Source organism: Cyclospora cayetanensis, unplaced genomic scaffold (genome assembly GCF_002999335.1).
Source record: "Cyclospora cayetanensis isolate NF1_C8 unplaced genomic scaffold, CcayRef3 CcayRef3_contig_39, whole genome shotgun sequence".
Taxonomy (NCBI): domain Eukaryota; phylum Apicomplexa; class Conoidasida; order Eucoccidiorida; family Eimeriidae; genus Cyclospora; species Cyclospora cayetanensis.
In genome coordinates this window covers 1-265,087 of record NW_020312358.1, presented here as the reverse complement: position 1 = coordinate 265,087, position 265,087 = coordinate 1, and the positions used below count along the sequence as shown (strand labels likewise).

General features: G+C 53.1%; 40 protein-coding genes and 1 pseudogene across 40 annotated transcripts in view; 17 read left to right on the top strand and 24 right to left on the bottom strand.

Annotated features, from left to right (window-relative positions):
- LOC34620560 overlaps positions 1–161 on the top strand; it is a 3,296-nt gene extending 3,135 nt beyond the window's left edge. Inside the window, exon 8 of the mRNA XM_026334251.1 lies at positions 1–161. This exon is cut by the window's left edge and continues 82 nt beyond it. Coding sequence (XP_026190036.1) covers positions 1–161 — 161 coding nt within the window.
- Positions 162–854: 693 nt separating this feature from the next.
- LOC34620561 (peptide chain release factor 1) lies at positions 855–3,487 on the bottom strand. The gene is made up of 7 exons (XM_026334250.1): positions 3,428–3,487; positions 3,224–3,307; positions 2,862–2,961; positions 2,416–2,477; positions 2,132–2,218; positions 1,860–1,946; positions 855–1,094 (listed from the first exon to the last, which is right to left on the bottom strand). The coding sequence occupies exons 1-7, from the start codon at positions 3,485–3,487 to the stop codon at positions 855–857; spliced, it is 720 nt and encodes a 239-aa protein (XP_026190035.1).
- A 2,034-nt stretch (positions 3,488–5,521) lies between these two features.
- On the top strand, positions 5,522–10,515 carry LOC34620562 (protein sel-1 homolog 1). Its single transcript, XM_026334249.1, has 13 exons — positions 5,522–5,672; positions 5,708–5,777; positions 5,951–6,014; positions 6,184–6,250; positions 6,477–6,613; positions 6,898–6,980; positions 7,542–7,719; positions 7,995–8,128; positions 8,254–8,386; positions 8,612–8,875; positions 9,662–9,713; positions 9,880–10,261; positions 10,440–10,515. Exons 1-13 carry the CDS (start codon positions 5,522–5,524, stop codon positions 10,513–10,515), a joined length of 1,791 nt encoding a protein of 596 aa, XP_026190034.1.
- Positions 10,516–12,421: 1,906 nt separating this feature from the next.
- Positions 12,422–14,140, top strand: LOC113146552 (60S ribosomal protein L13a-like). Its single transcript, XM_026334256.1, has 5 exons — positions 12,422–12,436; positions 13,127–13,244; positions 13,383–13,558; positions 13,697–13,819; positions 13,961–14,140. Exons 1-5 carry the CDS (start codon positions 12,422–12,424, stop codon positions 14,138–14,140), a joined length of 612 nt encoding a protein of 203 aa, XP_026190041.1.
- A 4,884-nt stretch (positions 14,141–19,024) lies between these two features.
- Positions 19,025–22,030, bottom strand: LOC34620563 (serine/arginine repetitive matrix protein 2; the record flags this gene model as incomplete). The annotated part of the gene is made up of 2 exons (XM_026334248.1): positions 21,103–22,030; positions 19,025–20,928 (listed from the first exon to the last, which is right to left on the bottom strand). Coding segments are annotated over exons 1-2 (2,832 nt in total), but the record flags the coding sequence as incomplete, so codon positions are not given.
- A 10,813-nt stretch (positions 22,031–32,843) lies between these two features.
- On the bottom strand, positions 32,844–35,169 carry LOC34620565 (VAMP-like protein YKT61). Its single transcript, XM_026334247.1, has 4 exons — positions 34,973–35,169; positions 34,460–34,640; positions 33,730–33,870; positions 32,844–32,999 (listed from the first exon to the last, which is right to left on the bottom strand). Exons 1-4 carry the CDS (start codon positions 35,167–35,169, stop codon positions 32,844–32,846), a joined length of 675 nt encoding a protein of 224 aa, XP_026190032.1.
- A 3,829-nt stretch (positions 35,170–38,998) lies between these two features.
- Positions 38,999–42,301, bottom strand: LOC34620566 (pre-mRNA-splicing factor ISY1 homolog). Its single transcript, XM_026334252.1, has 7 exons — positions 42,159–42,301; positions 41,639–41,783; positions 41,155–41,259; positions 40,761–40,871; positions 39,597–39,809; positions 39,293–39,439; positions 38,999–39,031 (listed from the first exon to the last, which is right to left on the bottom strand). The coding sequence occupies exons 1-7, from the start codon at positions 42,299–42,301 to the stop codon at positions 38,999–39,001; spliced, it is 897 nt and encodes a 298-aa protein (XP_026190037.1).
- Positions 42,302–51,968: 9,667 nt separating this feature from the next.
- LOC34620567 lies at positions 51,969–57,896 on the bottom strand. Its single transcript, XM_026334246.1, has 11 exons — positions 57,718–57,896; positions 57,030–57,498; positions 56,510–56,638; positions 54,821–55,165; positions 54,554–54,621; positions 54,363–54,414; positions 53,878–54,045; positions 53,509–53,709; positions 52,864–53,179; positions 52,154–52,363; positions 51,969–52,036 (listed from the first exon to the last, which is right to left on the bottom strand). The coding sequence occupies exons 1-11, from the start codon at positions 57,894–57,896 to the stop codon at positions 51,969–51,971; spliced, it is 2,205 nt and encodes a 734-aa protein (XP_026190031.1).
- Positions 57,897–58,745: 849 nt separating this feature from the next.
- LOC113146546 (pre-mRNA splicing factor SR-like 1) lies at positions 58,746–63,692 on the top strand. Its single transcript, XM_026334220.1, is given in 14 exon segments — positions 58,746–58,818; positions 59,011–59,156; positions 59,316–59,397; positions 59,783–59,905; positions 60,378–60,562; positions 60,689–60,775; positions 61,050–61,131; positions 61,373–61,562; positions 61,927–62,107; positions 62,388–62,410; positions 62,472–62,571; positions 62,938–63,005; positions 63,338–63,481; positions 63,611–63,692. Coding segments are annotated over 14 exon segments (1,566 nt in total).
- Positions 63,693–64,437: 745 nt separating this feature from the next.
- On the bottom strand, positions 64,438–68,614 carry LOC34623249 (putative mediator of RNA polymerase II transcription subunit 12; the record flags this gene model as incomplete). Its single annotated transcript, XM_026334244.1, has 10 exons — positions 64,438–64,505; positions 64,875–64,984; positions 65,083–65,264; positions 65,459–65,522; positions 65,667–65,732; positions 66,077–66,186; positions 66,567–66,695; positions 67,121–67,339; positions 67,607–67,750; positions 68,051–68,614. Coding segments are annotated over 10 exons (1,656 nt in total), but the record flags the coding sequence as incomplete, so codon positions are not given.
- An 8,017-nt stretch (positions 68,615–76,631) lies between these two features.
- LOC34623247 (eukaryotic translation initiation factor 3 subunit H) lies at positions 76,632–80,025 on the top strand. The gene is made up of 5 exons (XM_026334243.1): positions 76,632–76,972; positions 77,743–77,839; positions 78,369–78,743; positions 79,009–79,446; positions 79,813–80,025. Exons 1-5 carry the CDS (start codon positions 76,632–76,634, stop codon positions 80,023–80,025), a joined length of 1,464 nt encoding a protein of 487 aa, XP_026190028.1.
- Positions 80,026–80,487: 462 nt separating this feature from the next.
- LOC34623246 lies at positions 80,488–83,102 on the bottom strand. Its single transcript, XM_026334242.1, has 6 exons — positions 82,890–83,102; positions 82,549–82,826; positions 82,040–82,147; positions 81,382–81,759; positions 80,988–81,091; positions 80,488–80,723 (listed from the first exon to the last, which is right to left on the bottom strand). The coding sequence occupies exons 1-6, from the start codon at positions 83,100–83,102 to the stop codon at positions 80,488–80,490; spliced, it is 1,317 nt and encodes a 438-aa protein (XP_026190027.1).
- A 2,559-nt stretch (positions 83,103–85,661) lies between these two features.
- Positions 85,662–86,724, bottom strand: LOC113146550 (multifunctional methyltransferase subunit TRM112 homolog A-like). The gene is made up of 4 exons (XM_026334253.1): positions 86,693–86,724; positions 86,294–86,450; positions 85,890–85,976; positions 85,662–85,763 (listed from the first exon to the last, which is right to left on the bottom strand). Exons 1-4 carry the CDS (start codon positions 86,722–86,724, stop codon positions 85,662–85,664), a joined length of 378 nt encoding a protein of 125 aa, XP_026190038.1.
- Positions 86,725–87,599: 875 nt separating this feature from the next.
- On the bottom strand, positions 87,600–90,230 carry LOC34622177 (annotated as a pseudogene).
- Positions 90,231–90,232: 2 nt separating this feature from the next.
- Positions 90,233–95,833, bottom strand: LOC34622175 (transcriptional regulatory protein AlgP). The gene is made up of 6 exons (XM_026334241.1): positions 94,888–95,833; positions 94,555–94,678; positions 94,079–94,194; positions 93,673–93,942; positions 92,921–93,270; positions 90,233–90,376 (listed from the first exon to the last, which is right to left on the bottom strand). The coding sequence occupies exons 1-6, from the start codon at positions 95,831–95,833 to the stop codon at positions 90,233–90,235; spliced, it is 1,950 nt and encodes a 649-aa protein (XP_026190026.1).
- A 1,604-nt stretch (positions 95,834–97,437) lies between these two features.
- LOC34622174 (protein SCO1 homolog, mitochondrial) lies at positions 97,438–102,015 on the bottom strand. Its single transcript, XM_026334240.1, has 7 exons — positions 101,979–102,015; positions 99,210–99,401; positions 98,787–98,828; positions 98,245–98,330; positions 97,945–98,053; positions 97,657–97,770; positions 97,438–97,463 (listed from the first exon to the last, which is right to left on the bottom strand). Exons 1-7 carry the CDS (start codon positions 102,013–102,015, stop codon positions 97,438–97,440), a joined length of 606 nt encoding a protein of 201 aa, XP_026190025.1.
- A 7,494-nt stretch (positions 102,016–109,509) lies between these two features.
- LOC34622171 (dynein, 70 kDa intermediate chain, flagellar outer arm) lies at positions 109,510–111,258 on the bottom strand. The gene has a single exon (XM_022735349.2). The coding sequence runs from the start codon at positions 111,256–111,258 to the stop codon at positions 109,510–109,512; it is 1,749 nt and encodes a 582-aa protein (XP_022593281.2).
- Positions 111,259–114,894: 3,636 nt separating this feature from the next.
- LOC34622170 lies at positions 114,895–116,459 on the bottom strand. The gene is made up of 3 exons (XM_026334239.1): positions 116,313–116,459; positions 115,393–115,856; positions 114,895–115,210 (listed from the first exon to the last, which is right to left on the bottom strand). The coding sequence occupies exons 1-3, from the start codon at positions 116,457–116,459 to the stop codon at positions 114,895–114,897; spliced, it is 927 nt and encodes a 308-aa protein (XP_026190024.1).
- Positions 116,460–117,024: 565 nt separating this feature from the next.
- Positions 117,025–118,477, top strand: LOC34622169. The gene is made up of 5 exons (XM_022735347.1): positions 117,025–117,265; positions 117,458–117,579; positions 117,758–117,874; positions 118,071–118,178; positions 118,313–118,477. Exons 1-5 carry the CDS (start codon positions 117,025–117,027, stop codon positions 118,475–118,477), a joined length of 753 nt encoding a protein of 250 aa, XP_022593279.1.
- A 996-nt stretch (positions 118,478–119,473) lies between these two features.
- LOC34622168 (transcription initiation factor IIB) lies at positions 119,474–122,082 on the bottom strand. The gene is made up of 4 exons (XM_022735346.2): positions 121,264–122,082; positions 120,616–120,932; positions 120,044–120,296; positions 119,474–119,740 (listed from the first exon to the last, which is right to left on the bottom strand). The coding sequence occupies exons 1-4, from the start codon at positions 122,080–122,082 to the stop codon at positions 119,474–119,476; spliced, it is 1,656 nt and encodes a 551-aa protein (XP_022593278.2).
- A 668-nt stretch (positions 122,083–122,750) lies between these two features.
- On the top strand, positions 122,751–123,881 carry LOC34622167 (transcription elongation factor S-II). Its single transcript, XM_026334238.1, has one exon. It carries the CDS (start codon positions 122,751–122,753, stop codon positions 123,879–123,881), a length of 1,131 nt encoding a protein of 376 aa, XP_026190023.1.
- Positions 123,882–124,839: 958 nt separating this feature from the next.
- LOC34622166 lies at positions 124,840–127,654 on the bottom strand. Its single transcript, XM_026334237.1, has 5 exons — positions 127,577–127,654; positions 127,112–127,388; positions 126,605–126,722; positions 126,102–126,198; positions 124,840–125,760 (listed from the first exon to the last, which is right to left on the bottom strand). The coding sequence occupies exons 1-5, from the start codon at positions 127,652–127,654 to the stop codon at positions 124,840–124,842; spliced, it is 1,491 nt and encodes a 496-aa protein (XP_026190022.1).
- An 8,546-nt stretch (positions 127,655–136,200) lies between these two features.
- LOC34622165 lies at positions 136,201–136,809 on the top strand. Its single transcript, XM_026334236.1, has one exon. It carries the CDS (start codon positions 136,201–136,203, stop codon positions 136,807–136,809), a length of 609 nt encoding a protein of 202 aa, XP_026190021.1.
- Positions 136,810–139,003: 2,194 nt separating this feature from the next.
- LOC34622164 (solute carrier family 13 member 5) lies at positions 139,004–142,126 on the top strand. The gene is made up of 3 exons (XM_022735342.2): positions 139,004–140,977; positions 141,207–141,638; positions 141,911–142,126. Exons 1-3 carry the CDS (start codon positions 139,004–139,006, stop codon positions 142,124–142,126), a joined length of 2,622 nt encoding a protein of 873 aa, XP_022593274.2.
- A 1,572-nt stretch (positions 142,127–143,698) lies between these two features.
- LOC34622163 lies at positions 143,699–144,535 on the bottom strand. Its single transcript, XM_026334235.1, has one exon. The coding sequence runs from the start codon at positions 144,533–144,535 to the stop codon at positions 143,699–143,701; it is 837 nt and encodes a 278-aa protein (XP_026190020.1).
- Positions 144,536–152,739: 8,204 nt separating this feature from the next.
- LOC34622162 (ribonuclease H2 subunit A) lies at positions 152,740–155,650 on the bottom strand. The gene is made up of 9 exons (XM_026334234.1): positions 155,590–155,650; positions 155,346–155,450; positions 155,046–155,118; positions 154,771–154,824; positions 154,524–154,611; positions 154,198–154,275; positions 153,679–153,940; positions 153,454–153,577; positions 152,740–152,923 (listed from the first exon to the last, which is right to left on the bottom strand). Exons 1-9 carry the CDS (start codon positions 155,648–155,650, stop codon positions 152,740–152,742), a joined length of 1,029 nt encoding a protein of 342 aa, XP_026190019.1.
- A 337-nt stretch (positions 155,651–155,987) lies between these two features.
- Positions 155,988–158,472, top strand: LOC113146549. Its single transcript, XM_026334233.1, has 3 exons — positions 155,988–156,192; positions 156,504–157,733; positions 157,883–158,472. The coding sequence occupies exons 1-3, from the start codon at positions 155,988–155,990 to the stop codon at positions 158,470–158,472; spliced, it is 2,025 nt and encodes a 674-aa protein (XP_026190018.1).
- Positions 158,473–160,397: 1,925 nt separating this feature from the next.
- On the top strand, positions 160,398–166,312 carry LOC34622159 (coiled-coil domain-containing protein 88B). Its single transcript, XM_026334232.1, has 13 exons — positions 160,398–162,150; positions 162,300–162,434; positions 162,653–162,964; positions 163,214–163,416; positions 163,580–163,675; positions 163,807–163,895; positions 164,178–164,273; positions 164,542–164,641; positions 164,926–165,033; positions 165,178–165,242; positions 165,429–165,588; positions 165,867–165,973; positions 166,096–166,312. The coding sequence occupies exons 1-13, from the start codon at positions 160,398–160,400 to the stop codon at positions 166,310–166,312; spliced, it is 3,441 nt and encodes a 1,146-aa protein (XP_026190017.1).
- A 1,563-nt stretch (positions 166,313–167,875) lies between these two features.
- Positions 167,876–175,757, top strand: LOC34622157. Its single transcript, XM_026334231.1, has 14 exons — positions 167,876–167,980; positions 168,866–169,331; positions 169,799–169,965; positions 170,370–170,517; positions 170,734–171,380; positions 171,561–172,228; positions 172,391–172,801; positions 173,074–173,398; positions 173,664–173,739; positions 174,161–174,283; positions 174,473–174,858; positions 175,103–175,274; positions 175,387–175,435; positions 175,559–175,757. The coding sequence occupies exons 1-14, from the start codon at positions 167,876–167,878 to the stop codon at positions 175,755–175,757; spliced, it is 3,942 nt and encodes a 1,313-aa protein (XP_026190016.1).
- An 830-nt stretch (positions 175,758–176,587) lies between these two features.
- LOC34622156 lies at positions 176,588–192,767 on the top strand. Its single transcript, XM_026334230.1, has 53 exons — positions 176,588–176,645; positions 176,867–177,268; positions 177,478–177,581; positions 177,713–177,842; positions 178,032–178,124; positions 178,247–178,386; positions 178,498–178,575; positions 178,751–178,802; positions 178,906–179,020; positions 179,166–179,269; positions 179,423–179,463; positions 179,612–179,740; positions 180,015–180,107; positions 180,222–180,328; positions 180,596–180,672; positions 180,782–180,895; positions 181,109–181,166; positions 181,282–181,385; positions 181,508–181,786; positions 182,046–182,089; positions 182,257–182,331; positions 182,441–182,553; positions 182,800–182,900; positions 183,105–183,259; positions 183,365–183,483; positions 183,637–183,725; positions 183,856–184,012; positions 184,195–184,306; positions 184,431–184,521; positions 184,678–184,747; positions 185,070–185,161; positions 185,321–185,440; positions 185,578–185,649; positions 185,928–186,086; positions 186,359–186,470; positions 186,621–186,642; positions 186,802–187,507; positions 187,662–187,800; positions 187,931–187,983; positions 188,153–188,481; positions 188,715–189,364; positions 189,505–189,544; positions 189,662–189,775; positions 189,910–190,029; positions 190,208–190,336; positions 190,565–190,679; positions 190,781–190,832; positions 191,006–191,122; positions 191,378–191,452; positions 191,666–191,770; positions 191,934–192,217; positions 192,414–192,514; positions 192,702–192,767. Exons 1-53 carry the CDS (start codon positions 176,588–176,590, stop codon positions 192,765–192,767), a joined length of 7,176 nt encoding a protein of 2,391 aa, XP_026190015.1.
- A 715-nt stretch (positions 192,768–193,482) lies between these two features.
- On the bottom strand, positions 193,483–196,548 carry LOC34622155. Its single transcript, XM_026334228.1, has 5 exons — positions 196,316–196,548; positions 195,672–196,141; positions 194,487–195,387; positions 194,247–194,275; positions 193,483–193,943 (listed from the first exon to the last, which is right to left on the bottom strand). Exons 1-5 carry the CDS (start codon positions 196,546–196,548, stop codon positions 193,483–193,485), a joined length of 2,094 nt encoding a protein of 697 aa, XP_026190013.1.
- Positions 196,549–196,772: 224 nt separating this feature from the next.
- Positions 196,773–204,952, top strand: LOC34623658. The gene is made up of 8 exons (XM_026334227.1): positions 196,773–198,266; positions 198,369–198,776; positions 199,114–200,041; positions 200,262–200,992; positions 201,152–201,340; positions 201,629–201,782; positions 201,983–203,471; positions 203,638–204,952. The coding sequence occupies exons 1-8, from the start codon at positions 196,773–196,775 to the stop codon at positions 204,950–204,952; spliced, it is 6,708 nt and encodes a 2,235-aa protein (XP_026190012.1).
- A 3,677-nt stretch (positions 204,953–208,629) lies between these two features.
- Positions 208,630–210,303, top strand: LOC34623659. Its single transcript, XM_026334226.1, has 5 exons — positions 208,630–209,142; positions 209,207–209,368; positions 209,577–209,718; positions 209,983–210,029; positions 210,148–210,303. Exons 1-5 carry the CDS (start codon positions 208,630–208,632, stop codon positions 210,301–210,303), a joined length of 1,020 nt encoding a protein of 339 aa, XP_026190011.1.
- A 481-nt stretch (positions 210,304–210,784) lies between these two features.
- Positions 210,785–212,215, bottom strand: LOC34623660. Its single transcript, XM_026334225.1, has one exon. The coding sequence runs from the start codon at positions 212,213–212,215 to the stop codon at positions 210,785–210,787; it is 1,431 nt and encodes a 476-aa protein (XP_026190010.1).
- A 9,554-nt stretch (positions 212,216–221,769) lies between these two features.
- On the bottom strand, positions 221,770–226,853 carry LOC34624587. The gene is made up of 9 exons (XM_026334224.1): positions 226,771–226,853; positions 226,283–226,632; positions 225,206–225,971; positions 223,895–223,984; positions 223,221–223,325; positions 222,821–222,909; positions 222,496–222,558; positions 222,246–222,421; positions 221,770–222,165 (listed from the first exon to the last, which is right to left on the bottom strand). Exons 1-9 carry the CDS (start codon positions 226,851–226,853, stop codon positions 221,770–221,772), a joined length of 2,118 nt encoding a protein of 705 aa, XP_026190009.1.
- A 1,001-nt stretch (positions 226,854–227,854) lies between these two features.
- On the top strand, positions 227,855–237,428 carry LOC113146547 (Holliday junction resolvase MOC1, chloroplastic-like). Its single transcript, XM_026334223.1, has 8 exons — positions 227,855–227,882; positions 228,034–228,297; positions 228,362–228,687; positions 229,554–229,803; positions 233,721–233,788; positions 234,181–234,350; positions 234,643–234,889; positions 237,339–237,428. Exons 1-8 carry the CDS (start codon positions 227,855–227,857, stop codon positions 237,426–237,428), a joined length of 1,443 nt encoding a protein of 480 aa, XP_026190008.1.
- A 2,201-nt stretch (positions 237,429–239,629) lies between these two features.
- On the bottom strand, positions 239,630–243,833 carry LOC34622305 (the record flags this gene model as incomplete). The annotated part of the gene is made up of 9 exons (XM_026334222.1): positions 239,630–239,686; positions 240,087–240,236; positions 240,314–240,677; positions 240,960–241,118; positions 241,261–241,547; positions 241,638–242,089; positions 242,135–242,241; positions 242,796–243,020; positions 243,526–243,833. Coding segments are annotated over 9 exons (2,109 nt in total), but the record flags the coding sequence as incomplete, so codon positions are not given.
- Positions 243,834–250,308: 6,475 nt separating this feature from the next.
- Positions 250,309–251,904, top strand: LOC34622879 (nucleolar and coiled-body phosphoprotein 1). Its single transcript, XM_026334219.1, has 4 exons — positions 250,309–250,870; positions 251,188–251,292; positions 251,410–251,597; positions 251,725–251,904. The coding sequence occupies exons 1-4, from the start codon at positions 250,309–250,311 to the stop codon at positions 251,902–251,904; spliced, it is 1,035 nt and encodes a 344-aa protein (XP_026190004.1).
- Positions 251,905–252,889: 985 nt separating this feature from the next.
- Positions 252,890–255,244, bottom strand: LOC34622880 (2-methylcitrate synthase). The gene is made up of 8 exons (XM_026334221.1): positions 255,034–255,244; positions 254,681–254,880; positions 254,474–254,548; positions 254,163–254,315; positions 253,992–254,058; positions 253,621–253,784; positions 253,161–253,396; positions 252,890–253,073 (listed from the first exon to the last, which is right to left on the bottom strand). The coding sequence occupies exons 1-8, from the start codon at positions 255,242–255,244 to the stop codon at positions 252,890–252,892; spliced, it is 1,290 nt and encodes a 429-aa protein (XP_026190006.1).
- A 1,010-nt stretch (positions 255,245–256,254) lies between these two features.
- LOC34622881 (guanine nucleotide-binding protein subunit beta-like protein) lies at positions 256,255–258,979 on the bottom strand. Its single transcript, XM_022736022.1, has 4 exons — positions 258,859–258,979; positions 257,303–257,724; positions 256,736–256,981; positions 256,255–256,422 (listed from the first exon to the last, which is right to left on the bottom strand). Exons 1-4 carry the CDS (start codon positions 258,977–258,979, stop codon positions 256,255–256,257), a joined length of 957 nt encoding a protein of 318 aa, XP_022587429.1.
- Positions 258,980–263,294: 4,315 nt separating this feature from the next.
- Positions 263,295–264,628, bottom strand: LOC113146551 (RNA polymerase II degradation factor 1-like; the record flags this gene model as incomplete). Its single annotated transcript, XM_026334254.1, has 1 exon — positions 263,295–264,628. A coding segment is annotated over one exon (1,334 nt), but the record flags the coding sequence as incomplete, so codon positions are not given.
- Between the last annotated feature and the right edge of the window lie 459 nt (positions 264,629–265,087).

Sequence of the window (265,087 nt, the reverse complement as noted above, 5' to 3'; positions counted from 1 at the left end):
GCCCACAGTATTTTCGTCAGGAAGGCTTCATGGTGCGTGGAGCAGGGTGCAAGCATTATCCCCTTGGGAACTCGCCGACTAGAGTCAGTAGACATCCAGCGACTAGCTGGATTCTCGGAGGCCCCGCAGCAACAAGTCCGGGTATTCTCACAAGGCCTTGAGAGTTAGCTTCAGACTCAAGATAGGTATCTAGATCTTCGCATGACGTTGCCCCTTTAATTTGGTGTGGGGTGTTTTGTGCGGCAGTGGCCAGTGAGTCTGGGGATGGTCCTGTTGAATGGCTTCACGGTGGCGTTTATTATGAAGACGCACAAATACGGTGAGGAGAAGCAGAGGCGTCCTTTGTACGCAGCAGCTGAGTTGTGCTAACTAAACTTACTCTTAGTGCTCTGACGCATGGGTGCCTCTGCTTGCTTTCGCTGTGTGAAGGCTTACAATGGCTGCTCTGTTGTGGTGCGCCTCAGCTTTGTTACCCTTCCTGTTGCTAAGGCTGCGGGACGCAGTCGATGAGGCTTACGCCTTTTAAGCGATTGCGTATGCAGAGGGCTGCGGGTTGTAATGTAGCGTTGCTGCATTACAGCCCCTTTCAATCCATCGTGGGGTGTATCTACCGCCTTTTCAAGCAAACAATGGGATGTTCCTTGTGCGCATATGGCTGTGTGATATATATATATTTACCTATGCATGCATACATCTGCCTCCGTGTGCGCATAGTTAAGTAGGTCCTCTTAGCAATGCAAAGGAAAATACAATAGAGGGCGTGCGAGGTATATGTAGATCCATCCGCCCAGAAGGATCTATTTCTGGGGGCTACTCTTTGAGGCCTCAGCGGTAGCCCCATGTAAATAAGCACCTTAGCCTTCTAGATTGGAGTTGTTAGGTGTTATAACTACTTCTCTGAGGGCGGCCAGGTGCTGGCGCAGCGTGTATTTAGCTTGTTGCAGCAACAGCATCGAATGCAACTGCTGCAACTTCCCTTCCATCAGCACCTGTTTGTATGGGAAGATTCGCTGCTTTTCTAGCCGGTGATCAGACACGCGGCCATCCCGCGCATTATATGTGCGAATCTTCTCGTGTCGCTGCCCGCCTGATACCTGAGCCGAACAGGCAGAGCAAACTCACCCAATAACACGATGAGCAGCATCAAGAAAAAAGACAAGGCCTTTCTCTCTGGATATCACAGGAGCGTTAGCGATCATCGCATAAGGAATATTTCAATCTCAATGAAACTTTGTGTGCTGGGCGGCGATCAACAAATCGGCCCGATGGCGCACGCAAGCCTTGTCTACGGAAAAAGACCCCCTAGATAGGCGCACAGCGGGGATTGCTGTCCCAACGACCCTACGGCGTTCTACGGACGAAAAGGTGTAGGCTAGAGGAAATACGGAAGACGCTCCCGAGGAGTCTCCCTTCCCCCCCGCACAACCGCCCAGCACACATAGTCGGCCTACAAATGACAGAATCAATAAACTCGTTCCTACCTGTTTCAGGCGTTCCTCCCGCAATTGCTGCTGCTGTTCGATGTCCTGCCGCTGTTGCAGCTTCTTCTTGAGAATCCCAAGGGCGAGCTGCACAGATACCCCTCCCCCACTTCCCGTCAAATGCCTCTTCCCCGATAGCCTTAAAATTTGCGGCAACAGCATTTGCTGCACCAGTGTCGTCGCGTGTGAGAATGCCGATACGGCCGCATGCTCGTAGGCGCTGCTTGTACCATTCTTTAGCACGCAAACTAGTGGGGCTTTCATTCGTAACGGGGCTAGCGGCCGTGGAAGCAGTGCGTGCCTCCGCGTGTCTAGGCAGCAGCCATAATATAATACAGCGAGCAGAGAAAGCGCGGGCAGGGAACAGAGTTTCCTTACCCGTTTATTTTGCACTTGAGTCCTTTCCTGCTGAGAGAACACGCGAATCCCGGTAGGCAGATGCACCAAGTCGACAGCCGTTTCCACCTGCACCCCGGCAAGCGCACAGGGCAGCCGCACTGGGCTTGCCATAAGGTGCGCGGTGAGGGGGGAAACCCTGTGCGCCTTGGAGGGAGCACAACACTTTAGTTCGTAGCTCTAAGATTGAAAAAGCTCGGTATGACAGAGAGAGGCGAGGGGCCTGCGAGGGACGTTGCATGTAGGAGACCTACCTTATTGACGTTTTGTCCGCCCGCGCCAGAGGCTCGCGCTGTGCGAATTTGAATTTCCTTTTCGTCAATCACAATATCCTTGGCTCTCTGCGTCGGAAGGCACACCCATGGCGCCAGACGCCGAAGCAGAAATAGGCCTCTGCATGCCCTGCAAAGCGAGATGCAGCGGCCGAGGCTTATCGTTACGCGTGCACATCCCCCTCCCAGCCAACCCTGCGTCTTGGTACAATCCCCCCCCTCCTCCTGCACACTGCAGGTCTGCGTGTGCGTGTTTCTTGGCTTACCTGCTCCTTCAGGATGGCGACGGTGGCAGTCGAGGTGTGCATCCTGCCCTGCGGCAGGGGCGCTCACAAAGAGCCTCGCGAAGCCGCCGCATTGTAATACGGAGGGAGCACAGCTATAGAGATGGACAAATACATATGCAGCAACACGCTTTGACAGCGATAGAAAGATAGTGGGGAGCAGGGCACGCAGGCCAACTGCCCTTGATGGCTCAAACCTGCCTGCCACCGCGCTGCACGTATATAGATATATGAATAGAGGTATATGCATGTATGCCGCACGCTAGAAAGGACCTCGAGAGCACTTAGCTTGCGCCTTGTCAAAGCGCGAGCACATTTACGGAAAAGAGGACGTCCAGACGGACTTGCGCTTCGGTGCGCGGTACGCGCTGCACGCGATGAACCCCGGATTCCAGCAAAAGGTATCGGAGACATCTTGGGCCCCTAACAGTCATTTCCAGGGGGCCCTCCTCCCGCATGCGCCAGTTCCGTTGTTCGCAGTACAGCTGCAGCATCTGAGGCCTCAGTCACAACGGCAAAAAACTCGCACTGTCAATCCGGCGTAAAGCCAGAACCCTCCTCCCCGCTAGACGGCAGAGACAGCGCATGAAAGCTCGCAGTCGCGCTTGACAGGGTGACTCAGAGAGAGTGCGAATGAGGACGCAGCCTTAGCGCCCTCCAAAGACCCTCATGGCACTGAGGAGGAGAAGGGCTTCCCATACAGAAAAGCGTTTAATGAAAAGAGGGTACATATCCCCTCTTAAGGCTTGCCCCCTCTACAGCCGATCTTCAAAGGTCTGTCCTGACGTACCTTGTACAAGTCGCTTGCCCAGATTTCTGCCTCACTTCCCCCTGCGGCAGCTCGAACTTCGGCAACGGCGTAATCCTCATCTCCCTCCGCCGCCTCCCCCCAAAGGGCCTCATCCTGAACAAACCCAGCGACAAGCAAACATCATCACCAGCAGCAGCAGCAGCAGAAACAGAGGCAGAGGAGGATAAATAGACGAGGAGGCGCGGGGACCTGCTTAGTTCCAGCAGCGTCTGCTGCCGACAATGCGTCAAGCACGGGGAGCATTTACGTATAAAATTTCTTGGAGCACTGAATATGTACGTCTGTATGTCTTTCAATAGACATAAAATATTTACATAAACATTTTATAGCATTGTCAAGAGTCAATATTTGGTTATACAGCCAATATCTGTACTAGAAATTTCAGATCATTTGATCAATAAGATATATAGCTATGTTGAGTCAAATGCTTTGCCCCAACAAGTACTTTTTCTATAAACACAAGGGCCGTTTGCAGCGACCAAAGGACGGTGGTATATAAAGGGGCAGCAGCAGGAGAATTCCGTGGATACACCAAATGCAGGCGCACGGAAGCATAAACGAAAACGGACTGTGGAGCCCTTCAAGCACACTTTGCATGAGAAAGGGCCGAGGGGAAGCCGGCTTAAGAAGAGGAGTTGGACGCACCACCGCTTCGCCTTCGATTTGCTGCAAGTGATGCTCAATGTCACGCAGCTCCTCTTTCGCAACTGTTACCTCCTCCTTCTCGTCCTCTCCGTGCGGCAGCGAAAGAAAGGAGACAAGCCCTTCTTTCCGCTGCTGCTGCATCTGCCACGAATCCAGCAATCCCGCCAGATTCCGCAGCTGCGGAACCCCCTTGCGGGCAGCTCCCCCCTTCGAGTCTGCCCAAGCGCAGACCTCCTCGGGGAGGCTCCTCAACAGGAGGGACGCCTCTTGGGCAAGGGGAAAAATCTCTTCAAATCCCTCAACGCAGCCACGTCCGCGGCAGCCGGAAGCGACAGCACTCGCAGCAGCTCCAGCCGGGGAGGAGGTGCAAGGAGGGACCGCAGAGCGAATGCCTCTAAGAGGTCTCCCCACAGGACCTTCCCCAGGAAGTGCTGGAGCAGCAGGGGTAGTGTGAAGGTTCCATAGGTGCAAGGGAGTGCGGCTGCCGACACAGGAGAGGAAGGCGGAAACTCTGCAGGGGACGCCTTTTAGAGTTGGGAGCTCCTGAAACTGCAGCGGAGACCCCTGAAGCAACTGAACGAGCAGAAAGAGAGACGTTACAGGCAGCAGGAGGGTGAAGATGGTCGGCTGGGGAAAATTGCGAAAACACATAGCCCTAAGAGGACACGCACGCAGCGCAGCAGCAGCGGCTGCTACACCTTCTGCTGCAAATCTGTCGCTGAAGCGACTCCAGCACCCGCTGTTATTGTATTTTGCAGTGAGCCTTGCTGCTAGGAGCCTTCCTGCAGCAACTGCTGCAGGACTGCCACAGAGGCGCGCGATGTTGTGGGCCTTCCTAAACAAGCGACTGTCTGGACACCGCGGTACTTCTAGAGCACCAGAATGCGCACGATTTCTCTTCGATTGCAACACACAAATCCGTTTTCAAGAAGCACTTTGTCCGCGAACGAGGGTTGTCGTCGATCCTTGAGGGAGGCCCCCCGATCCCGTCACCGGAGGGGCCCCCAGACAGAGGGGGCCCACGAAACTCCTGGGGAACGAGCTACCCAACAACCTGCATAGCGGGTGTCTGACTCCACAAGAAGGTGTTTTTGTGGCGAAGCTTTAGAGTTAGAGCCTTTGGGCTTGATGAGGAGGCGGTGAGGCGGCACTTCTCCCCCTTCTGTGGGCCTGTTTTCCGTCGAGAACTTCTACACCGCGGCGGATAAAGTTTCCTGCTTTTTCTTGCCTGTTAGCTATTCGAACTCCGCGTCTTCGGGGCTCTACAGGCGTCCGCAACTCTGCGTGTGGTCTTGCAGCAGCATCCTCGCCAGCAGCAGTTGCTTTGTGCTGCCGCTCTCTCTCTCTTTCTCTCGACGGCTTCGCAGATCCTGTCGTGAAGCGTCTCGTGGATTCTCGCCAGAGGGCTCTCGATGCCCTCCTTTCCTGGCGCTCCTCCATGCAACAGCGCAACAGCACGCGACTTGGGGCTGAAGGCATCAAGCGGCCGCCTAGGAAATCGTCTTTTCCTTCCCTCATGACGCTGCTGCTGCTGCTCTTCTTGTCGCTTGTTGCGCTCCTCGCTTCCGCGGCAGAGGGAGCACCTCTGGGCTCCCAGCCTAGCGAAGGCATGTCGTGCAGTTGCAACTGCTGATGTGCAGCGACTGCTGTGCTTCTCCTTTCTTTGCTCTAACAATTCTGCGTCCTCCTTTGCTGCCAACCGAGGCGAGGCAGGCGGAAGCGCCATCAGCAGCAACAGGGCCCGCGGACGTTTTTGGCAAGCGAGATGCATGCAGTGACGGAGGCTTTTGCGTGTTTTCTGCGTGTGCAATTCTGCAGGAAGCAGCAGCAGCACCCCACACCCATCGCCGGCGCGGCAGCAGAAGCTCTCAGATGCGTTGGATATCAAGTACGCTCGAAACACGAAAATCCCAGCATACTGGGGGGAGGGAGGAGGGAGAGAGGGAAGGAGGGGTTGTTGTTTTCTGTCCACCGGCTCCTGCCCACGCACATCCATAGCAGGCGAACACGGGGTGGGGTCAGAGCTTCTGGCGTTTTTTTTGCGGCAACTCCCTGTCTTAGGTTTGGCGAGCGAGGGCAACAGCGCGATCCACACAAGGCAGTAGCCATGCTGGAAGACCTTGTTGTACGTCTGGTTATTGATTCCCTCGCGGGAGGAAAGGCCGTTTTCGCGGCTTTTCGCAGACACTTCGGAGAGCGTTTCGCCCCTGAGACACGCAAGCCCCCGAAAGAGATCATGATTCGGTTGCGGTTCGTCCGCGCTTGTTAAATGTGGCTCTCTAAATTTGCTGCAGAAGGAGATTTCGACGGACTCAGTGGCAGCGCAGGCTCTATGCGAGCTAGGCGACTTGCATTTATCAGGTACTGCAAGCCACCACTGGCCCCTCACGGGGAGGAGGCGTCGGGCAGCTGAGGGGCTTCCTTTTGCCGCCACCCTCTGAGATCTTGCAGTCTTGCGCGCGTTCAGTAAACTCACCTTTGCATGTTTCCGACGGCTCGCGCGTCCTCAGTTGTTCTCTCTGCGTCTCGCTGTGGTGGTCTTGATCGCTCAACGCTGCCTGCCCCTGTTGCTCCCGATGATACGCAGGTATCCCCAGCCGACTGGCCCTCCGTCGTGACACTGCTGCCGCCGTGCGGTACTTTGCTGCCTCTGCCGCTCTAGGCTATGGCCCTGCATTGCACGCGCTAGGCTTCGCTCACGCTACAGGTGTCGGGGGTGTGCAGGTGCGTGTGTCAATCTGGATGGTGCGGCAAACCGCCACAGTGCGATGCAGCCCAAAGAGCTGCGCTCTTCCAGAGTTTCCTGCTAGAGGCAAACAGCTGGTGTCTGTTCTCCCCAAGAGAGCACTTCTGCCTGCCTGCGAGTATATCGCCTTCCTGCTGCTGCTGCTCCTCCCACTTGCGCGGCGGCACCCTTCTCCGCCCAGAAGGCGACTCGCTGCCGCTGCTGCTGGAGTCTTTTGGCACGCTGCGGCGCTTCGTGGCCTTTGCTGCCTCTGTCGCTGCAGCGCAATGACAAAGTGGCAACGCAGCTGCAGCTCCTGGGGGCCCTCACCGGTTACGTTCCTTCCCTCCAATCCACCGCCTTCCGGTGAGCTGCCGCTGCGGCGCCTGCTGCCCGTGCAGGCCTCCTAAGACGTCAAGTTGCCGCGTTGGCGCATGAGCCATGCAGGGGTTTTTCTACCCCCGATGCCTATCGCTGCAGACCCTAGACGCTTTTCTGCGAGAGGCATTTCGGGATGCCATCTGTCCGGGTTGTTGCTTGCCACTCTGCCAGCGTCCGCTCGAGCAGCGGCTGGCAGACTTGGTCGCCGACGTTTCCCCATGGCGCGCGTTCGCTTCGAAGCCGCGATGTTCAGTGCTGTGCTGCACTGTCGCTGCAGTTTACTCTTTGGAGACGGCGTTCAACCAGACTGCTGGGCGGCTCTCAGCCTCTACAAAGTACGCACTGCCGCCCGGGGTCTTCCTTATTGGGGCTTTCTTTCTCACGCCTTACGCAAACCTCCGATGAGGGGATTGTAGAGCTGCTGCCTGTCGAGCTGCTGCCTCCTCCGCCGTTGCATAGCAGCTGCGGGGCCTCGTTGGCGGGGACTGCGGCACACGGATTTTTGCAAGGCGGATGCTGCAATTCCGCCCGGCACTTCGAATGCAGGCGGCGCCTGCCTACGCTACCCTACGTGTCTGTTGCGCTTCAGCAAGTGGCTGAGACCGTTGGAGAGCAACAGCTGCGCAACCCTCTGATTCCTTTGCTGCCGCTCCCGCCCTCCGTCCGCTTTTCCGAGCACACCAAGACGGAGAGGCGAGAACAACAAAACGCTCAAAGACAGCAGGTGACCTTGCACGCTTCGGGTTCCTCTCGAGTCACCAAACTCGCTTGTAGCGCCTTCGTGCTCCTAAATAACGGAGACTGGGGGCCCCTTCGCCGTGGACACCCCCGCCCTGGGCGGATAAGCGGCATGCAGACATGTTAATAAGAGCGTCACGGGATGCCTCTCGGGGATCTGAAAAACAGCATCTTGACACTGGGGGTCGCAGCGGCTCTCTCTCTTTCTCTCTCTCTATATATATGTAAATATATGTGTGTGTGGATTGCTATGCGGCGCAGGATGACGTCCTGCAATACTGGGAGGCGCAAGCTAAGAATGACGACCCCGTGGCATCCTATGAGCTTGCAAAGCTCCTCGAGCAGCAGCAACAACAGGAGCAGCAGCAGAGTCCTGCTGACGACGCCAGAAAGCGGTGAGCTTCCTGGCTGCTCGCAGACACTAGTTAGGAAACAGAAAGCTGTAGAGGCATGTGATGGCCGAGGGCGATATCAGGGTCCTTGTTTGCTGCATGCCTTGCTTGATTGGGTGTCTGTGCAGGCGCGTGGCAGAGCTCCTTCAGAAGGCCGGAGAGAGCAATATGGGCGCGGCACTGCGCGACTTGGCCCTTGCGCATCTTCACGGCAATGGAGTGCCTCATGATGTAGGAAAAGCTGTCGATCTTCTTCACAAGGTACAGACTGCTACTGCGATTGCCCGCTCCTCCTCCTCCATCCGATACACATTCTGCTAAGACTGTGCTCGTGCAAACGAGAACCACATACCGATGAGCATTGCTGTAACAGCACCAGGATTCAGCGATAATGATGTTTCCTTTTGTTGCTCCCGGCGAAGCAGCACCATCCTCTCTCTCGTTCACACACACACATGCCCCCCTGGCTTTGTGTGCTGCCGTCAGGCCGCTGCAGCAGGTGATGCTGACGCGCAAAACTATATTGGGTACTTTTACTGGGTTGGGACCGAGGAGGGGCTTGACGGGAGCAGTAGCAGCAGCAGTGGTCAGAGTGGGGGTGGTGGTTCTGTGCTTAAAAAAGATCCTGTGAAGGCGGAGGAATACTTCTCCATGGCAGCACTACAGGAACACCCTGAGGCCTTTTATTTCCTGGGCGAGATCAAGCAACACCAGGCGAATGAAGTGAAGGATGAGAAGGAGAAAAGCACTGTAGGGCGACGGAGCACTCCGTGTGCCTTGCGTTGCATCTGCCTGCATGTCGGGATGTCATGTGTTTTTCTGTAGACGATATCTGTGCATCTCCCCTTCAGGCCTTGTGTTTGCGTCCACCTTCCTCTGAGATCCTTTGATTCACGCTGAGCTCCCTGTTTCCGTCTTCTGCCCCCCCGTGCATGCTGAATGCTTTTGTGCATCCTCGTGTATGCTTGCTTCGGCCCGCGGCTTGCACATCCTCTCGGGCCTCACTTCATGCTGCGAGCCTTTATGCTCACGTGCGCCTCCTGTCTACATGTGCCTCATGCTTTCGCGGTCAGGAATCCTCTTAATCTTTCGCGGCTTTTGCCAGCCTTTCTGTTGAAAGAGATGCATGTATTTTTGCTGCTCCGCGGTTGCTTCTTTTCTGGCAGTGGACATCATCGGGTTTCTCCGAGGCGCTGTGTGGGTGGGTGGCTGCGTATGCAGCTCTTGACGGAAGCCATCCGCCACTACGGGCGGGCAGCGGAGGGTGGATATCATTTGGCGTGGCTCCGAGAGGCCGAAGCACTCGAGGCACAGGCAAACAAGCTGCAGGATTTGCCAGATGGCAAGCGCGCCTGCGAAGCTGCTGCTCTTGTAAGTCCTTGGAGGCGAAGGACCAGGGTTGGGGTTTCTTTCGCCTACCAGGTTAGGTTCCTGCCGTTGCGGAGTGGTCGCGCACACCCATCGGGCGCAAAATGTGGGGTGTGGCTGCATGATAAGGGCTGACGGACTTCGTTTTTGCTTTGTTTCTTCAAAAAGGCTTTCAAGACAGCAGGAGAATTTGGAGCAGGGGCAGATAGCATTCGACGTGGTGAGTCTCCTAGGCAGTCCCGGAAGAGGCCCTTAGGGTAGCCCAAGTGCCTCGCTCTTCAAAAGGCAGGGGTGTGTTTCTCTTGGCAAGCGATGGAGCTGCACTTGCGGGCAAACCTGCCGCCGTTGCTATTTGCCGCTGCTGTTGTGTCCGGTGGCCCGTGCAGCCCTTCAGCTCTACTATGAGAAGGATTATGATGGAGCGCTGCTCCTGAGCCTAGCAGCGGCGGAAGAGGGCATTGAGGTCGCTCAGTGGAACGCAGGCTTTCTTCTGCGATCAAAGGTTGCAACGATCCCCGGTGGTTCTGTTGGCGCTGCTCATGTTACTGCTGCAGACTCGCAGCAAAAGCAGCAGCAAACAAGCCCCCACATGCCCCCCGCGCTGCTCGAGCTAATGCCCAGCGATGGCGCAGAGCAGCAGCAAGAGCACCAGTCCCAGCAGCAGCAGGGACAACACATGAGTTTGGTGTACAGACTCTTCAACCGAGCTGCCCTGCAGGGCAACGTGCAGGCCTTGCGAGAGATTGGTTTGATGCATGCAAACGGCGAGTAAGCAAGCAAGACATCTGCCTGCCTTGTTTGGCACGACCCGAGGGCGGAGTGGGGACTGCAGAACCTCTTAGCGGGAAGTCACTGACAGAGGCAATAGTACACAGCGTTGCAAAATGCTTAGAGAAGAGGTTCCTTGACAGGTTGCATCTTTCCGTGAGTACGTTCTCCGCTTCAGGGAGGGGGCCACCAGGGACGAGGGTCTCGCTTTGCAGGTGCTGATGCGGGCACTTAGCCTTGGTGACCTTCAGTAAGTTCATATCTCCCTTGCAATGTGTTCTCTCGTTTATCTGCCGCAACGCGAATTGGGAGGCTCCCCCTCCTTCTGGCGAGCCCCAGTACTGCTTGCGTGCATCAGGAAAGAGCGAACGCTATGCCTACGGCAGGTAGTTTGCGGTGTCTCTCTTCAGGGCTATTCCTCCCTTAGCGGTAACCCTTGAGGGTCGCGCCAGAGGCCAACCAAGGTTCGCATTTCGATCCTCTCGTTGAGTGCCCACGGCGTCGCTTTTGTATGCCTCCGCTTTAGTTAAAACGGGGTTTACCTGGCTCTACATCGCTCCACCGTCTTCGGTTCGTCCAGATCTGTGTTGACCAGATGTGTGTGATGTCTGAGGCCTTTCAGACTGCTGCAGCGAGCGGAGGAGATGCTACGATATTTCCTAGAGTCCGGGGGCCCTCGTGAAACAGACGGGGCTCCCGATATCTTTGAAACTGGTAGGAGCAGTGGATGGTTTAAAGGCCTCTGGCGCTCTGCTGGCTGTCATGCAGCTCTTTGGCGAATTCGCCTCAAGAGGCGAATGCATAAGCCAAAGGTGGTTTGAGGCTTGAGATGTGTGGAGGGCCTTGCTGAGACTCCAGTTTCACCCACGTGTCTCCGGGGCATGCAGTTTGGCGAATGTGCCTTCCCATTTTGCTAGGGGCTCCCCTTTCTTGACAATTCACACAGCAGATGCCTCAAGTCAATGTGTGCATTGCCTTCGCACGGGCCATGGGGAAATCTATTCCGCTCTAACTCAAGAAGGCGTTGCGGGTCCATGGGGTAAGTGCACTATCAGGCAGCCCCAGGCCACCGCATCAGAACGCAATGAAGGGCTTATCTGTTTCTCTCGGCATGTTTCGAAAGCCCTTTACGGAAAACTGCTGTCTTTACAAGCCGGTAGCACTAGGGTTGTTGATGGTTGTTTTTCCACATTGCCAAGAGTCGGTATGCCGCTAGTGATTTCATGCGGAGTGAGGCCCCGTCCAGGGCACTAGCAGAGCAGCCACTGGCTTTATGGTGCAGCTCTTTCTTTTTATGAGACGCCTGAATTAATTCACCCTGTGAGTTTTTAAGAGAACCTCAAACCCCAATCTTATGAAAACCTCAAAACGGTATGAGGTGCTCCCCCACAAGGGCTCACTTCTCTCCTGCTCTCGCTCCCAACGGGTAACAGTATGGTAAGAGTTAATGGGCGCGAGTAGCTACACGTTCTGATTACTCGGCACTTGCACATACGGGCGTAACGCACAGGCGCATACACTCCCACCCCGCCGTATGGAATCACTGCTGTTCGCCATTAAAAGTATATAGGAACAGCAAGACTAAGCCGTCAATACATAGGAGCTCTGTGAATATCACCACTCTAGATGAAAAAACTGTTGAAGCGTGGCTTGATCGCTTGACCATTTGGAATCTGTGGTGAGGAGATGGCATAAAATAAAAACTTAGATGCTACTGGTACTCAGGTTTCATACAGATTCGCGTCACTCAGATCAAGACAGCTGTGTGTAAAGTTATCATTCGAAGAGTCTGATTAGCTGGAGTAGCCTCGAATGCCCGTTCAACAGAGTACCGCAAAGCGGGAATTACACGATATGAGCACCCGGTGGAGCCCTCGGCCGGAATTCCATCGAGTGCAAGCCCCCTAAATACTGTGTTTTTCAAGGCTACAGTATGGGAACATTTCTTACTTCAAATAACCGTCGTGCTCCTATTGCATGCAACGAAGGGGACAACACCATAGTATTGTGAGTGGGGCGGCTGCAGCTGGGGCTGAGGAATCTGAGACTGCGACTTGCAGATGCTGCCGAGAGACCCACGTTTGGCTTTTGGTCTTCACCACTGAGAATTTCGCTTCTTCTTTCGCTTATTTTCCTTCCATCAAACGAACACGAGGGAAAATGGCGTTCAAAAAGGTGCGCACAGTCTGTAGAAGGATGCGGAGGGTCTGGGAACGCCCCATTTGCCGATGTTCCTCCCTCACTGATCCCTTGTTTTAATGCCAGCCAAACTCCCGATATAAATATCCTTTTTTGTAATGAGTTTGTGGTGGTAGAGCCCCGTGACACGGTCCTGCCTTGGATGCGTCTACTTCTCCCTCACATGAGCCCACATGTGATATGGGGAGGCGCTGCTGTGTTTCTCCTCGCCCCTGCGGCCTCGCAAGCAACCTCTATGCGTTCAATATTTACGAAACGTTGTTTTTGCTTTTCTAGTGCCATACGTTTCGTGGATTGCCTGTTTCTGTGTCCGTTTTCCTTGCTGGAAAATCACCTCGACCGGGGAGCCGTGGGGCGGAGACGTCGTTGCAGTCAGCCAGCAGGGGAATGCTTTGACAATGAAAAATCTGCATTCCATGTTATGCAGCTCTTGGGCTTATCGAGAGTGGCTTGCCGGCAGTTCACCGTAGCGGAGCCGCACGGCGGCTAATCTTGAAGCGGTGCATGCGGCAAATCAAAGGCGCTTTGCATGGCAACTATAAATTTCAGCGCGTGTTAGGTTTTCGTACATCGCATACTTTGCCATGTTGCGCTGGAGCGCGTGTTTTGTTGTCTTCCGCCATGTAGCATTCGTGCGTGCTGGTTCTGTATCTCCCATTATTGCAGGTGGTTCTGATCAACTGCCAGGGCCACCTCCTGGGCCGTCTGGCCTCTGTGGTCGCCAAGGAGATCCTTAACGGCCAGCGCGTCGTGTGCGTGAAGTGCGAGAACATCAACATTTCTGGTAAGACCCTGCACACTCCCGCTGGAATTGATGGATCTACGCCAAGATGGAGCTGTAGTGCACAGCAATCTAGTCGTGCCCGCTCGCATCCCGCAAAAATGCAGTCAAGGGGCATGCGTATGCACATGTTGGTTACAGGCTCTCTACACCGCAACAGGCTCAAGTATCAGGCCTTCCTGCGCCTGAGGGTGAACTCCAACCCCAAGAGAGGACCTTTCCACTTGCGCGCCCCATCTCGCATTTTCTGGCGCGCCGTCCGCGGCATGATCCGTCACAAGACCATCCGTGGAAAGAAGGCGCTTTCCCGCCTAGAGGTTCGCCTTTTCACCTTGGGCTGTGTGTTCAACGCGATCGAAATGGAGGGCTGGGTATGGGCGGATGGCTGTGCAGGCGAGCTGCATGCGCGAAGGTGCAAATGCTCATCACATTCTGCGAGTGCGCTCTTCTTTTAGGTCTATGAGGGGGTGCCCGTCAAGTACGAGAGGAAGAAGAAGCTTGTAGTGCCACAGGCCCTCCGCGCCGTGCGTCTTCGCCCCGGTCGGAACTTTTGCCGCCTTGGGGAGCTCAGCGCGTCGGTAAGCAGCGTTGGTCGCCGTTTCTGTGTTTTTTCTGGTAGTGGGCATTGAATTTGTTTAGCTCTACGTTTCCCATCAAGCACTTCCATTGATGGGCGTAGTCTAACCGGCAGGCCACCGATGCTGGGATTTATGTCGCAGGTTGGCTGGTCCAAAAGCAGCCTGATCTCCCGCCTTGAAGATCAGCGCAAGGCCAGATCTGCAAAGTTCTTCAAGCGCCAGCAGACCGAGGCCAAGGCCCGCGTTGCGGCCTCCAAGGAAGTCATGAACTCCATGCCTAAGGAAAGCGTTGCGCTATTGCAAGAGTGTGGATACGCATGAACAAATACCGCTTCGGATGTGCGGCGACACACCAGGGTCCTCTCCAGCGCATCTTTTGGATTGGCGCTGCGCAGAAACCCCTCTAATTCTCGTTAATGCCTCTAGCGTATGGCAAGCCTGTGCCGCTTTACGCAGTGGCCAGAGGGCACACTGGTCTTGAAGACGTAGAAACGGACGATAGTGTTTTCTACTTCCCAATTAGATCAGTGTTTCAGATTACGAAACATTTAGCCCGTGGTGGGTAGTATCACGTTAACGGGGCGGTTGGCTCGATAGGTTTGCAAAGACATCGTTGCATCTTGCTAGTTTACATCAGCCACGATTCCCGTCACTTGGGCTCCTCATACCCCGTCTCAACTGCCACTTGACGGGTCCGCACTGGGTAGTGCTGTCGCTGAGGTCAATGTAGAACACAGTATGCTCACAACCGAAAAAGGTGTGATAGGGTTGGTGGCTTTGAAGGTATTGGTTCTGAAGCTCTCAAAGGCAGCTAGGAGCGTTGCTTGTGACAAGCAAGAAAATATTCTAGTTTCTTTACTCTACGTGGTGCGCTTGGGTGCCTTGAGTGTTCCCGCTTGGCATCCCAACGGCTAAGAAGCTGATGGTCCGTCTGCTCCCGATAGCATGGATTCTCCGCTGCTCTCCTTTCGGATATTCCCATTGCCGTATTTAAGAATATTATTCTCTCGTTGGTGCGTGCTCTGCCGGGTCTTGCTCATTTATACAGCTTAAAAACTTGTCTGGCCATTTCTACGACTTTAGGTAGGCACCGACCGAGTTCGCTCAGGGCAGGATGACAAAGCTACTACCCCGTCTACTAGGATACCAGGGGTCAGAACGCATTTAGAGTCCAGCTTATAGGAAGGGCCACCTAGAGCATTGTTAGGCATATCCAGTGGATTAATTTCTCCAGGGGGCTCGGGCACGGAAAACTCATCTATTACTCGACATTCTTTCGCAAAGTGGACCACTCCCCCCGTGACGCACAATGAGGCTGCGAATACTGCAACCATGTTGGCAATTTTTAGCAAGGAATGTGCAACTTCACCCCAGCGCCTGCTGCAGAAGCCGCCTTTTGCTATCAGTACCTGCGATGTGCTTCAGCAAGCAATTGCAGTAGAGAGCCAGGAGCAGTGCATTCTTCGCCTAAGCCGGTCTCACGAAGTGCACAAAGGTGCAACGGCAAGAGCGGCAGGCGCTGAGCCAGGTTGAGGCTTTTGGCACGGAGCAGTCTTCCCCCTAGGCAATAATCTCATGGATTTGTCTTTTTAATCAACCTTGATCACGTAGCTTTTTACTATGAAGTCTCGAAAGGGTTGCGAGTAGTAGTAAGGTTGTAGTTACAAGCGTATTTCTGGGTGAACTCTTTTTCTGCTGTGTCTCATGGTGCTGCTGACAGCCTCGATCTCGTGAGCTTATGCTTTTCGGCCATGAACGTTCTTTTGAGGCTGACTATTGTATCAGTTTATGCAGTCCTAGGAAGCGATAGCACCAGCTACGAGCCGGAGCAGCAACAACAGCATTCTTTCCTCTCTACAGTGTCTTGTCAGGGCGCCAAAGAATACTATATTGAAGGGAAGAGATGCACAACAAGTCAAAGATACCAAAACACTTGTCTCTGGCGGCATGCTTAGTTTTAATGGCTGCTGCTCACTCGGGCTGAGGGCCCTATTCCAACGGTGTAACCAACAATGCTGCATATTTTGCGACCTTGGGGAGTATCACGACCACCCACTGCATTTTCTGTACTGCTGCAGATCGAAAGTTACGCCGTGCATTTTCAAGTGCTTTTTCCCGCTTTGTAAGTTGTGCCAAACTATGTCAAGGTGCGTGTGTCTCCTTTCCCCTTCCTCTATCAGCTTCTAACCCCTCTGACGGTCCACTGTGTATAGCTTCATGCTCGCCACGTGTCTGATTTGGCCCGTTTGTATCCCCCTGCTTTTTGGTGTGCATCTGCTATGGAATCCGACCAAACCTCCCTTACCATCAGCACTCCTAGTGTGAAAGCAAGCTCCTATGCTATTGCACCCTAACTTGCGGGAAAGCCATTCGACCGTACGACGGATGGTTTGGCAAACTTCTGGTGACCTACGGTTCCAGACTCTTCACTATGGTTGGCAGGTCAGCCGAAGCCGTCGGACCAGGCTGGGTGCGTTTTTAAACCTGCTTCTTGCTTCGTAGTCAACGCTGATGCGGTGCTTTAGAGAGATTTCTCCGGCGTCTAGCTGTGATTAGGCCGTGGTGCAACAAGCTTATGGCACTGCTTCTACCGTTCCTACTTTTGATGCGATCATGGAGGGAGTAACAATAAATAACGTGGTTGATACAGCAATCTTACAGGTTTCACGAAGAAACTTTTGCTTTATTGCTAGAATCAGCGGCGTCGCAAAGCTCCCAATAGCAATTTGCAAGATAATAATCATCTCGCTTTTTCACTAGGCAGTCAAGCAGGTGTTGGCCTGTTCTGTGTATACTGGTAAGTTCCTTCATAAGGAAACTGCATTTACAACGAGAAACCTCAGCCCCTTGTATATGGATTCCCTGAAGAATCTATTATTAGTACAGCATGACTTGATACCCCATCTTCCCAGTGCCCCGGCCTCAGGCACCTCGCCATCGTCATTGTATAGTCAGAGCACTAAACTAACCGCTTGGTTGCACGTTGCATGGCCCCTCCTACAGATTTCTTTACTTGCTTACAGACACCACAAGAGGGAATGAAATTTAACTCTGTAAAAAGTTATCATTTTATTTATCGTGCGCAATGCCACCACAACGAAGCCCGTTCTTTCACAAACTGCCTGCCTCATCTTAGTCGCAACCTTCAGCGTAACCAGTACCCAGGTCGCGTTCCATGTGGAGTGTCCGCACCCTCTTTCTCTACCAATCAAAGGTGGTTGAGCGACGTCGACATTGCCAGCAAATGATATTCCGTGGGCTTGGGTAGTACGTGGTTCCTAATCCTGCTGGAGAGTCGTTTCGAGTAGACTGACCAGGCAACAATGACAAAACACGTTTACGGTTGCGAATGCATAATGCTTCCGGTAGCTCAGTAGCCTATTTGCTCGGAAAGCCTTTAATTTGGAAAGCATCATGCAGTTCAAAGGAGTGCAGTTCAAAAGGGCCGCGATAGGCAGTATGCATCATTTTTTGATGGAGGTGTTTCGTGCACCAGCACTATAATCGTGCACTGCAACCTTTGGCGTCATTAAACCAAAGGGAAGCTCTACTTCGTGGATGACTGAAACACATAAAATCTCGCCAAACAATGGCAAGGATAGCCTTATGTTGACACTAGGTGCCTTTAAGCGCCACAATCTCGGACACCTGGACAAGCAAGTAGCTGCAACAACCGTAAAACGATACATTCGAGCGCCTGCGGCCCCGTAATCAACAATTTTTTCGCTCTTCAGCAGCGCATCACAAGCATATAGTTTTTGCTGGCGAGGGAAAAGAATGATCATTTTCGTAATTTGAGCATACTATGGGCATCTGATTGGTCTCATTACCAGTAGGACATGCGAAACGCTACAGCCAAGATTTTTGTGAGAAGGCACTAAACTCGTAACAATACACATCTAATAAGAAGCTATTGAGTTTCTCGTGAAGACTCAATAGCTTCTTATTAGATTTGTGATAATCTCAACACGTAGGGAGAGGGACAGCTCGGATGCGACTAGCTGCACCCCCTGAAAATTCCTCGCATTTGCAGCTAGTGGCAAACAGCAGGCAGTGCAGAGGCATAGAACGTTGTGTCCCTTCGTATGGCCCTAAAAGTGCTCAGCAATGAAAAGCACATACTAGCAGACTGACCTATCGGTCGGCGCTTCCCAGTTGTAAGCTAACATAACCAGTACAAGAGAAAGTGCCTAACCGAATTTTGGCGTGCTACAGATGTATTCTCTGTGGCACTTTCAGTTACCCAAGCCCGAAGCTCACTAGAGCGTCACCGAGGTCTCCAATGAGTTCCCAACTACTAAAGACGGATACAGAGACGTTCAATCACTATATGTAGGTTGATCTTGGAATCGTGCTGGCCTTATAGCAGCAAGATGTATGCTGCATGATGGAGTGATAAAATGTGCAGTTAGCGAGCTCTGCTGCACGTTGCGTGAGTTCAACAGGCAAGGCAGAGGATTTAGCTGAGAGGCACAACGAAACACTTCCGAATCGTGCATGGCAGAGAGAAGAAACATGCGCGTTTACATGTACAGCAACATACGACTCCTCTAACTTGTATCTGGCATTGGCTACGAACTAATGGTTAATCATGTACACGTCAAAAACCTGCCCCTCCCTGATTCTAGGAGGCCACTACCCTCACAACGGTCCCGAAAGTCTTTTCAATACGCCATATGAAGCTTGCGAAAATAGCACTCCTTGCCTGCGTGGCATGCGGAGCCCACGATATTGAGGGGAGTGGGGACCTCAACCCTCGAAACATTTGCACAGCCCAGATATTCAACACAAACTCGGAAGTGGCAGCAGCAACCCACGATATCTGCAGCAGCAGACGCTGCGACGGCCTTCCGAGCGCTAGAGCCCGCAGGAGCAGCTGTGCTTCAGGAGTACCAGCAGCGAACGCAACCTTTGCAGCTAGCGCCTGCCCCTGCCTCTCCCTCTACCCCTGCCGCTTTTGCTGCTGCCCATAGCAAAGACATTTCCTGCTGTAGCATTCACAGGCTTTGCTGCCGCAGCAGACCCGAATCCAGGGATGAGTCCTCCAGCAAGGCACTCGGGCTGCTGTATCTGCATCGGCCCGCCGAAACCACACCCAGTACCAGGGAGCGGCAGGGCAGTCTGTTGCCGTTGCTGCATTTGCTGCATTGAGGATGTCGGCTGAAGTTGCTGTTGTTGCTGCTGTAGTTGCAGCTGTGGTTGCTGCTGTAGTTGCAGCTGTGGTTGCTGTTGTTGCTGCAGCTGTGGTTGCTGCGGCTGCTGCTGCTGCTGCAGGGGATTCTTCTTTCTGAGGATGCGCAGTATGGGCCTCCCGGCTTTTGGCATTCCGGTTCCTTCCATTGGCTCCGTTGTAGAATTCCCTGCGGCAGGAGTAGGGGCAGCACCAGCAGTAGGCACCATGGGGAGGGTAAGCAGCGGCCGCGGTGCAGCAGGTTCTGGTGCTTTTACGGTCGAATCGAATGCGCCCACTGGTGGTGCATGTGTGAAGAGCTTCTGTGGTGGTTGTTGCTGCTGCTGAGACTGCTTTGGATCCAGCGGCTGCTGCGATGCCACACTCGTGCACTGCTGCTGCTCTTGCTGCAATTTCTTTTCCTCTTGCCGTAATTTTTCTTGCTGATGCTGCTTCTGCTGCTCTTGTTCAAGCTTCTCTCGCTCTTTCTGTAGTTTCTCTTGTTGCTGTTGCAGCAGCCGTTGTTGTGCCTCTTGTTCCCTGCGTCTGCGCTCTTCCTCCTCCCTGAGCTTGCGCAGCCTTTCTGCCTCTAGCAGCTGCTGCTGCCTCTCCTTCTCGCGTTTCTCCTCCAGCAGCCGCTGCTCCTCCTGCTGCCGCTGCCGCAAGGCCCTGGTCTCTTCTATGGACAAGGCAGGGACCCCCAGAGAAGCCAGAACTTCATCCGTCTCCGCTTCTGGCTGCATAAGGAGACGGCGTGCGGCAGCGCCAGTGAGAATTCCCCCAGCATAGCTGCGTCTGCGTTGTCTCTTTGCTGGAGTTAGTTCCGATTGGCTGGCGGCAGCCCTTGCTGCTGCCTCGGCAGTCGTTTCCCCGAGCGTTCCAGCGGAAGCGGCAGTCTGCGAAGCGCACACATCCTGAGTGCACCTGCGCCGCTTGCGGGTCGATCCAGGAGATGGCGACTCCAAGAAAGCAGCAGCAGCAGCAGCGGCTGCTGCTGCTGCTTCCCGCACTGCCTGATCCGGTGTAGAGGTGGCAGCTTCAAACGCTCCAGCAGTTGTGTGTGCAACTCTTCCTTCTCCGCAAGGCGAGTTCCCGCTATCAGGTCCTTTCGCGGCAAAGCTAGAACCAGACTCGGTGGTTCGTTCTTGGGAGTTGTCGGTGCTGCCTCCGCAGCCCTTGCTCTCCATGCTGCTCCTGCTACCCTCTGCAGAAGCACCCTTTGACCCGCCTGCTAGCTGTGCAGATAGCTCTGGAGCCGCCTCGGCTGCTTGCTGCCGCGGTGATTCTTCCGACTGCCGCTGAAGATCCTGAGAGGGCAGCACCGGCGCACTCGAGCGGCCCGTCAATGGAAACACGAGGCCCAAGGAAGATCTGCGTCGTCTGGACTGCTGCAGCGGCAGACAGAGAGGCGACACTGCCAACGCCAACGCCGGCAGGGGCAGCCCTCTGCTTCTGCTGCTGCTCCTGCTGGGGCACGCCTGTGCGTCCAAGGATTCCCAAACAACGCACGGCATTTCTTCGTCGGCTCTGGACCCTTCGCGCGCGTGTGCACCTTGAGCAGGAGGAGGAAGCCCATTGGCATCGGCGTCCGTGAGTGTTGCATCTGCCTCGGACGCTGCTTCACCCTTTCTATGAGGCCGCAAAGGTGAAGAATGCGGAGTTACAAAGAGCTCAGCATCGTTGTTTTGCATGCCCGGCGCAAGGCCCCCTGCGGTTGCCTGACTCGCGAAGACGCTTTCAGCTGGACCGCCAACCCGTCTCCGCTTGGAAGCACTCGTCTCTTCCGTTGCCGCTGCTTCTGCTGCTGCGCATTCGGCATGAAGAGGGGAGGATTGCACAGGGGTGCAACGCCACTGCAGCGAACCGGTCGCGCTTGTAGAGCGGCGCCGCATACGCGGTCGGTCTGCTGCCGATGCTGCTGCTGCTGCCACCATCACCGCTGTAGAGGGAGACGAAAAAACCGTGCCTTGTGAACAAGACCCTCCATCAAAGGTCTTACAGAGAGGCGCGCGACTTCTGCAGCGCAGCAGCAGCTGCAGCTGCTGCTTCTGCTTCTGCGTGTGTACTACTGACCCATACATGCTCGCCTGCTGCGATAAGCTGCTTTCCTCACGGCACTGAGAGAGCGTTCTGTAAGAGGAGCTCCCCGCTGCCAACGCGCCAGCTGCCCCTCTGTCGGGCTGGCTGTGCGCGCGGAGGGTGAGTGGAGGAGGCGTCTGCTGCGGTTGCAGCAGGATCGGCGGAGGCCCTCCATACGCATCTCTAGAAGAGCAACACGACCAGGAGCTCTTACGATGGAGCGGCGAAAAGACTTCGCCCGCAATCGTTTTTGCCACGCGTGCTGGCGTCGGGAGGACTGCCGCCGAGGCTGCCGGCTGAGAGTGAGACAGGGAAAGGCGGGAAGACTGCCTTGCAGCAGGCTGCGGCAGCACAGGCGAGTCAGCAGAGCTTGGTGCCAGGACCCCCCCTTTGGAGAGTCTCCAAGGAGCGACTCGCGTTGAAGAGGGGGGGGTTCCCTTGTAATATAAACTTCCAAACTGCCACGGCTCTGCAGATGCAACAGGAGGCAGTGAGTCCTGCTGTGACGGAGGAGACTGCAAGGGCCATGTCGCTAGTGCTGCTCCTAAACGGCCCACCTCATCGGAGTCAAGGGCTGAGAGACTCAAGGTGACATCTGTAGGAGGCGCATTAGACCGAGGAATAGAGGCAGCAGCGATGGTTGTTAGGGCGCCTCCCTCAGAGGGCTTTTGTGAGCCCTCCTGCTGTGTCGGCCTCTGCTCGAGCGGCTGCCGAGACCTCTGAGTCGCTGTTTGCGGCTCTTTGTCTGCAAATATGCGTCTTAAGGATTGCTGCAAACGTCTGACGAGCTGCAGAGGCCCTCTGGAGGCATGCGAACTCCCCGGCTTGTGCTGATGCTCCGGAGCTTGCGATCTCGCGGGGCCCTTTTCTGTGCCTTTAGAGCCCAGAAAGCCTCTGGAAGAAGAATCATGAGAGACGTTCTCCTTATCGTGCCACTTGTCAGTGTCATCCGCCCCCTGCATCTTCAGATGTGTGGCTTTGAATGTTGATGGGCCCCCAGTTTGCTGCCTGAGGGCCCCTAGCAGAAGGACTTTTCGTCCTAGCACAGCCGGCACATCTGCGTTGCACACAGCTTGCGTAAGGCCTCTCCTACTCTAGATGCTTGCTCAACACCAGGGGCCGTCCCCTAGGAAGGGAGGATGGTAAAGCTGCCCCCTCAGTGGAATACACCGAAGTCAGGCGGAGCGCAAGAGGAGCCCTCTAAGGAGGCTGCTCACCCTGCCCATGCGGTCGTTCCTCCCCTTTGTAGGCTGCAAAGCGGACGCGTGGTCGTGCCAGAGTGTGTGGCTGCGTCTTCGCAGCATGCGGCCACTCCAAGGCTTTGTGATCGATGCTCTCTTTGCTCTTCTCGCAACGATCTGTGAACACGCAAATGGCATAAAGCGCATGGAGCAACGGGGTTCTAGGGAGGCTGCAAAGCAGAAAATTGGATGGCGCAGGAACGCACGTGTGCAGCGCATCCCCAAGAAATGAGCCACCCGGGGAGCTGGGGCTGCAAGTGCACGGGGGAAGATGGCCGTTTATAGCGTCAGTTTCTCTATTTAAAAACAAACAAACGTTTAAATTTTCCTATTATATGTACAAAGACCTTATTATTTCATTCTCTGCTGGTAGAGTTAACTGCTTTCACCGCATTCTGTGTCTCCTCGGCACCCCCGAACGGCAGTAACCACCTCCTGACCTGGGTGTAAGAGAGGAATGCCTTCTTCACCTCGAAAGTAAAGATAGGCCTAGAGTAGCTCAAATCTTTCTTTTAGGAGCAGGCCTACATGCTTGAAGATTTTGCCGAAGCAAGCTCAGTTATCCATATGGTAAGACCACAATCCGACACCAGGGAGGGTTGAGCTAGGACTCAAGGAAATGAATTCCTACAAGCTGATTTTCTTTCTCCTGCTGTGGATTTCAGATGCTGATCCGGCTGCCTTCTAGTTAACCCCATATGCAGCCTGTTTAGTGGAGCCGCAGTGCATGGCTATAGCAATTGACGGCACGACTGACCAGAGATGCTGCCCACTGCAGTTTTTCACTCCTTGGTGCGCTTGGACAGGTTCTCCTGTAGTAGTCCTAGCAACCACGATTAAGTTGAGTACCGACTGCTTAATTTGGCTCCTGTAGCATTCAATTGGCCGCAGAGATGGATTCACTCCACACTGTAGCAGTAGACGCTGCCTGCCTGGGGGGAGGCTACCGTGGGCAACAACGCCCAAATGCCTCACCACTTAGAGGTTTTGTAACTAGTCAAAGAGTCGCAGTGCTCCCTTTCATTGGACAGGGGGAATGGGATGATCAAAGCAGTTGCGGAAGCTACTGTGTTGTAGCGCTCCTTAAAGGGTAGTGCAAGTACAAGAGGAGTTGAAAGACGACCAAAAAGCGTCCTTTATACAGCTTCAGTCCCTCCTGTCCAGGTCATAGAGCGTTGTTTTAGGACAATATCTCAAGGAGAACTTATCCGAGTAAAATTTGATGACGAAATTTGGGTAGTCATACGAGCTCATGCAGCCTTTTAAAGTTTATACAGATGTGTCAAGGTAAAGGCCACGCCTCGATTTTTGTCCCGTTTTGGCTCAATCCATGCAGCAAAAACACTGAAACCCACGAAAAAGCAACTGTTCTAGTGAAAACGAACACTTGTTCGCCGTCATACCACCACCACTCACCCAGCAACAGCTTCTGCACATGCCGTCGGTGCTCTCGAACGTTTTGAATGCACATTAAGACGTCGTCTTTGTTGACAGACAATCGCCCCTCCTATAGGGGCACACCAAAATCCTGACTTACTTGCCGTTGCAGTTCAGCTGAGGCATTAACGATTCCAAGCGGCGAGCAGGTATACTCGAGTTTGCGAGAGCCACCGGCACGCTTGTGTGCCTTTTACCAGGGTAAATGGAGATTTGTGTGAACGCCTATGTGAAGTCACCTGCGCATAGTTTGTCAAGTTATCCATCAATAGGAAGAATGTGTAACATCTGCTTTGCAGCATGTACGCCACCTTGCAATTTTTGCAGCATCACCACTGAGCTATGTTCCAAAGCACGGATAGAGTCCTGCACTTGGCCTTTTTCCAACAAATCGTTTTTCCTGTTGCTCAATCTCTTATTCATGCTGTAAGGGCTTTCGATAACGCGGAGCACAGCGTGGAGCTGACACGTGGATCTGCTCTCCACCATGTGGCGGACAACCAACAGATGGGCAGCCTGCTGGTAGGTCGTTAATATGGAGCCCACCCGTGAGGTCCCCCCTTATATTTACTCATTGCTGTTGTTCATTAACATAATGTCTACTGAAATTTTCTGATAATGAACCCTTTCCAGAGCTACTGAGACGGGATGCGTACACAGAATTGTCTTTCACTCTGCTGGGCAAAACTCCCCGCAAGATTGTGCTTCGCCTTGTTAAGGCACTGGCTCTATGTTGCTCAACATGAATGAAATCACCATAAGCGAGGAAACCAGGAACTAGTTTCAGCTAGCGCTTTCTGGTAGACTAACCTCAAAGGCGCAAAGCTGTGGCGGCAATCGTGAGGAGCATTCCGTCACCGGTAGGACACCTAGGCCTACGGCATGCTGCACTGGTCCACCAGAAAAGTAGCAGACCATGCCGATGGGTGCCCAGTCCTAGTCGAAGCCGCATTTTGCTGCCTTTGCCTTGCCAGTCTTTGCCTAGTGTCCCCTGTCAGCAAGTCTTAGTAGTAGGGACGCGCTATCGAGTGAAGAGGGAGGCTGTATTTCTGTGTTGTCTCCTCCCTCAACATCCAATCTCAAGTAAGGCTATTAGTTCTTGATCATTAATGTGAACCTGTATAAGTGCATAATTAACCCGTGATGCGTCCCCAATTGTGGCTCTACCCTCTGTAGCCCCCTTCAGTGCGCTCCAGCCTGCGTGATCTCTTTCTGTTTCCTGGAACCGCCTTCTTTGTTTGCTAAGCAGCCTACCTCCATCGGTCCCAGTCCCGCTATTCAAGGCTCCTAAAACTTTTCATGAGCCAGCAGCTGTGTATTATTTAATCCCCTCCTCTCAAAAATAGAAGCATGTGCGTGGTTGGGGCTTGTCTCGGGCAGTATTTTTGTTGACCTTCGACTAAGTGCTAGAGCCGCTAAACACAGCCCCATATGCAAAGACCCTAAATCCACGTTTGGATCGTTTTTTAAGCTAACAAGGCATCATTTGCGCGCGGTTGTTCCTGGAGCCTCAAGAAGTCCATCACTTGTAGAAGCTCAACTAAGTGACTCCTCTTTCTCTGCGTCGCAGCCAACTTGCGCCCACTTGATGTGGCTTCGGGTACTCTAAGATGAATCACTTATGAAGCAGGTGTTCGTCTAAGTCATTTTGCACGTCAAAGTTCCGCATCTCTCCAATAGGCGATGTATTGATAGATTTCTGTAATTCAGCTAACTTAATTCCGCCAAAGCTTGCTGTTGAGCTTATCTCGGCATCAAGCGAAATGTCAGTGCTTGCGCGAAGGCCTAAAGTTTAGTAATCCCTGCATGCACACCACCTCCTCTGCATCACTAGAGTCACCACTGAAGAGCTCATGTCGCTTAATATGCCATACGAAGCTCTCATTTCCTTACATCTACGGTATACAAGGCGCAATAAACATTTTCCGATTGTCTACGAAATTTTCGAGTACTCGCTCATCCTTAGGGCATCAGTCTGGTGGTCGGCACAATCTTATCAACCGATCCATAAACATTTTCTGAGATGACAAAAGACGCTCTTCTACCAGCTGTAAAGCGGCTGCGTTCATATCAGCCTGTGGGCCGGCTTTGCTACCCCCACAGGCGTTGTGCCATCCTATACGTCCATCATGAATGTTTTTTTCAGGATAATGTGCGAAACAATCAGCCTAGTGAGCTACTAGCTAATTTTGTTGAAACCAGACGGCTGTTTTAGGGGAACTTGCCTTCCCACTGCTTCCACAGCCAGTGTACAGGCAGGGAACAGCTGCATAAAACAACATGCGGTGCTACCAAATGTCACGCTTTATCTGTCCCAGTAAAGGGTCACGTAGCCCTAGGCTCAATAGCTTTGCATTAGGTTGTCAGTGAGTCTGAAGCTAAGCAACTTACTACGGAGACGTCAGATGGAGCGTGCAAAAGGGCAATTAGGTGGGGCAGCTCTGCCGCAGTACAAGCGGTGCTCTCCAAAGAACTGAAAAGCTATCACTAATTAAGGGTTTCCGAATCGCGAAAGGCACTTGACAAAACACTATGCGATATGTCTGCATTACGAGCAGCGCGCTGAGCCGCTCTGTTTGGCTCCGGTGTGCGGCAGGTGGGTTCCTAGGGGGATATAAGCACAAGGCAGCACAAGATAAAGGCCATGAGGCCCCAGCTATGTGACTCCTCGCCTCAAGGCACACCGAGACCGTAGAGCAGTCCTGGAAGGCGCTTCTTTCCAACAAGACGTGCCCGCATTACGGGCTTAGTCGTTTCCTTGAGTACGCCGTGAAATTTAGGCGTGCGCCAATGCGCGTTCTCTCCACTACTTCTCTGTGGAAGCTCCTGGATGCTTCTGCCTAGAGCCTAGCCTTAATCCAGCGCTGACACTGAAGTTAGATGCGATTTCTAAATGTGAAGCTCAGGATTCAGCTGATTTACGAGGTGCTTAAACGGCGTGGCCCCGCTAGTGGGGCCGTTTCGCCGCCATATCTCATGTGCCCCAGAAGCATATTCAGAAAGGGTGGCGCCTGCAGTGCTGCTGAAGAATGAGGTAAATGAGTTATAAGGGATTGCATGCATTGGGAGTAAGGGATAGAAAAGGCAGTCTCATTGGCTGTTCCTTTTTTAGGCAAGTCCTGGAGGCGGCGATTCGCCCTCGGAATAATGCGCCATTCCTTGGTCTGTAGTGCCTTGGCTGGCTATCTGACTAGTGCCGCTGCTATTCGCGCCTTCTCGTCGCTTCTGCTCGTGCTGGGGCTTAGCTGCCCTCCTGTCAGGTGGTGTTTCGTGGGTTGCTGCCGCTACCGCCGAGTCGCTCGGCGTCTTGCTGCTGCTGTTGGGTGTTTCTGCCTGAGTTGGCTTCCTGCTGCGAGACAGGGAAATGAGAGCAGGGGAAAGGGCATTCATTTTCTGGTGGACTTGCTCGAGGCCCTGAAGCCGAGAGATGCGGGCCACGCGCTGCAGCAGCCACTGCCTCCTGACTGAGTCCCTTGCGGAGCCACACCCCGCTGCCGCCGAGCTCGCTGCTGCTGCTGCAAGCCCCTCCAGCGGCAGCGGAGAAACTCCCACTGGTCTTTCAAATGCAAGAGCGGGTTTGCGTCTTTGCTGCTGCTGTGACTCGCGGCTGCTCGAGCTGTCAACGGCCCCTGCTGCTTCTCCTCCTCCTGCTGTGAAGCTCTGATTGCTGCCCCCACTGTTGCAGCTGGTCGTTTGGATGAAATTTGTGTGGTGCTCTAAGATGTGCTGCTGCAAGGCAGTGGCAGGCTTGCCATGGAAGTGCCCAGCACTCCCCATGGAGGGCGGTGAGTAATTGTGTATGGGGAAGGGAGATGTGAAGCACTTAGGTTTGGCAGCAGTCAGTTCGGCCACCTGTGCCGGAATCCGATCCCCGTACGGAAGCGGAATGAGCCCTTGGAAGGCGCGCCTATCTGTCGTTGGAGCTGCGGCTACTACCGCATCTTCAGCACAATCCTGCTGCTGCAGCAACTGCTGCTGACGGCGCAGGTGCTCCTGTTCCTGGTGAAGTTGATCCAGCTGGTGCTGTAGGTGCTGCAACTGACGCTGTTGTTTGTGCCGCGCAGCTGCCGCATCTAGAGTGTCGCGTGCCTCCGGACGTCTCGGTGCAGAGCTCTTCCTTTCGTGTTGCGCGTCCTGCTGGTGCGGCTCCTGCTGTAAATTGAGCAGCTGGGGCTGGGGGGGCTTCCGCACCAAGGAGGTGAACTGGCTTTCGGTTGGCGATGTTACCTTAGGCGTGTCACTCCCCCAAGGAGCGTCTTGACTCCGTGGCGCGTAGATAGGCGTGTCTTCTGCAAGCCTTTCCCTCAGCTGCTGCTGCAACGCTTCAAGCTGTAAAAGCCTGGTGCCTTGAGCGTCAGAGCTTAAAGGGAAGGCAGACACGGCCGATGACGGCGCCTCGCTGTACATATCACTCGGTATTCTTTGTTGCTGCTGCGGCTGTGTAGCGGCACCAGCACCTCTGAGCTCTGCCCTCGGACTGGGTTTACAAGGATGAGTGGAGATAACGCCTTCGGTAGCACCAGAGGGCCCCTGGGAACCTCCTGCCTCCAACCGGTGCGCTTTTTCGGAAAGGGAGAGATTCAGGGTCTTGACATATTTCAAATCCTGCTTCAAGGCCTCATTGGCTTTGCGGTAAGACTGCAGCATCCATAGCGTACGTAAGATCATTGTACATTCTCAAAACAGTAACGGCAGGAGAAAATTACCCTACCCATCAGAGGCTTTGAGCAAGAGCACCAGCATAAGTAGATTCACTCCTCGCAAGGCAGTGGTGCAACGCGCACCTGTAGGGCTTTTAGATCCTGTTCGTGCGCTTCTGTAGCTGCCTGCTGCTTCTGACGGGCAGCAATAAGGCTTTCTCTGGCTACCAGGAGCTGATCCCGCGCAAAGGCCAGATCTTCTTCCAGGTCCTTTATCCTTATCTGCAGCCACCACAGCAGGTGCATTTGCGGAAACCACAGCAGTAGGCTTTCGCACGGTTGCGCCAAGGTATCATTTCACAGGCATGCAGAAAGGAGCCGCTGGAGAGCTGTAACAGCGCAATCTACTCGAAGGTCCTTCGCCGCTTTGCCGCGCCGGCGTGCGGCATGCAGCACCAGCGCGAGGACGCCACCGTTGACTTCATGAGGACCTCCAAGTGCAGCATCAGATTACCTGGAGTTGTTCTTTTTCAGCACTGTACTTCTCCTTTTCTTCCTGCCTCGTCTTTTGCGTCTCTTCCTGTAGCTTGACAATAGCTTCAAGAGACTCCTGCTGCTGCTGCAGGCGCATCTCTGCCGCGGTGCGGCAGGTCAGGGCGTCCTCCGTTTTTTTAGTCTGAAGCAGCAGGAAGACCAGCGATGGCAGCGGCGAGACAGCTAAGCCACGAGACAAAAATGCTCGCTAAAGGCGATACTGTGCCGCTCTACAGCAGCAGCAGCAGCACTGGCACCAGCAGCAGGGCACCTAGTTGCTGCGTTGCTTACCTGCTCTTTCAGCTGTTGCTGCAGCTCCTCCATCTGCTGCTGCTGTTGGGCTACCTGTTCGTGCTGCTCAGACAACTCCTTCTCAAGTCCTTCACGCCTCTGCAGCAACGCAAGCTGCATAGGGGACTCTTGATGCGGGAGGGCGAGCGCAAGCCACTGCCGGCGCGTCCAGGCAGGTGGCCCGAGCGGCGATGCAAGCGTCACTCTCCAAACGGTCCAATCAGCAGCAGACACAACAAAGCACCCACCTCTTTTTCTTGCTTGAGGGCCTCCTTTGTTTGCTGGAGCTCCCTCTGGGAGGCCAGCAATTGCTGCTGCTGAGCCAGCAAGAAGTCGCCTGCGGGGAGACAGGCACAGACAGCGGTTCAGTGCGTTGCAGCATAAACCCCAAACCTCGAATGGGGAGACAACGCGCCCTTTGGAGCAACAGCAGGAGCAGGAGTGCGCCAGCGGTGTAAAAACTGCGCGCACTGTCTTGTCTTGGAGGCACGCCGCGAGCTGCAGCAGCGGCCGCGGCAAAAGCAGCAGCCGCGTAAAAGGGAGGAGCTCCGGGAGGCCATCCGGGAAATGGAAAAACTCCTGGCACACCCAAAGGGACTCCACCTGGTACTCCCGAGACACCTGGCTGCACGAATGCGCCTTGCGTGGGCTGCTGCCCAGGAGGCGCCGGCGTTGCTCTCCTGAGGTTTTAGCGCACAAACACAAGTTCTTGAAGTGATTCTTTGTAGCCCTTTCAACTCAAGTGTCGCCCGTCAAAGCCCCTTCAACTCGAGTGCAGTGTGTCCACCTGTCGGCAGCGGACTGCGGCGCAACCAGGAGGCTCTCTAAGGCAAGCTAGCTGTTGGTGTGGCTTGCCTTCCTGCGGCACTGGCCGCTACATTTGCCCAAACGTCTTGGCCAGCCGGAGCTGAGGCTGCCGCCCCTGCGGCTTGACTTGGGGCCTCTTTGCTGCTCTTCCGCTTAGAGGCCTTGGCTTTGCCGCGTTTCGACAGCGGCTTGACACCTTCTGCAGCCGCCGTGGCATCCCCGGGGGAACCACTGTTCTGCGCGCCCCCCCCCACCTTGCGGCTCTGCTGCCTCGCAGCAGCTTTCTCCTGCCGCATGTGCAGCTCCATCGCCCTTTGTCTTTGGACCAAGACCTGACGCCAACTCGCCAGCTGGCCTCTTGAGGGGTCTGCTTCTGAATCTGAATCGGATGAGGTGGGGAGGCCCATCGGTCCCACCGGACTCTGCTCGCGAGCACTGCCAGCACTGCTGACGCTGGTGGTATCGCTGCTTGCACTGCTGCGGCGAGGCGTCCAGCCCTGCCGGCGCTGCATGCTGGGAGGGTGGAGATTGCCTCCGTGCTGCCTTGCTGCCTGCAGCAGCAGCTCCTGCTCGGCCGCGACTGCAGCGGCAAATGATGAGTCCTCGTGTCGCTTTCTTGGGGCATGCAGCACGGAGCTCGACGACTGACTGCGAAGCAGTCTGCTCCTTTGCTGCTGCTGGTGCTGCTGTGCGCCTGCCAGGGGACCCCGTGCAGTGGCTGGCGGACGGCGGTGAAGGCGGTGCTGGGGCCCTTCCTCAGATCCTGAAAATGAAGAATAATCCTCCGAGTCCGAGGCCTGATGCAGCGCCGCCATCATTTGACCCCGACTCCCCTGCCTAATGCTGCTGCTCTGGTGCACGCCGCTGTAGGGACGGGCAGCGGCGTAAGAGGGTCTGCGCACTGCCCCTGGCCACGCATGCAGCTCCGCTTTTTGCCGAAGCATCTGCTGGTGAGGCGTGAACGGCTGCTTCGTCTCAGGCGTGCCGCTTACCGGCAATCTGCTGCTGGGGGATTCGACCCGGGCCCTTGCATTAGAAGGACTGTCGTACAGCAATGACGGAGGTATTAGGTCCCCTCCTTCCTCCTCATGTTCTAAAGGAGACGGCGCCCGGGAAGCACTCAAATCTTCCATCTTCCGGATTCCTAATCTTTTCGTGGGCGTATGGTATGACGCCCTCCAGCTATCCTGAGCAGCCGAGGCAGCCCACTGGACTCGGCTGCGCTGGAGCTCGCTTGTGTCAAATGCCAGTGCAATCGCGAAAATTATTTCAAAACTAAATAATTCTTGTATGCTTGAAGAGACGAAGCACAAAGTTCATAGGAACAGAATATAGCGGCTTCGTGGCAGTCTCCCACCCGCCTTCCGCAGGTTTCTAAGCCTCAAGGGAGGCCACGACGACGCGACGGCAAGGGAGGCACGAGTAAACGAGCGCAAGCATACAAAAGGATTGACTACAAATGCAGGACAAAAATCCAAACAAAGCGAATTGAAGCGATGCGTTCATGTGCTGCCCCTGCTGCAATGCAACGATACATGGACAGTAGCCGCCGCGCCCTAGGGGCCTCGTAGATCTAGGGTCCCTCCAGTCGAGTTTTGAAAGAAGAGCCAGACCGATGTTTTTATATTTTCCTAGTCAATAAATAAAATTAATTGGTATCTAATGGAACTGTTAGCTATACAGCAGCCCCTATATTGCCTCCCGCTTAGCCTCAGCAAGGCAGGAGCAAGACACTAAGGCGTTCGGCAGCGGTCTACAATGGCCTGATCGTCAATGCTGCCTTCCCTCACCACCCTGATCCCCCATTTCCAGGTAGAATTTGCTAGTTATGCGTTTGTATGCTCACAAAATGGTCACAATGGTATGAAATTTGGCACACAGGCGCTGGACTATGTGCATTCTAGCAAGACACGCCACTTTCTCGCTCCTTTGAGTAAAGCGCAGGGGAGAAGAGCTAATTCTCCTCACCCTCCCACAATAGACGTCTGCATCTGCTCAGTTATCTATTAGGCATATCTGAGCAAATCCTCGGTGCTGTCCGTAGTACCTCCACCCGACAGGTCTCAAGCGTCGCGTGCGCAGTGTCTTCCTTCCTGCCTTCTTGCTCACATGGCAAGCAACCGGTCCCTCAGTTTTCTCAAGGAGGTTTTCTGGCTCCCGGGAACTAGAAAAGAAGATGCTTCACCCGAAACCAAAGTGCTTCTAGACGAGACGACGGCTACGCGGCACACAAGTGCACGGGCAACCAATAAAGTTTGCAGTGCTCCACCCAGTGGCTCCACATGCGCAAGGGAGGCCACACCCGCGTACGCCACCTGCCAGGCAAACAGGTGGCGCAGAGGCACAGAGTGAGCAGCAGTAGCTGTAGCAGAGAAAGAAGCACTGTGCTGCCTTGTTGGGGACCACTTCGCTCTACAGCCTTGATAAGCCCCACCCGCAAAAGAAAAGCCAGTAGGGACACACCCCCCAACCGCTAGCCAAGCGCTAAACTCAAAAGAAGGAAGCTGAAAGGCAGAGGCGGGCGACAGGCATTGCACCCCTTAATAGCACCTAAGCAAAGCAGAGCCGAAACGCCCCGAAAAGGGGGCCTGCCCCGTCCCGCCGTCCCCTACTACTTCCGTCTAGGATTTTTAAAAAAAACAAAACCAGCGGAGAGGACTCAGTAAGCCCGACTGCCGCTGCACCACCAGCAGCGGACTCCAGGCCTAACCACTGACTGGCAGTGAATACGGCAGCAGCAAGGGCGTGCTGAGCCCCTGCAGAACATGCTGCAACAGTAGGACATCATCTGACTGAGCAACTGCATCAGAACACCGGCTAGGGCATTAATACAGACTGCTGCAGCAGCTGTTTGTCTTTTTAGCCTGCCGATAAAACTGGTAGGAGGTATTCGAGAGGTCCTCACTGCGCTGCATCAAGTCATCCAGTTTTTCGCCCCGCTGCAACAGTTCGTCTATATTTTTGAGCATAACGTCTTTGACCTGAAGAGCAAGGCAGAGAACCTTCTGGCTAGGTACTTACATGTAGACAACATAGGAATCCATGCGTAGCCAAAATTTTCTCAAGCCAGTTTTAATGTGTATAATAAACCGTCGAAAGATCGAGGCCCATGCTCAAGGAATACAAATGAGAGCATTCACACACCATAGTCTTCGCAAGAAGGGCAAAAGGCACCTTATATACAAAAGGTGGAAGTAGAGTCGCAAAGAGAAAATAGGGGAGCTGGGAGGGAATGTAAAGCAGGCCGCGCGCTCTAAAGCAACGCCATTTTCCACATGAAAACCGCGAGGAAGCGGTGGGGGGGGGGAGGGAGAAGGGGAGCAAGGAGGAGGAGCGGCAGTAACAGCACCAGAGAAAGGCAGGTAAAGGGCTCTTGGCACGAACAAGCACTGAATAAAAGCGGGGTAGAACAAAGGTACGAATACAATCCACAGCCGAGGAGTCTGCCGAAAAAGAGGCATCAGCAGCACGCAACGCTGGGGGGCAAGAACCAACCGCAGAGCTAATTTATGACTCAACACTATCATCACCTCCCCAGAAACAAAGCTAGAGCCCCTGCTCACTAGCAACTGCCGGAGACGAGCACAGAGAGAGGCAACGCAAGAGCCATGGGCGACAGACAAAGAATCATCATGAGGCACAAATCCACCACGCAATGGCGGAAGGCCAGAATTGAGGGAAGCGCGAAAGTGGGCTGTTCATGTGTCCTACTTCATCAAGTTCCCGCTGAACCTTTAAAAGCTTGTCTGCTTCCAATGGATTTTGATACTTCTTCAGCATATCTGCACCCTCAGGTAGCATATTGGCTCCTGGGGCGTCTTCTGTGAGGCCCTCCCACTGCCCTGCACATTTCTGTCGAGAATCGCATCAAAAGGCAGAAGGCGGTGGAGCAGGAATATCAGCTTCATGGAAGTAGGCAGATGAGAAGAGATACAGTAGAAAAGCTGCTAGCTGCAGCCCTTGAGCGGTCAGGAAATGGACGAACCAGAAAGACGCCGTCAAGGGGGCAACGAGATACGGCAGCAGACTTCGAGCACAAAGTTACAGGAGGCAGCAGCACTTCAGCGAGGCCTTAATGGGCATCGGAGGGCTAATGGCAGCATGCAAGGAGGCATAGGAGAGGCAGCAGCTGATGAGGGGCACTCAAAAATTGGCAGAAAAAATCCACCATCCCCCATCAGCGTCTACCCTGCTCCTTCATTCTGTAAGGAGGACCGGGCGCAGGAACCCGCACAGAGAAGATCAATCAGCAAAGCTGCAAGCGAAACACACGAGACTGATGGGGGGAAGGGGGGGAAGCGCGCGAGTACATATATATATATATGTGCAGTAGACGGGTGCACGAAGGGATATTTAGACACAGATAGTTGGAAAGGAGGCTTGATAGCAGTGAACAACAGGGCCGAAAGGCATGTCTCTCCGGCGGAAACAGCATGCACACCTCTTGAAAGAGCCTGAGGGCCTCATTGATTAGCCCGAAAGCGACGCGCATGGGATAGCTGACCGAAGAGAGAGCCGTGATGGCCAGTCCACTAGGGTGGCAGTAAACGTGGCAGTGGCCAATTTTGTTTTCGAACTCCACGACTTGCCGCCGTCCAAGCGGGGTTCTCGCGGCGATGAGTCTGCATTGCAGAGGTACACAAGTGAATGATGGGCAGGCAGATGGGATACGCGCAAGCGCCGAGACCCCTGTGGTATCAGGGCGTGCAGTGGAGAAGATACATTCGTTCTTGCAGAGTCCCCGAATACGTATCTTTGCTGGCCACTCTGGAGGAGACATGGGGGTAAAGACGGGAGAGGGTTTGAAGAGAGGCAGTGGGAGCGGCGAGCGGCTCATGGGCCACTGCACGGATGCAGCGCTCGCGCCCCCTAACGCGTGTATATAGCCCTCATATGCTGGATGGGGAAGGGAAGCGACGGTTATAGGCCTTGATACAGTGCGTGCGAGAGGTACCTGGAGTGGAAGATGATGTGCTCCTTCATGGTGGACCTGTGGAAGAAGGGGAAGGATGATACATCGACGGCGGCGGAGAGGAGCAATGGGCGCTCGCTGTGCCACTTGAAAACAAGGAGGGAGTACAGTGCAATTTTGCCACCTTCAGCTGGTACTCCCCTCCCGCCGCCAGATACGCTGCCACTCCCGCTGCTCATTGTCCGCAAGCACACCCTCCACTGCACTCTTACCACTGCTGCTGTCTTAAATCTCTTTCTATGGGGATATTCGAGTAAATAAGCCAAAACCCCAGAGCCCAAGGCAAAACACAGCGGTTACTGCCCGTAGCCGTCCATCCGAGCTCGCCTGTGGAAGATCAGGCAGACGCGGCCGTCGTTGCCGGCCCTTGCAGCTTTTTAAAATCCATGGACTTACTTTAATGCCCAGTTCTGAAATAGAATCATCCGATTTTAGTCCCCTCTGACCCTTCGAAACACAGAAACACCCCGAAAAGCTCTGCGCATGCTCTTGCCTAAGATGCACCGACGACCCGCGTACCAGAACGCCGTCCGCTGGGCAAGGGCCCCCTCGTAGCCAAGGCCGCTGTCTAGCAACTCATCTTTCTGCCATCAGACAGGCTCAATTTGCATCGCTTTTGTCTGTTGCAAATAGCACCCATCAGCTCCAGAGCTTCCAGCCGACCCTTTTCGGTAGCAGTGCTCCGCATTCTGCTATACGCACCGCTCTCGGTATTTATACCCGTTTTGGGCCCCAACTCAGTTCGACAGTCCAGCTCCTCTGTAAAAGCAGCCGAGTTGACACACTGCGAGGAGTAATTTGATGTGCTGCTTAGCTCACTACCCTACTGGACGGCAATACGACTGCCCCTTCAAAGTACGCGGCGATTTCTAAAAAAAAGGATAACACCTTTCTCCTCTGTGCTTGACCCCCCATCATAGAGTCTGTGAAGGGCGATTTATATGCTTGCTTAGCCTGTAGGGCATGGCGTTCCCTGTGGGACGGTTTGCCTCCACCGTGTGTGGCGTCCTTCACTTCTGATTGTTAGCACTGCTGCTGGCAGTACGCTCACATTTTTGTCTTCTGCTGGCTGCTATCCTTGGCGCTTCTGAAGCCACTAATGTACCATCTACGGGCTAAGCGTGTCCCTATTAGTATTCTGGGCTTACTTAGACGTACACACTTGCTACTACACGTCACATTTAACTGAGGTAGTGAGCAATTACCCAATTGGTTAGTCTGTCGATATACCTTATATATTGCACAGTACTAATTGTTCGATACAAGAGGAGGCACTGTTCCGCGCATATGCGCGACATGCTATGTGCAACAATCTGTCAGTGCTTGGTTGGAGAGCATAGAGGGTGCAGCTACGCGAGCCCTAGCTGGCTCTCTCCCGACGCTGGCAGGGGAACGATGAGTTTAATTGGGGCCATTCTCAACAACTTTCTATTGAACACGCATTGAATCTGGAGGTAAGCTGACTTCTTACAGAGACCTTGTAGTACAGTTGGTAGCACTGCGTGGTTCCATGCAGCTATTCCCCTCCCATCTAATGGCTTTAAGTGCAAAGAGATCTCAGCTTTCGGTAAAACATTTTTCCGAGCTGGATTAAGCTATTTAGTATCCTGATTACTTGATGGTATTTGGCAGCAGCCTGAAAAGAAAACCCTGTGGTAGTGGGAGTAGGCGGTGGCCCAACACCTATTGGGGAAGCAGAGGCCGGCACGCAAGCTGATGTAAGCACATTAGCTCCACAGCTGGTAAATGGCCATGCTCGTAACCCATAAAATGGTCGTGGACGCGTCGATATGGCTAGGTCAACAAAAAAATACGACGGCCGTCAGAATGGGCAACACTGGCAGCTTGCACTTGCCCGTTGGAGATGTGCCTTGCTTTTTACCCTGCAGCTGAAAGAGAATAAATGCTTTTTGCTTCATATTTATTAAAGGTAGAAGGACTTAAATGGTGGCTCTACTTATGCAGAGGAGGTTGTCTGCGTGCAGGGATTACTACTGGTAAAGCTTTTATACACTCCCCAGCCGATCGATATTTTCCGAGATCAACTCAAAAGCAAGCTTTGATAAAATTGAGTAATAGCAAGTAGAAAAATCTATCAATAGCTTGCTATAAACAAAACAATTGCAAACTAGACGAACAGCCACTATAGCTGTGGTTTAGCTCTGTCTACCCGAAGTTTCTCGTCAGCTGGTCGCAGGATAATCTAGGAGCCAATCATTGGGGCTTTCACAAATGATCAACCAATCGAGGTTTTAAAAGATTATGAGCGCACATCGTGCGTGTTTGGCTATAGGGCAAGGGGCAAATAGAGATTCAGAATCTATGGATAGCGGGTTTAACCAGCTCTAGCCAACAGTCTAGGACAATCTAGAGAAAACAAGCAGGAACCTCCCGTAATCAATGCAGCCTAGGCAGCCCTTAATAACGAGACGGCCTGATATAGCCTAAAGCAAAACAGGGAATGTATCGCCTCTATATCCTAGCTTCACTCCGCAGTGCCCCTTTCCCAAAATACATCATTTTTTTTCGAGCAATAACGGCATTCGCGTTACACATATGCCCATTCTATCGCTTGCTACAGCTCTATCCCAGCTCACAAATTCGCCCAATTATTCAAAAATTGCGCCGAGAAGCTTCATAGCTTCTTCGGATGCATCAGTTCGCACGGGAATAGGAGGCTTCTTAGTGCGTTCTGGCTTGCTTCTATGACCCCAATACACAGCCACCACAGCGTAGCCACTACGAACCACCCTGAGGCCGCTAAACCGACCTATCATACCTAATGCGGCCTTGCAATATATTTGCCACTCTGTGCTTCCAAAGGCCCAGTTGGTTAGCTTGATGTTCCTTCCTGAGCTGAGTGGGCTTCTATAACGACAGCAGACTTGCCAGCTCGGTGCTCTCCCGCAACTCCAATCCTCACCGAGAAGCTTCCAATCAATCAAGGTCTCGACCTGATGGTCCGAGGTAAGCAGCTATCGGTACCAGAGAAGGAATTGAGAGAAAAGCTGGCTGGTGCACGCGAATGTATGTGCAAAGCTCACGAGAGACAATCAGGGAACCATGAAAAGCGGTGGCCGGATGTTAGTTTGGGGCTGGAGATTGTTTCTCGTTAGTGGGCAGGTTTATGTGGTGCACAAATAGTAAACAGACAAAGAAGGCTGCCGCAAGGTGGCTAGGATCATTTACAGTTTTGAAGAATCAGTGCTCTCCGTACTCGATCGATTTTCCACAGACTTAAGGACGCCATGGAACAATACATGTGGGCTTTTTAAAGAGGCATCAAGCTCCCTAAATCATTCGTGGACTTTGCTGCGCAGGCATGCTACCCGTATGGGGGCGGCCGATCGACAGGATCCACAGATGTTCCAGATTCTAGGACTGCTGAGCGGTGAGGGTACTCTAGAGGAGGATTTCTCGTGACATGGCAGTGGAGGGCACCAGCTGTAAAATTTCACGGAGAAGCAGTTGCAAGTTTCGTTACTTGCGTCAAAAACGAATTTGCGGCTTTTTGATTAGCAATATTAATCGCCATGGGCTGGATTCCTCGCGTTCCTTGTAATTTGTCCCTCCCTTGTGCATGCTCTGTCTGAATTTGCTGCCCCCAGCTATAAGTATTGCTTCAGAAGTTATGCGCTATTATTGATCAGAGGCTCTCTACACTGAGCCTTATGCGCAGGCGCTCCCAGATATGTTTTCCCCGTGCGCTAAATGCTATGTGCGACTAGTTGTGAATGCTCGGCCTGCTGGGAGGGTGCGCCGAAAGGAGCTCTAGTTGTCCTCTTTCCTCGCGTCGGGAACTATAAAGAGTGCGAGTAGGGGCGGGTAGGGCTACTTTAAAGACTGGACACACTCAATGACTTCATATTGGGTAAGTATTGAATACGGAGGTAACCGTCTCCCTGCGAAGACCTTATACAAAGAGTTACGAGAATGACTTGAGATTGGCACATGGGCTACCGCACGATCTGGGATAGCCCCTGAAACCCCAAAGGACCCGATCGTTCATTAATCAGGCGGAGCGACGAGTCGGCGGGTTTCCTGAGAATGGATCATACAAAAACCACAGTACTGCCGACTTCAGTACAAGGTACCACTGAACTCCATGGCACCCGCCACCACACGCATCGCAGCCTCCGACCCGCAGTTGCCATTCAAAAACGTCCTGGTGGTGCCTCTTCAAACCCTTTTTATTAGAACAAAGGAGAATTACGCCATTAAAGAAAGGAGGGGAAGGAACTCTAGACGGGCGCACACGCAGGCAGCGGCAGGCTACAAACCAAGGATCCCCAGCCTTCTCACCTGTTCTTCCTGTTGAGCCTGTACACTCGCGTACTTTTGCACAATGAGCTGTTTTTTCTTCTCCAGTAGCAAACGCGCGATCTCTGCGTCCGTTGGAAGGTCTACATAAACCCGAAACTTTTTGCTGGAGCTGCTGTTGTTGTCCTGCTGTGACACAGACGCGCATGCACACGGACAGTGCACACTTGATGGCACGGTTGTAACAGGAAGAGTAACAACTCTTTAATTTTGGCAACAAGCACCTTAGAGGGAGCCTCTGGGATAGGCTGATGGGAGCGCCGCATGCAGAGCAGCACATGGCCACTGCAAACGTTCTGGTTTCTACCTGGTCGTCTTTTTTATGCTTAGCCGTTGTCCTTTCCCTCTCAGCTGCGGCGGCAATTCCTACAGCAACATCTGCTGCTGATGCTGCCCCGACGCGTTCTAGCAATTCCTGTTGCTGTTTCAATTCCTCTTGCTGTTCCTGATGCCATAACTGCTCCTGCTGCTGCTCGGCAAGTAGCAAGTCTTCATTCTCCTTCAGCAAGTGCACAATGCAGACAAAGGGCTGCACATGCAAACGCGTTGGTGGCGCTGTCGCAACGAGTCCACCTTGATATACACTCCAAAACCCAGATCCAGAGGTAGCCACGCCCTCCTCCCCGGGAAAGTAAGCATAGACAGAGCCCACGCATTACAACCGCATGCCCTGCGCTTGCACTGTGCAGGTCGGTAGAAACAGAATACATGCTCAAGGCCTGCAAACATCTCCGATCTACAAAGCTCCTCCAAAGCCCCCTAACACCCACAGGGTCAACTGATACCCCTAGAACCTGGCATTAACAACAAAAGGTCAGCACGACAACACTAACACCGCTTTGCTCTGCAGGTGGCTCCAGAAATAGGCATCAATCCATGCTCATAACAAGAGGCAGTGAGTGATCAAAAAGAACCGAAACAGCGATAGGCAAAGACAGCCCTATTCATAAGTGACCTATACGTGAAGGCCCCTCGCACGACTCTGCCCCTCTGTGGCGCGCATTCCCTGTCTTCCCTTCTGACAAAGCCTCAGCGAAAGAAACAGCGAACGCGGACTGATGCACTCTAGACAACGACCCCAAAAGCTCAAAGACTATGCGTCTCGGGTGGGCCACGCCGACGCTGACTCTCTGACGGATACAGCCCCTCTCAAACTTGCTATCTCCTAACAGCTCTCAACGGCCTTTTAGTGCCCCAGACGTGTGTGTTCCCCAGGTGACTCTATTCATTCCCTGTGAAACCGACTTCAACCCCTCTCGTTGTGATTTACGGTGCCTACAGGCGCTTTCTCGCCTCTAAAAAACCTTGCAAGCGCCCCCCACATGCCAAATAGCCCACAAGACCCTCACCCCCTTTGAGAACCCTCTGAAGTTCTGTGAACTACTTCCACTAATACCACGCTCCTGGTTTACGTGCCGAATGTCTCCTCAATGGTCGGGATGTTACGGACTTCGTCTCTCCAACCAAAGTAATCCGGAGTTATCCGCCTCAAGAGCTGTGCACGAGTCTTCCTGGGCTCGTTTACTTCCTCAGCCTTTGCAGCAAACAGTTCCCGCACGCCCTGAGCAGCAGACAAGACGCAGTAGCACCAGAGGCACCAGTACCCACACTATCGACAGGTGAAGCAAACCTGCACATCTGACAGCAGACAGCGCAACCCCTCCCCCCTCTGCACGCGCTGCGGCAAACCGATTCCCCCCCGCCACCGACACACAGCAGAACCCTCTGCAGCAAAGCGACCCCACGCACGCTGCAGCTGCACCCCAAAGGCTCAACAAGAGAGGAGGCAGTAGCCGGACCGCATCCAGCACAGACATCTTGGGGATCGCAGAGCAGGCGCTTACGGGAAGTTCCTTTGCTGCTCCAAAGTAATAATAATCGCCTCCAGCAGCCGCAACCCCGCTGAGAGACAACGCGTCCGAAGCCGTTGAGTAATCTGCACCTCCAAGCTGCAGCACAAGCGCGGAAGAATACGACCCGCAAGTTCGACCGCATAGCCCTGGTGACAACAGCATCGAGACGCCTTTCTGCGCTTCCCTTGCTGGCAGCGCCACTAAAGGGCACGAAGCCGTGTAATACAGAGTCAATCAATTTACGCAAAAGCAACGTGACTAGCAAGACGGCTAAAGGACGGCCCCAGCAACCCTAGTGCTCCTCCTCGCTCGTGCAAGCAGCAAAGGTTCCAGCAAGCAGCAGAGGCTCAAGCAAGCAGCGAAGACAGTCAGGGGCAACGGGAGCACACAAACACACACACACACACACACACTAAGCTCAACAGTCGTCAAGGCAGAAGCAGCAACAACCTAGCGGCACAATTACTCCACGTACTTCTTTGATACGATATTCCCAGCGTCGCTTCACTCTGAGCTTCTTGTTGATCTCATCGTTCAAGTCCCTGATGCGATGTTCACCCAGAGAGGCATCCTGAATCATAGAAATACCCCTGCCGATCTCCCGCACCAGCTGGCTCCGCCTGTAGCAGCAAAACTGACAGCAGCTTCGACGTGTGGAAATATGGCGCTGCCACCGCCGTGCGCAGCGCAGGCAGTCCATACAGCAACATTCAAACAAAGTGACAGCCACCCACGTTGACTGATAGACATGCCGCCTACAGCCTGATATCCCTTCTATACTGCACCAGTACGCTGGAATAAGCGGAGTTGCATTGCCACCCGTCACACTGCAGCAGCTTTCACGGAAGGGGGAATGCAGCGCAGCAGCACTCAAAGCACAACCACAGCACAGAAACATCCAGACGCTGCAGTACACAAGGAAGGTCCTGCAACTGAAGCGTCGGCAGATGCACCGAAGCGCAAAGGCGGAAGCAGCAATAGTATCCTCATCGTACCACTGTGTGGCCCTCTCGATATCATCGCATTCCTCTGGAATACACGGCCCCAAAGCCTTCTGCTGGCCACCCTTGAGAACGGCATTCTTCACCGCCAGCCACTTGTTAAGGACTGCATTCGCCCTCTCTGCATTGCGCGCCATTCTTGATTGTTACTTGCCACACACACTGTCTGCTGCTGCTGCCCTGGCCGCTCCTACCTTCTGCAGCTCCTCCTCCAGCTACCGGCGCTTGCGCACCCGCAGTTGTTGCCTCTCACGCGGGCTCGCTCCTGCTGTCACCCTTCTTCTTCTTCACGGTGGTCGCCTAGTCGCAGACTTTGCGCTAGAGGCGCAAAAGGAACTGACTGGGCGAAGCAAGAAAAGCTGCAGTGGCTGCTCCTCGAGAAAGAGTAGGAGAGCTGCCTTTGAACACACACGCCAAAATTCAACGACTCACAGCACAGGCAACAGCCGCTCAAGCGGCTCTTGCTGCTGCTCGCCTTGCAGCTGCAGAGCGCTTTGCTGCCCGAGCGCAAGGCGGGAGGTATTGACTCTGCCGCGTCTCTATGCACGAAACACCGTGAATACTGAGATTTAAGTCAAGAAGGGCACAATGTCGTGTTGTTTGATAACCTCAACCGCAGCATCCTTGCAACGGCCGCTGGGGCTTGCATGCGCAGACTTCGTACTAACGGGCTTTCACAGAAGGTCTTCAGCAGAATCCATCCAGTTGTTATTGCTGCTAACATCTAAAGTGGAAGCACTATTAAGCTTTCTCTGTTTTCTTTGCTCAGACAACCTACAGGCAAGGCCCTCGAAAGGGATTTCGGCAACCGTGCGGTCGCTGGGGTGCGCTCAGTGCAGTTGCGTATAGTGACTTCCAGTGCGTTCCAAAAGTTTACCGGTTTAAGACCACATGTACATGTGTATGGCTATGCACATTGGCTCCGCAAGCCCAACGTCGCCTTCATAGCGGGAAATGATAGTCCATGGCTGCACAGTCCTAGGCCTAGTTCCACCCTCCACGCGGACTGCACACTGCTCAAAACATCCCCACCAGTTTGTGTGTATGAAATGTGAGCTTCACACTTGCTGTGCTCAAAAACAAATCTGTAGGCATTGAGCCTGCAGATGCTGAGCGTTGCACACACAAACCAGGGAACCAAAGCCTACCCTAAAATGCCTTCTTCGAGGCTGCACTGAGGCTGATAATTATTCAAAAGGCAAGAAAATTTCGAATAGATTCCTGTTAGGAATCGGGTGTACCAGTGTCTCCTAAGAGTGCGGCTTACCTTTATCCTGTAGTAGTTCCTCAAACTCCTGCGGGGACAGCATTCGCCAGACCTCCACCGTTGAACATCTCTGGATGGTCACTGATTTTTCACAAAAGCGGAAGGACTTCTGCTGGTCAGTGCAAAGTCAGCATAGAGAACCTTTTGGCACGTTTCGCTAGCCCACACGATACCAGAGCCATCCTGTACTCACAAGTGCTGTCGGACAACTGAAAGTCCCGAATCCTTTCAGCCATCTAGCCCTTCTCTAAGAGCACTCACTAGGGAGGTACAGCATGGGGCGTACCCTTGTCCAAACATCACGATGCTGTGTGTAGCATGGGTTGCATGTTGATCGTCGTATGAATTTTCACAGTGGGTGCCTGTCATCTGGGGTATATCAAACAAAAAGTCTGCCCTATCAGCATCCATGATATAATCCTGCGAATACAGTAGCGCAGCGACACCGATTCGCCTTTCGAATGAGCTATCTCTACTGGGCGATTGGCGCAGCAATCAAAAAGCCGCAAATTTTTCCTCCCGCAGCAGCGAAACACGCATCCGCTCCTCCGTAAAATTCTACAGCTGGCGTTCTCCATCGCCATTTCACGAGAAATTCTCCTCTAGGGTACCCTCACCGCTCAGCATTCCTAGAATCTAAAACATCTGTGGATCCTGTCGATCGGCCGCCCCCATACGGGTAGCATGCCTGCGCAGCAAAGTCCACGAATGATTTAGGGAGCTTGATGCCTCTTTAAAAAGCCCACATGTATTGTTCCATGGCGTCCTTAAGTCTGTGAAAAATCGATCGAGTACGGAGAGCACTGATTCTTCAAAACTGTAAATGATCCTAGCCACCTTGCGGCAGCCTTCTTTGTCTAATTGCTATTTGTGCACCACATAAACCTGCCCACTAACGAGAAACAATCTCCAGCCCCAAACTAACATCCGGCCACCGCTTTTCATGGTTCCCTGATTGTCCCTCGTGAGCTTTGCACATACATTCGCGTGCACCAGCCAGCTTTTCTCTCAATTCCTTCTCTGGTACCGATAGCTGCTTACCTCGGACCATCAGGTCGAGACCTTGATCGATTGGAAGCTTCTCGGTGAGGATTGGAGTTGCGGGAGAGCACCGAGCTGGCAAGTCTGCTGTCGTTATAGAAGCCCACTCAGCTCAGGAAGGAACATCAAGTTAAGCGACTGGGCCTTTGGAAGCACAGAGTGGCAAATATATTGCAAGGCCGCATTAGGTATGTTAGGTCGGTTTAACGGCCTCAGGGTGGTTCGTAGTGGCTACGTTGTGGTGGCTGTGTATTGGGGTCATAGAAGCAAGCCAGAACGCACTAAGAAGCCTCCTATTCCCGTGCGAACTGATGCATCCGAAGAATCTATGAAGCTTCTCGGCGCAATTTTTGAATGATTGGGTGAATTTGTGAGCTGGAATAGAGCTGTAGCAAGCGATAGAATGGGCACATATGCTGAGTCTTTTGGCAATGACGTAGAAGCTACCCTGACCCTTCTCTTCCGTTATTCCAACAAAAGGATCCATAATCAAATCAGTTCAAGCCGTTCAGGATCCGTAGAGATTTGCAAACGGCTGAGCTTGGGCGAGTCTAAAACTCATTTGCTAAAAACGTCGGTATGTGAGTTCATATTTCTCTGCCGCGGGCAGCATCCCAAGCCGGCAGGACGGTGAGAACTTTTCTGTTGTAGCGGGAAAGTCATTATGACCGGAGAGTAAATTATTATGTTGTTTGGGAAAGGCCACTGCGGAGTCCTGTCGGATTGTACAAACGATGGAACCTTGCTCTGTTTTGATTCTCAGCATTTTATTCCATATCTGGATATGTTCCACCCTTCTGCTGTACTAGATTTTGGCAATAGTATCAGATGCATGGATATCAAAGAACACGACTTACTCAGCTCAAAATAAGCCATTAGTCATCACAGACAAGAAGCGTTGCTTTGCACACGAGTAAATTGCTTGGACCTCGCGAGAGCGCGTCGGATACCATTTGGGTAGTTTCCTGAACATGCTTCAGTGCAACGTCGTACCGCAGAAGGCACTCAAGCCAGCAAACAACTATAGGATGGCGAAAGATCTGGAAACTGTTCTATAGGTACATTAAAAGCTTATGATCAATCTGGGCACTAAATTGAGCACATATAGTAGCGGCATTCCTCACACCGCACCACACCCCATGAAGTTCATTTTCCTGTACTGGATACCACTGCTCGGTTTCGGTGAACCAATCAGAATGACAAGCAATAAGTCAGTGTTTTAAAGAGCCCGTGGCCTCTTGGGGAAGAATTACACTCACTGATACGTCACCAGCGTCGGCTGCTAAGAAGTAATGAAGCTCACGAAACTTCCAAGCCACAAATGATCCCATGAAACCCTGTGTGCGTGTACACCCCAATGCCACACAACAGCCAGAGCCCACTGCGTAGATGCCTAAGTGCAGCTGAACGTTTCAGTTGAAGACTGGGGCGTCCATGTAGATAGCCATTCACCCCTGCTTGTTTGGCCCGAAGTTCCCATTAATTTGCCGTTATAGTCTAATTGAGACCTTGACAGATCCTAGAGGAACACAGGTAGTTGAAACTTCGGTTTGTGGCTGTCATTAAGGGGAAAGGGGATTGTAAGCAAGAGTTGAAAAATCAAGTGTTGTGTAGAGTGTTAAAATGCGTAACTTGACAAGAAATTTGCCGAAACGAGGCACAGGGAGCTCCTACTTAATACTGATGCTTCCAGCAGCTTAAAGCTGACGCACACACGCCACGTTCCGTCCTTTTTGAGCACCAGCAGCACTGGATTTTACCCCAAAGTGATGATCAATGCTTGCACTTAGCCATTACCAACAATTGAGTTGTCTTCCGCTGAGTCTCACCTTCATGCTGTAAGGGATTCAGATACCGCAGAACATAGCTTGGGGCGGACTCGGGGATTAGCTCAATACGGTGCGGTGGATAGCCAGCAGGTGGCCAGACTGCTGCAAGCCCTACATTATTCGGCACATCTGCCAGCCCTTCCTTTATATTTGCACGTTCCTGATCTTTTTCGACCGAATGTTTGATAGAAGCGTCTGCTAATGTAGTGGTTAGAGAGCCACTAAGATGGAATGGTCTTTTAGACCCACCGTCTCTTACAGCTTTGTGAAACCACCCGCATGAGTACTCTACATTACCTTGCGTGGGTATTGGCCTAATTTTGCTCGCCATCCATGAATAAAATGAGTGTTTTCAAGGAGACCAGGACCAGCTTTTTGTAAGAGATTCCCGACGCACCAACGTCCACATCGCGCAGCTGTAGTGGCACGCGCACCAACATGAGTCCCCCATGGGATCCCTAGGGGTATGTCATACAGACAGGCCCTGCATGGAAGTCTCCGAAAGCTCTGGTAGGATAAAATTTTAACTTTAAATGAGATTTGACTGCCACAGCTCTGCACATCCTTGAATTCTGTCGCCCGTCAGCAAGCCTGAGTCGTAGGAAATGTGCTAACGTGATTAGGCAGACTACACTCCTGTACCGCATCCTCCGTATCGAATATATTCCATGTCCATTCTTGACTAAGCGAAGCAATGGTTGACCATTAATGTGAAATCCACCCCAGAGTTAGCTCGGACTAAGCGTAGCAATTGTTGGCCATTAACGTGAGCTTCACCCCAGATTTGGCTCGTGATGGGTATCCAACTGTGGCTTTCTGCTCTGTAGCCGTCTTCACTGTTTTGCAGCCTGCGTGGCGGGAACTTTGTACCCTACACAAGCCTTGTTAGCTCGTCAGACAGTCTGATTCCGCTGGGGCCCGCTGCTTTTGTTCGAGTCTTTGCCTTTTTGCACGCGCTTTCAGTTTTGCATTGTTACCCAATCTCCCGCACCAAAGCAGACGCGTTGTTAGGAGGCTTTCTAGGGCTCCATAAAAGCGCGAAATCTTCCTGGCTTCTTTTCTCGTTGACCTTAGACAGCAGGCTGGGGCCGCTTCAAGGAGTCCTGTCATTCAGAGATTCTAGTCCCTATTGATCTTTTCCTTAGAACCAGGAGCATAAACCGTGCTCATTCGCCCCCCGACTCGCGAATAGTCCATCAATTGTGGAATCTCAGCAGGTCAGCTGTTCGATCGCTGAACCGCTAGCCATCACGTAGCCGTCTGACGTGGCACTCGGTGTAGACATGAGATAATCCAGTAACAAAGCAGCTATGCTGTGGCTGCTGCAGATCAAGCTCTCATTTTTTAAAACATTAGGTTCTCCACACATTCCTTTAGTGGAGCTTACTGTACTATCGCAAAGCTTGTTATTGAGCTGACCAAGGTATAAACTGATGGTCGAGGCCTTGTATGCAGGCCTGAACTGTAGGAGTCCCCGCAGGCAAGCGACTACGTCTTCATGGAAAGAGTCACAACTTAGGTATTTTCTCCCCAGTGAACAGGACACAAGAAGTAGTGGTTTCTCTTCATCTGCGGGGTTCATAGCAAGGTACATCTTCAATCAGCTGATGGAAATCCTCGAGTACTCCTTCAGCCTTACGGCGTCACGCTCTTCTGGTCAGTACGACGTCGACGTATACATAAGTACCTTTATAAGCTGGCAAATCAAGCCTTCCAACCAACTGTCAGCTTGCAAACCAGTCTCCGCTGCCCTGACAGGCGTTGCGCCGTCGTTTACTTCCATCGCCAGAGAGTGCATTTAGGCTGTTGCCAAAAAATCATAATTGAACTATCAAATAACGTGATTAAGCAAATGGGATGTTGTAGGACAACCTGATATCCCCCTGCATCCACAGCCAGTGGATCAGCAGAGTAAAGCTGCATGGAGCCATGTGGTGCCACCAGTTGTAGCGCTCCAACCAAGGTCACCGTAGAAAGACACTTACCTCTTGACTAAATGAAAAAAAAGCTTGAATGCTTGCCAGAATGAACATTAGCCTTCCTCTGCCTATGCTCTTCATAATACATGACATGAGGGGACTGGGAATCCTCGGGTGCACGTAGCTGCACCCTTTAAGCCATCCGAGCATTCACAGCTAGTTGCACATTACATTTAGCCCCCACGCACACCTTCAACCTTTCGTATCGAGCCGACAGCACTCCCCAATAAACATTAAGTACGGATGAACAAACGAGCTAAGTCGCTTGCTTTCTGACTCTTGGTTTGCTATAGCTAGTGTAGTAGAAAGTGTTGAAGCGTTGCCCGCTACAGCAATAAGCGGTGAAGTAGCGCCAAGAATGAAGGCCTCTACCCCACGTGGCTCCAGCTTAAGAGCCCATAGCACCGCAGAGCGTCAGTATCTCCACTTTGATTGAGATATAGATTCAATGCAACAACTAGGACTTAAGACTTCTGAGACTCCAGACGCCAGGTAATCCTACGGAGAGCCAATGCCGCTATGGAGGCCAGAAGAAAACTAGGGAGTACACCTTATGCAAAACATCTAGGTCACCATACACCAGCTAGGAGGCGGGTATTTCCTAGGAAGGGACGAGAAGGCTCTCAGGCCAGGCAAATAGCATAGACCTCGATGGCAGCAGCGACCAGACACGCGCCACCACGCAAGCAACTCCTTAGTGTCCCTGAAATTGAACTACAGCAAGACAGAGGGTACTCATGTGTGCCAATAGCACTTGTGCCAGGTTTGGAGTGGCCAGTAATTGAGCAGCCAGAAGGGTTTCAGCTCGTGCCTTTGCCCCTCGACCGGTGGTAGGTAACCGGCATGTGGGTTGAAGAGGAGCTCCTACTGTGCTCTTGCATCTCAACACCTATTGTATATAAATTAAATGCGTTTTTAAGGAATGGGAGCTGAGTGTAATTGGGATGTTGGGCCTCTGAGGGAGATGCGTGCTGCCGTACCGTAATCGCCTGAGGCATGCCATTGACTCCTGGTACTCCGATGGCTCGCGTGGCAGCGGATCCTCAAGCTAGGTACGAAGTCTGAAGCTTTTGCCACACTCTTTATCCTAATCTTGTTAGGTTCTGGTTTTCCTTTTTGCTTTCAATCGAGACGGCAGCAGCAGGACCCATAAAAGCCTACACGAGTCCAGGCCCGTGCCCGGTCATCCTGCCGTCGGTGTAGGCAGTCCCCGTCCATTGCAACCGCGAATGTTTTGGTTCAACCTTCTTTGAATTTCAAGTAACTAATATACATTCCTGCAGCGGGCTGCCAACCTCTGGTTCTCCGAATCACAATTCCCCCACCCCCTCACGAATTTCGAGGAGTACCCCACTACATCGATTTGCTGCTGTGAAGTAAGCCTCCAGAGAATCTTCCCACCGCTGGTTTTCTCCTTTGTAATTCGGGCTTCCGGCAGGTCTGTGTGCTTGTTACGGGGGAGGTAACTTGGAGAACTGGGAGGATTCGCTGCCGGTGCACCCATACCACCGTGAGAACCACACGTGGCACTGCCCATTTTTTTCTACTGCAGCGGGCGCATCCAAGGCGGTTTGTAAAGACTTTATGGGCCCTTTGTGACGTATATTAAGTCAGTCTTAGTCCGTTAAGGGACCAGGAGGCCCAGTGGCAGCAGTGTCACGGCTCGGAGCATCAGCAAGAGCAGCGACACGCTCACCAGGATGGGGGCGAGCTGTACACTTCCGCTGGCCAGGCATCAATCCCGTGCGATCTCTCGGGAGCGGCAGCTACGAATCCATAATCGGTCGTCACGGCTCAGCAGCAGCAGCACTTCTCATCGGCGCAGCAACAGCCCGCTAAGTAAACAAAGCAGCTCTATGAAATTTCGGATTCCCCAGAGAGTTCCACTTCCGACGGGCGTATTCATCAGCAGGAAACCCAGTGAACTGCGAGTCTTCTGACACGCCAGCAGCAAGCCACAGCCTCTACAGGAGTAGGGCAGCAATGTATCTACCGAATATTGCGAGAGACGCCGAGGAAGGAGAAACGTGCACCATTCCAGCCCCCACTCCGGCTGCCAGCAACAGATGCATTATACAATGCCAGCACAGACGCAAAGAGGGTTTCTTAGAGTGTATATATGCCCAGCAGGAGGACGAGACGAGGCCTGGCTGCTCCTCTTCGGCACCAAATCACGGCCAAGAGGTCTAGCCACCGGTGGATTCGTCGCGGCTGCTGCCGTTGTTGTCGCCGCTGTCGAGGAGACTCGGACTTGCCTCTTCGATTGCGTGGCGCTGCTGACTGCCGGCTGGAGATACTGAAAGAAGCTTCGAGGCACCAGGGGGAGGCAGTGCAAGTTGCTTGACATTATGGCAGGTCAGCTGCAACAGCTTCTGCCGCTGTGCCCACCGCTCCAAAGGAGGTTTCCACGTCTGCATTCCGGTAGTTCCCGCAATCACAGCAGATGCTCTTTCTCCCCATACTACAACCAACCAGACGGCTAGACAATTTCAGCAGCGACACGGCGGCCAAGGCGGAAAGGGATGAGACAAGCAGCAGCAGCAGCTACAGTAGGAAGCACACACGTGTGGGAATAACGAGATACATGGGCAGCAGCAGGAAGTGCAGCCCTAGCCACAGCAAGCCACGCCACCAGTCGTTGGCACCAAAGCTGTGCAGAGAGGACCAGTAACAAACTGCAACGCTGAAGCACGCGACAGCCCTGTGCTCCTACGACATCCCTGCTTCACCGTTTATTTGCAACAGCAAAAGTGAGCAACAGCGGCAGCGGCAGGCATTCGACCGCCGTCTGTGCTTACGTATGGCGTAAACTCGGGTCTGCATTCTTCCGGAACGATCTCCGAAACGTTGCTTCTAAAGGACCACTTGGCCGTCTTATGCCGCCGCGCTTTTATGCGCCGCAACTTCTCCTCGTAGGACGCGGCGATCGGACGAAACCAGCTGCAAGGCGGATGGAAGATGCCACAGCGGAAACGCGCAAGCCATAATAGTCGTGAGGGAGTAAATACGTGGGGAAGAAGGGGGGTTCACGCGCGGCGAGCCTGTGTGTGCGCTAGCTGTTCCTGCGCGTGCTGGCAGAAACAGTCAGTCGCTTCCGCATCACAACGGGATGACTCCCATCCGCGCGTGCTTGCTCCGTGTCTTTCGAGACCTCGCGCAGAGGCAACAAGCGGAGCAGGCATGACGCGCATTACCTGTCTGGCCAGTGTGTCCACGCATCTCCGGGTGCAGTCAGCTCGTCGATTTTGAGTCCTGTGGCTCTCGATATGGTCTTTCTGCTTTGCAGCTGCTGCAAGGCTCGCATGAGGGCTTTGCTGCGGCTGAACCAGCGACTGCGGGAAGAAGGCCCTGCAAACGTCACCCTGCAGTTGTCTAGACCAGTCAAGTACATCAGGGGGAGGAAGCGCAAGTTGCAGCGCAAGCCGCGCCCAGAAGGACGGGGAATGACTGCAAAAGCACAAGGCGAAACGAACGGCAGCGCAGGGAGAAGGTCGCATGCAGGAGGCACATGCGACCAACCTTGTGGCCAGCGCGCAATAGCCAGCTGGCAAGCACACAAGAGGGAGAAAGCGTTAGGCCTTGCTGAAGACAATCGATCGCCGAGCAGCAAGGGGGGAAGGAAGCCCTTGTTGGCTCCCTCAGACAGCAGTAGTGTGTGGGTTTGCAATAAGCTTGGATCTCGCTTTTTTCATCCTGCCCGAATTGTCTCCCGCGCGGCGCGTGTAGCGCCTCTACATGGCTCGCACGTGGTGGTTTCTGGGGAGGGGCGAGGGGGGCGGTGAAAAAGGAGAGGAAGGGTAAGCGTGGGATGCGCAGCAAAGACGGTTCAACACACGGGGATTCCAGGAAGGAGGAACAAAAATGAAGACTTACTCTTAACGTGCGCCGAGTACTCCTGACCGTGCTGGGGTGTCGTCAGAATCCTGGCGTCATCTAAGTCCAGAAGTTTCAGATTTTGAATTGCGGATAGAGCCGCGCTGCTGCGCGCGTCCTTGGGCTTTGATCCAAATCCGATGCCAATTCCAAAGAGACCTCGGCCGTTGCCGACTGCGACGATGGCGCGATAATAGTACACGCGGCCCTCTGTTTAGCACACCAACACCCCCACCCAAACAAACACACGCACAAACATGCAGAAATATGTTTGCATGCGTGCTTGTTGCAGGGAGAGAGAGGCCGCCCAACGGCCGTTGGGCGGCCTCTCTCTCCCTGCAGCAGGAAGTTCCCTCATACGAAAGAAGGAAGCCTCATGGAAATATTGCCGCATCCTGCGGATGTTCAAAACAATGTGCCTGCCTTCGCGCATTTTGTGCTTCGGGTCTTTCTCTATCTTTCCCGAGCTCCTAAAAAATTAAGAGGCGCCCTATTTCATGAGGCGTTCTGTGTGTGTTCTGCAGCAACCAGAAGCGTCTAAAGAGCGTAGACTACACCTGCTAGCCGCGTGCTGCATCCACTAGGTGGTGTACCGCTTGCACTTAAGTGTTGCACCCCTTAGTTTTCCCTCTGTTTCACTGCATCCACCATCCGTATGGATACACTACATGTGACTCTTAACCAGCACGCAAGGTTCCGCACTGCCTCACGCTTCGTCATCGCCATCATCCTGTTAGCCTGCAAGAGGGTCTGCCGCAATTCATGTAGCGCCAGTTGAGGGTCAACACCTCCCCGCTCCCTTACATACACGCCTCGAGATGCGTCTCGCACCGTTTGGCTTGGCCGCTTCCATTTCCACCCGGCAAACACCAGACCGTCTCCTGCTGATGCACCGTCTCGCTCTGCTAATGAAGGCGCTTCCGAGGCGTTGCTACCACTGCCGTGCTCACCGCTGCCGCCGCTACAGTCTTGCAATTGCCACTCCGCAGGGCCTGCTGTCTGCACAAACTTGAGCTCGTCATCAACCTAAAAACACCACACACCCACGCCTCCACACAGACCTGTCACTACTAGACGCTAAACGCTCTTGACATTCACGCACACATTGACATACACACACATACACATATATACACACATGCACACACATACACACAGACATACACATACATACACATACATACACAATAGGCTTCCCCCGCACACTGCAAATGACTTGAAGGTGGCTGTGCTTCCTGCTTCGCGTGCATCCTAACTACCGTTGCCGCTGTCTTCACCCTGAGAGGGCAGCAGCCATGCCAACAACAGCAACAGCAGGACTGACGCGATATCCCATAACCCTCCCTCAGACTTACGAGTGCTTCAAGAGGAGTGATGCCAAACTTGGCTTTGAACTTTTTTAGGGTCTCATCGGCGGCTGTTTGGGAACCTCCCGCTATGGTGCCTTCTGCCGATGGAGCGATGCAGCGCGCAGCCTCTTCCACGTTGAAGTGTTTCTCGAGCTCTGCCGACGGCAGGAGCGGATTCTCCGGTAGAGCCCTCAACTCCTCTTCCACCTGCGCACGCATGCAACGGAAGTGCAGCCAAGACAACAGCATCAAAAGCAGCATGGCATGAGCCGCACGTCGTGGCAGTCTCCTCTCGGGGCCTTCTTTTACGAATACGCTGGCGCAAGCGGCACTGCTGCCGCCGCGCTAGCAGCACGCGTCTTCAGCCGGCCTTACAGTCTTTGCGGGAATTCCATGCAACAGCTTGAAGGGGCTTGCCGCATCAAAATCCAAGAGGTTCCCTTTGCCCTTTGTTGCTGCTGCCAAGAGGAGCCGAGCAGTCGCCATGTCTTCCGGGCTGACGGAAGTGTAGGGGATTTCTCCATGCGGCAAAAAGGCCTCAAACTGTAAAAGCACAATAATAGGAATACAGTCGTCAAGAGCAGCAGCAGCAGGCGATGGCGGAGCGCACATGCTGAGTGGAGCCGAGTGCACGTTAAAAAAGACAGCTGAACTCGAGACACACGAAACACCCGACCGTGACGATCGCCGAGGACTAAAAGATCCATGCTTTTTCACAACCGGTAGGGATACTGGGAACTACGGATACAACCCATACACTGCGTGAAAGACGAGGAGGACAAAGCGCCACATGTGCAAAACGCACAAGTAATTGACCCCCTTCCCCCCCAGTTCTCTCTCCCCTTCCTGTAAAAACTCACCATCTCCGGCACAGCGCGCAGCCAGTCAGAGAGGCCGACATCCGAAAGCGTCCTGCACATTGCAGCAGCAGTAAAAGGTTTGTGACTCTGCGCATGCAGAAGGAGTAATATATGAGAGCGAGCGGCAGCAGCAGCAGCCTCAACGTGGGAGGGAGGGCAGAGGCTGCGGACGGAGAACTTGTCATCCTTACCCGAAGAGGCGGGAAACTGCTGCTTCGACTTCGGGAGTATAGACTTCTGCGCCATTGGCTCCCGTAAGCTGGAGCGCACAATCAGGATGAGGCGTGCAGCATGCATGCAGGCAGGCATGCCTCGCGTCGGCGATGCAGATGCATGCAGTTTCGCGTTGCAAGCACCCGCGCAGGAGCCGCACATCAGATCAGATCCACGCCACACGAGAGCTGCCAAATGCGGATCATTAGTAGCATCCAACCATCCCTTTTCGTGAATGTGCGTACCTGAAAGAAGGCAGCTAGCCCCTTCAGTGCCTGCGGGGCATCCGCGAGATCGGCTTTGAGGATGAGGTTGTCAATGGCGTCTTCCTTGACTAGCCACGAATCGAAGAGACAGTCTCTTCCCATGTCGTACAGCGGATCGCGCAAGCGAGACACGACGAATGCTGCGAAGCGCGCATCAATGCTGTCTTGAGGAGAGCTCCCGTTCTTACTGCTATACGTGGGAGATAGAGACACCGGGGGAGCCGTCGCGCTGATCGGCTGCGGTGACACTACAGGCAGCAAAGCATATCGCTTCTGGTTAGCGATTACGCGAGAGAGGTGACCCGCCAGCCACGCTGCAACTGCCTGTGCAATGCACAGACAGCCACACACAAAGAAACAAATAATGTGTATGTGTTTATATATATGTATATCTATAAACACATACACACGTCAACACATAAACGCATACATACATGCACACAGAAGCTCAAATTAAACACATACATACATACAGACAGATGCACATACATACATTCGAACACATACATACCTACACATAAAGACATACATACATACATACAAACACATACATGCATGCATATAAACACATACATACCTACATAAACACACATTTTTGATCGCATAGACACACACACATCCATACGTAATGCGCATGTACATTGCTACGAGGGCGCAAAGGGACCGTCGCCCAGCGACGGACGACAGGCAGGCAGAGAGGAGATCGAGTGGACAGAAAAGCCCCTCTAGGGATGCTGCCACCATGCGTTTTATCCGGCAGCCGCCTCTGATGGTGCTACACGAGCAGCTTCGCTGTCTCTCTGCCTTACGCGGGAAAAGCAAGGGCTAAAAGGGGAGCCAATGCCTGCGTAAAGTGCAGCTCTACGCGTGCGTCGAGCGGGGAAGGAGAAGCAGAGAAAAAGGCTGACAGGCAGAGGAGGGTGGTAGTTGTTGTTGTGCCTACCTCGTCACTGAGCTCCGCAATTGCTGGCGGCATGAAGGGGCGCAGCCGATGCCAGCAGCGCGACACCCAAGGGCCTGCGGCTGCAGGCGTCTTCTCCAGACGGAAGGATTTTTCCTGTATACATCGGAAGAATGGCAACTGCAGGCGCTGTACACACCACTGGCCCCCTATTGCAAGCCACGCGGAGGGCCTCCCCAGTGAACGGTATCGTATATAGAGGGTGGGAAACATCGTTGGCGCGCGGGAGGGCAGGGGAAGGCTCACGACTGCCTCAAGAAGCAGCAGCAGCCTCTTCGGATGATGTCGCGGAGGCAGCAACGCATCTTCTACTTGCAGCCGCTGCAGCAGCGCATGGAGATCATCTCCTAGGGAGAGTGAGACGGCAAACACGGCCAGCACAAAGGCGCGTGGGTTGAGCACTGGCAAGTTGAAGGAGAGAGGAGTTGTCTGCGCGCATGCATTCACATACAAGACATGACATGGCATGGCGTGGCGTGGCATGCAGCAGCAGCAGGCAACAAGAAGATGTTTTGCTGCTGCCGCCAGGTAACACGAGAGGGCCACCCGCGAAAATACCTTCGCCGCAGTAACGAGGAGATAGTGCTAGTCTAAAAGCAGAAGCGCGCAGACTGAGCATTTTTTGCGGCTAATGCGCGTGCGCTGGGGAGCCTCTTCTTAGGGCTGTGCCGCGTGTGTGACAAGCAGCCGACGACACTTCCACGCACGCCTGTAGGGGGGACAAGCCCGTCCTCTAGCTCTTGCTGCTCCTGCTGCTTGAGCAGTTCTTGCTGCAAGGAAGAATGCTCGAGGGTCAGGGAGTTCAGTCGGCTCTCCAAATTCAGCATGGCGTCTTCCTGCATGCAGATCCGCGCGTAGACAAAGTGTGGTGGGTAGGCTGCAGGGCTTTGTGTTGTGTTCTAGGTGTGGCATCAGGGGAAAAGGAGGTGGGGGCGTGTCGCGTCTGAGACTGCCCAGCGCTTCTCTTCTTGTCTTGATGCCTTCATGCATGCAAGGCTCAGTGTCGTATGGTTCGTTCACAGCAGCCAGTATCTTCTGGAGTGAGACACACTTCCACTTCGCCCTGGAGGGGCCTCAATGCTCGTAGGAGAAGAGTGGCACCTAAACAGGCAGGGCCAGTACGCCTCCTTTTAGCAGTTGGTGCGAGAGCCACAAAAAGAAGCAACAGCGATGAGCAGTTGCTATGAAGGGCGAACGAGACAATGTTCCCCAGTCTAGGATTCATACCTTGTAGAAGGGCTCTGCTTCTGGCCGCAAGAGACTCCACGCCTTCATGGCATTTCGGAGATGCCTATTCAGCTGTTGCTGCTGCGCAGGAGACAACTCTTTTCTGACTGGCGGCGCTGCTCCTGCATGGCCTGCTGCACTGTGCGGTGGATTGTCAGCTGGCCGATCCGCCGAGTTTGCCTTCCTGTTGAAGAGGGCAGACTTCTGATCGTCTGTAAAGAGAGCGGCGATAGCGTGGCGCTGCAGCAGCAGCTCTCTAGCGAACGTCTCCTTCTCGATCCTGAGGGGCAAGCCGTCACCCACTGCAGCTGCTGCTCTGGTTGCTGCAGCTGCAGCGGCTGCATTGGGAACTTCATCGAGGTGCTTCAGCCTCCGGATGCTTTGCCGCTCTAGCTTTTTTGCAAGGTGGCTCCTGTGCAGCTGTCGGCAGCAATGCAGGGCCCAATACACTTTGCTGTCGGCGCTGCTGCTGCCGAAGACGGAGCAGGAGCGACGCGAATTGCTGGAAAGCGGAGCGAGACAGGTATCTGTCCGCATGCAGGAGGGGCTGCTGGGGGTGGCGTCGCCGCTCGCGGCTTGAGAACTACCCCTACTGGGGCAGCATCCTCGCAAGCAAGCAGATGCAGCTCTCAGCCCTCTTCTGCCGCTGATGCTGTCGCTGCTGCTGCTGCTGCGATCAGGGGCCCACCGCGCATGGGGACGACTTTCTGCCTGACTTGCAGCAGCAGCGGCGGCGAGAAATTCCGCATGGAAAGATGCGCGCTCACGACATTCATGAACTTGATGCTTGTGCCGCCCGCAGTCTTGCTGCAGGCCCTGCGATCTAAGGAGGCGTCGCTGCAGCAGGAGGCGCCGTGGCGGCAGCATCCTGCTGCAGCCAATCGGGGTGCCGTGTTGGTGCAGTTGCGGTGTGTATATAGGCAGCAGCGACGTCTGAATAAACAACTGCCAGCAGGGTGTGCGCGCGCTAGTAAATCTGAGGGCAACGTTGGTGTGGGAAGAAGCGGAAACAGCCGCCTCCAGCACCCTCCCCCTCCTATGGCATCATCACGTGGAAGGAAAGGCCGTTTCATGTGTTGCTACAAGACGCCAGGAACCGCTGCTGGAAGTATCGGTGCTGTTGCTACTGCTGTCCTCTTATTTTTGTTGCCGCCGCTGCATGCAGCGGCGTGCGCAGCCGCCGCTACGGCGGCTGCCGGGGCGACGCATGCGCAGGGCCCTGTCTGAAGAAACAAATTTGTTTGTGCGCATCTCTCCTTAACGTTTTTTATTCATATATATATATATCCTTGCGTATTTTTTGTCTACTGTTCAGCTTGTCACCCGTTGCTGCTGCTCCGTGCAGCAGCAGCAACCTCTGCGGAGAGAGAGAAGCACGGGGGTGACTCGTTGGAGGAGTTTAAGTGTACTACATTTAAACGCGGGATTGCTGCTTTAGCCACTAAGGCGTACCCGTGGTAGCAGCAGCGGGAGCAAGGCAGAGAGGGTCGTCGGACTTGAGAGAGAACCGCAGCAGTCGCAGCAGCAGCCAATGCCGCAGTAGCAACTGCCTCAGCAAGTCCAGCGGCAGGGAGCTTGCTTGGTGCGAAGAACAGACATCGCGGGAGTGACTTTATTAGCGGTGGCAGGAGGGCGGTCATTACTTCGGGGAGGACAGACACGACCGCAGTGGCAGTGGCGATTGCACTGCATCACCAGCTGCTTGAGCCGCACAGCATGCAGTATCCCTACGGCAACATAGGGGCCCCTCTGGGGGCCCCTCTCGCTGCTACTCCTCATGCCGGCGTCGGTAGGAGCGACAGACCTTTCGAGCTTCTTGCAGCTGTGGTGTCTTGGCTACAATTGTGCTGCTCCTCCGGCTGCTGCTGCCGGACTGTGCGCGCATTGTAGCTGCATGAGGGGGAGGGGAACTACTGAAAGGAATTCTTTTTCCTTGAAACTGGCCTTGCGCTGCCTTTTCACCGTTGAGTTGCTGCTGCAGCACCACTGTACTACGCGTCTCCGGCTGCGGCAACAGCAGCAGTTGCAGCAGCAGCCCTCGGCGCCACTGCGGCTGCTGCTGCTGCACCCGCCTCAGTAGTCCCCATTGCAGCAGCTGCGCCGGAAGGAGTAGCGGCAGACAAAGACGTGCGTTGTTGAAAGAAATTGCAGACTTCCCTAGAACCGAACTCGCTCCGGCGCATCTCAGTTGGGGGGGTGGGCCTTGTGGTGGTCTCTATGCATGTAGGTAGGCATGTATGTATATACATATAGGTACACGCATATGTGCGTATCTGCTGTGAATAGGGTGATGAGGAGGAGGCTATTGCACGCTGTCACCTTCACACGAAGCCTCAGCTTTCGTGCAAATTCTGCCGCAAGTATAAGAGTGCGCAACTGGTAGCACACCGCATGCCGTCGTCCGTTTCCCTAAACCTAGAAGTTTCCTCTTTTCTCTCCCTTCGTGTCTCGCTCTCTCTGTAGAGCTGTGTCTCTTGGAATATTCTCCTTTGACAGGTTTCGATGCATCTCCCTTCCCTGCCTGTTTGTGCATACCCCTAGTTCGTCTTGGCGAAGTCAGCATGCATGCCGACTTTGCCGTGGGCCTCTTTAACGCAGAATTCACGTTCTCTCTCTCTCCTTTCTTTTCTCTCTCTTTCTCTGTCTTTGCCTTTGCAAAACTGTTTATTGCCCGTCCGTCTCACAGCGCTTTCTGCGTGTGTTGATGTGCCTTGGGGGAATGCAATGCTGCGTTGCTCTGACTGCTGCTGCAGGCTTCACGCAGCAAATGGGTGTTTTGCAACAGCGCGCCATTGCCGCGGAGGAGGAGACACAGAAAAAGAATATGGTGCAGATGACGGACAGCACCACTTACAACGTGAACCAGCTGCTTAGAGGTACTACCCTTGCTGCGCCGGCTGCCGTTTTAGCGAGCGAGCGAGCTAGCTAGCTGCCTGCTGCTGGCAAGGCTGCCTCCTACTCTCACACATCCCACTTCTCAGAAAGGTTTCTAGAGGTCCACGGCTGGAGGGCGCGAACGAGAGGCGTTAAAAAAGTAAATGACTGACTGCCGGCCTGACAGCCAATTTTTGTTCCTTCTCTTTCTCTCTCTCTCTGTCTCTCTCTCTATCTCTCTGCCTTTTGAAGGCTTCCGAACTCGGCGTAACACACGCCAAGCATTCCAAAAGTCTGCAGTTGCGCTTTGCACGGACTTCTTCCACTGCATTCTCCTCCTTATCAGAGGGGAACGGAGGGGGGGAGTTGGCGGAAGGGGTGGGGGTTTGTGTGTGTGTTTCTTCGGCTACCTCTGTGTTGTGCTCGGCTGCCCCTTTTTTCCATCCTTTTGGCATCCTTTGGGAGTGTGCTCAGGCAACATCATGTCCTCTGAGTACTTCAAGTCTTTGCACCAGTTCAAGAGCTTCCAAGAGGTCGTGGAGGAGTTGGCCGCCTTTGCCGAGCACGCAGAGCCGTACTGCGCAGGCAGCACAAGGGCCCCCTCCACTCTTTTCTGCTGTCTCTACAAGCTTTTCACCCTCAAACTAACGGAAAAGCAGGTGCTGACAGAGGCATTTTGCGCCTCTCCCGTGCAGGGCATGCCGCCATGGCAGCGCTTCGTGGCGTCTACTGTACTGCACTATGCTGCACTGTATTGTGCTCTGTACTGCGCTTGTCTGCTGCAGATGCACACCCTCTTGAACAACAGAGACTCTCCCTATGTGCGCTGCACGGGGTTCCTTTACCTTCGCTATGTGCATCCACCCGATCAGGTCTGCTATAGATGCGTGTGCCGCCTTTTTGCAGCTTTCCTTCGGCCTTTGACACTAACCAGTGGACTTGTTCATGCTGCCGCTTCCTCCTAGTGACGGTGGCTGTGATTGGCTGGTTGTTGCTTCTCTGCTGCGTGCTTTGGAGCGCCTTTTGGGTGGCTTCCTTCTTTGGAGGTCCTGATGAGGCGGTGCTTGCTCTCGTCACCTCGCCTGCCTGCAGCTCGCTCCAACTGCCGCTGCTGTGCATTTCTGTGCATGTGTCTTGCCGCTGCAGCTGTGGAAGTGGTATGAGCCGTATTTTCTAGACGATGAGCAATTCACGCCAGGCGCTGACCCCAACCGCGTGGTCTCAATGGGTAAGTCGGGAGCGCTTGTTTTCAAGGACAGAGGGATGGCGGGAGCTTTAGGCACTGACGGCGAGGGCGGCAGGGCAAAATGACAGAAAAACGGCCGGAGCGACACCACAAGGGCCAGTAAGAGAAGTAGGAAATTCGAGAAAAAACGCATGTCCAACGCAGCACTCGGTACACACGGATGCACGTATTCTGTACACTCCGCCATCGCGTGACATCAGAGCTTTGCGCATGCGTTATGCAGGGGAATACATTCAGTCGCTACTGACCGAAGACAAGTACTTTTCAACTGTGCTGCCGCGTCTACCTGTGCTCGTCAAGAATGTGTATGGGGCGCAGCTGATGACGCTGCCTCAACACAGAAAGAGAAAGGCCTTCAATCGGGCACATATTGAGTGCTTCACACCCGCAGCCAAATGCATCGCCCTCTCAAGGTTCGTTCTCCCGATATACGTGTCTGCATGTGCGTTTACCTCTCTGCCCCCACCTAACAGCTAGTATTCATTGGACTCTAGAAGACAACTGAGGATGCCTGCGTGCATGTGAGGCCGCCGAGGTCTTCCTAGCGCCTGCTTGTTCAGCAAGAATGCTTGCCTCGCTTTTGTAGCTAGACTGCGCAGCCGCCGTAAGATAGAGAGAGATGTAGATAGATAGAGATAGGTAGATATAGAGAGAGATATATATATAGAGAGAGAGAGAAAGAGAAAGCGCGTGCTCGTGTGTTCGCCATGCGCCACAGACATGTGCATCGCTCAATTCGTATGCAATATGTGTGTGCTTTGAATTTTTCGATTGCAGCGGTGATTGGCTGGAGGGCGCGGTGGTTTCCGTTGATGCAAAAGGGGTCTGGGTTCGCTTGGAAGACGGCAACGTGGAGTCCATAGATATCGGGCTTGTGCAGCTTCTGTCGTACAAGACGGAAGGCAGCCAGCCGAAGCCGAAGCGAGAGCGCGAGAGGGACAGTCGCAGAAGGAGGTGAGCCGTAGTACGACCGTTATTACTCCCTCCCTCCGGAGGCTGCACTTATGCATACGCATGCAAATCTATGTGCTTCGGTCTCGATATATTTACACACCACGCGCGGACAGACACACGTATCTGTTTGCCTGTATAGTTGGTGTATTTGTATGCGCGCCAGTTAAGCAGATCGCGGTTTCAATTGCAGACTGCACGCATTGAAAAGTTGCCTGCGGGGTCGAGCGCGGGCGTAGTCTTGTATGACCACGGCGTCGTCTGCCGCTTACACGCATCATGCGAAGCGGTGTAGGGAAAGAGCGCGGGAGTGCGCTGCCACTCGAGGCCCACTTCATCCTTCTGTGCCTTGTGCGGCGCTGTTGCTGCAGCCGCAGTCGCAGCGCCGAGAGGAATGCAGCCAAGACGCAGCAGCAGTTGCTTCAAGAATTCCGCAGAAAAGAGCAAGAAAAGGCTTTAGCCACTGGCAAGGTAATTTTTCTCACTGCAGAGCCTCATCCTTCCGCCTCGCGCGTTTATTCAGGCTCTCTTGAAGCCTCCACACTCTCCTACCCGTCCCTCTGTCTGTGGTTCCTTTACTTTGCATCCACGATGCTGTCTTGCTGCAGATCTGCCACCACAGCCTAGCAACTTTCCTTTCCCGTCTACCTCGTTGATGGTGTCTGAGCGTTGTGAAGGCAGTTTTTTCTTCTCTCTTCATCTATACCCATTCCTCTTTCTTGGGACCTCTCGCTCAATTTCCTTCTGTCCTACATGCCCCTAGCACTAGGCGGTGTCTCTCTTTTTGCCCATGTCTACATGTCGCTGGGGCTTTATTGCGTATTGCCACGTCAACAGGACTACGCGCGACGCCCCACATCGTACAAGAGCGCGTTATCTTTGAAGATGACGTCTTCTCGGCATGCGTGAGACTTCCATCTAAAAGGCTACTCATTTGCTCTTCTTGTGTGTGGCCTGGAGAAGCCTCTGTGTGCTGCCTCACGGGCAGCGATGGTGGGGTCGCTTGGTTATCTGTATACCTCTGCGCCCTCCCTCCTCCCCCTAAAGCTATATATACAAATATATACACAAATGTATATACTTACCCTGGCTTTCTGTTGCTGCTGCCGCCCATTGGGGCGCTGCATTGTATGCAACAACAGCTCCTCTCCCTCCCGTTTTACGTACAAGCACCCTTTCCTTTCCTTAAAAGGACGCCCTCAACAAGCAGGGCAAGGCTGTCTATTTTTATTTTCAGGCCCTCCCCTGAGCGACCGCCTGCCTCTCGTCCACATCCTAGATCTGCCCTCGCTCACGCACAACCCCAACAGCAGCAGCAGCAACAACAGACATCGCAGTCGGATGGGCACAACAAGCAGCGCATGTCTTCTCTTGTTGCAAGGTAGGTTTGCAAAGCGATTCCGCTATTACCATCCTTGCCTTGTTCTCTGCCCCACTTTCCCCAGTTATTGCTTTCTGCTTCCTGTTGCCACTATCGCCACTGCTGTTAGTGCTGCTGTTGCTGTCGCAGGTACAGTCGGGTCGGAGGCGAGGGGGCGGACCGTCGGCGTCGCAACGATACAGAAACTCCAGAAGTTATGCGGCTGGGCTAGAGACAAGCGTATCCGCGAGCTCCTTCTGGAAACCTCGCCTCACCTGGCAGCTCTCACATAAGGACATCTGATGCCGCTCTGGCGACAAAAGAGAAAGACACAGAGAAAGACCGAGAGACAGAGACGACAGACAGACACATACACGGAGATAGATAGATAGAGGGAGAGAGAGAGAGAAAGAACGAGGGAGATGCAAAACTAGAAAACAATTCGTTGGTGTGCCTCTGGTGCAGCTCAGAGACCGTAGTTCCTGTGTGGGCGCCGGACATATACATATATATAGATATATACACCATAGAGGGTTTTTTGCTGAATCAGGGCAGACAGTCCTTTCGACTACTGCTGCTGCTACTGCAGACAAGCGCTTTGCTGCTGTTGCAGAGCTAAAGAGACTGCAGCAGCAGCAAAGCGGAGAACGAACGGCTCGTCCTGGGAATGCTTGCTGTAACCGCAGCAGTACTGTGAGAGGCCCGCGATGGGGCTTGTCGTGGCGGCGACTTCTTGGGCGCGTTTCTTTAAACAGCGCCTGCAACTGCAATTAATGCAATTAGTGGCGAATCGACTCTGCATCTGTTTTGCTGCTCTTGTGTCAAGAAGCAGGCTTGCTACGTTTAACTTCGTCCCCGTGCCGCAGAGGCAGCAGCGAGGAATTTTTTGCGTGCACTGCAGCAGTGAAGCGAAAAGCTACCTAGGGCTATTGGGATACGGGTCGAACGCACACGGCAGCCGCTGTTGGTGGTGGCTCTCAGGCGCGAGCAGTCTCGCAGGCTGTGCCTTCGCTGTCGGAGTTCGTGATTGCTGTTGAGAGTGGTGCTGCTGCAAGCCCTGCGGGTGTGCGTGAACGGAGGAAGAGGGCGCCGCTGACTGCCGTAACTGCCATTCGCGAGCGGCAGGACCCGCAGCAGTAGCAGCAGCAGCTGCTGCTGTCGTCCCTTGGGCCCGTGCGTTGCTTCTGGCTGTGGCGAGAAGGTCTCTTTCATGTTGCAGCACTGGGGAGGCATCGATCCGCTGGAGTAGCTGCTGCTGCTGCCGCCACCACGAATGCCAAGGTGCATGGGAAGCTCCTCCTGCAGCGGCCCCCCCCGGGAGGGCCGCTGCAGGCGGAGCCTCAGGAAGTTCTCCCTTACTGCCAGAAGTAGAGAGGCTTTGCTGCTGCAGAACGTTTGGCTGCTGTGGATAAGCCTGCTGCACCCAGGAATGGTGGTGGAAGGGGTGGTGGCGCTGCTGCTGTCTTGGTTGCTGATACGGCGGTTGCTGCAGTTGCAACTGCATGCCTTCGCCCTGGTGGAGGCCTGCAGCAGGCTTGTGTGGCAGCGCATGCGCCATTTTCGTTGCTGTCGTTGCCGTCAGGCCCTGCTGCAGGGGGCCCATTTGCTGCAGCAGCAGCTGCTGCTGCTGCTGCTGCATAACGTTGACGATATGGTGCTCTGCCACAAAGTCTCTCAGAGGCACTAGCCCTGACTCTGTGCGAATGAGAGGGTCTCCTGCCGCCACGGGCAGCGGCACAGCCACGGGCCGTTCTACCTGTCTGTACACCGGAACCGGTCGGGGGCGCGTCACCTCACGCGGCACCTGCAGCAGCACCGCAGACGCCCACGGCAAGCCGCTCCTGGGTAGACAAATGCAACAGTGCATGGCCTGCTCTTTCCTGCGCATCTCTTGGAGGAAACAAAAGGAACACACACGGCAGCAGCGAAGGCGACGAAAGGAGAGCGCGCAACATGAAGGGCTGGGGCAACAAGGGTCAGAAAGCAGTGGAATCGAACCTCCACTGGGACGGCTTCCTCCACAATCCTCTCGGTGTACACAGGTACTTCTCGCTGCACATACCTAGAAAGCGACACACAAGCGGCAAAGCCCCAGAGCGGCGGTGCAAACAGTGAAGCGGTGCCTCACAGCATGCGCGCGCCGATGCCTCTTTTCTCCCCGCTGTGGCTCCTAGTGCTGCTGAGGAGCCCAAGGAAGCTCACTTACTTCGTGACAAAGACGGGTTTTTCGATCTCCTCGTAGACGTCTTGAGGCTGCGGTATCTTTACGTATCTGCAGCAGCAGGGAAATGTGCAGCAGTTTTCGCAAGGGCTGGGATGGTGGGTGGGTGGGGTCGGGCAGCAAACGCGAAAGCAGATCGCGGTTCAGCGCGCGTCTGCAGGGGGCTTTTGCAGATGGCGAACGGCCTATATGGCCTGCAGGGCTGCAGCCTTGCCGGCGGCGTGAGCGCGCGGGAACACTGCCTCTAGGGAATAGCTTATGAACTTCCTTAGCATAAGCAGAGCCTGCCTTGGCAGAAAGCAAGCGGGCCTGTTGTGCGGCGCGTGGGCATCGCTGCCTGTGCCAAAATGCCCCTGCGTGCGGTGGCGGGGGCGACAGAAGTAAAGCGTACACACCTCGGGGTAGGTTTCGGAATTTCCTTGAACACTGTCTTTGGAGGAGCAGGGACGGGAGTCTGCTTGTACACGTAATGCGGTGTGGGAACCTTCACGCGCCGTTCTACGACCTGCAGCATTTCCGCAGAATCACAAGCGCAGTGGGGCGAGAAATCGCCTGAGGGGCCACAAAGCAGCAGACACGCGTGCAACGCGAGACGAGAATTGCGTGTAAAGGCGGCAGAGGGGCAGCTTGCCCCCCCTCGAACAAACACAGCCACAGAGAGCTGCACATGCAGAAGAAACAGCGCTCGAAGCCCAAGAATTCCGAAAAAGCGGCTTCGAAAAGCAAGCGCAGGAGCCTTGGGCATTCTCAACAAAATGGCAGCAGGCATATGCCCGCGCGTCTTTTGGCCCTGAATTCGTTGGCTGAGCCTTGCAGGTGCTCGTAGGTGCTCACAAGGGGTGAGCACCTACGAGGCACGCACGAACAGAGGGGATACGGCCGCACTTGCTGTTGTTTGACTTCAACAATCTTCTGCGTTTGGATCACATTAAGCCGCCGCTGAGGCACTGGCACGGTTACGTCCAAATACTGCACCTGCACTTGGGGGACCTCCACGATTTTCTCAACCGGCACCTGCATTTCGCACCAGCCGCAGCAATACGGCTGCATTGGCAGCGCTGTTTCAGAATATATATATGTATATATATATATATATATATATATATATCTATGTCAGAAGGACCTTGAGGTGGCCCTGTCCAACATCGGGTAGCCTTTTTTGACGTCAGCGTCTCCCGTCTCAGCCGCGCTCATGGCACCCCCACAATCGCCGAAACCACAATTACGTTTCACGTCCTTCGACAGCGCAGGCAGGCATTGCCCATTGAGGAGTGTCAGGCGCAGAAAATGTATCCCACGAGCAGCGCGCACAGCCGCGTGATTGCCAAAGGATGGCCGCCCTTATTGGTGTCGATATGCGGAAACGCATAGCTATACATACACAGACATGGACATGCACATCTTTCTCCACCTACGCCCAAGCACACAGCGGCGCACACCTCTCTATACTGAATTCTCGGGATTTCCACTGTCTTTTGAACTTCAATGTGCTTGTATCTCGGAACGATCTTCTCAACCACATGCACTTTAGGAACTGGCACAATCACCTCCTGGTGCAACACCTGGGGTAGCTCCACTATGCGTTCGCGCTGCTGAATTTGAGGGACTTCTACTGCCCGCTCAACATATTTCTCTACCGGAACCTCAATAATTCGCTCCTGCGAAAACAGACACGGGTCAGGATTGCGACAAGGTGGGGAAGTCGGGTTGGTCACAGAAGACGCTAGGCGCGTTGAGCGCGAAAAGGGTCGCTTACACGCACAGCTCCGCTAAAGTTTGGCAGGCCTCAAAAAGTCATAGTAGAGAATTCTGTACATGCGCGTCTGTATCTTTGCGAGGCAAAGATACAGATGTGCCCACGGAAAGGGCGGGCAGAGCAATAGCAGGGATAGACCAGGGAAGGGCTGAGGGGCCTCCATGAATACCTGTACAACAACCTTCGGAATATTCACAATCTTCTCTTGCTGCACCACATGAGGAACCTCCACAATCTTCTCACGCAGCTGCACCTGAGGAACTTCAGTGATCTTTTCAACGTACTCCACGCGAGGGACCTCCACAACTTTTTCCTGGAATGCAAACAAAAGGCAAACACACACAAATGAACAGGCAGGCAGCACGAGCAGCCGCAGCACTCCCCCTTCCTCCTCTCCGCCCCCCACCAACTTGAAAACGCCTGTCTGTCTGACAACGGACGTTGAAGGGCTCCTAAAAGTGAACACCGGAAAGTACATTTGCCGCCATACACAGCGTCTTCCACGGCTGAAAGCCAGCAGCTACAGCACCTTAACACCAATCAAGCCGCCACGAGCAGCAGCGGCCGCTGTGAAGACAGCACCAAGGGCAGAGGACTCGATCAAAGCGCATACCACAATGCAGGGCTCGCACAAAAACTGCTGGGGAAGAGATGTATCTCTGTCCTGATGCGCTGTATGCAGGTGCTGCATCTGCTGCTGCTGTTGCATCTGCTGCTGCTGTTGCATCTGCTGTTGCTGTTGCATCTGCTGGTGCTGTAGCAGCAGCTGTTGCTGTTGCAGCTGCTGCTGCTGCCCGGAAAGCGTCTCGTCGGAGATGCTCTCCTCTGCGCAGCTTGGCACGCCAGACTCGGGCTGCGTCAGCCAATGGCATGAACCGTTGATAGCGCGAGTGAGGCTCCCACAGGGCCCGCATTGGTTCCCAAGGCTTCGGTGATTTAGTGTGTGTGCTGCCTCATGAGGGGTCGCTGGCTGCCACTGTTGCTGCCGGGGCAGGGGCGACATGTGCTCCTGTTGCTGGAAAGGCTGTTGTTGGTGCAGCGAAGGGACCCCTTGTGGGCTACGAAGGCGCTGGTGTGGAAGACTGCTGGATGGAGCGGCCCCCTGCATTCCGTTCTGCTGCTCCTGCAGCCGCTGCTGCGAGTGTTGTAGCTCCTGCTGCAGCGTCTGCAGCTTCACTTGCTGCATTTGGTGGAGTTGCTGCTGCTGTAGCAGCTGCTGCTGCTGCATGAAGCGGTCCAGATCCGTCATGCTGCGTTCGCCTTGCTGAGGAGTTCCTCTGGAGGCGCCTGCTGGGAACGGCAAGGCTCCAGGACTCTGCAGGCACTGCAGGGCGCTACCACCCGTATCTCCGGAAAGCGCAGGAGGCACCCCCCCATTCCACCTAATGCAGCTGCCCTTATTGTGGGGGCTGCCTTGTAGGATGGCAGAAGTAGGGTTTGTGGTGGCCGTGGGCAGGAAGGGGCCTGCCGTTGTGCTGCTGGTGACGGTCGCTGGTCCCCATCCTCCGGGAAGAGAGTCCTCCCTTTTGACGAGGCCCCCCAAGAGTGGTGATGCAAAGGCGTTAGGGATGGCTAGGGGAGCCTCCATGGCCTCTGCGTGCCCTCGGGGGCTTCAAGGTGCTCGCGCGTGTCTGCGAGTCTCCCCAAGCTCGAGGGTGTGAGCGGAATGTGCGACGCGCCCTCGGGTCGGCCAAGTTGTCGATGGGTGAAACTTTGAAGAGATTCGCCTGTTTAAAAGGGGAATGCAGCTGGAGGGCCCCCTGGTGGCCCTTCTGCAATGTTACAATGGCAGCGTGGGCAGCGTGCTGTGCGGTGAGGGACGCGAGGCCCTGCTGCTCTGTGTATAAACCCCAGAGCAGCAAACGTTCAGTAAAAACTCATACAGGCAAAGTTTTAAATCATTTGGACATAGAAAACGGGCTGTGCATAGCCAGGTCCTCCCCCGCCCTCCAGAACCACCAGACCACGAATCGCACGCTGGCGGTGCTCGGGCGGTCACAGGCGGTATAGGACGACAGTGGGCTTTCTCTCCCAGTAGTCGCCCTTCTGCCTTGGTATTTGATCAGATGTAGATCGACTATTCTTCCTCTGAACAAATTTGCCGTTTCAAGGCGTGATATAACGGAATCCTGGGCAAAATTAACCATGCGGTAAGGTGCCCGAACCAGAGGAGCCCGCTGCAGTCGGCGGCGGTCAGTCCGCGCCTCTAGTACTGAGTCTGCCTTCCCTTAATTCTAGTGAAAATTAGAAGAGGTCGTGTTCTTCTTTCGTTTATTGTAGCTTGTCTCCAGCTTAACTCCCGTTTGCTGCTATTATGGCTGCTAGGGCCTAATGCTGACGAACCGCCAGCACGGCCTGCCCTGTTTCCCTTTCGCTTCCCGCACAATGTGAAGAAAAAATTCTCCTCCTAATACCTGTGTTTGATAGAATGAGAGCATACGGCAATCTGTGGAGGCGAAGGATCCCTGAAGGGGAAGGGGGGGTTTACAAAAGCCCCTGCCCGGGGCTGCCTCCGTTTCCAGGGCTTTAAACATGAAGGACAGTTTGAACCTTGCGTGTGTGCCAAAAAAATTGATTTGATTTCATCTGTAAGTTAAAGTGGCTAATTGCTTATGAAGGATAGGAGTTTCCGCTCCCTAGGTCTCGCTAAAATACCCGAACAGGCGGTTGCGACGTAGACTCCAAGGCTCGCTCAAGGGTGCACCCGCGAGAGGAAAGGTCAGCTTAATCTCCCTTTTAAAACTTCAGCACTGGCTAAATTTGGGCTTTAATCAGCCGCACGTGCCACTTCGAACGTGCAAGAGGCCTGTACTGAGATCTTGTCAAAGAAAACTTTTTGCTCGCGCCACCGCACCACGTCTTGAGCATACTGCAACGATCTATTTCATATGGCAGGAACGTTTGGGTGTTCGTACAGTGGCTGTTTGATCCTGACAATAGGACATGCGCTCCGGTGATCGTAGTGGCTGGGAGGTTCCGATTATCCACATGCCTGGCCTCTCAAGCAAGAGCCATCCAAGGCACACGTGGCAGTGCCTGCAATTTCCCAATAAGACAATCCTCTCCCTAAACCTAGGGTGAGGCCACAGATGATTCGGTCTTCATCATGAAGCGGAGCCTTTTTTTCGAGATAAAAATGGGACAGAGCTGCCCAGCTTACACATTTGCCGAAGATCCGTTGATTAGTATCGCCAATCCGTCCAAATCATTTCCAGGGCTGGGGTGCTTTCCCTTGCGCTTTTGTTAAATCCTTGTTCGCATTGTTCGTGCTCTAGGAGGCAATCATCCCATTAATTGTCGCGGTCATGCGACGCTCCACCTCAGGTTTCTGTGGAGATAATCTAAATTCCAGATTCAACACAGCTTTGGGAGCGTTGTTAGGTACATCTGAAGAAACCTTTTGCCTCTCACTTCCCACGCCTTTGAGGGTCCCCTAATGAGGAAATAAACAACTATGAATGCACTCCCAGCATTTACAGCTAGCTGCACGTGGCATCTAAATCACCAGACAAGCACACAGGATTGCGTGTTTGTGTCCTGAGTTTATATAGCTCTGCAATGAAGAGATACAAACAGGCAAACTTAATGTTCGGCGGTTTACTCAGTTTTATGTAGAATGGAGCTAGTATAATACAAAATTCTTAAGTGTCGCTCAGCCCGCTACACCTTCTTCCGTCGATTTTAAATGCACGCCGTCACATTCCTGTATGTCGGGCTAATGCGTGCAGGACAAAATGGAACTGTTGGCGACTTGTCGCCACTCCGCAGGCAGGCAGAAAAGTGAAAAAAATGTATGTCTGAGTACTACAAATGTGTGTATCTTCCTACCTAAAGAAGTAGAGGGGCAAAAAGATGCACACACTGGCCAACAACGAACGAGGGATCAAATCCGCACGATTCTGGCGGCAAGATGGATCACTGCAGTCAGAACGCTGAAATCTAAGCATTCTGCTAGTAAAAAACAAAGGGCAAGTTTCAAAATTTTTCAGAGTAATCAAAATACACTCTAGTTTATCAATGCCCCAGCCCCTCATACAGCGATTACTGCATGAAGATACAGCCCGTGCACACGGTATAGTCGACCTAAAAGTTCCAAAGAAGCATGACAAACAAATAGGGACAATCTACATTAGAGCGGATGAGCACAAATCTGAGTGTAAACAGCATCTTGGGAAAGATAACCGGAAGCGTTTAGAGCAGCAACCATAGATGAAAGTAGCTAATATATGCAGAGCACGTGCTGGCTCACAACAATTACTACGTAGTACGGAAATCTCTCCCATGGCAAATGGAGTTGTCAAGCAATTAGCGCTGTGAATTTCCCTGCAGACAAGGAACTTCGCAGCCCCTTCTTTAACGACTTAGGCTGGTGTTTACGACTGCATTTCGCTGAAAATTCATGGTCAGTGTGTCTCCAGCGCTCAATTATTCTAGGATTTAGCATTCTTACGGCTCCCTGTGAAGCCTTCGCCTCCACATGGCTATTCAGCCTGGTCGGCGAATTTCGCGTGCACTTCAAAAATTTTAAATCTTCTTCAAGAAGCACATAATGGAAAGCTTGTGGCACCTCCAATTCTTCTAGAAATCGGTAAAATAAAATGGGACATTGAGACTTGGTAGCCGGATAGCAAATTGTCCCAGCCACCTGACCGCAAGCGTCTTCGTCTTGTCACATCTTACCTCATTTCGTAAAACCTGCCAGTGTACCAGGATCAAGTCTCCAGTCTCGAAACACCCAACTGCCCGCCGCTCACCATAATTCCCGTGCGCGTAGTCCACTCTGGCGAATTTACTTTCGTGCAGGCAACCATTTTCTGATTTCCTTCGGTGCTGTGAAGGGCTGCTTATCTCGGCCACAAGGCAGAGACCCGATTCCTAGACGGGGTCGTCAGTATATACCAGGGCTGCAGCACAGCAACGAATTGGTGAGTTAGCGGATTTATTATCCGTCCACTCAGCACAGGAAAGAGGCTCAAGCCAAACATATATATTCCTTTAATTATAGAGCCCCAAATTTTGAAAAAAAAGTGGAGAGGAGGTGCTTTGTGTGCTCATTTGCATCCGGGGTCGTGGTGGTCACATTATGATCGACGTGCAGGCGAGTCATAGGGCCACAACAGAACACACTAGCAAATTTCGTACCCCTGTCCGTCAAGACACTCCCGAGAAATCAGTGAAGCTTCCAGCATGGGGTAAGAATACTTGAGCAACTTTCTTGGCCACAACAAAGCTAGAGCAAGGGGTAAAGGGGGCATATCTTTTGGCTATGTAAACAACAATTTAGATTCTATCCTCACTCGTGACCTTGGGCAGTTTAGCAATAAAGCCACCAGCTAGATCGGGCCAGATGCTTTTGAAAATGGAAGGCGTTGCGAAAGGCCATATGTGTAGGAATTGCAGTTCCAATTACTGACACTCTGGGCATTACAACGCATACTCCCCTGCCGCGAGACGCATCACAGGCCACCAAAAGGACAGCGATATCTTTTACACTATAGTTTGAATTCCATTGTGGCCCGAATCACCACGATCACCTGCTTTTCACAAGCAGCATTAAAAGGCAAGACCTATATGTACTAATAACGGAGTCCTTGCTTTGTGTTGAGCCACGGTAGGCCATTCTCAACGCGGTAGTGCTTCACCCCTTTGCCATAGGGGTTGGGCAATAGAGGCATATGCATTGGGGCCAAGCGCAGAGGACTCACGCAATGTCAATCAATCCGTAAAAAGACACATACGAGAGGCTGCGCTACACAATGGGGAATTGCTGGGGTGTCAGGAGAGCGTGTCGGTGACCGCGTTGATTCTGCAAAGTCGCTTTGCAGGCGTTCAAGCCACCGAGCAACTCTAGGACTATCGATATCTTGAAAACTCTTTGCAAGATACAGTAAAAGATAGTAGTTGGTCTAGAGAGCAAAATGACTTTCACATGAATAGTGCTGGCGTTTTCCACGTGCCACCACACCGCGTAGAGTTTCTCCTTCCTCCTTACATGGTGCTTGGTCATGGTGAAGCGACGAGAGTGACAAGCAAATCACAACTCAAAGTCTTTAAGAAAGGACCGCACCTACCGCTACGCCGCTAGCGTCAGCTCTTAAAAAGAAGTGACATCCAAAACGGGGCAGTGCGATCAGGGGAAGAAAAAAACGGCGGCCAACATGCTTCCTTCGTGCGGCATCAGCATCCCAGTCTCAGACCGCTCTTTCTCTAGTAGATCAGTCAAATGGGCAACAATCCGAGCAAATCCGGGAATAAAATTTTAGTACTGAGATGCAAGCCTGGAGAACTTCACAATCTTTGGGGAGGAGCAAGGGCGAAGGCAGCCGGCTCTAACGCATTTCCTTCAGCCGCAATATGGAATCCTGGAGACAGTATTTTGACGAAAACAAGCACTTTCTTGCCTTTAGATGCAGCCAATCGACCGCAACATCTGAAGCGCACGTCATAGACATTCTAGAATCTCTTTAACCCTTTCTGTTAAATCCGAAAACCTCCTGCAAGTACACAGTCCCCCAGTTTTTTTTGGTTCCAACACGAGTTTATGCCAAAAAGCGCTAGTCGATTCTTACACTGCCGCCTTTCAACAAATCATTCGCCTACCGTTCAGTCTCCTCTTATACTGTGGAGATTGCTGATACTGCGGAATATAACTTGGGACTGACTTAGGAATTTGCTCAATATGGTGCAGTGGACGACCAGTAGGTTGCGAGCTGATACCAGACAATGCTGCACATGTATTGTCAATTCATGTGTGCGCCTGCCTCAAATAAAATAATGCACACGGTGCTTTTCTCCGTGGTAGTCTTTACCAGAGTCCCATATCACCTGTAGTGCAATCAGCAGGTTAGAGCCTTTAGAATATAAGTTACTGGTTGTGTTGGATCTGATCCACTTTATGAAACGCAACTTGCCATTGATTTTGAAAGAGTCCGTTGTCGTCTTGAACCTCCCGTTGAACTGGTCCTCAATTGACAAGTAGGGTCCCCATTGAGGCACTGGAGCTCCTCCATTTGTCCTCTACCATACCCATCTCCTTCAAATCGTTAAGGGATCCGAGTCCTCTGCTGCACATCCTGAACGGAGCGTTAGACATACGGAATATGTGATGTCCTTGCAAGTCCCGTCGTGTAGATTTCGACATTACGCAAGCAAGTTGTTTTTCAAAAAGTTGGGCTTACTCCCCAAGGACGTATCTTATTGACCGGAAACTGTGGCGAAGAATGACAACGTAGCTCTTGTCAGGACATTTCACTACAATTGCTACCTAACAGTCACTCTCTGGAAGGCATTCCTTAGTCCAAAAATTGCAAGTATGGGGCTTCTATACGTGTGTTGATTAGTTCGTCTGAAGATTCGAGGACCATTTCAGACTAGTAGACAAAGTTTTTTGTCTTGATATACCCTCTGCTTGATAGTAGTCTCAATGGCTAGAAAGGCCTCTTGCTCCTGTTAGAATACACCAACTCTTCTCTTTTATCGATATTTATCACAGAGCCCTTAGCACTTGGACACGCATAGGGAGGCAACCTAATTTAGGCTTATCTTTCGTTAACTCGCAATTTCAGCCCTCTGCTTGCGAGACAGAGTATCTCGGGTTTTCGGTTTGCTTATCAATGAAAGAAACTATTCCAATGCCCTTTGACTTCATGCCAAAAATCATGTAACGCTGCAGTTTTGCTGACGTACAACCAGCCCTTTTTGTTTCGAGCTCAATTAAAAGTCATAACTCCAGATATGAGCTCCTGGTTTTGAAGAGGCAAATATTTCTAGCCTTGATACAAGAGAACCATCCCAAAGTAGAGAAGAATTCCGGACCCCCGGGAAGGCTACTTCTGTATAGAAACGCATTCTGGATGCGCGAGAGCTCTTACCGCACTGCCGCCTGGTACAGTCAATTAGCGGTAATTATAGGGTCTTTCAAGTGGATAAAGGCATTCTCCTCAGTGTACTGTTCCCAAAACTCGGAGAGTTTCCACGCACTAGTTGTCTTCAAGTACGAATCACTGGAGAATTGACTGCGTTGGTTTTTCTGTGTGAAAATATGTTTTATCGCAGAATACTGATCACTTGATACTAGAAGACCTCACGTTGGGTGCGCGTGCGCTAAATGTGATGTGCAGCTAGCTGTGAATGCTCGGGGTTTTGGAGGTTGCAGCTACGCGCACCTTAGCTCTCCCCCTCCCCGCATGTCGACGATTCTGAGGAGCGTGGCCAGGCGGAGGCGTGATTTTTTTTGAGGCATACTCAACAGCTCTCTACTAGGTGTGTATAGAATGCGGAGTTGAATTCCTCCCAACGGAGAAGGATGAAGAAATACACCATTGGAAGGCTGCTGCTCTAGGCATCACTCCCCATCTATCAACAGTGTAGAAGTCCCTTAGGTTCAGTTTTGCAGGGACCATGAAAAGGGCCAGTATACAGGGACACGCAGCGTTAAGGGTACGTTGAAGGAGTCAGATCATCCAATGGAGGGCGTATCCTGTCTGCTCCCATTCACGCCTATCAAGGTGTTCGTAGACCTCGGAGAGTACTGTTGCACGTGCGATTTTTCGAGGCTTTTCTTTGGTTTGTCAAGGAGCAGACACAAAATTCTGATGTGAAGCAGCTCATAACGGCCAACCAGCTTCGCACAACGGTAAATGGATTGGAGAAACCCTACCAATTTTCGTGACAGCAGAATCCTAGGCGTCCTGCTGACCCTCTATACTATTGTTACGGGTGCATGCTTTAGCGCCCCTAGCGTGTGCAACTGTTAGAGTCCTGATGATTCGGGCAGTGGCGGGCACTGGGTCTTTGAGAGTTCTGAGAAGAATTGCCCGTTCGAGGCCCCTAGCCCTTCCCCTTGCCTTCACTATTGCATTGGTGCAAATCCAAATAATATCCACCAGGCTTTGTGGCGAAGGACCAAGGGTCTTGGATGCAGTGTCTGCGCGCAGCTCCCAGGGCCGCTGTGTGGGGGCGGGGCTGGGCCACCTCGCTGAACCCGAGGCATGTTGGGGTGTACTGCCCAAAGAAGCCCTCGCGCTTCGAGTTCGCCGTCGTGTTCTTCACTTTCTGTCCTTCTCTCTTTTCCACTTTCTGCTTCTCCTCGCTGGAGGCTGCTGCTGCTGCTGCCGTGTCCGCCACTGCCGCGGCTTGGGCACTGTTGAACTGGCACGCTTGGCGCTCCGGTCCGCAAGTCCTCTGTCGCAATCATGAGTAAATACGTGCCTCCCCACCTGCGCGTTGGCGGGGGCTCTGCAGCCGCCCCGGCGAGTGCCTCTGCGCCCTCAGGCGCCATCGATGCAGCAGCAGCAGTCAACAATCTTTTGCGGGCTCGTGCGGCGGAGGACGCGGGGGCACCCCCAGCTTTGGACGGGAGTTCCTCTGGAGCTGGAGGCTCTCCTGGGGGCGCTGGCCAGGGGGCTTGGGGAGCTTGGGGCCGAGGCGCTGCAGTCCTACGAACCAACAAGCCGAAGCCTCAACAGAGGAGCACCACCCTGAGGGTCGTGGAAGTTGATTCCCTTGTCATCATGAAGATTCTCAAGCACTGGCGGTGAGTGCTCTCCACATTGGGCTTAGGATCGAGCCTTGCCAGCGATCTTGTTGCGCTCTGGAACGCTGGGGTCGTCCCGCTGGTGTGCCCGTTCACGGCGACCTCCCCTACTGCCCCGCCCCCCTCCTTTTCGTTGGCTGTAAAAAGACTCTATCGACCAGCTGGCTGCACTCCTTCCTCATGCACCGGTTGCTGCGCCCCTGTGTCTCCGCAAACCTTCCCCAATGTATGCGCGTATGTGCGGACCGCGCTCTCTTGGTCATTCCCCCGATTTCACTGCTCCATGTGCCTATCCGCCTTCATCGCAATGTCGCTTCGTATTGCGCTTGGGCCGGCTGCCCTCCCTCCCCTTCTGGTGCAAGAGGGGCTTGGCTCCCATTGTTGCAATTTCCATTTCGGTTTATGAGGCGTACTGCCGGGAGGGCTGGCCATCAGCACTGAGCCCTTGCTAGCGCTCATATCGATGTTTATTGGCACCTTGTATGCATACGTCCTCTTCACGAGTTGGTCAGAGGTCTGTATGCCCTGCCTTCGTTTTCGCGTTCACTTTCCTCGTTTCGTGCTACTTTTCGTGTCTGCTGTATAGGTTCCCATCTTTCCGTAACGACCATCTTTAATGAACGCCCCACTTTTGTTCCTTCTTGCCGTTGCACATTTGCTACCGAACCGCATCACAAGGAGCTTTTGCGTCTTTTTGTGCGTCCAGTCCCTCTGTATGGAGCCCGCCGCTTCTTGCGCTCCCTTGCTGCCCTGCGCTCTGTTTCTTTCAGAGACTTCCATCCGCTGCCGGTAAACGGCCAGTTGCTAGGAACTGAAACCCGCGATAAACTGGAAGTGACAAATTGTTTCCCTCTTCCCCAGAAGAAGGTGCGCGCACATCTCACTGCCTGCGGCTCTGCGTCTCGCCCTCCCCTTTGCTCTTTTGCGTGGTCTCGAGGAACCCGTTTGCTCCTCATACGCCTCTGCTTCACGACTTCCTGAGCCTTTCTATCTTTTCCTCTTGCACAGCTTCCCGGTAGCCCCCCCTTAGCAGTGATCACTCTCCACGTTGTTTGCCACTGGAGCTGTCCATGGTTCTTGAGCGCCCCTCCCGGGCCGAAGGACTGGGAGAGGGGCATTGCCCTTCCACAGAGAGGGCGTCAGCGCCACGCTATCGCTGCTAGGCGGCATGCAGCGTCGTGTTCTTCTGCTTGAACAGTGCAAGGCGGGGTAGGGGGCCTCTGTTGAGACGCTTTGTAGCCTCTGTAGCTGTGGCACTGCGCGTGTGTGTTTGGGTGATAAACGCTGCCGGCTTACCGCCTAACTTCTCAACCAAATATTCGTTGTATCTATCTCCCTCTACTCGTTTTTCGCTAGTTAGTTGGGCCCGCGTGCGTCCGTCCCTGTGCGGCTGCAGGAGGTGCTATCGGCTTTGCAGCAAGAGAAGATTTCGGGAGACCTTGAGGAGCGGGTGGATGAAGAGTTTGATCGCTATCAGGACAGAATGGCGGAGTTAATGCACGACCTGAACGTGGACTGCTTTACGGTTGGCTGGTATCTTACGGTTTCCTTCTCGGAAGCGCTACAGAAGGAGATAATCGAAAGCCTCGTGGCCTACCAAGAATTGGTAGATCGAGCTGTACTGCTCGCGTTCGATCCCCAAAGGCTCTCGAATGGCCGCATTCCGTTCAAGGCCTACAGAGTGAAGCCCGAGTTTCTCCCACTCTTCCATGCATATGAAGCGGATGTCGCTCAATACAGCAAAATCACGGCTGCCGATATCCTTGTGGAGGTGCGTTGATATCCCTTCTCTAGTGCCGCTCTCGCTTTCTTCACCTCTTTTGCACGACTCTTTTTTTCTGTGTTCCTCTATTGCGCGCCCAGCAAGGGCGGGGCTCGTGCTGCTCACGGTGACCACTCGCTTCTGTGGTGCGCATGCATGCATGGGCACGATGCCTATATGTATGTACGTGTGTAGATGGGTGTATATATTCATGCATGCGTATAATCTTTATGTAGCCACTCATGTATGTATGTATGTATGTATGCCTATGCAGGTGCCGGTAACCCTGCGGAATGCCTTTTTATCGGAGGCATTTTTCCTTGAGTGGAGCAACAGGTCATCTTTGTCTGCATCCTCGCTCTGCTGGGGGACACCACAGCCTTCGTCCCTGGAGAGGGGCATTGGTCAGGTATCTTTGTGCTTGGACCTCTTGGGCGAGGAGCAAGAGAAGGTGCAGCGGTATCAGCGAGACAGCTTGCGGCAGCAGCAGTTGCAGAAGCAGCTCACCGAGAGGCGCCGTCTCGAGAACGAGCAAAGGAGGCTAAAAGGCGAACCACTTCTGCCTGCAGAGCCTGAGGGTCTATCCATGCGGCCTGTTGAAGTGCCTTCCCTGTTGCCCTCGCTCCTGCTGCAAGCCCAAGTTGGGCAGCACGTGCAGCAAATCTCCGATGCGTGTGGCGACAGCCTGAAAAAGATGTTCCTGCTGAACTATGCGAGCCAGCCGCAGAAGGAGGCTACGGAATAAGTGCGGGATTTTTCAACGCAGCAATCGGTTGAGTGTGATATGCGCGTGTGCTTGCATTTTTGTGCAGGCACATGCGCATGCACGTTTAGATCTGTGCTACGGCTGTTGTATTCGTTTTCTTGTGCACTTGCCTGCCTTCCTGTGCGCACACTTGTTCGCGTCTCTCCTTGGGAGAGGGGCTGGCTGGGGCAACGCGCGCCAGGCGTGTGCCGCGCAGGGCTGTGCTTTGGAATCTGGTTAACAAGGCTACTGGCATTCACATGATGCGCATGCCAATAAAGGAAAACCTTATAAAATTCTATATCTATATGCCTATCTCATCATACACCGCAGGCCAATCAGGGTGTCAGGGATGCATGCTCACAGCGCTTGCAGCTAGAGTCACATCGAGAGCCGGGGGCTATAGAGACCAGTGACAACAGGAGAGCCTTGGGGGCGATGTTTGAGGTAGAGGAGATGCTTTGGGGAGAGACCACGCCTGCTGGCGCTGCTGGAACTATGGCAATAGGGCAGGGCACTCAGTGGGGGCAGACACGCACGGATTAAAGCAGCAACAGATATCGACTGCTATAATGCGCAATCGCATCCCAATAAAACTGCATTTACGACGAGTCTGCGCGCGGAATAAAGCACTAGGCGGCGCCTAGCACTTCTAGGCACCACCACTTGGTGGCAGCAACATTGAGCGGCCTTCTCAACAGGCTACAACCAGGTGACCCTGAGATCACCGTGCTCTTGGCTCAATTCCCCAAGGCGCCTTAAAGTGGCTGGGGAAGCCGTACTGTGCGGGAGGCCCTTCTCCTTCAAAAGGACGGCCAACTGTGTGTCAGCTGAGGTTGCACAAAACAACCTTGTAGGCGTGCAGAGGCCCTCCTAGTTTACAGGGTGCAGAGGAGGGGGCGACATGCCTTGACTGGACGGGTAGACACTCCATGCACTACACAAGAGCACCAACCAGTAACGGCCAGCCCTTTCGTCGCCAGTGTGGCCTTCGCAATGTGCGTTGCATTACTTTTTTGCGGTGCCCGTTCCCATCTTTTGCTTTTTGCTTGGCTGGAAGAAGTCAGTGAGGGGCCTCGAGTTGCAGCTTGACCGTTTAGCTGCTGCTGCAGACGCCTTCGTTGTCGTTGCTGTTGCTGCTGCTGCCTGGGGTGCAGGGGTGCAGGGAGATACGCATATGAGGCCTTTCGTGCGGATGCTGCCCATTGTAGGGGAAACAGCATAGTAATGCACTGCCAGATCCACTGAACACAAACACATACACAGAAGAAGGCTCACCGACCTTAATGCATGAGGGACTGAAGCCCGAGTACTTTGCTGCAAGGCGACAGAGAGTTGCGCAATTCAGAAGATGCAGGCGGAGATCTTCTGGAGGCAAACAGAGAGACAGATCGGAGCAGGGGAACAATCGTAAGCCAGGACAGAAAACGCGCCATGGAATTGAAAACAAGGATATGCTGAAAAGAAGAGGCAAAACATGCAGCAGGTGTTGTGCGGTGTGTGCTGACTGAGCTGCTTAGCCTGAGCCTCAAGGTCTCCCCGAATTGCAGAGAAAGGCAGCGACATCTCCAGCCACATGGCAGCACCCTCAGGAGACAGCAGCAGCGGCATCCTGAAACACACACGAAAAAATATAAACCCCAAGAAGGCCTGCATGCCCTTTCTCGACTCTCCCGTCGCCCCTGCCGAGGAAGAACAACAAAAACAAAGACTTCTTCTTCAAGAAGATACACGAGAGGTCCAGTAGCAGGCTGCCGCTGCAACGCGCGACCACGAGGCACCGTCAGCAGCTGCTCCCCCAGCCCAACTGGTGGCAGCAACTGCACACGCGTGGCAACAGCAGCAGCACCATATATCCACGACAGTAGAGAATGCAGCAGTACGGGCAGTATGCTGCTAGACCTGTCGTGTATCTTCTCCATGGGAGTTCCCTTCGCGCTCATTGTGACGACTGCAATGGACACGGGACTGGGCTTGCTGGTCTGGCTCTTGCTCGTGAGGTCCTTTTCGGAGTATGCTGGAATGTACAGACACCCTAGGAGCATGGGGGCCTCTGAGGGGCCAAGCACGCTGGGGATATTGTTATACTTGCCACCACAGCTGTACTGGATGCCGCTGTGGCTGCTGCCGGAGCAGCAAGGCTCCTGCTTTGCATCGCCGTGTTTCACTGGCGCCTTTGTCGGCCTTTTAGGAATGGGGGTTTCTGCAACCATGACAAGTGTGGAAAGCGCAACCGATGAGATGGCATAAACAGCACCCTTGCCCGCAGCAGGAGACAAACTGCGCTGCGTGCTGCCGTCCGTTGGTGCGGCCTTGCGCGAAGAAAAGCAGCGAGAGTCGCACATGCATGCACGCGCAGCAGCAGCAACGCCGCGAAAAAAGCGCATTAGCTCCGCATGGCAAGAAAAGCATCACGAGCAGCGTCTGATAAAGCCGCTTCTTTGGCACACACTCGACAAGCTAGACTAGGTAGGGGGCCCCCAACTGCCACAACCCGCGCATACGCTGGAAGAGGCTAGTAAGCCGCAGTACGTCAACGGACTTACGAAGCAGCTTTTGCTTCATTCTGAAGAAGAATGGTTGCCGCTGCGCGTTCTTGTCTTTAGGCCTTAGCCACTCGAAGAAGCCATCGACCAGCAGCACGCAGCGCCGCCTGTCGACTAAGCCCCTGTGACACGAAGCAGCGCACATTAACAGAGGCTGCTGAGCTTCGGAATAACTGGATAGAAGAAAGGTCGCGTGTGAGCAAAGTTGCTAGCCATGAAACGCACTCGCAAGCTGGCGAAGAAACACTCTAAGTTCAAGGGCCTTGCCGACAAGGGCGTATGCTAAGGCTAGGCGCTACAGGCCTTTTAAAAAAACAGTGGAGCAGGAGATATACGTTGCTGCTCCTGATGCTTTCCGTACGATCACGCTCCAGCATCTTTTAAACGTCTGCAGGCCTGCGAGCCCTTAGAGCGCTAGCTGCTGCAGTCGCTGTAATACCGTTACCATTTTGAGGAACTGGGGCCGTGCATGGAGACAACAGACAGCAACTGCATGCAACATTTGTGCTGCTCGCGCAAGTACCTGAAGGCTCTACTTGTCTGAGCGGTCTCAATGCGGGCATTCGAGGGGGTGAGATCGCTTCCGTGCAGCTGGAGACCCCATGCAGCAGCCACGACACTCCTGCTGCATGGGGTCTTCCCCTCCTGCTGCGGCAGCTCCCTTGGCTGCGGTGGAAGAATTACCGGAAGTCTGGTGGAAGGGGGCAGATTGCAGCCGTTAACCGGGTACTGCAGGAGCGACACATCGAGGAGGCCGGCAGCTGCAAGGGATGCACAGCTGCTGCAGGCGGCAGCCGTTGCTTCTTTCTCTGTTCGTGTTGCTGCCAGCGATTCGCCTTCCGAGAAAGCCTTAGTCGTTGCTGCCAGTGTCAGGGCTCTGGCCGCTGTTCCTCCGTCCGAGCGGAGCTTTTGAGGCAATGCTCCCTCTTTCCCTTCATCGGAAACTTCGGTCTTTGAGCCCTTCTTCTGCACATTGTCCTTCTCCTGTTGTTCCTGTGGTTGCGGATCGCCTGCATTGAGGCCCGCTATGACACACAGGCGGTGAGTATGAAACGTGCAAGACACACGGCCGCACATGTTCTCGAAGCCCCTGCCACTAAGGCGTAGATTGCGTGTGTATATATGTACATGTACATTGAGCAGTGGTTAGGTCTGTTTGATGCGACCCTATGGATTTTTTGGTTGCTTAATATCTGTTTCAATGAATATCGTAGGAAAAAATATTGCCAGCACCCAAATTCGCACAGTGGCTGCTCGGCCCGCCACGTACATTGAGCAGCGGCTCTAACCGACGGCGAAGCCCCCAGCAGCCGCGTCAGTTGGGCCTCTTCCGTCAGTATATCCCAGATACAGAGCCTGAAAGCCGAGCCAAAGATCAAGCAATGTGTTCTAATGCGTTCGATTCTACAGTCGCTCCACCCGTTCTTCTACAACCTAAAAGAGGCTCGCCTGATAACCCAGCTGTTGAATCTCCCTCAGTCTGTGAAGGCCGCCAGGCATCTTCTCCCGGGCGATCTGAGTGCCTTCTCTATTTGCATGCGGCAAAAGCGGCCTTTTAGAGGCTGTAGAAACGTGCTAATCAATGCCTCCAGAGTTTCAACTCCTTTGGCAGACAGCTAGTGCAATGTAGCTTCCGTATTGGGAACGTCAACGGGGACGCACTGAAAGGGATCTTACTCTCAGGGGTGTGAGTGCACATGGCAGGGTTTTTCTTAAAGTACCTCATCCATTCTTTGAGGCCTCGCAGAGGAGAGTCTCTTGGGGGTGTCTTCGCAGGCGTCCTTCCACGCTTTGGGGCCCTTGCCAGCTATGAGCCCTTGTACGACTCCGCTAGCGTAGGTGAGCAACAGCTAAGTAATAGCGAAAGGGGAACACTAAGAGGGGAATGTAGTGAAAGAAAGAGAGGTCCACAACGAAACAGGGAATCTTGCCCGCGTTCGCTCGCTGTTTGTACTATTATATGGCACCTAATTCTTTTGGCCGCCAAAGAAATGTATGCGGCCAAGCCTTTGCCCCTCTCCCTATTGCACGTCTTAATTAGTGAGCCCTGGCAGTTTCTCCTTAATTCCACATATATTTCCATCGCGAATGGGGTGGAAGCGCTCGCCGTGACCCGTAAACCGCTTCCTGCTGACAAGATTTCTTTGTCTATAGCAACACGTTCTGTCCCAGTGCCTCCGGGTGACGCTAGTTTACTGTCGCTTTACGCTAAAGTAGCGACTTGGGCGCGTAGAGCCACATCCTGCTGCTAAGGCTCGCAGTGGTCTCTAGGAGCGAATGCTTTCATGGGTCCTTTCGCAGCTCGCGCGTTTGTGGGGGGCTTTAGGTGGCATGTGAATAGCACTGTAGGACAGCTCCCAGTACAAGAAAAATGGCGAGACCCCGTTACAGGCTCTGCTTTATGAAAGCTTGTTTCCTTCCTCCTGCGCCCGAGAGTGTCCGTAGATGAATTTGGAACCCACCGAAGCAACAGGACTTTAGTGAGGTTTTTCTCCCCGATTTGCCTGCGCAGAGAGTCGAGATGTTTATTTCCTTCCAAAATCTTTCCAACTTGGTGCTGACTCCAGCTACTTCCGGCAACACATGCCTGGCGCTCTCTCAGGAGGAAGATTCCTTCCTGTTCGCCAGACGGCCCCGTTCCGTGCTCAGTTGCTGCCATTTAAGATGTTACACGTGCCCCCTACAGAAACATTCTTTTCTCTGAAGTAAATGCCGCACCGACTGTGCGCAAGCCTCGCAAAAAAATGAGCTTTTGTTGCCTACAGATGGCTGTACTCACCAGGAGGGCTGACCTACACGACAACGTTGTTACTTTAAGCCCCCGAACGCCCGTGCCATGCTGCAGTGTAAAGGGTTCGCAGTGGAAGAAGGCAACATTGGCCCCCCTGTAGGAAGTGCGCTGCGCCATTTGTGCCTCCAAAAGGTCCCCCTCTGCTGCTGTCAGGCTATCCAGCTCCTGAGGCGACCGACGAGCCTCCTGCAGGGGAAGCAGCATGTTGTTGCTAGAAGCTGGACCGAAGGAACAAGCCTGCTGGGGTAGAGGCAGCACCGCCGTGTCGAAGACGCTGACAAAAAGAAGAAAACAGGTGTCTCTGCTGTATAACTTGCAGCTCCCTCACAGAGTGGGCGTCTTTGCAGAGCCTCGCGGGCCTTCTTATCTCTATGGTGTCACCCCCAAGGGTCACACCCACCCACTCTACACAGCAAGAGACAACCTTCCACTAGACTTTGGGATGAAGGGCTACTCTGGGGGTCACTCATGTGGGCATCCTCCAAAGCTCCGGACAGCAGAGAAAACCTCCTCACTTGCATGTCAGACCTACAAAACAAGAGTTGAATGTAAGAACAAACCGCCAAGATCTACCTATCATGCGTGCAAGAAAAAGTGTCCAATAAAGGTTCCTAAAAACTGCTTCTAGTGCGTCTAGACAGGAGGCATAAGTGAGGCGGAAACACGTGCAGCCCCACACAAGCGGCGGGATGTGGCGCTACGAGAAAGAAATGCCACGCAGCCCGCTGGAAGAGTCATATAGGGTGAATCTCTATGGCCGGTGTGTGGGGCACTTCTAGCAGCTCTAAACTGCTATCCTGTTGAAGATCCGCACTCCGCGGGGAAATCCCAATGGCCATGGCGTATCAGACCTCATCATCCTGCAAGAGCATGTTAGGGATGCCTTTCGAAACTGGGTATTCTCTCTTGCATGTGGGACATATCAGGGCCCCTTCCAAGATGTGGAGCTGGGAAGAAACACACACACAACTAAACTGTACGCCCTACACTCGAAAGACCCTACGTCATGCTGTGCGCTCACGTCAGGCGTCTACACAATTGAGAAATTGGGAGCGTGTGCTTTCCGCATTTACGTCCAACACTGCAGCCTGGAGAGCCCTAAGGAAGTTCTCGTCTGCCTTGTCGCTTTCAGAGAAGGTAGATGGCAGATCCATGCCGAGCTGCGTATACACACCCAGAGCAAGCCCCCTGAATTTGCGTACTCAGGCTCACGCCTTCGAGATCTAGAGAGGCGCCCCTACTACGCGAAAGTGTGCCAAGGCCTCCTTTTCCTCTCTTGTCCCCTACAACTCTCGATGTGGTTACCTTCTGCATCACCATCTGCGCATACATTTGTATCTATATATATATATATATATATATATATATATATGCGCCCTTTCGGCGATGCGACTACCACAGGCATGACCTGTTTTGGCAAAATTGCTGTGCATAAACATCGAATACTGGGGGCCCAAAATCTAAAGTACATTCGCACCTCCGATGCCGTTTGGACCAAGGCTTGCCAGTCGAGCTTCTTCAGAAGGGAAAGCAGAAGAGGCGTTTGTAACTCGGTTTCCTCGTGCTTCGTGGCGGAGGGTGCCTCTCCCAACTTGATGAGTAAGGGGTAGCCCCCGGAGCACTGCCGCCGATTGCTGCACAATCACATCTTAGACCTTGCGCCGGAACCCGTGAGGCAATAAGCGAGCAACTGAGGCACCTACATAATAGGAGTCCTGCTAAACTGCTGCAGCCCATTCGATGCATGGCCCTTTTCTCACTCCGCAAGCAAGCGTGTAGATTGCCGCTCGAAACCTGCATCTTTACAAGGTGAAGAGAGCCTACGTGAGGGAGAAGCAGAGGGGCAAGGCTGCGGCTGCTGCGGAAGGCGCCTTACCACATGAGAAGGTTGTGAGTAAGGAGCCGCATTTTCAGCGTGGCCCGTCAGGGCCGCACGAAGCAAGGCGGATCAAAGCTTGAACCCCTACCGACGGAAGCCTCGAGGTTGAAGCGGGGTATCGAGATATGTGCTTAACGGAGCATAGCCTAAGCCCGACTTCCGAGGTTCTAACTGTTGAATCTAGACCGTATCAGAGGCTTTGCAGAAAGGAAAAACGGTCAAAATTGAAGCAAAGGTCCGTCTTTTGTAAGGCAGTGGGCCATCGACTCTCTATGCCTTTGCCCGCTCAAGGCTGCGGGGGCCTCCCACTCACAGCCCTGAAAATTCTCTTTCTCATTTATCGCCTGTGATCGTGTATTTCGCTCCACATTTGCGTTTTAACATGGCAAACTCCTCAAATCAGTTGCTGCGAAAGATTGTGAGGAGCGTAAAACTTACGCCTTCAGCGGACTCCGCATTTGTCTGTTCTCAGTGGGCTGAGGGGCATCGAAGGGAGTTTCTTATAAGTCATTCTCCCAATGCAGTTTTGGGCTAGAGAGGTTTCTTGCGTGTGCTCTAAAAAGCTCAAGAATCCCACGTTCCCATTAGCAACCCATGAACCCCGAACCCTCGCGTCGACACACGACTTCCCTACAGAGCTCGCCGTCTGCTCACGTTCCATTACCCTCGCGATAAGTCCTGAACCCCCCTGCCTACAGCTAAACCCAACGCTTATAGCCTACAGCCTAGAAACCAGAGCCTGAGCTCCTAATGCCAAATGCTAGCGCTTGAACCCGAAAACACTGACCGTTCTGCCCTAAATTCTACGCGCAAGTTGCAACGCCCCCCAAGGGCTCCTGCAGGAGGGCGCTCTAGTAGCTGCACACCGACTACAAAATTGAATAAAACTTTATTGAGAGTGCTTTTACACAGCTCCCTTCCCTTTCGCACTGACCGCAGAAGTTTCTGGCACAAGAGAAGAAAGATCTAAGACTGGGGTGCGCAGGGCTGCACCGTTTAAACCGAGCGCGCATTCACACCTAGCTGCACATGAAAAAGTATAGCCTACAGGCAAAGAACATTGAACCTTGAAGCACTGGGCCAACTTTGCGTCAAAAGAAGATATAAGAACAGCCGGAACAAGCGGTAACCAAGATCAAGACTAAAGCTGCATTCGTGTAAAGTGCCGGAACGCAGCAAAACCAACGGTTAAAGTTGTAGGATAATAGGGGCACCGAAGAAAACCTAGTCTTCAGGCAAGGAGGCATCACTGTTTTGGCCTACCCCGAGCGCAAACTGCAGAAGCGGAAACCTGGGAAGCGCACTGCTCTGTCGGCGTTTACGTGTTACCTTTTTTAGGTCGGTATCAGCCGCACAAGCAGCAGTTCTTAATGCAGCAACAACCCCGCCCACCCGTCCTGCCTCTGTGTCTCTGAAGGCACGGACAAGGTCTCTTCAAGGGCGCCAAACATGTTTGTTGCATATTCTCCGTTCGCGGATGGAGGCGCCCATGACAGAGCCTGTTTTACTGCCGGAGCACAAAGAAAGTGCTCTCTCACATGAATACAACAAACGCCGTTCGGATTCAGCCTTACTGCTGCTTTGCAGCACTTCGCATTTGCATCTTCTCTGCAGCGCATACGCTGTCCCTATGTAACTGCTGCTCGTGGTCTGGCTGCCCACGCTACACAGTTCCAGCACTGGCGCAACGACTCGCGTGTCGGCCTTGAGTCAAACCCTTCGTCTTACTGCTTGATCAATGCATGCATTGCTGCCATGCTCTTATGTTTCACGGAATTTCCCGAGAGCAATTTGCCTCCTAAAAAAATGTTGGTCAAAAAAGAAAATGCCTCATCCACTTCGTCAGTGAAGAAGATCTGCTGCACCTCGTCGAAGTCCACCAGCCCGCACTCCACGAGATAATCGAAATTCACGACTTTCTGCACCAAACACCGCAAGCCACGCATGCGCGCACAACCATGCGATGGTCATGTGAAAGCTGTGCTAGCAGGAACCTGCAAGGAGGCAGCACAGAAGGCGTTTCTTTTATACGCCGACCAGCAAGGGAACCTGCTGTTGGAGCAATCGCACGGATCACACAGCACGAGGAGCAGCAGCGGAGCTAAAGATGCGCAACCTTGCACACCTTCCAGTAGCTCTTCCCGAAGAGAATAATGGGAATGTCTCTCTTGAGCTTCCTACACTGCTTGAGGGTAAGGACCTCCATCAGCTCGTCCAGAGTTCCTACTCCCCCAGGTGCCGCAATCACCGCGAGAGCGGCATACGTCATCCAAAACTTCCGAGTAAAGAAATAGTGGAATTTGAAGGCGAGTTCGCTGTCAATATACCGATTGAGACATGATTCAAAGGGCAGTGTCATTCCAAAGCCCACGCTTCGTGCGCCTGGTACATCTCGAGCTCCCTTATTGGCTGCCTCCATGAGGCCTGGACCCCCTCCCGTCCCTAGAGCGGCGGCACACAGCGCTCCAGACTCGAGACCATCCAGCTGGCTTCGGAAATGCAGCGGATCGTCTCCCGCAATAACCAGTGGGATCTCCCGCATTACATTGGCTATCGCCTGAGAAGGCGCCGCAGACATCGGAGCTACGACGCGGAACAGGTAGGTGCTCGACACCGATAGAAAGCACGTGTACAAGCATGTACAAGCACACGCATACATACTACAGCCGTTGGCTTGCTCTCAAGACTTTCGCTGCGCTGACTCTCCGTCTCTGTCTCTCTCTCGAGACCGATCCTGGTGCTTGCTGGGTGGCTCTGCTGCGGCTGTTGTTCCTGTACAGACGGGGCTGACCTTCCTTGCTTCTTGCGTCTGGACCCACTCCATGAGGCGCCGAGCAAGCTGCCGAGTCTTCTCGTACCACTCGCAGCACCACTCCAGCCTCCGTAATTTCTCAATACTCGCGACGGCCGCCTTCGCTGCGGCTTCGCTCTCGGCGGACTGCGCTGCGGCTTTTGCTGCAGCCATCCTGCAGAGGCAACAACACCACCAACAACGGCCATCTGGTGCAGCGAAAATGCACCAACGCCTTCCCAATCCGGGCAGCCCAATCGCCTCCACTACCAGCAATCGCGTTTCTCGGCCTTCCGTTCACGCAGACACGTACACCCGCGCCTTCCGTGCTGATAAGGCCTCACGAGGCGAGTGGCGGCAAGCACGAAGCAACACAAATTCGGAAGCTCAGTAGCAGTACCTCTCTTCCCAAGTTTGCCTGTCCATAGCCCGCGCGCTGCCGAAGACGACGAAGGTGGAGAGGATGCCGTTAGCCCTGAGGCGGTCCCTTACTTCCAAGTACTCGCAGAGAATGCGGACTTCGCGGGCTCCTCTGCTGTGCATCCATTGTCTGTTGTCGTAGGACTAGAAACAGAAATTCGCCAGCAATTCAGAAGGAACATGTGATGACGACCCAAAGGCTGCAAACCCCTCCTTACAAACCCTACAATGCTAGACGGGACCACCATCAACACGGAGTGCGCAACCATCAATTAGGCCATTAACCGCAGATTTTACAGGTAAGGCTTGAGATTTAGCATTCATCGTTACAGTTTACGGTTTCGTGCCTTGATAGGATCAGCAGGAGCCGAGGAGGAGTCTTCGCTGCTGGCTGATGGGACGTTCTGGTCTTCAGCGATCATCTTTAGGAAGTTAGGATGTAGGGCTTCAAGCTTGACAAGGATAAGATTCTTCTAAGTCTCGACACTTTAAAAAGGCTCATATAGATAAACTGGTGAGTGAGCTTTGAGGCGACTTGACACTTCACAAAAGTTCTGGCTGCTCGGGTTCCACTTCGTGTGAACCAAAAATAATGGGAGGCGGGTACTTCCACTGGCAGTCCCAAGCCCTACACTCTAAACCCTATGACAGACTTCCAAAATCCTGGATATTTAGGCTAAATACAAAAGCCCGAATGTTGCACTTCATTGTTTCCAGACACAAACCACATCTAAAAGCAACAAAACCGATCGATATGTTGTGGGGCGGCACATTCGTTTCCCCTTTGCAAGCTGTATTCGTACTTTGCAAATTCGTGCATACACGAGCCTCACTAGCTTTGACTGCTCAGTTCGCCATTATTAGCTGCTTTTCGCCTGCTGGGCCGTTTTCTCCTTCACTGCAGCTCCCTCTAGCGTGAATAGGTAAACGCACAATAGTTATGTAGCATCCCAATTCTGCATACTAACCAAAGGCTCTCAACCTACCCGAAACTCTAAAGGCCCTAAAATATCAGTTTGCGAAGTGCTTTCTCCTAACGATCGGTGGCTGCGCTAGAATTGTGCTCTATCTACACTAGCTGAAGCTAAAAACTACGGGAAATTGATCGTTTGGTTTGGCCATTCGTCCAACTCATGTGTCACACGGTGCTTAACTCAACGGAATAAGGAATAAGTTGTGTACCTGTGCGTTATAGGCTGCGATGCGCAACTAGCTGTGAATACGTGGAGGCGTGTGAAGGGTCCAGCAACGCCGACGCACCATAGCCCTCAATATCTCTCCCTTCATGATAGGACTCAGAGGGCTGGAGGTAGAGAGAAAGAAAAGCGCTGTTAGAGCGACTCAGTGTAACCTTCCATGCGTATTTATTGTGTGGTGCGGCTACTATGACCTCCCTACGGCGACCTTTATGAGAGCATTACACTTACCGTGACGTCACTCCGGCAAAATTCCAATGTAGGGGAGCCTGGGCTGCTGGAATACGCTTTGTTGCATCCTCTTAGCACTTCAACTATTCATTCGCACCCAGTTGGATAAGCTAAGTAGCGCTCAGGCCCACTGCACTTCTTCCTATAGCATGGGGCTCACTACCCCTACTCTGTAACAAAAGGCATGTACATTAGCCAGGTGAATTACTCAGTTTGTAATTAAGTCTTCACTGAAAAGGCCCAACGCAAGTAAAAGTGCAAAGATGCAGCTTGACTTGCTGTAAGCCTCTCCTCGAATACAAAATTGTGCGTTATTTCCGGCGCATCGCCCCTGGGGGAATGCAGTAGCAGCCAGTACCAAAACTTTTGGGGAGTCCCTTGGGGCCCTTCAGCAGTTACAAGTAGACAGGCCCGTATGAAAGCGCATAGGGCCAAGAATACAGACCGTCTGCCCAGAGTTCGAGACACCCCAAAGAGCTTTTATGCGAAGGCAAGGCTGTGGACCCACTATCTAATTTTAGCTGGGTCCACCTATCTACTAGAGATGCACGGCTTATGCTACAACTAGTGTAGTAATAGAAGGGTACGTCTTTATTCTTAAGATACCTTCGCAGCCAGTAGGATTTTCAGGTCCCTGGGAATAAAATTTCTACACAGGGACTCATACCGCTGTGGACCGCTGATGAGCGCGCCTCGAAACGATAAGACAAGAGTGAGAGGCTGCATTCTGACTCCAGGGTGTGAGGCATGTCGCTGCCCCTGGTTAAGGAGTGCTATTCCTCGGCTTTCCTTTAAAAGCGAATAAAAGACTGTTGGCCCCTGCTTTGCATATATATTGCACGAAGCCGTTGCTCTGATTCAGGGCTAAGCAGTGCCCAGTGGCAGTGGGTGCACACACTAACTCTCTTGGTAGTTCCTGAGCCGGGCAGGAGGAACACTAGAGCTCCAGAGACGCACACTGATAGAAGGAAAGGAGAAACGGTAGCACATACAGCACAGAACCAGAGGAAAAATGCTGCAAAGTCTGTACAAGAGACGCAGAAGTCACAAGACAACACTAAAAGAGGCCAGAAGATAAAATACGAGAAGCACTCGAAGAACGGATTGGGTCACCCACCCTCTCCTGGCTGCTACCCTTCTTAGACTCAACAATACCTGGTATATTTGCTGCACCTACGTCAGACAGGCGCCGAGAGCTTTATTGAAAATTCTACTGCTGGTGCTACTGCAGCTACAGAACGAAAAACTTAGCACCCGCTGAAGCCGCGGCAGGGCTACTCACGGGGTTCCATGTCTCTAGCCAGGCGACAAATACAGAGGGCGCAACAGTGAGCTTCTGCCTTTGCAGAGGCTTCCTTTGGTAGCCCCCAGTTGTTCTGCTACTGTTTCGTAGAGGGAAGAGCTGCTCGTCATGCTAGTGCTGCTGGTGCTGCTGGTGCTGCTGTGCCTCGAGAGCAAGCGCTCTGCCGAGTCCGCAGCTCTGTTGCAGGGGGAAGGGCAGTAGTAATAGTCGCTGCCTAAAGGGGATAAATGATGGAGCCCTGCAACAGCAGCAGCAGCAGCATTTGCTGCCTCTGCGGCCTCTGCCTCTACTGCTGCTGCTAAAGCCCAGGAGCGCCGCTCTCTCCAAGGCGAAACAGTGGCGGTTCCCTTGCGACATTTCAAGGCCGGAGCCCTTGGGCATCTAGCCACCGGACTGCGGGCCAGGGAAAGATGTGTTTTGCTCCGCCCTGGAGCGGCGGCCGCATCTGCCGCCGGTGCCCTTCCCAGCTTCCGTGTCTGGAGTGTTCTTTGGCGAGCCTCAGTAGCAGACACGGAGTGGTAGGCAGCAGAGGGAGAGGCTGGCAACGCAGAGACATTGGGGCTGCCAGTGGTTGAAGACTGAGGGCTCCTGCCTCTTGCCCGCCTTCCGCACTGCAGCAGCCTTTTCACGGTGTCTGATTCCGCCAATTTTCTGTAGGGCCTACTGCTGAAAATGCTGTTGCTCCGCTGCTGCGCAAAGGGGCTTTGGAGGCCAGAGGGAGACATGTCCGGGGATGCACAGGCTATGGACGCTCTTGATTTGCATGCAGTCCTCGCGGCCTTTGCTGGAGCTGCAGCGCAGTGCGATGATGCGGCAGAAGAACTCTGCCACAGCCGGACTTCCCTTGGGGAAGGCGGAGGCGCATCAAGCAGAGTACGGCACTCTGCTGCTGCTGCTTCACCTGGTTCGCAGCGTGCTGCGGCTGCAGAAGAGTTGCGCAGCTGCCCGCGGCCATCTTTACAGGGTAAACGGAGCCTCTCACGACACCCTGCTGCAGGAATTTCTCGTGCTGCCTTTCTCTCCGGCTGCTCTCTGCATCTTGCTGCTGGAGATGCACAGTATTCAGCTGCCCCACTGCTGCTGCCTTTGGCAGCCGCGGCACGGTGACCGTACCTGGTCTGAGGTCTGGTAAGAGGCGTATCAGACGGCTCATCAAGGGCAAGTGGCTCTGCTGCTTCTATGGCTGCTGCTGCTACTACTGCAGTGGCCGCCCGCGCGCCGTGGGAACTCTTCCACAGAGGCCCTCTAGGAGCAGCAGTCGGTGCGAGCAAGCCAGACCGCCGCGGGGGTTCGCTCTTAGCAGCCCCTTCAGCGGACGCAGCAGCAGCACTAACGGTGGCCTCTCCTGCTGCTTTCGTTGCTGCTGGAGGGGGCTTGCAGCATGGAGGGCAGGGTGACCAGTGCGGGGCAAAGGCCGTACTATGCGGCAGTGTGCAGCTTGCAGCACGCTGCTTTCGATGTTGCGTCTCTAGCAACTCGTGCTGTTTTTGCTGAAGCAGCCGCTGCTGCTGATTCTGGAGAAGGAGCAATTGGTGCTGCTGCGTTCGCAGTTCTTCCGCTGGGGTACTGCAGTATGGGCAGCAGCACGGAAGGCTGTCCGTCTCTCCTCGCGTACGAATAGGAGCAGAAGCATCAGCACGGGAAGATACTCCCAGCAATAAGGCCCGCAGCTGCTGAAGGTCTGACTTGAGGCTGCCATGTTTTGATGCTTTGGTGTTGCCTTCTTCTAAGAAGGAGCTGCAGCAGCTGCCCACCGAGTCGGCAGCGGCAGAGTGCGCTGCAGCAGCTACTGATGCTCGTGCAGCGGCAGCAGGAGTGACTCTGCAGCAGTGGCAGCTGTGAAGGCACGGCAGGCAGCAGCAGTGCCCTGAAGAAACGCCAGAAGTTCGCATGCTGCACCAACAGACGTCTCTGCTACCCTCGCAAATCTGCTGGTTGCAAGACCGCGGCTCCTGCTGCTGAGGGTTTTGCTGCGCTCCATCCGCTTCTGCTGGCGTACAACGAGCTTTCGAATGATGAGGAGAGTGCTGCGCTACAGCGCCCTGCATAGGTACTGCATCAGGGGCTGCTGCTTCTTCCCTTATAGCAGCAGCAGCAGCCGCTGGCTCCTGTATGCTACTTGGCTGCTGTCGCTGGTGCTGCTCAACAGAGGCTTCAGGCTGCTGCTGCGATGCAATTAGGTGCTGCTTCTGCTGTTGCTCGGGCTGAACATGACGTAGATTGTGAGGCTCCTGTGCTTGCTGCAACATACAATGAGACTGAGGCAGTGGGTGGTTTGTGTCGGTGGCTTGTTTTGCGTCGTTCTCTGGCCCTTCTTGAATAGGCTGTTGTTGCAGCCCCTGAGTCATTTCCTTCTGTGCTGCAGTAAATAGCCTTGTAGCTTCAGAAGCAATCGCTGCAGCGACCTGGGCAGCGCCGCTGCTATTGAGGAGGCCTGGGAGGTGCATCGATGCTGTCGACTGTGCAACAGTAGCAGCATCCCTTGATTTTGACGCCGCACCAACCGGAGCAGTTGCTGGTGCTTTTGTTGCTCCTGCTCTCTCCCAAATCTTTTGAGGAGAGCACCGTTTAAGGCTCAAGTCTATGGCAGCCCTTTGCAGCTCTTTAGAAGCAGCAGTTAACTGCTTGGTTTTTGCTGTTGCGGCGTTGCATTGGCGGCGGAGACGCGAAGAGATATCCTTCTCCTGTGTCAGGGCCTGCTCCCTTTGTTCAAGCAGCATCTGTTGCTCCTTAAGCTGCTGCTTCATCTGCTTTAACTGGTGTAAGTGCTCCTCAGACAAAGCCTGAGATTCATGGAGGTGCCGCCTAAGTTTTGCTACTAGACTTTCCAATTGAGATACCGCACGGGTCACCCGCAGAGCGTGCTGCTGTACACTGCCCGCGCAGAAACTGCTGCCATCGTTGCCCCCTTCGAAAGACGCATGAAGCTCCTGGTGGTGGCCCTCGTTATTGCTGCTGTTCTCACTGTTTTTGTTGTTGCAGCTCTTCTTGTGGGTGTTGCTGTTGCAGGTTCCGTCCTCAGCAGCCACTGCTTCTGCCTGCCGCCAAGCGGACTCCAGAATGCGGGCGGCCTCAAGCTTCTCAGTAGAGCAAAAGCGAAGCTGCTGCTCAAGCTGGCTGACCTGCGCTTCCGTCGCTGCTTTCTCGCGCTTTAGTCGTACCGTCTCTTCCCGCGCTGCAGCCAGCTCAGCTTCCATCCTGAGAGGCACGCACAGACAGATTCGATAACACACATAAAGCATTAAAGAGGAGCGCGGCAGTAGCTGAGGTAGCAATACCAGCAGCCACATCAGAAACAGTATGCCATACTTCTTCCGTCGCCTGTCCAGCTGCTCCACACGCTCCAAGGCTTTGGTCAGAGTAGCGTCTATCCGTGCAGCACGAAGGGCTCCTTGATCAGCCGCAGATTCCCTTTTTTTACATGGGAGGCAGTACGCCGGGGGTGTCTGTGCGTGGAGCATACGGCCATAGGCCCACGGACAAGGTGATTCAGCGTGAGTGACCCCGACCTGGGTGCCGTGGCCGCAGCAAAAACCCGAAACCTCGCCAGCTGGAGGCATTATTTGAAGCCCACTTGGTGGGCTTTTCTGAGGCTCGTGGATGGCATGCTCAGGCTGCAACGAAACTGGTTGCCGCTGCAGAGGGCCCTGCATCTTTTTCTTGCTTCATAGGGAGGCGCTGATGGTAAGGCGTGGGTGATGAGGCGCTTTGATGTACAGAATACGCGCTAATGGTTACTGTATGAAACTGCCGTTCTAAGGTCCTTGGCATGAATCTATGGTGCACATAGAGCTGCGTATGTGCTCTTGAGGGGAGAGACTGACCGTCAGGCCTTTGCTCTGATGCGGTGAGTCCCTTGGTGCTACACAGCGTCTCGGAGATGGATGTGTGCAAGCCCGTATATCAACATGCTTATATATTAGCATTGTACTCCTGAATTTTCGTGCCTAATGGCGCGTTGAGTATGCAGCGAATGAACGGGCCTGACAGCCAAACTTGCTCTCGCGCACAAGTATGCGGCCCCGGGTCCTCGGGCTCAGAACTCGTTTTCCGTAGCATCTATCTAGCAGACTCTTCCGAAACTTTCGACGAAGGCAGCCCAAAAGGCGTGACAAATTCGGAGAAGACGCAGCGGAAGCGGCAAGTCGAGGGCCCGGAAGGAGGAACCCCAAAGTGACCCTGGGGCTTATCTACATCTCCCAGCTGCTAAACCCTAAGGAAATACGGGCAAGCTGTAGATGCATCACAGATGCCAAGCACTAAGCCCAATGCATCAAGTGTGAAGCCACAGAATCAAGAGGCCTAATGGCCGTCAGCTCAGAGGACCGGTCCTTCGGCGACACCACGTAGCAACAGTCGTGTGTCGTCGGCCCTCTTGCACCTCAAAGTTTAACTCTGGGCCCTTAGCCCTAGAAGCTGAAATTCCACAGCCAGGTTTGCTGATATTTCAGATTAAGTATTTGTTGACAAAAAAGCATTTTAAACCTAGAGAGGACGCCCAGGCACCTGGGGCTCATCAGGGGACTGCGGTCGTGCGTGTGGGGCCGTCCGGCAGTAAGAAACAGCGGAGCAAAAGGGTCGCGCCCACATAAAATAGGGCTCACTGAGGATTACGTTTCTTAGTACACCTGAGTAAGACAGTTGGGAAGCCCAGCGGACCGGATGGAGTAGCAGACGGCTCCGGCAGGCACCGCGTGCCACTGCGGGTGTTACTGCTGTACAAGCTATTTTACTGGAGTTCCTGATTCCTAAGTCTTCGTTTATTTCCTTTTAAAGACGCAGCAAAGAGTTCGCAGAAGTGTCAGTCCTCATCCGCCTCCGCTTCCTCTACAGGACACGACACACGCGCAAACGACAACCTAGATTTTAGAAAACAAACCGCAGCGACTAAGGAGGCCTCCGCTGATAAAAGCGATTCCAATAGAAGTGTGCGACCTGTATATGTACGATAATTTAGGCTTAAAGACAAGGGTCCTCTACATCCTGGAGCTAGGGGCCAGGTTTTTGGGTGTGGCCTTACGGCGTTTCTTCTCTCCTTTGAGCTGGTCAGCCTTTATATGCTGCCCAATCTTCTGCGCCACTTCGCGTGTCGTCATATTCTGTCCGAAGAAATCCTTGAAGGAGCCGTCGCGTCCTGAAAGGAACCACGTTAGCCGTAAAACTCCGAACCCCAAATGCTCAACCCAAGTTGCGACAGTCTCTCCATGGTTGGTAAGCTGCGGTAGCACATCTACGAAAAGCGGGGAGAAGAGAATCGCAGAGATATTATCAATAAAATCCGAGATCTAAAGCGTGCAACTAAAATTACCCATGAAATATTGGATAATCGAGTGGTCCACGAGGTATTCGTCGTCGCCAGTTCGCGCAGTTTCGTTGAAGTACACTCTAAACTTCCGCGTCACGTCCTTTATCTGCCCCTAAAATTCACACATGCGAGACTTCACACCAGCAAAGTGCAGTAGCGAAGGGCCTGCAGCACCTACTGCAAATGGCGCATTCGGCGATACATCCTTTTGCGTCATCAGGCGCAACAGTCAACAGCAGCAGTAGTCGTCCAGGGGAAACCGCAGAAATAGCGATCTACGTGCAGCACACGGCGGGTCCTCACCGGCGTCCCGGTCAAGCCAATGAGTCGTGGATGAAACTCCTTGCAATAGTCGGCCACCTGAGCCACCGTGTCTCTTGCGGGGTCGACTGCGGGGTAAGAGAAAGCATAATAAGGAGGTGTGGGACTAGACAGCGGTCAGGAGGAGATAGGAGTAAACGCACTGCAGGGAGGAAATGAATCAAAAGATGCACTGGGAGACAGACAGGGCCACAGAGTAGAGGTGCACACGAAAGGAGAAAGATCTAATTCGAGGAGAGACACCGCTTTGCAGCAGCATGGAAAACGTGCAGATAATTCAAAAAGATGCAGACAGGCCACCTGAAACCCAACGATGCGATAAACTACAAGACTTCGAGAGGAGCAGAACCATATTCGGGGGTCGGAAGAGGAGACATTGAACGGAGGAGACAGAGAACAGGCAATGCGTGCCCCGACAGGCAGACACCGCAGCGCGTACAGCAACCGATGCTTAAAACGCAAAAGGCCAGCACCGGGGAGGTGAAGACTTGAATAGAAGACAAAAAGTGCGATCTGGAGGGCACCTGTAATGAAGATGGGCTGCACGATCTCCCCGTATTCCTTGTCTGCAACAAAAGCGCAAAGGAAACGCCATTTCCTGGACACCCCAAATCTTTTACCCGGGAAGCGAAGCCCCCACAGGGAGAGCCCCAGCCCCGAAAACTGGTACGTCGTCAGCACGAGGGTATTTTGTTGCGCTGGTGTATCAGAAAAACTCGGAGAAATGGGGGAAAGGACGTTTCATATTTTCATGAAAGCATCGAGTTTGAGGTCGGTGAAGGCTTGCGCATTGGCTCTGTGTGTGGGGTACATATATATATGTATACATATATGTATATACTGCTGCATTATTATTAGTGGCGGCGGTCTGGTGGTGGTAGCGCAGCTATAAAAATTCTGGCTTTGAAGAACCTAGCACGTAGGGTATAGGGTGTTCAAGAGAGTACCAATAATTTCGATGACCTGTGCGAGCTTCTCGAGCTCCTTGGGGCAGATATCTGGGCAGAACGTAAACCCGAAATAAACAAGCTGGTACTTGCCCCCAAAGTCGCTGCTGCTGCATAGAGCGCCCTTCCCATCCACGAGCGTCCAGGGGCCCCCCAACAGGGGCTTCCCAACAGATATGCTCTCCGTGATGGCTGCACACACAGGCACAAGCAGAGCGAGATAAGCAAACGTGAGCGGATGGCTAGCAGGGCAAGCCCAACGCAGGAGGCGGCAATGAGCCGCAGCAAGAAAGGAAGATGAAAGAGGTCACAGGAGACCGAGAGAGAATGATACGCGAGTGAAGGGAGGTAGACAGCGCATGCGCGTTCGTGTGTGCAAGGCAGGCGCTACAGATGTACGGCCAAGCCCCTTCTGCCGCTAGGAAGGAGGGTCCAACGTGAAAAGAACTTTGGTGCCTCTAAACGCGCAAGGAACCCCAAAGCTTTCAAGCACGGCAAGGGGCGGGGAGAGGGGATGCAGACGAGGTCAGAGGAAGCTGCGGAGAAGAGCAGCACTGCTGACAATGAAGGGCCGCCCGCCAGCGAAAGCGCACACGTTTACATGCACCGGAATAAAAGGGCGCAGTAATTAGCCACCTTGAGCCAAAGGAATTCCTAGGAAGAGCCCTCAGATTTACCCGCTTTCTGCTTTTTCTTCCGTTCCATCTGAAAAAAGACAAGCGCCGTCATGGCTCTGCGGCACACACCCCCTCAACAGCAGCGGCTGCAGGGCAACGATAGCGACACGCCTAACACCACGCGAGAAGTTTGGCCGCCAGACTCCCTCATAGGCGTCCTCCAGAAGCAGCAGAATGCCCGCCTAGCAGAGAGGCTGGTGCGGTATGCGTGTGTTTTTCCTAAGGAGCTGCCCGATACCTACCCGCAGACGGTGCTGCAGAGAAGTGCCACTCTCCACGTAACGAGGCGCGGCGATGAAGGGGGAAGCGACGCTTTGGGGGGAATTTGGCCCGCAACGGCAGTAGCCGCTGCTGCTGCTGTTGCTGCTGCCTCTATCTCATGGCGATGCGCAACACGAGCCGCTGCTGCTTCGACACTTGGGAAGCGCAAGGCATGCAGATCCGGCCGAGCAGCGGCTGCCGCAGCTGCGGCTACAGTGCGTGCAGCTGTCGTTGTGGCTGCCGCTGCAGGAGCCCCCGCAGAACAGTCGTTCGCATCCAATAAGGAATCCTGCGACTGCTGGCGCTCTGCTACCTGCTGCAGTTTTTCCTGCTCGGTCGCCTCCGGATGCTGAGGCTGCTGGCGGTGCGGCGGCTCTTGAGGGTCTCCTGAGGAAGGGGGCTGCGGCTGCCGTTGAGACGAGAAATCGCGGCTCCTGTTGCTAAGGCGCACCAATCTTGGCTGTTGCCATTGGGGGGGGTTGCACTGAGGGGCACTCCAGCGATTGGTGCTCGTGATGCTGCAATACCACCTACCCGAAAGCGGCGCCTTTCTAAAGGGCTCCCACAGAGGAGCAAATACACCAGACTCCCTGGGCCTTCGCCAGTCCGCTGCGCGCGACAGAAGACGCTTCAAACGGAGCCGCAGCATGGGGAGTGTCATGCTGTCTCCGTCGTCCTTCCGGGCGCTGCTGCGGCGGGCTGGGAGAATAAAAACTTGGAATGCGTGACTCCAGGGAGCAACACAAGTTTCGATTTGTGCCAGTTCTTGTCCTTGGTCGTGCGGTTTGTGCCTAGTGCAGCCACCAGCTGCCTTCCTTCGCGGTTGTTTGTGCTTGTTGTGCTGTATCTCTCATTCCTTTAGCTACCGAGTCCATGGCGCCCTTGAGTGTCAACGGTGCGGAAAATTGTGGTATTAAAAAGAATGCATCAGAAAGAGAGGGGCAAACTCACCGCGTCCGCTCAACACTCCCCTCGCAAAGGTGAAGGGGGGCCCTGGGGCCCCCCACCCTGGGGGGCCCCAGAGTTCCATGGATCGTGGAGAATCGTGAGGGGCTACAGACACGAATTTTCACCTCCCTAGCATTTACTAATACTAAAAAAACCGGAATAAAGAAGGGGATAAGAAAGAGGAACCATGAGTTGCTATGGCCACACGATGTCGCGCGAGAAAGTCTCCTCAATGTGGGAACATTTGACTTCACCTATATCTAGCGAGAAAGCAAACCTAAATAAGTAAACAGATGGTGCTGTAAACAGTGGCCGTCAAGGGCCTTATTGATTTGCAAGCGATGGGCAATCCTGTTCAACCTTTTGAGCCCGCGTGTTTACACAGGCATTTCATGGTTAGAAACAGCGAGACCCATTGGGATGGGAATTAGGCATCGAAAAGGAGAGTTATCATAGCAGGAGAATTGAGTGACGTGTCGTCTATGACACCTACCGGCGTGAATTTACCGTCAGCCTACAGCACGATGTACCAATGCAAGCCATCGCTACACTTCGACAATTTGCAATGGCCTCGCAACTCTCGAGAATGAGACCTGAAGCTTGTAAGCAGCAGATTTACCAAGGAAAATATATCACGTGCCTTGAAACAAACGTACTACAGCCCCTGTACATCCGGCCCCTCTTGATGTTCCAACGCAGCGCTGTGAGCAGGGAGTAAGTGGTTTGCGCTAGAGGCTTGAAGGCAGCAGTTTAAAGGACAAGGAAAAACAGGACACCAGCTGGTGTTTCTGCCAAAGTCAGGAATGGGAGGATCCCGAAGTATTCTACTTCGGCAATTTCCAGCCTTGGCTCTAACGAAGCATAAATTACACCAGTTTTGTACTATTGCTTCGTGCCGTCGTCAGGGCTGCATTAACCATATTGACATGCCTTTCCGGGGAGTGGTTGAGCCCACGGTACAGTGCAGAAGTCCCCAGGTCTTTTTTGGCTCCGAAGATTAGATTCCTCCGTGGTGGCCCTGAAAAAAAATGGGGTAACCAAGTCAAACAAACTTGGTGTTTATACAACCTTCGTGCATGGCATAAAGAAGAATTTTCTTGTTGAAACTTCGGAAATTGTGAGTCAATGAAGCATCTACATGGTGGTACACAGGGTTTCAAAATATGAACATTTTACTCCTACTCTGAGAGTGACCACACCCAATTAGTAGCTAAACTTTTTGAATCTGGAAGCTTTATGAGTTGCCTAGAAGGCTTACCACAGATAATCTGTGGTTTTTAATAAGTCATGTGTCGTGGTGAGCACCGGCCTACACGTTGACCATGGCATGACAAGTGTGAACCAGAGAGAGGCTTACAGTCAGACAGATCGCATTCAGCTCACTAGTTTGCACCATTAAAGATACGGAAACACGACTTTTCCAATTTAAGCGGTCCACTGTGTTTGTTAGTGCACATTTCTGGACCTGCTATTGCCATAACGGCCCGGCGTCACACTAAGGAATGCTTGCCTTCTACTGCTCCCCAAGGACACCTATCACCTTAAGCAGAGGCATTGTTCAAGGAAAAGCTGGGTGGTGCTTAGAGATGCGTGTAAAATGCTCAGGGTTGACAAACTTATGTAGTTACGACGCTGTCGACTATCGTCTTCACATGTGCTAGTGTGGATGTGGGAAAGCACTACAGGCTAAGGAGTGCGAAGAAGAAAGACCATATCAATACGTTTGCACTAAATTGGCTGGAACCTTCTTTGTGCCCTGAAACCATTAGGATTCTATGCGCAGAGGTTGCCTTCAACCTGTACTACGTGGAGAAGCCTATAAAGCCGTCTCAGCGTGATTCCTTGGTTTTTAGTTTTACTGTAATTACGATGCTCAAGAAGGAGACAGAGTCTTCTATTTTCGCTAAGGGATTGCAATACAGTTCTGCTGGTAATAGAAGGCAGAAGGCGACCATGGGTCGAACAACGCTCCTGCTTGTGCCCAAAACTACATTGGACAAAACACCACAACACTTCTTCTTAGCACGCGCGCATCACAACATTTCTTCTTAGCACGCGCGAGGCAGAAGTACACTGCTGGGGTGCTCTCAGAGTGCTAACCGCCCACTACGTTGCACTAAAATCAGGATTGACCACAATACATCGAGAGCCATGCCGTAAGGTCCATTCAATTTTCAATGGGACAGCGCCTCGTGCTACACAATTAGGATCTACAGCGTGCATATATGCGATAAGAGAAGGGGACTGTTCGAAGGTAATTGGACCGTTCTGCGAAATGGGTTCAGTCCACGTGTCCCTCGTCTTTAACCCTGGCATCATGGGGGAGGAAGAAAGGGGAAAGCGCATTCCTTCTTTTACGATATTAATTCAATTCCAGCTTCAGCTATGTCGGCTACGGGCCTCCTTATTAAGACGGAACAGTTCACATTACCTCCTTATTCATGTTCTCTACACTAAAGCTTTATCAAGGTCCCCGTAGGGAGACCCTTTACCCGAAAGTTAATGCAATTCAATCGAAAGCCACTGAGTGTTCTTCTATATTGCCCCTCCGTTTCCCTACCAGCAGTATTAAGATCTGCCCACATGAGGGGAAAGAAACACCTAGGGCACGCGTACCTGCCCCCCCTATGCACTCCGTGCATTCACAGCTAGTTGCACGCAGCATCAAATCACACGCACACATTCATTGTTTCCTTCTGTTAATAGTACTCTAGTATACATGGGATATACCAACAGGCAAACCAGCTTGCCAATACTTTACTGATTCTTATATGAAATAAATGGTGTAGTAGGAAGTGTTCGAATATATCGTAGCCCGCTACAACCGGCATATGCATGAAAACAACCAACAGGCGCGTTTCTGTGGCCGCCCCATTTCCACAATAGAGAAAACCAGCGATGAATTTAACAGAAAGCTTTAACACGAGGACTATACTACCCATACACCCTCGCACCTCCGGCGACTCCTCGGGGGCCCCGCCTCGGAAGATCACTTGCAACCGCGGAGCCCCCAAAATAGCCTTCCACTGAAAACCTCTCAGCAGCAGCCCCTCTCTCTCATCCTCTTCTGAGTGCCCTCATCCTCTCTCGTTCAGTTGCTCTATCTCTCTCCCCGTGTGTTGTTTCCGTGCGAAGCACGGAGCACACGAGTGCGCGGGAAGGATAGATACTACAGTATTGGAGAATAACAAACTCGTTTCGAGCGTAGAAGATGCGTATGTCGAAAGAATTGGAGTGCAGACACTCTGGGGTAATCAGTCACAAACGCGCAGCAAATGCTGTTACTGAGATTTTAGGATGCCATTTAGATGTCAGTCGCTCTTAACTGCATCTGGGTTCGCACAGAGGTGCGACAACGCGTTCGTTTCCTTATTATGCTGCTGTGAAAGAGCAGGTCCCCCATGATAACCATAAGTGCAACACGAAGACGCAACCAAGGATTGATTTAGTTCTCCATGACCCCCTGAAGCAACCCATAGCTGCTCCTGTCCGTATCTAGTGCCGCGCTCAGAAGGGAGTGACACTAGTAGCAACAAGCGGCACAGACTCTCTAAAAAAATATCGGTTTGCGGTTAAAAAACGCTTATTTACAACAAATCAAAATCAAAGTAGGAAAAGAACTACTAGAAGGATACATGACAGCAATCCAAACACCGCGCATCCTATAGCCTCTCACCCCCACTCTCGGGTACGGTCAGCTGCATCAGCAGTTTCTACTTTACTCACCTCTTTCTGCTCAGCAACTTGCGGTTTGTAGGTGATTTCTCACCGTTGTTGGCACTAAAGAGAATTGGAGCCCCACCATAAGATATGGCTCGGGCAGCCGCCCCAACTGCCATTCCCAAATCCCGCACGCCAACTGAGACGGCCTGCTTACTGTGCTCTGCGGGTCGCTGTTAACCTCTGGAGCTCGAATACGGCTTATTCTACAGCTAATTTCTATCCCTGTGCAGAGCTGCCTCCCACTAACTACCAAGCCCGTCCAATTTCGAAGACCAGTATAACCGGACCCCTTGGCACCTGTATGCCCCCTTGCAGAGACGGTCGTGCGGGGGCCGTGCAGCCTTGCCGTCAAAGAGGCAAGGTATAGTGGGCTCCTTCGCTTCCCTCGCCTTCGTCTTCTCGGCTTGCGGAGTCTGGCGCCAATCCGTTGCCTTCGGCCTTCCAGTACTTCCCTGGAACGCATTGCGTGTGGCTTCGCCCGTGTTTCCCAGGGCTTCGGAGGGGCCGGGCCCTTCCTTGCGTGTCCCCATTGCGTGTGTTCTGGGTGGCGCTGGTGTGTACACGAAGTCTTCAGTCATGTGTTTGGAGGGTCGCAACTTCGACCCGACTCCCGTCTTCTCTGTTACTGCTCTCTTTCCCCCGAGGCTTTGGACTGGCGCAGAGCCGCTGTAAGGGGCCCTTGCGCCTGTTGGTGATGGCGCCTTTGGGTAGCACGTGCCTCTGTAGCTGCAGAGGCCCCCAGCCTCCCCCCGGTCTTCTGAACCTCGGGAGAACCTGCAGCTTCAACGTGCTTCTTCAGGCCCTCGCCGCCACCCGCACATTCTCCACGCTCTACGCGCCCTCTCTAGAGGGTCAGCAGGGAAGTTGGGGGAGCTCCGACTGTTGTAGTATTGGAACGTTTGTGTCGACCGGTGGTTTGGAGAGGAGGGACAAAGGGAAGGCTCTTCTCGTCCATGGGGTACCCCCCACCGCCTGGGGCAGCAATGGGTTCTGCGCTCCCAAGGGGCGCATTAAGGCAGTGGATGCTGTCAATCCACAGGACACGTGAGACAGCACTTCGAGACTATATGTTTTTTCTGGGGGTCGCGTATTAGGGGCTCTGTGTGGGTACGCGTGGAGAGGGCTTACTTGAACTGTTTTGATACTGGGAAACCAACCAACTTTGGGGGTTGTTCTCGGGATTCCGGGGTCGTTAGAGTTCGGTTTTGTTTTCGCAGGCCTATCAACTTCCAGGTGTCTCAGATCCTAGCGGAGATGACTCAGGACTTCCAGGCACACGAAGGGAGCAGCAGCAGTAGCAGCAGTAGCAGCAGCAGTTGTAACGGATATGGGGGGGGGCCTAGGGAGCCATTTGCAGCTGCGGCAGCAGAGCAGCCTGCTTCCTCGGGGAGGCCCCGCGGCCGCCGGCGGGGCTGCTGGGGGGCCCCCTCGGGGCCCCCAAACAGCATCCAGCGGTCTCGGGGTTCGTGGGTGCCTCCTGTTAGCTGCAGTCGGAGGCTTCCGCAAGAAGCGCCTCTAAAACGCATGCGGCGAGACCCCGTCCACAGGATTTTGAACCCGATAGCTTTTGTACAGCAAATGCGTCTTGTTAATCCAGATTTCAAGGAGGACAGAGAATTGGTGAGCGGGGTTTGGGATTAGGGCTAATTTACTGGCTGTGGGGCATAGAACAGTGTGGCGCTATCTGTAGGCCTCGGATTTTTCGGACGCTGTGGTGTAGGGTTGGTGTACCTAAGAGTACCTGTAGCTTAGAGTTTGGGGTTGAGGGTGTTCGTGTAGGATGTGGAAGAGATTTGGCGGTTTCTGATTGAGCAAATCTTCGCGGAGCTGCAGACCCCCAAATCCTCTGCAATTGGTGAAAGCAGCCACAGGGGCGGCAGCAGCAGCGCAGTCGCAGGAGTGGCGCCAGGGTCTGGCAGCAGCTTGTTGCCTTCCCTGATTATTTCTGCCAACGCAACTCCAGTCAAGGGCGGCGAGAGGCGTTCCCCCCTGAGGGGCCTACAAGACGAAGGAGGACCGCAAGGGGCCTCAGCGGTGTCTCTCTCATCCATCCGGCGAGGGAGGCCCTTAGAAACGGCAACGAACTTGCTGCCCAGCGGCTGCTTAGTGACAACCTGCCGCTCTCCCTCTAGAGGCAGTGGCGGCAGGAAGAGCCAGTCGTGGAGGGTTGCTGAAGGCCCGCCCTCCAAGAAGAGGGATATAACTTCTCCCGATGTCGCGACAGCAGGACGGTGCTACTCGCATTTGGGTATCTTGGATGGCAAGGAAGGAGCCTTGACGCCTTCCTTGCAGTGGGAAGGGGAGGAAGTTCGCGGACTGGGGGCCACTGATGAGGCTCCTGTGTTTGCCCTCTCTCCTGAGTGCTCCTCAGTGCGGGTTAGTAGCACCAGCAGTAGCTGCAGCAGCAACAGCCGCTGTAGCAGGTCTGCTTCTGTTGCTGCGGCTGAAGCTGCTGCGGCTTTAGCGGCAGCTGAAAGGCAACGGGCGGCGGGGTTGCTGGCTCGCCGACTGCACTATGCCCTATCTGGGGAGCTCGTTCACATGGCTGTGCCCTGTTGTTGCTGCCCGGAGCAGCAGCACGTACAGCAGCAAGAGCACCAACAGAAGCAAGTGGAGGCCTTTTGTGGGGTCCTGCCGCTAAGGATGCCTGAGAGGAGCAGATTCATGGGTAGCAGGTGCAGCCTCAGCAGCAAGCTCCAGCCCATTACCCTGGCCGAATGTCTTCATTTAACTCTCACGCACGGGTGTGAAGCCGCAGAGCCGTCCAAACGCGCGAGTAGAGAGGGGGAGGCTGATGAGTCCATTGAATATCTCATGGAGGCCCCTAAGATTCCATCCAGTGCCGGGAAGAGAGATTTATCACGGGGTGGTGAGCGGTCCGAACGCGTTGCAGAACCCTGCGATGCAGACGCAGGCCTGAGTCGGCGGCATAGGGCCCCCCGAGTGGTTTTGACGCGACTGGCCACACGCGTGCGGACGAGGGAAGTGGCAGCCGAGGCAGCAAACGCTGCTGCAACAGGAGCGCCTGCTGCAACAAGTGCCGTTCCACAGGAGCCTTTTTACTGTCGGCGTTGCAGGGCACCTCATCGCAGGACCCTCCTTCAGCGCCTCCCCCCTTTGGTGTTACTTCAGCTGCCGCGCAGCACGCATCCGCTGCGCAGCAGCAGCAACAACAAAGCATTGTTGAGGCTGGGGAGCGTAAAGATTAAGGCCCACGTCGAATTTCCCCTCGAACTGCAGAGTCTTCTTGTTCCGTATTTGGGGGGCGGCGCGGCTGCTCCTGTTGCACGAGGCAGTTGCAGCAGTGTAGGAGATATGATTGAGGCGTCCTCCCAGCAGGCAGCAGGGTGTACACCATCCGGCTGGTTGTGTGACTCCGGAGGGGATCCTCCAAGCGCACTGGGGAGGTATGCGCTGCGTGCTGTAATTGAGCATCAAGGCAGAAGCGGCGATGGAGGTCACTATGTTTGCTACCGACGCGGGTGGGAGCCTTTCGAGGGTCCATCTGAAGAGGAGGATGTATGGTGGGTAGTGAATGACGTGTGCGTGAGGCGGAGCTGCTGGGAAGAGGTGAGGAAGACGCAAGCCTATCTTCTTCTGTATGAACTTGAAAGCGATCGAGTGCAGCACCAGAAGCAGCGGCGGCCACAGCCAGTGGGAGGGTCGAAGGGTAAAGCAAGGGGCGCAAGAGTACTTGAGAAACGCCAAAGGAGCGCTGGGGGTACTCCCTAGAAGGCCACTTATATACTGCGCATCCGACGCTCTTTGTGTATGGGGGCATCATGGGGTGCCGGGCTGGCTGTAGCTCCTGCCCCTTGCCGTTTCCCCCACTTCAATGTCCGCTTCGCCACCACTGCCACGCCGCTGTGTGCTGGCTCAATTGCTGCCAAATCACAGCTTCTCTTTACCCAGTGTCATCCTTATGCGCGTGTCCAGAAAAAAGAATCTTTTCAGTCTCCCTAGTTCGCGCCCATCATCCAGTGGTTTGTTGCGAGTTGCTACCCAAATACCCGCATTTTCGCTGCTGACGGCGCAGTGTAGCAAGCAACTGCGTCAAGTTTGGGTGTGCTGCCAGCAGACCTAACGCGATGAGGATTCTCCGTGCTGTAGGGTTTCAGGCCTCGGTATAGGCTCTAAGGGTGAATGAAGTTTAGAGACGCTTTCACTGGCAGGGTCCGAGCATGCGCACAAATTTTTTTGCTGAACTTAGCAGCTGAGAAGCCTTCAAGGGCAAAGGTAGATGATAAAGACTCATACACCGAATTGGTGCTGGAATGCTGTAGCACGCTTGTGCCTTGTAATGTCTGTATGAATACGATAGCAAAGGGAAGTGCCTCCTATCCTGCTCTTGCCTCTTATTGTGTCATATGTATACTAACTCTAAGCACAATACCCACAGAGCGGGGAGCTCTAAAAATCTACCTTCACCATAAACAGTATCACCAAGCAGATGACTGGCCTCGAGCTCAGCATCCACTTGGCAAAAAAGTGCGTTTTAGTTTAGACTCGTAACGGCACACACTGGAGTGCCTTGCATATCGAGCTCTTCATCAACTCCTCAACAGGAGCGTGCACCCAACAACTGAACAGGATTTGTTGTTTGGGGCATATACTTCGTTGTTATTGTAAGTTGCGCTGTGTCGAGGCTGAGGAAGAGCTTATCAATTTGTGATAGTATTTCCCTTCGCCATCTATGTTGAAAGGGATGGTTGTTTTTCTTCAATACTCTTGAAAAAGGCTGCACGTGCCTCATCCACTGCTTCCTGAACAGCAGCACTCCGCGAACGAATTGACGGCTTATCATCCTGCCGCTTGCCCTCTGTCTGCCGTTTTGTCATTTCAATGTTTTTCTCTCGTCTCGCTTCCCGTTCAAAGATTGATCCAATGGCGGCCTTCTCATTGGGTGCGCAAATATGCAGTCCCTCGCAAAGGCTGAGCACTGTCACCCTCCCTTCAGCATCGCCCACAGCGACAAACTCGCCTTGCGATTGAATGGAAAGGCACGTCAGTGGAGCACTTCCAATCTTGTGCTGAAACGCCACTTCGTTTTGCTTGTAGTAGTAGTCCCAGAAGCTGAGGAAGCCGTCGCTTCGTGTAACAATGAACAGGCCAGGACGGGTGGGGCTCCACTGCCCGTCAGTTAAAGTTGCTGGATGATTAGGAGTTGTAGTTAGTGGTGTGCGCACTTCTTCCATCCAAACTTTGGCAGTCCAGTCACCGACAGAAAGGAAGTACTTGCTGTGGAACGGGTTTCGTCTAACAGCAAGCACGGGCCCATAGTGCTGTCCACCTTCGCAACCAAATCGCTGGCTAATCTCAGGAGACTTTTTCGGCCATGTTTTCAGGCCCAGTATGATACCCTGTTCAGTGCCCAGGAGGAACTTTGTTGGTCCTGCTTCTACAGACCACGCAAGGGAAATCGCCCCTAATAGCTGGTCACTCGCGCTTTCATCTACTTCGTTTTCGCCGTTGGCGGTTCCTGCCGATGCTACTGCACTTGGTTGCATTCCTTTAGTAAGCCGGCATTCCTCAATTGGTTCTCTTAGGCTCCTGCAATCCCACCAAAGAACCCGACCATCTGTGGAAGCCGACACGAACTCACTGTTGGTTTTGCTTTGGGTCCATACGACCTCATACACGGGATCATAATGGCTGCTGGAGGAGCCAGAAACTTCTACAGGCTTCATCCCTTTCCTCAAGTCCCACAAGCATACAACCCCGTTATAGCAACCACCCACTAGTAAATCAGATATTTTCGTGTTAAAGGCTAAGGACACTGCTGGACTCGGAGATCCCAGCTCTGCTAGCGGTTCGTTAGGATGGCGCGGATCCCAGAGCAAAGCAGATGCAGGAAGTGACTCAGGTTGGCCTTGGAACTTCATAATGCCATAGCCAACGGCCAGCTTTTGGGGGCCCTCCGGATGCCAGGCAGCGCACGTCACAGCTCTCTTGCAGTCCGCAAGGGGGTCTTTCAGTAGAGCTTTTGACTTGATATAGATTCGTTTCTCGTTCCCCCGAACTACTTCCGTCCCCTTAAAGTAGTCCTCAAAAAGGTCCACCACCAGATTTTGCCTCAGCACGCGACTGCAATCAGCAGTAAGCTGTTTAAGACCCTGCAAAAGGGCCGGATCTCTCTCAGCCCTCTTCTTCCACGTGGCCACCTCTTGCGGGTCTGTAGAGTCGACTTCTTTAGGCCAGCCCCCTTCAATGTGTCGCATGCCCCTTTCGCACACACTTACACTCCCGGTATTCACTGTGTGCTCAGACAACTCTATCATGGTGTCTCCACAAAAATTGCGTGGATTCTTCGGGATAAGATGCGCCATCTGATCTGGATTAGGTTCTATTATCCCCAGTGTGCGGGGCTCCGTGGTACTAAAAGAGCAATGACGTCCAAATTCCTGACGGAGTTTGGAGTACGAATAGCAAAATTCATTCATTTTAAAAATAAATTTGGATAGCAGGTACACCGTTTTGTTGCCACTGTCCAGCCTTCTCCCTGCCTTACCACCCACAGCAACTATTCTCACTTTCCTGTGTAAATGAGTGCGCCTTTTTGCACCCAAGCCTTTTTTGTTAGCTTGTCCGTTTACTGTATGTAATGCACTGAAGGCCAATGGTTCATTTGTTGTCCATAAGCTGGCAAAGCATTCTAGTGGCGGCAGCCCAGAATGCGCCTTGGTTGCCACCGCAGCTCTGACGTCAAGATCATGTCAACTAAGGCCTACGTGTGAGGTTATGGCGTCTCCTTGTAAATAGATAAGAGCGTGGAGCGCCCTTACAATATCACCTATACTACAGAGGCATCCGGAAGCTTTATGTGGAGGCTCATTTTTTCAATGCATACAATGAGACGGCTGTGATCACCTCCATATCCCGCTCTGAATAATTCAAAGGTGGAGAATTTTAGTAGATCGTGGCGTTGTTTCTCGTATTGTCATTGAAAACGCATCCATCTATAGGCTAGCCCCAGGGTTCACACTTGACGCATGCATGCGCCGGCTCTATTTGCATGTCGAGATTGCTCCATTAGCACCGGAGATACTGCTGAAGTAGTGTGTATCTTGATTCCCCTTACAATTTTACTTCGCTTCCGTTATCCCTCAGCATGAGGCTCACAAATTTCCACTGTTCTAATGACACCAAGCCATCCCACCACTGCGGTCGTGTTGGTCTGGTCCCTATTGGGTTGGTGGCTAGTGCGTGAGTCTTTCTTCCCTTCACTTTAGCTATACAGGCTAAAGCACACTTCTGCCTGTATCATGTATACTAATGTAGCGTTTCTGCCTTCCTGGAGAGTGGGTTCGTAGCGTTTTGACCTAACTCTCCATAAACAACAAATATGACATGCGAGTCGCCAATCCTAAAAGACAATATCTAGATGAGTCTAGGAGTCTCATTGGTGTTCTAAGAGCCATTGAAGCGTAGTTCGAGCCGGTAGCATAGAGCTCCATGTCCGTCTCCTGTTTCTGTCGCCAAGCACTTTACTGGCTTAGATGCTTGTGTGCGTATCATAATGGTTTAGTCGGGGAGTATTTTGGAATGTATTGCCTTTCCACGCTGGGCATCAGGAAGCCTACTGTCTTCCATACACCAGATGCTTCAGGCCGCTCTCTCCCCCATCAAGGAGAGAACGATAATGCAGGAACACTCGAACAGAAATGGGATATGTGCCTATCTTTCTACATTCTGCATATGTCCACCTGCTACTTCTAAAAGCTGCCTTTTCAGTCTCTGTACAAATTGGAACATCCAACACGGGCAGCGTAGGGACTGGCCCTGCTAGCCCCATCGGGTTTCCCTTGGAAGGCACTCATAGGAGGGTTGCTGCCCCTTGCCTCCTGACCGTTTGGTGTTTTGTCACATGCAATCCCGGAAGATCTCTAGAGGGGCTGATAGGGGATTCATACAACCACAGCGGACAGAGCTGCCTGGCATCCGGCCTTGACACAGTTCTATATCTTGGGCTTCATTACGCGCAGATCTCCCGTGTTTCATTCACACACCAAAAGCCCCAGTAGGGGCAAAGGGGTTCTGCTGTATGGCTGCAACTTGCTTCAGCTGGCAGAACAGGATTACAAGTGTAGAAGTACCTCCGTGTGGCAGTCTGTTTGTCCGCCTCTGCAACAATAGTTTAATGAGGGAAGGCATGCGCCTACTGGTGGTCCGGTTCCATATGCGTACCCTTGGGTACAGCCTGTACTTCTGCCTCTCTCTTTACCTCGTGCGCCAACAATGTTTCTCTGCCGCCCTTTATCTAAGTGGGTTTTTGTGATGGCTTTCGTACTGCATGAGTCTCACTTCACAACCTTGCTACATAAGTCATGCCCCAAGGCTGGCTCATCCTCGCCCATTAAACTTCACTAAAACACCCATGAAGATGGGCGCACCCATAGCCTGCCCCTGTGGCTGCAGTGAATCTAGCAGGCTAAGGCCTTAAAAGTTTGGGGTCGGCTCGATGCGCTCTGCTGCTCCTGTTACTACACCTCCAGCGTGTCACTTCACGCGTAATGTTGGGCTTATAACATAGCGCACGTCATGAAACACTCCTTTTCGTACAGCGAAGGGCTGAGTCTGCAGCACCAGAAGTCGAAAGAAGAGAAATCAGCTGCGTTCAATACGATGCTTGCGTCTATACTGTCTAGCTAGCTCTCTGTCTGCCGCCATACCCCTGCGCCTTCTCGTGAAACCTCTACCCTTTCTGTTCTTCCCTTTGAGATCGTCACTGCTGCTGCAGCGTACATGGTCCCCTCGCCCCCTGCTGCGGCTACGGCTGCTGCTGCTGCTTCTCCTGCGTCTTCTCAGCCGCTCCCTACTGCTGCCACTGCCGCTGCTGCTCCTGCTCAAGCTAATGCTGGTACTCCTCGCTCTCATGTAGTTCCGTACCTCCCTCCCTCTCACTGGTCGGTCTCTTCCTCGGTATCTCTCTAAAGTCCAGCTGCGGCTGCGGTGTCTGTGAAGGACACCCAGGGGAGTCTCCCTGTGCCCGTCCCGTGCTCCCCTGCGGCCGAGCTCGGCTGATCTGTGTGAGGCACACAACAAGACAATATAAGGAATGGCTATCATCCCGCATACCCCATAGCGCAAGAGTTGACCGCAAAGGCATGAAAGTCGCATGACGCAACACAATGCAACGCAACCAGCTCTTGTGAAGGCCACAAACAGAAGCGCCATAGAGAGAGGATCGATCACATGGACGCAACTCGCATAGTCGCGCGTTCTTCCCACGCTAGAGCCGAGATGCCTTCATCCCTTTTGCGCAGGCAGGGCAAGCACGAGCGTCCAACTAACTTTCGTGTTCGAGGGAGTCTGTCTTCAACGTGTTCCCAAGGAGGTCCTGCTTCATCTCTCCGAGGGGGGCTTTCGGGGTCGAATTGGTGGGGCCTCCCTGAAGGCCCGCCCCTCGAGGGGCCCCCTGCTCGAGGCCTATCGGCGTCCATCTCCGCCTCTGCTCTGGGGGTTAACCTGCACATGCACAAGAGAGACGCCACGATGGTCGAGATGCAAGGCCAGCCAGCCAGCCAGAGAGGGAAGCGCGAGGAAGAGGCGACCCCCACGGAGTCTAGTACGCCCCTGAGGCAAGCAAGAGGGCTGCAACGCGGAAAAGCGGAGCAGGAGAAAAAATAAGCCGGTCCTTCATGCACATGCGGAGACGGGTGCACAAAGCGCGCAACAGACCGGCAGGCAGGGGGTGCAACGCGGACGGGTGCTGCGTCTGTCTACGGGAGAGCTGGCAAACGCAGAAGACGCGGCAGCAAGAGCAAGAACAAGGCACACACACTGCTGAGACACACAAGTTCGGATCCTGAGAAGCGAAGCTTCTCGGGAAGCAGTGCATGTATGGTATGACCCACTTGACACGACTGTTTTCTTGGGAGCGTTCGCTGGGGCCTTCTCCAGAGTCCACTGTTCCCCGCAAAACGAACGAACGGAACTGGCCGCGGCATGCCTGATTACAAGGCCAAGCAGCAAAGGAAGCGCAGCAACACTTCGAGAGGAGACCTCGTCTCGACACTGACTGCAACCCCACTCAGCAGCGGCAGCGAACCATGAGCCAGCGTAAGCGACGGCAGCAGTCAAGGCAGGAGGGCAGCAGTCAAGGCATAAGGGCAGCAGTCAAGGCATAAGGGCAGCAGTCGGCTGACCTGCACAGCGACTGTGTCTTGCAGCAAGGCCCTCTCTTCTATCCCGGCTGTCTCACTGGGGGGGCCAAGGGGATCCCCCGAAGCAGCGGCGGCTGCCAGCGTGAAGTTCAGAGTAGACCGAAGCTGCACCACTCTTGAGGGATCTGCTGCTGCCTCTGGTGATGCAGCTGGAAGGTCCGCAGCAGCTGTTCGCCGCAGCAGCAGCTGGTAAGACTTGCCGTCGCTGCTGCTTGCCACTGCGACAGTCCTGCAAAGAGACCGCAATTGCAGCAGCAGCAGGGATGACACTCCTCACACGACGACTCTCCCCCTTCAATTCAATCTGCACCCGACACGAACTGAGAGCCAAGACTTCTGCAGAAACATAGACACAACAGGAGCAGGGGGCATGCGCTCGTTTGAGCAGAAAAATGTGCTTGCCTCCTCCACTGGGCAAGCTGCTCAAGGCAGAGCCGGAGGCCACGATCTTTGTCTGCATTCTGTTCCAACTGATCAATATTTGAGAGCTGATCCTTTAGTGAGGCCAGCTGCTGCTGCTGCTGCTGCTGCATGTCAACCTCCCCCTCCTCTGCTTCCCCTTCGAGCAGTTCCTCTTGCTGGCGGATCGCCAGCTGCAGCTGCTCCTTATGGCGTTGCAGCAGAAAGTCACACGGGCTGCTGCGTTGCTGCAGTGCCGAGGCAGCAGCTGCTGGCGAAGGGAACACCACACAGGCAGTCTCAGGCTGCTGCATCCCTGAGGGCCCCCCTTCCTGGAGGCAGTTCCCCTCAAGATCCACACCTCCATGGGGTAACAAGAATTCGACGTGAAGAGGATTAAACGGCAGAAAGAACGAAAGGATATCCCGAGGAGATACAAGACCCCCGGTGACCACGAACAACGAACAGGGTGCGGGCTGCAGCAAGAGCCAGCAAGCACGCGCGCAGACACACGTACAGCCACACGCAGACAGTTGAGGGAGTTGGCAATCGACTAAGGACTCGTTAGGCAGCGAGGTAGCCGTGTGGCTGCCTAGCGGGATGTGCAGGTAGGCAGCTAGCCACGATGGCAGCGAGTCGAGTTACAAGGCTTGGCTGCAATGGCAATGACGCCAGCATCGACACTTCCGCCTTGAGCGGCACTAGCAGCGCCAGCAATAGGAGCAGGAGCAGCTTACGGGTTCCGTTCGGCTGATGAGCCTGACTCTACTCCAGGCGACATATGGAATGCCGAGGGCCTCTACGCAAATAGCGCGAAGCAGGTGATGCCATCGGCTGCTCGCTTCCTCTAAGGGAGGCACTGTTGAGGGGCTGGGCCGCAGCAACACGCGACGCTGGTGTTGCGGCTGCTGCAGCTGCTGCGGATGGAGGACATGTTGGTGCTGCTTTCGGTCCTTTTCGCGTTCAATCACCTCTTCCAGAGACATATGCAAGAGCGGATTCTCTTCCGACTTCCCGTCGAACATCTCAAGAGGCCCTTCAGGCTCAGGGGCCTCCCAGGTTATCAGCGGAATGGACATGGTCTCGGAGGGGTTCGGCGAAGGGGTTAGCTGCCAACAAGGCCCCAGAACGCAGCAGCCCCTCGAGAAAGCCGCAGAAGACGATAATTTTTCCTTGTTCGCGCTGCTGGAGGAGCAATTGGTGCCTTTATGAAGGCCTACGCTGGTGCCGCTGGGGGCCCTTGCAGGGGTCGAGAGGTCTAAAAGGAAGGGCAGCAAAGGCAGGTACACCTCTGATGCACTTTCTCCACATCTCTCCGAGTTTGCAGCTGATGAAACACACGTTCATTGTACTCTTGTGGAGTGGCAGCCGCGGCTGCTACACCGCGGCTGCCATCGAGGGTCCTTGATGGCGCTGCTGCATGCAGCATGACCAGCGACTCCTGCTGTGGCTGCGGCGCCTGCGAGTGTCCTTGGGCAAATGCACATAGCGAAGGTATTTCTAGACTAGTCGTGCCGTGTTGTGCATCTGTGGATAGGCGCCAGGAGCGTCTAGAGAGGATAGTCACACCCAGTCGCTCTTGCTGCCCTCATCGCTGCATGCGCATTCTGCTTTAGCCGGAAAAAACCGCATTCCCACCTCCTTATGGCGCTCTTGACTTCCTTCGGCAGTGTCACGCGACGCGGGGCTGCTGTGTTGGTGGCCTCAGGCACAGCATTGCAGCTGCCATGCTGTGTGCGTTCGTCTGCTGCTCCATGGCGGAGCTGTGCATTTACACCCCGCAGAGCTAACAGCAGCAGCCTCAGCAGCGCTAACCAGAGCGGCAATCCTATCGACAGTGTGCGTCTGCTGAAGGACGAAGTCGTGTACAAGGGATGGAGGACGGGTAAGGCCGCGCAACAGCACCATGGGCTACCTCAAGCATGTCGACCTTCTCCTACCTCTTATCCCCTTTGCAGCCTTTCATTCATGATTTCGGGTGCACTTTGCACGCTCCGCTTGCGTTTGACTGCTCTCGCGAGGCAGCGCCAGTCTGTCGGCTGCTGATCGTGATCACGCGTGTGTTTTTACGGCGCAGTGAAGCGCCGAACCGTCAGCTTCCCCGATGGGTCTGTTCATGAATTCGATGTAACCGATGCACCGCCAGCAGTGTTATGCCTTCCCTACAATTCGAAGACAAAGACATTTACGCTTCTTAGGGTGGGTGTGCTTTGCCTGCCTGCCGCTCTTCTTGCCGTTGATTTGGGGCCTCCCTTGTTCCTCTCCTCTCCGCCGCCTTTACTGCTGCCTTCCTGCTTCTTCGCTTCTCATGCTGCTCGAGCTTATACGACAGTAAACTGTGCCTCGTGCTCTGCCTCTATACACATATGTTTCTCAGGAATACTGTCCAGGCCCGCACTGCGGGATGTTTTGCGTTGTTGCGGGGCTCTTGGAGCCACGACACCAAAGCGTTGAGCATTGCGTTGCATGTGAAACAGAAGAGGAAGCTGGGGTGGTACGTGTCTTGTTCTGCCCGCTTGTATATGTGTGCATGCAAGTAGGGCTTTTTTCTGTTTCTGTCTTCGACGCCTTCTGCCTCACACTCCGAAGCATTTTTCTGGCGTTTGCTCTCTGCCGCTGCCACTTCCACGTGCTGCCTCAGGGCACGTAGTGGAGCTTCTGCTTGTTGCCGTATATCTGCATCCTCGCAGCGTGGAGGCCGTTTGGTGCCGATAATGGAAAACGCAAACTTGCAGCTGCCCGGCGCGAAGTATACTGCCCAGCCCTTCCTCCCATTCCTCGTCATCGATGGCCAAAAGGTAACTCAGGTGTTTGCGTCTGTGACTTACGGTATTGCCGGCGAAAGAGGTTGGAGAAAAGGGGTTACGAAGGGTCTGTCCTGTTGCTTTCTTTGGGGGAAATGTTGTTGCCACGGTTTGTCTTGCTCCGACAGGTGTCCTCGGATCGTCTTGCGGCAGACGCTGACGAGCTGATTGAAACTCACGAAGCATCTACTTCAGAAGCTCTGGATATCGTGTATAAGGGGCAAATGACTAGCACCGGCAGCATGATGGTTCTACTAGGCATTCACAAGCTCAGGCAAATGGGGCTTCTCTAAGACGCAACTCAAACGAGGAAGCGCATAACAAGCGCGCGGGTGTAAAAGCCAACCCTGGAGAACGTGTTCTGGCCCCAATGTTGAAGGCAGAGGCTCCAGAGAGTGCAGTCTCGATGCAGCACTGAAGGGATGCAACAGGAACACAATAGCATGCTCAGGCCGCCTCACTCTACGCCCGCATCCTGGCAAGCACCGGAAGAACAGCGTCGTGTGTATCTAAATTCAGATGCAGCTCTTCACGGAGGTCACTGCACTTGACGCGGTTACATAAGCAGCTGCACGGCTGGAGGACAGAACAGCCATCGCAGCAGTCCCCGTACAGCTGCTGCTAAGTCTTGCCGCTGCGACGCAACAAAGGTATCTTTTTATGGCCTTCACTGAGAAGGGAAAGGGTGGTCGAGAGGAGGAAGCCTGCCCCCAATGCATGCACTGGGAGCGACGCGGAGGAGCGTAAGGGAGCGTTGGCGCAAATGGCAATCCTTGGTTTCTATTCGTGTGCCCTGACCATCAGTGTCGGTGTATTATGAATTGAGGCACTCCTGGGCACACTGCTTGCTGGCTGCCACAGAAGACCCCTTGTCTTTGCACAGCATCCGCCACGGGCTTGCCACATAGGTAAGGTCCAGCGAGCCATGCACGGAAGGACTGGAGGAGGTTGGAGCTGTGCGTGGTCGCATCTGAGTGATGGCCCCCCTTCGGATGGCAGCAGCAGCTGCGTACGTCTCGTCCTTGCGTGCATGCGCAAAGAAGAGTTTCACACGTGGTAGTTGGTCTATTCGTCTCGCATCTAGTCATTCGCTCCGTATTTTATGGGTTTGAAGGGATTTATATACAGAAGAACACATGTGCGTGCATGTCTACATACATATATATACATAAGAATTTCTACATCTAGGTATGCGTGTATACCCTTGGAATTTTTGAAGTCGGTGGCCGTGGCAAGAGTCTCAAATAGAGATGGGGACCCTTACAGGCTCCCCGAAGTTCTTGAAAGCCTCAAGTGTCAGCGCAGACTGTATAACTGTCACTTTGCCACCGGCATGAGTCCATGCACGACGGCATGATTCCATGCACGACGGCATGATTCCATGCACGAAACAGGACACCTGTCTGGCTTAAATGGATAGTGGCACATTGAGCCCTCCCTGTTGCAGTTAAGGCCCTCCCCTTCAAGGGCTTGAGAGGAAAAGGCTTCTTTGAAGGTTTCTGATGTAGTACAAACAAAGTTCCGGAATTTGGAGGCCATTCGCCGAGGCGGGAGGCCTACGCAGTGAAGGGGTGGCGAGCGTAATACGCCTCGTTTTAAGACCCATCAAGCTCCCCTCCCCCCAATACCCTTCGTGCCCCCGCGCCAACCCGCGTGCGTTTTTCAGTAAATTCGCCTCAAGTAGTTGGCGCCGTGAGAGGGGCCAGTCAGGCCCTCATGGGGGTCCCTGTGAAACTCTACAGGCCTATCGTAATCTCGCCGTAAAAACACCCCTTGAACCACCGCTCACCCTCGTCGGACATACGACTTTTAAAGGCGCGAAGCGGCAAGGCGGTGGCAGCCCCTCAGGGTGCTGCTGCCTTGCGCTTCCTCCCCGTTCGGGCTCTAAGAGCCTCAATGCCTCCCTCAATCGTGGGCTGAAATTCACTCGGTAGGAGGTGCTCCGCGACATCTAGCATATCCTTGCAAATAGTTCGGAGAGTGTGCTCGCCTGCTCCAGTCACCGAAGCAATCTCCGAGGCCTTAGGAAGCAGCAGCGGCTGCTGAGGGTTGCTGCTACTGCTCAACAGCTGCACCACTAGCCAAATAGCGGCGGCAGCAACCGAGTTCGGCCTGACAACGACGTATGCAGCAACCACGCACACACACACACACACACACACACACACACACAGGAGCCTTGGAGCTTAGACGTGGTAGTTGAAACGAGACACGTGTATTTGCAGCACACTTCCAAGGGAATTCAATCAACATGCAGATCGATATTCAGTGTGTTGCTGTGCCGCGCGCCGCGAATAGGGGTGGTAGCTGGGGAGCCATTTTTCGATACATATATATATATGTATATATATCGAAATCTATGCATATATAAACCTAATTGCATGCAAATAAAGATGGGTGCCTACGGAGGGAGGGCTTGTCCGGTTGTTACCTGTGGCTGCATACAAAGATTTGTGTGGCCCTCTTGGCGACGTATTCCGCCACATCGCTAATATGCATCGAGAGCTGCAGCCTACTGCAGTACCTTGGAAGAAGGTGGGTGGCAGTTTCTGCATTGTTCGTCCCTCCCCTCATGGGAAGCTGGCGTTTGATCCTGTTGATAGCCTTGCCGAGTTCCTTCTCAGATATCGAGCGGTCGTAAACCACCAACTCACGAACGGTGCGGGTTGCTCCAGCCTCCCTGCAAGCCAAGTAAGTAATTGCCAGCATTGAGACGGCCGTGCTCCGCGATCGCAAGTGACCTGCGTCCTGCGGGGCAAAAGCGACAGCAGCAAGGAGGTAGGTGGTTGTGGAGATCGGAGGTTCGATGCATGCATCGTTGAATAATGGAAAAACTGCATCTTCCATGGAAGCATCCACAGGGCCAAAGGGCCGCATGCATGCGTGCCAAGTCAGAAAGACAGCATCTTATCAAGCTGTCACGAAGAAGGCACACCTAGGGAACGACGATCATCAAGAGATAATATCTATACATATGTAGCACATAGAAAGCCCTCCCCCCTCTCTCTCCCCCCTTAAGACAGCATTCCCAGGTCTGCAATGAGCCCCCGCCAACACATTTTCCCGTGCGAGAACACACCAGAAGTTCCTTGGCTATTTCCTTCGCCCGTTCAAGTACATGGTCCCTAAAACTGAAGGCCTCCCCAATCAGGCGGAGATACGAGAATGCCGCTCGCAGCTGTCTATCCCTGCTGCCACTCTCTCCAGCGCCACTGCCTCCAGTTGCTGCCTCATGCAGCATCTGCAGTCGCCTTCCCGACCCCAAACCCTTGCTGCTCGATCCGCCGCCAATCAACATGGAGGTTCCAATGCCCCCATCTTCGAGCCAGCCGTCTAAGGCCTCGCCGACTCTGTTTCGATCTGCGCCCTTCGGAGCCCCTCCCGACGTCTCCGCACTAAAGGAACGCCACTCTTGTTCTTCGTTCAAGACCCTCTCTTCCAAGACATATCCGCAATCTCGGCACAGCTGATCGCCGCTGCTGCTATCCAAGACTATTGTGCTGCCACTGCCTCCGCTCGGAGTGCAGAAAGGGCAACACAGGTTCCGCTTTGACGATGCGTAAAGGTTGAAACGACGCCGAGAGGCAGCGGCCCCTGCAGAGGGTGCTCCCGGGGAAATACCAGCAGGTACTCCTGAAGCTGCAGGAACGCCCCGAACGCCAGAAGAAGAGGCACCTAGAGATGAGACGTTCCACAGGCCAGCAGGCACTGAGGCCGTGCCATCGCCACTGCTGCTGTTCACGCTGCTTGTGCTGTCTAGACGGACGGGAGGAGCAGCCGTTATGACACCTGGAATGGGGGAAACTGAGAAGGACACAGAAGTCGTCGCAGGGGGCCCCGAGGCTCCCCCAATTGAACCCGTCCGCTGAAGTTTGCTTGGTGGTTGCATACTTTGCATAATTGCGAGCTGAGACCCTTGGGGATGCAGGAAGCGGCCCCGATATGCGCTATGGGAGGCGCCTCTGTTCTCTGTAGAGACCCTCCGTGCCGCGAGAAATGTGGCAAGGCCCTTTCCCGTGTTCCCTGAACGTTGGGAGGCAGAGAGGGTGAGGAAAGGCGGAGACTGATGAACTGGCTCCAGCGTCACCTGTAACACTGCTGTCAGTTGCGCCACGCCTACCGCAATGGATCGCTCGTTTTCTGCTTCTCTGCACCAAGTCTTCCTCCGCCTTTGTATGCGTCAATAAAGAAGAGCCAAGGGGGGCACTAGTGGCGGCGCGGTATTCACTGCGGCGGCAAGTCAGCCCCAGTGCATGCAAGACGTGAATGTGAGATTTTCTGTGCTCCGTCCGTGTTGCCCCTGGTACTTTGAACTTCGGATTTGAAGGAACTGAAGAAAGCGGAGAGATAGTTGTGGTTATCCAAGGGGGGGAGAGGCCTTCGGAGATGGCCGCAGTCCTGTGTACTTCCTGCTAGGCGTATAGGCTGGGTCGTCCCTTTGTCTCTTCTGTGTGCTCTCTGGCTAGCATTGATCCTACTTCAAGAGCTAACAGCTGAGGTGTGCGTATACTTAAAAGCTGCGTTTATCTGCCCTGCTCTGGTTCTCACAGTGATCCTCTTACTTTAATGACCAGGCCAAGGGGGCACACGGAGGGTTCCTCCTCCGTCCCGCTCGCAGACCTTGAAGAGCTCTTGCGTTTAAAAAAGGTTCTGAGCAGGATCTTGCCCGCAGTTGAAGAGGGGGCACATGAAGGGGCTTCTTCTCCTTTTACGGGGGCCCCATCCCGTAGTGTGGGGGATCCCGTAGGGGTTCCCGGGCAAGGAGCTGGAGAGAACAATGATATAGAGACCGTTTTGAACGCCTTCGGTATCTTGGAGGGCTTCCAAATGACAAGGAGCCTTCTTGCGAAGTCTCGGATCGGCCTGTGTGTGGGCGCCTTGCGGAGGCACCCCGATGGCCGCATAAAGGCGAAGAGCACCGCACTTGTTGCCAAGTGGAAGAGCGCTATTGGTACACAAGCGTCAAAAAGCAGTGCAACAGGCGGTAGCAACAACAAAGAAATTCCGGCAGCAACAGCAGGTCGGGGGACACCGGCAGCAGCAGCTTCAGCAGCAAGCAGCAGCAGTGCCCCTGCGCTTGAGAGCAATTCTGCAGAGGGGAGACAGGCCCCCAAAATGACCACAGGCCGCTACCCCGGGCCCATTAGCGGCGACTCCACGAGAGATAAGGCGCGGACGTTTCTCTGGAGGGCACTAGTTGATGGCTTGGAGACGGCGGCTGCAGCGGCGGCAGCAGGAAGTGCCACGGCGGGAGAAACTGGGCGTGTTGCTGCAGCCATTGAGGAAGCCTTGTGGTCGCGCTTTATAGTGGACAGACAAAGCACGAAAGAGTATAATGCCCAACTAAAGACACTGAAGTGGAACCTGGCAGACCCGAAGAACCCCGACCTTAATCTAAAGGTGTTATGGGGGATGTACACTGCAGATCAGCTGGCCAACATGACCAGCGCGGAGCTAGCCAGCGAGGAGAAGAAGAGGGAAAGAGATAAACAAAAGCAGGAGAGCCTGGAAGCATGTCAGAGCGACTGGGAGGTGAGGCGCATGATGAGCAGCGGCGAGGCGGCTCAAGGGCAATTCCCTTGCTTCCGGTGTCGAACAAACAAGACAGTATACTTTCAGATGCAAACTCGCAGCTCGGATGAGCCGATGACTACATTTGTCACGTGCCTCGAGTGCGGTAATCGGTGGAAGTTCTAAAGGTGCATAAGCAAGCAAACACCAATGAGAAAGCTCCTAATACGGAGAAAGCGCCTCTGCTGCAGAGAAGGCAACCGGCCAATGGCACTACCCAAGGACGTGAACGCCGCGAAGAAGACTTTCTCTATGAGCCAGCAGGCGGCTTTCTTGTCACTCCAGGGACGCACCAAGTGGAAGATCCAGCGGCTACGCACGAAAGGGTTCGGAACTTGAGAGGTGTCTGGACAACTCTCAAGCTCCCTACGCTTAAATACACTTCACAATTGAAAACGCGTAAATGGAAATGCGTTTTGTTGCAGTGAACAAAATGCACTACATACCTTCACGGGTCTGTATGTGTCTCGGTGTATATACGTATTATGCGGCGCAACGGGGTCCGGTCTGCCCCTTTCTTTAACCCCTTGCCCTAAAAGATGGCACTTGCTCTTCATATAGTACGCAGAATGTTCTGGGGGCCCAGGCCACACACAGTCCACTCTGGAGGGCAAATGGCCCCGGAGCTCTTTTTACGGCGGTCTAAGGTTGCAAAGGACGCCGTGGTGTCTTTGGCTTTCCAGCTTACCAGTGCCTTCAGTGGTACCTTAAGATTCAAGAATCAGATTTTATTGAGCAGCGCAGCACAGCAGCTGCCCCCGACCCATGTGGGTGCAGTTAAATACAGTACTTCTTAGTCTCCAAAGCCTCCACGGCCAAATTAAGGCTTATCTATCAAGACACATCACGCCTCCCGCTTACTCGTCTGCGGCTCTAGAGCAGGCGTGCAACCTGAAGCCCGTAGCAACTCCCCCGTCAAGACAAGAATTACGCATTTTGGCACAAGCTGGGGAACCCCTCTTGGGCCCCCAAAGCCTCCCAGCGGCGGGGTTGGGCGCCTACCTAAGATTGAAACCCCTCACAGGAGGCTGGTACCACCGTCCCCTCAAAGGGTGCCGCCAGGGCCCCCCTCCGACTGCCCACATTAAGTCTGCTCACTAGGCGGGGCTGTGGGGCAACTGGGACGGCATGCATCGCTGTCTGCTGAGCTTGCTTCTGCACTTGACGCCTCTGGTGCCGGTTCAATAACGGACTTGGCAGCTTCCTCGTCCACGGGTTCCTCTACTTTCGCAGCTGAGCACATAGCCTCCCGCTGGGAATCCTCAGAAACGTCTGATGCTTCCGCCAATGCGCCTGTTGCAGCGGTAGCCTCGTTCGTGGTAACGGCTGCTGCGGCTTCTGGGGGATCCGTAGCCACCACCTCAGTCTTAGAGCGCACTGCCCCATCGGGAGGAGCAGCTGGAGCAACTGCCAGCGCAGCAGCCGCGCAAGGAGAAGCACCGACCGGGCTGACAGTAGAGGCTGGGAAAGCAGGCTCTACTGTAGCAGATGCAGCAGGTAAGGGAACGGCGCCAGCAGCTGTTTTGTGGGGGGCCAAGTTGCACCGAGCAAGGAGTTTTGAAAAGTGGTTATACGCGGGCAAAGACCGCCGTTTCCTGCCCTCTTGCTGCAATGTTAAAGCCGGTAATACGCCTGAAGAAGGAAGCTCCACTACTCCCCCCTGCTGAGGTTCCTGCTGTGCTTCGAGCTGTCCTGTTTGCTGAGCGGGAAGACCACCAACGGCGGTGGGGGCCGCTACGGGCCTCTCCAGCGGCTGCATGGCGGAGCAGGCAGCAGCTGAAGATGTAACTGGGTGCTTGTTGGAGTGCTCTCCTCCAGCAGGCACGGGGGCCCCACGGGGGCCCCCTGGACCTTGAGAGTGGCTTGGGGCTGACTTTCGTCGAGCCGCTTCGCTGTGTGTGCCTCCACACTGGGCCCAAGCCGCCAGACTTACGGGTTGCTGGCGCTGTGCTCCAGGGGATCGGCCAACACTACGTCTGCCCTGGCTTAGGCGGCGAGCCTTCCGCTGCACACAGCATCGAAAGTAGCGGAATCCTCAGAAGGACTAGACACGCAGCAGCGCTGGCAGGGAAGAGAGCTAACTGTGAAGCCCGCTGTGTATTCGCCACCCCATGAAAAAGGTATCGCTGCTATTGTTGCTGCCGCTCACCCCGCCTGCCAAGTCGAGTTCTCTCGCAATGCTCCATACACTGCCCTTCCGGACGTGCTGCGGCGCATACCGACCGAGTGCTCGTCGAGTCTACGATACGCGAGGAAATAATTGGTGCTCTTAAGTTCCAAAATGCTCTTATAATCAATTATTTACATGCAAGACGGAAGAGGGGAAGTAAAGAAGCGCTTTTATACCTTCAGAGGCTCGACGTAACAAGAAGCCATTTCAGGTGACCGGAGCCGGAAGACCCAACGGTGCTCAGGGTGTCTGAATCGCTCAACTACTTTCGCCCTGCAAACGAAGCATTGCCATGAACTTGACAGAAATTAGTAAAATGTGGAAAAACTGAGAGGAGAGCATGAAACAAAAAAAATCAATCATCGAAATTGATGATACCTGTGGCATGGGTCATGCCCGCTGTCTGTGTATCGCTACTGTACTGGGACTATCCCAACACGTGCATGGAGGCCACAATGCTGCCAGGACAGGAGGTGTAGAGGCACAACTCATTGATGGCGAGTGCATGCAGCCCCCTCCGGCCCACAACAACTTGCTATCGAGAGTAGTAGCACCCGGGATCACCGCACACCATTAGTACAGTTTGTACACCAGCAAGAATAAGTAGGATGCGATAGGCTGTGAACAAAACCACATGCAGATGCCTTCTAAGCCCCGGTGCACGACAGAGCAGGCGCACCTAAATATCTGAGCGTCCTGGTGAGCCGCTTTGCTTTCCACCCACTCGCCCACTGCAGGAGGTGGCAGCTCCTCGACAGGACGTGCCGCCTCAAAGGCCTCGTAGGCCATGTCCACCACTGCAAATAAAGCATTAAAAGGTGCGCAAGCAGCCCGAAGCGTGTAGACATTCCACGGCTGTCCAAATGCCAACACGTCCCCCCGTCCACTTCCCCCAGCCAACCGCTGGCACTAACATGCCGTGTCTCATGCGGTACCTCCTTTGGTCGCGGCAAAGTAGACAGAGCATTGCTTTGAAGCATAAAAAACAGAGGCCCGCTTTCGGCTGATTGACACCAGCCCTTCCCACCACTGTGTCCGAGACAAAGGGCCCAAAGCGATCACATAGACACCTCTGTAGACTCGTAGCTCTCTCCCCTATATCATCCCCAGGAGACCTCCACATCAAAGGGTTCTAGCTAACTGGGTACAATCAACAAAAGGGGGGCAAGAATTGGAGTGCACGTACATCCATTAGCCACAAGCGAGTAATCTGCCGAAGGCCTCAGCTCCTCGTTTTGAACCTCCTCACTCTCATTCTTCGTTGCTGCTTCTCCTGGTTCTGCTACCGGCGGCTGGTGAGCCGCATCTTTTGATAGCTGAGTTGATGCCGCGTCTTTATCTGCTGAGGGTGGTGTCTCATGGCAAGAGGAGTCAGGGGCACCAGCAGATCCTTCGTGGGAAGGTGTCCGATCCTTGAATACAGACAGCATGTTCTCATCGGTCTCGAGCAAACCTCCAGGTCCCTCGTTCCCATGGGTCTGTATAGCCCATTCACATTACAGAGTAATTGTTCTTTATTATTTTTTACTCTGGGAAAAGCAGCGGCCAAGACCCCTCCCACACACCGAACCCGATGCAGCTAGCAAGAGCCATGCACGGCAAATAAGAACCAGAAAGTGATGCGGATAGACAGAAAGCCAGTGAGACTTACGGGTACACTCTGTGTAAAGACAGCGGCAGTAACTGCCTCGGTCGCCCCAGAGGTCAGCAATTGTTTGTGCTCCACCATTGGGCTTAATGGTTTGCCTTCCGCGATCCGCGTATCCACATGTGAAGTTCGATGTTAGATTTTGCGTCCACCGAGTAAGATGCCTCGGCAGGCTTTGTCAGTAAAGTTGGTGTTATTCGGGTGGACGCACACCCAGGACCGGGTTATGACGGTTCACGTTAGCGGCGACCAGGGTTGAGGGTCCCGATGCACATTCAGCGAGGTTACGGGCCCCCTGCGGCCGCAAAGGAGAAGGTTTTACGAAAAAAAGAATTTTACGCTAGGCATGCGGATACGAAGAAAAATGATGCACTGGAGGAAACGAGACCTTGCCGCAGGAGTGTCGTACAAGGACGTCTTGTACTGGAGGATCTTCGAAGCAGAACCCTCTGGTTCCCCTGTTACACAAAATTATACCAAAATTGAAAGGCGTCCTGTCAGTATGAAGCCTTAAAACCTCAAATAACGACCCTTCCCCAAGCCAAACCCCACGCGGTGTACCAACACAGCCACCACCGCTGCTCCACGCATGCAGTACAACAGCCCACCCAAATCGCTCAAATAATTCAAATGACGACCTCCAGCAGTAGCGTGCTCCACCATAGCAAATCAAGCAGTGCTCTTCAGACAGAGTGGATGCTGATATTACAGCCGAATACACATAAAGCCTACTAACACCGCAAGCCTCCTTTCCGCTAACTCTTACGTGCTTCGTGGTCTTCTTTACAACTAACGTTGCATGTACCTGTAAGATGGTCATGAGAGAGGCAGACCGTCTTCGCATAGATATAACTGAACAGTGTTAAGCATTCATCATGCAAACTGCTCCAAGAATTTCGAGAAAGAACGAGCCACGGCGTAAGTGCAGCGGGAAAGTTACACAGTAAGCACTTTTTACCGCAGTAGTTCTGTTGATCTGCGGGCTAGTAATGCACTGATTGATTTAAATTTCTGTGTGTATTTCGTATTTATTGCATAGCACTGTTGGTTTGATTAAAGAAGACGCACTGTTCTGTGCATGTACGCTAGGTCACATCTGCACAAGTCGTGCATGCTAGAAGTTCTTAAGGGGTGCAGCTTCGTGTACTCCCTAATTTTACTCTGCTTTTCATGTGGTGAATTGAAGGGCCACGAGCAGGAAAGAACAGAAAGTTTTGAGAGACCCTTGACTTTCTGTCAGCTTTGCATTGAGCCTGGATCTCAGTATCTCCATGCAGACACAGTAGATGGAGCGTTATATTTGGTGGTACCCCATGATTCGATGTAACTTTCCACCATGAATCCACTGGCTGCGCATGCAATCGGATGTCAGGCTGGCACACAGCAGTTGTCTAGTTTCGGAATAGTTTTGGGGTAATTCAGTAACTCGATTATTTGGCATCTGCCTTGTTGAAAAGCTTTTTGAGGATGGAAGTTGGGGTAGGCACAACCTCTTATGAGGCGGCAGAAGCCAGCCTGCAAGGTGTTGTGAACGCAGTAGCTCCACAGGTAGTGAAGAAGCATGATTTCTAGGCTGATAAAATGCTAATGGATGCATCAGTGAGGCTATGCAGACCAGAAAAGCTTGGCAGCAGCAAACAAGGGAAAGTAGTCGGAGAGTCCATAAGCTTGTGATAGATGTACCTAGCGTTCGTTCTCCCTGAGGAAGCCGAGAAGATCATCACTTTCTTTATGATTATTGGACAGAAAAGCTCTGCGGTGGTGGATCTGCTTATTGATAGGAGCTTTCCTGCCTGCAAAGGTTATCACACTTCATACTTTCATCGGTTTATGCCGAGATTAGCTCAAGAACAAGCTGTGGGGTATATGGAAATGCTTTGGCAACGGGGTCTAGCAATAGATCGATGCTTCGAGAAGTATGGAGCTTCGTTTGCAACAGTCACAACGTAGACGAACAGCTGCTTTATTAGTGATTCATATCAACTCTTACTCGGAGTGTCAAGCCAGGCCATCGCATGGCCAGCAGCGACTCAGTGAATAAGCAAGCAGCCGGTGGGGCTTTCATGAACGATGGACTATTTGAGGCTTTAGAACAAAGAAGAGCAGACCCTGTATCTTTGACTTACTTGGAGGATCCAAGTCAGGATTTAGAACCTGTGGATGTCGAGGCTGTGTTAAGCGACTTTAGCCTACAGCCTAATATGAATGAACGAGAACGCCAGAGGGCACCCGCATATCTGGGCAGCCACAGATAGTCCCCCGACAACATCCTGGTTGCCATTGTGGAACACAGGGTGACAATGAAGAACTGCGAGCGCATGTAACAAGCCAAAGAACCTGAACAACGGGACATGGCCCAGTGAAAGAGGACTTATCGGCGAGCGAAGACAGCGCACCACGGGAACGCGAAGCCCTCTACGCAAGCTGAGCCACAATGAAGGGGTTGCAGAGGGTAGAGCTGCAGTCGGGGACCCACCACTGACCGATTCTGCGCTCATGTAAGTTCATGTTAATGTCCGAACGCCGCTGATGTTACTGGACACTTGGTGTGAAATGGATCTGTTATCCGAGGAGAAGGGAAAGATACGTAGTGTGCCTGTTCACCCGGTAACGCGGTCCCTAGGACTTATATTTGCTCAGAGGTCGCACAATGCAAGGACCAAAAGGGCTGTGGTAGTCAAATGCTACTCCATATCTGATTGTGGTCGTATAAGCAAAGTCCGAGACTTCTTTAGTGGGTCTGTCCACTGTAACGTGAACTTAGGGATTTCATGGGTCAACTAACGAAAGGCGAGCACGCAGCCACAACTTCGCGCTGCGAGGGCTAGCGAGATGCTGCAAATCTACAGCCCCTGGCCTTCTCATAAGCCCTTATTTCATCTATGGTAGCCAGAGTATAATGGATGACTCAACATGATGAAATAGGGCATTTTTGTGGGCAGCTCAGCAGAGCAATAAGACAGTTCTGAGCATGCAAACCCTCTCCTCACCTGTGATATTGGCTCGTTATCAGAGCGTTCGGTCATGGGAGAGCCGAAAAAAGCAGGAACAAGCAAACAGCAAGGTAGAGCTTGCGGATGTGCTAAATTATGACGGGCTGCCAGCAAGCTGTCCATTTGCTGATGATTCAGCGCAGAGTGTTGAGCTAATTTCTGGGTCAGCACCAAGCTATGTTTCGCAGTGAGGGAAGTCCGAAATATAAAGAGGAAGTTGCAAGGCAGGCAGACGATCACTTGAAAAATTCAAAATGCAAGAGTGAAACAGCACCTGTGGACACAGCTCTGCGTCGATGCTGAGAAAGAAGCAGAGGTGGCTCACGCGTGCTAACTTTACTTTAAGCCCCTAAACACGAGTGCTGTAAGCGAAGGCTTCAATTCCTCTCATCGAATAGGTACTTGACAAGGTACAGAATCAGTAGTCCACTCTTCATTTTAATTTGCAAACGCCTTCGTACAAATCGTCATCTAGCCATGTAGAGCGCAACACGGCGTTCGACATTGGCATTTGCAAACTCGAATGTACCATGATGGCATTTGAAAATGTTAATACCCATCGAGGTACATAAAAATGTCAACAAGGACGACTATGAGCCTATCAAGGAGGGTCGCATGGCCGTCTACAAGAGCGATGCCTATGCCTTAAGCCGAACCCTTCCAGGGCACCTATAGCATGAACGGCATGCGCTTCAGCTATTGCGGAACAAAACGTGGCATTTGGAGACACGAAAGGTTTTGCTTTTCGTGCAAACAGCTTTGCTTCTGAGATTCTGTCTGTCCATTCCAAGAACTGAGCCAGATCCGAAAAGAAATTTGAAGCAAGCAAGGCTTGGTCTTTGCCATTGTCCACTGCCGAGGAGGCTGAGCAATTTGTGGCCCTGCATCTGATCACCTAAATTCCGTTTCCGTATCACGGATTCCTGCGATTTTGATTGCTCTCCCTGAGAAAAGGCAGTCTGCGACGTGGATGGAGGACGCTGACGCGCAATAAGGACGCCTATTGACATCCTTACAGCTTTTCTGGCACTCTCACTGTCCGACAATGGGCTCCAGTTCTTTCTATGAACCGAGGCTAGTGGCGTAGCGGTGGGTGCTGTGGTCTGTCAACAGGCTGCGGTACTATCTCCAAAAAACCAAAATGGCAAAAGGGTGACCCACTTCACACTAAATATAAGCTGCGGTTAAAAACGAAGCAGAGACTCTATCGTTTGGGCATCTCCACTTCATTTTGCAGTGCCATGTTATGCGCTAGCACATGATCATTTGTTTTGGGCCATAATCAACAGTACAGAAGAAAGCTCTCATAGTCCTTCTTGTGGCCTGAGATACTCCCGGCAGCAAGATAGTATGCGTTCTCATGCCCTTTAGCAGCTGAATCCGCACTATTCTGCTACACCAGAGCGTTTAAATGTCCTTCTGGCTATTAAAAGGATGTATGCTTGTCTGGCTATGAAACCTAATGATGGAATATCGAAGGTAAAGGGCCAGAATATCTACGGCGTTGCTGACAGACTGCGAATATGCTCACTCCGTCCCTTGCGCCAGCTCTGTCACGACTGAGGAACTCGCTAAATTGATGCTAACTCATGTCCGGAAGCTTTGGGATGAAGTAGCATTACGTGTAGGAAGGCGCACAGCCACAGATACAAATTCAAAGTTTGTTATTTCCCTCTGGCTTACGTTTACAACCCACCAATACACATGGCATAATCTGAATACTGCGGAGCACCCTGCTACAGGTGGACAAAGCAAACGCATGAACCCCAGTTCTCTGCATTACTTGGGACTTGATGCCCAAAAAATGCAATTGGTAGACTCGAGTTGCTTAGACACGCTGAGTGAGGTTGTACTTGAACAGTATCCTCGCCAAGCAGCGGCTTTTCTGAATGTATGATCTGCACTGAGGAGCCCCTTCGGCGATCTCGGCCTGGGCCAGGGTATGCAGTCGTCCTTTGCAGCGGAAGGATTCACAAAATAGCTGCCGGGTCAACGTGTGCGTTACGTAAAGCTTGACAGAAACACGGCATTATGATGAGCGGCTGTCGGCTCTGCTTTCCGAGCCTCGGTCTTGGCATGGTGAAGCCATAGTCGCCACAAGGTGCCCTGAAGTTTGACTAGAATAACACCTTCGCGGCCAGGGAGCTGGGAGCAGTCATCATCATCTTGCGAGTCAGTCACCTTGGTCACTCTCTTGATTATCCTTAAAAAAAAGCTGTGCTGCAGACCTATTACTGCCGGATCTCTAGGGAAATTTCACCCCCCCGCATTATTCGTAGCCTTCGCCACTCAGGTATGGGTCCCGCGGGGAGGCGGAGGATCTGCATGGACCCGTTTCAGCTTTGCATTCGCTATTGAGTCTCAGATAAATACTATATGGGAGCTTCCAGTAAATCTTGATGGGAAATGCCAACGATAGTGATTAAGGGAGGTGCAGTTGCTGGCGTTTTCGCTTCGAAGGGCTTGTGCTGCTCTGCTTGCTTTGCAATTCTAGTCTTCATGGACAGTGTGCTTCGCTCTTCTTAGTAATTGTTCTTTTCCTGTGCTCGGCCTAAACTCACTGTCTTCATCTGTGATTATTGCCTGCAAAGCTCCCGATTTATTAAGATGCTTATTACACTTAAACTTATGGGCAGGCACTCTCAGGTGTGTGAGCCGTGCATTCTTGCTTAGGGCTCTTTGGAGCTTCATTATTGGCTGTGCGGCATATTCCGGCTATGTCTGCAGCAGACGCTGGTCTATAGGGCGTGGCAACCGTGTAGCCCTCCATTTCAGGTATCCAAAAAGAGGTATATAGTTCCAGACTCATTACAAGCATGATTGAAGTGTGAGCGCTTTCCCTAAAGAAGCTCTCTAAACACCCGCTTGCAGAGGGAAAAATACAGTCAGCTTCTGCGTTGCTGCAGCCTATATGTACTCTGACTGTTCACAGCTAGTTGCTCATAGCATCCAGCGCAGCCGCTCATTGCGGTATGCTTTACTGTATGGAGCTTGGGCTAATATGCAATAAACACGATACTTGAACATTTAACCCCATTGTCGCATTCGGTCTCAACAACCAATTAATAGAACTACTGTAACAGGAAGTGCCTATCTGTACATATACCCGCTACAGGCACTACTGATCGGATCTGTACGTTGGCTCCCCATGCACTTTTCACCGTTTTTCTTTGTTAGATAGCACAAGGTTCACACTTTTAAGCGATTCGGTGGCAGTTAAGCATCGCACAGCCGCGCTCCTACTGGTTTAATTTCCCATTTTGTTGCTGTCTTGTGTTTAGATATATGTATATACATAGATTTCTTTCTCCCGTACTATTTCTCTTTAGCAGCTGATAACCGCTTCGCTTCTCTCAGTCGCACTGATTCTTACGCTTCTGACTACTGGGGTAGTGGTGATAGAGCAAAACCTCTTACGCTGCCCTGCGCGTTGTTGTTCTCAATTGACATCTACGGAGTACGATGTTTGTTTTGAAATGGGGCTGAGTCACGCTTACGCTCCTTCCACTACAATACGTATAGCAATTGAAAATTAGTAAAACATTTACCCCTCTGTCTGGCTGTTCATTTGTACGTGTTGTTGCAGAATACTGTTAGCTCGAAAAAAATGCGTAGCGTGGTGTGCATTTGCGCTCGATGTTATGAGCAAATAGCTGTGAATGCTGGTGCTCAGAGGGTGCCGCAACTCGAACCGTAGTTGTTTCTCTACCCTCGTGTGGGAGCTCTAAGAAGAGTGCCAGGGGGAGACGGGATTCCTTTTAAGACAAATTAATTTTCATTATGCTTGTGTGGGGTCTGGAGTTAAGTTTCTCCCTACGGAGATCCAAGTTAAAACGTAATATGTGCTGCCTTGTTTCTTATTTATGGGTGGCTAGTTGAAGGGCTCTGAAACGGAGATGCGCATCCTTAGTCACTTAACGTTCGCTATAGATTACTCTTAACACTTTGCAGTCCGAAGCGTTGGCCCCTTGCTCTTTTTGGCCTTGAGCCTTGAGGCATTGATTCTGCTAATCAGAGAGAGCATTATCACCGGCGGCTCCTGTTGCTGCAGACTTAATTGCAGGACAGCAGCTAACACCTCACTCTTCAAGCGAAAAGGGCAGAGTAGAAAGGGCACGAAAACAGATTGTAGCTTCTGAGCCAGGCCTTTACACGCAAATTTCTTGCGCAGCAGAGCAAGCTGATAGTTACCATGGGGAAAAGGCTGTCCAACGTATCCTATCTATTATCTCTACGTATTGGGAAGCTCAAAATATGTAACAGGGATACAAGCGGATGCGCGAGGAAATCGCTTGTGCTGTTGTGGCAGAAAAATGCAAGGAGCGCTGTTTGGATGCAGGGGCAATGCAGATGCCTGGTAAATGTCGCTTGTTCCTAGCCAGTCCCATTTCCATTTCCTGTACCTAAGTAATCTGACGAGGCGCACAGGAAGAATTGATGCTAGTGCACGCTTAGGTGTACAAATACATGGCGAGGAACTGAGACACCTCGAGAGCTGCCCGTGTTTCGTACTATTAGTTTCCTTGGCCATCGGGCTTGTTTCGCTGGTTTCGAGGTACCCTTTCCTAGATCACTTTTCAAGTATATAACTGTCCAAAACAAAGCGGCTGTAAAGCATAAAACGGCAACCAAGGGTTGTTCAAAGGTGCTCCTCTCACCGAAAAGGCGGATATGACAAGGTGACTTCCCGTGCAGCTGCCGCTAGTGCATCTAAAGTTTTTTCGCTGACGCAAATATAGATCAATTGCTTTACCACGAATATGTAGAAGTACAGGCATACATTTTCTATCAGTTCAGAAGAATAAGTCCTCTGACCCGAGGGCAACACTATACATCTTAGCAGCCTTCTACAGCAGGGATCCATCGTAGGGTCCTGTTGAAGCCCTTAGGGGGCTCCGGGGGCCTACCGCGGGTTTTTCCTCTCTTTAATTTCTCCACTTAGGTTTCAAACACTCTGTTTCAAATAATTTGACGGCTAGATTTGCCATCGAGTCTCTGTTGCCCCTGTCTTCCAGACTTGTGCTGCAAATCGTGCAGACAGCGCCGCACAGCCACGCACATTAACCGCCTTGTAATATTGATCTTATACAGAGCTCTTCACCATTTTATGATGCTGTTGGTACATTCTGATTTGGGCACACTTCATAGACTGACGCTAAACGCCGCTCGTCCTCTCGTAAACACCTGCCTTCATGCGTTCCCATCGTGGAGCCCCCTTCTAGAATCTCCCTATTGCTCTTTATTATTTTATGTTTTCTATGATAGTGCATGCTCTTTTGAGCTATGCAATAGCTCGCCTACTGGGTAAAGAGACAGGGCAGTAAACGGAATGGAAAGCAATCAGGAACACGAACATCTGACAGTAGAAATAATCCGTGGAGTGACTCAACAGGAGACTAATGAAGCACAGAAAGGGGATCTTTTCGCACCCTAAAAGCTGTACCAGCAACTTAGCTCACCGCCAAAGAACTGAAAAAGCGCTTGTTCCTAAACAGCACACTGCCACTACACCAATTGTCCCCTCAGGTGCTTGCCATATAAACCCCTACAGGTAACAACCTCTGAGGCCTTTTAAAAGACATTTCAGAGCCTGTACTAAAGGGCTTTTTACGCTGGGACATAGGGCTTTCTGAGATGGCATCGAACCCAGTCCTGGGAGACACTACCCCTCGGCGGCTCGGCCTTAGTGCCTTTATGCGGCAGCGACTAGGTCCCTGTTTTCCCGTTCACATGAGCGCATGCCTTCCTTTCCTTAAAAAGTCCAAGCAGCACCTTGCAACTCCTGAGCCGGATCAGTTGCATGTAGTTCCTCCGCGCACCACAGGAGACGCCGCAACAGAGGGCGAAGGGAGACTCAATCCTTCCATCTGCCAAAACGCACCTGTGGCAGCACAAACACCTATCAACCCAAGTGTGCATCAAGAAACAAAAATATCTGAGATATCTGCTGCAAAAGCAGGGAAGGAAGCAGCTGGTAGAGGCATCCAAAGCACCCACTCGTCACCCACTGTTATTCCTGCTTCAGCTACATTGCCGGATATATCCTTGGACGCTTCGCATCAGCAGGCCATTACTGAGGAGCAAATGCAGCTACAGCTGCGTGAACTGCAGCGGTCTATTGCCAAATGGTCGGCCAAACTCGTTGCAGCTCAAGCAGCAGCAGCAGCAGAACTGCAGCAGCTACTTAGAAGAGCAGAAGTTGCCGCGCTGCTTCAGGAACAAGATACAGCAACATGCAAATAGATAAGCGCTACCATAGCAATATCGGGCATAGCTGGGGTTTCTAGGGATGGCTCAATGTCTAGAATGAAGATTTGTTTCTGGAAACCAGCTGGTTCGTAGCCGTGACCCACACGGTCCATGCTAAGGTGTCCGGTATCTAGCAAGCTCAGCATTTTCCCCAGAATTTCGTGCACAGTTTTCATCTGTAGAATTCATTGAAACTCGAATTTGATAACCGAAATAAGCGCATTAGTTTGAAATGGTGCCATTTGTTTTCGTGCCGTGGTTTTTATGCATTGCTTTCTGCTTGAGGTTGAGGGACATGGAGCCCGGAACGTATGGGTCAGATAGTCTAAGTTTGGGCTGTGCACACACTATTCAGCTACCATGCAAGTCTCCAAAGGCCTTGACGGGCAGAAACAAAGAGCGAGTTCACTTTTTTGCAGCTCGGCAGCCAAAGTGTTTATGTTAAGTGAGGATACCTAGCAGCAATTGCGGGGTGCCTTCATTGGGTTATTTGGTCCTACTACGTGGATTAAATGCTTTAGAGTATACTATAGTCTCTAGCACTTGCTTTGGCTATAGCAGATCGCCCTTTGCCTGCACGAACAGTTTGTTCTTAGCTGAAACAAGCACACTGGTGGGGCGAACGTCAAGTGGCGCAGCGAGCACCTATTTGATTACAAAGCTGGATTCAGTGTTCCTTGCCTATACTTAATTCCAAAAACAAACTCTAAAGGAAATCTACAAGAAGCAGATACTACTAGCGAACCCCCGTTTTCTGCACGATGCCTCGCATGATGTAGGGGTAGGAAAGAGGTTTTAAGCCTGATGCATTTAGCCGACAGGCGGACCATGTAGCTGCCTTGAAATGAAAGAAGCATCATCGTACTGCAGCGGCGAACAGCTTCACCAGCTAAAAATTGTGAAACCTGACAAAATCCGACTCATTCTTGCAACAACGAACACGTGTTCTGGGCTTTCTGATTCGAAGCCGTTTTTCATTAGACATTACGAGGAGCATGATGTGGTGCTGCATGCCTTTTCTTAATCGCGGCTGTGATTGTTCTCATTATATGCTCTACCAGTTCCACTGATCCGTAGCCTAGTGTGCACAACGATATTATGTGCATCCCTTTGTGTGCAAATTGCCCCTGTGCTGCATTATACAGTAGCCCCAGAGTGACCGTGGGCTAAGTCGACTACAGTTGAAAGGTCTTCTGCTATTGAAGGATAGCCCAGGAAGCAAGAGGTCCCACCTTGTTGGCTTTCCTGCAATGCCTGCTAGCCCCACTTTTCTACTTGTTGTGCGCAGTCAGTCTACATCTGTCCGAGTTGTAGCATGAACAACACTACTCGCAGCCACCAATACGATAATTGCGATGCCGAGAGGCCTCAAGAGCCCGTTAAGCAGTGTTCTTGTTCCATAATATTGTGCGGGTCTACCTAGAAATCAAGAAAAATGTACCGTTGGCAATCTTCCTTTCATCTGCATCTTTGCCAGTTCTTTTGCAATGATTTGCTTTTTTCCTTCAATACAGGCACGTAGAAGCAATTAGAAGGCATGAGCGCTAATAGGGATGACAGAGAACGTTAAGCTAACCATCTTGTACCCTGAGCCAATGAGCGGCAGGTGACCAACTGAACTCTCTGTGGATGAAAGATGGTTTGATCTGTTGAGCAGATAAAATACCAAGTTCGTGAATTAGGCAAAACGACAAAATTTTTATTGCAGGTTTAACACGCTCTTTTCTTTTCGGTGTGCTGCTACTATGCCCGGCCCGACAGAGAGAACCACTGGTCTTTTGCGCATTGTTTGTCCGCTGCTCATTGGGGAGAATTGCTTCATTTGTTCCTTTGCATTCAAGTGATCAAATGTTATGAAATAGTAATGACATGCCTATGTATGCACAAAGGAAGCCCGATGATCTGCTAAGGGTCTGGAATAACCCCTAGCGTAGCGGCATTTTCCTTGCAAGAGGTTTCCGCAAGGGTTAATCTGATGAAAAAGCTAATTTGTGAGCCAAATGTCTTTCTTGCACCCGATATACATACGGCTTTCGGAGTAATGCAGCAGTATGGTTTTTCAGCAGAGCGTTTTCTTCGTTAGGGGACCACTTAACACATCCCATCAAGCAAGAAAACTAGCGGGGCAGCAAATAGGCTGAAAAGCGCTCCAAGTAGCTACCTTCCTGTCAGGATCACCTTCGCCATTATGTCGGGGTGGCTGTTCACGCCGCAGACGCATGAAGATACGCAGCAGGAAACCGATCTCAATGAAGACGCAGAAACAAGCATCCAGCCACGGCTTGCGGCAACAAGGAGCAGTAGAGAGCAGGATGCCAAGATAAACTTCACGAGGGGCGAGTGTCACTTGTCCAAATCCACCGCTTGTTTGCCATCGCAGCCATCTGTGTGTAATTTGGTCCGCAGTGCCGCCATGCAAGGTTGTGAGGCGAGCCACCAAGTGGAAGTGGAGGACACGCAGCCAGAAGGATCCAGAAATGCCCAGGAAATACCTGAGCAGCTGGACGAAAAAGCAAGGGAGGAAATGTCTAACGGGCTATCTGAAAAATGTTTGCCGTTACGGGGGCTATTTGTTGAGCTCGTGGCAATTGTCTCATGCTACAGACAGTTGCTTAGAACAGCCGCTTCCTTCTGTTTGCCTCTCCTGATTTTCGTTGGTTGGAGCGCTGAAGACGACCGTTCGCGGTGTCTTTACGTTATTTTAGTAATGGTCCTGTGTTGGCTCTCAAATTGCATGGATGCGTACACCGTGGCTCTGTTGCCGTTTGTATTGTTCCCCGTCCTTCATGTGGCACCTGTGGGTGACGTGGCATCTTCTTACATGAACTCCGTCAGTTTCCTTATTTTCGGTGCCAGTATGATGGCTGCTGCCTTGAGACGAGTCAAGCTGGACGTAGCCACAGCCAACTGGCTCTGCCGCATCTCCCCAAAACACCCGGAGGACCTTGCCCTGTGTCTCATGGCAACATGCTTTGCTATCTCCACTTGCCTGAGCAACACTGGAACAATGCTCATATTTTGCCCAATCATCGATTTGATGGTCCAGGGGCTGCATCCTGAGCCTATAGGAAGCGAACCTGCTCGAATCGATTCGAGGGAATCCAGGAACTCGCATCACTCCTTCACAGCTAGCCTGTCTAAGTCGGGCCCTTTGGACCACCCCGCCGGTAGTGACGGTCATTTCTTCTACCAAGAAGAACCTCCACTGTTGCCTTTATCCCACAGAGAGAGAAGTTTTGCAAATGCTGGTGACATGTTGAACTACTTACATGCTTCGGAAGGCCAAGGGACACAAGGAGAAGCTGCAGCGAGAGTCTGTTCTATTCCGGTGAGCCTAGACAAAAACGGCTTGAAGCCTACTTTGCCTAGGCCCTCTTGCGTACCTTCTTCAACGACAGAGTCTATAGTGGAGCAGAACGACGTGCTAGATCGGATCGCCGCAAAGATACAGCGCGAGTCGCCGGACCTCAGCTGCATTCGCAGGCTTCTTTTCATAGGTTGCGCCTACGCTGCTACACTTGGAGGCTCCGTCACCGTTACCGGCGCAACTAGCAATGCTATCTTCTTGGCTGTCCTCGACGCCATGTATGCCACAATGCCTGGCGGCTCAGCAACCAACCCGGTAACATATACCACGTGGCTCTTGGTGTCCCTGCCGTTGGGGGTGGTGCAGCTCTTGTTGGTCTGGCTATCACTATGCGCCCTCTGGATGGGACCTAGAGCAACGGGGCGTTCTATCACAAGGATCGCCGGTTCGTGTCTAAAGCTCTTGCAGATCTGCCGCTGCAAAAGGCGCGGTAAAAAAGCAACTCGCCAAGCAGCAGTGCATGCAAGTGAGGGTGGCTCAGATGCTCACAATGTCGTAAGGCCCTCCTTCGCCGAAGCGCCGGGACCCCAGGCAGAAGCTACTAAACGGGCTCGTGCGTCAGACGGCTTGAGGCACTGCGCTGAGCTGTACTGGGCCAGAGTATACGTAGTAGTGGCGTGGTTACTGCTTGTATGTCTGTGGCTGTCACGAAGAACAATTTTGGCGGCAGTGCCCGGCTGGGGAGCCAAATGGGAAGGCTCCATCGATGACTCTTGGCCTGCGGTGTTGGTTCCCATGTGCCTCGGGTTCGCTCCACTATATCCCAGACGATCTGCGCCTTCATTCGCAAGAGCGGTATGCCACGAGCCCTGCTAGCGCTGCTGCGATAAGCTTCAAGCGGCTCGGTCACCCGACCAACATGCTAAAACAAACCTGACACCTGAAAGAACCCAGGAGGTAGCTGTAGCTCATCCAGAGGGTGCAAGGGTGCGTGTTAGCCTTGGTGGCTAGGGACTGTGTTTTCCTCCTTGTTTGTCCTGCTTGATTTCTATTTGTACGCTGTCACTTACCTCGCTTTGCACAGGCATCGGCAGCTATGCGCTGGAGAAATAGGAGGCGCAGACGCCGGCGACTGCTCTGTGGAGGTGGCGCGGCTCCCACGGAAACCCATGCCGACTGTAGTGGGAGCGGCCATCGGCAAGACAGGTTTGAGGGCATTTTGACCTTTGCCTTGGTGGAGAAGGAAATGGATTGGGGCTTACTGTTCCTGTTGGGAAGTGGTTTTGTTGTTGCTTCTGTCTCTCATGCTTGCGGCCTCGACAAGGTGATGATAGAGAACATGGACTTCTTGACACGGCAGAGCAAGGCCGGTCAGGTCGCATGCATCATGGCTATGGCCGGCCTAGTCACCCAAGTCACTAGCAATACGGCAACTGCCAGCATTCTCATGCCGCTCCTCTCTACTGCTGCGAAGGGACTTCCAGGAAATCCTCTGCTCTTGATGCTCGCTGCCAATGTAAACCCAGTCGCACGACCTCACAACAGCTAATGATTGTTTATTAGGAAGATGGCTTCTATAGGAAACACCACAGCAGAATAACTAAAGTATTTTACACCGTTGGCGTCAAAGCATTCCACGTAATCCCGGTCATTCTCTTGCATACGCACCGCCCCGAAATTATCACCCCAATGTAGCAACGCCAAAGTGCCATGCCTCTCTTTGCTATATCTCTGATTCATGCAATTAGCATGTTCCTGCTCCTGCGGTTTTCCTTGTATGCTTCGCAGTTTGCAACGACACTTGGTTTCCTTCTCCCGGTTAGTACGGCGTCCAATGCGGTCATAGTGCGGTTCACGCGCATCAGGACTTGGCAATTCTTTCTCAGCGGCCTGCTGCCGCTAGCGCTTTGCCTGGGGGTTGCCTATGTTGCGACTTTTACTTGGGTCGCTGCTGTCTTCGGGCTCATTGAGCCTTACCCCAACGGAAAGCAAGTGCAGCAATAGCACATTAGTTTCTTTGCTTTAGGTTGTTTTATAATATGCGCACACGAGTCGCTTGGTCTGTTATGCCGGCACTTTGCAATAACTATTTGGTTAGTAGTCCACATTGCTTTTTTATACTCTGAACAGAGGTCATAAACTCGCCGCATTCGCATGTGATACGTTCATTGACGGGACAACTCCTTTTTCTTCGGACAAAGGGAAGTATAAGAATGGTTGCATTCTGAGGAGAGACCGGATAAGTCGAATATAGATGCGAACTGCAGAACAGCGCAACTCCGATGTGCATCTATATGCATTTAGAGACCTAGCAGGCTGATTGAGGGAGCTGCGCTCTGGACAAACTAGGATCGAGGTAGCCAAATTGAAGTACAAAACTTATCAGATACAGTTTTTCCAAAGGAAATTAGACATAAAATTGCGGCTCCGGATTTCGATGCCCACTAGTTGTTACTGTTGGCATACAAAGTTCACCATTTTCGGCCTAGCTAGGTGGCTGTAGTGGCTTCTGCACGTGCAAAGAATGCATCAATGTCTGAGTTATGGAAAAGACCGCCCCACAAGGTACTCGGGTATCCGTTCACCTTTAACACAAAACCTTTTTCGTTTTCACTGCCGCTACTACAACGGTGCGCACCATCTGCAAACAAGAGATGTCTCGCCTAGCTTTCTAGGGTGGCTAGCAGTCAATGCGCATGATGCCCCAGAAAAGCTATATTTGTTGACTGGTTCAAATCCTGTTAATCCGTTCATCTTGTAGCATGCCACCTAGTTGCATCTTTAGAATCGCTGTGTGTATAGGGACCGCTACAGCCGTCTGGTGCAACAGGAAATATAAGATTACGCGCGTGACACGAATGTTAGCGTCCAGCTTACACTAGACTTTGTCAACAATCCGATATTTTCAGCGTACTGAAACAGCGATGGGAAGCGTAACTTGACGAGGAAGGGGAACATTGCTCCACTGCTATCCCCGCATCAACGCGTTTTCCTCTCGGCATGCAAACAAACTACAAGGCAGCGAAAAGTGAAAAACAGAAAGCAGGGTATCAAAAAGGGAAGGATGCAGGGGCCAACACAAAAATGCGAGATGTGCACTAGCACCACAAATAAACGATATGCTAAAAGAGACTCATGAAGAACAATGAAACGGATGAAGGGGGAGGCAGATATGAACCAATGCCGAGGCCCTCGAACAGGGAAAACTCTGCACGATTTCGCTTTGCTTACAGTCAATGTTACACTGCAACCCTCAAAGTAGCAGGCACTGCGTTGGGAATCCTGGATTTAGGCTAGCACGTAAGGCTCTGCAAACGTCCGAGAAAGCGGCGCCGTTTTCGCGCCATAATCTTTTGGAGTCGGAAACAGCGATATTCATCTTATCTCCTGCCTTCGCTTGCATAAGGTCAATAACTGGTCCAAAACCTCTCTCACCAATCCTCTGTCTCTTGTCCTTTGAAGGCGTACGTGCCTGTGAGTTGAGGCTTCCGTTCCCACTTTTCCTTCGTGTACATGCTTTTCGTTTCCCGCTGCTTTCTGTCCTTCACCTTTTCTAACATTGTGAAGGGCAACACGTCATTCCTTTTGCTCTGATCCATATCGTTCTGCAAGCGATTTCAGGCGACTATCATACCAATCGTAGAGTCGCTTGAAGGGCCCGGGGCTTTCAGGGGCCTGCAGCTCTGCCTCTGCATTTTCAATGTCACCTGTAAATCTCCCTCTATTCTTCTCCTGAACCTCGCGAAAAACAGTCATCTCGGTATTGTAGATGCCCATGCTGTTGTTCAGCTTCCGCTGCAGCTTGAGTTCCTCTTCCCTTTTCTTCTTATCTTTCTGCTTTGTATCAAACTTTGGCACCGTGTCAATAAACTCCTTGATGTTTGGGTCAAAGCGATATTCTTCAGCGGTGAGAAGAGAAGTGTCCAGTTCTATTCCATCCTCGTCTTTCGTTTGTATAATGTGACCACTGAGCTGCTCACCGATGCCTTCAGCACCGCTCGGTTTGGGATCCACAGTATCCGGAGCCGTGTTCTTTAATGGCTGTTCCACTGTCATATCAACATCTCGATCCTCAAGGTCCTCTAAGCTGTCCACAAGGTCGATATCCCCTCCTAAATCTGCCACCTCAACCCCCACTTCTTTACTCGTCTCCTCCTCTAGCTCATCGCCATCGTCAACATCAAACTGTTCGGAGTAATCTGTGGTTTCCTGGTCATATAAGTTCTTCTGTTTCTCCTGCTCCCTCGCTGCGAGTTCAGTAGCAGATGGTGTAGCAACAAAATCTTCATTGAGGTCTAGATCCGCCTCATCCACCTCTGGCAAACCCTCTCTTTCATCCCAACTGGCTGCAACAGAGACGGGCCCCACTTGAGACGTAGAAAGAGTCGCGACAGCCAAGCAAATCAAAGCCATACACCTAGACAGACACATTTCCCTTGATAGTATGGTAAAACACTCATTGAGCTCGTCAGACCAGGATATTACATAACCTAGCACTCGACAGGTAGCCAGGAATTTTTCGCCTAGCAGCTGAAACCGCCAGAGCTTTTGTGAAAGCAGAGAAGGCAGGTGTGGGAAACGCATGCACTATGCTGAAAATGCTTCTACTGAGGGCTGAGGAGCCAAAATGGGATGGTTCAAGACCGCGCTAGTTGCAAGTGTAGGTGAGAAGCCATCCGAGATCGATGATGACACAGCTGCAGTGTCGCTGAACCACCGAAAAATAATGAGCATTAAAACAATACCAAAGCAAGAAAAAACTCCAACACTTTTTGTAATACCAGGTTTGGGGCTGTTTCACCGTGGTTCCTCATGCAAGCCAGTTTGCCGTTTCCCCAACGTCGAAAAGCAGATTATGCCATGGGATCATAACACCCACAGCAGCAGAATGAACGCTATCCCTCCCATGCTGCTTACGAGTGGGCTAATATACATATGTCACTAAGTTGAGGCATTATAAGGCCTTGGAAACGCCCACTATAGCCCAGCCTGCCCTCCCCTCTCTTTAGTAACTCGATACATTGGTAGCTTTTGTAGCAGTCCACCACATGTTCAAGGCGAAGTAATGCTTCCAATCACTGTAAAGGGTTATATAGAAAAACAACAATTAATTGCTATTCGTAGACTACTACCTACAGTAAACGAGCCACTTTTTATGCACAACCATTAACGTCTGCTACGCGTGGGCGGCTGTCCATTTCCGCAGCTACAAATACGCCATTTTTTCTGCATGGCCAAATGCAAACGCGCGCAAGGAGCCCTTTCACATTAGATCATTGAGGATCCCTTACTCACAGAGTGTATTAGGCAGGGGTTGTTTAATCAAAGCCAGTTACGCCCGAGTTCCTGAGAGTGTAGCTCTATAATGCACAGCCACACTATTGGTTGGGCGTGACGAAGGTGTGAATATGACGCCTTATTCATGCCTTGTTGCCGCAAGCTATGATGCTATGCTCAATATGGGGTGCTTGCCCGCGTCCGAGCTATCTTGTCAGGTAAGCCGATAAAGCCGGCAAAAGGAGCGTTTTGGCCACTTCCTCCAGAAGAAAAAACATAAGATTCGAATGAATTCGAGCTATTCATACAAGCAGCGATCGGCTTTTCCCCTAGTTAGTGAGTAAATATCTCAGCTAAACTTGTCTGTGTAGTAGATCTGGCTCGACGGATACTGCGGGAACAAGAGCAACAAGCGTTTCTGCTCCTTCTCACATCACTTTCTGAGATCTGATTCCCATGGCCTACCACCATAATTCGGAGTCGCTGTTGCACCTAATAGGCACGTGATCAGGAGTCGCTGAACAGAACTAAGCATTGCACAGGCTAGAGATTCAGAGTAAACGGCTTTAGGGTGAACCCTTTTACTCGTTGAAGAATGCTGGCTGGGTCTGAGTTAGTGAGTCCTCTTAAAGCTTTATTAAAACGTGCTTTGGCCTGACGATGCTTACCTGATTTGTGTCCATCCTACAGCCCTTCCGTAACGCTCCATCTGAGGTTTCCGTAAGAAGGCATGGATCACCACACAACGAAAAGATAATGGAAAGTTGTTTGTTGTCTTCTTCAAACCTTCCCGCTATCGTTTGCCCACTCGCCTTCGACCATCCATCTTGAGAGAGAGACAAACAGCTAGGGTGCGCGTAGATGTACCCTCTAAGCATTCTGAACATTCACAGCTAGGTGCACAGAGCATCTAGCGAAGCACAGCATCTTCTTGTTCGAGCTAGCATTACGTCACAGTAAACAAGGCATCCTGACAAACAAGCCAACAAGTCACTTTCTTGCCAGTTTAAGTAGAGCGTAGCTAATGTAGCAGAAAACGTTTGAGTGCAGACTAGCGCGCTACATTATCGCATCCCATATCAAGCACATGCCCTTGTGGCTTGCACTTCGCCTTTGGGATCAGCTGCATGCACGACAGCAAAAGACTATTCGCCCTACCGCCACTTTCCACGCAGGCCAAAACTCCGAGGCGCTGCATATGAGAAAATCAAGATATGCAGCAACCGCTAGTTCCAAATAGCTCGGGGGAAAAGATCGACACATTAGCCAACTTGAACGAGGGACCCAACCAACAGGACCAAGGCGGTGGGATGGGTCACTGTCGCCAAACCGCTGAAATGTCCGTGCCGCCTGCTTATAAAGACAAAAACCAAGTGAGCTAAGTAGAAGGAACCAAGAATACACGCTAGTTTAGCACTGCCTCTGTGCCCCATAGAACGGCACCTGGATGCAAAAACAGCAGGCGCGTGCTGCATAGTCAACAACTAAGCCCCAAAGGTGCATAAGTAAGAATGCACGGACAGCCACTCTCAAGTGTACCTGTTCATAAGCCTGAATGTGGAGTATATCCGTTCCAAGCAAGACCCACAGTTAAGGCAAACATGTGCTGGGAACGGACAGGCATCAAAACTCTCAAGGATTTCGTCCATGACGACTAGTGTTGTTACTCAAACGAGCCGCACAATCCCGCAAGCATGGAAGCCTGCACCTGCTCTTCTGTCTAAAAGTGATTTGGCACTCCGTACCCCATTACACTAAAAAGGTTTGTTCAGTGTCTTTGAGATCCTGAAATCTTGCACTTCTGCAGCCGCCTCTGGATCGTCTGCCTCCACATGGGTCAAAGAAAACAGAGCCAATAGCTCAGAGAGTTTGAGACTTTCTCTTAGAGCCAATGATGATAGTTCTGTGACGCAGAAAAGGGATAGGGTAAGAAAGGCCACTGATTTGTGAGAGGATGACACATGGTCCTAGCCATCTGGTAACCGAAAATGCTCCTCTTGTAACCTTGTAGTGTGCCTCATAAGGCCTAACATTACACTAAAACAACAGACCAGCGTCGGGAAGCACAGCCTGCCGCCGCTTATCATAATTCCGTGATTATCCCGCTAAGGAGTTGGATCCGTATCTTTAATGATACTCCTTCGTACGCTCTAATGATACTGCACTGCAAAGCTTCTAGACATGGGTTAAGCTTTAAAAAAGCAACTTTCTGCGGCGTCACAGAGCTGGGGCCAGGGATGAAGTGGGCATAACTGCTGAATATGTTTGCCATGGAGATGTTATCTTGATCGTCGACCTCTGGGAGTCCAGCAAGAGAAGTCGTGGTGGGAGTAGAAAAATCCCTTCAAAGCTCAAAACGTTTTGTGAAAGACTCAGTTAAGAAGACTCTTGCAGCTTTAGCTACAGACAATCTGGGCATGACAAAGCATACTCTTCTGCCACAGGACGCACCCTAGGTCACAAGAAGGAACATGAGAGCTGTCCACTGTAGTGCGGATCCTACCATGGGCCAAAATAACATGATCACGTGCTTTGCACAAAACATCACTGCAGATTGGAGTTGAAGTTTCACATGTGATGGCGTCCCCACTTTGGGTTACAGTGCAGGTCATCTCTGCATCGTGCTAGTGCTTCACCCTTTGGCCCTTTTGGATTTTGGTGATGAAGTCGCGAGCAATGAACTGAAAGGCATACGAAGCATCCAAATTTTTGTAGTATCAGTTAGCCAGCACAGACAATGGCGGTTTCGTTGCACAAACAGTGAGTCGCTGGGGCATCGCGAGAGCGCATCGGCGACCCCTTGGATTTAGCGAAAAACTCTGGGGTTATCAGAGTCCTTAACTTCTCCGTGAAGCACATCGAAGAGTATACTGGAGGCTTAAGATCGGTCTTAATACTAAGAAGATACCCACAAAAATGATGCTGCTTTTTCTACACGCCCCACCACACCGCAAAGAGAACCTGTTCTCTCGTTACATACCGTTACTCAGCTTCGGAGAAGCGATGAGAACGGCAAGCAAGCGACTGGCTCTCTAGGACCCCCGCAGCGTACTAGTAGATAACAGCACCCTCTACTACATCAATAGTCTCAGCACGGGCGTGCTTCGCTCGCCGATAAGTTTGCATCCGTTGGAGCCCTTCCTGTTTCAGGTTCTTTGCCTTCTTGCATGCGCTGGCAGCTCTGCATTATATTACCCTGTTTCACACAATTATAGCGAATGCGTTGTTGTAGGACTCTCTGTGGCTAGTTAGGAGTGCAGGTGCCCCTTGGCGTTCTCGTTTACCGTAAGCTGTAGGCCAAGGCCGGTTGACACCGCGCCGACATACACAGCTTTCCCTCAACTACCAACTTTGAGTTTTTCTTTCACACATCGACACAGGATTTGTTGCACTTGCTCCGCAAACCTCGAGAAACCCATCATTTATGAAAGCCCCAATGGTCAGCTGTTTTTATCAATGATTTGCTGCCCACCATGAGACCATCTGACGTGATACTCAAGACAGACCTCAGATGAATCACTAGTATAGAAGCTCTTCATCTACGTTGTGGCTGTTGTGAACCAAAGTTCCATGCTTCTTCATACACAGAGCTCATGATAGGCTTCTGCGCTTAAGTAACCTTAATTAGATCGAAGCTTGGTGTTAAGCTGAACTCGGGGAAAACGGTGCGTCACGGCTTGTATGAAGGGATGAACTGTGGTAATCCCTAGAGGCAGGCTATTTCCCCTACTCGAATAAAGTAGCTGCTTGAGTGTTTCCTTAGACATGCCGCATAGAAAAATCAAAGCATAAAGCGCGGTACATCCCCAAATAGTTTGTGGAATCCTCGAATACTTGCCTATCCTTTCACGCATTTTTCCGCATGTGCAATCGTATAAAACATAAATAGATTCCACCGGCAGATGTTTTGTGCCTTTCGACTAGCTGTAAAGCTAGTGCGTTCACATCAGCTTGCAGACCATCCCCCTCCACCTCACAGGCTTTGTGCCACAATCAACTTCCATCGTCAGAGGGCTCTTCTTTCACACTGTTGCCCACGAAAGTCAGATTACTGTACTACCAACTAGCTTGATCAGAGCTAGACGACTGTTGTGTGGAAGCCTGACATCCCACTGCACCCACAACCAGTAGCCGAGCAGGGAACAGCTACATCGAAGCAAGAGATGCTACAGACTGTTAGCGTTCCACCTATGGTTTCCGTGAGAAAACATCCAATCGTAACTCGATGTTACTTGACAATGCGTTTCTGGAAGCTTTGTAAACGAGCTTCCACCCTTGCCTACCCGCTCCATGCAGAGTTCTAAAAGGAGGGGAGAGGGCCAACCAGGCACACAGCGCAGATGCACACACCATTGCGTCCTTGTATGAAGCTAACAACACGGTGCGACATAAATGCACGAACGCATACATAAAGTAGTTGATTGTTTGCTGGTTCTATGAGAAACAAGACTAGTGTAGCAGAAGGTATCAAAGTTTTAGCTGTGCCCGCTACACCTTCACCCTAGCGAAGCTGCAGCCTCTAAACATCTAGAGCATTTACAGCTAGTAGTCAATAGCGTATGGGAGTTCGTGTACATAACCATGTGCCCTATTGTTTCGGACTAACACCACTCTTCAACAAGCAAGTTATACAAGCAGGCAAATCACGAATTTATTTTATCTTGCAAATTCTTAGCATAGTTAGTAGTGTAGAATGTTGCCAAGTGTGGTTTAGCTCGCTACAGCTTCAGTGGCACTCTCGGCGGTTTTGGAGGGTAACAGCGTAGTATTAGCCCTTCGACAGGTTCATGCAGACGCACTCTGTTGGATTTTTCGATAGATTTTCAGGCTCGTCATCTACGACTAGGACGGACATTGGCTTTCATTGATGGGAATCCTTCGGTGAGTGACAGCTTTGTGCCACCATTAACCTTACTTCGCCAAAACTAAATACTACGTTTTACTCTTAAAAAACACATCGTTTCTCCTATCCCTTTATTCCGTTTCAGAAAAGGGAGGACCAGCCAAACATTGGCGCGAAACTACATACCAGCTACATGTTTAGGGGCTCGGGCTGGTGTTGACGACCCACGGTCGTAGCAATATGAAAGCAACAGACATTGTACGAGATACGAAGGTATGGCAACAGGTGTGGTAATGGGCTGATTTTCTGGGGGAGAAGTCAAACAGAGATGCATGGGAGCAGAGTCTAGATGAAATGCGTAATCAGATGCTGCGAGAACCCGCGAGAGGAAGAAAGTTTTCTTGTGCTTATTGTGAACGAGTCTCTGAGACGTGGACAACTGGAATGCATTGGAACGCTACGCTTTGAGCTATGCAGACCTTGCTTGCAAAGCAAGTCGCCTTTGATGAGCTTTTTTCTTGGTGGGGCTCCGGCACCACCTGAAAGGCCGAAGGCGCCAGGCGAGTTCCTCAGCGAGTACTTTTCTGTGACAAGCATCCCTTTTATTGGTTACTGGCTTTTATATTCTACATTTTTAAAGGCATTGGTTTCTATAGTAAGAATGCCACATGCGCACCTCAGATGATGAGTAAGCTGAACGCAGCAAGGAACGTTGCCAAAAATCCCAAAGCCTACTACTTCAGGGGCTCGTATTTGGCTGTTAGCCAGAAATCCGAGTGTTTGCTGGACTGGGTTGGTGACAGGGTTTGAGCTAAATGTTTCCGTAGAATTATGAGCTATTCCTGAGAACAGTAGTTTTCAAGGTACAGCTGGTTCCAGCGGAGCGGCACCACGCCCTGCAGGTCTTTACTCGGTCGACGATCCTTACAGCTTATTAGCACTTTATGCAAACGTGGGAGCCTAAGCACAGGGAAACCTAGGCAAGCTTTTTTGTTGAAAATAGGTGGGAGCAGGCAGTTAGGGAAGCGTTCAAGTAAATCCTCAACACAAAAAACGCCGAACAAACAGGGAGTTGCAACGTGTTTCTTTTGGCACTGATTAAACGGTGCTACAAAAAATGCAGTTGTTGTACCCATGGTTGCTGGTGGTAGAGATGCACCTATCTCTTTGCATTGCCCCCACCGTTGGTCTATGACCATAATCTCCTTGCCGAAAAGGGGCTATGGGTAGTCTCATCGCTTTCGTCTATGAAGCAGCGAAGAAGAGGAATGCCCATTCAATTCTGTAGCGACGGAAGTATTAAGTGTCTAGGATGCAATGTCTAATGATGGGAACGGGGCTGGAAGGAAGAATGCAACTGCCTTGGTGGTACCAAAGAACACACGTCTCTCTGTGCTGCACTTCTCAACCACTCCACAAACAAAGCCTCATCTAATGAGCGACCATCGGCCACAAATATCTCCTAATGCAGCTAGTAAAACATGAGCATACCCCTAGTACACGCGTGCACTATACGTACAGCCATGCGCTCTTTTCTTCAAGCTTTACTGCTGCATCATTACGAGCCAAGAGTGTAGACACGACGGCGGGGAGGAGGAGGGGACACAGGGGAATCGGTGTAAAGCCAGAGGGAAATGGCTTGCGGCGAAAGAAATAGACTGTGTTTCACTAAAAGCAGCGAAGGTCCTGACAGCTGCTGTCATGCGCATGCCTCAGCCCCTCACAACTGAAAGAATCTTCCTCTCGTCTGCAGATGATTATTTCGTACGCTGCCTAGAACATGATAGCCCCAAAAATACTAGTGTATAAAATTCAAGAAGGAACAACGGGGGCACGTAAACTATTGGGTAAAATACTTGGCTTGGGAACATGGAAGAACAGGTGTGAATGAATTTTTCTCTATTACCCCAGGCCACTGTGGGGCATTAGTATTACAGCTGCATGCCCGAAAATCGTACGATAGGAAAATTGATTGGATTTCGTATCTGTCTAGCTGGGCTCCGTTGGGCCCCGATATCGCTCTGCGCTTTCGTACTCAATACCAAACGTTTAACGGAAGAACGCAGTGAAGGCAATCACAATTAACTAGTAAAAACTAATGCCAAACGCAGCAAGGTTTGGGTGGGGAAGCTTGTTTCTAGAAATGTGTCCCCCCAAGCAGAGCGCAATCTGTACCGAAAGCGTTTGTTATGTATGTTAGCTTGAGCAAGTAGACATGGGCAGCTATTGGGGATGTTTTCACCCACAGGTGAGAAGATGTGCTCGTATCGCAGCGATTAAAGCGCTCTACAAGATTCTGTGACAGCGCTTCGTGCAGTTGACTAGAGCGTGTCTGTGCCCTGTCAACGGGAGCGGATCTGATTCATCTCCCCAAATGTGTGAAACTAGTCATTGGATATTTTGCATCCAGGACTTTGAGACATTGGATAGCATTTGTTTTATAAGTGTGTTGCATGCGTACTAGGTATAATGCATACATGGCATAGAAATGCCGCAGTTAGTTACTTGCGCAGATACGTGCTGCACTGGTGATGAGCTCTATTCTGCTACGTACGAAAAGTTTAGGCCTGTCTATAGAAACTCCTGTCTTGGGCTTAACTTGAAAAAAACTGGTAATCCGACTTTGTTTAGCCGCGGGGGCGTCTTTTGCTTGCTCATCTTCATCCTCGACTTCCTCATACCTGGTGGAAAAAGCAGCGTCTAGCGCGTAAAATGAGTAGAAAAAACAAGCTACGGATAGGTAATAGCACAACAGATGGGTGGAGAGCGTGCGTAAACTCCTGTGGAGAGAGTAATGAAGATCCCATGAGGAACGAAGAACTCTACCAAGAATACGAGCACTGCAACAAGCGCCCAACTCGAAACGTGATTCAGGTTCCAACACCCCGAAACAGGTCATATAGTAAATACGCAGAGTACACGCATGGCGTGACTACCGGACACATGCATGCGGTCGACTCAATTGCTCATGCATAGGATCTAACCACTCAATTTACACCGTATCACGCAGCTCAAGACACCAATTGATTCGCCGGAAATGCGTGTAAGAAAGACCTTTCTATCGTTCAAGCCAGATGCACTTGAAATATGATGACCCGAAGGCGCCCTAAACAACAGCAATACAGCAATAGTGTCTCAGCAGCAGCGGCGACGGCAGCAAGACTGCTTTTCTTTGTGCGTTGCCTAAGGACAGGTAGAGTGTGTGCCTCACCACTGCGTCTGCACTCCCTCCTTTTCAAATAGGTCTTTTGCTGTCTGCCAACTCCAGCGAACGATTTCCGGGAAGCCAAAAACGGGATCCATATAATCCTTGAGAAACGCTACGGTGATTCTGTCTGAGGTGAGAACAAGCGAAAAAAATGCATGTGCAATTAGAGCTCTAAAAGGGACGGATAACATCTCCGAGTGCTAAGGGATACAAACAACAGTGAATCACCTCCGGGATAGCCGGTCCCGTAGACTGCCTCCTGCGCTTCGCCTTGTGCCTCCTCCTCAGCTGATACCGCATCAGCTGCAGCACTTGTGTTTTTCGTTCCTTTTGCCTGGTGCTTCTTCTCTTGGTTTTCTTGTAGCTGCTTTAGCCTTTTTACAGGGCGCACTGGGGCAGGCCAGAGCTTCAGGGCCCTGTCCCTGGTAACTTTGGCGAGGATCGAGGCAGCACTGACAACGGGAAAGAGTGAGTCCGCCTTCTCCCTAACCTGTGCACATGCCACCACACAATGTCCTCCATCTTCTCTTTCCTTCTTTTTACACCCCATACAGAGAGAAACAGAATTTTCGCAACAGCTGAGCGAGAGCACCGAGCCCTTGGACCTCAAAGTAAGGTGGGGCTAGAGTTTGATTAGGAGCGTAAGTCGCCCGTTTGAATCAGAGAATTGCAACTGACGCCGCCCCTCCGTTTGCGGGTTTGCACGGCTTCTTGCGTAAAAAGAGGGGAAGAACGAAAAACGCGCACCGTAATCTTTACAGATGGGAAAAGCTGCTGCAGCTTCTTCTCGTAAGTATCCGCTTTGCCCACAGTGTCAACATACACCTGATGCTCGTAATGACAATAAAAGGCCACGCCAACCGCGCAAGTTCAGAACAGAATCCATAACCGCAAACCGTATCTGCATGTGTATCCCTAGCTACGGATAGATCCTCACTTGGCACGACAATAATACCCTGGTGACTCCCTGGTCCCAAAATCGTAATATCAAAAGTTTGCTACTTTTACGCGCACATTCATGTAAGTCTGCAGGTGTTAGATGTAAGGCCTTAGGGTCTAAATTTGCGATGCACCTCGGATACGCGTACGCCCTGCTTACAGACAGCCGCAATGAGGTCCGTTGCAGCGTCGTGGGATATGTCGTTCAGACTGATTTTGCGCCTAAGAGAACAGCAGCACCTTAGCTTACCAAATTTCGAGTCTCAGAGCCTAAAAGAAACGCTTTAAACCCCATGTGCCCACGACTGGGGGCAAATACCTAGCTCGTCACTGAAGTGCAAAACCGGCTAGCGTGAAGCCTAAAGGGTGTCAGGGACAAACTTTCGCAGCATCTTGGCACTGATCTCTTGAGGTGAAATTGAGTGGATCCTCCATCTGCGCAGGCACAGAATCACGAGGCACAACTTAAAGGACCAAGCAGAAGGACAAGGCCCCCGCTAAACACGTTATCAGCATTCTCTTCCAAGACTCCAGAATTAAGCCCCGCAGGAAACGTAGACTTCATTTAGCGATAGAATCCAGCAAGAACACAAAGCTCATGAGCCATGCAAACACAAAGGACTTGCACACGGCCCTTCAGAAGGACGCCACCCTACCCGAAGGCCTCCTTCTGCTGCATGCACGATTCAAACGCCGCCTCCCGCTGGTCCTCCGTTAGTTTCTTCGAATCTGAACAACGCATAGAAGGGCCAGGGCTTCCACTACAGGATGGGAGGTGGGAGCAGCACCATAGAGACACCCCAAAAGGAGCATGCCGTGAGCAGCTCTGTCATTACCCCGGCAGAAGAGGAGAAAGCCCCTGTGGCAAATCAACCACTGCGACAAGCGAAATGTTGGCACAAGGAGCCGAACAGTGGTAGGATCAGCAGTTGCACCAACAGTAACAGCATCCGTACCGTCCACTTTCAAGGCCTTCAGCTTTTCCATACTGTCTTTTGGACAGAAGAAACAGGCGTAGACCATGGCCCCCAGCACGCACCCTCTGCCAGCCTCATCAATGCCTAAGGGTTCAGCACGTGAATGCAGCTGCCTCGCCCTATTGGGTGTTATCTAATCTGCACAGTGCAGCAGCCAGTGCGGATGCCCGTGAGGTGTTTGGGGATGGGGATGCGCTTTAGAGGACGGGGAAGCGAGACGAACCCATTGAAACCTCCTTTCCCCCGCAGAGATTAAAGTTGGATTCGTATTTAGCCTCAAACATCTTCGCAAGGTCTCCTTCCTCCGTTGGTAGGGCGCCAATACAGAGAAGCCACCTAGCAGAACGCAAAATATAATGGGGGTTTTATAGAGAAGTTGATGCACAGCGCAACCCCATAAGACCCTTTTCCTCCGCTGGTCCTGTCGGAGGCTCCCAGAGGGGGGCCTCAACAGGAGCTCTCCAGACATGGTTCTCGAGAGAAATCCCCCCAAGCGCCTTTCTACTGAAATGCCTTTCAGGTGCGCAACACAATGCCGGCTGGGTCGTCTTACCTTTGCTATAGAGCAGGAAACTGCTGATGAGCACAAGGAAGACAGGAGAAGACACGCAGCCACAGCCGATGGTTGGTTTCGCACACGACCTCCTGCACGGTACCGCCAGTCTGCAGGGATATGAACAAAACAGCCTTGAGACAAGCCAGCTGACAAGTCCCGTAGTACTTTCTTTATCTTCGGCAGGAATGAGACTCTTGTCAATTCCAGCAGCACCACCAGTAACTGCAACCCCACCCCCGGGGCCCTCCATGGGGCCCCCAGGGTCACCAGGCTATTCCTTAAAAGCTGCTGCACGGAGGGCAACACCACTTGTTTTGTGGCTCGTGCTAGTGCTTTCTCTATCGTTTTATGAAATGCTGCATATTTTACTGCTGGATACCTAACAGTTCATTCTGTAGGTGTTGAGGGGTTCCCCCCTCCACGTGCCACAGGGGTTAAGAGGTGGCACTCGCGCCGCCTGCAAAGCTCCTCAGCGACTATGAAGCAAACATCCAGTAACTTTTGAAAGCTCCGAAGCAAACGACTAGAAGATCGGGAGCTCAGACGCTCTAGGGGCCGTTTTACGTGACCAGCAGGAACAGCACGACTACAGGCCGCACTTGCAACAGCAACAGCCACCTCCTATGGAGCAGCTACAGCTGCATTCTTCCAGCTGTACACCATGCAGGGTTCGACCACTGTGCCATCTTTTAGCATACATACTTTGGCAAGGGAGCGGGGACCAGCCCTCAGGGGGTCTCCCCAAGCCGCTTCTGCGGAGGATTCTGACGCCCTCCGGGTACTGCTGTACAATGGCACTGCCTACACTAACATCCCCGTGAGGAGGTGTCAGCTGTTATCAGCTCTCCCTGAGTCAAACTACGCGGCCATCCGAACCGTGAGAAGGGGAACGCGACTGATTGGCGCGAACACGAATATCGATAGGCTTCTGCTCTCTGCAGCTGTTCAAGGAGAGCACTCTGGTTTGTCCGCGGGCGGTTCCACAGCCGAAGAATCTGTCTTGAAAGCTGCTTCTCCCACTTCCGCGATAGAGGAAGGGAGGCGAGGACCATCCGCTGAGGAGTGTCAGAAGTTCAGGATCCGGGTGTGGCAGGACCTGCGGAAATTGCTGCGCCTTTGTTATTGGAGTGCAGCAGCAGCGCCAACGAAAGAATTATCAACAGCTGAAGCAGAACGAGCAATAGCAGCAACAGCTGAAGCAGAACCAGCAACAGCAGCGGCAGCAGCCACAAGTGCGCTGATGCTGCCTGAAGGTATCGAGGCTTCCATAACGCTGGTGCTTACCCGACTGGTCTTGCCAGATTTACTAGGAGCCCTCGGGTTACCGCCGAATCCAGTGGAAAACACCTCTGCTAGCGCAGCAACAACGGCAGTACTGGATCCGTTGGATGTGACAGCACGATCACCAGACTACTTGCCGCAGCTAACCTCAACAGACATGAACTGCAGCAGCCTCAACCTCGTGCTGCTCGCAGAACCGCTTATCCCTTCCCCTGCAATATTTCATTGCCTGCAGGAGCAGGAGGAGGAGGAGGAGGAGCTGCGCGACTCACTGGGTGCACTTGAACACGGGTTGGGGAGGCTACGGAGGAACCACCAAGCGGACAGCAGCAACTTGAGGCACAGCAACAGCCTTCGTTGGTGCAACGCCCTCTTATTGCCGCACAGGGGACGCGAGAACCCCGAGGTAAAGTCGACTGTGTGGGCCTTAGAGAGGCAGGAGCTGTTACGGGAGGCGCAAGACATTGGAGCTGCCCTGAGCATGCCACTAGAGGAGGTCATATTGGAGAGGCAGAATTCGCTGCTTGAAGGCAAGGCCTCCTTTTATGTCTGTTTGCTCCGCCGACGATCGAACTGGTACTACTATCAGTCCTGCTGCTGCGCTGGGGCACACCCATATCCCTGGATCCAAGGCCTAGTCGCTGCTGACCCTGTTGCTTGTGTGGCTGCTGCGTTTTAGGATGCAGTAGCAACTTCTTGGTGTTCTCGGACTCTCGAAAATGCGTATTGACTGCTCCGGAATCTGCATGTCTACCAGGGTGTGTGAGGGGCCTTGCCATAAAGGCGCTTTCAGCTAGAGGCATAAAGACAGTCTATGAAGCGCCTAGGTGGGAAGAGAGGGAAACAAGCAGCTGGAAGGCTGCGTGGATCTCCTCCTCAAGCAGGCTGCTACTTCCGGTCCGCTCCTTGATAAAGGTCAAGCACCCGCATCTGCGCAGCCAGAAGGCAAGCGAACAACAGCAAAAGGAGAAACAGCAGGCGCTGCCACAACAACAACAGCAGCAGCCCCCAAAACAGCCAGCAATGTGGGTGGCTGTCCCATCCCTTGCTGCTACCAACTCGCCGGCTTATTCGCAGAGTCTGGTCGAAGATTGCTCGCAAGGACAGCACATACTGCAGCCACTGTGCGATGAGCAGCAATTACCAAAACTACCTGCCTCGGAATATGAGGAGGCACTATTTGATGTTGGGCCTGATTCACTAGCGGCTAGGGTAGCGCGGTGGACTGCGGAGTTGGCAGAACAAGAAGCAGAAGCGGTTTTCCCCTGAGATAGGTTCCCTTGCTGCTGGGGGGCATTGTCATTGCTGGATGCTGTTATGCACGCAGCTGCCGTTCCACATATTTCTCCAGGTTGAGGCATCCTGGCCTCGCTGCACGTCAGTCCCTCCTAGAATATGGCGGGGTGCTGTTCTCCAACTGGTGGTATCCCCTTGGAGACTCATCAGGCAAGATTTGATAATGCAAATGAAAGGACCTCCCCCAGCTGGCTTTTCAGGAAACTGCTTTTACAGTGGAGATGGAGATCACTCTACGGTATCTGCGCATCTGCATAATCGGAAATTCTTGCTTCTACACTGAGTTGTGAATTTTTGCACTACGTTAGTTACATTAGAGCAGGAATTGAAAACGAATACATCAATGAGTTCGGGTGCTTGTATATCTTATTTACTGTACATTAGCGCGGCTAGCTACACAAAGATGCAATGCTGTGAGCGTGCGAGCTGGATGCAATATATGCAGCTAGCTGTGACTGCTCGACGTGCTTACGGAGCAGCTACGCATTCTGTAGCTGGCTCTCTATCCTCATGTCGGGAAGCTTAGAGGGTGCTGGCAGGAGACAGCAGGATTACCTCAAAGAAGCACTTAACAGATTTCTATTTAGTTTGTACTGAGTCTGAAATAAGTATCTAGCCATGGCCACCACGAATAAAGAGATAAATCACCCAGCTTTAACCCGTCTACATTTGCTCCCATTGTTGCTGGTTGGTTTAAGGCTGAACTCATTGAAATTCTTCAAAAAGTTTCCATATGCAGACACTCAACTTTAGGCTCAGTACAAAGTCAACAGAGAGTGACTGCAAGTACTAACAATGGAGCTTCCTTCTTCTCTACCCGCGCCCCTCAGACTTCTCGACATGAGGGAAGACAAACATCTGAAGGTACCCTTAGCTGCATTATATAAGCACTTCGAGCATTCGCAGCTAGTTACACATACCTTCAGCACGCATATTCACAACATTGCACCTTTTTGTATCGAGCTCAAAGGACACTGCAAGAAATAGGACACATGAACACACAAATCCAGTATTAAATTCTTCATTATTCGTAAATGTAACTAAACAGTGTTGTAGAAAGTGCTTAAGCTCAGCTTTGCCCACCACCCCCGTTCTCTGCTCTGTCTCCTTACAGTCAGCACGGGGACACTCGTGAGCGTTCAGTGGTGGGGGGCTGCTACGGTGGCCACAGTAATACCGGATATTGCGGTTCATGTGAATGAGCGAACTGGGGCTTCGGCTTGTTAGAAGCCTCTGCAATTCGAAGCGTAATGAATTTGTTCCAAAAACATCGAAACCACGAGGGAAAGCGACGCTCTTGCTCCGAAGCCTTTTAGTGAACTTCGTGCAGGCATTGTGTAGGCAGAGCAGCTTCCATGGGTGAGCGCACTAAGGACCTTTGTTTCGTGCAGTCTAGGGATCCTGCTGAGCGCTGGGCGCAGGGGCCCCTGTACAAGATGGGGTGGTGAGGGTGGTGGGGTTGCTGGGAGTGACTAGGGTATCAGGTCGTCTGAGGCCACAATATTTCCATGCTCAGGCTTGAATATTCATTGGTATCAATGCCGCCTTTCCACCCTTTGCCCTGACGGGCCTCTTGATCTTCAAAACTCCACCCAGAGCCACCCGTAGGGGGCCTTGGTCAGGGAGCTCAAGCGGCTGTGTCACACCATTGCAGGCTTCTGGAAGCACTCAAGAGACCTCCTTGGGTTAATTACGTTGAGTTCACTTATTCTAAGGCCCCTAGAGTCACACCTTTCCCGAGGGAAAGCGTTCCCACTGACCCCTCATGAGGCCGGAAGATCCCCCAGAGCGATAGTCGAGGGCCTTCTCCCCACTCCTCTATCATGGTGTGGGTGGCTCAAGGAGAGAGGGGGCCCCTTCCAGCTCCCCCCCGCAGCCAATCTCAGTGCACACGGGAGATGGGGAACCCCGACGTCCCCGTGCCTCCTGAAGTAGGTGACGCATTGCAGTTTCTTGAGGAGGCTTCGTCATGGGCGGAGACCTCTGCAGGCTGGGCTTCTTCCACATCTCCTTCGGATACGGAGAAGTACCTGGGGGCCCTGAGAGTCCTCTCACACGCTTGCAGACGGGCCGAAGTAAGAGACGCGGTGCTGCACTGGCATACCAGCCATAAGATGCCCTCACAGATGGAGGGTCTCCCCGAAGAGCTTCCCATCCTAAGGCACTTTTATCGTGTCTTCTGTTGTGTCAGCGCGACTTGTCTAGCCGAAGCGGGCATCGACTATAAGGGGCCCACCCCCAATCCAGCAGTCGACTTCAATGGGGCCTCTCAGGGCGGAACCGCGGATGGCGGCTCCTCTGCTGAAGAGTGGCTAGCCCGCGGTGTTTCGCTGCATGCAGCGATTCAGAGATCAAGTCTCGCCAGCGCCTCCTTAAGGCAGGTCGTGATGGCGCTATATCCCTTGACGAGCTGTCTCTGCAATTCCCGCGACGCAGCAGACGCTGCTGCCCTGCTGCAGACGCCAGAAGGATCACACTGCTTTTCCCTCCTCGCCTCCCTCGCAGCAGCCGCGTCCGAGGAAGAAGCGAAGACTCTGCCTGCCTCAGCGGCAGCAGCACCAACGCCTGGGGCTTCCACGTGTGCCTCCGGCAAGGCAACGGAATCTCCTTCTGCGGCTGAAAGCAGCAGCAACGACAGTGCACTCCTGCTAGCCGTGTTAGGGGCCTATGAGGGGCCCCTTGCTCTCCCAGGGATAGCGGTGTCGGTGCGCTCTGGCCCCTTGAAGGCACTCCATAAAGCAGTGCAGCGAGGGGCAGCACGGCTCCTCGGGAAGGCGGCGAGTCTTCCGGATGCAGCCACTGCCGTGGTAGCCTGGCTGGTGTATCGGCGGCTTTCCAGCAGCAGCAGCAGCAGCATCAGTGGAGGCGATGGCTCCTTTAGCTCTCCAAATGTTCGCCATCTCCTGGCGTTGCTGATTGCGTCTGTCCGAAATCATCTTAGGAGGCCCCTCGAGCAGAGGGTGTCTGCCCTCTGCCTACGGGAGGCCCTCAAGGAGCCGCGCATGCTGCATGCAGTGAGTGGTCCCACCCAAGACGCTGCCTTAGCTTTCGCAGCCGTCTGCTTGCAGTCCCTGCAGGCTGTGGCAGCTGCTGCAGAGGAGGCAGCTTCAGAGGAGCTCCTAAAGCATCCGCCAAGCGACTCTGAGAAGGCAGCTTCTGTCCGAAAGCAGCAACTTGCTGCTGCAGCTCCAATCGCGGAAATGCTAGCACTGCTGTGCGCAAGGAGCGCAGCCGTTCGAGATTCCGTCGCCTCACGGCTAGACATGCTGCCTTCAACGCAGCAAGGCCCTGCTGCTGTTGCTCCTCCTCCTCCCCCTACAGCCACTGGCGACGATGGAAGCACTTACTCCAACAGCGACAGCAGAGAGAACCCCGCTGAAAGGCAGCAGCAACATGAGCACCAACACCAGCAGCAGCCGCCTGTTCAGCCCTCCCCCGGGAGAAGCCGCAGCAGCGCTGCCCTGTCTGCTGCAAGCCTCCCCGCACTCTTTTTTGTTACGGCGCATGCAGACGACTTGGGGTGTGCATATACGGCGGCCTTTCTGGAGCTGTGCCTAAGGACTCGGTCGAACCGTGGAATCGGGAGATTCCTCTCCTCAGAACAGAGGGAAGAAGCCGTCGTTTCTTTGGCATCCAACGCCGGCCTGCTGAGTAAGCTCCAAAAAACGCGAAGCATCTGCTGCAGGAGCTGCAGCAGCAAACTTCGAAGCTGCGGCTATGGTCTCACCTATTAGTTGCCTGCGTCGGTGTACCCCGTATAGGCTTTGCGTGTAATGCTGCAGCAGGGGCTAACAACGCAGCGAGGCACAGCACGCGGCGGGGAAGGGGACTTCGCGCCACTGCGTGCATGAGTCTTCTTGCTGCTCTATGGGAAAAAACAGACGCTATGGGCTCTGCAGTAGAGACAGTATGCATCCTCCCCCTTGCAGCCGACGGTACGCTTTTATTGGAGTCTTGTTGCTACAGCCGCTGCTGCCACTGCTGCTGCTGCATGCACTCGCCTGCAGCAGCACCAGTTGCGGCAGTCTCGCTGCCGCCCTCTTTACTCCCATACTTCAGCGGCTAGGAGCTTCATGGGCCTCTTAATTTGCTGCAGGACACCATAAATCTGCTGCTCCTGTGGCTGCTACTGCTGCCGTTGCTGCTGTTTCAGGAGAATCAGCAGCGCGGCGCGGAGACACCGCGTTGCTGCTGCAATTGCTGCACGCCTCGCTGGATTTCAGTGCATGCACTAAGCGTCACACGGCGCGATCCATGCGGCTGCTGCAGCAGTCTGCTGCTGCTCTGGCTGCCGGGCCTCTCGGCTCTCCGCAGACTGCTGCCGAGGCTGAGGATGCCCTTCTTCTTGTTCACAAGTGCAGTGCCTTGGTAAGCGCTGGCGTCTCCGTGTTGGACGCGGGCTTTCCTTATTCTACAGCTGCCGCCGCTTCAGTGCTGCTTCAGGAGGAACCAAGAACCGTATTCTGCCTTGTGATGCGCTGCTTTTTGTGCTGTGCGCGCAGTCTCTGCCTATCCCATGGACACAGCTGCAGCGGATCGAGAGTCTGTTTGTCGGAAGCAGCCATGCAGGAGCGGCAGCAGATGGCGTTTCCACATGTGAGGGACTGTATTCGTCGGGGAGCAAGAAATACGGCTGCCCCTTGTTGGACCGTCTGCAGGGCCTGGCGCCTTTAGGTAAGCTCCAGGAGTTCTGTGTGTCTCAGAGTCTCGAAAGCGATCTCCCGCAGACACCTCTGCACTGCAGTCTGCTCTAGCCGTTCCGGTGCTCCTCCTGTTGCAGATAGAGCAAGCGCCTCTATGGACGGCTCCTGGTTCCTTAGCGGGCGGCCCTTGGCTACAGCGCTGGCTGAAGAAAGCCGCAAGCGGAAAGTGGAGATGCGGGGGCTCCAGCAGAGCAGAGAAGATGCAAAACTTACCGTGCGGCATCTGATGCTCCGGCTGCTGCTGGTTATGCTTGTGCTGTTGCTACATTGTCGCCATTTGTTGGCTGCGTAGAAGTTGGGGGTAGCGCGTTGTCGTGCCTGGTGCTGCGAGGACAACGCCAGCAGCTGCGAGGTTGTGGATTCTTGCTGCGGTTTAGGCTGCTCAAGCTGCGCAGCGTCTAGTTGTGACGAATGAAGCCCACGAGGTGCTGAACGCCTTGTATTTTTCCAGATTAGAAATTGGGGATTTTCAGGTGTCATGTGCCACTGCACTGGCTCTCTGGAGACTCCGACGTCATAGAGTAGAAACGGGGGCCTTCACGGTGTAGGGTGTGTTTGGACTCGAGAGTCTTAGGTGTGCGCGTTTTTGTGGAGTCGGCCTTAGATGGAGTTGAGTCGACTCAAGGAGGCAGCGGAGCGGCAAGAGTGCCTGCATGCCACAGAACAGCAGCGCCTTGCTGACGAGGCTCGCAAGTCCGTTAGAATTTATAAACGACGGGTCTCTGTGTGTATCTTCTCCTCTTGATACCAAGTTTGATCATCAGACGCTGGTGCATGCATGCATCACACGGTGGCGCAGCTCTATCCCAGTGCTTCCCTTTCTGTATGCCCTTATTTTTTGCCGTGCGTGATATACATCTAGCGGTTTTTAAGGGGCCCAAGGAATCCATAGGGCTCCCCTGCGAGCGACGTGCTTTCTACGGCGGTCCGCCATGCCCCCTACCTGCTGCTGGTTGTTGCTAAACTGAGCTGCAGACTGAGGCGCGAACTGGAGATGGAGCAGCAGAGAGGCCGTGACCTCGTTGCTGAGTTCCAACGGCTTCTTGACGCGAAGGAAGCGGCTATCGCGAGGTACAGATAAACATGGGGGCCTCTGGCATCCAGTAACACACCCTACTACAGGTTCCTTCCTGAGGCGCTGCAAGCTACCACCTGAGAACTTCTTAAGCAGCAGCGTCGAGCACGGGGAAGGGGGTGGGGGTTGGAAGACTGAAGGTATGGGGCTTTTGCGATACCCCTCCTAGCAAATGGCCACAAGCATCTCTTCGAAGCGCGCGTAAAGGGAGGGTCAGAGGCACGAGGTGCTTGGCGAGTATCCTGCTGTGGGGGGCTGCTGCAGCCTTCAGTTAAGTTTAGGCGAGGGAAGAAGCCTCCAGGGATCTAAGGAATCGGAGCTTTCGCGTGAACTGCAAGTACAGACGGCTATAAATGTCAAGCAGGTGTCGTTGCTGTGATTGCTGTTGTTCCTGCTGCGTTCTCTACTACTTCCCCTGCTCCAGTGTGTGTATTGGAGGTGTTACGCAGTATAGCCGCCGGTCTGGACGGCTGAGGGTTACCAGAGTCCTTTGATGCCTTTGTATTCATGAATTATTCATGAACCATGCCATCTACGTCTCGAAGGGTATTTAAAAATGCTGTACAATCGGGATGCAACGGTCCTTTTTAAAAATGCCTTTCCGGAGTATCCTTTCCCTCTCTGTCCCATAACCTTTCTGTCTTCCAGAAAGAAGAGCTCGCTAAGCAGGAGGCAAAGCTGCACGCAACGTTGGAGAGACAGCAGCAAACGGCTAACAGCCTTACAGCGTTGACTGCAAGACACCGGCAGCTCCAGGTAGGCTGAGCGGTCTCACTTCTTTTGAAACACCAGTAGGCAAGTCGAGCTTTGCTCTGTTCCTCCGCGTCTTCAACAGATAATCCGTCAGATATTAGTAGAAGAAAATAGGGCCGGTTGCTTGGGCGTGTCTGTACTTTGTAGGAGGAAAAGAGCAAACTGCAGATTAGCTACGAGAAGGTCCAAGAAGAAAACGAACAACAATTCAGGTTGGCATCTATGCATGTGCGGCCACTGATTGTGCCGCTATTGCTCTTGCTGCTGGAGTTTCTTGTGGAACTGAGGCTGCCAGTAGTTTCTTGTCTGCCATGTTCGAGAGGAAAGACTTTGTCGGGGAGGTACTGGCATTGTCTGATGTAGGACGGGTTAGCGTGTGGTGTGGACGGGGTGTCCAGACAGTTGATATTGGTTATGAAGGCCCTCGCCGAGCAGCAGGCGGCAAACGAGGCCCTGAAAGAGGCGCGAATGTGTTCGGAGGCTCAGGAAGAGGAACAGACAAAGCTCAAGCTACAGAAACTGGAGCAGCAGCTACAGCAGAGCTCCAGAGAGCAGGAGGTAAACCAAGAATAGCCGTATGTGTGCCGCATATTGACCCGTGTGCTCTCTAGGCTTCATACTCGTTCTCGACTGTACATACCTCCCTCGCCCTTTTGCGAAAGAACTTTGCTTGTATCGGCACAGCGCCACTGCTCTCTAACGGCCTGGCTTAAGGAAGCCTGCACTCACACGGGGTCTCAGAAGCGGCCTTTACATGCATCCGCAACAACAGCAGGCGTAGACGCTCCCCCTAGTCTGCTGCAGTACATGCTGTGCGGGTGCTGCTGTTGCTGCAGAGCCAAGCAAGGGCAGCGTCTCTCCGCCAGGTGTCTCTTGAGGAGCAGCTACGGGCTTTTGAAAAGGAGAATGAATATCTTAAGGCCATGAGTCGGCGCAATGAAAGGTCACCGTCTTACACGCGATTCCAAACTTTAATGTCTCTGTATGTACTGCAGTAGCATACCTGCCTTACAGCGAGAGAGCTGCGACAAAATGAAGGTTGAGGGCGTTTTGTGCGGCGTGCAGCACTATCGAGGATCTCGAGAAGAGGCTCCAGGCCGCGGTCGAGACAGCTACCGGGGCAAAGGCGGCAGCAGCCGCTAAGACGGAGGTTCTAAAGAACATGCAAAAGGTCCAGATATACGTCACACAATCCCCTTTCGGCCTTTTTGCCTTCGCATTGAGCAGCTGGGCTTCTCGGGATTGCGTGCAGCAATCAGGCCACCCTACCTTTCAGCTGTAGTAACTCGCTGCCGTCCCTAGCCGTTAGCTCGCCCTTCAGTCTGCGAAGGGAGCCTGAGCGGAGCCTATGCCTTGTTTGCTCTTTCGCTGCGGTGCCGCTGCACAGGAGCTGAAGGAGAAGGAAAATAGACTGGCAGTGATCAGCGCCGCATTGCGAGGACCCTGAGGGTGCGCTAAAAAGGGAACGGCGGTAAGGGTGTCCCTCTTCGATCCCTAGTTGCACCGGAGGACCAATGTGGGTGCATGTCTTAGTCCACCAATTCCTCAATGCGTCTGGGGGCGGCGACAGAGCGGCTGCCCCCTGCCTCGTACCCGTGGTCCCCAACTCCCTGTGTTTCCGGTCCCCTGTGCCTCTGTCCAGCGCTTGCAAGTTGAGAGAAAAAACCTTCTACTTGAGTGATCGATACAGAAAGCAACATTGATAGACGAGCACACTAACCTAGGTTCTATTGCCCAGATTGCCAGCGAGTTAGCCCTTTCGGAGGGTACTGTAGAATAGTGCCGATCGCATCGTACTTCTAGGTGTCTAGACACACCGACAGCGTGAAAGGAACTTAAAGAATCGGTCTTTGAAATACAGATAAGCAGACCAAAAAGTCCGCTAAAACCACCAGTGCAGTTCCGTACAGGGCCTCAAGCTAAACGCCCTCCCCAGAAGCCCCTGACCCCAAACGGATTCGTTTTTTAATATTCTCATCGTCCAAGCTGAGAATGCAAGCGGTCGTACAACTGTCCGGAGAGGCCCCTGTAACCGCGGGAAGCAGAATTTTTTTGCCCGTGCTACCAGGGCCCCCTACAGAGATTCTGGAGGTGTCGGTAAGGGACGCTGCAAGGGAGCTGCTGCCTCCACTATCTTCGAATGTCCCTTCAGCAGCAAAATTGCTTGCAGACGGGGGCGGCAGCACAAGTGGCCTCCTCTTCGGCTCGAAAGAAGGCGCCTCGCTGCCAGAGGCCTCCCCTTTCGATAGCGCGGCGGTGACCCCTGCACTGCTACATGGCGCCTCTCCGCTATCCCTAGGGTGCCCTTGTAGCTCCCTTTGTGCAACATGGCCATCCACTTCTCCTGAGACCTCTTTCCCTTGAACATCCGCCGTTTGCCTCTGAATCTGCTGCATGCGGATTTGCCTCGCCACCTCGCGCTGCAGCTCTAACACCATGTCTTCTGTGGGCACACTAGGGGGCTTTTCACCCCCGTGCTTCGCGTTAAGAAGTTCCCAAGGGTCAGACAGGGCACCTGGGGGAACGGGTAGATTTTCTAACGAATCGAAATGCCGGCGGAGGCTTCCTCCTCGGCCACCCCCGCGACCCCCCCGAAAGCCCCCCGAGGGCCTTCTTGGGCCTCCTCCTCGCGGAGGAAGTTCTTCCCATCGTGGATTACCCCCAACGTAAACCGGGGGAACTTGCCCAAGTGTCTGCTGCCCCCATGGGGTCTGTCCTCCATGCCACATTGGTGCGCTCCCTCTCTGCAACACAGCCTACGGAAGGAGAGCCTTCCTGCTTCGAATAGTTGAAGGAAAACCACGGACGGGTGTAGCACGGATGGACCAAGCGACTAAGCCCAGAAATGCCAGTCGCTGCAGAGAGCCGCAGGCAAAGTCTGGCACCAGTGAGTTGCCCTGCGGTGTGTGAGTCAGAGGACACTACTGCAAGGGGTGGGACGCCCTGGACGGTTAGGCGGAAAGCCGTGACGCCTGGCTCTCCTCGGAGATCATAGTCCTGCTTAGTGAGCAAGAGAGCCCTTCATTACTTTGAGGCCCAAGAAAAATACCGAGGGGCCCCATCACAGAGTCGCCTTACGTACCCTGTGTGAGCTAGGGTGTCCAGCTATTTCGAAGGCAAGTCCCTTACTGAGTTGCATCTGGAAGGAGTAGGGAGCATCAAGAAAGTGACAAGGGTTCATGATGACAAAAAAGGGCTCTGCAGGCCTGAAGGGCCCCATAGGGTGCCCGCTGCTGTACTGGTCTACCATGCGGCATCGCCGCTGCTGAGGGCATGCGGTGCTGCAGCAACGGCAGCAGCTGCTGCAGCACCTCGAAAGTAAACTTCCAAGTTGTTTGTATGGTTTTGTCGTTGAAGGGCCCTAAAGTGGAGTTTGTTTCTTGTAGGCACGGCGACAGCGAGCAGCCTCCAGCAGCAAAAAGCCTGAGGCTCGAGATAGGGCCCTGGGCAATGAGTCTCTTTTGAAGGCGTAGGCCTCAAGGCTTCCTTCATTTTTGCTGAGGGAACAACGAAGAGGCCGTCTGCGACGCACAGGGGCCCATCAGGTACTTTGTCTGCTATGCCCTAGAGCACGAGTCCGCGGCGTGCTGGACCGTATCATGCAGCATTCAGGACGCTAGCAGCAGGGGCAGCAGTAGAGGTGCACCTGCTCTCCGGATCTCCATGCCGACTCGAGTACTTGCGTGGTTGCCCTTCGCTCACCGGCATCAAGGCGGCGATTGGGGTGTCCTAGTGCTCGCACCGTCCTCCCCGTAGGCACATAGCCACGGAGGGTTCTTGGACCCGCAACGGAGAAGAGAAAATTCAACTTGTTTCGGCTTCAGGGTGCGAATAGGTGGGATTTGGGGGCTTCCGTGGTTCCGCCCCCCAAGGGGCTGGAGTGCGGATGAGTGACGAGCCTCTGAAGGCCCCCCATAGGGCCCATGGGGCTCAAGAGGGCCCTTCGGGGCCCCCTAAGAGCTCGGGGCCCCCAACTCAACATGGGGATGCGTCTGCTGGGGGTGGCGGGCAGGGAAAGGGCGACTCTGCCCCCAGACGCAGTACCAAAAGGGTCAAAGGGCACAGCAGCAAGTACAAAGTGCGTAAGCATGGAGCTCCCGCTATGGCTAGCGCAGGGCCTTGGGAAGGCCACGAGGGGGACGCCGGTCATGCAGCAGAGGCAGGCACAGATGAAACTGCTGCCCGTCGACATCATGGCCGCAGGCGACCCCGTTCTCAGTACGCGGTGCCTGAGCCTGAAGACGCAGGGAGAAAGCATGCTTCTAAAACAATCATTGGAAAGCTGGGCATGACTGCAGGTATGCACTAGGTAGCTCTTTGGGCACGCTTTCTGGCTGCCTAAGAAGCTTCCCAAGTACTGTTATGCCCCTACTTCCTCATGCCTTCTTGGCGTACACCCAATTTCGTCTGTGTTGTCTGTAAACACACAAAATTTCGAGGTTCATTGGAGGGTAGCCGTGAAAGCAGCAGCATCTGGGAAGCTCTATGTGACGCCTCTTCCTGGGCATTCCTGGGGAGCTTTCTGTTAGATGCTACGGCTGGTGCGCCTTGCCAGCTAGCCAGGCGTGGCACCCCTTACTGGCTGTCTCGTGTGGAGCCGCGATCGGCTTGGCAGTGCTTCAGTGTCAGACTCTTGCAGACGCCCCTGCTGTTGCAGCCTCAGGTGGCGCCTGTTGGCTGCATGTGTCGTGTGGTCATAGGGCTGCCACGCTAATACTAGGGGATCCTGCTGGATAACGTGGGAATGGCATGCGGTGCGGTGTTTGTTCAGCGGGAGCCGCAGGACGTACTGCGCTGATGGAGCAGAAGAGAAAGCTCTACAAGGATACCACACAGCAGCCCCTCTGGGGTATCCGCAAGCTCACTATCAATCCAATAGATAAGGACGATCTGAGACGATTTCCCGGGAACTGTGTTCATACAACTAAGTACACGGTAAGCAGTGATCTTGCAAAGGGGCTTTTAGGGACTCGCGCGAACCCGAGTGACGGCCATGGTGTTTTCTTGTACGTAGCATTTTCAAACTATCTTGTGAATGCCTCTGGAAACCCCAATGACGTCTGTGGGGGAAGGAGGACCTTTTGATATCCTGACGAGGTTTTAATGGCTCAAAATCAGTTGCTTCCTTGTTGTCCCGCACATATTACTTGCGTGAAAGCACTCTGTACTGCGGGTGGGTGGCGGGCATACACGCAGTATGAATTGTAGCATTAGAAATGTTTGCGCATCCTCTCTGGGGTGATCGCCGATGGTGACGATTTGAAGGTCCGTCTGTGCGTCCGCTGCGGGCTTCCTACAAGTAGTCGGTCCCTCTTGTGCGCGGTTTGGTGCGATTTCAGTTCTTCTCGTTTCTTCCCAAGGCATTGTGGAAGCAGTTTCACCGGCTCCCTAACTGGTGGCTGGTGCTGGTGCTGATTCTTGAGTACATTCCCCTGCCACGATTCCACCCTTTGACACCGTGGAGCATACTTTTGCCTCTCGTTTTCAGTGAGTCTTAGAGATGTTGAACTTGGCAGGATACTGGGGCCTCTAGGGACAGAGGTGCACTAACAGAACTTGTCTTGCAAGTTGCCTGGTGCTGGGCGTTAGCCATGATGAAACTGGTTTCGTGATCTGCGTGCCGGTTGTGGCCATTTCGTTTCAAAGTGTGGCACCTAAGATGTGCACATGTTGTGACCCTGCTGCGATTCGCGCCTCCTGCAGCTCTGGGGCTGTGCCTTGCCAAGGAAATGCTCTTGGACCTACAGCGCCGTGCAACCGATCGATGGCGTAACTTTCGTGTCTGCACGATCATCGATGGTCGCCGTCCCCAGTTGCGGATGGTGCACTGGGGTGCTTTGCGGGTTGGGAACATTGTTCGGCTGACAGACGAGGAGGAGGTGCCTGCTGATATAGTTGTCTTGGCCACATCTAACCCCGAGGGCATTGCATACGTGGAGACCTCCAAGCTCGATGGCGAGACGACCCTTAAATTCAAGCAGGGAGCTAAGGAAACTCGAACAGAGACATACCCCTTGGCCATTGCGGGCATCCGGGGGAGGGTGGTGTGCGAGAAACCCACATCCGCTATGGACCATTTCAGCGGCAGCCTGAAACTGGATGCACACCCCCGTGCCACCTCGCTGGATCTCTCTAACTTTATTCACCGGGGTGCACATCTCAAAAACACCGAGTGGCTTTACGGGGTGGTGGTGTATACAGGCCACGACACCCGCACTCTCCGCAGTGCTAAACACCCAAGCCTAAAGTTTGCACACATTGAGAGCGAAGTGAACTCCTACACCATCGTGTCATTTTTCATTGTTGCCCTCCTTATTCTTATATCGGTCATGAGCAAGTCCAGCGTGCAGGTAGGCGCCCAATCCCCCCGTAGAGTGTCTCTTTCTTCCAGTGCCCCGAATAGTCAACAGATGCTCCGTAGATGGACGCCTGTGGCTGATGTGATAGCTTTGACCCGTAGGGTAAGGGGTGTGCCATGGTCTTCCGCTGTACTCATAGTGTCAAACAATGTGCGGGTGTTGGCGCTTCAGGACCGAGAGAGAGTGAACAATGTGCGGACAGAGTTTCCGAGCTCGATCTCGTTTATGTTGGGTACGACTGAGGCCCTGCAGAACCCGTGGCTATCTATCATCCGGTATATGACGCTCTTCCTGGCGGTGATTCCAATCTCCCTCCCTTTCGTCCTGGACTGTGCATACTGCGTTCAAGCGTGGCTTATTCAAGGAGACTCTGGAATGACTGTGGGAGCTCCTCAGCAGCCCCTGGGTTCCACATATGCCGTTGGCTTCGGGTTACCCCCCTTAAACCAACGTGCGCAAGAGCAGTCGCACCGTACTGGCTTATCAGGGGCCGACCCTGCTCAGAACAACATTACCACTTCGGCCGAGTCGCTGGACGCTGCAGCGTCTCTGGACCGACGCACGAGCAAGGCTACTACGTCAAGAGAGGGAACGAGCGCCGGAACGCTCCGGAATTCTAGCAACGATGCGGCGCGTACGGAGCTCGATCCGTTTATTGAGTCCCATAGTTCACAGACAATGCAAAGCTTTGCCCAGGCCAAAGGAGATAGCACTTGGCCTTCTGTCCACACTCCCAACATCATTCCGGACTTGGGCCAAGTGGACTTTGTCTTTATCGACAAAACCGGCACCCTGACAGGCAACGACATGACCTTTTCCATGTGCAGTGTAGTGGGGCGGTGCGTAAATTCTCCCTTTTCGAAGGTTCCTGAACCCCTCTTCCGATGCTTCCGGATGTCTTGTTCTGGTGGGGGAAATTCGGTTGTGTGCACTGGAGCAGATTACGAGGCTGCATGTCAGCAGAGTTGCGCGGTTTTCGCTGTGGTTTGTTGGTTCTGCAGCATTTATGGGATGACGAATTATGGTGGATCTATATGGCAACAAGACGAGTGCCGGACACGTAGTGGGCTAGTGGATACTGCTGGGGTAGAGCAGACGCGAGCTAAACGTGCTGATAGCACAACGAGTAGTGTCAGGCGGCACCATTCAGCCCGTGGGCTATGGACCTCGAGCCACGTGCATCATGGCCGCCTACACAAGGGTTCTGCCCAAGACAGCACATCAGTAGAGACTTCAAATGCGGCCTTTCATCAAACGGGGACACACAGTAGGCCTATGAGACGCCAGGTCTCGAAGCGTCAGCCTTCAGCCGCGAGCAGCGACTCTCAAGAAGGCACTTCGCTCTCCACTCCGTGTAGGTTGCCATCATGTACGGCTATAGGCACGTGGCCAGCGGTAGAAGCATTTTCTAGGTTGTGCAGTAGTGCATTGCGACACCGGCTCTTTAGGTAGTGTCTGGCCTTCGCGGATGTGCTTTGAGCAGTGCATACTGTTTTGCTTAATTTCTGTGTCGCCCTGTCGTTTCTTCAGTGGCTAGCGATAGCGGCTCGCCATTCATCTTTCGGTGGGAGTCGGGGCGACTAGACTGCATCCGGACTCTTGATGACAACAGTATGCTTGACCCTCTCTCCCCAGCTTTTAGCCGGCACTATATAGGCGGGTATATTTAGGCTTGGGCTACGAGGAATTGTATGGCAACACGCGACAATCATGCAGCACGCAGGATGCTGGTGTCTCACGACGGCGTTCTTTGCCAACCGATGCTCCTGTTTCTGCTACCTGCAGGTCCTCGAGGTCGCTGGCGCCGTGGGGTCGATCGCCGCCCTGGTCCATGCCGGATAGAGTCGTGCGGATATGCCACGCTGTCCGACTCCTCCGTAAGCGGTGGACCCTGTTACCGGGTCTATTTTGCGTTGGCCTTGAGTCCCTTGGGGGCAATTATTAAGGAATGTTTTGAGATCTCCGTGTCTTCTTACCTCAGTGCTTCGATGAGAGAGTTCTGCTATAACGCGCTGGTTTATCTACAGATATTGCATATACATGTATATATATATATATATATATATATATATATATATATATATATATAGGCACCAGTCTGATTTTCGCAATTCATATTGAATTGCGTCTGCCAACCGAAAGGCGCATGTATCTAGCACCAGGCAGGTTGGTTCTTGTTCTTCCCAAAGTTCATGATAGGTTGGTCGTCATGTTCGGTTTGGGCGTTGGCCTCATTAGATATCGCCCCTTTGTGTTGCATTGTGGTCGGCGCAGTCTCCTGTCCCTGTGGATGAAGGCCTAAGGGCAGTAGCCCCCAAGCCGGTCAGGAAAAATATCGCGTTTGCAGTTGGTAAGGCGCATGCTTAAGGTTTTGTGTGGGGTTTTCTACAGAAGCCTCTGGTGTTGCTGACATTACTTGTAGGCCAGCAACAGCCTTTGTAACATGGCCCTCTATGCTGTCGGAGTACCTCTGAGCCGCAGCTCCAAACCTTAATACGTGGTGCCGTGTGAGCAGATGAAATAATCGAATCTGGGAATGAGGAACCAGGGTGAGCTGCGGAAACAATACCTTTTCGCTCATGTGTGCTAGTATGAGCTAGTATGAAAGACCGCATCTAGCACACCGCCAGTCAGGTCGTTCTGCCATGCTGTAGTGATAACTAGACGCTTGTCTAAGACGTAACTCTTTTGCAGGCGGGAGGGGTCTCGCACCGATTCCGAGGGGAGCTATGGTCAATCTCTTCCTGAGTCGTCTGTTTCGGCTACCCGAGGCGCACTTACAGCGATTGGCGAAGGAATTGGCGATGACTCATCCGAGGCAACTAGCAAGAAGGACGACAAGCAACGGCTTGCCTTCCTATGTGACAACCTAACGCTGCCGAGCCATTTCAGGGGTACGGGTCACTCAGTTGTGCTTTCATAGAATAGCAAGTGTTGAAATCTTGGTATTCGTTTTTCCCAGCAGGGGGCCTCCTGGGGCGTCTTGCAGTTACCTCCTGACTCTTGCGTTCCGGAGTGCTAGGGGTTTTGACGCGAGATTGTGTCGCCCTTCATTTTTTTGAGCGTTCGTTTTCCCACTGCAGCCTCGCCTCCTGATGGTCAGATTCGCCGCAACTGTGACTTCTATGACACACAAATCTTTGAGGATTTAGCGAATGGCGACGAGAGGAGTCATCGAGTCAGCGAGTTCCTCAAATGCATGGCTCTGTGCAATACCGTGGTGCCGCATTACAAGGGCGGTGTAGGAGGCGTTGAAACGTTCCTCCCGTCCACCCTTGTGCAGAGCTGGGTGACCAGCGCAGGCACACACACCGGTGCCAGTGTCTTGGCGCGTTCCATCGGTACAACTGCAGTAGTGGGGCAAAGGCCAAATACCAGAGCCAGCGCCATCGCACTGAGAGAGGCAGGAGGCAAGATCAGTGAGGAGAAAGGACAGGCGTCGGTCGGGGGATTATGGCCGCTTAGTTCAGTGAGTTGTCGCCTTTAACAGGTCTGGCAGGTGTACGTACTCATAGAAGTTCTTTTTCAGGTGTTGTGCATGTAGCTCAAGCCCATGTGATAAAAGGGTTTTATAATACGCGAGTGCATTCTTTCTCTGCCTCTCTGTGAGTGAAGCTTGTGTGGCGTGATGCCTCTTGCTTTCGACCGCATATCTGGCGAAGGGCAAAGGGATGGCTTGCCAAGTGTATTTACGCTTTTCCTCTTCCGCACAGAGTCAGTTTATTCCGAACCCACCGCTCACCGTGAACAGCATTGAAGCGAATGGCGTGCAGGAACAAGCGGTAGAGCCTCAGCCGCTCTTCGCTCGCGGGGACTCCGCCAGCAGTGGCCAGCAACGTGAGGCCACTGCAAAGTTGGCCAAGAAGCGAAAGAGCCTTGGAAGAGGTACGATGCTCCTCAAGACCGTGCATTCTGGCTGCGAGTGGCCTAAGCTTCAGGTGCCGCGCAACGCCCTTGCGCACATAGTGTGTCTGTCCATCTTTTTCGTTGTCCGTAGGCGTGTCATTTAAGGACACTCATGAGGAATACAGCTTCCCCAAGGACGGGTAGGCGGTCACTGTAGCATGCCCGAGTTTCCAGGCTCTCTTAGAGAGCCTTAGCGTTCGTGTCTTGTGGCTTGCTGTTAAGGATGCTTATGCCCTGAGCTTCTCGTAGCGTTTGCTGTTTAGGGACGAAACGGTTATCGAAGATGGTGCTCAAAGTTTTTCAACAGCAGGCATATCCAGCAAGCCAAGTGGAGAGTTCAGTTCTATTGGCCGATCCGTACTGCCAAAGTGCGTCTCTTGGTATTTAATTCCTTCTTTGACTCAAGCATTTGCAGTTCGCCTGAACTGGGGACTAAATATTGATAGTGACATTTCATTGTAAAATTTTATTTCGGCTTTTGTCTGGCCTGTGGATTGCTACTGTGTAGGCTCAGCCGAGTTTTCACCAGTGACCATGCAGTGAGTGGATACACACGCTATTTGTTACATGGTTAGCGTCAGGCAGCGTAGTATAACGACTGATTATTGAAGCGACCGCCTTCAAAGCCCTATACGAAAATTCCCCCCTTATGATATGTTTTTGTGATTCCTGGTTTTAGGAAGATACGCCTGCTCCCCCGCGACAGTCGAGAAGTGCGACCTACATCAGCAGCGTGGCACACACATTGTGTGACTGGATTTTCAGTGGGGGGCAGTTTGACATGCAGATATTCGGTACAGACATGCAAGCGGCTAGTTGGTTTTGTGCTCCTGTACGCTTCATGCAGGCGACACGACGGCCCGGGGGCAAGCCTGGGATGCAGCTCGGTTGCTCCGATCTATCAAGTACCAGGCCTCATCGCCAGATGAAGAGTGTCTCGTCTCTGCCGCAAGCCACATGGGCTACTCTCTTGCGTCCAGGAGCCCAGCTGCTGTTGTTCTACAGGTTTGCATGTGCACGCGCAACCTCTAATGCTAGGAGGATCTTTGGCGTAAACACTGTCAGGACTCCAATGTACTTGGAGATGCTAGTTCTGCCCAGTTGCTGCTTCATGTGGCTGCTACGGTGGACGCATACCGCGTGTGTGCAATGCCTGCAATGTGCTGGCTGCTCCGTGCTGTGTGTGACGGGCATGTTGCGCGCTTACCATGCGGACAACGCTGCAGATTAATGACCAATTCCGGAGCTGGCAAGTTATTGGTGTTAACGAGTTTACCTCCAAGAGGGGGCGAATGAGCATTGTTCTCCGCCCCTCAAGTTGGACGGAGGGAGCCATTATGTATGCTAAAGGTAATGCCGCACCATAGTGAAGCTGTCGATTGCCTTCTTCCACCAGTAGGCGCATCCTCGCGCCAGTACGTTGCCCTCAGCGGGCCTCCAGGCTCTCTTAAGTGGCACTTGCCTTCTGGCTGACATTTATTGTTTGTCTATTGGACCAGCAGGCAGGAAACCATTCGAGTTTGATCACAGTATAGCGTGTTTGGTGGCTTTGCATTGGGTTGGTGCCGTAGGGGCTGACACGGCAATGTTGCCGCTTCTCTCAAGCTTTAATGGCATGCTGCAAGAATACAAGATGGGCAGGAATTACGAGGGTGGCGCAGACGCATCAGGCGATGAAGCAAATCTCACTCAAAGGGGGTTAAATGCCCCAAGAAACGGGAACTCGCACCCAGGCAGGCCCGTACCCCACCGGGGAGGCCCTGGGGACCGCGAAATCTCATCGCACACAGGGCACTCAGATCCAATGACGTACGACACATTTTATGAAGCTTACCACAACTTATACAAATACAGTAACGACCCTGGGCTAGCGTTCAAAGGAGTTCCTGTTGGTGGAAGTCGTGGTGAGGGAAATATCGCCATGGTAGAGCAGCACCTTAAGGTCTTTTCTCTGCAAGGCTTACGTACAATGGGTGAGCTTTCTAATGCTGCACAAGCGGTGTCCTGGTAGCGCTGGACAAGATTTGATCAACTGTATCACAAGCGAATGACCTCCTCTTGATCACACTGTAGAGCCCACTTGCAGGAATCATTGTATTAATTCCCTGTACGACAGAATTCGTGTACCAGGCTGTAAAGCCCCATGTGGGCACGTATGTATTTCCTGCTGCTTTCGTTGCAGTCCTGGCATGCAAATACATGTGTCAAGATGAAACCGACGCCTATCAGAGGCTCTACAATGATGCTTACGCCTCGGTGTATAGCCGGGAAGAACGCTTGGAGCAGGTAAAAGGCTGCCACGGGACACATGTTTAGCGAAATGACTGCGTTTAGGAATCGTTAAGAGGGCACGCATCAGTGCGAAAGGAGCACCTTTTTAAGGGGCGTCTGCTTTTCTCTCCTTCCTGGTGTTGCAGGTGGCCGAACAGTTTGAGCGCGACTTGGAATATCTTGGCATAACGGGGGTACGCGACAAGCTGCAAGCGTACGTTCCGGAGACACTGGAACTCATGATGGAGGCAGGAATTCGCGTCTGGATTGCTACAGGTTCGTGCTTCTCATGTTGTTCTTCGATTCACATGCTCACTCGTCTTTCACCTTGAGCGGCCCCTTAGTTTGGAGTCTGTGCAGTGATGCTTCTCAATCAAACGGGAGCACGGCTTGTCAGCTAGGGTAGTTACGAGTCACATTCAGCACCTGCGTTTTCAACGAATTTCTTGTGCTATCATGCTTTAGGCGACGACGTCGAGTATGCACTGCATATATGTCATAGTTGCCGCCTCCTTACGAGCCATACAAAGGTGTTTCATGCTGCCCTCGCCACACGAGGTCAGTTTTGTTCCTGAACCTATACCTACACGTTGCTACTCATGGGCGAATAGGAGGCCTTCTAGGGCTGCAGATTGGGCTGATGCACGTTACCCTGCGCTGTTTGCACTCTTCCTGCTCAGGCAAGAGAGCCAAACGGGAAGGGATGCTTCTCTATGACATGTTCCGGGAGGCTCGAATTTTGAAGAGGGCTGACGAACACATCTGTCTTGTTGTTACGGGACCTAATCTTGGGGCCTTTCTGAACCATCCGGACCTTCAGGTACCCTGCAAGCAATTCTTAAGACTGCCCGAGCCCCCTTTAGCTATTTTTTTGGGCTTCTGTCTAATTTACCGGGCAAAGGGTTTGGCATTTGGATTCTTTTGCCTTCAGACGTGCTTCCTGAACATGGCGTGTTGCTGCGATGTCGTCGTGGCGGCGCGTGTAACGCCGACGCAGAAAGCTGATATGGTACTAAAGGGTTAAACAGTTATACGCTTTAGCTCATTTAAAGTCACTCCACAAGCGGATCGATGTGGTTGTTGGCCCATCCTGCTTGATCTCCATCTGGGCAAGCATTCGACCACAGTGAGGTGCTAACCGTTACATACCGTCCGTCGCTATTCTGCCTCATGTCTCCATTCAGGTTCGGCTGGTAAAGAAGCGACTAACTCCACAACCTATTACTCTAGCCATTGGTGAGCCCCTAACTGCATCTCCATCCAAATTCTGAATACTCCATACGACAGGACCGTCCCTATGTAGGTCCACGTTCTGCGGGCGACTTCTTGTGTCTCCTAGGTGACGGAGGGAATGACGTGCCGATGCTGCAAGAAGCCAGCGTGGGTGTGGCTATCCGCACGGAGCGCGGTGCTTCTGTTGCCGGCTTCGCGGATTTTGCTATTTCCGAATTCAGGTGAATTGCTGCCCGTGTGGGTCTAGGCAGACAGGACAGTTCCTTTTTTACAACTCGCTACCCATGGCTGTAGGCATTTTGCGTCCTTTAGTTTCGGTAGTTCAACTCTCCTTAATGCATCATGTGTGGCTCCTTGCATTTGCAGGTTCTTGCAGCGGCTGTTGTTCGTGCACGGACGCCTGAACTTTTTGCGTATTTCCAAAGTCATTCTGTGGACCTTCTTTAAGAGCATTTTGCTGGCTTTTCCGGGTTCGTTGCATTACGCCAGTTGTGGTGTTTAGTGGTTTCCTTTGTTGGTTTTCTTGCCATGGATAGGGGGTAAATGCGTATAAGCGTGCAGCCCTGACGTCCAATGAAGGCTTCATAGAGGAGTGTGGTGCACATGTCTATCGTGTCCTGCAGTGTTCTTGTTCCAACCTAGTTCTTTTTGGTCGGCTATTGAGGTACGCGCGACCGGATGTGGAGCTCCTGTTCGCCATGCGAGTTTGCGCATTTGCCCTCTATTGCCTTTGCCAGAAAACGACTCCATTGAAACATCGCGCCTTGTGCCCTTGGGCACCTCGGCTGCATGTGTGTGCCCTGTATCTTCAGATCTTTGACCCTGTACTTTACATGTTGGCCAACTTTGTGTGGACAACACTGCCATCAATTATGTACTCTTTTTCGGAGCAAGACTTACCAGAGCACCTGTTACCCTCGATTCCTGTTTTGTACACTTTGGTAAGTCCCTTCTCGAAATTAGTTGCGGGTGCCTTGCTTTTACTCCGAGTGGCGTAGTAGGAACGGTTTTCGCGCCTCCATTGTACGCTTGAGCTCCAGAGCTGAGTTTTCAAATGCTTCCGGCTCTTGACCTGTGGGCGTATGCGCACTTCTCAGTGCACGGGTGTTGCAGCTGCGTGAATGCCTGTTTGGTTGGTGGGCTTTCCAGATTTAGCGAACCTTGTGCCTTTGGTATTGCTAGACATTTACCGTTACTTTGCTGCTGGCTCTGCAGGGAAGGCGTCGCTTGTATTTTAATGGATTCACATTTAGCTTTTGGATTGTTGAGGGAATCATTTACTCTTTGCTAACTTATTACTTGTTACAGGTAAGCATTTTCAGAGCCATCACTGCAGCCGAGTGGCGAGCGCCCAAAGTTTTTGACCTTAGATCTTGAGCAAAATCCTAGCCGCGTGCGCGCGGTTTTGCGTTTGGCGTACAGGCTGCATGGATGGATTCTAATGCACTTTCGGGAGGTCCGAACATGGGCTTCTTCTCCTTCGGCGCTATCCTTCTCTTTGGTCTGATAATGCAGAGCAATCTGCGCATGTAAGGCCGTTTGCTGAGCTTTCGCCCTTAAGGATAAGAACTGTGACAGTCTGCCAGGTTCTGTATGCAGAGATTGCTGCGTAGTCTGAAGTGCTGCTTTTGGGGTTCTTAGCTTTTATTTACGCCCATTATTAATAGTCAGCATTTGCATCGTGCACTGCTAGATTAACTACTTTGTACGGTGGTGCTGGTTTATAGCTGCTTCGGTAAGTCCAGCCGGGGAGATCAGGACAAATAGTTTGCCGCGTGAGCATGGGTGTGGCTCAGATTGATGGAGACGCACTTATGGACGCCGACCTTTCTGTTGACCACCGTGGGCCTTTGCACTCTACTGTACATCCCCGGTACGCATTTGGCTTTCAGTCTTTCCATAAACGGCCAGCCTTGCTCTTGAAGCCGCGTTTTTCAAGGGGGGTCCGCAGTGGAGTTTTCTGGTATGTGTTTTCTCCGCAGTTTTGTTTATATACTCCGCCACTGGGTGGCCTTTCCCGGGCATATTTGGCATCGCACGAGGCATTTTCGCCTGGCCTCTGCTCTACTTTGTTGTGCTGTTGTGGGTTGGAGTCGGTGAGCAACACAATATTTTATGCCTGCTTGGAAAGAGCTGTGTCACTGCAACCTCGGGCAATAAATTCCGTCAGCCAAGACTCCCGACGGAGTCTTTGATCAATGCTTCCAATTTCGCGCCCATTGCGTCGAGCTCGTAGCTTTTGCATTCAGTGTATCTGCGTGCCGCGAAGTTTGGCACAGCTGCGTTGCGGCTGGTTTTTTACCTTTCAGGCTTGATGTTACAGGTCTTGCTTGCGGGCTTTAAAGCGTCACTTTTTCCCAATATCGCGTACGCAGCTTTTCAGTGCATATCCCTGGAGTCGAATTTGTTTCTTGTGTCTAGTGTATAGTGTGGGGTTATATGGGCACCTTTTAGTCTGTTGTACCATTTTGTTTCCTGGCAGAACTAATGTGAAGCAGTGGCTGGCTCAGCGGCAGGTGGAGCATGACAGGAGACGGCGAGTTACGGCTTTGCCATTCGAAGAGCCTCGGCTTCGACTTCTTCCTGGTAGGTGCGAGGATGCTAGAGAGAATCATGAGTATATCACATTTTTGATGCTCCCCGGCTGCGTTCCTGCCGCATGCCTATCGACATCTCCATACGTCGTCGCTGTGCACTGGTTTCCCTAGGTGGTCAGGACGAATACGGCTGCTATTGTGGCAGAAGCAGCCTTATTTCTGCGATAAAAAGGCTCTTATGGATATGCGGATTTGGCAGCTGCCTTCCAGCTCCCGGCCCTGTGCACCAGCTTGTTGATCCTCGCATCCTCGCCTTCCTACGTGACAAGTTCAACCCCTTGCGGCATAGCGACGTGTCTAGCAAGCTGCCACCCCCCAGACGATTCCGCGTGAACGAGAACTTTGTTACTTACGGAGGCGAAAAGAAAGATAAAGACGTTGGAACTCTAGGTGATCAGTGGGGGAACGCATATGATTAATTTCGGGTGAAAGGGAGTTTAAGAGCGGGCTTAAGTTTGTAGCTTGGCATCTGTGGTTAGTGGTGTGTGAGGCACTTCCGTAATTGTCCCGCGACGTGCATACCCCTCTTTTCTTGCATGCTCTTCTCTAGGGAAGCAGATTGCATTTGCAAGGCCCCTTTTACCCCAGCAGTAAGTTCAAGCTGGAAGCTTATACTCAACTGACATGCATCGAGTGCGCTTGCGTTCAGAGAAAGACGGTGTAGGCTCACATGGCAGAGGAGGAGGCGCTGCGGTGAGTCACGCACGCATCAAAACTCCGGCGTAGAACAGCGGAATAGTGTTGTACCGCCTCTGGTCTGCTCTCTGTGGTGCCGGACGCATTGCAGCGTAGGGAATATATGGGTATGCTCTGCATGATGCGTTTTATCGCAAAAGGCCGTTTGCGTGCCTGCGCTTCAGGATGATGGCTCAATTGACACAAATTCTTCGGGGATGTCATTTGATGGCGATAAGGCTCGGGACCAAGTGAAGCTTGTAAGTATGGTAGCTGGGTGCCTCAGATGCTTTCCGTATGACCTCTTGTGCCCACGCAGCTGGAGGTGCTGTAGCATATCTGCTATGTCATTGCTTGTTCTCAATTCAGGTTAAAGTATCCCACCTTATCAATCGGTTTTCGCTCAAGTTCAAGGACATGCAACTCGAGGCAGACTATCAAATTCATCAGAAGAAGTCCTTTGTCAAGCGCCTAGTGCCTTGGTAATTTTCTCTCTAGTGTCTACCTGGATTGAGTAACCCACAACTCTCTGCCTTCGTCGACATTACACTGATCTCCTCATTTATACATAATGCCTCTGCAAACATACCGAAGCAATCAACCAGGGGATTTATGGAGCGGTGTTGCACTTGTAGAAACATCTCGGCAGCTGCAGGGTCAGCAGGTGCAGGGTGTAATGAGACGTGCACTTAATGCTGTGCAGCTTGTGGAAGTTATGCTCATTTCAGGTACCGCGTCATTTTTGTGTTTCTGGGGATCTACCGCATCATGGCATTTCTCGCCGAGTACTTCATCGACGTTTATTGGGGAGATGCGCAGCATGTTCTGCGTGCGTTGCCACTATCCGTAACCTTGCAGCCTGCCATACCTTATGATTTTCAATTCAGCGGTGCACAGCCTATTCATCTAGCGTCAAGCGATGCAGATTCAGAGGATGGAGAAATGACTACCACAAAGCACACAGAGGTCGGACTCCCATGGCGTCGATGAGCAATTCGTGCATTGTGTGATTGCTTTGGTGTCCGCTATTCAGCATGGATGTGCGTTCCAACAGTCATTGTGGTTTTGGGATTTATTGGCGCAACTCTTTCGACGTTCAGCCATTTCTTTATGGATCATTTTTCTGTGGTTTTAAGTTCCGTCGTGTTCTTGATGCTGGCCGAGCACGTCACCTTATACGCTGCTGCGGTGGGTTGAAAGCGACTCCAGGATTCCTTCCTTGCTTTTTGTGCACTCAGATGATCGGCGATAATTAAAATTGGGTGTTTTATGCATGTGCTGTTCACACTGCAGAAAATGGATGGAATCTTGAGTTCCGTGTTGTTTCCTGTCTTCACTTTTGTCATCCTCCGTATTTCCTTCTTGCAAGCCGTCATGTGGAACATCCTCTTTGTCTCGGCCTTTACTATCAGGTGAGTTAGCTCCTTGTGGCAGCACTGTTTGCTCACTTGTTGTACGGCGGGCGTGGCTTTGCTCTTGAGCCGTTACTTCGACTTGGCAAGCGAATCAAGCGTTTACTCCATACCTGCAATTGATGGTGAACGTGGGTGCGGCCGCCTTCGCAGATATATTATTGGACAGAGCCACAGTTACCTCTACCTTTCAGATCTGTATGATCACTTGCCACTTTTCCTTGGATCCATTGTATTTGTCGGTAAGCATATGGCATCCTTTCGTTCGTCCCTCAGAGGGCCCCGTCGCCCTTCATGCATGGTTTTCTGGTGATCATTCTTTGTGTGAAAGCTACTTACCAATGAACCAGGACGCATTGACTGCTCTTGTAGGCTTCGTTGGATACCGCTTAGAGTACAACCAGAGGAAGTCTTTCTTATTAGACTACAGCGTGGAGGCTAGCAGAAGAAAACAACGCGAAATTCTTAACACTATGCTTCCCCCCTTCGTCGTGGACCAGATGATCAATGCGCCATTGAATGAAGATGGGTAAGCACTTTCCGAGTTTGGTTACACATCTAGGTGCCTAGTTGTACTTCTCTAGGTTCTACATATGTACAAGGCCTTTGCCGTGTAATTCTCAGCATGGGGGAGACTGGCATGTTACCGGGGGTGTGGCTGCAACGAATCATCGAAGGTGCATCGATTATCCTGTTTGTGATCTGGCTCAGCATCCCGTCAACTCTAGAAGCCGATGACCGCGGAACAGTTTCTGTCGTATTTTGCGACGTGTATGAATTCCAGCAGGTGGTCGCGTCAATCGAGCCCACACGGCTTGTAGAAGTACGTAAATGTCTTTTGGTTTCGATGTAGTGTCCAAGCCCGTGTACATGCATGCATGCACAACTACCTGAGAACGCAGCTAAACCGCCCTTTTTGAAGTGTGACCTTGTCGGGGTGCGCTAAGGTTTTGGATTCACTATTCCTTTGCTTTGATAAAAGCGCTGAACAGTTTGGCTGCACAAAGATCGAGACTGTCTTCGAAACGTATCTCGCGGGTGAGTTGGTGTTTCTTCCTAGAGAACGATTACACACCAGCACTTCTGGTAGAAGCACCACCACATGTGGAGCCCTTGGTGGCCCCTGGTCAAGGCTCGTACTAAAGATATGTTACGTATTCTGATGGGTTGTGGATCGTGATACCATTGGTGCAGCTGCTGGCCTCCAGCCCGGAAAAGGAGGCGAGTCGGATACTTCCCAGACGGACGCAGGAGATGCAATGGAGTGAGTCATAGTTCGGCCTGCGTGTAAAGGCTGCAGGGAAGCACTGAACTCTAGTTTGCCTGAATTGGGTATTCCCATGAATCATTGTAATGCCTTGGTCTAAGCTTTGGTATGAAGGACCTGCCCAACCCCATAAATGTTGTGGTTGTCTTTGGCATATGGGCATGAACACCCAGTAGGCATCCTGTGGCACCTACAGCAAAGGGGCCCTCACAATTGTGACTGCTGCTTCCTCATTGGTGCTGAGCTTTGCTGGGCTTAGTAGGTTCTCTCTGCAGTCATAACGCATTAAGCCTTCTGCTCTCTCTGTCCTGTGATTTAGTATGGCATTAGCGATGTTAGAAGTCGCAGCTCAGATTCGCTATGAAGTGACGCGCGACCTCACCTCTGTCGTCGCCAACGTTGACGATGAGCGTAAGCTCGTTTACGATATTAAGATCTACACATGGCGAACCCATGGGCGCGGGATGTGGGCCATTGCGTTGTTGCATGGGAACATCAGGCCTTTGTGCTCCACCCTTAATGGCTGGCCATTGGCATTATTCGTTTCCGCGGCATGTCCTTTGCTTATAGAACTAGCACCAGCTTCACGGCTTGGAAGCACTGCAATGGTGCGGCAGAAGACGTCTACTCTCCGAACAGTCCTCAGATCTCGACCGCAGCGCATTCGTGTCAAAATCGGAATCAATTCAGGTCCGTGCTTAAAAGGAGTCGTAGGATATTTCAATGGTCCCGCCCTGGTGCTGCTGGATGTGGGCGCCGTGGTTGTTGCGGTGAATTGCACAACTGGTAACACTTTGTGCCAGGTGCCAAGGAGTTGGTGTCTTCAGGTCGAGTTATTAGTGGAGTGGTCGGAGCGAAAAAGCCTCAGTATGCTCTTTTCGGAGACACAGTCAACACGGGTAAGGATTAAGGCTGTTTTGCCCAGGGTGAAGCTTTATGACAGTGTCTAACAGAATGACGTATCTTCACGGCATTCGTCGTGCACCTGTCTCGCCGTCTGCTTTTCGTGGAACAGTGGAACGACAGATAGAGTAGCTCAGTACATCCCCACCTATTTGTGCACCGTGGCAGTGGGTATTCAGTGTGCGAAACAAAGCTTCTGCAGCTAGAGGGCATAAGAAAGGGACTCCCACGTAAAGAAGGGAGTTCTGTGCTGTCTCGTTCAACGGATGCGCAGCAAGTCGTATGAAGACAACCGGCCAGCCGGATTACATCCATATTAGTGAGAGCACGTATGGTCTAGTCAAGGAGGACACCACGCTTATCTACGAGTCGCGGAAGACAACTGTGAAAGGGAAGGGAGATATGAACACATACCTCCTTGTGCGGGTGTTAGGTGAGATACTGGTTTCTCTCGGATGGGAATGCTTCGCGAGCCAGCAGATTTTTGTACCATTGTATTAATGTTTGACATAGGCATATGGCTTGTGAGTATTGCCGCTCTGCTCACGTACATTTCTTTTGCGTGAAGCATCGTCTTAATCGTTTTGCCAATGGAGCCATGGGCAACGCAATGTCTATGGTTCCTGCGGGTCCCTATAGACAGACGCACGCGTGTAGGGGTCCCCTCACTTGATGAAAGGGTGGTTCTGGGGATGACTTCCGTAGGTTCATCTTATCCAAACTTTGGCGAAGACGAGCCACCTCTCTTGGATCCATTGAACAGCAAAGAGGAGTTGCCAACGCATGACTTTTTGCAAGCTTCGGCTTCAAGTGCGTGGTCCCTATGTAGCAATCACTAGCAATCACTCGCACTTTTCAAACGGAAAAGCGTTAATGACGGCATGCAGAAGCCCTGCATTGACTTGCCCCAAACCAGTGATTCGACAATATTAGCTTTGTGTGCTGCGCTTTGTACAGCGGTTGGGAGGGACAGGCTCCCTGGCTATTGGGTATGTAACTGCCATCCCTTGTCATATGTTCAGCTGTGCTCTTTGGTAGTCAGCAGACACCATGGGAAGGCGCACTTGACTCCCGCTGCTTGTGGTGGCACGATGTGGCCTCTGCATTGTGTTCATATTTTGCTGTCTCTTGCGCTTGTGTGCGTGCAGACTGGGAATCCCGACGCCGCTCTCCATTCCAATGAGGCACTGCTACAGAGCGCAATGTCATTCTCGCATGAGGAGAAGCACACATTGGAAGCCCCTGGCGTGCAGGCTCAGTCTCTTCCGTCAACGCCACGTTTGACACCTGGCACGCTTTCTCGTTCTTCTCTCTCTGAGGCGTTATCACCTCCTGAAGGATCCAGTCCCAGGACACCTTCCATCAATTCTCTCGAACGCACATCCTCTCGTAACCATCGTAGCTTTTCAGCGCTCTCAAACGGAGAGAGCGGGGCGCTGAGCATGACACCACAACAACTGACACGCGCCTACGCTCGACAGGAGAGTGTCTCTCGCGTATTGGCCTTCGCCAGAGATGGCCTCCAAACCGCTGTGAAGGAACCATCAGAGTTAAAGCGGCACGAAATTGCCCGCCAAGTGCATGCACAGATCCTGCGCGAGCAGCTGCACCACGGCAACAGCTCTGTGTGGTCCTCTCAGGAGGACATGAGCGTTGCAAGCAACTGCATTCCTCCTAGCGTAGCCTCCTTACCGCAGTTCCGATATTCTGTGTCCCATACCGCCGACATCCGTAACAACTCTCGAATTGGCAGGTCCATTAGCAACAGACAGTCTCCCCGCCCACTTGTGGCGAAGCAGTCTACCAGCGAGGGCCGCGCCGTTGAAATGCGAAAGCGCCAAACATTTCCAGCTGGTCAGGCTTATTCTATTGGGTCCCATTTTCCACAGAACAAGCTCTGCTACCTATGTGGGCAGCGCATAATAATTATGCATTGCCTGTCTATGAGCGTAGCGCTCAAGCGTGTGCTCTTCAGCATCGGTCGTGTGCTGCGTTGGGCGTGCTGCAGAACCGTGTCTCACGACACAGGGTTCGTCGGCAGGGCATGCCGCAAGCAGGTGGCGTGCGGCAAACGACTTGTTTTTCCACATAGGAACAGAGGCCCAAGCCAAGTTCACAGGCCTACTAAAGGTGCTGGGAAACAGCAGGTAAGGAACGTATTATGAAATCTGGGGGAGGCTACAGCTTCTCGTTGCAGACCGTATGTGCTGACTGAGTATCGAAAGATTGCTGCAAAACGCTTCATGGGGAAGCGGCTTTCTGCCTGTGCACTTGCAGCAAAGAAGAAGAGCATACCGTAGATTTGGGTATGGACGACGAAGACAATTTTGGTAAGCAGCTGCTGTCCAAGGATTTTAGCGCTCATCTGGCGAGACCTTTCGTTACGTCGTGCTGCGTTGAAGTAAGAGCTGTAGTTTGGCTAGTAGCCATTGTGCAGATCTCTGTGACGCTGTACAGACCGTGCGGCACCTGCTCGCTTGCTGCGCGTTTCGCTTGCAGAGGCGAGAGAAGCTCGCATAGGGGTGTCTCGCGAAAGCTTGTTGCTGATGAAATTTAAGGACAAGAACATGGAGGCCCGCTACAGGACTCACTTTTACAACAACAAGTCAAACATCAATACTATAGAGCAGGCAATCATCATTTTTCTGGTCGCGTTTGCAGTGCAAACCCTCGTGCGGCTGTGCATGCCTTGGCAGTACATCGAAGTAGTTGAAGGCGTCAAGTATACGGTGGAGGTCTCTAGCGAACTTTATTGGGGCGTCCGCGCTACGTATACGTGTGCTGCGTTCTTCTTGTGGATTCTCTTTCACTACCGCAACAGAGATGAGGTGGGCTGCGCACTTAGTGTCTCCTCTGCGATCACGCACTGAAGCTGGTTTGGAGCCAGGGGAGTGTCATTCTACAATTGCGATAGATGACTGCGTGAAGTACCATTACCGCTGTATGCGTTATGCTGCAGCTGATGTACCTATAGTGTGGGAGTGCGTGGCTTTGATTATCCTCATGTGCTTTGCATTTCATATGGATGACAGCGGCCCGCCTGTTCTATCTTGTTGTGCAGGTGGCGTCTCGCTTGGAAATTCGCTGGATGGTATTTTTGTTGAATGTGTTATTTATCTCGGCGGCCTGCGTCTTTGCACTAAGCAATAGTTGGAGTATTCAGACTACGACGCGGGAGCCGCAGGGGGGTGGGGGTGTTGCCACTTCCAGTTTGACCAGCGCTTCTGTACTCTCCCCGGGGGTGGCAATCCAAACGTCTACCTTGGGAACGGACATGCTGACTTACTTAAGAGGCGGCCCCACAGTGCGCATGCCTGAAAACGTTGATGTGCACTCCCCTGTTTCATTCCTTTCATCTAAGTCAGTGACACCCGGTCAACTCGTCGAGGCTATGGAGAACTGCCCATATGATGTCTGTCCCGGCTCTGGCGCAACTACCCCGACGGAAGATTTACCAGCGCTTTGGCGGCGGCTGTCAGATAACGTGCCACCGAAGGCTATTCCCGCATCAGATGTGGTAAATGTGCCGGGACAACGAGGAGCATGTTTCTGGCTTGTTTCGGATAGCGTTGAGCTCTTCTTTTACGTTGTGATTCTGCATCACAATACCGGACTTCTCTTCCAAAACTGCATTCTCGTCGACATCCTACTTCTCACCACGTGCCTCACGTTCATCCTTACAGCAGCTGTTTCCTCAGCCAACACCATCGGGTACACTCTTCCCTACCCGCAGTAGCAGTCCCAGCACGGAGCAGCAGAGCTCGACAGACAGGCTCCTAGTGACTGCATCCACCATTTCGTGATAGGACGAACACAATGTCCGTTGCCTTTTGGTTGCTGTTTGCGTGCAGGATGGTTGTGAACTTCCCGTGTTACGTCTTTTTCAATCTGGTGCGTGGACCACCCGTTTCACAGTTCCATGAAAGTTACGCTTTTCCCCTTATTAGCTTTCGAAATGCTCCTCTTCACGATGGGCTTTGCGAGATGGCGAATGATATCTTCCTTCAGGTCAGCGCCTACTGGAAGGAGTACATTGACCGCTTGACCTTCTACGTCAACGAGCATGCGAAAACGACGGAAGGTCGCGCCACGCAGCTTCTCAATGACATGCTGCCAAAGCAAGTACGTCCAGCATCTGCGATTCCAGATAACAGGGCACTCTGTATGTACCGCCTCTTTTACGTGCGGTGCTAAGTTTTTGCAAATGAATGCCACTCAACGAGGCTCTGCCGAGTGGTGGTGTAATGCCGCTGCAGGTGCTGGAAGAGTTCCAACAGGACAAGCTGCGGCTCGCATACACCCACGATCGAATGACTTTTCTTTTTGCTGATATTTGCGGGTTCACGAGTTGGGCAAAAAATGTGGACGCCTGCGAAGTAAGCGCGCTGACCCGTCGGGCACTTTTACCCCTTCATGCAGGCCTCTTCCTGATGCCTTTTATTGGACACCTTGTTCTAGACGGCCTGCTCAACAACGCTGACGGCGAGGCCTGGCAGTAGGGGATTGCCTACTCGGTGCGGCAAGGAGGGTGTGCGGGACTGCTGTGCTCCGCAGGTGGTTACAATGCTGCAAAAACTGTTTGCAAAGTTTGATCGTGACAGCACAAAGTACAAGCTCTATAAGCTGTGCACAATAGGTGACGCGTACGTAGCGGTCAGCGAGCCAGTTACTGAAGATAACGAGGTATGTACGGGGTTTAACATTTCAGCTCGTGGTGCCTGAGGCTAGTGGTCTTGACCTGGCAGATTGTGACAAGTTTGAACGCTACGATTGAATTCACCGGATTCAGACTGTTCGCTGTAGGACGTGTGAGAGTGCCTACTCTGTACAACATCCCTTCGGCAACGCTAGCGAGGGAGCTGTAGCACCATACTCTATTGCGAGCGTTCGGGTTTCATTGCGCCATTGCAGGACTATGACCCCGTGGAAGGCACCGGTTTGGTGCTGACCATGGCACAGTCCATGATTACGAACATCCTCGAAGTCCGCGAGAGGCTGAGCATCCCAAGCTTGAACATGCGCATAGGTACACCTTCATGGTTCCGGCCTTTGCTGGTGCTCGCCCTCCTAAACAAGCCAGGTGTCCATCCTTATAGCGATTATTGGTAGCCTTGTGGTTTGTGATAGGTCTACACTACGGAACTTGCGTTGGCGGGGTGATTGGCTCTGGACGGTTGCGGTGAGCAGGATATTCACGCTTCAAGCCGCTCTGAGCCGAGCGACAAGAACCCCTTCACCCTATTGCCCTTCAGTAGAATTGAATGTTACGACTGTTTTCCGCTCCCGCTGTAGGTTGTTGGCTCCTCTGTGTTTGATCATACGCAAGCTCACCATTTTATCTTGCGGAAACAGGTATGACTTGTGGGGAATGGATGTTCTCACGGGAAATATGATGGAAAGCAACGGACAGCCTGGAAAGGTCAATGTTAGTGCAGTGCTCCGTGACTTTCTTCTGAAGCACTTCCCAGGGTACGTTACCACAAGAGCTTTTGTTTCTTGCCGTGTCCCAAAGATTCCGCAATATGAGGCGCTCCTTTTATGATTGGGGGCTACATAGCGTCTACGATGGTTTCTATCGTGTAACCGGTGCCTTTGACAGTTAGCAGCAGCATCGCTTCGTGTAAGTTGCATAGGATGGGCAGCATTCCCAGGATCTGACCTTCAGCCTACTGATCCTCGAGGGCTCTCCATCAGTTCCTGGCAGTCAAACTTGTTTACTTGCAGGAAGTTCCAATTTCGCTTTAACAAGACAGTTTGCGTCATCAACAAGACGGTTGATTCCTACATCATCCACCCAGCGTAAGCACTTTCGGCAGTGCAACTTGCCCCTGTGGATGCTCCTTGTGCCATGTTTCTCATATCCCACGTGCTGCATATTCGCGGAGAGTAAGGCAGGTCATGGCATAAGTGCGCACAGGTGTGTTGCCTCTCCGTGTGTGTGTGTGTGTGTGTGTGTGTGTGGATGTACGTGGATGTACATGTGTGTCGTCGCCTTGGTGAATACGCGTGCAGAGGAGAAGTGACGGACGAACTCGCTGGAGACCAAGCAGGACCCGAGCCGCCTTTAATACCACAGCCACCGGGGATGTCTCCAGGTCCAAGCCGCGATGACTCCGCGTGCGCTTCATTCACAAAACAGCAGAAAGCTTTATGGAGGGCGGTCATATGGGTAAAATTTTTTGAGCTTTCCGCCGTCGTGCGGACGGCATTGGCATACTGCGGAGGGACACAGACATGCACCTGCTGTATCGTCATTGTGCTGTGAGTGCGTATCGCGCAGCAAGCCAGAACTCCGCGGGAAGAGATCTCGCAGAGGATCGATCATGGGAGTCCATGGTTCTGTGGGACGGCGATACAGCGTCCGCGGCAGCGCTGAGGGCAGCTTACCTGCAGAGTCCCCTCGTGGCAGTCTCCCGTGTGCCAGCAGGCCTGGATCGCGAGCCAGCAGCTGCCGCAGCTCTGCTCCGCAGGGGGAAGTACAGGACAAACTTTTGGCTAGCCAACAGCTGGACGCAGAGACACATGCAGGTCAGCTACAGTGCAGACCCGCATGTACTCGATTACGTGCCATCACATTAGGGCTATTATAACTTTCTCAGCAGTGCTTCGGGCAGTGTTGCACTTTTTCACCTGTAATTGCTAGAAGTCAAAAGTATCGGGCCCATCTTCTGCACGCTTTTGGCGAGATCAACGGCTCTTTGAATGTCAAGGGGCTTCTTAAGCCCAGGAAAAAGGACTATTCATGTGATTTTGTTCATAGGTAGTCCTGCAGCTGGTGGATGCGACCCAACCGCGCTGCAAGACTTCAATCGCTCGGGCAGCACAGCCCACACAGGCGCCGCGCCGATGCACCCAATAACGGTAAGGCCACCTCCGTCGATATAGCAGAATCACAAACATGGCTTAGGAGGCAGACTAGGCGAGCAGAAGGGTTGGATCCCCAGAGCTGCTCTGGACAACCAGATGTGAAAGCTCTTTGAGCATAGATAATTTTACACCGCAACTTCCAATGAAGCTTAACTCATTTGCGATGGGTTGTGCCTTTCAGGAGGAGAAGGCGGCGCCGACTTCAAGTCCAGATGTTAACAGCGATAGCTCTCCAGAGATATATTGAAAAGCAGAAAGCAAGCTACACAGGCCTGCCCTGCTGAACAGCCAGTTTCGAGCTGTCCGAATTGTCCAGTCTTTCGTGCCACGCTTGAATGCACCAAACCGTGCCCGCCGTCAATGTGTGATGGCTTAAATGCGCATTCCTCTTGATCGTTCAACTCAACACTCGGCACTTATACTTTATAAACAGTCTCTCTGGATTACACCTGAAATGTTCAAGTTAACTGCAATCGCAGTTCCTCAACTGCGATTCCATTTCTTTAGCAGGTCCCCTTAGGGGATCTGTCAAGCCGATCCTCAAAGTGTTACGCTGCTGCAGAAAACACCCTTGTTCGCAGGGTCTCTGCACGCGACCTTTTCTGGAGGCGCTGCAGTGCCAACACTTATGCGTCAAGTCGTTTGGTACACGCGCGGCAGTAAACGGATAATGCGCCACAGGCTTTAGCTATAGTGCCGTGCCAGCAACGCATCTAGAATTTCAGCTTCAGCGACCGACATGCAACCCGTCTCTGTCACTAGAAGGCCGAGTAATAGTTTTCTACCGCCTGCTAAGTCAACTAACACCTCTATGCGGCGCACTGCTCAGGTGCAGCAGCAAGCGCCCCTCAGACAAAGAATGTAAGTGTATGATCTTATTCAGATCATGACGCCTAGCAGGAAGGTTGCGCGTCACCAGAAAGCCCCAAGAGCATTAACCCTGTTGCGCCTGAAGGGGCCTATTATTCCTGCGTCGTACGAGCTGCCGCAGTTTTCAGCACCAACTCATCGCTGCCAGGGACACCCAGGAGCATCCAGCCGTCCTCAAAAATAAAACACGGCAACCCCGCTGCCGTAGAAGCAGCTATCAGTTGTTCATAAAGGCTACAAGAGGCCCTTCGAGGTCTTGTGTCCAGCGACTCGCTGCGAATTGTCGTGGGAGATGACCTTACATTTTCACTACCTGGTGGGAGATCCTCCTTGGAGGGGGTCATGGCCGTGCTCCTTCTGCTGCCCGAGCACCGTGCCACGGTGGACTTGCTGCAGATGGGTTCAGCACTGTCACGCGGAGGAACGCCTCTTACGTAGAGGAGGATATCAGCCTCCTTGAAGTGGCTCTCCATTTGCAGCCGAAAGGCCCTCACAGCAGCTCTTGCCTGTCGCAGCAGAACCGCCTTCGTGGGGTCTCTCAGAATTGTGCCTCCTGCAATGCGTAGATCCATGCAAAGAAGCTTAAAGGTTTGTTTGGTGATGCGCGTGCGCAATGCTTGCATAATGCTACGCGTCGAGCTAAACTTCTGGCTCCACTTTTGCTGCATGCTATCCCCCCTGTCCATTTCTTCTGCCAATGCGGAAGTCAAGACACAAATGAACTGTAAGTCGCCTGTGTGCGTTCCTAAGGGGGCTGCCTTTTGTCGGTGCTTCTGAGTCACGAAACATGGAAGTCTCTCCCGCTTCCCCTAGTGTACTAGCACGCAGACCTCCCCATCCCGTCTACCCCGCGTACCAAGTAGCAGTTTGTGCTTTACCGTAGGACTAAAGCACAATGCCCTCTCCAAGGAAACTCTCGCTGCAAAGCTCTGCTCATGCATCTGCTGCTCCTCCTGGTTGCTGCTTCGGTGCGCTTGCTGCTGCCTGCGCGGGCACACAGAAAAAGATGCCGCTCTCATAGACCCCGCCATAGGCCCCCTGCGCGGGCTTCTCTAGGGGCCTCATGAGAGCCAAGAGATCTTAGAAACAGACGTACCCCGCCAAGCAAGAGGAGGCCGCCTCGAAGGCGCCTTCGCCAATCCTCAGAAGAAGTCCAGCAGCTTCGCAGCACTGCAGCAAGGCCCCTCCAATAGTTGCTCGCTCGAGTACATCCGCCTGTAAGGCCACCGAAGAGCTTTCTTGAAAACTCCAACTTTGTTGCTGCTGCTTCAGGCTTTCCAGCAGGTGCTGATGCCCCCATGCAGACGCTGGTGCCGCCGAGGCCGCCTCGCTGAAGTCTCCCCCGTCGCCCACTGTGAGCAGCGCCAACCGTGCAGCGGGAACGCTTTGTTGTGGCTGCTCTCTCTCCCTCTTCTTCGCGTCTTCCTGGTAAAATCGCAGCGTGTGGAGATCTTTGGGGTCGGGGCCTCTAAGGGCCTCGAAGGCCCTCCTCAGCAGGGAGGCCTTGCTGCCGCACAGCCACATGGCAGGCGCTCCCGAAGACGCCAGCAGGAGGGGGGATAGATGCGAAGAAGTGGATCGTGCAGCCTCTGACGCTGCCTCTGCCTCAGCGGTTGCTTCCGCCACAGGGAGTGCCTCTAGAATAGCCGCAGCAGCACCGAAGCATCCAAACCAGCTGATGCTCCCCCTGGAAGGGGCAAATGCCATGGTGTGCTGCTGAAGCAGTCCTTGCCTGTTGTCTGCATTCCCAGAGCGCGGCGCGACACTGTCGGTGGTACTCGTACTGCTGCTGCGGGTGAGGCCCCCAACGGGGGCCTCATGCTCAGCCGCAGGATCGCGTAAGGGGATTGGCGGAAGGGCTGACACCTCGAGGTGAAGCGGGGCAGCAGATCTGCTGCCGCGGGGGGCCTCAGGAGGCCTCACAGAAACGGATGCACCCGTGGCCTTAAGCCGAGCCACTGCCGTCGACTCGTATGCTGCAGGGCCCCTCAGGAAGCCTGCATGCACCCTCAGCAGCAACTGCAACAACAAATTGGCCACCACAACGCCAGCGCCGCACGCCACTTCGGCACGGCAAGAGGAGGGCGTCCCACTCATGCAGATTTCTGCCCTCTGTCTGCAAGCGCCAAACAGTGCATGCCGTTCCCCGGGAATTCAGGAGGGCTGTGGACTCGTGCTGCGCGCTGGAGGCTCTGTAACTCACGGGGCCTTCTATCCGGTGCCTCAGGATTGCTCAGAAGAGGCGAGACGCACACGCATATTCCGTGGAGAGGCTGCGAGCGTTCTTCGGAATCTCCTTTTGGGAGAGTATTCGATGCGTTTCCAGAGACTCGGGTGTTCCCGTCCGCAGGCGCTGCAGTTGCTCTTCTCGGTAACGCAGTCCTTTCGGCGGTAGAGTCCTCCAAGCAGGCCCATAAGAGGCCCCCAGGGGGCCTCCTTAGGAGGGGGTATCTACATGCAAACGATGGCACGCAGGCTTGAAGGGGTCTTTCGGCCTGCAGTTCGCGACGGATCCTGCCCGTGGTATTGCGGCTGGCAAGCTGCAACGGTCCGCTGACATCGCAACGCCGGCTTCGGCTGTTGCACGTCCCGCTGCTAGCCGCTGCAGCGCTCAGGCGATGAGGCACCTGTCGCGGCTGTAGCGCAACAGATCCGGGGATACCAGCAAACAACAAGACCAGCCCAAGACAAACGAGGATTGTGAGGCCCCTAACGGTTTGATCCTTTCCACCTTGGGGGCCCTTGACAGCCCTAAGAGCAAGTGTAAAAGCTTCCATAGAAGTGCGCGAGGCCGCCCTTGCCTCGGCACAAGGCGGTAATTCTCCCGGCAGCCCCCCTCTCCCCTTCCTCGGTGGAGCTCGGGAACTCGTGATGAGGGAGTGCAGGGACGCCCCGAGAGATGAAGGCGGTGTCGCGGTGTCTCACTGCGATTCAATGGGGACAGCGCTGCGAAAGTTGCAATACGAATCGCATATTGGCATTGCGCATGCCACAAGGAAGGGCTCAGCAGGAGGCCCAGGGGGCCCCCAAGAAGCCACCGTTGTTCCGGTGTGTGTGGGACTGCATGTATCGCAGGCTGGACGACAGCCTGTGCTGTGGCATTTTTCCTGAGCATCCTCCCCCAACATGACCTCTTTTGCTGCTTTATTTTCATCCATAAATGTCTGTGTCGAGAGAGAGGGAGAGAGAGAACGCCGAAGAGGCTGAGGGCCCCCGGTGTCGTGCAGCCCGTCCTAAGCTGCGGCGAGCACTGCCTGTAGGAGGAGCCTCAAAACTGCTTCTCCACCTCCATACTTGCCTAAGGTGGTGCGCCTCCTCCCCTGGTATGGCCGAGTATCTCTAGCAGTGTAAGGGGCCTACCCTCTCTTCGTCAGTTGCGAAGATGCAGGGGATCCCCCCGAATTCCAGCCCGTGGAGGGCCCCCGGAGATCTCTTTGGTAAAGCAGCCATGCCCGCTGAGGAGAGCCGTGGCAGTGCTCTTTTTCAAAGCCTTTCTACGGCGAACGCAGCAAGAGCAGCAGCAGCACCACCCTCCCTCTTTGGAAACACCCCCGGGTCCTCCGCCTCCACAGGCAGCACCTCCACGAGCACGACCACCCCCTTCAACGCAGCCTCAGCTGCTCCCTGGGGGGCGACGACAAGTCTCTTTGGAGCTTCTTCTGCGGCAAATGCGGGTCGACAAGTAGCCGCGTTCGCAGGCATCGCGCCATCTGCGGTTCCCAAAGGCACTGGTGGTAGTGGACACATACTGTTTGGAAGGGGTGTCGGAGTAGCGGGAACTTCCTCAGGTCTCGTTGGAGGCGGCAGCACTAGCAGCAACAACGCGGCCTGTAAGTCTGGAGCTTCTGGCGGGGAGTCGGGCTGGAGCTTCGGACGGAGTGAGCTCCTGTCTAATGCATCTACAACTGGCGGGATGTTTGGCATCCCTCAGGGGACAAATTTCGCGAATGCTGCTGCCGGTAGCAGTGCGCTTGATGGTAGGTCTACGGAAGCGCTTTCGCCTCCCGCAGCCGTCAATTCTCTGTCCAAGGGACAGGGTGGGGTTGCTTCAAGTGCCACGCTTGTAGATGCCGCCAATACTTCGCAAGGCTTATCTGCCGCTGCTTCTTCTGTCTTCTCCAACACACCGCTACGGGCTCCCGCTTTCGGAGCAGGCGCTGATACGCGTGGGGTATCCGGCAGTACGACGGCCACCGGTATTTTGTTTGGGGGCCCTTCGAGTGGATCTGCCTCGGGGGGCCCCCTCTTTAGGGGCCCTTCGAGTGGATCTGCCTCCGGAGGCCCCCTCTTTGGAAGCTTCGCGAGTGGATCTGCCTCGGGGGGCCCCCTCTTTGGGGGCCCTCCAGCTGCTAGGCCCTTGCCTAGTGGCGGCTTGTTTGGCAGTGCAGTTGGGGAGGCCGCCGTGCAGGAGGGCACTAGACAGGCAGCACTTTCGCATCAGAATAATAAAGCCGCCAGCAACCGCGTTGGTACTGCTGCAGCTTCCGAGGGGCTCCTGGCTTCTTCCTCAAGCAGCGGCTTATTCGGAGGTGCGGCAGCGCGGGGGCCCTTTTCTGCAGCTCGCTCGAAAGGCAATTCTTTGCCTTCTGAAGTCTCCAATGGGTGCCCCCCAGCCACACGTAGCGGGGGCCCTTTCGAAGGCACTGCTGCTCGAGAGGCTTCCAGCTTTGAGGCGGGCAGTAGTCTGTTTGGGGTCGCAGCTGCACGACGCAGCAATGCCGTGAACGGGCATTCTGGGGGCCCCCCTGAAAGATCGGCCTTGGGGGCCGCTCTTACCAGCAAGGGGCCCCCTCCTGGACACTCCGTTGGCGGATCGAGCCTCTTTCTCGGCAGCGTGTCTGCTGCGGCTGGTACTGGCGGCTTGGCAGCAACAAAAGCGACTGCCGGCAGCAGCGGCAGCAGTGGGGGCCCCTCCTCGGGGCCCTCGGCCGCGCACGAGGGGCCCTCGTTTGCGCTAACTGGCAGCAGTGCCTTCCAGAACGCAGGAACGCCAAGCGAGGAAGCAAGCAGCGGCAGTGCTAATGGTGGCAGCGTGGTGGCTGTGCATGGGAGAAGTCGCCTCTGTGCAGCGGAGGGCCGCGCGGTTCCTCCGCCTTTGCCGCAGCCTCAAGGCTCCCACGCAAATCCAATGCTGCAGGCGGATCTTGAGGATGGGGCCTTAATTCTGCGCGTCCAGGTAGTACAGCAGCTGCAGCAGTTTCTACTAGACGGCTCGCAAGCGTCCTCACCCACCGGAGGAGGTGACGGCTCCCCGGGAGGTGCCTTTGTAGGCCAGCTTTACGGCTGCTGCAGCCACGAGGAAATGCTGGATAAGCAACAGGTTTCAACGGCATCAGACTTCGAACGCCTAGACGCAACGGTCCCTGGAGATCCAGAAGCACGCATTGTAAGCCGCATGCATATATACATATACATACAGGATTCGACCCCTTCCTCCCTTCCCCCTCATAAATCGCTTTTTCCCTTCCCCTGCAGGATCGCTGAGCTGTTTAAGGCCTACTTTACTCTCCAAGGGTATATCCAGCTTCTCAACTACTAGTGCTTCCTGCTCATCCGCTGCGCGGCGGCGCCTTTTCTGGCTTTGAAGTCTCTCTGTCTCTGTCTCTCTCGCTCTCTCTGCGCGCGCAAGCTGTGGAGGCCAACAGGGGTCGTTATCTATCACCATCAACTTCGAGATTCTTGACGCTGTCTCGCCACCTCTCCTCTTTTCCTGTGCGGCTCAGGTCAACGTACACCTCGCCTTCTCATCCTTCCGCCGCAGTGATGCGGGCAAACCATTCAAGCAGTCAGACACTCGCCCTGCAGTTTGGTGCCGGCGAGCGGTGCATGCACTCCTAACATACTTTGCTGATGCCGATTTGACCAATGGATGCATGCAGCAGCAGCAGCAGCAGCAGCAGTGTCTGCCCAGGAAGGAATACCTTTATCCGCGGCCCAGGCCGTACGCGTATATTGACGTCTACAACTTTCTGAGAGACAGGCTGAGGGCTTGCTGGCAAGAGCTCACCGTGCAGCATGTGTCACCCCATAGAGCCTCCATAGAGACCCTTGAGATTTCCTTCCGCTTCCTTGTTCTCTCTGAGGAGCTTTTGGCGGGAACTCCTGGCTTCGATGCAGTCTCGAACCACGGGCTCATGCAGACATGCCTTGACAAGCTGATGCAGGGATACGAGGCGACTCGCGCATTTCGCAGCAAACGCGATGCTGCCTCCGCTGCTGCCACTGCTGCTGCTGCTGCCGGACCAGCCGCAGCAGGGCTTAGCGCGACGGACCTCATGGATTTGCTAGTTTACAGCAGCCCGTACGAAGGGGAGTTCTGGGGGTTTCGTCTGCTGATGCTCTTGGCTCAGGAAGCCAGCGACACTGCTGTAGTATCGCTGCTGCAGCGGCTGCCGCAGCAGCTGCAGCAAGACCCCTCCGTGCGGTTCGCACTCTCCGCGTACAAGGCCTTCAAGGCTTTGGATCTCCGGAGATATGTCAGATTGATGCGGGGGGGGCCGTATCTGTTGTGTGTGCTGTTGCACAAGTTTCTTCCATTTGCGAGGGCCCGCCTGCTCGCCGCTCTCGTCTTCAACAGACTGGCCGGAGGCTCTAGAAATCCCATCAGCCCCCAGAGACTTGCTGTCTTGATGGGATTTGACGGAGAAGATGGTAATTGCCCGTTTAGCGTCAATCCCCATGCTTCGCCCTGCCCTCACGGAGTGTATCGGCTCACCTCCAGCGACTCTGCTCGTGCGACTGCCGGCGAGGGCTTTACGCCTCTCGCGTGCTCGTACTGCCCCCCGTCCCATGCGCACTTCTTCCCTGCACTCGTCACGCTGCGGTCTTGTGTCACCTTTTCTTGCACGTGCGCTGTGTGGCTGTGCCTCAGAAGATCTCTTCCTGCTGTTTCTGAAAGCTTACGGCATCGGCACGTCAGTGACGCCTCGAGGCCTGCCAGTCTGTCTTTTAGAGCAGACGGACAAGTCGCTGCTGCAAGATCTCTCTTCCTACAAGAAGGCGAAGGGCCCGAGAGCACCTTCTGCGTTTCTCGCCCCCCCCTCATGCTCCTCGAGAAAGCAGCTCCTGGATCCGGATTACCCCCCCGAGCCGCCGTTTGCTGCTGCTCCCCCGCCGCAACAGCAACTCAGGCCTTCCGCCGCAGCCCTCAGCAAGGCGTTCTACCTCAAGCAGCAGCAGCAACACGCACCGGAAGAGCCGCAGCGCCAGCATGGGCTGCAGGGGCAGCAACAGCAAGACGAACTCAGGAAGCTGAAGCGGCTGCAGCAGCTGCGGCTCCGCCAACAGGCGCACAATAAGTCTCTAGAGCGGCCGCAAGAGGGAAAGCAGGAGTCGCAGCACGAAGCAGAACAGCAGCTGCCCCAAGAGCACTCCACAAAGCCGCCACTTTTCCGTTTCGCAGCAACCTCCGCAGCGGACGAAAGAGTAGCTGCACAGCATGCCGCTTCCGCAGCCTCAGGGTCCTCTGTCTCCACCCCAGGTGTTCAGGAGGGCTATGGGAAATCTGGCGAGGCGCAACAGCTGCGACATCCGCAGCACCAGCAAACTTTGGAGGACTCTCAAGGGCAGCAACAAGAGAAGCCAAACGGGGCACTATTCCAAGTGCAGGAGCAATTCGAGCAGCAACAGGAACAGCTACAGCAGCAACGGCAGCAAGAGCAAGAGCAGCATCAGCAGCAAGAGCAGCAACAGCAACGGCAGCAACCACAGCAACTGCAAGAGCAACAGCAACAAGATATCCAAGGGGCAGAGCGGTCTCAGGGGGGGGTGCAGGCGTCTTCGTCTGTTCGTATAGGTTCAGCAGAGCGCGTAGAGTGGCTGCCTTCCTCTGTGGACGTTACTATGGCAACGAACGCAGAGACTCGTCAAGCACTTGTAGCTGGACAGGTCCCTTCAAGGGGGCCATCAGATACGCAGGCAAGCGGAGTGGCACAGGATGCAGCTGCAGCTGCAACATCAGCAGCAGCAGCTGTCGTGACTGCTGCAGGGGCTTCTCCCCAGAGCCCTCTTGTATGCGTGCCGACGGGAGTGCCGCCCATCTTTGGAGGAGCGGCGGGAAACTCATCAGTAATCACGCCGATCTCCTCGACTGCTTCTGCGACGGAAGCACGTGTCTTCCCTGCGTCGGATCTGCTCGGGGGAGTTGAGGGAGGCCGCAAACTGCGGGTGCTTCCCACCTCTCCAAACCAAACGGCACTTCCACACAGCCCCCAGACGGCGATGCCTTCACCTCCGGAGTCGACGCCAGCACGCTCCCCGCCAATGGCCAAACTGACGTCTGAGGTATCCGAGGCTTCACCGCAAGACAGCGCTGCCGCTGCGGGGGATCTGGAGGCTCTTCCTGAGGGCATCATTGGCATCCGGAGGTGGAGGCGGCGACGGGCGAGCAGAGGTAAGCGGGTCTAGACTTCTTAAGCTTCGAGGAGAGCATGTCGGTGTTCCCTCCACTTGAGGGTGCTGCTCCGCCCCGAAAAGCTGTGAATCCCTGCCTGCCTGTGCGCTGATGCGCCTTGTTCTCTGTGCGTTTGGCCGCTGCAGCAGCGTCGAATGGAGTATCCTGTGAGGCGCTTCCCGCTAAAGAGACCTTGAAAGCGGAACTGTCCAAAGAAGACGACTCATGGAAGGAGAAGGAGGGCCCTCACGAGGAAGAACACTCTCCGGCCAGGACGCGCGAGCTGAAGCAGCTAGAAAGACAGCAGCAGGAGCACCAAGAGCAGGAGCAGCAGATGCAGATGCAGCGGAAGAATCAGCTGCAGCGGTTGCAGCAGCCCTCACGGCAGCAACAGCCGGCTCAGCTCCAGCCGCGTCGGCAACTGTCGCCTCAGTCTCAGGCCGCAGATGACTTGCCCGAGAGCTTCCTGAGGAGATCCTCATCAATCAACACGCGGGAAGCTCCTGAGGAGCAGACAACCCCAACAGCAGCAGCAAGAGCCGCAGCCTCACTTTCTCTGGCCAAGAACTTTCTGGTTGAGGGAGAAATCGAGCGCGCTCTTCATGCTCTTAGGTCTCCCGAGGAAGACTTTTTGAGACTGCTGCAGCACCAAACAGAGTGGCCGCGGCAGCCGCTTCCAGAAATGCTTGCGGCTGCCATTGCTGCAGCTGCGTCTGTCCTACCGCGAGATACCCTGGATGCCATTCTGGCTTGCGAACAACAGCAAGACGAGGATCAGCATGAAATGCAGCAGCAGCTGCCGCTGCAGTACGACTCGCCGCCTCGCCTCTTCTTCAAGGTCGTCTTTCTGAGCCGCCGCGCCGCTGCTACAGAGGCCCTGTTGCTGCGTGTGATTGCTACGGCTGCACACGGGGTTGCCGTGGGGAGCAGCAGCAGCAGCAGCAACACTGCAGCTCCCGTGCTTCTGCGGGGGTGTCTTACTGCTGCAGAGACACCAGCGCTCCCTCTGGCAGGTCACTTGCTGCTCTGGCCGCAACAAGCTCTACCCCTTCCGAGGGCTGCCTTGCCAGTGCCTCTGTTCTGCGCATTGCATGCAGTGGGCGGCTTGGCTGCGCCCAGTGCCGCAGAAAAAAGTCAAGGGGAGGTCGCGTATGCGGTGGCAGTGGAGGAGGCATTGAGTGGAGCAGCCATGGTGCTATCGCCCCTCCCTTTCCTGGTGTCGCTTCCTTTTGCAGACGCAGAAACACCTGTGGCAGAGACAGGACTGCATGCACCAGCCGCATCACATAGCTCCCTCTGTGCCGTGTGCGGCGGCAGTCGCCCCGACACCGTACAGCTGCCATGCAGGTTCTCTGATCCACACACAAACCGCGAAGGCGCAGCCGCAGCACAGCAGCAGTGGACTGCAGCAGCAGCGGAGATCGCACATGCTCTTAAGATGCTGCAGCAACAGCAGGGGCAAACCGACACTGCTGTGGTGTCTGTAGTCTTTGCACTGTCGCTGCCTCCGCAGTTCTTTTCTAGGCATGCAGACCAAGCTGCAACAGATAGCTCCTGTCATGGAAAAGGTTCCTTCTTACAGTATTCGCAGCACCAGCAGCTAGCTCGCCCCGTAGATGACGAAGTTCACACTGCCTGCGCAGCTGTCCGCACGCAGCTCTTCCGCGCCGTTTCCTCGAAGTATCCAGAGTATGCAGCTTCAGCCTTAACACCAGCAGTAGCTGTATCATAAGCAGCACCAGTAGCAGTATGAGCCACCGAGTGTTGGACCTGTTTAGCAAGCTTGCGTATATGTATATATATATACTGCATGGCATGACCCCATGCTGTGCTGCTGTGGTTGGGGTGTCTACAGGTTTAATCTCGCAGAAGCCGACGTGCAAGTGCGGTGCATTGCAGTTGTCGGGTCGGGTGGGGTTCGCCGCAAATCCAATGACGGCTGCAGCAACAGCACCAGTAGCTGCTACTGCATGCAAGACGTCCTCCCTTTTGCCCGAGGCTTGCTACAGTGCCTCTCCCTTGATCCGTGGGAAGCGCTGCGGCGAGGCCCCCTTATGGAATCGCTGGTGCGACAACGCCCCATGCAGCTGCAGCGACAGCAGCTGCTGCTGTCTACATGGATTCGCACATGGAATCAGGCTCTGAATGCTGCCACTCGCGCGGCAGCAGCTCGTGCTCGGGAGTCCTTTAAGGGTCTTCTTGTAGCAGAATTGCAGCAAGAAGGCGATGTGCTGCTTGCGGAAGCTCCGGAGCAGCTTTTCGATGGGCCTGCCGCTTTACAGGTGGCACAGGTAGCCGCTGATGCAGCATTGTGTATGGAAGCCTTCCAGGCAGCAGCGGCAGCAGCCGCGGGATTTATCAATCGCTGCAGTAGCCGCTTGTGGCAGCTGCCGCCAGCTGAATGGTTACTGGCCCTCGAGATGCGGCTGCTACACGGAACCCAGCAGTTGCAACAGCACGCGCTTTCTCTTGCTGATGCAGAATTTGCAGGCTGCTTTCCCTCAGTAGACTGTGATATTGTTTATGAACTCGCCAGGCCGCTACTCCAGAGACATCATGAGAACATTCAGCAGCAGCGACAAATCCTGCCTTTCCTCCGCCGGGTGTACAGTAAGGCGGCGGCGTTGTCGCAGCTTGTCGACCTGGCCACTGTTGCTGACGCGTGCCGTTCTGCAGAGCAGCATCCGACGCAAATGCAAGATAAGTACCACTCCCTACAGACTGTATATGCTGCGGCACTGGACACCGCACGGCGCAATGCAGCAACAGTCATAGCAGCAGTTGGAAGCGAGCCCATGGTCTTCCCCTTCTCTGTGTGGCACCGCTTCGCCGGACCGGCATTTCTTCCGTGGTCTCAGCTGTCGATGCCTCCTTCACTTGCAGCTTTGGAAGAAACTTTGCGAAAATACAACGACAGCGTGCAGCGCCAGAAAAAGAACCGCCCTGAACGTGAAGACGAAGAAAATGATGAAGAGGCCTCGGTGGTTGACTGCAAGGAGCAGCAACAGCACTGCGTCAAACGGCAGTGCCCGCAGCCCTCAGATGAAGAACCGCGGCAACTGCGGCGGCGACTGTGCTGCAGAAACCTTACGCTTTTAGACGAATGCATGCGTTTCGCTGCAGAAGAAGCGCAAAGCACAAAAGCCCTGTTGGATCGGCTGAGACTTTAAAAATTTTGGTTTGGGAGGCCGTTTTTGCTCTTCCCTCTTCATTGCCAACTTTGTTTATTATCGAAACTTCTGGTGTGTTTTAAGTCCTGAGTGAAGCCAGAGGTGAGCAGTGCACGTGTCCGCTGCGCCTATCTGGCATTAGAAAGGCCGTTTTTGTTATAACTGTACACTTCAAAGCGCTTGTGCTATGTTCCTATAACCTTGACCAAGGGGTCTTTGCATAAGCTGCTGCCAGTAGCTAAATTGCCGTCATACTGTTCGGCTGTTGCCTTAAGCTTCAGTCTGTAATGTACTGTATTTTACTGAAGGAGCAATGTACAGCCATTAGCTCCGGGAGAAAGTCATCAGCCTATCCCCTTGAGTCCAACGTCCACGCAGCTCAGACGCAGCATCTAGCAGCAAGAGAGCCGAACAGCCATTGAGAGCAGCAGATGACAAGAGAAAAAGGTGTACGGCAAGTAGATGAGCACCTGAAAGAGAACCTTAGGGGTACTTTGTCTTTTTGAATGAGGCTGAGGTCGTCGCCAGTAGGCAGTCTACTCGAATTATTAAATGAACTCAGATGCCGATAATACATTAAATGCCTCCTAAAGCCCTACGAAATCAAAGCTAGCACATATTCTTTGAGCCTGTAAGAGGACAAATGTGGCCACAGAAATACGTCCTAAGGCTGACGCTTCAATAGTACCATTGCCATTCCATGGAGACATGTATAACTGAGGATGGGCTAAATTCTAAAGGAACGGACCGAGAATGGTCAGACAAAGCAATGCGATAGGTATGGCCATGTTCGGTAATAAGGAAGATCGGGACACTTAACCTCCCCAAACTCGGCTTTTCGTTTAAAAGGGTCAGTGTCAGTAGTGGCCACTGTGAATGGTGACGGAGCTTTCACGGCTTACTTGTAGAATGTCACTGTGGTCGTTTCCTGCACTGCCTAGGGCTAGTACCGAGCTTCTTTAGTGGGTGGTAGCGTAATGCGGTTGCTATGACTGTAGAGCGGATTCAGTGGGGATTCGCGAGCTGGCCTTCAAACCTACCAAATTGCATCATGGGAAGCCATGGATGTTGCCAGTTTTGAAGACTGTTTGGTTGTCTTATTAATGGCAGCTTTGCATGGACTTGTCGGAGGGCTGCAGATTTAGTTTAGTGTAAAGGAACCTCGTCACAAAACAGCACAACCTCCTTTAGAGCCCCCGCGTTGCATCTTGTTAACAGGCTTTGCAGATTTTGATTATCTTGCCAGTTAGCACCGGTATGCGGGCAAATTAGATTGCTGATCGAGTCTTGTATATATGCAGCTAGGCGTTCAGTGATAGCTAGGCTGCCGCCTTTCCCGGCCCCACAGGCGCTTGACAGAAGTTGAGTTCCTCCCTCGTGGCGCTTACTAGATGCCCACAGGCCCGAAATTTCCTGTAGGAGTAGCTTTAGACGAAGTCCTCATGACGATGCTGTACTTGTCGATTGCTTAAACAAAACACGAAGTATCCATTTTCTTCTGCCTTATACATGTGAAGGCTCGCTGCCTTTATTGTTATCCTGCTGTGTGCATGTTCATACGCATTGCAACCCCCAACTGTGAATGCTCGGACATCTTAGAGAGTGTAGTAAGTCCTACCCTAGCTTGCCATATCTACTCAGGCTGGAGCCTTGAGTGAAGCGGGCGGAGGAAGGGGAAAGCGTGTTTGAAAGTCGCTTCCAGGTATGTATGGATAAAATCTGCATGTAAGCGTCACCCAACGGATGCCGTAGATGGAACGTTCAACACATAAATGTATTATATGTGGAAATCCTTTCGCATTTTGTAATGGTGTCAGTTGGGTTCTAGTGAACACGACACAGAACGTCTGCACTAAGCATAGGGATGTGGAGCTTGGTCAATAGGGGGAGGGATTTTCATGCATTAGAATGCCATGTGCGATTTCCGCGGAATTGCTCTTTCACTCGTAAGGCTCAAGGTGGAGGGCTCACTGGGGTCCGTAACAAGAATGCAGTGCACTACAGTCTTATCCATAGCTCTATGGATCAGCCCTGTGTTTTCCTGCAAGTATTTGTCTTCCCGTACTTCGTATTCATTTGCTCTATCCAGAGAAGCGCAGTTCTTACCTTTGCCTTTTCGCCTGCTTCTTGTGAGAATGGTGAGTTGGTGAAAAACGGGACTGCTCCGACAACGCGGGTATAAGTACTCTTTTTTACCAGGCCGCTCACAAAGAGGCGTGTTTTTTGAATATAGGACGGTAGTGTAGCACCTCGGACCGCTACCGGTGCAAACATGTATGGATTTACTGAGATAAAAGGCTTTGCCGACATGTTTAACTTGCCTAGAGTTTCTTCCTTGCAAGGAAAGACTTACGTTCGCAGTATAAGGGACACCGCTTTGTGTGTTTGTGAAGGAGTGGCGCATGACTCTGTGCTCAGTTCTGAAGATGCAGCTAGCCACAACGACTGCAGCTTCTCCCCCTAGAGGCCTGTCCCACTTATGTGAAGTCAGAGTAGGATAGGGATGTTTTCGGAATATATACTAGGTCTCCCGCATCTAGCAAATGACATTTATAGCCAGGTGTCAAGTCGCCTTTAGAAACACTCCGTGTGGGTGCCACACTTTTGTGAGAAGAGGCAGCTCTAGTCAACAAGGCATGGAGTACACTAACACCACATAGACACATCTATCCATATGCACCTTTTATTAAATTCAAGCTAGTACCTCCTTAGGATCCGAAGGCCATTTTATTCAGCTACTCACGAAAAGGTTGTGCGTCTGGTGTCCCAGCTCGATCCACTCTGCCTTAAGCCATTGTCATGCACCTAAGAATTCTTCAGTGCCTGCATATATGTGGTGCTAGTTGTTTATACTAGGCACCCATTGCTACGAATTGTGTATTTGCAGAGGAGCAAAACAGCTCTTGTAATCAAGTGCACGCAAGCTTTATTTGGCTTCCTTCTCGTATTGGATTGCATTTAGGGCTTTTATGGCGCCTTTCCCATCCGGGCACCCCGGAAGTAGATAATTTGACTCAAACTTATTGCATATAGTGCGAAATCATGCATCCATTAAGTGTGTGCGAATAGGAATGAAATCTGGGGCGTGGACACCGCCTGTTCCGTAGATCTTTTGTGGCTGCATGCGTGTTCGCCAGCTGTGTGGGGCTGTTGAATTGTGGCACACGAATGCGCACAAACATTGCACTTTTGTACGTTGTACTAGAATGAGGTGTCTATTAGGAACCTTGACGAATCTAGTGTCACCCAAGAAGTTGATGTGCACAACTGAGCACGGGTCCCCTTAAAGCGCAACAGCTGGATCCAGCCACTGCATCCCTTGCAGATCAAATCAATTTGAATGAATCCGTAATGCCTAAGGGATTTTCGAAAGAAGGCTTGGGGCTCAGCGGCTGTGATTGTTCACAGCGGTTTTCCCTCGCTGGTTTGGCACAGTGCCGCGGAATGAGCAAGCGGATGAAGTTCGAAGAAAGCACCCAAGGTTTACCGGCACCAAAGAGGGGGTTTGAGCCTGTAATCATCAAAGACAGTAGCGCTCCCAGCAGAACCTCAAAAGTTTCCTAGCAGGACGCGCCCCCTGTGTCCCCTCAACTTCTTTCAGTCTCTGCGGATAGCGAACGGCAGGAGGCTGAAAGGTCTGCCGACTGCTTTCGCATGGTAGCATCTAAAGGGCCATGATGGCGGAAAATATGGTTCATCTGGATGTGCAGAAGGCCGGCTGCCAATCAATTCTGTCTAGCAATGGCGACCAGCTAGCCGTAATCGTTAGCGACTCAGGAGGCGAGGACAGTTCCGAGTTCTGTTCGGATAGCTCCTCCCCTTCCAAGAACATTCAGTCAAGCAAGCCTGTAGTTTCTGGCCCAATGGATCACTGCGGTCTTCCTGCCGGGAGCACGTGTTCTGTAGCACGTGGATGTGGGACTCTTCGAATTTCCACTTCCAATCTAGACAAAGAAGCATCCGTATCCCGCTGTCCAAGATCAGTATTCAAAGTCGAATCCTTCTACCAAGCGCCAGACACCTTTTATGCCTCCAATTCAGTGACCTCAAATTGCAGCGTAGGGGCCTTCCTAAAGCGACAAGCGCTCCTGTCTGCCATTGGCAGCCTAGACATGGGCCCACCTGGCAACGACCTAGGATTCAAGCCTCACACATCACCCATCCTCCACTATACCGGTGCGTGCCTCAAGGTGTAGGTGCCAGTGGATGCTGTCCCTCAGACTCGTGCCTTGGAATTGCACGGTACTTACGAAGGCTCTTCGCAACGGCCGCTGGTGCTGTTGTTGCTCAGGCAATTTGCTTCTATTACAGAACACAGCTGCAGCCTGTGAAAAACCTTCTATTGTGTGCTATTGCGGGTGTGCCTCAGCCCTCTTGCTTTCCTTCGTGATGATAGTTACCCTATGGGGTTGCATGGTAAGGCCAGCACTCACTGTCCCCCGCGTGCACCTTAGTCTCGAGGATAGCTTTGCTTTTTCGGTGTCTTTCTGTATCCTAATCACATATTCGTGATCTTTCTGTATTCTTGTGCTTATGCACCCGCACCGCTGCGGCTTGCAAGGCCCATGGCGGAGGATAGAGGTACGTATGTTCTGGGTTGTTGCGTATATTTTGTTCCCTCCAGGATATTGTCGTCGAGTTGGTGTCGGAAAGCAGCTCGATAGAGCTTGTCTACTCTTATGTAATCGCGCTGGCAATCGGTATTGTGTTGACGATCCTGCTGAAATTAATGGAAAAGCATGGCTTCACGTTTCTCGTTTTTCCGAGTAAGTGGAATAGGCGTCTGTGTGTTGCGCGCTTCCTTTTTTCGCCTCCTTCCCTGTCAGTAAGGCACCTGGAGACTGCTGAAGTGTTCGTAGCTGTTGAGCATTTCCTGTTTGTGGCCGCTGGCTTTGCTGGGAGTTGTCATTTGGCACTCGCTGCTCAGCCTTGGCTCCTAGTTTATCATTTGCATGGTTGTGGTGTGCGGCTGAGGCTTGAGCCTCGGGTACTGATTTTGCGGATATACGTTGCCAGGGTGTGTTTTGCAGCAATGTTCGTGTCGCTTATGACAATTGTCGCTGCGTGGGGCATTATTGTAAGTCTTCGGCGTTGCTATTCTTTGGCCCCTTCCACTTAAGGGTAGTTTTTGATGTGCGCTTGCCTTCAGATGTGTTCAGACGGCTGTTGCATCACCTGTGTATTTGTGCACTCAGGACGAGCTCATAGATATCCTTGCCTGTGGGGATCTGTATATTGCTGGACTAGTGTATTTCGTATGCTTTCTCCTGGCAGCGCTTCTCGTTTTCATCCATGCGTGCTTCTGTGATAAGAGCTTTAGCGCGGAACTTCGTAGGCTCGTTTGCTACTAAAAGATATGTGACTGAGCCAGTATCCAGGTTATATGTACGCGGCTGGGCTCATCCTAGCGGATTGAAAACGTACTTTAGATGTTGTTGTTTCCTTCGTTTTACAGATTTTAAGCACGCACAGCATTCTTGTGTGGTTTTGGTTAGGCAACGAGATCGAACTCAACTTGTGCCAATTCGTATTCGCTGCCGGGTTGCCCATCATGTTCTGAAAGAGCACATCCCCTGTGCCAGCATGCCAATGACACGGCTTTCGTTTCGCACGTTCTGCTTCAAGGATGCAGACAATGCCTGTGTAAGCATTTCGCGTGTTAAGGCCTGACTGCCTGCTCTCAAATTTTTGATTTATGGTGTGACATTTATCTAGCAACCAAGAGCTCAATATTTTTCTAGGCCTACCCCTGCCTTCAAAATGCGCATCTCTGCTTCGCTGCAGCTGATGCCTTTTGTCGCATTGTAGTCCGAAGGCATTACATGAAGTTGCTCAAAAATGGGAGAACAAAAGCCTTCCAGAGACTTGCTGCTGTTGGCATGCGTCTTGTAACGTTAAGAGCTTCATAGGACCTTGGGTCATAAAGTAGTGCGTGTGTACAAACGACCCTACCATGCATAAGAGACTGATGACAGTAACGAAAGACAACAGGAAGGTTAAGTAGGATTGCCTGTGTGTTGTTTTCATAAAGTGAAATACGCAGCTGATGCCCACCGCCCCGGCCACAAATGCAGTAAAGAAAAAGCAAATTGAATCCGCTAAGTCAAGTCTACCCAGTGTAGCATACTGCAGAGTATTAGCCGAGGAAGTGAAGAAGATCATAAAATTGGCGGTGCTGACAGCGGCCAGTGGGGACAAGCCGATCTCAAGCAATAAGGGCCCCTTCACGAGCCCCCCACCAATGCCAATGGCCCCAGCAAGAACTCCTGCCATCATAGAAAGTAGAGGGTACACGAAAGCAGTAACAGGTGTCAACCAACCCAGGCCCCCAGAAGCGACATCCATGCTCTTCTCGCCTGCAGCTTCCAGCTGTTTCCGCATCTTTATGAGCCAACGCGCAAAAAGAAATGTCCCCAGGACGTGAATCGAAAGTAGCAGGTAGATACAGCCCTGCTGCCACTGGGATCCACATAAGACGGCCACAGGTCCTCCCGCCAGTATAAGTAGAACAACGTTTACAACCGAGTCAAAGACCAAATATATACAACTCACTTGACACGTCCGGCAATATCCCACCACATCTGCTGCAACACGAGACGTAGGTGTCACCGCGACAGCATCCTGAATATCCAAAAGGCTATCAGATATAGGGAAGTAAGTTGTGTCCTCGGTTTCTGTACGTTTGAGTGAGCGCTCCAACGAAGCCCCGCCCTCTGTGTGACGAGAATCCTCTTCCATCGGAGGAAGCAATCGTTCTAGTTCAGATCTATTTTCCCCTTGGACCACAGGTGCAAGACTGCCTAACTCGTTGTCCACCTGCTCTTTGTACCGCCGCTGTTCAAGCTCCTTTAGAATTCGTGTTTCCTCCGCCCTCTGGGCGAGACCCTTTCTAAATGTCTTGTAGCTAGTGAACGAGAGTGTGACAACGAGACAGACAAGGATCTGCAGATCAGTCATTACTATATTCAAGAGAACTCCGATGATGGCGCCTAAGAGGGTAAACGGTTCCATCAGTGCAGCGAGTTCGTAGGCAATCATTGGTGTGTTTGACTTGGGATTGCGGCGGCGTATATTTATGAGCACCGACACCAAGCATCCCCCAAATATAGTTACCTTGGACAGAGGCACCGCCTTGTGAACATCCTTGAGGGAAACAATGTATCCAGGGATGTACAAGGCTCCACCGCCAGTGCCTGCCCCTGATGCCATTGTGGCTGCCACAAAAATGACAGCTACAAGCGCGATCCGGACAGGCAGGTCCATCTTGCCTTTTTTCGGTATCCTAAAATCTCCACCCTGGACACTGCAGGACTCGTAGAAAAGCCAGTGTGCTGGCGGGCCGCTTCAGCGAAACGGCTCGCCGAAAGAGCCGACTCTCGTACAAGCATATAGGATTACAAATATATAACATATTAGGCCTGAGGGCACTTAAATTCAATGTAGATAAGCCCCATCACTTTTCGCATAGTGGGTCGGGAAAATTGTTTGACAACCTCGAGCCTTTGGCTTCAAAGCTGGAATAGGTTTCGAATATATATAAATTACTTTTCCCAGACAAACAGAATAGCTTTTACATACAGAACCTACGGCCTCGAAGACTTTGGAATTCTTCAGGAGCCACAAGGCCTCAGTCCTGAGCCGATTGCCGCGGTTGAGGTGCCCAGGGGTCAACAAAACCGTGGAACCTCTCTCCGGCTTGCTTCAAATTAATCACTTTGTTTCACGCTAATTCCCCAAAACACCCTCCTCCAGCCCTAATCTATTTAGACAAGCAGCACAATAGTATCAGGCTACCGCCACCAGCTGCTTGACGCATGCGATGCCCCAGCAAGAAAGCCGGTCACTCCGTTTATTTGCTCCAAAATCCACATGCATCGTGCTGTGGAAAACATATGGGTACACAAGCTTTCTGGCTGTTTGCAAGCCATGCTGATAACCTTTTATGTGAGTTCACATCTTGTGGCATATCCTCTAGCTGCAACCACAACTGTCCTCTCAAACTTTAAATACACTCGGTGCCTCAACGGCTTGCATATCCACAGTCTGTTTCACATAGACTGGAGTCTCCAACGATTGGAAGGGGTTGTGCTTCCAGCCGACTTTTGCTGGAGATGGCTGACGTAACCCTTCAAAGATCTCATGAAGACACGCTCAACTTCAGACTCAATGCAGAGTTATTCATAAGTTATTGACTGCTATTATTCGGAAGTTATTGACTGCTCTTACAAAAACCCCCATTCTCCCTTGCCCGCTACCTTAAAGCGTTGTCATGAGGAGTGAGAATCAGCTATGTGGGCGTTACTGCACCCTCTCGGCACCCGCAACATGCAAAGTTAGCTGCATAAAAAGCATAAAAGCGCAAACGCATCTAACACTGCGTCTTCTTCTCTCGAAACAAATAGTACTTAGGGTGAAAAACGAAATGCAAAGGACCGAAAAAATTCGTAGGTCGCGCTCTAACTCCTAGTTCGATTTAACTAATGTAAAGGAAAGTAATCAAATATAGCTTATCCGCGCTGCACCTTCCCCCTATTTCCAGCACACATTGTCGTGTTCTAATATATACAGATCGAGAACGATTCTCGCAGGACGAAGGAAGAGTTCTTGTTCTACTACCACTTCCCCAGAAAGGCAGAAAGGCTCTACGTGCAAAAGGGAACCACAAAATGTGCAGCAAAATTTGCAGCAAAGTTAAAGGGAATAAAGACACATCCACTGGCCAACAGTTGACGAGGAAACAAAGGAGCATTACTACATCACCGCAATGGATCATTGAAGCTGGAGCGCTTAGATGTTTAGCCAACTGACATAAGAAAACAGAAGGCATGTAAAAGGTGTAAAGAGTAAATAGAAACAGGGGTCAGAAGTAGTTCTTCGCCTCAGAGTAAACTGTGCATGATAACCCACCCGGTCCAGCTTAGTGGATTTTCAAATACCCAAAACGATACCAAACAGGATGTAGACAGCATGCTTGTGAGTGGCTGCGCGAATCTGAGTGTAGAGGAGAACTATTCAATGACAACTGGAAGGCTTTCGAGCAATAGAAATATCCATAGTTGGAGGAAGCTATATCAGTTAGGGAACGCATTGGGAAAGGACATTCACTATGTAACGAGATGAGTACTGTTTATGGCGACTAACGTTGTGGATTTAACAGAGGAACGAATTTCCCGGCACGCAACGAGGCCCGCAGATCACTCAAACCCACTACGGTTGCAATTTCCCAGCCGATGGCACTGTAAGCATCCATCAAGCGTGTTCTCGGTCTTCATTGGGCCTCAAGCTTGAACAGTTTTACGGCTTCCTGTGAGTTTATTCTTTCTCGCCAGCCACTTGCGTGCGCAGCCAAGTCTGCGCAAAACTCGGAGCGGTGAAACTTTTTCAGGTGTCACTACTGATAGTTTTTAGTAGCTCGAGCATTTAAAGAATAAATTGAACCGTGCAAGTGCGCTGATTTGTGAAAGAATCGAGAATTTCCTCAGCTTTCTGGTCGCAAACACCTTCGTCTTGTCACTTTTCGTGCACCTCATAGAGCATGCCTATGTGACAGAACAATATCTTCCAACTTGAAAGGCATTGCTGACTGCCTTCAATCATGTCTAAAAGCGTATCTTTCCAGCTTCGCGCATTCGTTCAAATACACCAGCAGGCTGTCCTCTGAATCCCTCCGTAGGTGAGTGTAGCTGAATATCTCAGACGACTGGGCTCAGGCCCGTATCGGAGAGGAACTCTTCACCGTGGATCAGAGGTGTTGAAGAATATTGAAAAGACCTCTGCACTGTTGTATTATAAACGCACTCAGCGAAAAGAACTTTCAACCCAGCAATTGAATTCGTGCGCGTATAGATCCACGAACAGCGCAACAGAGTGCCATTGCTGCTCTTGTTTGTCCTTCTGTCTCAGGGTGGTTCGTAGCGGTTTTATTGTGGTCGGTGCAAAATGGGGTCGTAGAGGCACGCATAAAGGCAAGACAAACTTTATATCCTTATCCCTTATGATGCCCTTGAGGAATGCGTGAGGCGCTTAGATATGAGACAGAATAATCAAACTATTTTCCGATCCGGGGCAGAGTTGGAGCAAGGGATGAAATGGGCACGTTTGCTAAGCTTGTTGACGGCGACATACAGGCCTTCGTAACTCTTAAACTCCAGCCGCTCAGCTATAACAAGCATAGTCAAATCATTCTTAATCCGTTTAGAAATCAAAGGCCTTTGCAACAGGTCGGGTTTAGGAAAAATCTGTGACTCGAGCTGCTAATGCCCTGGGCACGACACCGCATGGTCCTTTGCCGTGGGAAGCATCCCGGGCAACTAAAAGGACCTTGACAGCTTTTCCACTTAGGTATGGATGTTATCGTAGCTAGAAGAACACGATTGCTAAATGCTGCTGCAGCGCCAGAGTTGGCACGCGACGGAATCCTCCCTTTGTTTTGAACCACAACCGATCATCCTACTGCCTCACCTTTTTGTGACTCAGTAGTAATGCAGTAATAAGAGCTTTATTAGCTTTTTAAAATTGTAGATACGCAAGTTTGGTAGAAAGCGTGAATTATCGCAGACAAAGACGGTTACGCTAAACAATCGTGAATAGTTGGGGCCTTGCACATGCGAGTCGGTAATCACATTGGTGATGCCCTTGATGCCATTCATTGCGTAGCCTTGCTTCAGCAGGTGCCCAAGTCAGCAAATAACTCAGATAGCTCTTCGTAAGGTCCACTAATGTTTGGTTGTCGGTCGACAGTAAAATGACACGCATATAAATAGTGCCGGCATTTTCCACGCCCCTCCACACCTCATATAGTTCCTTTCGCCGCACTAGATATCTAAAGTTCCTTTTTAAAAAGTGTATACCGATGCTTAGTTTCCTTGAAGCGACGAGGATAATCACCAATAATTTTGGTTTTTCGGAGACACCCTAGCCTTTCGAGGGAGTAGCAGTTGCGGCTACGCCAATTTGCACGGTTGTAAGACAAAAGGATACCGCTAATCGAGCGATTCAAGTACTGGCGAAGCTGGAAACTGGCCGATAACCGGCGTTGCTGCGGCATCAGCCTTTTTTTCAGTTAATAGACTACGCTTTCCTACTTGACCAGTCAACGGAGCAACGGTCCGGAGCAAATGAAGGAATGAAATCCTGGCAAAAGAATGCAGGTTTAAAGAGCTTTTTACCGTTTTTATGGATGCGGAAAGGTAAAGGGCATGCTTTACGTTTTTAGCTTAGAGGGTGACCTCGAATGGGCTTAATCCGTGCAACTAGATCAGGGAATCCCAGGAACACAGTTATTCCAAAGAAAGCACAATCAGTTGCGTGCCTTCGCGTACTACTCTTGCATCTGGCACAACTGAAGCGTGCTTCGTAAGTGCTGTGACTGCTTTTAAACGTTGAGCTAAATATTAAGTGGTCGTTTACCAAGAGAGCCATCCAGCGCTCTGTGTTGGCGCATTTGGATCCCGACTAACTTGTCGTTACCCTTCAGATGTGGCATTAACAACTATAAGTACCGTGCGTCTATACTCGGATTTGCTAGTCCGGGCACGGAACGCCGTCCCCTGCCTGTAATTTGAGTCAACGGGGGTCTGTATCAAAGGGTCTCTGAAGTTGGTTGTTGAGTAGAGTGTTGATTCGTGTGCTTTATCGCGTAATTCGATAAAATAAGGCGTCAATCTTCTGTTGTACATAAATCGTATCAGGAAGCTTGAAACTAACGTGCGCGTAATACCTTCCGTCCTTTATTGGCACTAGCAATGGGTTACGCATAAAGGCGTTGGCAAATTCCTGCACTTAACTTTTTCAACAAGCCACTCCTGCGGCTCAATCTACTTGTGCGGCTAAACGCCTCGAAAAATAGACTGGAGCCCTGAGGGCTAGCTTACTACGGTGCATTGGGCGACCAGGTGGCCAGCCTGCTGGCAGCATGGCTTTATTAAGCTTTTCGAGCTCTTCGATGAATACCCATTCCTGCACTTCCGGGGCTTAAGGTCAACCGAAGTCTTTGTGGAAAAGCCAGTTGCTGAGCCATGAGGACGTGACGGATGCTCAGTACCCTGCTGTCATACTGCGCTGCTAGGCAGCCCGAGTGGACACTCTGCCTCACCTTGTCGAGCCACCGAATATACTTCGATCATTATGAATGGAATGCGCGTTGTTACGGAGGACAGGAGTTGCTTTACCCTAGAGTATTCGGGTACACCCACCTCCACATCACGCCACTGTTCCTTCGTGCACACCTTCCATTGGCTCACCCACGGCATACCTAGGATTACGTCATGTTGCAGGGGTTCAATACGAGGACCAAGGACCACGCCGATATGACCCAATCTCGATATGAAATGGCTATTTACTGCAGCAGCCTTGACAGACACTGTGTTATGTTACTAAACGGCAAATGGGTGTGAGGCTTGAAGGCTGGGCTAGCAAGTTTATAGGCGGATCGCACTTCTGCGCCGCCTCCTCTGGTGCCTGATTTGCTTCATGTCCAGTGTCAAGAGAAGCAAGTAGTTCTTAACCACTAATGTGAGCTTGTTACATCGTAGGATCGAACCGTTGAGAGTCTTTAACTGCTGTTGGGCCCCCTGTAGCCCCTTTGGCTACGCCAGAGTCTGCGTGGGCGGTTTTTCCGTTTCCTTGACGCGACTTTTGTGCTTGCCAAGCAACCTGTTTGCGATGGGTTCACTCCCATTGTACAAGTATTTTGGATTTTCGCACAGGCTTGTAGCTCTGGACTATACGACCAAATATTCCAGGTGCACTGCTGAGGGACTGTTTGTGACTGCTTAAGGGCGTGATATTCGCTTTGGGCTCCTTTTCTGATCCACCTTAGACTGTAGATCAGTGCCAGCCAACACAGCCCCGATATACATTGGTTCAAGATCACAGTTTGGCTTTTCCTTTTGACCAAAGCACGCAGGAGTGGCGCTGATTTGCCCTAAATCTCATTGTGTATGCTCCACAAGTCAGCTTTCCAGCTACAAAGTCGCTGCCTAGCCTGCCACCGCCCTGAAATGACACTTCGGTTAGAGAGACACAGGCCACTGATAAGAGTGGCAGCTCCAAATTCGACTATGTACAAGTCTATGGTCCCTCCGTCTAAAGCTTGCTCCAGGGGCTGTTTGAAGGCTTGAACTGTTGTGATTGATGCTAGCGAATCACATCACAAGAGCCATCAATGGAGCATTTCTAAATCCAATGAACCTGCCACGAGGAGCACTCGTTTGCCTTTTTCTAATGCCTTCAAAGAGATGTGAATCTCAAACACTATGGATGTTGGAGCTGTGTCAAGAGGCTCTTGTTTAGACTCTAGGGTGAATGTGAAGCGAAGACCAGAAAAACTTGCCCTTCTAGGCACTCTATACATGCCCTCACAACGCTTAACAAATCCTCGAATACTTGCACACACTTAAGGGTCATTATACTTTTCTGGTCTGCGTGACGTCATCAGTTCACGCATCAAACTTTTTCAGCTGAGAGAGCACGACTTCTTAGCAGCTGTCGAGCTACCTCGTTTATATAAGGCTGTATATACGGCCTCTGCCAGTCTAAGGGCGGTTGTCCCAAAGTCTACTTCCAACGCCATCGATTTTTCTATGGCACTTTGCAAAGACAAACAGTTTCTGATTCAGCATATAGCCTGCTCGGAGCTAGACGACTGCTGGTATTTCACTTCAGAAGTAGCCAGTGAATGAATGAGAGGAAAACAGCTGCACTGAACGATGGGGTGCTATCAACTAAGTCCGTCCATTTGGGTCTTCCGAGGAAGACATTAAACTTTTGACTTGTACAAACATAATGGAGAGCTCTGAACTCTTTTACAAAAAAGGATTTATCCCTCCCATAGTCGCGCCCCTCAGAATTCCGACACGAGGAAAAAGTACCAGCTGGGGTCCTCATTGCTGCCTTCTCTAGTCACTCCGAGCATTGGCAGCTAAATGTACCATCTAGCAAACACGTACCCGGCATTAGGTCCTCTTGTTCCGAACCAACAGTACCCAGCAATAGCTCGGATTTGCGAGCATACCAGTCGTCAATTGATCTTTAATTCTTACTTGGACATAACTAGTGCATTAGAAGGTGTCTAGTTGTAGCTTAGCCCGCTACACTGTGGCCCTTGATTAGGTCTCGCCCTGCATTGATAGACTGTAGCTTTGGTAATATTTTCCCTCCCTTGAGTACGTGACCCAGAAAGAGTAACAGCGAGTAAAACTGTACGAACTAAGTGTTTCTTCTTCCCATTCATCAGCTTTTCCAAGTCTTACCAGCAATATGGGAGCTTTGCTGTCCAAATGCAAGCTCTGGTTGCCTTCACGAGCTTCGTTCAATGGCCACACGAGGCGGCACTTTAGTTCCTGGAAGGAACAGCAGAAGGGATGGCTTTCTGTTAAGTCCTTGAGACTCTCCCGAGTAGCTGAGCAACCGCTTACTGCAAAGAAGTGAGGAGTGGCTTTTCAGGGTCATCAAGGGACCGAGAGCAGTTAAAGCATAGACGAACGTAGGGGTTGAAGTGGAGGCAAACTAGTCCGCATTTCATATGATAGTGTGGATTGCCATATAGGTGACCCCTGAAGTTGAACTTAGTCCTTGGTGGAGAGACCGCATGACTCACCTTTCGGTACTGCAAGGACTAAGCACCTGCTAGCACTAGACAGTACACCCTGGATGACAGCTCCATAATGTTCGTTCACACAAGTCGTCTCTTGACTTTACTGAGGCTGATCAACGCTGTGGTTTATGATGGGTGCCTGATGGGACATGGGTTATAAGGCAATAAAGCGGGAGATATTAGTATAGCCTGCTCTTAATGGCAGGGGGCACAAATGAGCTGGCCTGCTTAATAGCTCAGGCGACTGGACCTCTGGACCCTCCTGTGCCTTTCTCGAGTCAAAGAGATCTGAACGCTTGTGCACTGGTAGCAACAGCTACCTGGGAATGTACCAGACGCGTCTGAGGATTGTGCCGGAAGCAGCAGCGCTGCAGGCCCATACCAAAATGTGGGCCTTTTCCCCGCGATGTGGTTCAAGGAGGAGAGGATAGAGTTCCTGCGCATGTCCTGCTCGCTCACATTAGGCACTCCAGTAACACTTGTGCTGTAAAGTCCTAAGACACGGGGTGTCATTACATGTGTAGCGGCTGAAAACGGCAGTAGCGATGGCCTTCCCAGCGCCCCTCTGCAGTGCCGCTGAAGAGTTTAACGAGATACTAGGGAAGACGGTTCAATGCCAGAGTCCTCTTCTAAACAATCGAAAGGGCTTTGCCTCCTGTAGGTTCCTGACTGCGCAAAGCCGCAGATGGCATGCGAGTTTCACTAGGTATCGAAGACCTGCGGAAGACTGGAGTCGGGTCGGATAGCCGAAGCCATCTTTGAAGCTCATGCTATGATTTAAGACATCGACCATCCCTAGTGATGTCTGCCTATAGGCCCCCATGGCATTTTCTCATGAATCATCAACGGCACTACGTCGCCTGCCGACATTTACACCCCCAGCAGATGCACAGCAAACCAGGGAAATGCCGAGTTTCTGCATGCAGCTCCTTGGTGGGGAGGTGCGTCGTGGAGACACATGAGCTGTCAAGCAGAAAGCACAGGCTTCTTAGAATAGCGAACGGGAGTAGGGGCTTTCGGGAGGCTGGATAGATGGCATGCATACTACAGCACAACGCGACTGGCAAGTACAAAGTTGGTGGAGACCTCAACGAATTCCCACTTGGCCACCCCGTGGACAGCAATGTGCATTCCGTCCACTCCCCTGCTCCCGCAGGACGACGACACGAAGCACCTGGCAAATATGCAGGCGGCGGCGGTGGTGCACATTGGAAACCATGGTTCCCTAATGGTTCTTTTCTTAGCGAGACTTTGAGGATCAGGCCTCCAGGAGGCACATGGAAGCAGAATAGGCGCTCTGCATGCTGCCTTTTGGAAACGCCACATTGCAACTCAGTCAGTGCTCTTAGCCTATGTCAGGCTTGGCGTTCGTTGTGCACTAAAAGAATGGGCTACACGCTGCACCACCCTTTGAGAAGAAAGATTCACGAACTTTTGCTACTCTTGGTCTGTTTACTCTCGACGTTGCACTTGACTACACAATTATTACGGGCGTATACGCCCATCAGCCTATCTCGGAGTAAAGGTTGCCCCCGACATTAGTGCCCAAGGACATTTAAAAGACTTCCAAGCGGTGCGTGCTCACCGTTGAGACTGCCAGCAGACGCTTCCCCCGCCTCCTGAACGCCTTTCCCACGTAGGTCGCCAATGGCCTCCTGACATGGTCGCAGAGAACGCCACACCGTAAAGCACTACAAACGCTTTCTGGTGCTGCGATGGAAGCAAGACGGATGGGCCCTTCTCTGAATCGAGGGATGTAGCTCGGCGTGCCATGCCCATCGTATTCGATGTATCGGTGTGAAGCGGGATGCTACACCGTTATGTCTTGTGTGTGTGTTCTAATGATACCACACAATAATTCCTCCTACAATCCTCTCATTGCCTCAAAACCATCTCACCTAAGCCATCACCGCGCCGCCGGGGCAGAGCATACACCCTCGCCTACGTGCTCTCTGTAACATACGCGAGTGCCTGTCCTCTGCCGGTCCTATCTGGGGTCCATCAATCCCTTCGAAGCTATACTCAACTCTGAATCGGGTGCTGCTCTGCCGGAGTCCGTGTAGGAGGCTCGAGATGCTAGGAGGGTTCGTACGATCTGAACTGGATGTGAAGCGCAAAATACAAAACGCTATAGGGTACAGACTAGACTACCAAGGGGGAGAGGCCAAAAGGACTCTGTCACCCGATTGAGGCTACACTGCGCCCTTAGGGCTGATTGTTCTCAAGGCGGGCACTTTTCGCAAAGCACCTCGAACGTTACTGGGTGCGTCCCCTGCATGCGAAGCCACTGATCTGCCAGTTTCGCGAACGAATCCGGGCATTTGTCCTTCGGCACGCGTTGGTGGTGGGGGCGGTTGGCGCCGCTGTCACCCTGGGCCCTGTCTGCTATGGGGTTCGGTGCTGCTGCTTCTTCTGGAAGCGCTGCTACTATTTTTGCGGCTAATTCTCCTTCCGCCACTCCCCCTGTATTCTCTGGTTCTGCCGCCGCGGCCTCTCCGTCAAGTGACGTCGCGTCAACCTCCATTAGCCGCTCTCGTTGAGTACGGCAGCCCTGAGTGTGCGCTGCGCCCCTCGCAACCCATCGAAAGCGCTTGGTCTCAAGGTCGAGATCAGCCACCTGGAGACTGAGGAGAGAGGGACAGCAGAAAGACACCTGAGTGGATAGGAGAGAAGAGTGGCAGTTCTGTGTAAGGCAACCTCACTGGCCCTTGCTCCGCAAATCACTCTCGCACGGGCGGTGTGGCTCGCTGCTTCCCAGTCATTCCAGCCAGCAGCGACGGGAGCAACAGAAGAGGGGGCGTCTAAATAGGAAGGGAACAGGCCACGCAGGGACGATATGCGTTTGTATATGAGGGCATCACGGGCACGACAGGCTTGGTTCGGGAAATGCAGGCGAGGGAGCTGTGAATACGAAATCAGGCTGGCACGCGATCTTACTGCATCACACGGGGATGTGTCAGTCCCGCAATGCCGAACTCGTGGGGGTCTACTTGGACGACAACGAAACCTTCTGTAAGACACAAACGCAAATAGAGGTAAATCAGATGAGCATTTCTGTGACACTGTCCACTGCAGTAGAAATTCGTCCTCCCCAAATACATCCGCCCAGCAGCACACCCACTTCCCCCCTTGGCGCCGGCAGGTTCAGCAGAGCTGCGGACTACTAGCGAAGTCGCACCCACAAGCCGAAGAGGACAAGAAGAATAGAAGGAGGACACAAAAGCCGCGGCAGCAGGTAAAGGAGCACCACACAGGAGAGCTATCGGGCTGACCGCTGCTGCAGATTTCTCCATTGGGGTGAACCAGCAAGAACGTATCGACCGCCGACTGTCTGACATTTTTCTCATCGAGGGGAAAGCGCCTGACAAAGCGATGCAACAAGAGACAAGGCGTGAACTCCATGTCTCGACAGCAGTTCTACACCACACGCAGATCTACGGAAAGAAGCCCTAATGGTGCCCCCTCCCTAAAAGGCAGGATACACGTCAGCCTAGGACTGAAGCATCCACACCCCGCCACGCTATCGCTCACGAACCATGCGCACATGCGTATGCAGCAGCCCCTCCGGCCTTTCCGCGAGGGGCAGCAGCCAGCTAGCTACGAAGCAACTGAGCCGCCAGTCGTGGCTACCCAGCTGGCGGCTCAGAAAGGAATATTCACAAAGCGACTGACGAGATGCGTTCGTCTCTCCAGCACAGGACCAAAGGATGTGTCCCGCCAGTGTGGGGTGCCAATTTGTGTTGAAACACAAAGCCGTCCGGCGGGTAGACGAATGGGCTGCGGCAGATAAGCGACGTTCAGAAACACACACCGGACCGAAGGGAAGCGTGAGGCACCCAGCACGTTGACTCGCCTGAACGCCACAGAAAAACGGGTGCAGATAGCCCCCCAAAAGGAGGCAAGCGGCAAGCTCAGAGAGGCTGCACAGCACGATAAAGACAGTTGACGACGAAACCCCCCAACGTCCAAGAAGTGCGCAGTGTGCCCCTCGCTGCAGCTGGCTACGAGGCGAGGTGGAAGACTCTCAGAGAATCCAGAACAAAACGCAGACAGACGCGTGGCAACTCAGCACGGCGCGCCTTCGACAAAGAGAGACGGCTGCAGCGTGCGAACTTGCCCGAGGCACCCCGAGGCATGAGAGCCACAAACATCTCGCTAAAAAGCCGAGGCAAGTCGCAGGCATAGAGTAAAATGAACATAAACACACAGCACCGTCTGCCGGCACAAACCGTAGCGGGAGCTGCCTCCAGCCTCTTTGCAGCTGTGCGCCTTTCTTTCGTCGCCTTTACGACTTGCAACGCGAAACCTCTGGCCTCGAAATTCGCAATGCAAGCAGCCTTTCTTACCCAGCAGCAAGCGTCTGTAAGTGGGATGAAGAGGCCTCCACAAAGGGGAGTAGCTGCAAGGGAGCGAACATGTGAGGCTTCTCCTCTATCCTAGAAGGCATACAACAACAGAGACAAGCACTAGAACCCAACGTCTACTACCCTTGATGTGCGGAGACAACACCGCTGGGCAAGGACCTCAAAGGCTCCGCATCAAGGCTGAAGCGATGCCCGTGCACGAGTGCAGCTCACTACGAGGACTGCAGATTCGCGTTTAAGGAGAGTAAAATGCACCAGTCAAGAGGGGCCATTCGCGCGAAGCATGGAGCCACAAAAAGAGAGAGAGGCATAGGCACACGGGAAGCGCATCATGAACACGAATGCAGACCATAGGAGATTGATGAAAATACCCTCGTAGAGCCACGCATCCGTCTGCAGGCACATATCCATTCTATGAGTGCAAGCAGGCTGCGACATCGACCCAAAGCCCCCATGCACTTGCAAGTATTATACAGCGTGCTTCGACCTCTCCTGCACCGAGATACCAGCAAGGCGCGCACTGACGGCAGGCAGAAATCAAGCACAAGCTCTACAGCATCGCACCTACATGCCTGGACGTCTGAATTTGCACTTTAGACGCACGAGCAGATCAACACAGCAAGTCAAAAGGCAAGAGATGCGCAGTGGCGTGCAGATGGAATTTCCAAAAGGCTAGGAGTGAAGAAACTGCAAAGCGTCCAAGGCCAAAGCTTCGTACATAACTCAAAAGCCTGTAGTAACGGCAAGGCGTTCTTGTCCTCTCTTTCTTTCTGTGTGCACCTATCTGCTGTATGTACCTGTTGTGTGTGCATCTGTCTGCTGTGTGTAATATCTGTCGTATGTGCATCTGTCTGCTGTGTGTAATATCTGTTGTGTGTGCATCTGTCTGCTGTGTGTAATATCTGTCGTATGTGCATCTATTTGCTGTACGTAATATCTGTTGTGTGTGCATCTATCTGCTGTACGTAATATCTGTTGTGTGTGCATCTACCTGCTGTGTGTAATATCTGTCGTATGTGCATCTATTTGCTGTACGTAATATCTGTTGTGTGTGCATCTGTCTGCTGTATGTATGTGTGCAAGTGTGTGAGACAGTGCAAGTGTGTGAGACTGTGCAGGTGTGTGAGACTGTGCAAGTGTGTGAGACTGTGCAGGTGTGTGAGACTGTGCAAGTGTGTGCCAGTGTGGTTTCAATTGTGGGGCCTGCGCAACCTTGTAGATTTTGTGTGTGCGCCGTTTTCTTGCGTCCACTGGGAAAGCAATTACCTGCATTTGAGGAAGAAGTGGCGGCACTCGAATTCGCAGTGACCCAGCATGAGGCCCCCCAGAAAGAGAACATCCACTACAAAAAGCACCTTCCACAGGGGGGATTCCGCTGTACTGCCACCCCCCGCTGCGGCTGGAGCGGTGGCGGCAGCCGCATTCGCTGCTGCCTTCTCCTGGTCGGTGGCATAGCACGTGCTAAAGTGCTGCATGTTCGCTGAGGTGTAGGGGCACAGAATGCACTCCAGGAGGGTTAGGCCCTTTGACAGCATCCCTGCGGGGAGGTGCAGCACAGGCAGATGCCTCTGCTGCTCCCGCTGGTGCGATTTTTGACTCCCTCTCTGGCCGTCTTCTGGAGGAAACAGCGACCCCTGGGGCGGCCAAGAAAAGCTGCTCTCTGCCGGCAGTGCTGCGAGCGCGGCATGCGCTGAGCAGCGATCCGCGTCTGCAGAGCCGTACAGCGACACATCGAAGGGCCTCGATCGCAGCAGCAGCAGCCGCTGCTTCTCCTGGGGGGGCACTGCGAAGTAGTGCTCGTTTTCCAGCTCGCCTTGCAGCATGTCGACCCCCAACGGCAGGCTGTAAGGGTCGCCGTGAGGCTCCAGCAGAGCGCCTGAAACTCCACACGGCGCCGTGCATGCAGAGGCAGCCAACACGCTTGTTGCGGATTTCCACTTGCTGCTGCACTGCACCCGAAAGAGGGGTCTGCCCGTCTTGCCGTACAGATGACCTCGACCATTCTGCAACAGCAACAAACAGCTCTGCCCCTCTGGTCGCAACGCCACCATGAACTCCCCTGCACGGCAAACACGCACACGAAGCAGCAGCTGCTGCAGGAGCTTGCTCGCTACGACGGCAGCCAAGACGCGCGTACCGCCGACCTCCCATAGTTCGAGAGAGAGAGCTGCGTTCGACGCAGTGCCTGTCTGCCTGCATGCAAGCCTGCATATAGGCCTCTGTCTGCATGCATACATGCATGCAAGCCTGCATATAGGCCTCTGTCTGCATGCATACATGCATGCATGCACGCATGCAGCAGCAGCAGAGCGCGCACCAGAAACACTACTCGGTGGAAGCAGCAGTGACAGACGCACGCACGGCCCATACCGGATTCGAATTCGTGGGGTATCTCGTAGATCGCTTGCGGATGCGCTATAAGCTGCTGCAGCGGTCTACTGTCCATACACTCCGTGGAGGGATTCGTCGGTGCATCGGGAGTGCGTCTGCGGTAGGAAGTCTTCTTCCTGTACAATGGTCTCTGCGGAATGTCTTCTGGCTCTTGCTCCAGAATCTCCTGCTGCAGAAGCAGCTCTCGCTCAGCCTCCTCGCGCAGCCGCCGCAGCAAATCCACACGACTCTCCGATCGGAGCATATCATTGAGCTCCATGCGCTTCTGTCGGTTGGCTTGTGCTGAGGGGTGCCCCTTAAAGACAGCCTGCCGATGCGCATACTGCGGACTGCAGCAGCTGCCACTTTTGCCGCTGCCAAGCAGGCGGCTGCTGCTGCTGCTGCTGCTGCTGCTGCTGCTGCTGCTCGCAGTACCTTCTTCCTGCTCCTTCCGCTGCAGCGTGTGAGGCTCCTGCTGCGCCGGAAACGCTTCAGCACAGCCCCTCTGAGCTTCGGCCCCGAAGACGCCTCGAGCTGCTGCAGCTGGCAGCACCGTGTCGTGCGGCTGCATCTTCCAATTGCATGCTTTGCCGAGTGTTTGCATGCATGCGTGCCCATAGGGTGCTCGGTTCGAAGGGAAGGATGCGCTGGGAGCGCAGGCAAAGGCCTCTGACGCAAAGGACGCAGCAGAAGCCGCTGCAGCCGCAGCCGCCACTGCGGCAGCCTTAGGGCACTCGCTGCTATGCAGTGTCTGGACTTTTTATTTGGCTTCTGCACGGCATGCCAAGCATGTCAACCGCGTTATTCGAGTTACCTGCACATATAAAAAATAACGCCACCATAAGCAGAAAAATCACCAAAACAGACAAAGGCACAGCAGCAGCAGCAGCTGCAGCTGCCGCAGCCACCAACAACGCGCTGCAGCCGGTGCATGTGTCATGCTGCGGCTGGTATAGAGTTACGGCCAATCTGCTGCTTCCCAGCGTAGAAGCGTCACTCTCCGTCTGAATGCGCTGCTGTTTTCTCAAGGAAAGGGCACCGGTTTCTTGCGCTTCGTGCTTTACGCGTGGCAGTTGCAGCACACCAGTGCAGAGCCTGGTCAGGGGCCTCTCTCGGGGTGGCTGTACACTGGGCAGTTGGTAGCAGTTCCTGGAGCTGCTCACGTAAAACAGGGACCAAGAAGCTGTGCCCCCCAGCCTCACTGCAGCCATTTGGCGACTGGAGGTGTAGCTATTCGCGTGTAGGGTTGCCTCCCCTGCACCGCCATCAGACCATCTGTGCTGCTACACGCCATGCAGCCCACCCTCCGGAAGGCGCGCTGCATGGCTTGCTGCAGCAGCTACCCTTTCTCGCACGTTTAGGGGGCTGCTGCTTGGCAGCCAGACTCCAGTTCTGCAGCAGCAACGACAGGAGAGTTTTTCCAAGCGCTTGAGGAGCGCGCAACGCCCTGGCCCCTACCGCTGCTTCAGGAGCGAGAGAGACAGAAATAGAGGGAGAGAGGCATTGGACGCAGCCGTGAGTGAGCGTGAATCCTTCCCCTTGCACACGCCGTGTGAGGGCTCCTGCTCCTCAATGACTGCCGGAAGGCAGCCGTGCACCAGTAGATGCAGACTTTGAGTGCTCCTAGGCTCCCAGCAGCAGCAGCGGCGTGACAGCAGCAGCACCAAAGAATCATGCAGAAACTTCCGCTGCTGCACGTGCTGCAGCAGCCGCCTCGGGAAGCCCCACTGCTGCTACTGCCAGAGCTGCAGCAATCCTTTGGCTCGGAGAATCCGCAGCAGCCTCTCGCGCTGTCTCATCCGCAACTGCCACGGCTTCATGGCAATCCCCTGCTGCTGCCGCAGCCTGCTCCCGACTCCGCGTCAAGGCAGCACAGTCCACAGGAAGCGCAGCTGCGCCTTCCGCTGCAGCCTCAGCTGCTCGCCAACGAAGTGCCCCTTCAGCCACCCTCCCCCGTGAGTGGCGACGACAGGAGCATATGCGCGAATTTCGCAGCAGGTCCCTTTCAAACTGCCGTAAGCGCATGCAGCGCGACTGCAGAGCCGCCTCCACTCGCGTGTGGCAGCAACAGCTGCGGAGAGAAGCCCGCCAAAGACGCTCCAGCGGCGCCTCAACCGCTTGAAGCCGCAGAATCCGGCGAGGAAGGCTGCAGCGGCAGCAGACGCACAGTCGAGCAGCTCCGTGTGAGTGGTGGGGCCGAAAACAGTCTTGCTGCTTCAGGTAAGACAGTCGCGGAGAGCGACGTTCCCGATGTAGCCGTGTCAGCGCTTGTTTCAGCGCTTCCTGCGGGAGAAGACTCGGGGGCGGCGGCAAACAGCGATGCGGCGGCGGCTCCTGCAATTCTCTCGAGTTCAACGGCAGCTGAGACTGTCACGCTTGCTGATGAGGCAACAGCAGTGGCACAAGCAGCAAATGCAGCAGCAAATGCAGCAGAGGAAGGACGTAACACGAGCCGCCGCATCCATAGAGTTCGGCGTCGTAAGGGCATAAGCAACAAAGGGGGAACTAAGGGCGCAGCTAATGCTGCTGCTGCTGCACGTCGCAAGCACATTTGCAGCAGTACTGTGCTCTTGCCACCCTTTCTTCCCCCCCCCGCCTCTCTTCTGTACGGAGAGCAGGCGCTACTTGAGCCGCGTGAGCATCGCAGGCAGCTGGATTTCCCTCTGCTGCAGGAACAACAGCTGCTCTATTCTGACGAGTTTGACGCTTGGGGGGGTAAGCTGCTGCTGCTGCTGCTGCTGCTGCTCCTGCTGCTGCTGCTGCTGCTCCTGCTGCTGCTTCTCTCTTCTTGCTATGTGTGTGTGTGTATGTGGGCCTTTGCCATGGCTGCTTCTGGAGCTGCTGCCTGCCGCTGCAACGTTTCACAGCGTCTCAGTAGGGAGGCTGCTGCAGCTACCCACTGTGACGGATATCTGGAAGTGCTCTCTTCGAGGCGGTGTGCTTTGTGAGCTGCAGATGCGAATCCGCTTGATCTACTGCTTCCAGATCCTGAAAGCCCATTCTGTGCGAACGCGCTGCAGGAGGCTGCAGCTGGTACGTTGTTTCGCTGCTGGTGCAGCTGCAGCAGCAGATACGTTGCTGTGCTCCTGTTGCAGCTATGGCTGCAGCTGGTATGTTGCTTTGATGCTGTTGCAGCTACAGCAGCAGCTGGCACGTTGTTTTGCTGCTGTTGCGGTCAGAGGTTTCGCCCTCGAATGTCCGTCTGGCTCATATTGCTGTGCGGAAGCTTGCGAGACATGCAGAAAAGATCGCCCAGCACGCTTCCTAATAGCTCGTGTCGCTTGTGGCTGCCGTTCTCGCAGGCGCCACCGTTGCACATCGCGAGATTCTTTCATGGTTTTCGAGGGTGTACGGACCGGGGAAATTGCAGCTGCGCAGCAGCAAGACGGTTGAATCGCGTGCTGCGAAAGCGACGGCAGTCGAAGCGAAGCCTCCAGGAGCTCCTCCAGCTGCGGCTGCTGCGGCAGCTCCAACGGAGTTATTTCAAGGTCCCTCCCCGCAGACTGTCGTTGCAGCAGCAAGCAAGAGGAGCACTGCGACCAGCAGCTCCAGCTGCAGCCGCGCAGAGGAAGGCGGTGACAGAGCGACTGCTACGGCTGGACGCAGTGGAGCCCCACAGGGGGGTGGGAACGCGGAGGGGGGGGGGGTTGTTGTGTTCGACACAGTGACTCCGGCGGCTCCTGAAGAGGATGCTCCCGTAACCTGCGCAGCAGCAGCAGCTGCTGCTGCGGAGGCTGAGGAGATACAGGCGCTCGTAGAGGCGCTGCCCTTGCTGCGAGCGCTGGAGAGTTTGCTGCATCGCCACACGGTGCAGCTGCAGCGGCACAGGGAACCTTTGCTGCCGCAACAGAAGCGGCAGCTTTTGTTGTTGCTCTTGCTGCACCTCACGCATGTGCGGTCCGAGCTCATTGCGCCGCTGCTCGACCCGCAGATACCCGTGCAGAATAAAGAACGGACTCTGTCTCTCCTGTTGGTCGAGGTGCTGCTGCTGACTGGCGAGCAGCTTCAGCAGCAGTGCTTTCAGACGGCAGAGGCAGCCAAGGAAGCGGGCAGCAAGGCAGTCGCAGCAGCTGCCGCAGAGGGCACAAAAATGGGCATTCGGCTTCTCCAGCTGCTGCAGCGACTCGGATCGCGCGGCACTAATGGGGCTGTTGTGCATGCGGACGTTGCTGCTGCGCGCCAAGCCCTCTTGCATGCGGTGGCTGCTCTGTGGAAACAGCAGCAGCCGAATCAGCCGCAGCATCACCATCTAGCCGCGCGAACCCTCCTGCAAGTTGTGCCACGCGTGGATAGTCTGCCTTCGCATCTCGTGATGCAGCTGCCAAAACAGCTTGCCGCTGTATGTTCCTCGCTCGTGCCTCTATCCTTCCTTTTCTTCCTTCCTCCCTTCCTCCTGCCTTTTCTTCCTTCCCCCTTCCTCCTTCCTTTTCTTCCTTCCTCCCTTCCTCCTTCCTTTTCTTCCTTCCCCCTTTTCCTCCTTCCTTTTCTTCCTTCCCCCCTTCCTCCTTCCTTTTCTTCCTTCCTCCCTTCCTCCCGCCTTCCTTGTCTCGTCTCTTGCACCCTTGCTCCTGGCCCTTGCTCTGGCGCAGTCTGTCTGCCGCTTGTTTTCGGCATGCACTGTCTCGGCTCATGCAGCAGTAGCAGCAGCACAGCCGGCAGCAAGCCTCGCTTCAGTGCCTTTTTTCGTGGCTGTGTGTCTTTGCAGCTGGGGGGACAGCCGCACATGCTGCAGCACTTGGGGATTCAAATGTTGCTCGTTGAACGGCAGAAGACAACGGAAGGCAGCGCTCCTGCCGCGGGAGGGGGGCCTGCAAGCTCCGCGGCTGTCTCTGCTGCACCCCTTCCCGCTGCTGCAGCTGCTGCTGCCGCTGCTGCTGCAGCAAAGAGCGCCACGTCAGCAGCGCAACAGCCGCAGCAGCAGGGAGATCGCTCTGCTGCCTCGGGTCTTAGGATGCTAGATGCGAATGCGAAGAGCAACGAGCAGCACCAAAGCAGTGCCGCCAACACCAACAGTTCTGCCGTGGGAACGCAACAGAAGAAGACCTCTCGCAAAGGTCAGTAGCAGGCAGGCAGGCTGCTGCTGCTGCTGCCTCACTCTCTCTGCTGCCTCAAGGGGAGGATCTTGAAAGGGAGAGAAAAGAGACTTTTGGGGGGGGGGAAAGAGGGGGGCAGAACGTGTTTTCTCTCTCTCTCTCGTTTGCCCCCGCAGCTGTTGTTGACCATGGGAAGGAGCCTAGTTGTTGTCTGCTGTGCTCCTTCCTTGATGAAGTCAGAACTCTATGCGCTGCTGCCGCTTTGGGGGGGAGGGTGACGGGGCGGGGGGGCGGCTGCACTGCTTCTATTCTGCTTGATTGCAAGCAGCCTTATCGACAGATCTGTCGCATGCTTCGTTCTGCGCGAACTAGGCTCAGACTACTCTACATGTGCGGTTGTAGCGCCTGATGTGGCTGCAGGAATGGGCATGTCTGGATGGGCCTTGTTCGCCAAAGAGAAGAGGCTGGAATTGTTGCAGAGCGGACAGCTCACGGGAGAGACACTTCCCGAGCAAGTACGTTGTGTGGAAACGGCGCGTCTCTCCCTTTATCCTCTTCAAACATCCCGTTGCTGCTTCTCCCAGCGCCTGCCCTTGCGGCTTCTGTGTGCACGCTGCTGACGGGCGCAACCTGCGGCTACGGCTGCGTTCTTGCTGCTTTCGAGACTCCTTTAGCGCGCATGCGTGTGGGGCTGCTGTGTCTCAAGACGAGCTGCGTGGCGAAGTTTTGGCATGCCCTCTCAAAGGATAACAAGGAGGCATGGGGACGTCGTGCAGAGCAGCTTAACCGCCTTGCAGGTGGGCTGCGCGAGGCCTTTCTATCCTCGTTCTTCGTGCTGCCGCTGCAGCAGCAGCCCCTAATTGCTGCCTTCGGCTAACCAGCGTGTGTTTTCTGAGTCTCTCTCTCTCTCGAGTATGTATGTATGCACGTGCCTTGCTTCGCCCGTGCAGCGGGAGAGAGGGAGAAGGAGGACGAACGCAAGGAACAGCAGCAGCAGCAGCAGCAGCCTGCTACGGCATCAAGTGGCGGCAACAGTATGGCCTCATCGCAAGGAGTTGCGCAGCAGCAGCAGCATCAGTCGCCTCTGCAAAAGCAGCAACAGCAGCAACAGCAGCAGCAGCAACAGCAGCAGCAGCAGCCGTTGCCGTTGCCAACGAAGCACCAGCAGCAACAGCAGCAGCAGCAGCAGCAGCAGCAGTCGGCTACTCCTGCAGCAAGTCCCGTAACCCCAGCAGCAGGGCAGCAGCAGCAGCAGCAGCAGCAGCAGCAGCAGCGGCACCGTCAGCAGCAGCTGCAAGCGTTGGCGAAGATGACGCCTCCTCCATTGCCTCCTCCAAGAAAGCGGAAAAGAGGCGGTCTAACGGACAAGCCTGGGGGAAGTCGAGGCTACACAGCCTTCACGCTATTCGCGCGAGAGACTCGCATCAACTGTCGAGAGTTGGGCATCGACTGCGGTGCCTCTCTGAGCGAGCAGAACACATTCATCGGAGATCGGTATCGCTTCCCCTCAGTGTTTCTAAGGCACTCTCCGGTCGCTAGCGAACAGAAGACGCGCTGCACTAGTCTCTGAAGTCATGGGGGAGAGGCTTATACAGCGAGAAAGAGGGCCTTCGCTAGCTCGCGGGAGCAGTCATAGGCAGCAGCACGAGTTGTGGCAGGGGATATGCAAGACATATCTGGCTAAGACACCTGCATCGCCACCCACGAAAGGGCTGGCGTGGCTAGTAGAGCGAGCGGCAAATATATATATATATATATATATATATATATATATATATATATATATATATATATACATGCATGACATAGATACTTAGTTCGCGAACGCCTCCAGAAGAGGCAGGCAGGCAGGCAGGCAACACAGAAACACCACAAAAACACTCAACACCAGCTGTCGCAAACTGTCGAGGGGGATCTGCTGAGACTTGCTAGTGCTGGGGAGTATTTGTTTTTACACAGGTGGCGGCAGCTCTCGTCCGAGGAGAAGAGGGCCTTCCAGTCGCGCGCTCGTGAAGCAAATGAGGCATGGAAGAAATTCGAGCTGGAGCAGCAGGGTAAAGAAGAAGAGCAACAGCAACAGCAACAGCAGCAGCAGCAACAGCAACACCAGCAACACCAGCAACAACAGCAACACCAGCAACACCAGCAACACCAGCAACAGCAACAGCAACAGCAGCAACAGCAACAGCAGCAGCAGCAACAGCAGCAACAAGCGCATCCGCATCAAATCAATGCCAAGCAAATTCCACCACCCCCTAGTTCACCCCGCTATACCCAGCAGCAGCACAAGTTACAGCCGCCTCCACCACAAAAGCAGCAACAGCAGCAGCAACAACAACAGCCGCAGTGCCAACAGCAGCTGTATGCGACGACGGAGCCGCCTAAGCGGACACCTGGCTGTGTAGAGCAGCAGCAGCAGCAACAGACGCAGCAGCAGCAGATGCAGCAGCAGCAGCAACAACAGCAGCAACAGTCTGTTGTGGCTTCGCAGCAGCCCCCTTCGGCGCGAATGCCAACTCTGAGTCAACCGCAGCAGCAGCAGTTGCTGCTCGTGCAGCAGCAGCACCACCAGCCGAAGCGCATGCCGCAGCAGCTGCACATGCCACACCTCCAGACGCCTCCTTCTGTGCAGCATACCTTCCGTTTTCCAGATCCTCTGCAGCAGCAGCATGAGCCACAGCAGCAACCGTGGCAGCTGTCTCCTGGAATGCTGCGAGGTTCACTTCCAGTTGAGAGTCAGCCTGTAGGCAGCACTGCGACTGCCGTGTCTTCGATGATACCACAAGAGGTCTCGCGACAGCAGCAGCACTTGCCGCAACCCCTGCTGCTTCAGCATCCAGTGCAACAGCGCAACCTGCTGAATAGTCCGGATGTGGGTTGGCAGCAGCAGCAGCAGCAGCAGCAGCAGTTCGCCGTGCACCACCTGCCGCAGCAGCACCAGCAGCCGTATCGGCAGCATCCAGATCCTCAGCTCCAGCATCTGCAGCGGCAGCAGCAGCAGCAGCAGCAGCAGAATTCTTTGGTCCATCCCCTAAGCTCTTCCCATTCTCCCTCTGCCGCAGCCTTCGCTGCAGCGGCAAGACAGCTGGGCAGGGAAGCAGAAGCAGCGGCAACCGTACCAGCTGCCGCCACCCAGCAGCAGCAGCAGCAGCAGCTGCTGCTGCTGCAGCAGCACATTTCTGCGCGCCAGCGACAGCACAAGCAGCCGCAGGCAGGGGGCTCCGCGGGGTGGTCAAGTGCGGCAGTCGATGTAGCAACACCTGTCCCTTCAGCACCGTCGTTCTTGACGCTGCAGCAGCATGGATCTATGCCTCCTTCTTCTTGCAGAAAGAACTTGCGGAAGGCTGAGGCTAGAGCTGCTGCTTCCGTTGAGGCTGACGGTGCAGGCGGGGAAAGCGCGACAGCCAATCCTCTCTCAGCGGCGCATGCAGCGGAGACTGTACCTGAACAACCGCTGAACTTCGAATCTGGCAGGGGGTTTGGTGTGGGGTGTTGCAAGGCACAGGGTGACGGCAACAGAGACGCTGAGCGAGGGGAAGAATCGCTGACAGAGATTGCTGCTGCGGCAGTCTCCGCAGCGAGCGAAGCTGCCGCAGCTGCTGCAGCAGCTGCCAAGGAACTGCTGAGGGTGGCTCCGCAAGAGGAAGAAGACGCGTGGGAGCTGCAGCAGCAGCAGCACGAGGAAACGCTACGGCGGCAGCAGGAAGCTATTGCGCAGCTACGGCAGCAGAAGGCACGACTGCAGCTGGTAACTGAGCAAGGATCAAACAGCAGCCGCGGCAGCAAACTCCCCCGATGTCGCCGCACGACTCCCCAGTGCCGCAAGCCTCCAACAAGACGCAAATTTTCAGTAGCCAGCAGCAGCTGCGATAGCAGCAGCAGCAGCACCGAGAGGAGGAGCAAGAGTGGCAGCAGTGGAACGGAGAACAGCAGCAGCACCAGCGATGAGTTGGAGAAATCTTCAGGTGTGTCTTTTAAGCTGCGAGAAATTGAATGTTTTGGCCGCCTTCTCTCTCTCTCTCTTTTCGGAGGCATTGCGACAGTGTGTGCCTTGGCATAATACCCCATAATACCCTCTACCCTGCGATGCATGCGTGGTGCTTGCAGTATCATCCTCTTCGGATGACGCTGCTGCCTCTGCAGGGACGAGTGACGAGGATTTCTCTCCCTCCACGCAAATCTTCACCACTCGCCCCTCTCAGCGCCTCCTTCGTAAAGCGAAACGAGCACCTGCTGCCCGACCACTTTCGTCGAATGAAATGCGTGGGAAGTGCCGGCAGCTCACTCCTGCACAGGCACGCGGCAACAGTGCAGCGCAGCGGGAGTTGCGCAGAAACAACTCTGTTCACAGCGAAACTCCAGAAGGCGGTGGAAGAGCGACTGGAGATGCAGCACAGGCGGCCTCTGCTGGGCAGGATGCTGCGGCTGTTAACAGTATGTCGGAAGCTGCCTGCCTCTGCTGCTGCAACTGGAGAGCGCAGTTGCTGGCTTTCAACAGGCGAAGCATTCATCACTTAGGCTGCGCATGCACGTGTGCTGTGCTGCTGCAGAATCCATAACACTGTGGGACTTGGTGCAGCGAAACCGCCGACGCAAAACGGCAGCAGATGCAGCAGCAGCAGCGCGGCGGAGTGCTGCTTCTGCTGCTGCCTCTGCTTCCGAGTCAACGCGCGTGAGTAATAGTAGCAGGAGTAGCAGTAGCAGGAGTAGCAGAAGGAGCAGTAGGAGGGGTACCTGCTGCGTATGTTTTAGGCCTAGCGTTCAGTGCAATTTTAGCTGGAGATGTCGTGGTCGACAATTCTGTGGGCAAACGTCTCTTTCATTGCCTCTTTTCTGCTCTTTTTTGGGGGGGGGAGGGGGGTTGCTTAATGCAGACGCTGCAAGCCGTCCTCGATGTCACCGACGACCCCTTTGCCTTGCTGCTTTCACCGAGTCTCCGGCAGCCGCAGCAGGAACAGCAGCAGCAGCTGGCAGCCTCGACGCATGCGGCCGAAGGTGCAGATAATAGCGCCGCAGCGGATCTGCAGGGGCTTTTCGAGACTCCAGCGGGCGAAAGCAGTGCGTGGCAACTATGCAGAGTGGCAGTTACTGCTGCTGCGGTGTTCCTTGCGTCTCATCTTGCCTTCTTTCGTGCGGTGAAGGAAGACATCCTTAGCCGAGATGCGGCTGCTGCTCTCCGTGCGTGTGTGTATTCGCTTCAGGAGGCGTAGATTCCTTACGCCTCGATTCATCCGGCAACCTCGTAGTTGCAGACGTACCCAAAGAGGCCTTCTGCTGCAGGTGCAACTATAGTTGGACGGGCAGGCGGTTTGATAAGCGTCTCCAAGAAGCGCAGAGGGAGCAGCACAAGCCAACATAGCGGAAGGGGGGGGTGGGGAACGAGCAAAGGCTGCCGTCAGTCGGTGTCAGTGTGCTCTCTTAGCTGTGTTGCAGGTGTCTCGGGATGTCTGGACTCCTGGGTGGGAGCTGCGTATGTACAAGCGGCCGCCAGCGGCGCGTTCTTGAAGAGGATCTCAACTCCAGAGGCACTTTTGCGCTGCAGGTGTAGCTGCTGTTGCTTCTTCTTTTTCCGTTTCCACGGCATGCGTTTTGCTTGTTGTGCGGCTGCCGGTTTTTTTGGGGTTTTCGTTCGCCTGCCGTCAGTCGTGCGTCTTTGGTGTTGTCGCTGCCAGCTTGTTGCAGTCAGTGGCTGCTGCGGCTGCTGTTGTCTACGAAGGTCGTATCTCGCAGCCTCGTTTTGTTTGTGCGGCTTCCCCACATGCGTCTGTGCTGTGGCCTGTGCCTTGCGGAAGAGCCATCCGGCTCTGCTTTTGCCGCCTTTTTATCTTCCTCTTTGTACTGCCCTTGTCTCGACTACTGTACACCTTTGAGCGGACTGCTCTCGCATCTCTAGGTGGAGAGGGCAGCCTTTGTGTTGGCTTTGCTGCTGTATTGATGCCACTGCAGCCTTACGAGGGGGCGTACAAGAAGACCAAGGGAAAGCGGTGGACTGAAGAGGAAACGCGCAAGTGGGTGGGGTCTAGGGGAGGAGGGGGGAAGAGGTTGAAGGCTGGAAGAAAGGAGAGGGAAAGGAGTTGAAAGCTGGGAGAAAGGATAGGGAAGGAAGGGATTGAAAGCTGGAAGCAAGGAGAGGGAAGGAAGGGGGTGTGCAGGGTCAAACTGCTTTGCTGAATGTAGCGGAGTTTGCAACGGCAGACCAGCGCACAGTTTGACAGCAGCAGTCGTGTTCGTGAGGCAGCGAAGCCTGTTTCAAGGTGTGTGGGTGTGTCTGCCCGTGCAGATTCTATGAGTGTCTGTCTTGTTGCGGGACGGACTTGCTGCTCATTAGCACTATGATGCCAGGAGTTACAGACGGGCAGTTGAAGCGCAAACTCAAAACGGAGGAAAAGAGGAATGCGGCTCTCGTAGAAGCAGCACTTGCAAAGAAACGTGCGCTGTCTCTACAGACCTACGAACAGGTACCTAGCTAGCTACGCATGCCTCCCACCTTCGGGAGGTGATTTTTGCTGCTGCTGCAAGAGCCTTGCTGCCCTGTCTTACGGGCTGCACGGCGTTCGACGCGGGAACAAATTTTCAGTCAAAAAAAGGAAAACGCTTCCCGCAGACGGCCTAGCAGAACCCAGAAGAAATCATGCAGACTGAGCGCCCCTGCATGTACATACACCTGGCGAGACAAGGAGCTTCAAAGCGTCTGATCTCGCGTGCTTGCTTTACGATGTGGCTCTGCAGCTGCACGGCACCATTCGGCGGGAGCTGCACTGTCAACCCTTCAACGATTCTGATGAGGAACCCCCACCAAAGCCGCAAATGCCTCTGGCTCTCCCATCGCCTGGTGTGCTGGTGTCTAAGGACTTGTTAAAATACAGCAACATGCGCTTGGGGCATAGACTGTTTGTTTGCGTTTCTCTGCTGTTTTAAAAATGTAGACGCCTGCCTGCACGGCGGCGTAAGTGCTTGCGTCTTCCCCGCTACAAGGGGCAGCGCTTTGAGATCCCTGAAAGTCTTTCCGGCTCCTGTGACTTTTTACCGCCTCTGAGTCGTCTCCAGCAGCCACCCGCTTTTTGCACCTGGCCGGCTGCTTCCTTCTCAATGCGCTTCCGTGTCTCTGTTTCTGTTTGTGTGCCCCCCCCCGCGCATGAAAGGTTGCTGTCGCCTGCCTGCCCGTGGAGAACTGGCTCTTTGAAGGCGTGCGACTTTCACCGCTGCGGAGATGCACACGCATCCAGGGGTCGGTCGGTTGTGCCTCTAAAGCACTTTTTTGCCTGTGCACCTGCTGATGCGTTTGCTTGCAGCAGGCATCAGCTCGGGGACCTCTAACTGCGGCACGCTGCTCGCTCTGCTCGGAGGCGACGCAGCTGCTGAGGCTGTCGCCAGCCCCCCGCCTTCGACTTTGGAATCCCGAGACACCGAGGCAGCGATGGAGCCATCCGCGCAGACTTTAGATACTTCGCTTATGGCTCTGCTAGGCGGCGGCTTCTAGCTGCGTGTGTGTGTATGCGATGCATATTTTAGCGCGAGTCGCTCTGGCCACAGCACTCGTGGGAATTTCGGGAGGAAGCAGTTTCTCCGTCCTCCGGGGGCTGTCGGCTCCAGTCTTTCGGCGTCTCTGATGGCGCCGAGGTAGAATCACTTTTTGACTTGTAGCACACAAAAACGCAACTGCCTAGCTGTCGACGCGGCCAGCTAGCTGCCTTAAAGTGAGCCGAAACCGGCCATGTAGCTAAACGGTCTCCGTCCTAGAAATTCACTCTTCAGCACTTCTCAGAGGGGCAGATGGGGGGCAGTTTGGGGAAGGACACTTTTGACGGGAGGGGCCTTGTGTAAGAGTGCTGTCTCGTGCGGGCGGCTCCGAAGTGCACACAGAGAAATGCCCTTCTAGTTTGCAGGCAGCGTGAAATGAGCGGCGGCGTTTTGTTCTTTTCTGTTCGTCTCTGTCTGTCTCTTTCTCTGATAAGTGTAGCTGCGCCTATTCATTTGTCTGCTCGGCTATACGGTTTCCCGCTACTAAAATGCGTGTGAAGACTCTTCGAGCGCGTAGACCGGCTGGTGGGGGGAGAAGGGATAATTCTCGCTACTACCGATAAGGGCTTCACCCCAGCGCATTGGACTGCCTCCTCCCCTACAGAACTCGGTGCCGATATACGCTTTTATAGCTGCGGTACGTGCGACACGCACACCCCGTAGACTCGGCTAGAATGAAAGGTCACTGCGAACCACAAGCCGCCTGGTGCTGGAAACAACACGGAAAGGGGGGGCTGTGATTCAACAGTATAGGGAGCAGGGGGGCCTAACTCATGGCCACATACACGGAGACTCAATGGCTTTCGCTGGAAATGTCGCGCAATGAGCCGGGTCGAGAGAAGCGGTGCAGCTGCATAAGAAAGGAAAAGAGGCACAGAAGGCACACCACACACAGGAGCGGTGGAGCCCTTACGCTATACATGCATTGCAGTCCCTAAAAGTCTCTCTAAAGACAGCTCCGTAGTCAGCGTCCAACCGCCTGTTTAGAAAGATTGCCAGCAAAGGGAACGCACGACTAGATCCAACAGCATCATACCCCACGCCTGGCTCAATGCACAGGTGGCAAACCCATGCACGTCGAGATATTGCAAAGTCAGGCATCAGCGAACAGGCACTGTGAAGCGTCATCGTGCCGTCGGATCGGCCCATAGAGGCAGCCAGTATATTTAGCAAGGTGGCCATGGGCTCTCAGGAAAAGGCGTGAACCCTAAACCCCCGCAAAAAGGAGGCTTGATAATGGCGTTCCTCACCTCTCCCTCGAACCAGGTGGAGCTGTTTCTCTCGAATTTGGCACGAAGGGCCGCTACCTTGTTAACCCCATCCTCTGGGATGGATCCCACACAAGGTTCTGCCCCTGCAGCAGTGCCATGCATCCCATACGCAGCACTCAGCAGGACGCCCTTGAAGCAAGGAGACAGCCCCTTCTGCATTATTCTGCTGCCTCCCTCCCCCCACACATTCAACTAGAACACCCTACTCCCGTGGTCTTACCAGTGCCGCTCGTCTGAGCTTGCTGCTTGACAGCATCACTCATACCACGGGCGCGGCTCTCAATCTGGCGATGTGCCGCTTGACCTGAGGTAAGTCTGCCCTTGTTTGGCTGCTGCTGCTGCTGCTGTCTCTCCCTCCACGCACTCTCAGATGCCCTCGAGACGCTGCGGCTGCTTGCCTGGCTAAGTCTTTCCTGGGGCCCCGATGTCGCGTCTGCATCGCCGCTAGAGAGACGCCCCTGATGCCTACCCTTGGCTGCACAATTCTTCATCCACTCCATGCGCGCCTTAATCCGACAGGCTGTAGCCTCGTCGTGTTTTGCATCGCCTCTACACGGCAGCAAGCCGGTCCTGCATAAGCCCCCACCCCCAGCAGCAGCATTATCACCACCACAAGCAGAAGCAATTAGAGGGGCGACAGATCATCAGAGCCTCCCCCGCAGAACGCACCCTACATATATATATATGTATATGCGCACAAAAACCACGCATTCCCTTTTCACTGGTGAGCAGCAAGGAAAACTAAAAGGCCTCATCTGTAGCCCCTATAGGTCTTCAATAGTTCCAGGGAGACAGCACTAAACGAGAGAGAGAGAGAGAGACAGATCAGCAGCCAGTGCAGCAGGCACTTACTTCCGCAGCCGAACAGCCTTGTAAGGGTTCCGCCTCTCCTCGTCAGCGTCTGCATCGACCTGCATCAGCCATTCAGGAAAATCCGAAAGGCCTAATCTCAAGTGTTTCGCATCCAAAGCCTCGGGATCTTCTTCGCTACCCCGGCTGGTCAGCTGCCGCCTGCAGGGGCAGCACGCACCACACGCACTGTTTTGCCTTCCACAAGCAGCATGACACGCTTTCCACCGACAGTGTAGGGGAGGAACTGAGCAGCAGCGAAAGGAGGGAGCGCAAGAAAAAGCATCAACAGCAACGAACGTACGAGCTCGTTGTAAGCAGGCCACCCTGCAGATCATCAGAATCTGATGCAGTGGCTTCTCCTATTTCTACTGGTATCGGAATCAGTGGTACACCCCGTGCGGGTGCCACCTCCCCATTTCTCGCAAAGACCTCCGAAGCCTCAAGACAAGGCTCCGCTGCAAAGTCTGCTGCTGCTGTTGTTGCTGCTAGATACTCTCCAAGAGCTGGTTCTCCCTCGAGAACAGGAGAATGCTCTTGCCTACTCGGTATGGCTGCTACAAAGGCCTCCCCTGCTGCAGGGGATCCTTCCTCCGGAGCCTCTGCACCTCGCACTGCGTCTTCGTATGCTGCTGCTGCTGCTTCTCTTAAGCCCTGCATCTCTCCAGCCTGCTCTGCTGCTTCTGCTGCTGTATTTGTCCCCGTATCTTCTGCCGAAAACGCCTCGCCTTGCCATGGACCCCCTACATCCCACAGTTGCGGTTCTGACTCTGCGGCTGCGCTAATCATAGTTTCTGCTTCTTCGACGCCTTCTGCCGCTGTTTCCACAGGTTCCCGCGTTCCTGTACCTTCGTCCTCCAGCTCCTCAGCGGAGAGCTCCCAGTGGCTTGTCTCAGCAGCAAATCGTTCGGCATATACTTCCCCTGATCTGCCCGAGACAACAGCTGCAGCCCTCGCGTCTGCGTCAGCTACTCCGGCGGCTGCCGCAGCCTTAGCCGCTGCTTCCACTACCAGCGCGTTCGACGCATCAACAGCAGTTCCAGCCTCTGCACGATCTTCTGCTCCTCCATCAGCCGTCTCGTCTAGAGCACCAGTGTCTGCCCCTTCCAACTGAGCTGCAGAAGCGGCCTCGTCTGTAGCCGCTGCTTCTGGCAAAATGCCTGCTTCTGCACAGGCACCCGCATCCGCTGCCTCATGGGATGCAGGTGCCCCATAGTCGCCCGCTTCCACGCCAGTATTCGCCGCAAGTGTCTTCTCTTCGAGGCTCATGCCCAGTCCCGCTGGCCTGCAAATCCACGCAGCAACAAGAGCAGCAACAGTAACAGCAATCGCAATAGCAATAGGAGCAGAAGCAACAGCAGCAGCACGTACATACACGTACATACACATACACACAGATACACACACATATATGCACATAGAGACACATACACACACTTACACATACATGCACACGCATATATGCACATAGAGACACATACACACATACACACACATACATACACACACATACATACACACACATCGATACACACACATAGATACACACCAGCATACACACGTACACACACATAGATACACATACACATAAACACACCAACACACACACATACACACACATACACACACATACACATACACATACATAGATATATGGATACACATACACATAAACACACCAACATACACACATACACATACACACATGCACATACACATACACACACACACATACACACTGTGGCAACACGGAGCAGGATCACGTAATCCCTTCATATGCAAAGGGGGTCTCTACGTGCACCACAGGATGCTTTAAAATCTTCGTCGCACGGAGCTTACGGAGGGATAAGCGGCGACAGCTGCCGAATGATTTCCTCGAGCGGCGCAATGTACGGACATGGCCCCTGATCACCACCGTTAGCGGCAGCTGCAGCCACGATGGTGTTGCACTGTGCATCTGTACCCATGAGAACAGGCGTCTTGAGCGGCGAAGCGTGACTCAGCAAGGTGATTACCCCCGCCTCTGCACTGCTTCGTCTGTCCAACCACTCCAAACTTCGAGACCTGTGCACACCCCCACCCACGCGTGGAATTCCTCACACACACGAAGCGGAGATAAATGTGGACTGCTCTTGTGTAGAAAACGATGCCTCGAAACACGCATGCTTGAGTCGCGTATAATGCCACCTGAACGGCCGCTGCAGACGGCAGACAGAGGGCGGAGAAAAGGACTTTTCAGGCCGAAGGAAAGCGTTCGAAAGGCAAAGCAGCACCAGAGGTTGCAGCACGGAGACGACGCTCAACGCCTTATACGTGAATCACTGAGCGCCTGTTCTCTTGCCGCATCCAGCGCAGCTCAAGTGCAGACAGGCCGCACCAGGAAACACGAAAAAACGAGCGAAAACAGTACGCCGCGCCCCTAAAATCCTTTAAAAGCCACCCCTCGCACTGGCAGGGGGAGCCAAGAGGCCTCCACGCGTCTCTCACCCTCGCGCTTCGTCGAAAGCACATACCGACACACACTCGCAACTGAGGCAAGTCTAAACATCAAGAGAAGAAGCACACGTACCAAGCGAGAAAAGGCTGCGCAGCTCGATGACCCTCTTCAGTCTCAAAAGGCACTTCCGTTGTCAGTGCATCCTCTCCTACCACCACACCGCAGTCGAGGGGCTGTCTCCAGAGCATCGCTGAAGATGCCTTTTCTCCCCCCTCCGAATTGACAGAGGCGCTTGCAAGAGATCGCCCGAGGAAGTTTGCTGTCATGCGCTTCAGCTTTGAGGCCTGGTGACGAACTGCCCGACTGACGGAGAGCTGGTTCTTGCTGACGCTGGTGCTCCTGCTGCTGCCGTTGCTGCTTGCCGTTGTTGTGGCAGCAGCAGCAGCGGCAGCAGAGGCAGTGGCGGCAAGCCCTTGCTGCAGCAAATGTGACTTGCACTCCAACAGGCTGGTGGGGGGTGGCGCTGCTGCCGTTGAGGGAGCCTGTAGAGGGGGTTCGTTCGAGCGATCTGGCCAGGGCACAAAGGCAGAAAAAACTGCCTGATCCTCCTGCTCACGCGATCGTGCTTGCTGCTGCCGCTGCTGCAAAAGCTCCTCAGTAAAGGGGCTCACCGTAGCAGCATGCGCATCCTGCACACGCTGTTGCAGCCTCCCCAAGGTCTGGAAGTCTGCTGGGCTACTGCCGCCGTTGTGGAATGAACAGCTGTTTTTGCTGGTGCTGCGACCTTCCCAAGGAGCAGCGGTGCCTCCCCCCCGCTGTTCAATCACTGGACGCTGCTGCTGCTCCTGCTCTTGAAGCTCCTGTTTCGCTTGCTGCGCCTCTTGCAGCTGCTGAGAGCTGCGATGCACCGGAGAGACGTGGGAGTCAGGGGACGCCAAGGGCCCTTCGCTCTGCAGCATCGCCAGGCAGAGGAACCTCCAGACACCCTCGCACCCTCAACGCTGCTGCTGTGTAGTCTGGTGGCACTGAAGAGGCTTTATGAACGCATGCACCACAGCACTTGCGCGAAGCACAGCTTGGGTGTGGTGCTGGACCTGCCCGGAAAACCACTGGTCTAATTCTGCTGCTACTGCTGCTTTTGTCACGCTGTTGAAATTTCTTCTTCAATCCTGTTCAAGACGACATAAACATCCTTCTTGGTCCCTCTCAATGAGACGCCCCCCTGTAATATTGGAGCCATATGCTGGAGCACCCTCTCCGCCTTTCAAGCGAAGGCTCTGAGGGCCAGCACTTTTATTCATGTGTTGCTACTGCAGCAGGAAGCTCCTGATGATGCTGCTAGGAGGAGACCGCCTCTCTCCGAAGATTGCCTGCTACTACCAGGCTGACAGGGATGCGCCTGCACCTGCCGCGGAGGGTGCACTGCATGCCGCCAACACACCGAATAGCTGCAACTGCTGCCTCGGATTCGAGCGCTTCTATTGCTTCTGGATGCCGTCTAAGGCAATGGTACGGTGTGTGCTAAGGGGAGTCAAAGATACGCAGAGACCGCAATCACCGCTGGTGTGTTTTGTGGAGCATTTAGGAGTGAGAGTACCGGCCCAACGCAACACATGCACCGGCACAAGCTCTCCGCTGGCTCAAGCAGAAGCCAAGACTCCAAGTGTAACATGAATCTGGATGTATGCAGCACATACTTAAGGACCGCTGCAGCACACAAACCACCAAACGCAGCTGCGATTTCGGAAATCAGCTGTGCGCCGCCGTAGTTAAGGACCGCCTCCGGTAAAGAAAACAACTCTGACGCAAAACGAGAGCCACATACACAGAATCTTCTACGTCATTTCATAGAAAATCGGGTTTGCTTTCAGGACACCGCACCGCTTAGTCGGGAAGTTAGCAGACGAGGGCCCCCTTCCACGAGGGGCCCTCGGAACGCGAATTTCGAGATCGCCTAGAGTGGAGCGGCCTCTCTAAAGAGGCGTTTGACGCTTTTGGTGAGGGTAAAATAAAGCCTTATTATCTGTGATGGTCTCTAGAGAACCTCTTTCCCTTTAATATTCTGCAATGGCTCTTGCAGCACTTGAGCTGTTGGTGTAGCTGCCCTTAATCTCTCCGAAATACGGAAGCTGTTCACCACCTGTTGCAGCACATTCTCAAAAACCAATGCTGTCTATGCACTGCAAGCATGGATTGCTATGGCTGTGGTTAGGATAAGAAGCCACTGCCTCGGCAATGTTACAATGGCATTTTGTATGAAAGGCCCCCAAATTCGCGTATTTATGTTCGGCGCCTTCAGCCACATTGTTCCGATGTTAGCTGCGCGGGCTCATTCTGGTTGAATTAGTCACGAATTCGGCAATAGTTCGCCGGACAGATTTGGCGAGCAAGCAGTCATTCCAGAAGACAGCTAGCCTTCGAAATAAAAGATAGTCTTGCCGGAAAACACTCAATATGCTAGACCAGTATGTGTGCGTTAAACAGTCCCCCGCTATGGTGCGTTGCAGATTTCGGTAAGAATACTGCGTCCTCACGTTTGAGAGCGCCGTACGAATCGCGCCAAGCAGCACGAACACTTTCTTCTACATTCGTTACATGACAAAGAATTAGTACAGAACCGACTTATGGGTATGTCTGCTTGGCCATCATATTTTTTCCAAAACCATGCTAGCTGGATACCAGAAGACGCAAATGTTATGTGCACGTGGCCTAGATTGCATGTATTAACTAGATATGATGTTTGGAGTGCTTCGACAATCCAGCTACGCGCATCCTGGCTGTCTCCATCCTTTCTTGGCGAATATGTGAGAGAGCGCCGCCAGGGGCAGGAGGAAGCTGTTTTAAGCAGTACTCACCAACTTTTGGTAAGAATATATTGAGTCTGGGTAAGCTTGGATGCAGAGCGACAGATTTCAGCACATCAAACTTCATTGTTGCTATTCGTCAGCTGATCCACTCGCTGTGACTGTAAAGAATTGCAGTGTTTCCCGACAGCACTTTTTTGGTTTCTTTCAATTTGTGTGGAAACTCAATGATTTAATTTCCTTTGGCAACAGTTTGGTTTTAATGCTTTCTAGCGATAGATTTAGAGGGTGGCACGACGCCTGGTGGGGCCGCAGAACCCGCTCTACAGGCTGATGCAGGCACACTATCCCCACGGATGATGGACAGGCCTGCCCTATCAAACCATCAAATCTTTCATGATATGCTGAGGCGGTTGTACTCGTTAAAAACGGATGGCGGCCACAAACTGGGGTAGCCACTCACAGATTTCTTCTTCTAGCTGAAGATGTAATGAGCTTCATACCCACTAGACAAACAGGTACGATTACTTTTCGCGGCATGTTAGAGACGAAGAAGACCTTCAGTGGTTACGCGTTCCACGCGGAGGAAGTTGGCTGCATCCGCAAATTATAAAACTGCACATCAAGCCTCCATGCAAACCCTGGCATCGGTATATGTAGTGATCGTCTCAAGGGGCAAGCTTTGGAGGAGATGTGACGAATGTAGCACAGTGTCTACCAATTAATCCATGTATCCAAAAATATGGAACTTGGGCTTGCAAAAGCCACAACGTAGAAGAACAGCTGTTTTGTCCACCCGTTATCTTAGAATTACCCGAGGTGTCAGTTCAGGCATTTGTAGGTGGGCAGCAACTTTATAATCAAACGACCGCCCAGTTGGCCTTCCACACATGATGGACTTCTTGAGGCTTCACGAGCAAACGAGCACAGCTCTTTCGTCTTTGGCTTTAGGAAACGGAGTCGCCCTATTGGGAAGTGGCAGGTAGTAAGGTTGAGGAGCTGTCAACCAACCCCAGCTACAGTCCAAGTTGGATCCGAAAAGATAGCCAACAAGACCTTCGCTCCTGTTCAGCCCCACACAGCCACCCAACAGCGTAGGTGCCTCTACTAAGGGGTACTGGGACCTGTGCTTAGGAGCTGCGAACCCACGCGAAAAACCCCAAAAGCTTGAACAACAGAAGTAGGCCTAGCGGAATGAGGCTGCCTGGCGAGCGCAGGCGGCCCTCCAAAAAATGGTAAGCTTCCTATTGGAACGGCGGCGCGATGAAGGCGGCTGGAGAGGATCGAGTCGCAATTGGGACCAACCGCGGTCAACTATGCGCTGATACAAGTTCACAGTAAAGGCCAAAAGGTATTAGCTTTACTTGGCACTGGATGTGAAGCGGAGAGAGAGACGCTTCGTGGCCTCCTCAACAACGCTCCCTTCATACATGTTGAACGGGGTAGAGTCGGTGCCTCAGCAAGGTCAGGCAGAATCTCCATGTGGACGGCTGAGCAAAGCCGTCTAAAATTATGGCCCTGAGCATTCATTCCATCCTAGTGGCTCTGCAGCTGGATCATCACTAGCGAACGCGATCGAACATTCAGCATAAACGAAGCAGAAATGGACAAATGCCAAGAAGTTCGCGGAAGCGCAAAATAATGACTAGCTGCCATCAGGCTAGCCACCTGCTGGTCGTCCAGCGAGCTGTATTCAGCAAAATCCTCGGGAAACCTACAGCTGTTTTCTGAAGTATTGGAATCCTCCACAGTGTGGGAAAAGGTAAGCTTCAAGCGGTTAATACTTTTTAAAGACGAAATGCAGGCACCGACTGATGCATTTGCGCGTATCCCGGCGTTGGGGTCGAAAAAGGACGGAAGGTGGAGCATGGGCGTTACCCTTACTGCCCCTGAACAAGGCTAGTGTGGAGCAGACATTGTCAAGGCTTCTAATCGAATTAGGATGCACTGAATGGATAACAGTCTACGAAGCGTCTGGCATTACAGACACTGTAAAGTTGTCACGTTGTTTGGAGTTATCAATCCTCCTACTAAGTCGCAATGGCGTGCTAATCGGAAATTTTATGAGTCCTTGAAGGAGAACTATTGAATGGTTGTCAACATGGAGGACGTCTTAGTATTCAGCTAAAGCGTTCAAGAGTACGTAAAGCGTGCACTTGTGCTGTTGTGGGACAAGCGGTTGTACAGTGAAGCACTCAGGCTTCCGAATTCCATGAGAACAGATGTGTGTCAGGAGCTCGTGTCTTTCCTGCAGAAGTTGAGCCAGACCCTGTAAAGCGGTCATGGCGAGGCCTTTACCTTTACGCTACCGCATCGACATTGAGAAGCTCTGTGGGCTAGTGTTAGATTCTAGGATTATTGTGGGCCGAAAATATTGTATTCAGTCACTATCCAGTGCCGCAAAGAGCGTTTAAGTGTTGCTTTGCCAGCTAGATCGTACCCCCTTTTAAAAACCGCGCCCTCGGGCTTTCGTGTCTTGACGTCTAAACGAAGTTCCTGCAGGAGAGCGCAGTACTTTGTTCGTATACCCTATTCTGTTCGGAGTACTGCAAGCTCCATACAGCAAGGCACAATGCTGTGTGAGTCTGTACCAGATTCTATGTGCAGCTAGCTGTGAACGCTTTGATTGCGTGGTGTGCGTAGCTAGGCGCGCCTCAGCTGGCTCTCTACCCTTGTGTGGGGAACCGTGGGAGTGGCGGAACGGGAGGGCAAAAGTTATTTTAGGAAACACGCAATAACTTTTGATCGGGTTTGATTAAAATCTGAAGTAAAGTGTCTCTTAAGGGAGACCTCAGACTGTGCGTCACAGTTACAGGAGTTACATTGCGGCTTTCCTGTGCAAGTCAGATATCGTCTCGTAACGTGAGGTTAGGAAGAGGTGGTTATATTCTAACATAAGGACAACTTTCTCCCTTAAAACTGTAGAAGCTTGCCTTACAGGCAGCTAATTGTGGTTTAAGCTACGAAATTCTTGTCAAGATCCGGTGAACTCTACCTCCAGGTAGCCATAATCGTTAAGTGCACCTAATTTGCTGATTCAGGGATTTGTTCTGTGAATCACACTGAGTAGAATAGTTGCGTCAGGAACTTGAGCGAAGTTTGGCTCAGAGCGTGAAGTGAGCCGTACCTTGTGGCCACGCCTGTAGCAGATCCAGCCTGAAATTGAAGTGGCGTTCTCCCACATGTGCTGCACATTGCATGTCGGTCTCTTCTATTTCAGGAGTCGAAGAAGTGGATAAAGGGGGGACGTACAAAGGAAAAGAAAGGTAGGGAATGGGTAAACAGTGTCCGGCAGCAGGGAGCCCCAGTGCCCCACACCGCTAAGACAGTGCCTGGCGTGCGGCGTCATATGCAGCCTTCAAGTTTATGTAGAGCTCTTCTGCCTTCTTGTATGTATGAATGATTTCTGTTGCGTCATGACTTTTAGGGTCTTTCGATTCTGTTGGCTTCCCCGCGTCTCGCAACGTGCTGCAAGGTACTGCGTACTGCCACTGCCGCGCCACATTCTGCTGAGGCGGCGTTTGTCTCTGACCTCCTTAATTCATGTTTCCAGCTGCCGCATTCACTTTTGTTTATTGTCGTCTCGTTTATCCTAATTAGTCCCTCCTTGGGGCCCCCCGCAAAGGGGAACGTGCAACAGCCTGCTGCTGGGGCTACCTTGGGGGCCCCTTTGGCTACTTAGTAGCTCGTGCCTTCCTGGTTTACATAGGCACCTGGTTGCTCCCACAACGTGAATCGTCTAATTTATTTCAGTTTATATCCGTCGCATGTGGAGGGCACTCTAGCTGCTCCACCTACTGAAGTGTGGTGCGTCTCGCTGTAGGCACACTGCCTGCATTCACCCCACCGCCCTTTCTCGTGTCGTCGCTCTCCCTCATTCCTCAGCAAAATCCCAGCTCCTTTGTACCCTTAGCGTGCGGAGTGTAAGGGGCTCAGATCTGCCTTGTTGCTGCTGGTCAGAGGGTGTTGTTGCGAAAAATCTGGCGCAAAAGGACAGAGGCAAAGAGCCCCTCCTCCGCAATCTGAGCCCGTGGTCCCTATTTCTTCCGTGTTTGTTCTGCCCTTCACCTGCTTCCTTTAGCAGCCGCACCAGCATCTGTTCATGGGGAGGATGGCGAGCGGCACTGGAGACAAAGGCGCTCTCGTGAACCCCTACGAGGTCTTGAAGGAGGAAGATGCCCTGCAGCGGCGGCTCGAGAAGCAGGCAGAGCGCGAAAGGAGGCGGAAACAGCGGAGGGAGGAGAAAGCCGCAGCCTCCGCTGCCGCTGCCGCTGCCGCTTCGGCAGCAGCTACTGCGGCAGCCGCAGCAGCCGTAAGGGCTCAGCTTTCTCCAGGTGCAACTTCTCTACTGCAGGGTGCTCGATGGGCAGACGTTGATGTAGACTCCGAGGAGGAGGGGGCCCCCCCGTCTGCCTCCGATGTGCGCAGGACTGGGGGGTCTTGGCCAGCGGCTCCTGGGAGGTGTGCGCATCACCAGAGGGATGCCTTCTACTCAGACGCTGAGACTTCCTCAGAAGAGGACCTTGAGAGCGACGCAGAAGATGATCCGCACGGAGATGAGTCCGCCGACAGCAGCAGCAGCAGTGGGGAGGAGGAGAAAAGCGGCCATGCTGCTGGGCCGAACAGAGAACAGCCAATTAGGTCGCCCGCTGAGGCAAAGAAAAAGGCGAAAGGTGAGGAGCGAGGTCACGAGGGCTGTTGCTTTTCCGCTTGTCGCATTCTGAGTGAGGCACCCCGCGCGCCGCCACCTTTGCATGTTTTCCCCTTGTGTTTTTTTCGCTCCGTTCGCTACTTTGTTGAGCTCTGCTACTGCCAGCTGTATATTCTCAAGGCCGAGCCGTTGAGGCGTACGGCCTGGCAAAGCCGTGGGCTGCAGGCCTCCCAGCAAAGGCGTCAGTCGACAGCACACACAGGATCTTAACAGCACACTCAGGATCTTAACAGCACACTCAGGATCCGAGAATTTTTGTGTGGCCTTGGCTTGCTGCAGGCGCTGTGGGTGGCACTGCTGCAGACCCCTTGAAAGGTTTGAGTCGGAAGGAGCGTAAGCAACGAGAAATGGAGGAGCTCGAGAGGGCCCTCAACGAGGCTGGCTGTAAGTTGCATTCCATACGGCTTATTTCGTAGTTGGCAGCTCTTGCCTCTTGCTAGTAGTCTTCCATCTGCTTGTTGAAGAGGCAGAAGAAGGCGTGCCTGCGTTTCTTCTCTTCAGTAACTCCGGCTGCTTCTCCAGAGCATCAGAAACAGCAACAGCAAAAGACGGGGGAAGGAGCTGCTGTAAACGGGCGACCCTCCGGCAGTGGTGAGAAGGAGAAGAAGAAGAAAAAGAAGTCTCAGCAGCAGCAGCAGCAGCAGCAGCAGCAGGAGGAGGCTGAATCTGAGGATACAGGGGACACTCCTGTAGGTCCTGTGCCCTTCGGCTGGTAGCGGCGCTGTGCTTGCTTCTATCCTCGAGTTGTTGACTTATTTCGGCCTAGCCCGTTTCCCCATAAATCAGCATGCGGCTGTTTTTGCGCAAACGCTGCAGGCTGCTCCGGAGGATCCAGCGAAGATCGCCGCTCGGTTGAAAGCTGCCGCGGCTGCGAAGCGCAGCCCAGCGAGCAGCAAGGACCTCGCGAAGAAGCTGGCAGCTCAGGAGGCGAAGGCGAAGATGGAGAAGGCGAAAAAAGAGAAAAAGCCAAAGCTCTTCTTCCCGCCCAAACAGTGAACATGGCATTGAGCTGCTCACGGCCGTGCGCCCCTCACCGAAGGCTCCCTGTTTCTCTTGGGGAGGAAGCTGTGCCCTGCAGTTCCGCAGTTGGTAGTTTTAGACACCGTCATTCTACTAAGAGCAGCGGCAGCTGGGGTTGCGACAGAGCATTTTGCATACTTAAGCGACACATGCAGCGAACACTATCGGGGCAGCTTCTCTTTGCGGGAGCGAAGGGTCACCATGCCTGGCTGGGGTCCCTGGAAACGCACAGCAGTTATGAGCACCGCGAGACTTGTGATGCAACGGGGACCTTATAGAGGTAATATGGTGTTTTGAGGCCCTACGATTACCCAATCCTTTTATAACTTCTGGCCACCAATTGATAATTTTGAAGCAACGTAATGCTGTTCAGGGAAATTGAGTCCTTGATCCGACTAGACAGCGAGAGTTCTGGTTCTGTAGTGGAGACAGCCTTTGGATTTCGGTGTGTGCATCACCAGCAATCGCACTTGTGTGGACGTCTACATGTGGCCGGGTGCATATTTATATGTACACTCTTTGCCGTGCATCTAAAGCAGGATGTAGTCCCGACCGAGATTGTTTTGAGGGGGGAATATTGATGGAGAAGCAACTCGGCGCAATCTCGGCGCCACAAGCCGGGAGGAGAGGGGGAGTAGGAAAAAGAGTAGCAGGACAGGGACAGGCTGCCAAATGGCCCTCTTATATTGCATTCTTTCCATAAGGCATCGGCAAATCTAACGGGAAAAAGGGGCATTTGTGTTTGTCTGGCCATAAAGTGGGGGCTCTTTCAATCCCTAAACAACGGGCCACCAAAAACATGGCACTGCTCTATCAGCGGTTCTCTCTCGTCAAAAAGCAGTGTTTTGTTCGCTCCTCACGGAGGAAGGGGGTTCGAGAAGCTCCCATCAGCCCCTGAATACGCCTTTTACAGTAACAAAGGATCGGGTAGTACATGACGAGTTTAAGTAGGGTTCCCCTACTATAGCTTGGCGCTAGGAACTCTTCTCTCTCTCGGTAGATATGGTCTAGGGGCGGGTCCCACGTAGAGAGAAGCAGGCCGTATCAATCGGTTAACTGCCCGCTGCTCGAAAACGTGCGCTGCCCACCCGGCTGTCCGTGCGATTGCAAATAGGGGCGTGAAGAAAGCCATAGGCACTCCACATCTGCAGCAAGTGCAGCACAAGCGAGGCATATACACTTGAAAAAACGAACGGCAGCATGGTCAGCGACAGCAACGGCAAAATGCTTACTGTTTGTAGGCAATCGCTGCAGAAAAGTCGACGTTTGGATGCATCTTCTTCCTCTTGAGCATTTCCTCCTCCATGAAGGCTCCAACCTGCACCATTATGGGGTCAGAGTGCGGTAGCTTAGCCTTTGCAAGAGCTTCAGCAAGTCCCCGCATCAGGGGGGCCCTAGGGTCGCCATTCTTGTACATGCGGTGCCCGAAACCCATCACCAGTTCCCGCCGAGAAAAGGCTTCTTCCAGCTGCAACAAAATGCACTCTAGAAGGCAAGGACACTCTCATAAAATTGCCGCCTTCGGAGTCACAAAATGAATGGATGCCCATCTCCGGAGGCGAAAGAACAGTGTGGTTGCACGCGCTGTGCCATCATCAGGAACCATTAAAAGGCTTGTAACAGTGCAGTCTTCTAGGATGGGCAGGATATCTGTTGGGTCTAAATGTACGGCCACTGTAGCTTCGAATTTACCCGTCTTTTGGCCTTGTCGACTGAACGTAAAGGCATCAGCATTTCCAAGGCCGCTTCGTTGGCTCCTCCGTGTAGAGGCCCCTTCAGAGTACCAATTCCCGAACAAATGCAGCTGTAGAGGTCGCTTCGGGTCCCCGCAGTTACGCGACATGCAAAGGTTGATGCTGCAGCACGAGACACCCAGTAACCAGAAAGAGGATCGGCTGTGCACTAGGCAGCACTGGCAAAACACGACATCCACGAGGCCTATGGATCGGGAGTACAGGCATAGGAGAAAATTCGGTGGTGTTGCTGCACGAGGGTTGATGCTAACAGCATCCTGCGAAGAGCGGAACCCTACATCATGAGGACTAGGGACTGGGGCCTCCTACCATTAAAGTCATGCTCTGCGTAGAGAATAAGAGAAGTGTCCAGAGTCTTCGCAACGACGGGGTGCGGCTGTAAGCAAACGCAGCATAAGTCCTACGTCGTGGATTCAAATCCTCAGGGTTCAATTTTCCCGCAGTTCGTAATCCCTTTGTGCCTTGCGAGCGCTGCTTCACCTTGAATTCGGGGTCTCCATGCAGGAGTTTTAAGAAGTTGACAGCCACCGAGTCCTCTGGGTTCGACTGAAGAGATATCTCTTTACCCGAATTGGAGAAATGATACCAGTAATTAAGGGCTCCGGCGAATCCTCCAATGAGGCGCAGGGCAATCTGAGGGGAGAAGTGAAGGACATGCGAAGGCCACGGGGAAACCACCAGACGCTCGAGACTCTTGGGGAGCCTTGCGGTATGCAGGGCAAACACCACAGGCTATGAAGCAGCATCTTATGTGTATGCGATTGATAGGAAGTGGATAAGTCCTCATGTACTTCAACTTGCTGCACTGAAGGAGCTGTCTCTGGCTCTAGGGTCCCTAGGACGGAACAGGTCGTCCTCAAGACATCCTGCAATCAAACAAGAAAGTGACATGTGTCCTGTCATGTTGATATTGATGCATGTCTCTCAGTATATGGATACCTTTTCAAAGCTCCCCTGATGACTTCAAGAGGAACTTCGTTCGTCTTTTTTGAACCCACCATTGGGTGTGCTTCCTTTGGAATCAGTTTAAGAACTGCTAGGACCTGGGGTGGTAACTGCCTCGCATCACATAACTTTTGTTTTAGGGCAGTGAGCTGCTCTTGAGTAGGCAGTTCCCCCATCAAAAGCAAATGTACGACCTCTTCGAATGTCGCTTCTCTGGCCAAGTCCACCACATTGTATCCACGGTAGTTCAGGCCTTCGAAGTCATGAGCCAAACGCACAAATCCACATTCAAAAGCTCACAGTGAACATAAGCAATGCTGGTGGGGGGGATACAGGTATTTGCTGCAGCCTGCGTTACTCTGCATCACACACTCCTGCAAAACAACATCCGAAGAAAATGACACACCACTTCCTAGTGCCACAGTGCATATGGACGACTCTCCAGCTATTATCCCGGCAAGGCCTCCTGATGAAGGCTTTTTTGGAGCCCCTATGGGTGCAGTGCTCCTGGCCTGAACCCCGGCCTTCCAGTCGTGAGAGGAAGAACCGGCAAAACGGCTCTCCTGCTGCCTGTAGCTCCCAATTCGGGCATCTGATGAATAATCCTCTGAAGGCATGGCTTCTATTGCTTTGTTAACAATAGTTTAACAAGTTGTGTGCAGCTGGTTGGTGGAATACGGTAATGGAAAACCGGGGACGCTGAGGTGACCCGTTCGCAAGTGACCTTGAGCTGATGCACGAAAATCGAACCTGGATGCCTTTGATGCCTATAGAATCAAAGAATTTCCTAGATTTTGACTGCAGAAAATGACTGCGAATATCCGACGAAGGATTCCAGAGGGAGGCTGGTGGATGCGTGGACGTCTCGTTAGCTGGGAAGCCGGAGCAACAACGTCGTGAGCCTTTATTGGAAAACCACTATTAGCTTATGTGGTTGCGTCATTCACATACCCCCAAAATAGTAAGAGCAGTTGCTTCTATTATCGGCGCACTGACTTTCCGAACCAGCCAGTGTCAAGCGGCACCGGATCCACAAGCACTTTCCACGGGGTAGGGGGCGGAAAGCGGAGTACCTATTCGGGTCTATACAAATTAAACGTATTTACTATTGGTCTAGCCACTACATCGGAATCCACAACAATCTTCCAATGTTCACCATGAGCGACGCAGAGGCACGCTGCCCCTCAACTCACTGGTACCATCCGACAGCCTATATTGGTATCACGCCTTGCCGTGTCTGAGCAGTAGTCTCGGAGCTATTTATTGTGGCTAAGAAAAGGTTAATGGTTGATGTGAGGCAGCGTGTCCCAGATCCCTTCTCGAGAAGGAGCAGGTAATTATTCAACAGTGCTTCGCACGTAACTGGCACGGCGCTGTAGTCACCTAAACGCTAATCTACATCTACTTAGGCCACATCTTGCAGCTACTCAATCTGCACACTAATCGTAGAAGCTGTACAGGCCCAGGCGGCCACTCAATCACTTATTTGCGTGGCAAAACACCGCACAAGTTCCAGGTGGAGTGGTCCTACCCCAACTCCCCGCCTCGCCATAAGCACGGCTGAGCCTGCATCCCGCCCTGCAGATTTCCATTAAACCCCCTGCAATATTTCAGGAATCAGGCACGTCTAATCCACGGAGATTTCGTATACGTAGATGTCACCGCTTGTGGTGCCAACGAACAGAGTGCGCCCATCATATGACCAGTTGAGGGAGGTGCACCATGGGATGCCACTCTTGACTGGCTGGTCTGGATGAATGTCGTCAAGCACATTCTTGTTCTCCAGATCCCATATCTGTAGCAAATAAAAACCATAAACCCCACAACGAAGTGAAAGAACCAAGTGGAGCACAGCCAGCCACAGATGTTGGCGACCTGGAATCCTTTTGGGTCACTTTCCCACGAATAGCAAAATCAGAAGGACATGTGCAAGTGGTTAGTAACTTCTTGATTGCGGCTCTGACACTTAAAATCCTTTTCAGGGCAGCTCATTCGCTCGCTTTGAGTCGAAGAGCACCTGTCAATACGAGGAATGATTATTCATCATTGCCGCAGGTAATTATTACGGAACTCGTCAACAGTTCTACAAGTAGGGTGCAAAAACTGACCTTGACGGATTTGTCAGTTGCGGCGCAGAGCCAGTAGTTGCATGGGGAGAAGCACAGGCTGTTGATGGTGCAGCTGGCATCTAGAGAGTAGAGGTGCTTGCCCTCGCTGACGTCCCACAGCATCGCCACGCCGTCCTTTCCTCCAGAGGCGCAAAGAGAACCATCAGGGGAGATCGTGACGGTGTACAGCACAGACGTGTGGCCAACAAGGTTGGTGGTCAGCTTGCAGGTCGACAGACTCCACACCTGTACAGATGGCAAGTGCGAGACCAAAGAGAGCCACGTGGTAGAACACCCTTTGCATCAAGACTACAAGTGTGTTTTATCATTACTTCTGTTCTTGTCCGCACAGCGCGAGCGGAATACGCAACGCGTACGGCGGAAGCAATCTAGAATGACTTTTCGCGCAAAATAAAATCCAGCGTCAGAGGCTTGTGATGATACAGCCTACAGCCTCTAGGTGAGTGCCTCGCTAGAACCTCGACGTTTGCAGCTCCTGGTGCAAGCCCCACAGAGAGGACAAGCTGCGCAAAGCTACTTGAGAAAAATGCAGAACTTTCGACGCACCTTAACAAGCTTATCCCAGCCGCAGGAAACGATCAAGGGCTCCTTTGGCGACGGGGAGAAGCGCACGCACGACACCCAGTCGGTGTGCTGGCCTTCCTCGATGGTGTACTTGCAGTCAGCGAGCGTGTTCCACAGGCGGACAGTTCTGTCGCGGGATCCCGACACGATCTGCCTGTTGTCTGCGCTAAAGGCCACGGAGTTGACGTCGGATGTGTGCTTCTGGAAGGTGCGAACTGTTTCGCCCATGTTCAGGTCCCACAGCCTAAGCGTCTTATCCCACGAACCCGACAAGGCGAAGTTGGAATCACTGGAAATCACAACATCCTGCACGCACTGAGAGTGGCCAGTCAGTGCCCGGCGAGCAAAGCCGACTCCATCAGCATCAGGACAGTCGTGCAAGTTCCACACGATGATCTTCTTGTCTGCGTAACCGCAAAACATAGGCCCTCAATGGGCTTAGCCACTCAGTGCAACAACACCCCGGAGAAGGCACGCAAAACACGCATCAGGCATCTATGGGAGGCTCTACACAGCGCGTATATACACCCAATCTCTTGCACATAACGCAGAACCCGAATATACAAAAAGCGCGAGAGGATGTTCGTTTCAGGAGAGCCTTCTTCTGTGGGCCTCGGAGATTCTTCGCGGCACAGACCCTAAGGCCTACAAGTGAGCTGGGATCTCGAGTCATCCTAACCTCTCGAAAAGTGGTCGGCAACCGACCAATCACATTCAAAAGACGAGTATGACACAGAGGAAAAGAGCAACAAGCACCATCGGAAGACTTTCAGCAGTGGCGCCAGTGGCACCACGCCGAGATTTCTAGCGACAGAGGCCGTACGGCCTACAAGTGAGCTGGGATCTCGAGTCATCAACTTGCGCATCCGATGAAACGCGAAAAAGGCTGCCCCAAAGCGCTAAAAGATGTAACACCTCAATGAGTGCCGTTCCGAAGTCGGATGCTCTTAACAGAACGACCGGTGGAGGTGAACCTTGCGGACCATTTTGGTGCCATTGTAGCCTCTCCCGAGATTTTCGCCACCGAAGCGGACCCTCGAAGCGAGGATATGCTAGACACCGAAGCAGAGGGACTCTCAAACTTGTGTATGTACAGCCGAGCGATCATGGGATGAAAAATACAGAGAAGGGCGCGGGACATGGTGCCCCAGCCAAAACCCATATATGCATCGCCAATGCAGGAAGCGCAAGCAGTACACAATGTACGGCAGTGGCAAGAAAACGATAATGTTCTGCTGTGGAAGCATTCAGGGAAGTCTCCAGGCCAACACCCCACACCAAGAGTGGAAAGGCGGCGGCTGTTTCAAGTCGCACGAAGGGTGACACATTCACAGGGCGTCTCAGTTCCATTAAATTCAACAAGGCAAAAGAGAAATGGAGCAGGGCAACACGCCTGGCACCGGAGCCGCACTTCAGACAGCCCCTAAGTCCTCTTTCCATGAGCGTCGGCTACAACGTGGGGTACACCCGGGCCTGTGAGGTAGAGGGATCTACGTGGAGGGAAACAGAGAGCATGGACAAAGTATTCGGGTTCTGACCTCGTGAAGAAGAGATGATTGTGTTGCTCTTGACCGAGGGCGTCGAGATGGCCGTCACCCAGTCGGTGTGGCCCTCAAGAATGCCCTTGAAGACGAGGGGGGAGTCCGCTGAAACGCTCATTTTCCGGGGGTTTTAGCGGAGCGAAACAGTGAAAAAAGGGGCACTAACTCTCACGAACCTCGCGGCTCCCCTACATCGACCAGGTAAACCGCAATATACCAGTTCCCACATGCATGCTGCGTGGGGAGCTGCCACAGCGGGGTGCAGCTGCTGCTGTAGCAGCAGCTGCATCCCCTCGCATGCACTTGCTTCATCAAATGGGGTTGGTAGCCAATTTCGTGAATACACAGATTCCTTACCAGCTACTTAAATCCTGAGACCACATTTCCTTTTCGGTGATATAGCGGTGTAGCAGGGCCTTACGGGACTTTAAGTACTTCGGTAATGCACATTGGTTTTAGCTGATGACTGTAGCGCTCCATCTATAGTCTTTGTACGGTGACACTTCACTCCGGCATCAATACAGGCTCAGAGAAAATCTATTTAGTGGTTTTAAAAATAGCTTCCTCCATCCCCTGCCGCGCCTCTCAGAGATCCCACATGAGGGGACAGGGCCAGCTGGTGTGTGTAGCTGCCCCCCCAAAGCACTCCGAGCATTCACAGTAAGGAGTGCGTAGCAACTAACGAACACACCCCCAAAAGCTGCGTCTTCTTGTATCAATCTAAATACTCTGTAAGAAATGAATTCTACGAACACACAAACCAATGCTCAATTCTTATCAAATTCCTGGTTGAAGATACCCCATCTAATAAAAGGCGCTTGTAAGTAGCTTGGCCCTATGCATCTTTCCCCATTTCGAAAGACACGTTTTCGTGCTCCGGACTGCACTTTGAGACCAAGCGCATGCATGAAAGCAGAGGAGCTTCCACCCTAGCGCCGCTTGCCGGATAGGCAGAAGCGCGAAAATACTGCGAATAAGAAAGCACATGTATAAATCAACTGCTGACGTGAGATGGAAGAGAAGGAAGCAGCCGACAGAAGCCAACAATGAACGAGACACCAAATTAATGCGACCGTGTTGACGTGATGGCTCGCTCCCATTGGAACGCTGAAATGTGAGCCTATTGCTGCGAGTACACTCAAGACAAATAAAATGTGTGAACAGAGCAAAGTACACCCCAGCTCAGCAGCACCTCACCGCCTTGTTAAGCGATCTCTGTAGGCGGGCAGCGCAGTCGACCCAAAGGAGGCGTAGGCAAGAATGTAAAGTCAGCAAACCTGGGAGTGCCTGCTTATGAACTTATGTGTACGGGACAATTTGCAAAAATACGCACCAACATTTCGCTCAATAACATTTGACAAAATTGGCTCTTTCAGGATCAAAACCTGAGCGGGACATGGACAGGTATCGGGAATTGCGAGCAGTGCCAGTGATGGCGCCAAGAGCTCTTAAGTAAACAAAAGCCTAAATTCTCCCGCGGGCAACGAAACCCAGCTTCTTCTCCGTTAAGCATTAAATGTGTCGATTCCAACCCCGTTACAGTGCTTCTGTCCAGTGAATCCTCAACATTCAGAAATGCTAAAATTCAACGCTTCTGTGGCTCTCTGCGAATCATCTGGCTCCACACAGTCACTGGCTTGCGCGGTACAGTCCGCGAATAACCGAAAAAGTTTTGAAGCTTCTCTAGAGCACCAAAACCGATAGTGTTATGGGTCCTTTACCCGCGAGCAGTCAGCCCGCGTTCGACACCTCACTAACTAATCGTGTTGAGGACACTCGGAAGGGCCCCACAACTCATCAGTGAGCCATGTTCAAATAGAGCCTTGTCGTTGGGGACTAAATCCTGTCCAGAAAGGCGCTACGACATAGGGAGAACTTTCAGTGAGAGCTCTATTGATCCTAGAACTGGCCACTTTTCTTGTAGTGGAGCACTCGGGGTTTCCTTCAGCATACTGTCACTACAGTATAATATGCTCCAATAGCGGCCGTTGTTGATGATAGCAGATTCTTACAAACACTGTACAAGTCTTCAGCCGTTGTTACAGCCTCAGTTATCCCGAAGATGTTCTCTTTGCCAGCCGATCTTTACCTGAACACTATCCAAATCGAGGGTCAACATCCAGAAAGCCCCAGTAGGCCGTATCCATCCCACAATCATCCTAGGCCTGATCGGACAGGCAACAGTTTTTAGCAAAGGGAGACTAGAAGGAGTGTTCGATGGCGAACGTGCAAAGATCAGGTGACCCGTGAAGGACATGTAATTTCAGGATACAAATACAAATTTAAGCGTGCACATGTGTCTACCACTTCCTAGTCCTAAATCACTAATGTGCTCTATACTGTCCCAAACACGCGTCATGATGTACTCGATTATGGTAAGGACCTACGATTCTATAGGAAACTGTAATATATTCCGCAGAAGCTCCTTGACAACTTAAAAACACAAGCATCTTCATGCACAGAATGCGCATCAGGATAGCTTTTATGAAAGCTTGTGGCCTTGTGTTGCGTAGGGTCTTATCCAGTGTATTTGGGTATTTGCAGGGTCCATCCGTTAGGTGTCTCTGTTTCATGTCCAGTCATTCAACATGTGCGAAAAAGAACCAACGGAGATCCGGATTATCAGGATTATGTAGGCCGTCTGCAGCTAGATCACATCACGAATACCCAAATGGATGCAAAAGACAAAGAATGTAACCTGAGAGTTTTACCTGCAATGACGTTATGCTCGTGGCCAGCAGCACAAGAAGTGGGAGAGCTTCAGCTTTTGCAAAGAAGCAAGATGTCCCCATCTGCCGCTTGCCCAGGAACTGGTTGATATTGATTACTTGGTCTACTTTTTTATCTTAAGGTAATAAAAAAGGTAGAACTACTCAGAGTTATTAGCCGCTGGATACGAGCGAGACGAGAAAATCTGGGGATCCAACAAGTCCTAAATCTTTCGGGGGAGATATGAATCAGCGGAAAGGAGTAGCGGTTTGCGTTTTGTTGAGGTGAGGGCCGATGGTGAATTGTGTTAATCGTACTAACACAGCCCCCGTAGAGCATCTGCCTACGGTCAGTGAGACCTTTTGTGATGTTAGTTGCATGACAATTCACGGTCATGTGGGCTGGAGGTAATAAGTCACTAATCGATGCAGAACGTGAAAACCACCAGTTTTTAAATAAGCATCGCAGCTTTCACGTTCGTCGCTTCTTATCTCTTCGCATGACAGCAAGTGAAAGGCACTAGCACCTACCCTTGGTCCCTGAAGGTGCAGTTTATGCAGGATCTCCCTGTATTCATCAACTGATCTACGCCCGACTAGCTAGAATCTAGTAATTTTTCTCGATAATCTACTAGCATCTTCCTTTGCAATGTGACTTTGAGTGTGTGCTGAGCCCTTTGTAGTCTGCACCCAGGGGCAAAGCCTCGTAGTTTGCCCTGTGCTTTGAGGAAAGGGAGCGAAAGTGCAGGCTCGGCACGAACACGCGGTGATAGAACCTCCCCCATACCTCCCTAAGAAACCATGCTGCCGAGGTCTCGAAAAGCGGCTACACCGAAAGTGCATGCTGTTTCCCGTAATTATCCGCAGAAGTGCTTGATATGCTTTAGATGCCAATTTCAGCCCGAAACGGCTATTTTATCAGTCTATCTGGTGACGCATGTTCACGTCATCGTTTTCACCGTTACATTCACCAAGGTAGGAAATATCGATTGATCTAAAAGCAGCAGTCAATAGGCCAGGGTGGGGGTCGTCTGTGGCAGCCTAGAGCACCGCAATGAGCAATAGGCTTGTTTCTTCATTTGCCCCCACAGAAATGAGCCCACTTCCAAAACATTGACGCATGGTTGCACTATAGTTGAAGGTCTGGAGAGAGATGGCCAGAGGTCATCGAAAGGGGCCCGCAAGGTACTCACATGCCTTTTGGCTGCAGTGTACGAGAGTGGCTTGCTAATGCGAAAGCAATGATATGAGCAGTTCGTAACATCTAATATCCTGACGCAAGCTTGTCATATGGATCTGTGTGTGCCCGTGTGTCTCTGTATCCCTATGTATACAACAATACAATATGAAAACCAGTTAGTATGTGGAACGCAGTATGCAATTCTAAATACTGCACCTTCTTTCGCCTCCATAATTTCTCCGCAGACACGGACATGTATAAAGCAAGGATGTGCAGACAAATATACCGGGGCCAATAGGTTTACATCCCTCTTGATGCGCCTATAGCCGAAGTGTTATCAGTAGGTGGCTCAGAGATGGAGACTCCTTAGGTCTCCGAAAGACAGTGTATTTAGGCGGGCAGAGAAGACTCGCAGCTCCAAGGCTGCAAACTGCACCCTCTATTTGTCTCTCAAGGCCTTTTCTGCCTCTAATTCCAGACTATGATTTTGCTGCCAGCGTAGAATGGCAACTGCAAAAGCTGTAATCTACACTCCTCAGCATAGGCTACTGCGGAGGCTGCATTGGAAGCCGGATGCGGAACTTCGGGGGGACAGCAGTAGCTGCCTGCTGCTGCTGCTGCTGCTGCTGCTGCTGAGGGTTGTAGGCTGTTAGTTGAACCGGCGGGTATGGCGGTTGGGCATAGAAGGAGTGCTGCTGCACGGGTTGCTGCTGCATTGGTTGCTGCTGCGTTGGTTGCTGTGGATCATGAGGCTCAGGGTAGGTATAAACAGGCTGCGTCTGCTGCATAGGGAGCTGATGAGGCACAGCAGCACTGACTGGTTGCTGCTGCTGCTGTGCACCAAATGAAAGTCTGATCCGCAAAGGCTTCATCCCTTGTGGCCTCTGAGGGGTCCCCTCAACTATTTGAGGTGCTGCAGGAGCTGGCATGTAGTCCATCTGCTGTTGCGCTGGATGGAAGCTAGGTGAGCTATCCCTCTCCTTTTTCTTGGCCTTTCCTGCTTTCCCCTTTCTATCGCGTTTCCCCTTCTTCTCGTGCGATAATCCCTCAGCGCCGAGCGAGACAACACCCTGGGGAGTAGCGGGAAACTGCTGCTGCATCAGCGGAGGCCACATCGCTACTCCGGAGAGACTCGAGGAGGCACCTCCAAATGGGGTGGGGGGTTGCTGAGACTGAGAAAAGCCGCAGGCGGCAGGATCGGCGTCTTGATAAACTCCAGGAGCCGTCTGAATCGCAGAGGATCCCAGGGAGGGGGGCCCTGAGGGCGCAACGGAAGCGAAGGGATACGCTGCAACAGCACTTGCTGCCTCAGCCTCCCGAACTGCTGCTCTCCGTTGCTTTTTGGACTGAGGTTGCAGCGGCTGCTGCTGCTGCTGCATGAGCTCCTGCTGCGAGCCTGTTAGCATGGGAAGGCTTTTATTGGAGGTGCGGAGGGGGATCTCTATGCCCTGAGGGACATATCCCAGGTAACTCGGCATGTAGGCTTGCTTCTTGCTGCCCCCAGCTGGTCTGCCTAAGCCTGTGGCTGCTGCAGCGGATGTAGGGCGCACCGGCAGTCGCACAAGTGCCTTCCGCTTTGCCGAAGAACCCCCCGCAATGGAGCTGCCTTGCTGCTGCTGCCAGGCAGCAGCTGCGGCAGCTGAGGCTGCAGAGGGCGTGGGGGAGAACGGCACATAACTGTCGTAGTAAGAGTTTGCCGCGGATCCCCTGCTTGGCTGGAGCACTGAGGAGGTGACACTTCGGCTGTACGAACCAACGCTGCGGACAGTGGAGCTCAACTGAGAGGAAACCGCTGACACCTCGTCATCATCAGCCTCCGCCTCCCCTTCCATCAGCTCCCCACTCAAGGATGCCCCCCCCGGACCAGTTGACTCGGCGTCTGCAGAGGTCCCCACACGCCACAAAGAAAACAGCAACAACAAGAGCAGCAGTAAAAGAACAACCCCCTTTTCTGTGGCAGCGTGCGTGTAAACCGCAGGAGGCACCGCGTTAGCAAAGTAAAGCAGCTCTTGCAGCAACACGAAGCATCCCTCGGCAATCAAGTCCGCATCTCCCCGCGGAGGCAATCCAACATGAGCTAGAGAGGCCATACAATATAACCACCACTACGCCCAAATTTTGTGTCCGTTTGCCCGCCACAGAAAAAGACAGAAAAAGACAGACAGACAGACAGACAGACAGACAGACAGAGAGAGAGAGAGAGAGAGAGAGAGAGAGAGAGAGAGAGAAGGAGAGAGAGAGAGAGAGAGCGAAAAAGAGGAAGACGTAGAGAGAATAAGGCAAAGAGAAGAAACAAAAGTGATAGAAAGTAAGGCAGACAGATACAGCAAATGAGAGA

What these genes read in the sequence shown, in the direction of transcription:
- LOC34622165 (XM_026334236.1), top strand. Translation starts at nt 136,201, where the DNA reads ATGGCATCGAACCCAGTCCTGGGAGACACTACCCCTCGGCGGCTCGGC.
- LOC34622174 (XM_026334240.1), bottom strand. Translation starts at nt 102,015, where the DNA reads ATGGTTAATGCAGCCCTGACGACGGCACGAAGCAATA. An exon ending in GACGACGGCACGAAGCAATA is followed by an intron (nt 99,402 to 101,978) that starts GTACAAAACTGG and finishes CTGTGTGTGCAG; the next exon opens with CCATCACGGAGAGCATATCT. An exon ending in TTGGCTTGACCGGGACGCCG is followed by an intron (nt 98,054 to 98,244) that starts GTGAGGACCCGC and finishes TGTGAATTTTAG; the next exon opens with GGGCAGATAAAGGACGTGAC.
- LOC113146547 (XM_026334223.1), top strand. Translation starts at nt 227,855, where the DNA reads ATGACTGCCGGAAGGCAGCCGTGCACCA. An exon ending in CAGGTCCCTTTCAAACTGCC is followed by an intron (nt 228,298 to 228,361) that starts GTAAGCGCATGC and finishes ACAGCTGCGGAG; the next exon opens with AGAAGCCCGCCAAAGACGCT. An exon ending in GACTGTCGTTGCAGCAGCAA is followed by an intron (nt 229,804 to 233,720) that starts GCAAGAGGAGCA and finishes CTGGCTGTGTAG; the next exon opens with AGCAGCAGCAGCAGCAACAG.
- LOC34620561 (XM_026334250.1), bottom strand. Translation starts at nt 3,487, where the DNA reads ATGCTCCCCGTGCTTGACGCATTGTCGGCAGCAGACGCTGCTGGAACT. An exon ending in GGGCAAGCGACTTGTACAAG is followed by an intron (nt 2,962 to 3,223) that starts GTACGTCAGGAC and finishes CCGGATTGACAG; the next exon opens with TGCGAGTTTTTTGCCGTTGT. An exon ending in TCGCCATCCTGAAGGAGCAG is followed by an intron (nt 2,219 to 2,415) that starts GTAAGCCAAGAA and finishes CTTCCGACGCAG; the next exon opens with AGAGCCAAGGATATTGTGAT.
- LOC34622166 (XM_026334237.1), bottom strand. Translation starts at nt 127,654, where the DNA reads ATGGTGGAGCACAAACAATTGCTGACCTCTGGGGCGACCGAGGCAGTT. An exon ending in CAGGACGCTCAGATATTTAG is followed by an intron (nt 126,199 to 126,604) that starts GTGCGCCTGCTC and finishes CTTCGTTTGCAG; the next exon opens with GGCGAAAGTAGTTGAGCGAT. An exon ending in GTTACGTCGAGCCTCTGAAG is followed by an intron (nt 125,761 to 126,101) that starts GTATAAAAGCGC and finishes TGCTGTGTGCAG; the next exon opens with CGGAAGGCTCGCCGCCTAAG.
- LOC113146550 (XM_026334253.1), bottom strand. Translation starts at nt 86,724, where the DNA reads ATGCGGCTCCTTACTCACAACCTTCTCATGTG. An exon ending in ACTCACAACCTTCTCATGTG is followed by an intron (nt 86,451 to 86,692) that starts GTAAGGCGCCTT and finishes GTGATTGTGCAG; the next exon opens with CAATCGGCGGCAGTGCTCCG. An exon ending in TCCAGGCTGCAGTGTTGGAC is followed by an intron (nt 85,764 to 85,889) that starts GTAAATGCGGAA and finishes GTTTCTTCCCAG; the next exon opens with CTCCACATCTTGGAAGGGGC.
- LOC34622881 (XM_022736022.1), bottom strand. Translation starts at nt 258,979, where the DNA reads ATGAGCGTTTCAGCGGACTCCCCCCTCGTCTTCAAGGGCATTCTTGAG. An exon ending in AATCATCTCTTCTTCACGAG is followed by an intron (nt 257,725 to 258,858) that starts GTCAGAACCCGA and finishes GCGGTTACGCAG; the next exon opens with ACAAGAAGATCATCGTGTGG. An exon ending in CAACTGACAAATCCGTCAAG is followed by an intron (nt 256,423 to 256,735) that starts GTCAGTTTTTGC and finishes TATTTGCTACAG; the next exon opens with ATATGGGATCTGGAGAACAA.
- LOC34622169 (XM_022735347.1), top strand. Translation starts at nt 117,025, where the DNA reads ATGGCGCTCTTGACTTCCTTCGGCAGTGTCACGCGACGCGGGGCTGCT. An exon ending in GTACAAGGGATGGAGGACGG is followed by an intron (nt 117,266 to 117,457) that starts GTAAGGCCGCGC and finishes TTTACGGCGCAG; the next exon opens with TGAAGCGCCGAACCGTCAGC. An exon ending in CAGAAGAGGAAGCTGGGGTG is followed by an intron (nt 117,875 to 118,070) that starts GTACGTGTCTTG and finishes GCATCCTCGCAG; the next exon opens with CGTGGAGGCCGTTTGGTGCC.
- LOC113146552 (XM_026334256.1), top strand. An exon ending in CGAGAACATCAACATTTCTG is followed by an intron (nt 13,245 to 13,382) that starts GTAAGACCCTGC and finishes TGTTGGTTACAG; the next exon opens with GCTCTCTACACCGCAACAGG. An exon ending in AGGCGCTTTCCCGCCTAGAG is followed by an intron (nt 13,559 to 13,696) that starts GTTCGCCTTTTC and finishes CTCTTCTTTTAG; the next exon opens with GTCTATGAGGGGGTGCCCGT.
- LOC34622167 (XM_026334238.1), top strand. Translation starts at nt 122,751, where the DNA reads ATGACCAGGCCAAGGGGGCACACGGAGGGTTCCTCCTCCGTCCCGCTC.
- LOC34620567 (XM_026334246.1), bottom strand. Translation starts at nt 57,896, where the DNA reads ATGCTGCCGCCACGGCGCCTCCTGCTGCAGCGACGCCTCCTTAGATCG. An exon ending in GAAAGTCGTCCCCATGCGCG is followed by an intron (nt 57,499 to 57,717) that starts GTGGGCCCCTGA and finishes CGTCTTCGGCAG; the next exon opens with CAGCAGCGCCGACAGCAAAG. An exon ending in ATGGAATTCCCGCAAAGACT is followed by an intron (nt 53,710 to 53,877) that starts GTAAGGCCGGCT and finishes ATGCGTGCGCAG; the next exon opens with GTGGAAGAGGAGTTGAGGGC.
- LOC34622157 (XM_026334231.1), top strand. Translation starts at nt 167,876, where the DNA reads ATGCCAGTCGCTGCAGAGAGCCGCAGGCAAAGTCTGGCACCAGTGAGT. An exon ending in TGAGCAAGTCCAGCGTGCAG is followed by an intron (nt 171,381 to 171,560) that starts GTAGGCGCCCAA and finishes TTGGCGCTTCAG; the next exon opens with GACCGAGAGAGAGTGAACAA. An exon ending in GCTGCCGAGCCATTTCAGGG is followed by an intron (nt 174,284 to 174,472) that starts GTACGGGTCACT and finishes TTCCCACTGCAG; the next exon opens with CCTCGCCTCCTGATGGTCAG.
- LOC34622156 (XM_026334230.1), top strand. Translation starts at nt 176,588, where the DNA reads ATGAGCATTGTTCTCCGCCCCTCAAGTTGGACGGAGGGAGCCATTATG. An exon ending in AGATGCGCAGCATGTTCTGC is followed by an intron (nt 182,901 to 183,104) that starts GTGCGTTGCCAC and finishes TCCGCTATTCAG; the next exon opens with CATGGATGTGCGTTCCAACA. An exon ending in AAGGTGCTGGGAAACAGCAG is followed by an intron (nt 187,801 to 187,930) that starts GTAAGGAACGTA and finishes GTGCACTTGCAG; the next exon opens with CAAAGAAGAAGAGCATACCG.
- LOC34623658 (XM_026334227.1), top strand. Translation starts at nt 196,773, where the DNA reads ATGCAGGGGATCCCCCCGAATTCCAGCCCGTGGAGGGCCCCCGGAGAT. An exon ending in CACAGGATGCAGCTGCAGCT is followed by an intron (nt 201,341 to 201,628) that starts GCAACATCAGCA and finishes TCACCTCCGGAG; the next exon opens with TCGACGCCAGCACGCTCCCC. An exon ending in GCGGCGACGGGCGAGCAGAG is followed by an intron (nt 201,783 to 201,982) that starts GTAAGCGGGTCT and finishes AGACCTTGAAAG; the next exon opens with CGGAACTGTCCAAAGAAGAC.
- LOC34622170 (XM_026334239.1), bottom strand. Translation starts at nt 116,459, where the DNA reads ATGTCCATTCCGCTGATAACCTGGGAGGCCCCTGAGCCTGAAGGGCCT. An exon ending in ACCGAAAGCAGCACCAACAT is followed by an intron (nt 115,857 to 116,312) that starts GTCCTCCATCCG and finishes CTCTTGCTGCAG; the next exon opens with CCCGCACCCTGTTCGTTGTT. An exon ending in TGCCTTGAGCAGCTTGCCCA is followed by an intron (nt 115,211 to 115,392) that starts GTGGAGGAGGCA and finishes GTCTCTTTGCAG; the next exon opens with GACTGTCGCAGTGGCAAGCA.
- LOC34624587 (XM_026334224.1), bottom strand. Translation starts at nt 226,853, where the DNA reads ATGCAGCCGCACGACACGGTGCTGCCAGCTGCAGCAGCTCGAGGCGTC. An exon ending in TTACAGACGCTTGCTGCTGG is followed by an intron (nt 223,326 to 223,894) that starts GTAAGAAAGGCT and finishes TATCTGCCGCAG; the next exon opens with CCCATTCGTCTACCCGCCGG. An exon ending in TGCGGGACTGACACATCCCC is followed by an intron (nt 222,422 to 222,495) that starts GTGTGATGCAGT and finishes TCCCGAACCAAG; the next exon opens with CCTGTCGTGCCCGTGATGCC.
- LOC34622171 (XM_022735349.2), bottom strand. Translation starts at nt 111,258, where the DNA reads ATGAATGAATTTTGCTATTCGTACTCCAAACTCCGTCAGGAATTTGGA.
- LOC34622879 (XM_026334219.1), top strand. Translation starts at nt 250,309, where the DNA reads ATGGCGAGCGGCACTGGAGACAAAGGCGCTCTCGTGAACCCCTACGAG. An exon ending in GGCAAAGAAAAAGGCGAAAG is followed by an intron (nt 250,871 to 251,187) that starts GTGAGGAGCGAG and finishes GGCTTGCTGCAG; the next exon opens with GCGCTGTGGGTGGCACTGCT. An exon ending in GGCCCTCAACGAGGCTGGCT is followed by an intron (nt 251,293 to 251,409) that starts GTAAGTTGCATT and finishes TCTTCTCTTCAG; the next exon opens with TAACTCCGGCTGCTTCTCCA.
- LOC34622175 (XM_026334241.1), bottom strand. Translation starts at nt 95,833, where the DNA reads ATGGAAGCTGAGCTGGCTGCAGCGCGGGAAGAGACGGTACGACTAAAG. An exon ending in CCCACTGCCTCAGTCTCATT is followed by an intron (nt 94,679 to 94,887) that starts GTATGTTGCAGC and finishes GTACCTATGCAG; the next exon opens with GGCGCTGTAGCGCAGCACTC. An exon ending in CAACCAGCAGATTTGCGAGG is followed by an intron (nt 94,195 to 94,554) that starts GTAGCAGAGACG and finishes GCAGTACCCCAG; the next exon opens with CGGAAGAACTGCGAACGCAG.
- LOC34622164 (XM_022735342.2), top strand. Translation starts at nt 139,004, where the DNA reads ATGTCGGGGTGGCTGTTCACGCCGCAGACGCATGAAGATACGCAGCAG. An exon ending in CGCCTTCATTCGCAAGAGCG is followed by an intron (nt 140,978 to 141,206) that starts GTATGCCACGAG and finishes CGCTTTGCACAG; the next exon opens with GCATCGGCAGCTATGCGCTG. An exon ending in TCTTGATGCTCGCTGCCAAT is followed by an intron (nt 141,639 to 141,910) that starts GTAAACCCAGTC and finishes TATGCTTCGCAG; the next exon opens with TTTGCAACGACACTTGGTTT.
- LOC34623247 (XM_026334243.1), top strand. Translation starts at nt 76,632, where the DNA reads ATGAGTAAATACGTGCCTCCCCACCTGCGCGTTGGCGGGGGCTCTGCA. An exon ending in AAGATTCTCAAGCACTGGCG is followed by an intron (nt 76,973 to 77,742) that starts GTGAGTGCTCTC and finishes TGTTTCTTTCAG; the next exon opens with AGACTTCCATCCGCTGCCGG. An exon ending in AGATGTTCCTGCTGAACTAT is followed by an intron (nt 79,447 to 79,812) that starts GCGAGCCAGCCG and finishes CATACACCGCAG; the next exon opens with GCCAATCAGGGTGTCAGGGA.
- LOC34623659 (XM_026334226.1), top strand. Translation starts at nt 208,630, where the DNA reads ATGGCGGAAAATATGGTTCATCTGGATGTGCAGAAGGCCGGCTGCCAA. An exon ending in CACGTTTCTCGTTTTTCCGA is followed by an intron (nt 209,719 to 209,982) that starts GTAAGTGGAATA and finishes TGTGTTTTGCAG; the next exon opens with CAATGTTCGTGTCGCTTATG. An exon ending in TCGCTGCGTGGGGCATTATT is followed by an intron (nt 210,030 to 210,147) that starts GTAAGTCTTCGG and finishes TTGTGCACTCAG; the next exon opens with GACGAGCTCATAGATATCCT.
- LOC34620562 (XM_026334249.1), top strand. Translation starts at nt 5,522, where the DNA reads ATGTGCAGCGACTGCTGTGCTTCTCCTTTCTTTGCTCTAACAATTCTG. An exon ending in AGATGCATGCAGTGACGGAG is followed by an intron (nt 5,673 to 5,707) that starts GCTTTTGCGTGT and finishes GCAATTCTGCAG; the next exon opens with GAAGCAGCAGCAGCACCCCA. An exon ending in ATGAGAAGGAGAAAAGCACT is followed by an intron (nt 8,876 to 9,661) that starts GTAGGGCGACGG and finishes TTCTTCAAAAAG; the next exon opens with GCTTTCAAGACAGCAGGAGA.
- LOC34622168 (XM_022735346.2), bottom strand. Translation starts at nt 122,082, where the DNA reads ATGCAAAGTATGCAACCACCAAGCAAACTTCAGCGGACGGGTTCAATT. An exon ending in AAATAGCCAAGGAACTTCTG is followed by an intron (nt 120,933 to 121,263) that starts GTGTGTTCTCGC and finishes TTTGCCCCGCAG; the next exon opens with GACGCAGGTCACTTGCGATC. An exon ending in ATCTTTGTATGCAGCCACAG is followed by an intron (nt 120,297 to 120,615) that starts GTAACAACCGGA and finishes CGTCGTTGTCAG; the next exon opens with GCCGAACTCGGTTGCTGCCG.
- LOC34622163 (XM_026334235.1), bottom strand. Translation starts at nt 144,535, where the DNA reads ATGGCTTTGATTTGCTTGGCTGTCGCGACTCTTTCTACGTCTCAAGTG.
- LOC34622162 (XM_026334234.1), bottom strand. Translation starts at nt 155,650, where the DNA reads ATGTTTGAGGCTAAATACGAATCCAACTTTAATCTCTGCGGGGGAAAG. An exon ending in GAAGGCCTTGAAAGTGGACG is followed by an intron (nt 155,119 to 155,345) that starts GTACGGATGCTG and finishes TGCGTTGTTCAG; the next exon opens with ATTCGAAGAAACTAACGGAG. An exon ending in CGGGACCGGCTATCCCGGAG is followed by an intron (nt 153,578 to 153,678) that starts GTGATTCACTGT and finishes TTCTCACCTCAG; the next exon opens with ACAGAATCACCGTAGCGTTT.
- LOC113146549 (XM_026334233.1), top strand. Translation starts at nt 155,988, where the DNA reads ATGGTTGGTTTCGCACACGACCTCCTGCACGGTACCGCCAGTCTGCAG. An exon ending in GGGGCCCCCAGGGTCACCAG is followed by an intron (nt 156,193 to 156,503) that starts GCTATTCCTTAA and finishes CAGCAGGAACAG; the next exon opens with CACGACTACAGGCCGCACTT. An exon ending in GCAGAATTCGCTGCTTGAAG is followed by an intron (nt 157,734 to 157,882) that starts GCAAGGCCTCCT and finishes GCTGCGTTTTAG; the next exon opens with GATGCAGTAGCAACTTCTTG.
- LOC34622155 (XM_026334228.1), bottom strand. Translation starts at nt 196,548, where the DNA reads ATGGATGAAAATAAAGCAGCAAAAGAGGTCATGTTGGGGGAGGATGCT. An exon ending in AAAAGGAGATTCCGAAGAAC is followed by an intron (nt 195,388 to 195,671) that starts GCTCGCAGCCTC and finishes GGGTGCATGCAG; the next exon opens with GCTTCCTGAGGGGCCCTGCA. An exon ending in GCCTCCTCTTGCTTGGCGGG is followed by an intron (nt 194,276 to 194,486) that starts GTACGTCTGTTT and finishes ATTGTGCTTTAG; the next exon opens with TCCTACGGTAAAGCACAAAC.
- LOC34623660 (XM_026334225.1), bottom strand. Translation starts at nt 212,215, where the DNA reads ATGGACCTGCCTGTCCGGATCGCGCTTGTAGCTGTCATTTTTGTGGCA.
- LOC34622159 (XM_026334232.1), top strand. Translation starts at nt 160,398, where the DNA reads ATGGGGAACCCCGACGTCCCCGTGCCTCCTGAAGTAGGTGACGCATTG. An exon ending in GGAACCAAGAACCGTATTCT is followed by an intron (nt 162,965 to 163,213) that starts GCCTTGTGATGC and finishes GAGTCTCGAAAG; the next exon opens with CGATCTCCCGCAGACACCTC. An exon ending in CGGCTATAAATGTCAAGCAG is followed by an intron (nt 164,642 to 164,925) that starts GTGTCGTTGCTG and finishes TCTGTCTTCCAG; the next exon opens with AAAGAAGAGCTCGCTAAGCA.
- LOC34622880 (XM_026334221.1), bottom strand. Translation starts at nt 255,244, where the DNA reads ATGCCTTCAGAGGATTATTCATCAGATGCCCGAATTGGGAGCTACAGG. An exon ending in ATGGAGACCCCGAATTCAAG is followed by an intron (nt 254,059 to 254,162) that starts GTGAAGCAGCGC and finishes GTTTGCTTACAG; the next exon opens with CCGCACCCCGTCGTTGCGAA. An exon ending in GCAGCGATTGCCTACAAACA is followed by an intron (nt 253,074 to 253,160) that starts GTAAGCATTTTG and finishes CACTTGCTGCAG; the next exon opens with ATGTGGAGTGCCTATGGCTT.
- LOC34623246 (XM_026334242.1), bottom strand. Translation starts at nt 83,102, where the DNA reads ATGTGCGGCCGTGTGTCTTGCACGTTTCATACTCACCGCCTGTGTGTC. An exon ending in ATGGAGAAGATACACGACAG is followed by an intron (nt 81,092 to 81,381) that starts GTCTAGCAGCAT and finishes TGTGTGTTTCAG; the next exon opens with GATGCCGCTGCTGCTGTCTC. An exon ending in GGCTCAGGCTAAGCAGCTCA is followed by an intron (nt 80,724 to 80,987) that starts GTCAGCACACAC and finishes GTTTGTGTTCAG; the next exon opens with TGGATCTGGCAGTGCATTAC.
- LOC34620565 (XM_026334247.1), bottom strand. Translation starts at nt 35,169, where the DNA reads ATGAGCAGCGGGAGTGGCAGCGTATCTGGCGGCGGGAGGGGAGTACCA. An exon ending in CACATCATCTTCCACTCCAG is followed by an intron (nt 34,641 to 34,972) that starts GTACCTCTCGCA and finishes TCTGCAATGCAG; the next exon opens with ACTCATCGCCGCGAGAACCC. An exon ending in TTCAGCGGGAACTTGATGAA is followed by an intron (nt 33,000 to 33,729) that starts GTAGGACACATG and finishes CTTGCTCTTCAG; the next exon opens with GTCAAAGACGTTATGCTCAA.
- LOC34620566 (XM_026334252.1), bottom strand. Translation starts at nt 42,301, where the DNA reads ATGGCGCGCAATGCAGAGAGGGCGAATGCAGTCCTTAACAAGTGGCTG. An exon ending in ACTTTGGTTGGAGAGACGAA is followed by an intron (nt 39,810 to 40,760) that starts GTCCGTAACATC and finishes CACTTGCTGAAG; the next exon opens with GAGAATGAAGACTTGCTACT. An exon ending in AGGCTCAACAGGAAGAACAG is followed by an intron (nt 39,032 to 39,292) that starts GTGAGAAGGCTG and finishes ATCCATTCTCAG; the next exon opens with GAAACCCGCCGACTCGTCGC.